This window comes from Saccopteryx bilineata, chromosome 3 (genome assembly GCF_036850765.1).
Source record: "Saccopteryx bilineata isolate mSacBil1 chromosome 3, mSacBil1_pri_phased_curated, whole genome shotgun sequence".
NCBI lineage: Eukaryota > Metazoa > Chordata > Mammalia > Chiroptera > Emballonuridae > Saccopteryx > Saccopteryx bilineata.
The window spans coordinates 215243319-215457775 of record NC_089492.1 but is presented as its reverse complement, the minus strand read 5'-3'; the positions used below and the strand labels follow the sequence as shown (position 1 = coordinate 215457775).

General features: G+C 40.6%; 3 protein-coding genes and 1 non-coding gene across 8 annotated transcripts; 2 read left to right on the top strand and 2 right to left on the bottom strand.

Annotated features, from left to right (window-relative positions):
• The first annotated feature begins 24796 nt into the window (after window positions 1-24796).
• Window positions 24797-126174, top strand: SAMD13 (sterile alpha motif domain containing 13). 3 transcript variants are annotated; one of them, XM_066268793.1, is made up of 4 exons: window positions 24797-24878; window positions 29529-29613; window positions 59439-59550; window positions 126028-126174. In XM_066268793.1, the coding sequence occupies exons 1-4, from the start codon at window positions 24869-24871 to the stop codon at window positions 126127-126129; spliced, it is 309 nt and encodes a 102-aa protein (XP_066124890.1). In that variant the 5' UTR covers window positions 24797-24868; the 3' UTR covers window positions 126130-126174. The 3 variants fall into 3 exon arrangements, with proteins under 3 accessions (XP_066124890.1, XP_066124886.1, XP_066124887.1); XM_066268789.1 differs by lacking the exon at window positions 126028-126174 and adding an exon at window positions 84214-85359; XM_066268790.1 differs by lacking the exons at window positions 24797-24878; window positions 126028-126174 and adding exons at window positions 28106-28189; window positions 84214-85359.
• LOC136331015 (uricase) lies at window positions 102237-131447 on the bottom strand. Its single transcript, XM_066268788.1, has 8 exons — window positions 131351-131447; window positions 120863-121081; window positions 117578-117694; window positions 117394-117472; window positions 110002-110188; window positions 107623-107746; window positions 105610-105693; window positions 102237-103187 (listed from the first exon to the last, which is right to left on the bottom strand). The coding sequence occupies exons 1-8, from the start codon at window positions 131378-131380 to the stop codon at window positions 103113-103115; spliced, it is 915 nt and encodes a 304-aa protein (XP_066124885.1). The 5' UTR covers window positions 131381-131447; the 3' UTR covers window positions 102237-103112.
• An 892-nt stretch (window positions 131448-132339) lies between these two features.
• On the top strand, window positions 132340-144496 carry DNASE2B (deoxyribonuclease 2 beta). 3 transcript variants are annotated; one of them, XM_066264959.1, is made up of 6 exons: window positions 132341-132603; window positions 135421-135598; window positions 138881-138962; window positions 141930-142091; window positions 143331-143528; window positions 143879-144489. In XM_066264959.1, exons 1-6 carry the CDS (start codon window positions 132452-132454, stop codon window positions 144217-144219), a joined length of 1113 nt encoding a protein of 370 aa, XP_066121056.1. In that variant the 5' UTR covers window positions 132341-132451; the 3' UTR covers window positions 144220-144489. The 3 variants fall into 3 exon arrangements, with proteins under 3 accessions (XP_066121057.1, XP_066121056.1, XP_066121058.1); XM_066264960.1 differs by lacking the exon at window positions 143331-143528 and having other exon boundaries at window positions 132340-132603; window positions 143879-144496; XM_066264961.1 differs by lacking the exons at window positions 132341-132603; window positions 135421-135598 and adding an exon at window positions 138652-138771 and having other exon boundaries at window positions 143879-144495.
• A 40429-nt stretch (window positions 144497-184925) lies between these two features.
• Window positions 184926-185029, bottom strand: LOC136332455 (small nucleolar RNA U13). Its single transcript, XR_010730715.1, has one exon. It is a non-coding gene; the product is annotated as a small nucleolar RNA U13 (small nucleolar RNA).
• Window positions 185030-214457: the final 29428 nt, after the last annotated feature.

The following is a 214457-nucleotide window of genomic DNA, read 5'->3' as shown; positions in this document are numbered from 1 at the left end:
GGCAGCTTCAGGGTGGCAAAACTTTGGTTCCCTTTAACAGTGAATAGTCTAGGACCTAGACTCTAGGAGCCATTTACAAAGCTGGGCATGACTGCTACTCCCTTTATCTCCTCTTAAATTCCACTGCATAACCTTCTTTATAGAAACTTTTTTTTAAATGAGTTTTACATATAGAAATAGCTGGTAGCTATTTCTAGACCAATTCATTTGCCATTGTGGGAACCCTCTTGAAGCAAAAGACACGCTCTGCCTGACATCTTTCATCCGCCCACTCCCCTTTCTCTCTTGGATGAAAACTGCGCTCTGTTAGAACTCCCTCTGTATCCATCTAAAGCCTGAAGACCATCTGGCTGATCCACCCCGCTGTATTTTCCTGTGACATGAAAATGAACAATGTGTGTGTGTGTGTGTGTGTGTGTGTGTGTGTGTGTGTGTGTTTAAGCGAATGAAAGCAAGTCCTCACAATTTTTTTCATTTTTTTTAGAAATAGCAAAAAATTGAAAGGAGTCCCAGGAGGAAGTTAGCAAACATTGCCAACATGCCAAAATATTTATATATTTAACAGAAAGAGGGCATTTGACTCTTTCACCACACAACTGCATGTGTGGATTCCTGACATTGTTCCTGCTTTATTTATTTGCTGTCTGTAACATCAGTCAGGTTGTAAATCACCAGTCTACCTCACCCGAACCCTGCTGAAAAGTCTCTATTTCTATAGAGCACACTGTAAGTGGCTGTTCAATTAAGGCACAGGGTCTGCCGTCAAAAGATCTGGATTTGAGACCTGTGACCATCCTGTACGCACTATATAACCTTGAGCAATGAATGTTATTTTCACCAACTAAGCCTATTTCTTTGTATAATGAAACAATAGTAGTACCTACCTCAGTTTCCTCATCTATAAAAAGGAAATAATAGCATTACATATCTCAAAGATAAAATAAAATAAATGAATACAAGGTGCAGAGAACAGTGTGGTACCACATTTCCCCATGTATAAGATGCACCCTAATTTTGGGGCCCAAATTAAAAAAAAATGTATTGCATAAAGTTATTGAACTCAAGTTTTATTCATCATAAAATTCATACAACTCCTCATCACTGTCAAAACTCCCATCCATTAGCTTGTCCTCCTCTGTGTCTGATGACAAATCACTGTCTTCAACAATGAATGCAAAAACAAGTGCAAAAAAGCGGGAAATGCAAGTTAAAAAAATCTACAAAATCTACAACCACTGTATAAGACGCACCCAGTTTTTAGACCCCAAACTTTTCAGAAAAAAAGTGCGTCTTATACATGGGGAAATACGGTATACAGCAGGCATCCAAAAATGGTAACTGCAAGTGTGATGATAATATGAAGGTGGCATCTAGAAAATAATTTTCAGCTTTGGCTGGGACTTAATGCCAACATAGAGGGAAAAGAGCTGTCTTGTGGCCAGAGTACCCCGTCTCTCTGAGAAATGCTTCATGTTGTAATTAGTCTAAACTAACTTTTTTCCACTCTAACTACCTATTAATTGCCCATAACTCACAGTAAGACCCTAAAAAAGCCACTTATCCTCAGTTCCTTCACTTGTATAATTAAGTGATTGCTTAAAATTCATTTAGTAGTTATTCAACAAATATTTGATGAGTACCTAGCATAGTTCCAGACACCGAAAGCACAGCTTTAAACAAAAAATCCCTGCCCCCCTGCATTCTAGAGAGGAAGTTAAACAATAAATAAAATACAATAAATACAAAAAATATATAGTATATTATGTGGTGACAAATGTTATGGAAAAATATATATTTAAAAAGAGTCTCAGTGAATATAGGGTAGAGGTGGATGAAGAATTCAATTTTTATTAGGGTGGTCAGAAAAAACTTTGTTGAGATGGTGAATTTTGCATAAATTCCAGAGTAGGTTAAGGAAGAAATAATCCAGATGCTTGGAAGAAAATTTTTCTAGGAGTACAAACTGCAAGTACAAAGTTCCTGAGGCAGAAGGGTTGCCTGGTATGCACCTATGTTCAAAAAGATAGCTAGAAAACCAATGTGGCTGGTTTGGAGTAAAGAAGAACAGGAGTGAGCAGAAGACAAGCTCAGGAAAGACCAGATACTGTAAACCAGTGCTGTCCAATAAAAATATAATGCAAGCCAGTAATGTGAGCCACACATGGAATTTAAATTTTTCTATTAGCCATACTAAAAAGTAAATAGAACCTCATGAAATTAATAATATATTTTATTTATTCAATATATTTAAAATATTATAATTTCAACACATAACCAATATAAAAACATTGAATATTTTTCAGTTTTATTAAGATATAAATGACATACAGTATTGTACTCATTTAAGATGTACAACATAATGATTTTCTATATGTACACATTGCAAAATAATTAGCATAAGTTCAGTTAATATCCATCACCTCACATAGTTACAATTGTTTTCTTGTGATGAAAACTTTTAAGATCTACTTCTCTTAGCAACTTTCAAATATAATACACTACAGTATTATTAACAATAGTCACCATGCTGTACATAACATCCCAGAACTTATTTATCTTTTAATTAGATGCTTGAACTTTCGACCACCTCTACTCATTCCCCAACTATGTAGCCCCCACCCCTGGCAACCACCAATATTTACATTCTTTTGTTTCCTCCAAACCAATTCTTCAAAATCCAGTGGGTATTTTACATCTCTGTTTAGACTGACCACATCTTCAGTACAGCCAGTGGTTACCTCCTTAGACAGCATAGCTGGAGAGCTTTATAGGCCTTTGTAAAGACATTGGCTTTTATTCTGGAAGAAGTAGGGAGGCAGAAGAGGTTTTGAGCAGAGTGACAGGATCTACATATTTTAAAGGACCACCTTGGTGGCTGTGTTGAGATAAACTATGGGAGGTGAGGGGAGAAGCAGGAAGACCAGGTGCGAGGCTGTGGTGGTGTTCTAACGTGCTGGTGGTGCCCACCCAAGGGTAATAATGGTGGAGATGGAAGAAATGATTGAATTCAGGACATATTTTGAGGATGGAGCCAACAGTGTTTCCTGACTGTTTGGATGGGATATGTGAGAAATAGGGGAGGCAAGAATGAGACCAGGGGAAATCCATTATGGATGTGTCTGTTTCTGTAACACACACAAAAAATGCCATTTCAGGAAAGAGGAGCGCCAGTCAGAGGCCCTGAGGTGAGATCATGCCAGGTGGGCTCAGAGAGCAGTGAGGGTGAAGAGGAGCAGCAAGGAGGAAAAGAGTAGGAGACGTGCTCTGAAAGGTACTGGGATGTTGCGGGAAGACAGCTGTGTTAGGCTTGCTCACGGATTTACTGGCTGCAAGCACTTTGCCTGACTGGTGTGTGAGCACGTGACATCATCATGTGTGTATGGTCTGTGTAAGGCTGCGGGTGCTTTTCCTCGGGGGCAATCGTCCCAGATTGCTCTCCCACCACTGTGAGGCACGATTTTCCTGCTCCTTTGCCCTTCACTGCAAAAAGCAGGCTTTTCTTTATTAACTCTTTTCTTTTTTTGTTTATTCACTCACCTATCTTTGTGAGCCTCCAATAAACGGGTACGGCCCAGTGGTTTCCAGTTACACAGTTCCTCTACCGTCCGCCCGAATTCAGTGAGAACCTGCCTGGCCTCAACCACTTGTATCACAGACACGGCCTGGGAAGATAGCTGCTTTCTACAGTTTCAAGGCACACAGGGAATACAAGAAAACTCACCAACTGACAGAGCCTATGCCCCATCCTATGGTTAAAACTCAGCTTCAGCTTCCTCTAGGCCAAAACAATCTATTTTTATGGTCTTTCTTTCCTTTCATTTGCACTAATTCAGTTCATCTGATACATTTGGAAAGTGTAGACAATTTGAGCAACGGAATTCTCTTGGTTTGTTCCAGAATAAGAAAGCTGTTCAGAGGCAGAAATGCCATAAAGGGATGAAATTTGAGCTTTAGGGTCCTTTGCTAGCATGGCCTTTTCCAAGGCTCTGTACTTATTATTTTTTTATTTTAGGAGAGGCAGAGACAGAAACTCTCACATGCTCCCAGACTGGGATCCACCCAGCAAGCCCACTAGGGGGTGATGCTCTGCCTATCTGGGACCCTTGCTCCATTGCAACTGGAGCCATTTTTTAGCACATGTGGCAGAGCATGGGGCCATCCTCAATGCCTGGGCCAACTTGCTCTAATAGAGCCATGGCTGCAGGAAGGGAAGAGAAGGGGGGGTGGAGAAGCAGATGGGCGCTTCTCCTGTGTGCCCTGACCAGGAATCAAACTGGGCCAGCCACATGCCAGGCTGACACTCTACTACTGGGTAAAACTGTGTACTTAATTTTTAAAAAATATTTATTGATTGATTTTAGTGAGAGAGGCAGGGAGAGGGAGAGAGAAAGAGATCAGAACATTGATCTGTTATTGCATATGCCCTGACTGGGGATCGAACCTGCAACTTCTGCACTTCAGGATGATGCCCTAATGGCCTAACCAACTGAGCTATCCAGCCAGGGTGTTATACTTAATTTTGAATTCATACTTTGATTTTCTTTTGCAGAAAGAAAGTCTCTCCAAATTATGTAAGCTTCAGGACAAACAAAACCTACATCTTCCCATACATACATAGGAAGAATGTTCCATTTTATACCTCCTTTAGGAATAAAGATACTTGATTTTGGTAAAAGTCGTTGGGGAAACAAGTGTGTTAGGTTTGCTCGCATATATTTAGCCTGACTGATGCATGAGCAAGGGACAGCACCATGTGTGTATAGTCTATGTAAGCCTGCAGGTACCTGCCCTCAGGGCGGTAGATTGTAGATTGCAGATTGCCTGCCACCATTGGGAGGGGCCATTGTTTGCCAGAGAAGGGGTTTTTCCCTAGGCAGTTTGTTCATCAGCCCTGAGAGAGAGAGGGATGTGGTTTTTCCTGCCTGCTTGCTCATCCGCCATTGGGAGACTCTAATAAACAGAATGGCCCACCATTTTCCGGTTCTACAGTTCCTTTACCATAGTCCGCCCGAATCCATTGGGAACCTGCATGGCCACAGCCACCGGCCTTACAGTCGGGGCAGGACTTAGACACACCTATCTGTTAAACACACCTATCTAGGACTGATCATTTATGCCACAGGAAAGGAGCCTACTCCTACCCACCTGCCATCCTTTGGGAAGGTAAAGTTAAACAAAGAGAATTATGCAAGAAGATTTATGTTTGGTTGTTGGGAGCCGATCCACTAATGCTGGCTAACTAGGTCACAGCAGGAGAAGATCCACAACTGCTGGTTGACAAAGTCACAGCAAAAGAAGATAGAGTCACCGCAGTAAGACCAACAGCTGCGGGTTGACAAAGTCACCGCAAAGGAAAGGCACAACGATACTTCCCCCTTTAATTTTTTGAATTAATCTGGCCTTATATTCCTCCCTTTTCTGGGTGTGTGCTATTATTTATGGCACAGGGATAATAGTACCGTGCTTTCCCTGTAGATTTGTAGTAGTTTCTTTGGAAATGAGACAGAAGGTGTAAGTTCCACAGAAAAGCCTGTAAGCCCCTTGAACTGGGCTCATAAATATAAGAGGCTGGCCATGATATCCCTCATAAAGGGTTAAGTTTGGAGGAGAATTTCTTCTTCTTCTTTTTTTTTTTTTTTTTTTTTTTTTTACAGAGACAGAGTCAGAGAGAGGGATAGACAGACAGGAATGGAGAGATGAGAAGCATCAATCATTAGTTTTTCATTGCGCATTGCGACTCCTTAGTTGTTCATTGATTGCTTTCTCATATGTGCCTTGACCGCGGGCCTTCAGCAGACTGAGTAACCCCTTGCTGGAGCCAGGGGCCCTGGGTCCAAGCTGGTGAGCTTTTTGCTCAAACCAGATGAGCCTGTGCTCAAGCTGGCGACCTTGGGGTCTCGAACCTGGGTCCTTCCACATCCCAGTCCAACGCTCTACCCACTGCGCCACCGCCTGGTCAGGCAAGAATTTCTTCTTATTAATCATGTTAGAAAGAATATAGTTAGAACTTAGCTAGTATATGAATATAGTAAATAAATAAAGTTTAACTAGACATTAGAATCTTAGGTAAAGTGTAGTGGAGTGGCCTGTTGCGTGGCCTTGGATAGGAGTGCAGCTGGCTAGTAAAGAATGTTTTGTTAAAAGACTTGTTTTGTCACTGAAGACAATTGCTGGGCTTTTCTCAGTAAAATATTCTCATGAGATTTTTGCATTTTCCAAGAATAAGGAGAGGAATGTGGTGGGATTCATAGCAGCAATAGCAACTAATGCCTTCTGATATTATGTTGCTACTAGCTATCTTGCAGGTGCACTCTATGTATCTCTAAGTAAAAATTACTCTTTATACTATGTCAGTTTCTTAATAGCAAGCCTTTTGTAGTCTTGTGAAAAAAGAATTAGGACACTACATGAACTCAAGGCTATTTGTCTGAGCAAGCGGTGGTCCTCTGCTAGTCCTTGATGATTTCGTCTGCTATCTCTTTCTGTGCCCTTGACTCATAACAAGAGTAAAATAGAGTTATTAATTAGTACTAGTCTTTTAGAAGTTTGTACCGATATTGTTATTACTATTCAAGTTATTGTATAACTGTACTTTGAATAACTTACCACCTGACTTGTAGCTTATAGATATGAATTAACTGTTATCTAAAAATATGTGATCATAGTGAAACTAAAACAATGATGTATTCAAAATACCATGTGATTGTAACTTAGTGTGTGTGCATAAAAAGTAATGTTAGACCAGCCATTGGCAGAGATGCCTGGCAGTAAATGCTAACCAGAGAATAAAGAGAAAGAAAAGAATTCGGCTCTCTCACTTGATTTCGCCGACGCTGTCTCTTCCTGTGGGACCCCTGGATCCCCCCCAGGGCTGGACCCCGGCATTTGGTCTTCCAAATCCATTTGGATCATAAAATCAGGTGTGTTGCTTTTTGAAAGTATAGCTTCCAAGGCCTTACCCCAGTTCTGCTGATTCAGTCTTATGGCATAAGCCCAGTAGGTCTTTATTTTAAGAAAGCTCTACTTGAGGAATTGAACAAAAAAGAAAAAATAAAGAGAGAGAGAAAACTCATGGACATGAACAACAGTGTGCTGATTGCTGGGGGTGAGGGGACAGAGTGGGGGGTAGAGGAGGGTTTGGGGGGATAAGTGGTGATGGATGGAGACTTATCTTGGGGTGGTGAACACACAATACAGTGTACAGATGATGGGTGGCAGAATTGTGCATCTGAAACCTGTATGGTTTTGTTAACCAGTGTCACCCCAATAAAGTCAATAAAATAAACAAAGCAAGAAAGCTCTACCTGTGAGCACCAATGTGTTAGGGCTTCTGATGCATAACTTTGAAATATTGAGGCATCATTCTGGGAACTTCTGAAAGGAAGAGCAGAAACAAAGTGGGAGAGTCCCTGAGCTGTTCATTTCGAGAGAGACTCAATCAAGGATTTATGGTTTGGCCAGCTCTGCCTTTACCCTCAACAGTGCACCTGATAAAACCAAGTCCCAGCCCTGGCCCCCTAAGATCAGGCCCAGGTAAGAGGAGATGAACTCCCAAGTGCATGGCCTTCAGGGACATGATCGTGTTCCTCTCCCAGAGGAGAAGGCCTCTTGCCCTTATAGGGACCAGCATTGGAACAGTGAAAAATGTTGCTTCCTGAACTTCCAGCTTCCACACCTGACAGGAGTCTGGCTGGGCCACGGGGAGCCGCTGAGAAGGGTTAGCCCAACAATGTCTGCAGTTCATGACAGAGCTGCAGCTCAGAGAGGCTGAGCAATGAGCTTGGCTTTCCCCAGCCAGTGGGTTGGTTGATCTGGGGTGATATAAGCCTAAAAGTGTCAGCAGGGGTGGTTGCATGGAATAAACAAGTTTGCTTTGCTCTAGAAAAGAATGAGGCCAAAACAGAGCATTAGCACTGAGAAATGGGAAGAGAAAGTGTCCTGAAGACACCACCAAGTCCCTGAGCATAGCCCTTCCTGAAGCAGCCCTACCCTCTCCCTGCCCCCACCCCTGTGAACCAGTCAGTTCTCTTTTTGGACTTGAGATAGTTTGAGTTGGGTTTCTGTAACTTGAAACCAGTGTTCTAAGTAATAAAACTATTATGTAAGTACTAAAAAGTATGACAGACAAACAAACATACTGGCATAGAAAAATAATCACAGTAATTATTAAATTTTTAAAAAGTCAAATTGTAGAATAGGATCTTCAGTACATTCTGTTTGTACATATAGTGTATACTTTGTGTGTATGGTGTGTGATTTTATTTTATTTTCAGTAAATGTATAGAGAATCACTGGAAGAACACTTACACACTGTTGTTGAGACACGAGATTGGGACATGTGTACAGTTCTGCACTGTTTTCTGAGGATGAGCATGTATTGTATCAGAATAAAAATACTTAATGTGAAAAAAGAGAGAGAAGAAAGTGAGATTGAATGTACCTAATACTTGTGTGCCTCACATCTCAAATTTTTCTTGTCAGAGAGAAAAGAGAGTTAGAGGCACAAAACAGAAGAGGTTCCATTCTTAAGCCAATCAACACAATATCGATTGAGATAAGTCAGAGGGAAATAGACTTAGTTTCATAAAACTAAGAGTTTGTATCTGGGAATTAAATGCCCAGAGCCTAAGCTGTTGATTAAAATACTAAAAGAGTAGAAAAGTGATCATCATTGTTTATTCATAGTCCGGGGGTGGAAAAAGTAGGGGGGTAGAGGAAGTTGAATCCTATTTGGGGTGTTTTTGTAGAGGGCAGAACAGAGACTGGGGACCCACTGGGCAGAACACAGAGGGAGACTTTGCAAGTGCTCAGAACCAGCAGCATTACCATTCCAGTTAGTGGGTGCAGAGAAGGCCTCTTTAAACAGTCGCTTAAAGGGAAGATATTACAGAAGAGAGGGTAGATGGGAGCTCTGGAAAAGGAAGTTTAGAGAGGTCAGCAAGTGAAGAAGGCTAATCCAGAAGTAGAACCTCAACCCATCCCAACCCCTGACCAAATGAAGGGGGATGGACCCCAAGGGAGTGACTTCAGCGAACTCTGTTCCCTTATTCAAAGAACAAGGGTAAAGGGAGCCCGTGGCTTTGTATGTCATTAGAGAGGCAACATAAAAAAAGACACTTATTTCTCTGATTCACATGATACCAACTTTCAAGAATCAATAAAAGAAAGCTTAAATCTCTCAGTAATTGGCCTGACCTGTGGTGGTGCAGTGGATAAAGTGTCAACCTGGAAACACTGAGGTTGCCGGTTCAAAACCCTGGCTTGCCTGGTCAAGGCACATATGAGAGTTGATGCTTCCTTCTCTCTCTCTCCCCCCCCTCTCTAAAATGAATAAATAAAAAATTAAAAAAAAAATCTCTCAGTAATAACTCACAAATTTCACAAATTTTACAAATCTGATGTAGCAAAGAATCAGAGATGAGTTGATACATTCAGGACAAATATACCAAAAAGAACACGAGATGAAAGGGACTGAGTCAGAGGCAGTATCAGCTTCTATTTTCAGAAAAGAGCAGCCTTCGACATAAACCAAAAGGCAGGTGGTGTGTGCAGGCACTCAGAGACCAAGCCCACATCAATCTCTGGTCACAGCTGCACACAGAGATAGCAAATTACTATCTCCCCATCTGAGGAACTAAGATAAAGATTGCATGACAACACAGTTCTTCCCCAAAGAAAAGCTGCACTAATGGACACCCTGTCTCTGGGTTAAACTCTCTTTCTGTGTTCCCTGTTGGCCTGCAGCCACTAGGGCTAAATTCTTCCCCAACGCAGGAGCTGATTTGCAATAGTAATCACCTCTGGCCACACTCAGCATTGGGGAACTCTATCTTGGCAGCTAGATAGACGCAGAGGCAGAACTTAAGTGCAACTCTTTGCACAGAGACTTCAAATTTGGCTTTGTTTTTCTATCTTCTAAACCTGGATCAGCAACCCAGGCCATCCTTCCATCCACACCCATCTAACCAGGAGAGTGTTGGCACTAATGCCACGCATCAGGGAGACATCATATGGAACCAGATGAGAATGTGATGCCGCCATTGTAATGGAATGACCATAGATTTGTTAACTCACTCTCTAAACCTGTTTCCTCAACCTTAAAAGGCAATTGAAGATGGATATCTTTCCGAGTTGTACTGAGAATTAGAAATATTGTAGGTAAATGTACTGGGCTTGCTCCATAAGTAACATTTATTACTACTATCATAGTCTATTTAAGGAGACATCCCAGTACAATGTAGGTTACAATGTAGTGCCATTAGCTCCACCATACAGAAAAATATAGGATATTTCTGAAGAACAGAAGGTAGGCTTCTAAATCATTATTGAGAGCAGGTATAAAGTAAAATTTCAGAAGTTTGAAGGATGTATAGTGGTTAGCTAGAAGAAGGTGGGCAGAGTATTTCTGGCCAGAGAAAGCAGAGTGTACTAAGGTATAGAGGTGTGAAACACTATTATATGTGTGTATGGCCAGGGGCCACCATCGTGGCCATTCACATGCAGGTTCTCATTGAATTTTGGAAAACGGTAAAGAAATGGTGGAGTTGGAGGATGATTGGCCATTCTGTTATTGGTGTCTCACCAAGACAGGCAAGCCACAAGAAAAGCCATGAAGGGCAGGGGATCAGTGAGGCTTCTGCAATGCTGATAGCAGGAACCGAGAGAGTGAGAGCCCTGGGTCTGCTTCATTTTATAGTGTAGAAAATTAAAGCCTTTAAGCCAATATACAAATAAGGAAGTCTCTGATACAAAGCCACTTATCTGAGGCATAAATAGGATTCCTCATGAGAGTGCACCACCCCCTATCATGCAACAGTCAAGGGGTTGGGGAAAAGTTTAGTTTTGAGAAGACCTTAGTATTAGAAGGGAAGGAAAGGCTTAGTCTTAAAACTAAGCCTTAGGTTATAATGACTTTGCCAGTTTACAGCCTGTCTCCCACACCCAAAGCAAGCAAACATATACATCATATTTACAAACTTATTTGACCAACAGCGTGGTTTGGGAAAAGGTCCATATGATGGAAGTAAAGAAGGGGTTTAGGAGAATAGATGGCTGTGGCACAAAAGGGATGCTCAGAGGCCGGGGCCTGAATAGCCTTATCCACTGATTTAAGAAGGTTAAACTTGAGTCTTAATGTTGAGCAGAGATATGGTCAGATTTGTGGGATGGGTAGAATGGACAGAAGTCAAACTAGTGGCAAATGCTTCAGATGCCATTTAATGAATTCCAGAAATTATTTTAATACCAACTTCAAAGCATCTATGTCAGAAGAACCTTTATTTTAATCCAATGACTCAGTGTATGTCTTATTTGCAATAAAGAGGAAGAATAATTGAGATAAATTGTAGAGTAATGGATAAGAACACAGGGCCTAGACTCAAGCTGTATGTGAATCAAGACTCTGCCACTTATTGGTTGAGTGATGTTGGCAAGGTATTTAACCCCTGTGGACATCAGTCTGCCCATTTGTAAAATAGGAATAATAAATAATACCTCCCTCCAAGGGTTGCTATGAGGATTGTAAATGGTTAGAACAGTGTGTGGAAAAAACAATCACTCAGTGCTGACAGGTATTTAGGAGGAGTGGAAATGATACTATGAAGGCTGTTTGGCCTCCAAGTCACATTAAAGGAGATGGCCACCTTTACTGACTTCTTCACTTTTCCTCTGTGGACATGAATCAGCTGCCATTTAAGCCACATGAGCTCATAATAATTTCCAGTTATTGAGTTTATATTTAATACTCATTTGAACATCAGAATCTATTGTAATGTCTCAAACCACTCAGTTAATTAAGCTCTGTTACACAAAGACATTCTGGTCACATTTGGGGCTTGTTTTCTTTTTATTCCCATCTATATCTTAAAATATGAAATATTTGGTGTGAACAAAATAACATATTTTCTCTCTCTCTGTCTCTCTCTCTATAGATATATAGATATAGATATAGATATGACAAAGCATAACATCAAACCCAGTGAAATCACTATTTTGGATTTGATGCCTTTGTTGCTAATGCCTTGGAAGCTTCCTATGTTGCCTGCTATGATCCTAATATTTGTGCCCCCCCCCAGTTTGTATGTTGAAATCCTAATCCCAAAGGGATGCTATTTGAAGATAGGGCTTTGGGAGGCAATTAGGTCATGAGTGAGGTTATAACCCTAAAAAGAGGCCTGAGATGGCTCCCAGTCCCTTCTACCCCGGGAAGACATAGCAAAAAGACAACTGTCTATGAGCCAGGATGGGCCCTTACCAACCAATCCTGTTTCTCATTTTTGTTGCTGAGAATTTAGCTGTCTCATTGTTATTTCTTTATTGATTAGTAATATGTATATTTTTTCTATTGCCCAATTTTAATACCTTCTCTTTGTCTTTGGTATTCTGAAGTTTACAACAATGTCTTTAGGTGTGTGTGTGTTTAGATTTTCTCACTGGGGATTTGTTGAGTTTTAGAATCTGAGGTTACTCTTTTAACAATTCCAAAAATGCCTCATTCAATGTCTTTTCAAATATTGCTTTGTCCCTTCCTCTATTATCTCTTCCTGAAATTCTTGTTTGAGGCATATTAAATCTTCTCACTCTGTCCTCAATGATTTCTGACCTTTCTGTCATATTTTCCAGCAGTTGTTTTTCTGTGCTGCATTCTGTGTAAGGTCCTCAATCTATACTTACCGCTCCCTAAATCCCTAACTCTCTCTCTTTAGCGGTGGTCTTCTCTGCTGTTAATTTTCTTTTCCAGAGAAACACAGACAGAGAAAGATGAGAAGCATCAACTCGTAGTTATGTCACCCTGGTTGTTCAATGATTGCTTCTCATATGTGCCTTGACAGGGGAAGAGAGAGAAACTCCAGTCAAGCCAGTCACTCCTTGCTCAAGCCAGCAACTTTGGACTCAAGCTAGAGACCATGGGATCATGTCTCTGATCCCATGCTCAAGCTGGTGAGCCTGTGCACAAGCTGGAGACCTTGAGGTTTCAAACCTGGGACCTCAGTGTCCCAGGTCGACACTACCCATTGCATCACCACTGGTCAGGCATCTCTGCTGCTAATTCTTCCACTGGGTTTTAATTTCAATCTTATCATTTTTTACTTTTAGAAGTTTTATTTTGTTATTTTTCAAATATAATGGGTATTTTCATGGTCTGTTTCTCTTTCCTCGCATTTGTACTTCCTTTATAATGTATTTTAATACATCAAGCATGCTCAATTTACTTTTAAATTTATTCAAAAAATTTAAAAGATGATATATATGTATTTTATCACTCATGTTAAGTGCTTCAGAGTAAGAGAATTCCTCTATATGTTTTTACTTAATATTTTTATTATTTCAAATTGCTATACCTTAGGATATAAGAATCTTACTACTGGGTCCTTTCCTGCCCCTAAGTGTCTGATTCTGGGTCCAGCTATCACTATGGGCTCAGCTCTCACTATACAACCCCATTGTTGTAAGTAAACCAATATCACCCTATGTCTGCTGTTTAATTACCTTTTTCCTGTCATTGAGTCTGCCTCCAATGGCCATATGGCTACTGCAAACTTCATTAATTTAATTCAGGGTTTTATGATTATTTCTAACTCTCAGAGACTTATCCCTTTCTTTCTATATCTCCAGTCTGCTGTTATGTTTGGAGAATGTCCAAAAGTTTGACCTTTGGATGAGGGGATGAGACTGTACAAACTTTTGCTTCTTACTACCATCTGCCTGGGAATAAAAATCTCTGGACAGGAATAAAGAAAGGAAGGAAAATCTATATATACATCCTTCCCGCTATAGAGAACGTGAGGGCAGGTATCCTGTATTCCAGTGCTGAGTTTTCAATAATTAGGGGTAGTTTCAACAAACAATTTGATCTGCTATCTACTCATTGTTATAAATTCTGGCTTATCAACTATTCTAAAATTACCCTGCATTTTTTAACTGATTTACAGCTTGGAATCGTGTGTCAATCCAAGTCTACAGTACGGCACAGGTATCACCTGTTTTGTAAACTTTCCTATACTAAATTATTGCAGCAATGTCAATTTATTTCATATGACAAAACAGATACTGAACTGTTCAAACAAACACCAAGCACCTGGATTTGTTTTCAAGTAGATACTTGGCCTTCCTACAGTTAGTTGTGATGGCTAGCATTCTAGGTATGAATCTTAGGTACAGCTATGTTCACAAGGATTGTTTACCTTACCAATATTTATAGTTTTTTCATTTAAAGTATATGGACTCATTCTCAATATCAGCACATAAAACCTACTTTAGTTCCTTATCAAACTTTTTACTGTCAACACATACCAAATCTTGATTGAACAAACTAACATTTATAAAACATTGTTTAAAAAAATGTAATCTATCAGTTAGTTTCTTAAGGCTGCCATAATCCCACAGACTGAGTGCCTTAACACAACAGAAATTTACTCTCACAGTCTGGAGGCCTGAAGTTTGAATTCGATGGGTTGGCAGAGCCAAGCTCCGTCTGACATGTAGAGGGGAGGATCCTTTATTGAGTTTCCAGCTTCTTGTAGCCCCAGATGTTCCTTGGCTTGGGGCAGTCTAACTCCACTCTTCCCTTCTGTCTTCTCTGTGTCTCTGTGTCTTCATATAGCATCTCCCTCTCTGTGTCTCTTACAAATTTTCATATGTAAATGAAAATTTTACATACACTCTCCTTACAAGGACATCAGGACATAGGATTTGGTCTCTCCACCCTACTCCATTATGACCTCATTTTAACTAATTACATCTACAATGACTCTATTTCCAAATAAAATTACTTTCTAATGTTCTGAGGATTAGAACTTCAACATATCTTTTGGATAAACACAATTCCACCCAATAACACACACACTATTTCTCTTAGAAGAGAATATATTTTCCAAATAGGCTTAGATCTTGGAAACACAGAAATTTGCTTTCTCTGGACTGTGCCTGGATGCCAGGTTTTCACCTTTCACTTAATAACGTTATAAGAAAAAAGCATAATGAATGTCACTATTGTATTTACTAACTCATTAAGAACCCTGCCCCATTTGATAATTTCTTTTTCAGAACTAAATGTTGTAAGAAGTCTCTCCCTGAATAACTTGGATATTTTCCATCAGAGTCAGTGAGAATCATATATCTAATTATGTTAGTTTTTATTTTTTCTTGCTTTGGTTGCCAGGAAGCTTAACAATTCAGCTGTAACTTAATTTTAATAACTATGTAGGATGATGCAGCTACATTTATATATTTTTATTTCTGCTCTCGTGCTGATATTTATTTTAATTTGTTTGGTAGTTTTAAATTTTTTTTTCATATTATAATAAATCACTAAAATACTTTGTGAAAAATGTAGCTTAATAAGTAGGAAAAAATAAGCCAGTCTCCTTCTCCTTCTCCCTCTCTCTCTCTCTCTCTCTCTCTCTCCCCTCCCCTGCCCCCCAAGCTTCAAGGACCCTTCTTTTGTTGTAACTTGTTTCCTGAGCCCATTTCTTCTGCGGCTCACTTCTACCTCTGTGACTTGCTAAATAAGCTTACTCTTATATTTTGAGTCTTGGCTCTGAATTCTTTCCTTAGCTGAAACTCAAAAAATAAGGTTGCTGAACTGCCACTAACAAAGCTATTGAAAAAGATCACATAGAATTTAGTGGAAAATGGCAAAAATGAAGGTGATCAGAGAGATGAAAGACATGGCCAACAGACAATGGAGAAGTGACATACAGATGACTGCTGTCTTTGAAGATGAAAATGAATAAATGGAACTGAAAATTTTACATACTAGAAGAACTTTCTGAAATAAAGCAGATCTTAAAATTACATTTTGAAAGGGCTTACCACATTCCAAGAAAACTTAATAAGAGAGTTTTTTCCTATAATTTCAAGGATTGAAAAAAAAAAGCCTACAGTCATGTAGACAGAGAGAAAAAGTCCATCTTCAACAAAAAAGACATTGAACATATTCCAAGCAGTGTTAGGTGCTAGAAGAAAATGCAACAGTGGTTAATAAATATTGAAGGGGAAAAATTCTGTACCTAGTTTTTCACATACAATGGTAAGAGAAAGAAATTCTCAAATATGCAAGAACTGAAAAAACATAACATTTACAAATTCTGAAAATTTGATCAGGAAAAAATTTCAAAACAATGAACAGATGAATAACAATAATAAATTCATGAATGAAAAAGTCACGAGGTACAAAAGGTTTGGCAATGAGCTTTAAATCTATTTAGACTTAAAATTATATTTAAATAACTGGTATTCTAAGTCATATAAAGTAAATTGTTATAATGCTTTAAAAATGACATAAATTAAAGAATAATATTTTGATGCTAGCAGACTGAAACAAGAATCATATTTGCTCTCCAAACTAATAAAAAAGTAGGGAAAGAAGTTCCTCTAAGTAGATCAATTTCATTATCTTTCATCATGATTTCATTTCTGAGGTAAATTGAAAAATATACATGTAAACATATTATTTAATCCACTTTACAATGTCCAAATTGCCCTAGTATGGTAGGTAACGTTCTAACATGACTCCCGATGGTCTCTACTTTCTGCTATTCATGGCCTTATGTATTGACTGAATGTGATGACTTGCCTCTAACCAAGAACATGTAGCACAATGATAGATTTCACTTCTGAATTTAGGCTATAAAATACTTACTTCTGTCTTGCTCACATTGCTTCTCTGACTCTTCTCGCATACTTGCTTTGATAAAGTTGTGAGCTGCTCAATGGAGAGGCCCACATGGCAGGAAACTGAGGCTCTCCAGGGCACATGAGGGACAGAGTCCTGCCAACAACCATGTGGGTGAGCTTGAAAGCAGACCCTGCCCAAGTGCGGCCTCCAGCTGAGACAAGAACCCAGTCTAACTTTGACTATAGCTTGTGCACACCTGAAGCAGAAGTCGCAGCTAAGCCACACCAAGATTCCTGCCCCCAGAAAGTATGAGATAAAAAAATGTGTGTTGCAGTGGCCAGGACATGGAAACAACCAAAAAGCCCATCAATAGATGACTGGATAAAGAAGATGTGGCACATATACACTATGGAATACTACTCAGCCATAAGAATTGATGACATCGGAACATTTACAGCAAAATGGTGGGATCTTGATAACATGATACGAAGCGAAATAAGTAAATCAGAAAAAACCAGGAACTGTATTATTCCATACGTAGGTGGGACATAATACTGAAACTAAGAGACATTGACAAGAGTGTGGTGGTTACGGGGGGGAGGGGGGAATGGGAGAGGGATAGGGGGTGGGGAGGGGCACAAAGAAAACAAGATAGAAGGTGACAGAGGACAATCTGACTTTGGGTGGTGCGTATGCAACATAATTGAACGACAAGATAACCTGGACTTGTTATCTTTGAATATATGTATCCTGATTTATTGATGTCACCCCATTAAAAAAATAAAATTATATAAAAAAATAAAAATAAAAAAGTATATGTTAAAAAAATAAATAAATAAATAAATAAAAAATGTGTGTTGTTTTAATCTCTGAAGTTTTGGGGTGGTTCTTTACACAGCTATAGATTACTAATACACAGAGAAAGATAAAAATAATAAAAATAAAAACAGAAAAAAGATCAAAAAGCAAAGTGAAAACAAATGGAAGATTCAAAATATAAACAGATATATTAAACCTATCTAATTAAAGTAATTTCAAATGGGATAAAATAAATTACTTTTAAAAAACATTAAATGAGACAGAACAGTCACTTTATAATGGCAAAGGATACAACTCACAATAAAGCTATTGCTAGTATGAATCTTCATGTACTAAATAATATAGCATTGTCCTAGCCAGTTAGCTCAGTTGGTTAGAATGCTGACCTGAAACAACAAGGTTTCACGTTCATTCTTGATGGATACATGAATCTACCAAAACTTCCAAACTGCCCTTTTGCTGTTCTGCTTGGCTATCTGACCCCACCCTTACTGGACTATCGCCCCTGAAACAGAAAAGTTCTAGGAAGCTGGTCAGCCACCCCGAGGAGAAGCGTTCCAAGAAGCCGATATCGTAGGACTACAGAAGGGAGCATACCAGAATTGCTGACGCAACACACACTTGCTCAAAGCTCTCCCTTAACCCTATAAAAAATTTGCCTCAGAATCTGTTTGGGTGCACTTCTCCTGGAGGGGTGCCCCAGCAGGTCTTTCTCCTCTAATAAAGCCTGCACACCTGGTGTTCGAGTGCCCTCTCATTCTTACAATTCTCTGGTCAAGGCATATATGGGAAGTAACCAGTGAATGCACAACTAATTGTAACAACAATGCTTTTCTTTCTCACTCTCTCCCTTCCTCTTTCTGCCTCTCTAAAATCAATCAACCAATAATAATAACTGTATAGCATTAAAATACATAATGCAAAACTTCAAGTAATAAGGGAGAAAAAGTTAGAAGCCTTTAGTGAATTTTTTTTAATTCTTGAAAAATCAAGAAGAAAAAACAAATGCATAGATGTAGAGGATGTAAATGACATGAACAAAATGATTGATGATAATATCTGATATATAATAGATGCTCAATAAATCCTTATATAAATTTCATAGCCTGCAAAGAAAAAAATACGTATATTTTAGACTCACTTAACATCTACAAAAAGAAATCATATTTATAGGAAAAAATATTTAAACCAGGGGTCCCCAAACTACGGCCCATGGGCCGCATGCGGCCCCCTGCGGCCATTTATCTGGCCCTCGCCGTACTTCCGGAAGGGGCACCTCTTTCATTGGTGGTCAGTGAGAGGAGTACAAAGTGCAGCATCGCTCACGTACAGTACTACTTCCGGTGACGGGGACGCACACATCACGGCTCCGGAAGCGCGTCATATCACTTGTTATGGCTAGCAGTGACAAATATGGAACCGGACATTGACCATCTCGTTAGCCAAAAGCAGGCCCATAGTTACCATTGAAATACTGGTCAGTTTGTTGATTTAAATTTACTTGTTCTTTATTTTAAACATTGTATTTGTTCCCATTTTGTTTTTTTACTTTAAAATAAGATATGTGCAGTGTGCACAGGGATTTGTTCATTGTTTTTTTTTATAGTCCGGTCCTCCAATGGTCTGAGGGACAGTGAACTGGCCCCCTGTGTAAAAAGTTTGGGGACCCCTGATTTAGACAATATATTCCAAACACTTAACAGGGATAATTCTAGGAATGGATTTATTGGAAATTCCCATTTTTTATTGCTAATTTCTCTTTGTTTTAATTTTTACCACATACTTAGTTTTCCATAATAAATAAGATTTCAAAATTTTCCATCTCCTTATCTTTTAGAATTTTCCTAAATCATTCCATTGTTTTTCTTTCCTTTCTGACAGGAAATATTGTTCCACTTTTTTCCAAGAATAAATAGTTCATAGTTCCATCTTCTCTAGAATGTTATTCCATCAATTATTCCCTCTTCTCTGAATTTTCATGTTTCAGCTTCTACTGGTTTCTTCAGTTTACTTACAAATAGAGTTAGTTGTCTCCTGTTCCCAATGAGAAATCTTTTTTTTTAAATTTAAATTTTATTTTATTTTTAATTTTTTTTCTGAAGTTGGAAACAGGGAGGCAGTCAGACAGACTCCAGCATGCACCCGACCAGGATCCACCCGGCATGTCCACCAAGGGGCGATGCTCTGCCCATCTGGGGCGTCGCTCTGTTGCAACCAGAGCCATTCTAGCACCTGAGGCAGAGGCCACAGAGCCATCCTCAGCGCCCGGGCCAACTTTGCTCCAATGGAGCCTTGGCTGTGGGAGGGGAAGAGAGAGACAGAGAGGAAGGAGAGGGGGAGGGGTGGAGAAGCAGATGGGCGCTTCTCCTGTGTGCCCTGGCCGGGAATCGAACCCGGGACTCCTGCACGCCAGGCTGACGCTCTACTACTGAGCCAATCGGCCAGGGCCCAATGAGCAATCTTTTACATTAAGGGCCTGACTTCCTCCTGACCTTCTTTGCCAAAATTCTACACTGCCTCCTTCATTGCCACAATTACAAATCCACTTCTTTTAGACATACATTTTATTGAATCGATATTGTTTATGGGCCTTTGTACTTAGAGTACAGTAATTACCAGCTTGCTGTCAAATACTCGGCTCCATCAAAGGGGTTAACGTCATAAAGAAGATCAAGCGCAGAGGTGGAGAAGACTACACTCTGAACAAATTGGGTCCTTTCCTGGCAGAAGCCATGAGTCAGCGTTGCCCAAGGACTGAGTCCTCCCCTCCCCAGGCCTTCAACATTCCACCAACATATATCAAGGGTCCAGCTGATTTTCAGACCTCTTCGCCTCCAGCTCCAGAGTCAGGGGATTCTAACACTCATCTCTATTCCCCACACTCACAGTCTTCCCTCCATTTTAATATTTCTTCACTCCTCTGAAACTCATTTCAATATCCCTTTTATCCCTGTTTACATCAGTCACCTCAAGAAGTCACAGACTCCCAGGTCTCTCCTGAGCTCTCATTACCACAAGGCTCCAGACATCCCCTAATCTCTCTCCATCTTCCCGCCCTTCCCAACCCCTGAAACTCCTCCACTGTGCCCTCAGGTATTCATGATTCCTCTTCCACTTCACTTTTCGTTGCTACCACTCTGGTTCAAGCCACTAGAATTTCTTGCTTAGATTACTGCAATAGCTTCTTGACCATTTGCTTTCACCATTACTATGATTTTTCCTGGATAGAGCAGTCAGAGTAATCCTTTGAAAATATTACCTAGTCCTGGGCAGTCGGTTCAGTGGATAGAGCATGTGCCAGGTGTGCGTATGTCCTGGGTTTCATCCCCGGTCAGGGCACACAAATGAAGTGACCATCTGTTTCTCTCCTCCTCCATTTCTCCCTTCTCTCTCTCTTCCCCTCTCGCAGCCAGTGGCTAAATTGATTCAAATGATGGCCCTGGGTACTGAGGATAGCTTGGTTGATTCAAGCATCAACCCCAGGCAGGGGTTGCTGGATGGATCCCGGTCAGGGTGCATATGGGGGTTTGTCTCTCTACCCCCCTCCTCTCACTTAAAAAGAAAATATTGCCTGATCATTCAATAAAGTAGATAAATAAATAAATTATACACACACACACATATTACATATATGCCTGAGTCACTTCTCTGCTCAAAACTCTCTAGCAGCTTCCCATTTCATTCAGCATAAAAGCCAAAGTTCTCACAATGCCCTACAAATCAGCACCTGTCCCAACCCAGTGGTTAGCCTCAGTCCTCCCATTCCCTACTCTCTCCAAATCAGCCACATGGGCATCCGTGGTGTTCCTTGAAAACTCTAAGCACGCACTCACTTTGAGGCTTATGCCTAACTGTTCTCTCTTTCTGGAATGTTCTCTCAGAAATCCACAAGGCCCTTCTCTTACCAACTCCATTTCTATCCTTTCATGTCACCTGCTCAATAAAATTTACCCTGATCACCGTATTTAACATTTAAATCCACACTCTCCTGTATTCCCAATCTCCTTTATCTTGCTTTATTTTTTGTAACAAACCACTTTCTAATGTACCATAGAATTTACTTGTTTAGTTTATGATTATTATTTACTGTCTGCCTCTCCCACACTCATAATGTAAGCTCCATAAGGGCAGTGACCTTATTTTGTTTTATCTGTCTATATATCTCAAGTAACTATAGAATGGTTCCTAGCACATAGTCAGCACCCAAAAGATATTTACTGACTGACTGAATAAATTGTTTTCAGCCCTGTCAAACCTAAGGCCCCTTTTAACAACAAATATGGGGCAATATCCTGTTTAGCATTGTGAAGGGAAAGTCATAAGATACCTACACATTGATTTTTAAAAATTCAAAGCTATGCCTTAACTATAACTTAAAGGACAAAGTAAATGTGTGATTCGATATGGAACTGTTCAGGTATGCCTGAACTAAAAGACACAATGAAATAGTCAGATGCTTGCATCCATCTTTATAATCACCATGAAATAGACAGCCACAAACAGGACGGTATTGGTCATTCAAATTCCAATTTGACATTGCCATTTGATTTACCACCACATTCCAGGAAAGTTTAGTATATTTTAAACTGTATGAAAAGCACTTTATATTTACATATAAATAGATTCTAGGCTCAGGTTAATATAAACAGGGGTTTTTTTTTTGGTCTACATGAATGAGTAGTGGGAGAGTCCAGGCACACCAGAGGCAGGGAAATTCTTTGCTGCTCAGGATAATCCTGCATGCATTGCAATATGTTTAGTATCTTTGGCAGACCAACTACATTCTAGTAGTTCTCGCTCTGCAATCACTAGGACAGGCAAAATCACCCTGGTAAGTTTTTAAAACAACTCCTGGAGGCAGTTCCATATCAGTAAGTCCAGTGGCCTCTTTTCTGTTGTTATTGGCTACCTCCCTATAGCATTTGGCCTGTTGATGGGCTCCTCCTCACTCCCTTGGGTTCCATGTCACTGCACTCTTGCAACTTTCCTTTTCCCCTCCCCCCAAATTCCACCTGGTGCCACTGTCTAACTCCTTACCTCCCCCTGCCCACCTCTGCTACCTTTCCTTTTTCCTAGTCACATGATTTTCGATTACCTCTCCTAAGTGATTGGCTCTCAAAGTTCCATTCTACACATAATATCCACATCCATACTTCCAATTGCCACTCTGTCATTTATACACAGAAAGCTTCGAGTTATACATGTGCAACATCAAACCAGTCATCTTCCTCCAAAACCTGTTATTCTGTCAGTTGTACCTATTTATGTGAATGACAACATCACTCAATCTAGAAACGGCAACCATCTTTGATTCCCTATTCCTCTGTCTTTACATCCAATTGATTGCGCTGCGCTGTCCTTTTTCCGTCTGACATGTCTCATTGCTGCTTATTTTCTACCCCTGTAAAGTTATCATTACTCATGACTTAGAAATTTGTTATAACCTCCAAACTGGTACATCTACTCCAATTTGTCTTTTGATTCTTCCACAAAAGGAGTTTCTGCAGGCCTGACCTGCGGTGGCACAGTAGATAAAGTATTGACCTGGAATGCTTAGGTCATGGGTTCGAAACCCTGGGCTTGCCTGGTCAAGGCACATACGGGAGTTGATGCTTCCTACTTTTCCCCCCTCCTCTCTCCCTCCCTCCCTCTCTCCCTCCCTCCCTCTCCCTCTCTCTCTCTCTTTCTCTCCCCTAAGGTAGATGAATAAAATAATTTAAAAAAATAGAAGTTTCTGAAGATAACAAAAGTATATATAAATAATATTATTTATATTTAGTATAGTGCCTAATATGAGTATAAATAATATTTATCATACTATGATATTAATATTATTTTAAAATTTGAGTAATTAATAATAATAAATAATAATAACACTATACTAAGGCTTTGCATCTCTTTTAATCTGCACAGCCACAGCATAAAGTAGGGACTATATTGCTTGACCACGCAGAGGTGCAGCAGAGAGAGATTCCGCCTGGGACACTGAGGATCCAGATTTGAAACCCCAAGGTTGCAGTTTGAGTGTGAGATCATAGACATAACCCCGTGTCACTGGCTTGAGCCCAAATGTCTACGGCTTGAAGCTCAAGGTTGCTGGCTTGAGCCCAAGGTCACTGGCTTGAGCAAGGGTTCACTGGCTCGGCTGGAGTCCCCTGGTTAAGGCATATATGAAAAAGCAATCAATGAACAACTTAAGTGCTACAACTACGAGTTGATGCTTCTCATCTCTCTCCCTTCCTGTCTGTCTGTCCCTGTCTCCCAGTCTGTCTCTCTTTCTCTCTCTCTCTCACTAAAAAAATAAAATAAATAAAAAATAAAGTAGGGACTATTATTTAAGTCTTAAAGATGAGGTTTGAGGAGGCTAAATAACTTACCGAAGATCACAGAGCTAGCTCTGAAGTGACACCAGGATTCTAGATTTACCTGGCTTCTAAAATTTCTTTTTTTGAATATACACAACTTTTCCTATGGCCTCTAGCCTAATTGCAACCTTCTATTCAGTCTCTATTGCTACTCCACCTGTCTTTTCCTTTCCACTCTATTCTTCCAATCCATAGGTTCTTCTTTTGGTTTTACTTACCTCCTTATTTAACAAGAACTTATTCGTCAGCTATTTGCAGGAAGTCCTTTGCAGCAGACTCCTTGTCTTTCATTGCGCCTACCGCATGTGTCTGCAGCCCTCCTTCGCCCCACACTCTCTCCTCAGCTTTAAGATGGGGCTGGGGAAGGCAGTGGAGTGTGAGTGGCTCCAACCAAGCCTTGCTAAGTGTGAACACAAAAAGCTCCCTGCATCTTGAGTTTTTCTCTGCCTAACTTAGTATTGCTTTATGGTTCTAATATAACGAACCAATTACCGGTAAGTAAAAAGTGCTTTGTAAACTATCGAGTGCTTTACAAATGTAAGATTCAATTATTCACCCTCCATTTGCATGGGCAGGACTTCAACTGAGTTATTCTGTGAGCAACGAAATATAAGTGTTGCGAGCAGGGAATGCCACGTGTATGCTGGGAGTGAAGGAAGAGTGCAACTTCGAATAATAGAAACTTGGCCCAGGAAATCCTTTCGCATTATTGCCAAAACCAACGTAATAAAACGTGGTATTCGTCTGAAAACCACAATTTAAAAATCTTTCTAGGAGGATTCCCCTCCCCTAGCTCCTCTGGGGGGGTTCAATTCTTAAAAATGCCCTCCCTTACTCTCACAAGGGCCCTTCCCATCACTTCACTCTGGCCTTCCCCCTTCCTGGCGGCCCCAGCTACCTACGGCCCCGCCCCTCCCCGCCCAGCCTGGCCCCGCCCAGCCCCGCCCCGTCGACACGCAGAGGACTACAAGTCCCAGCGTGCCGCGCGCGCAGGGCTGGCTGCATTGGGGCTGGGCGCGTGGCGGCCGCCGAGCTCTGCGCGGGGGAAAGCCTCCCGGCGCCGGCCATGCGGGGAGGTAAGTGGTCCACTCGTGCTGCGAGGGCGCTGGCAAGACTCCTGCCCTCACCCTTTTCCCGGATGAAAGGAAACGAAGAAATCCGCAATAAAAACCCTCCCTCGTCTATTCTGTGTGTCCGGTGCCTCTGCAGGTTATTGCACCCACGAGCGTGGAGTCTGTCACCCTGGAGTGGAGCTCGGGGCAGAAGCGTGCCCGGCCCGGCGGAGAGCTGGGGCTCGCCGTGGGCAGTGGGGTCGAGCTCGCAGTATGGAAATGGGTGGTGGCAAGGCTCGTCTGGGTGCACAGCGAACGCCACACCCCCACACTCCCTTTCCAAAGACAGGAAACCCCCGGGAACCCCCAAACTCAAAGCGAACTATTTCTTGAAAGTCTTGGCCAGAAACTTTTCTCTCTGTGGCCAGCCCCACAAGCGAGTCTTTTGAGTCGTTCGGCTTTCGAACGGCACCGTTGGTCCTAGAGGCTTTCTGGCGTCCCGTAGCCTGCCCTCTGTCCAGCCCCCAGCGCCCCATTCTCCAGGCCGCCCCTCACTTTCTCTTGAGGCGCCCACAGGAACCCGTTGACTTCTGCTGTGCCTTCGGGCGATGGCTCCAGATTTCTTCTGCAGCCCTATGGACCAAGGTCTGCGCTCTGCAGTGTGGGCTGGACACCCTTGGGCGCCCCGATACCCGGACGGGAGGTAGGGGCGGTGGTTCCTTTGGGATGGCACTGGCTTTTTGGGTGAGGCGGCTTTCTCTGGGAGATGACCGCTGATCAATAAAAGAAGCCTAACGGAAGCACCCATTTCCATCCCTTTCTGACCCATCTCGCCCCTATCTGAGCCCATTCCCAAGTGTGCCTGAAAGTTCTGCTCCAGAATCCCAACACGAGGATCAAGGAAGGTATTTTAGCACATTCCAAATATCCTGCACCAGAGGGTCTGTTTGTTTGCATCTCTCTCACACCCTACACTTGCACACACACAGACACACCATGGACCCTACACATTCTGCAAACACATACCACACACTACACACACCATAACTAGGTACAACACCCACACAGTACACATAGCACAAACATTACAGTCATCACACACATTAATTGCACACACCACTTACGCTACACACTACAAACACCACACACACACTACATGCACATACACATCGTTTTTATTAGCAGAAAAGGAGATTAATACCAGTTTGTTGAAGGGAGTGAAAAGGAAGTGGGTGAGCACTAGACTATATACTTATACCCACAAATGTCAATTTATCCCAAAGTTAGAAACTAGCTGATAAGTGAAACCTCCTGGTGTCAGAATTTAGAATGCTTTTGAGGCTCATTTTTTAAAAAAAAACGGGATTAACTTCCTACACCTTCATAAACTCTTACCCTTGTCTAACAGGCAAACTTTTGATCACAGCAGGCAAGATGGGAGGGGATGTCCTTTTCTATGTATAAGAAGAAATTTTTGGAGAATCTTCACAGAATCCTTCTTCCTGTGACTATGTCTAAGAAAAATGGGTATCACTACTTCTTTGCTACTCCTTTCAGGAGTCGAGAACTGAACCTGATTTTGTTCTGAGTGGCAGCATAATAGATGGTGCCATCAGGACATCTTCCTTGCCCCCAGGACTCACACCCTGCCCTCTCCCATTTGAGTTTAGTTGGAGAACAGTTCAGGAATTCGGATCAATTCCAAAAGCGTTATAAAATCTGTTGGTGAAAGAGCGTTCTAGCTCTAGAGAGTTCACCATTTTGATCAGCGGTGGAAAAAGACCCACCTGTTTAACCCATGCTCAATAAATGGTGCTCAAAAATATGTGAACACTTAGAGCTCATCCCTACGTTATTGTTTGCTTTTTCAAGGGGGCAATGACAAATATGGGCAGAAAGATCTTTTCTCAGTGGTAATTTTTCAAAAAGTTGACAAGTTCTAATACCATTCCTGGAATAAGTAAGAGAAAAGAAATTTGACTTTGAAATCAAGGTTATAAATTTACATCATAGTTGCTAATCTTCTAGTGCCACTAAAAATTACTAAGAAAAAGGATGACCTGCAGATTTCTCATCAATTCTGCCTCAAATCGATACAGTATTACAGCAGCAGATGGCTTTTTCTAGGATCCGTCTTGGGAAAGTGTGTTCTCAACCCTATCTTGAGTGATTTTGTTTACATTTTGGCCTAAGTGTCCAAATACTGATTGGTGTTTATTTCAGTGAAAATTATGCATGTTTTATGTATGGCTGCAGCATGTTTGTAGAATGGGAATGTCTCTGGCATAAGTTCCCAGCCAAGTAAGAGAACTATGAGATTGATCAGGATAACTTCATCAAAAAGATTGTGCTCAATCTTTCTTTATTCTATCTCCCAATTCCTGAATTGGGATTTAGTATGGTGGGAAATACTAGGAATTTGGGGTTGACACAATATCTTTTTCATATGTAACTAATAAATTACCATTTGCTTATAGGTAATAAGTATTAGCTGAATATATGGAATTAATACTTTTTGTGCAAATGAGATAAACACTTTAAAATACCCCCCCCCCCCGAAATTAATTGTTTTGGAGAATAAGGTTTGTTTCATTTGGAATTTTTGCTGACTTCATCTGGTAGGATGAATGCGTTCTCAGAAGATCTGGTCATCTACTTTGCATATCCTCTGAAATATATTACTTCCTGCATAATGAAGTAAAAGGATTTTCTGCTAGGCAATGCTCTCCTTATCCTCACAAAGAGCTTACTTAAAAGCCAGCCCTGGGAACTTTGTCTACAAGTCTCTAGTAGGAAGGAAGCGTAGCACAGGACTGCGGCTTCTGGATGTTCACTGTTTATAGCTCATAAGTACTGGGTTCTTTCTGGTATTTTCTCATATATTGTTCCCCCAGCAGAGAAAAAAAGAGTTGGAAACACGATGTTCATGTTCAGAACAACAGCAAACACTTAATCATGCAGCAACAATGAAGGGGAGGGAGAAAATAAGCTATTGATACATGTTGTTTCTCTTTGTGCAAGACAGGTGCAGGGAGAATTCTGCAGGTTTTGGTGATTCATTCACTTCCACTAACTGTGCTGAAGGTAGTTAACAAAAGTGAACAGGCACACTGTAGCTTTAAAAAGTCAGCCATGAACCAGAAGGCAGTTGGTGCAGCTTGTGTGTGATTCCTAACGTCATGTTGGCTGAGAGCCAGCCTGGTTTTATTTCACTGTGTCAAATTGTACCTCCTTATTGAATTCCTTTGCCAGCCTACTTTGTGAAAGAAAACATTGGGGTTTCTTTGGCTGTTCTTGATAAGCCTATAAAAATGACATGTTTTAGTTGCTTCTAGGTAGGTTTTCTTTTTACTCTTCCACCAAAAAAAGAAAATAATAATAAGACAATGTAGTGTGGTGTTACAGAGTATCATTGTGAGTGTTTTGTTTTGTTTTCTGAGATGCTTAGAAAATGGTGAATATATTAACTGAAGTAAATTGTTTTGGCATGGAGCAGCAGCACTATCTTCTGTCTACTCTGCAACGGTGTGTGAATGTTTGTTAATATCTATATGTATATGAAATGTTGGGTTTCTCTATGAATGATCTAAGTGGTTTAGCAACTGGAAGTTTGTGTGTGTGTGTGTGTGTGTGTGTATCAGGAGTGAAGATTATCCCACACTGACAGTATTATTTGTTAATCATCTACTTCTCTAACAGTGATAAAATCTCGTGAATATACTAAATGATGCACTTGTCATGTCAGAGTAATCCCTCGAGAAGGAGTGCCGAAGTATAAAGTGATTTGAGAGGAAATGTATTTAATTTATGGCTTCAGCTGTGGAGGAGCAAGCACGTTTCAGAACAGAACTAGTTTTTTTAAAAGCAGTTTTGTTCATAGCTTTTTCATCTTGTTAATTGCATATTAGTTGCGGATGGTTTTTATTTTTTCACAGTCCTCATCCTACTAAACAAAAAGACCAAGTGTTTGATGCTATTATATCTCCTTGACTGTTTTGGTGATTTTTACATAAATCTAATTAGCTGCCTACCCTCTCTGACACACACACACACACACACCCAGCACCACCTCTCTGTGCTGAGGGCTATCTGACATTTTTGTGAGCTTCCAGCTTTACCAAAGCATGGCCATCTCGCAGGTTTTTGAGGCTTTCATTGAGTGTATGCAAGCGTAGGGGGATACTGGCTGACAAAAGCGTTAAGTGCTCTTTGGCATTGTTAAGAAAAAAATATAGAAAGAGTGGGAGTAGACAAAAAAACAAATGCAATAAGAAAAAGAAATCATAGCCCGTGGTGGGAAGGGGTAGGAAAAGGGGATTGTTTTTCTCCACTTTGACTCATTTGTGAGTTGCAGTGTCTTAAGTGAAAGCTTGCATCCAGAGGAAGCTGTGCCAGTTCACACAGAACTTGTTTTGAACAGCATTCAATTTCATTTGCGAATGCTTATTGTCCAGGCAGGGAGTGCCAGTACAGAGGAAAGCACCCCAATCCGTCTCCTCTCCGTTCTTTAGGTTTAATCACATCTCTCCAATCGCTGAGGGAACTGGAGGTTTAAACAAACATACATGAACTAGTGTGAAGCTGTTAAAGGAACCATTATGTTTCCGACTCAGAATATATATGCTTCTCTCACTTCTAAGAATTAAACACAAGCTTTTCTCCCTTATTGATTAGTTGCTGAAGTAAAGGAACCCTGCAGCCTTCCCATGCTATCTGTTGACATGGAAAACAAGGAAAATGGCTCTCTCGGTGTAAAAAAGTAAGTGAAACTGGCTTGTGAGTTCTGCTTCTGCAAACAACATAGGGACTTGGTTTCTATTTTTATACTTCTTATCTCCTACAGGACACTGTTTGGGGCTTGTCTTGGTTGGGCTACACTGGCCACCAGCCTCCCTTCTCCCCACTACCCCAGTGCCTTTTTCCATATTCTGTTTCTAAGACAGATGACTCAGACATCAAACTGTGCATAAAGGGTTAGTGGAAAAGGGACGGTTCAGGATTTAAACCCTGTGTTTGTGTATGGAAATAAAAATATCTAGCAGACATACTCTGCCTTCCAAGTCCATAGGCTACAAGGGTGGGGACAGAAAATAAGAGTTCAAGTCTTTTTAAATAAAATCACCTCTCTCAAAACTGAAAGTTATAATGAGGGAAGGAAAAAAAGCTTCAGTGTGAATATGCAGTTTTAACAACTTTCTTGTCCTAATTTTATGAACTTTTCTTTGAAAGGGAAAGATTTCAGTGCATACCATAACATTCTATTTTAATATCTGTTCTCACATTTGAAACTTCTGATTATATTTGTTGTACGTTATATGCTTGACTTTTTAAAGTAGGAAAATTCAGTTGCATTATGGAGCATATTCTGAAACAGAACAAAAAGTTAACTCACAAAGATATCTGTGAGTATATGGGAAAGTGTACATTCTCATTTAAGAGTTATATTGAAGCTATAACTACTCTGATTACAAAGATAAAGTAACTTCCAATTGGATGTTATCTGTTTCATTTCTTTCCATGTCATTTGGTTTAAAATTGCCTTCAACTTGAGCTTTGGAGGGAACTAATTAAATGTAGTCCATAGAAGCTGTGCTGCCTAAATGAGAAAACACTGTGCTATCTGTGTTTATGAATAGAAGGTATTTGGTCCATTGAAGTTACGTTACACTTAATAAAATCTGCTTTTTAGAATTTTTTCAGGTAATTTATATATTTGTGTCATGTTGCTGTGCTTATTCCCTTTCTTAAAATTTGGGGTAGATAGATGTAGGAGGAATGAAAGAAACAATGTATGTGATAGATTAGTGCTGCCCAATAGTACTTGAAGCATTGATAGCAAAGTTTTATTCTGTTCTGTCCAAAATGGTAGCCTCTCTAGCCGCATGTGACTATCAAAAACTTGAAATGTGACTAAGGTAACTGGTGAACTGAACTTTTAATTTTATTCAATTTTAAAAGTTAACAAAAGTTTTTGGAATATAATTGACAGATAATAAACTACATGTGTTTAAAGTAGAAAATTTGATAGGTTTTGACATGTATGTACCCATGAAACTGTAACAATTAAGATAATGAACATACTCATCACCTCCAGTTTCTTTATAATCCTTTGTATTCTCTATCCACACCCCATCCTTCCCTGCCCCTATGTCCCTAGGCAACCACTGATATGTTGTTATAGATTAGTTAACGTTTTCTACAATTTTATATAAATGGAATTACTGAGAATGTAATTTTTTTCAGGGGGCATAGGGGTCTATCTAGTTTCTTTCACCCAGGAGAATTAATTTGATATTCATTCATGTTATAGTGTGTACCAGTGGTTCACTGCTTTTTATTGCTGAGTAATATTTCGTTGTATAGATATATAATAGTTGGTTTGCTGTTTATCCATCCACTTGTTGGTAGACATTTCTTAGGTATTAGAAATAAAGCTGCTTTGACCATTTGTATACAGGTCTATGTGTGGACATATGCTTTTATTTCTCTTGGGTAAATATGTAAGAATGGAATGCCTGGGCTTTATTGTAGGTGTATGTTTAACATTTTAAGGAACTGCCAAACTATTTTTCAAACTGGTTGTCCTATTTTACATTTCCACAAGCAGAATGTGAGCATTCTAGTTCTATATCATCACAAACGTGATTTGAAAATATTTTCTTGAAGTACGTGATTTATCTTTTAATTCTCTTTAGTGTGTTTCAAAGTGCAGATTTTAATTTTGATGAAGGCTAGTGTATCAATTTTTCTTTATGGATAGTGTTGTTAGTGTAATATCTAAGAAATGTTGGCCTAATCCAAGGTCACAAAAATTTTCTCTTATGTTTTCTTAGATTCAGGACTCTAATTTTTGTGTATGGTGAGAGTTAAGAATAAAAGTATTTCTGTTGGTGGTAGCTGTTTTTTTTGCCTATGGATATCCAATTGTTCCAGCATTTGTTGAATTGTTTCTGCAACTTTGTTGAAAAATTAATTGATCATGCATGTGTGGATCTATTTCTGAACTCTCACTGATAATTTTGTATATGTTTATGCCAATAAAACACTATTTTTATAACTAACTTTATCATCTAGAAATCAGTTTGTGTTATCCATCCAACTTTGTTCTTCTTTTTCAGACTTGTTTGGCTCTTCTAGGCTTTTGCATTTTCATATGAACTTTAGAATTAGCTTGTCAATTTCTACAAAAAAATGCTTACTAGTGATTTGATTGGCATTGTATTGAATTATAGATCAATTGAGGGAGAACTGACATCTTAACAGTATTGTATTTTCCAACCTATTAACACAGCATTTTTCTCCATTTACTTAGGTCTTTAATTTCTCTCAGGATGTTTGTTGTTTCCAAAGTGCAGCTTTTGCACACTTCTTGTCAGATCTATGCCTACGTATTTTATATTTTTATTCTATTATAAATGGTATTGCTTTTTAAATTTTAATTTTTGTTGCTACTATATAAAATTTTTAAATTTTAATATTTTGTTGCTACTATATAGAAATACAATTGATTTTTTTATATCGACCCTGTATCCTACAACCTTGCTAAACTCACTTATTGTAGTAGCTTTTTGGTATTTAACAAAGATAATTATGTTTTATGAGTAAAGACAGTTTTACTGTTTCCTTCCCAATGTGGATGCCCTTTATTTCTTTCTCCTACCTTATGGCACTGAATAGGACCTCCAATAAAAAGTTGAATAGTGAGATTAGACAGCCTCATTTTATTGCTGATCTTAAGAGAAAACATTTCATCTTTTTCTTATCTTTCTTCTTCTGCAGATGATGTCTTTTTTTCCCTCTCTGCTTTTATTTTTCCTCTTTATCACTGATTTTTAAGCAATTTGATTATGAGACCAGCGTAGTTTTCTTCATCTTTCTGGTGCTTGAAATCTTTTTTCTTTTATCTGTGGGTTTAGTTTTCATCAAATTTAAATTTTTTTCGGCCCTGGCCGGTTGGCTCAGCGGTAGAGCGTCGGCCTGGCGTGCGGGGGAGCGGGGTTCGATTCCCGGCCAGGGCACGTAGGAGAAGTGCCCATTTGCTTCTCCACTCCCCCCTCCTTCCTCTCTGTCTCTCTCTTCCCCTCCTGCAGCCAAGGCTTCATTGGAGCAAAGATGGCCCCGAGCACTGGGGATGGCTCCTTGGCCTCTGCCCCAGGCGCTAGAGCTGGCCGCAGCAAAGCAACGCCCCAGAGGGGCAGAGCATCGCCCTGGTGGGCAGAGCGTGGCCCCTGGTGGGCGTGCCGGGTGGATCCCGGTCGGGCGCATGCGGGAGTCTGTCTGACTGTCTCTCCCAGTTACCAGCTTCAGAAAAATACAAAAAAAAAAAAAAAAAATTTAAAATTTTTTCAACCATTATTTTTCAATTTTTTTTATTTCCCCCCACTTCTTTGGGGACTCTAATTTGATCACTCGATATTGTTCTACATTTCACTAATGCTTGGTAACTTTTTTTTGTCTTTTATCTCTGTGTTTCATTTTGGATAGTTTCAATTGCTTTGCCTTCAAGTTCACTAATCTTTTTTCTGAAGTGTATAATCTTTGTTAATTTCTCCCTATACATTTTCCACTTCAGACAATGTATTTACATCTTTAGAGTTAAATTTGGATCATTTTTTACATCCTCCATGTCTCTGTATAACATATTCAGTCTTCTAGCATCTTAACAAATGAAATATAGTCATAATAAATGTTTCAATGCACTTTTCTACTAATTATGTCATTTCTCAATCCAGTTGATTGATTTTTTTCTTCTCATTATAAGGTTTATTTTTCTGCTTCTTTTCATGGCTGGTAATTTTTGTTATTAAAACTATGTTAAATTAGAGTTACATCAGGAGTATACTAATTTTAGGTGTTCAACATAGTGATTCAGCATTTGTATTCCTTATGGCAGGGGTCAAGAACCTTTTTGGCTGAGAGAGCCATGGAACGCTACATATTTTAAAATGTAATTCCATGAGAGCCATACAACGAGCTGTGTACATTATGCATTATCCAATAAAAACTTGGTGTGTCCCGGAGGACAGCTGTGATGGCTCCAGCCACCCGCAACCATGAACATGAGTGGTAGGAAATGGATTGTAGTACATGAGAATGTTTTATATTTTTAACATTTTTTTATTAAAAATTTGTCTGCGAGTCAGATGCAGCCATCAAAAGAGCCACATCTGGCTCGCGAGTCATAGGTTCCCGACCACTGTCTTATGGTGTGATCGCTGCACTAAGTCTAGTAATCATCTGTCACCATACTAAATTGTTACTTTTTTTTTTTTTTTTTTTTTTACAGAGACAGAGAGAGGGATAGACAGGGACAGACAGACAGGAATGGAGAGATGAGAAGCATCAACCATTAGTTTTTCGTTGTGCATTGCAACACCTTAATTGTTCATTGATTGCCTTCTCATACATGTCTTGACCGTGGGCCTTCAGCAGACTGAGTAGCCCCTTGATCGAGCCAGTGACCTTGGGCTCAAGCTGGTGAGCTTTTGCTCAAACCAGATGAGCCCTCGCTCAAGCTGACGATCTCGGGGTCTCGAACCTGGGTCTTCCGCATCCCAGTCCGAGGCTCTATCCACTGCGCCACTGCCTGGTCAGGCGTTACAATATTATTGACTGTATTCTCTGTGCTGTACACTAGATCTCTGGAAATTTGTACTACTTCTTCCCCTTCACCTTTTTTCAGCCATCTGGTAGACCCCTTCCCTCCGGCCACCATCGGTTCTCTAGGAATCTGTTTTTGTTTTGCTTTGTTTTGTTGTTTTAGATTCCACATATAAGTGAAATCATATGGTATTTGTCTTTCACTTATTTTGCTTAGCATAATATCTTCTAGATCCACCCATATTGTTGCAAATGGCAACATTTTATTCTTTGTATTGCTGAGTAATATTCCATTATATATAAATATATACCACATCATTTTTATCCATTCATCTATTAATAGATACCTAGGTAGCATCCAAGTTTTGGTTATTGTAAATAATGCTGCATTGAACATAGGGATGCGTGTATCTTTTCAAATTAGTGTTTTTATTTTCTTTAGATAGATACCTAGAAGTGGAATTACTGGGTCATGTGGTAATAATTTTTAATTTTTAATGGACTCTCATACTCTTTTCCATAGTGGTGTGCTTGGTAATTTTTTTATTGAATATTGTAAATTTTACCTTGTTGGCTGCTGGATATTTTTGTATTTCTATCAATATTCTTGACTGGAATGTGCTTACATTACTTGGAAATTAGTAATATGGTCCTATTAAGTCTTACTTTTAAGAATTGTTCAAGCTAAGGGTGTTTTTCCCCTTTTATTGAGGTGGCACTCATGTTTACACTCTAACCAGTGCTCCTAAACGCCTAGGTTCTCCTCTCCGGCAGATGAAACAGGCACTATTCCCATCCCGGCGTGATCTCCAAAAAGTGTTCTAATTTCTTTGAGTGGTTCCTTCTGCGACCTCAGTTAGTGTTCGCACTTGTGTGATAATCAGTACCCCGTTAAGTACTTGAGATCTTCAGATCTCCAGGGCTCTCCCTGTGTACCTCTTTTTCCTCTAGGACCCTGCCTTAGGTACAGACTGAAATCTTTCTCCAGGTGGTAACTGGGTGGAGTTTACCTTGTTTGTTTCCCATCCCTTAGGGATCTCTGTTTTTCTGTTTTGATTTGATTTTTGTTTTTGTTGTGTTTTCTTTATTGCTTATGTCCAATGCTTTTAGTGCCATTCTTTCACATATTTTGTCTATTTTTTTAGTTGTTTTAGGCAGAAGTGTAAATCTGAGCCCTGTTACTTCACCTTAGCAAGAAATAGAAGTTCCAGTTAATTTATATAGCCACAAGTGGTTAGTGGTTAACTTGTTGGACAGGGCAGAGTAAGATTATAATGCAGAATCCCCAAAGGCATAAAACATAGACTCTTAAGGCTATTTTTGAGATCTACCAAAATTGGGGCTTACAGTAGCTTTCATTTTGCTTTCTAGGTAAGGAAAACACAGTTGCTTTACTGGGAATGTACTGTTACGAAGAGTCATTTCCAAAGAAGCTGGGGATAATAGCCCTTTTTCACTGGCCACATTCTCCTGATCAGAGCTTTAGTTTTACAAGGCTACTATTTATGGAGTCCCTTCTGTGTGTCTAGCACTTTGTGTCAGCCTTGTAATTCTATTTTGAGGTATGTGTTATTATTCCCATTTTATAGCTGAGCAAACTGGAGCTCCAGGAGGTTAAGAGCCTTCTAAGATTTCATGGCTACTAAACGATGGGACTGGGTTTCATATTTAAGGCTGGCTCTGAAGCCCAAGTCATTTCTTCTGCACTTCGGTGACTAGATTGTCAGAGGTGGCTTTCAGTCACTTTTACTAAGCATGGCTCTCACTGATATAAGACTGTGGAAGCCCATCTTTTGTTTGTCTTCAGGATTTATAGATGGATGCAAATATCTAAAAATATGACCATAATTTAACAAAGATAGGATTTCCCTTTCCAAAATGGTGTACTTCTTGTAAGTACAGAATATTTTTTAAAGGTTTTATTTATTGAGTTTACAGGGAGAGAGCGAGAGGGAAAGAATGAGAAATATCAATTCATAGTTGCTTTATTCTAGTTGTTCATTCATTGATTGCTTATCATATGTGCCTTGACAAGGCAAGCCCAGGGTTTTGAACCAGTGACCTCAGCTTTTCAGGTTGTTGCTCTATCCACTGTGCCACCACAGGTCAGGCAAGTACACTAGGCCTGCTATTTTTCAAACTTGAGTTTGCATCATCTTGGAGGGCGTGTTAAAATACAGATTGCTGGCCCCATCTCCAGAGTTTCTAATTCATGAGGTTTCTGATGGGGCCTGGGTAGTGAATTTCTCACATGTTCTCTCTGGTGATGTTGATGCTGATGTCCTAAGAACCACTGTACTAGGTCAAGCTTTTTTTTTTTTTTTTTAACTTAAACACTATTGACATTTTGGGCCAAATAATTCTTTGTTGGTTTTGGGAGAGGGGTGTCATTTGCATTGTAGGATGTTTAAAAGTGTCATAGTCTCTACCCACTAAATGCTAGTACTCCCTCTCTGATCATGACAATCAAAAATGTCTCCCAACATTGCCAAATATCCCTGGGACAATATCATCCTAGTTGAGAACCACTGCTCTAAACTAAGCTCTATGGGAGGAATGTATAACAGGGAGGCTTGTAGGTATCAGGACTAGTTTATATATTTATATTTTATTTCTGCTTAATACTCTAAAAAGACCATGAATTTCAATGTGGAGCTGTTTCCTCTGCCTCTTTATATAGAAGGGGAGAGGGCAGTAAAGAGAAGAGGAATAGCCTGACCGGGCGGTGGCACAGTGGATAGAGCATCGGACTGGGAGGCAGAGGACCCAGCTTCGAGACCCTGAGGTCGCCAGCTTGAGCCCAAGGTCGCTGGCTCCAGCAAGGGGTTACTTGGTCTGCTGAAGGCCCACGGTCAAGGCATATATGGGGGAGCAATCAATGAACAACTAAGGTGTCGCAATGTGCAACGAAAAACTAATGATTGATGCCTCTCATCTCTCCGTTCCTGTCTGTCTGTCCCTATCTATCCTTCTCTCTGACTCTCCCTCTGTCTCTGTAAAAAAAAAAAGAAGTAAAATCAATAAATCTTAAAAACAACAAAAAAAAAAAGAGAAGAAGAATAAAGCAAATGTGGTAAAATGTAGACATTTGAAGGTACAGTATATGGCAGGTATAGTATATGGAATTTTTGTACTATTGCAACTTTTCAGTTGTAAGTCTGAAATTATTTTTCTTGAATCTAGTTAGTTCATTGGTTGAGAGGGAAAATTCATCCTCCTTTAGGAAAGAAACAAAACTCCTAGCCCAGATTCAGACACCATGGAGAAATTCAGCACGACATTGGAAAGCCATGGATAGACTTTCAACTCTGAGTCAAGTCAGGTTCTGAAGATGGATTTGACCTGGCTTCTGTTTCTTAAGTAGCAGAAGAATAATTACTTAAGTAAATCATTCGATTTCTCTGACTTGGTTTTCTTGATTGTAAAATAGGAATGAAAAGTTGTAATGAGGATGAAAAGAAGGCACTTTAGACTGTGGAGTGATATAGCAGTGATAGTCTTTAGACTGCGATTCATAAAGCACCACAGTGCCTAATGTGAACCACTCATTGTGCTAATCGTCTTCACAAATATTACTTCATTTAATCTTTGCAACATTAGATATGGTAAATATTATTGCAGTCTTTCTTCAAGGAAACAAACTGGGGCTCAGAGAAGTGACTGAAGTTCACATGAGAATGTGGCAAAGCTGAGGTTTGAACCCAGCCCTAATGATTCCAAGATTACTCTTTTTTTGCTTCCAAACCAGCTTGTCTTATAACTATCCTCACTCAGTCTTATAAACTGGAAGTGATCTGGTATTAGGCAGTGTTGGGACTGGCTTATTCTAATGCCAAACCATGGATAATTATGTCACTGTTGTAAGAATGGGTAAAAGATGATTAGAACTTGTGTTTCAAGCCTTCAATTTGGCAAAGTTACCTAAATGATTGTGAGAGGATCAATACTTCCTTGACAATATTAAACACATCCTGTTGGACTTCCTTCCTCCCTTCATTCATTTATTTCTGCTTCCTGGTCTTGACATAGCATTGTTAGATCTCTAATCATGATGCTCATTCAGATCTCTAAAATTCTGAATATTATAAGTCAAAATGATTTAACATGATAATCACCAAGGCCCAGATTCTACCTGAACTCATTCTGAAATACAAGAGTAAGTGAAACGTACAACTTAATTTTATGTTCACAGTCTTCAACAGTAATAACCAACAAATCAATAAGAAAACCGCAAACAGAAAAGTACCATAGAAAAATGGCAGAACATCTGGTCAAGGTGGTGGTGTAGGTAAATGCGGTACCAGCATCCTCCTACGACCACATCAAAATGACAACTGAACTACAGAACCGTCATTCAGGACTGCCTGAAATTTATCTGCATAGAAGTCCTACAACTAGGGACTTAGAAGAATTCACATTAAAACTGGTATGAGGGGTGGAGACATAGGATGTGCAAGCCCACACCCACGTGTGGCAGATAAAAATCTGGAGAGGTATCTTGGCTGTGGAGGTCCCACCTTAGATGTGAGGGGTATCAGCCCCACACTAGGCCCTCAAGCCCAGGATTCCAGTGCTGGAAAGAGACATTCCCATAGCTTCTGGTTATAAAAACCAGCAGGGATTGAGGCTGAGGGAGACGGAGGCTGCTAGGGTCCTAGGCAGTTTCTTTTAAGGACTCAGATATGAACTTACTTTGACTTACTCGCTCTGAACTCCAGTGCTGGGTCAGCAGCTCAAAAGGCACCAAGGACATACAGGGAGAACTGAATTGTCTGTCATCAGAGTGAGAGCTGAGGTGGGGGCTGCTTTCTCCCAAACAGAAGTGCTGGCAGAGGGCATTGTTTCTTTGCTAAGTCCTCCCTCACAAAGTTGGCAGGCAGGCACCATATCTGAGTCTCCATCAACCTGGCTTACACATTGCCCTGCCCTGGTGATTCCCTGAGATCCCACCCCAGCAAACTTTTCGCCCTCCCAAGCTGTTTCCAGTGGCTTTGCCCTGTGAATTGCCTGTCTTGGCTCATGCTTCAGATTTTCCTAAAATCTCTCAAACAAGCAGCATCTGGCTTCAGCGTGCCCCATACCGCTCACTAAGTGGCCTCAGGCCGGACACTAGCAGCAGCCAACCTTGGTTCATAGCTGGGCCTTTCCTGGGTACCTCCCAGCCCAGCACAACAGCAGCCATCTGCACATCACTCTAGCTCAAGCCACGTGTCCTTGAATAGAACACAGGTGGCGCCTGACCTTGGCCTATACAGATTTTGAATTAATCATAAACATCGATACTCTTATCACTGATCTATGTTTGACCATGTTAGATTCATGTTAGAATTTTTACTAAATTCTAAAAACAGTTCTTTATGTGAGTAATTTACATGTATATTTATATCCGTACACAAGTATTGAATCTTTTTTTTGTCCTTCACTTAGTCTTATTCTTTTTCATCAGTTGGTCTATTTTTTTCCCTCTTCCCTTTTCAACAGGAAGCGGTTTCTCTCCCCACCACCGCGTCCCTTACCCTTCAGTGGAGAAGCTCTACTACAATAGAAAGTTCACAGCATCAGAGCTTAGCAAGGATTTTCAAAGAAGCTCTTTCTCATTAATGCCCTGTCTTCTGTTGCACGTGCATCTCACTATCTGTCTCTGTCTTTGAGTTTAGTGTGTTGTTTCGTTATGAAAACAAAGTTTTAAAATTTAATTAAAATTATTTTAAATTGGATTTATTGAGTTAGCATTGGTTAATAAAATTCTATAGGTTTCAGGTGTACAATCCTGTAATATATGATCTGTACATTGCTCTGTGTTCACCACCTCAAGTCTTCTTCCGTTGCCATTATAATTAGTAAAGTGATGCTTTTCTTAGTAATGAAAGTTGTAAAGTTTTAAACTTGATTTAATATATGCTATGAACTTTTCTAAAAATTGAGATATAATTGATATATAACATTATTTAAGTATCAGGTGTACAGCATAATGATTAGTTATTTGTATATATTGTGAAATGTTTTTACCACAAAAAGTCAAGTTAATATTTACCACTATGCAGTTACAATTTCTTTTCTTGTGATGAGAACTTTTAAGATCTGCTCTCTTAGTCACTTTCAAATATACACCATAGTATTACTAGCTACCAGATTTACCCATGTATAAGATGCTCCCATGTATAAGACGCACCTTAATTTGGGGGCCTGAAGTTTGAAAAAAAAAAGTATTACATAAAGTTATTGAACTCAGATTTTATTCATCATAAAATTCATACAACTCCTCATCACTGTCAAAACTCCCATCCATTAGCTTGTCCTCATCTGTGTCTGATGACAAATCACTGTCTTCATCTATTGCCTTGTCCTCAGTTCCATCTATGGCATTTGAAATGCCACACTTCTTAAATGCAAGTAAAAAAATCTACAACCACTATATAAGATGCACCCAGTTTTTAGACTCCAAATTTTTCAAAAAAGGGTACATCTTAACATGGGGAAGTACAGTAGTATATCACCGTGCTGTACATTATGTTCCCGTGACATTTGTTCTATAACTGGAAGTTTGTGCCTTTTGACCCCTTCCCTCATTTCCCTCCCCCACCTCTGGCACCCACCAATCTATTTTCTGTATCCATGAGTTTGGATGTTTCAATTTCCTTTAAATATTTTACTTTTATATTTCACATATAAGTGAGGTCATACTGACTTTGTCTTTCTCTGTCTGACTTATTTCATTTAGCATATGCCCTCAAAGTCTGTTCATGTAGCAAATGGGAGGATTTCCTTTTTTATGGCTGGATAATATTCCATTGTATATATACCACATTTTCTTCAGTACGTCCATTGGTGAACGCTTAAGTTGCATCCAAGTCTTGGCTGTTGTAAATAATGCTGCAGTGAACATGGGAGTGTGATATCTTTTCAAGTTAGTGTTTTTATTTCCTTCAGATAAGTAATTTCCCAGAAGTGGAATCGCTCAGTCACACGGTAGTTCCATTCTTAGTTTTTTGAGGAACTCCATACTGTTTTTATAGTGGCTTGCACCAAGTACATTCCTGCCAACAGTGATCAAGGGTCCTCTTTTCTCCACATCTTCCCCAACACTTATATTTTGTCTTTTTTATGATAGACGTTTTAACCTGTGTTGGTTGTTCTGTGTTTGTGGTGCATTTTCCTGATGGATTAGTGATGCTGAGTACCTTTTCAAACACACGTTGGCCATCTGTGTATCTTCTTTCAGAATTGCCTATTTAGATCCTCTGCCTGTTTTTAAACTGGATTGTGTTTTTTTTTTTGTTATTGATTTTATGAGTTATTTATATAGTTTTGCTATTAACCCCTTATTAGATATGTGATTTGCCAGTATGTATTTTTTTATGTAATAGGTTGACTTTCATTTTTATTGATGGTTTCCTTTGCTTTTTAGTTTGATGTAAGATGTAGTCCCACTTACTTATTTTTGTTTTTGTTGCCTTTGCTTCTGGAGTCAGATCCAAAATGTCATTACCAACACCAACATCAAGGAGTGTATTGCCCCTGTGTTCTTCGAGGAATATTATGGTTTCAGGTCTTATGTTAAAATTTTTTTTTTCCATTTTGTGTTCATTTTCATGTGTGGTATAAAGCAGTGGTCCAGTGTCACTGTTTTTCATGTGGCTGTCCAGTTTTTCCAAAGCTATTTATTGAACACTTTCTCTCCCCATTGTATATCCTTGGCTCTGTAGTCAAATTAATTGACCATATATAGTTAATACTCACTTTTGCGATAACCCTCTCTGAAGACTGTTAACTATATTAACTATTAAGCTAAGCATTAAGTTAAATAAGTTATCATTTTTGCCCACCTGCTTTAAAGGATTAAGAGATGAATGGTAGAAGTAAAACATTAGAGTCAAGTTAAAAATTATTAGTATTGCACAGAAGACACACATAAACATTAGAGTCAAGTTAAAAATTTCAAAATTCCAACTTCAGCGTAGAATTATCAAAGAGACTTTTCATATAACAATAATCCTAATGGCTACTATTACTTACCTCTTTAAAAATAATCCAACCATGTTTACATGTAACAGAAATCTATATATCAGTCAGGCTCCCTCACATTTGTGAGGGAAGCAGTCACATCTACAGTTGAGTGACTAACATCACAGGATATTTGATTATTTTCCTGGAAGCTTTGCCTGGATCCTCAAGGAAAGAGGAAGAGGAAACTGATAGAACAAATTGTGTATCTGATCATTGGCTTTAATTTTCATTCATTTACTGCTAATCCTGTCCTTTTGTGGCGTCACATAAATAATCAGTAGCCCTTAGATGTATTTTCTTTGAAAGCAATTAGGTGATTGTATCCATTTTGTTAGGTAGTTCCTGGGTAATCTGCCCCCACCAGGCCCCTCCCATCTGCTTCCTCTACCCTCCTCAGACCCCACAGCTGCGCTGCCTGCCCCACTCTCCTTGAATGGGTGAAGGATGGCTCCTGGGATGCTGTTCTTTCCAGGGAACAGCCTCTGGGACAGGGCATGATCATGATGGTAAGATACATTTACACTAAAAGCATGGAAAAATAAACTCCTAAGATGTTTGAAGTAGCTAAGTACCAAATACTTCTTAACAGATAGTTTGGAAGAAAGGAAGGAAAGAAGTCAGGGAAGGAAGGAAGGAGGGAGGGAGGAAGAAAAGGAGAGAGCAAAGGAAGGAGGAAGGACAAAGGAAGGGAGAAGAAAGAAAATGGAGAGGGGGAGAAGGGAAGAAAACTGAGCCACTAATTTAAAACTGAAAAATGACCTTTCTAATCAGGATCTGCTGTAACCCTTCTGCAGATATGTTTGGTGGGATAAGTTAGAGTGCTGTATATTTTTTTCCTTCTTTTTTCCAAGTGAGAGGAGGGGAGATAGAAAGAGTCCTGCATGTGCCCCAACCGGGATCCACCCGGCAAGCCCTGGGAACCAACTGAGCCATGACTATGGGAGGAGAAGAGAGAGAGAAGGGGGATGTATGGAGAAGCTGTTGGTCACGTCTCTTGTGTGCCATAACTGGGAATTGAACCCGGGACATCCACACGCCTGGCTGACACTCTACCACTGAGTATATTTCTTGAATACAGATAATATATAGGAGTAAATAGTGATACTTTTAACTGATACAGTGGTATTTTTCTTAGTGAAGCTAAAATTCATTCCTTAATATTTTATGGCTGTCTGTTCATTTTGTTATATGATATATTAGTCAGCTTCAGCGGCCATAACAAAATACCATAGAATAGGTAGCTTAAACAACAGAAATGTATTACTCACACTGACTTTCCACAGTGCATGCACATGGCTCCCATAAGACCACCAATTCTATCAGAATAGGACCCCACCTGTATGTCCTCATTTAACTTAATTACCCTGTCTCCTAAAAGCTTCAAATACAATCACATTCATGGTTAGGGCTTCAACATAAGATCTGCAGGGACACAATTCAGTCTTATCATATGATCTTATGATAAGTGTTTGATTATTCCCTTAAATGAAATGATAACTTGGGTTAAGAATTGTGTTTACCGTTTTGATTTATACCAGTATGTTTACTGCAAATAACTGCCTTAAAGAAGTATACATTTCAAGAGTGTAAAATGCATAAAACTAGAGTTAGCTAAGCATGATACCACATTTTAAGCATGAAAACAACAGTAGCTTTCATCAAAGCCAGCAGAATTCACAAACATGCATCATATATTTTTTATACAATAGCAGCCTTGAAGGTTGTTGTTTTCTACATAGTTTCTGGTGTGCTTTTGATATCCCTATGGGAAGAAAACTAAGTTTGTCCCAGCAATGAAACCATACCCGAGTCCCCTGGGGTGGTCCACTGTGCCGTGGCTCAGAGCAGGGAGGGGAAGCTCTTCAGGTGGTCTTGACATAATCGTCTTTTGTTTTAATGCCTGGAATATGAAACTTTTGTATGTTTTGTGTTTAGCAAGAATCTTGGCATGAATTGTATCTGATAGTAAATAAAAACCAGAATTTCATTAACTCCGTTTGAGAGGAGTATCATTATTTACAGAAGTTGAGAGATCTTTATTTGTACCAGAAAGTTAAGAACAGGTGGGAAACGCAGCTATAGGATCCTTTCTTTTAAAAAGATGGAGTGGGGTGATGGGAGAGACATTCCTAGCGGACATATGCAAGGACAGTGCTGTGTCCTGTCAGAGGAAAGCGTCAGCCGGAGGGAGGATATCTATTATAGCAGAAAGAAATGAGGTGGGAAGATGCCTCCACACCCCCATTCCTGGGACCTGCCCCTAGTGTTGCTGCTGACTCAGGCCTCCAGAGCTTCTCATGCACACCCAGCCGGGCCTGACTCACACGCCCTGATGACTTTTACTTCTCTATCCTCCTCCTCGTCCTCCTGTTCTGTAACCACCGTTTGGAATACGGCAGGGAACACACATGGCCCTCTTTATCGTGCAGCTGACTTGAGGTTTTCCTCTTCGCTAAACTCTGAGTTTCTGAGACTCATCACGTGCTTGGCTCATAATAGGCAGGTTAAAAAGTAATTAATGATTGAAAGAAAAGATGGACTGGGGATACTCAGAAGGGAACATTGAACCAGTACCTTTTAAAAACAAGTAAGTTGCTAATCCCTGGAAGTTGGCCAGACAGGGTTTTGAGTGGCGTCACCAAAGCTGTGGCCATGGGAAAGTCCAGGATTTTGCTCGGCTGGGTTTCAGTACATACCTGGAATGGGAAATAAGTCTAGAAAGTTTGTTTGAATCAAATCCCTGAATGACAAACAAAAAAAATTGGAATATACAGAAGGCTTGAAAAATAATTTGCTTTTTCCATGCTTCCATTGCTTTGGCATACTGCAGCTAAAGGCAGTCAACATTTATTTATATGAATATTAAAAAATGAAAAATGGCCTGACAAGAACCTTTGAATCATCTTTCTCTTTTGGGACCTGCCTGCCTTGTAGCCATATCCCTGCCTGTTAGGATGACGAGAGAGGGAGAAAGGAATGGAGATAAACTAAAGTCATTTAGTTGCTTGGTTCTAAGATATGTCATAGGCAAAAAGATCAATATTAATTTATTATAATCAGAATTATATTGCTTTTAGCCAAAGGCTGTTTTGAGACAGGGGCAAAGAGTAGCTTAATTTAATTTTGAAAGTCAGTTTTAAAGATCAAGGCGGTACAAAGTTAGAGTGCATTTCTGAATGGAAACTTAAGTAATATTGTGAATTAGCTTTATAAGCAGAGTAGTGTGATAACTATATCACCATAATATATTAACCAGTGTCTAAAGTAACTTCTGAACTTTGAAGCAGAAATGCAATTATTGCATATAATGGGATTTTGAATCGCATATGGATTGTATTTATCCAGAATTTCCTCTTCATCTGATCAACCTCAGAATCCATAATACTGTAAGTACCATAAAATATAGACATACTAGATTTAGAGAAAGAGTTTCAACTGTTTTCCACATGCCTTCACTAATGTATAAAGGGAAAATGGAGACTATTACTGCCAGCACTTAAAATTACAGTATAATGTGCCAACATGAAAACGCTCATTATAAGGTCCCCATCTGCATGTATCTGCCAAATTTGTTATTTATTGCATTTCTGTTCCCATGATGATGTCTCTCTAGTTCTTTTTAGGAGTGAGGTGATTGTTTAATTAAGGGGTAATCATTTCCCAGTGTGAATTATTCACACATGATATAGTTTTTATCAATCTATGATGTATCTAACCATATGCACTGGGACCAAAAGGTGACTGGGTTAAATGGAAACACTGATCTGATAAAGTGATGGGATTGTAGATTAATTCTGCCCTCACTTCTTGCTAATTTTTTTTTTTGTGTGTGTATTTTTTTGTATTTTTCTGAAGCTGGAAACGACAGTCAGACAGACTCCCGCATGCACCTGACCGGGATCCACCCGGCACGCCCACCAGGGGCAAAGCTCTGCCTACCAGGGGGCGTCGCTCTGCGGCAACCAGAGCCACTCTAGCGCCTGGGGCAGAGGCCAAGGAGCCATCCCCAGCGCCCGGGCCATCTTTGCTCCAGTGGAACCTTGGCTGCAGGAGGGGAAGAGAGAGACAGAGAGGAAGGAGGGGGGGTGGAGAAGCAAATGGGCACTTCTCCTATGTGCCCTGGCCGGGAATGGAACCCAGGCCCCCCGCACGCCAGGCCGACGCTCTACCGCTGAGCCAACCGGCCAGGGCCACTTCTTGCTAATTTTTTATAATAAGGTAAAATGCATATGTGTATTTTTAAAATTCCAAACTTGGGCAAATATTCATGAACTGATCGTCTTTATACATTGTATTCTAAGAAACATTTTGCTATGATAATAGTGAATAATAAATATTAAATGATAATGGAACTTTTATATCTGCCATCTCATTTCATCAGTGCGATATTAGCAGCCACGATGGGAAACACCATCTGGGAGGTGTTTTAAATGGCACCATTTAAATTCCTTCTGAATTTGACGTGCACAAGTTACAAGAAAAGATTTGGAGAGAATGGTCCATTTAAAAGGGAATAAAGTGTCTCAGTTTGGCCACAAACAATAGTCCTTCTGGAGAAGTATGTCTTTCCCGTTGGGGAAAAGTGACGCTTAAATCTGTCCTCTGAAATATCTCACATATGTCACTGGCCCTGGCACTCTGGCCTCCCAACCCCTGCCATCACACTGCCTCGGATCTTCTCCAGTTTTCTCCTAAAAAAACTTGTTGAAACCACTGGAAGGGCCCAGTGACATCATCCACCATGCCTTAACATAAACCACCTAGAAGTGACACTGTGCCTGCACGTATCTGCCTCTGAGAGCTATCCTCTCTCAGAGCTAATTTAGTGTGTGTTTGGAGTAATAGATGCCTCTCAAAATTGCTGTTGAAAATCTTCAAGTGTCCTAGGCAGCAGGACTCTCTGGGCCCTCCAGAGCTGTGTCCTCAGTAGCACTTGTTCACCCCTCAGTGCTAGTATGACTCAGGGCTCACTGTTCACTGTCTGCTTCCCCTCATCACATTGCCAGCTTCTTGAAGGCAGGGCCTGCCTACACATTCCTATCCTTAACCCTGCTTCTCGCACAATACTGAGACCACGGTAGGCTTTTAGTAAATATTTGTTGTATCAGTGGGTAAGTAGAGTGGAAAAAGCATAGATTTGGAGGCAAGCATATAAGGAATCTAATATTGGCTTTATCTACTATGTGATTTTGGGTGTTTTAACCATTCTGGGCCTTAGTTTTTTAAAAACAGGATACATCAGCCAGTTCACAAGTAGCTGGGAGGTTGATAATAAATGAAGCACGTATTGTAGTAACAGGACTTTGCTGTGTGTCGACAGTGTGCCATCAGACTTGTGCCAAGGGCTAGAGAGCTACAGAGTTGAAGATAGACAGATTTATCCTCTCAGGACATGAGCAGTCTAACAATATGATTCTTCTTCTAAGTTATTTTTGAGGGGTGGTGAGAGCTAACAGGCTTAAACTTCGGTGGTCACGTATTAAATGCATTGGCTGGTTCCTTCCCCTTGTGTCTTCTGCATGGACCCCCGCACCCTAAGAATGAGAGAGCAGCCAGTTCCCCATTGTTCCCACTCTTCATGGTACATTGCCAGCAGTTGTGCAAAGTTCTTACTCTCTGCGTGGCTAGTGCTCAAGAATACTTCGGAATTATGGATAGGATGATGTCATATCCCAGCAGAATAGAATCAGAAAAGCTTCCTACCCTAAAATTAGAACATAGCATACTTTGTTATTACAATTAGATAACTATTCTTTAAGAAGAGAGGCAGCTAATTGAAGCCATCCACAGGAAAGGTGAATTCAGATGTTTTCTGGGGCACTTAAAAGTGTACGCAATGGGACTCCATGCTCACTACTAGAAGTGAGCTGATTAAAAAACTTAAAAGGTTTGTTGGAACAACGAGGTCCTTTCCAAACATTCTTCAAGCCCACTTTAAGCAAGAGAGAGAAGGAAAATGGTATCTTAAAGAGAGTTCCCAGTATCAACTCATGTTGCTTATGTCAGTGGAATGGTAGAAAATCCCAGCACATGGATAATTTTTTTTCAACCCATGTAGCTTTTTTTTTTTTTAAATAAATTTTTATTAATGGTAATGGGATGACATTAATAAATCAGGGTACATATATTCAAAGAAAACATGTCTAGGTTATTTTGTCATTAAATTATGTTGCGTACCTCTCGCCCAAAGTCAGATTGTCCTCCGCCACCCTCTATCTAGTTCTCTGTGCCCCTCCCCCTCCCCCTAACTCTCTCCCTCCCTCCCTCGCATTACCTCCCTCCCCCCACCCCTGGTAACCACCACACTCTTGTCCATGTCTCTTAGTCTCGTTTTTATGTTCCACCAATGTATGGAATCATGTAGTTCTTGCTTTTTTCTGATTTACTTATTTCACTCCTTATAATGTTATCAAGATCCCACCATTTGGCTGTAAATGATCTGATGTCATCATTTCTTATGGCTGAGTAGTATTCCATAGTGTATATGTGCCACATCTTCTTTATCCAGTCTTCTATTGAAGGGCTTTTTGGTTGTTTCCATGTCTTGGCCACTGTGAACAGTGCTGCAATGAACATGGGGCTACATGTGTCTTCACGTATCAATGTTTCTGAGGTTTTGGGGTATATACCCAGTAGAGGGATTGCTGGGTCATAAGGTAGTTCTATTTGCAGTTTTTTGAGGAACCACCATACTTTCCTCCATAATGGTTGTACTACTTTACAGTCCCACCAACAGTGAATGAGGGTTCCTTTTTCTCCACAGCCTCTCCAACATTTGCTATTACCCGTCTTGTTGATAATAGCTAATCTAACAGGGGTGAGGTGGTATCTCATTGTAGTTTTGATTTGCATTTCTCTAATAACTAATGAAGCTGAGCATCTTTTCATATATCTGTTGGCCATTTGTATCTCTTCCTGGGAGAAGTGTCTGTTCATGTCCTCTTCCCATTTTTTTATTGGATTGTTTGTTTGTTTGTTGTTGAGTTTTATGAGTTCTTTGTAAATTTTGGATATTAGGCCCTTATCTGAGCTGTTGTTTGAAAATATCATTTCCCATTTAGTTGGCTGTCTGTTTATTTTTATATCAGTTTCTCTTGCTGAGCAAAAACTTTTAATTCTGATGTAGTCCCATTCATTTATCTTTGCCTTCACTTCTCTTGTCATTGGAGTCAAGTTCATAAAATGTTCTTTAAAACCCAGGTCCATGATTTTAGTACCTATGTCTTCTTCTATGTACTTTATTGTTTCAGGTCTTATATTTAGGTCTTTGATCCATTTTGAATTAATTTTAGTACACGGGGACAGGCTGTAGTCGAGTTTCATTCTTTTGCATGTGGCTTTCCAGTTTTCCCAACACCATTTGTTGAAGAGGCTTTCTTTTCTCCATTGTATGTTGTTGGCCCCTTTATCAAAGATTATTTGACCATATATATGTGGTTTTATTTCTGGGCTTTCTATTCTGTTCCATTGGTCTGAGTGTCTATTTTTCTGCCAAAACCATGCTGTTTTGATTATCGTGGCCCTATAATATAGTTTAAAGTCAGGTATTGTAATGCCCCCAGCTTCATTCTTTTTCCTTAGGATTGTTTTGGCTATTCGGGGTTTTTTATAGTTCCATATAAATCTGATGATTTTTTGTTCTATTTCTTTAAAAAAATCTCATAGGGATTTTTATGGGAATTGCATTAAATTTGTATATTGCTTTAGGTAATATGGCCATTTTGATTATATTTATTCTTCCTATCCAAGAACAAGGAATATTTTTCCATCTCATTGTATCTTTTTCGATTTCCCTTAACAATGCTTTGTAATTTTCATTATATAGGTCCTTTACATTCTTTGTTATGTTTATTCCTAGGTATTTTATTTTTTTTGTTGCAATCGTGAAGGGGATTATTTTTTTGAGTTCGTTTTCTAATATTTCATTGTTGGCATATAGAAAGGCTATGGACTTTTGTATGTTAATTTTGTATCCTGCGACCTTACTGTATTGGTTTATTGTTTCTAATAATCTTTTTGTGGAGTCCTTCGGGTTTTCGATGTATAGGATCATATCATCAGCAAAAAGTGATAGCTTTACTTCTTCTTTTCCGATATGGATGCCTTTTATTTCTTTGTCTTGTCTGATTGCTCTGGCCAGAACTTCTAGCACCACGTTGAATAAGAGTGGAGAGAGTGGACAACCCTGTCTTGTTCCTGATTTAAGGTAGAAAGTCCTCAGTTTTATGCCGTTTAATAGGATGTTGGCTGATGGTTTATCATATATGGCCTTTATCATGTTGAGATATTTTCCTTCTATACCCATTTTGTTGAGAGTCTTAAACATAAAATTTTGTTGTATTTTATCAAAAGCCTTTTCTGCATCTATTGATAAGATCATGTGGTTTTTGTTCTTTGTTTTGTTGATATGGTGTATTACGTTAACCGTTTTGCGTATGTTGAACCATCCTTGAGATTCTGGGATGAATCCCACTTGATCATGATGTATTATTTTTTTAATATGTTGTTGTATTCGGTTTGCCAGTATTTTGTTTAGTATTTTAGCATCTGTATTCATTAGAGATATTGGTCTGTAGTTTTCTTTCTTTGTGCCATCCTTGCCAGGTTTTGTTATGAGGGTTATGTTGGCCTCATAAAATGTGTTTGGAAGTATTGCTTCTTCTTCAATTTTTTGGAAGACTTTGAGTAGAATAGGAACCAAGTCTTCTTTGAATGTTTGATAGAATTCACTAGTATAACCGTCTGGGCCTGGACTTTTATTTTTGGGGAGGTTTTTAATAGTTTTTTCTATTTCCTCCCTGCTGATTGGTCTGTTTAGGCTTTCTGCTTCTTCATGACTCAGTCTAGGAAGGTTGTATTGTTCTAGGAATTTATCCATTTCTTCTAGATTGTTGTATTTGGTGGCATATAATTTTTCATAGTATTCTACAATAATTCTTTGTATATCTATGATGTCTGTGGTGATCTCTCCTCTTTCATTTTGGATTTTATTTCTTTGAGTCCTGTGTCTTTTTTCCTTGGTTAGTCTTGCCAAGGGTTTGTCAATTTTGTTGATCTTTTCAAAGAACCAGCTCCTTGTTTTATTGATTTTTTCTATAGTTTTTCTGTTCTCTATTTCATTTATTTCTGCTCTGATTTTTATTATCTCCTTTCTTCAGCTGGTTTTGGGTTGTCTTTGTTCTTCTTTTTCTAGTTCCTTAAGGTGTGAAGTTAAGTGGTTTACTTCGGCTCTCTCTTGTTTGTGCATATAGGCCTGAAGTGGTATGAACTTTCCTCTTATTACTGCTTTTGCTGCATCCCAGAGATTCTGATATGTCGTATTTTCATTTTCATTTGTCTGTATATATCTTTTGATCTCTGCGCTTATTTCTTCTTTGACCCATTCATTTTTTAGAAGTATGTTGTTTAGTTTCCACATTTTTGTGGGTTTTTCCCCCTCTTTTTTGCAGTTGAATTCTAGTTTCAAGGCTTTATGATCAGAAAATATGCTTGGTACAATTTCAATTTTTCTAAATTTGCTGATATTGTCTTTGTGGCCCAACATATGGTCAATTCTTGAGAATGTTCCATGTACACTAAAGAAAAATGTATACTCTGTCGCTTTGGGATGAAGTGTCCTGTAGATGTCTATCATATCCAGGTGTTCTAGTATTTCGTTTAAGGCCACTATATCTTTATTGATTCTCTGTTTGGATGACCGATCTAGAGCCGTCAGCGGTGTATTGAGGTCTCCAAGTATGATTGTATTTTTGTTAGTTTTTGTTTTAAGGTCAATAAGTAGCTGTCTTATATATTTTGGTGCTCCTTGGTTTGGTGCATATATATTAAGGATTGTTATGTCTTCTTGATTCAACTTCCCCTCAATTATTATGAAATGACCATTTTTGTCTCTGAGTACTTTTTCTGTCTTGTAGTCAGCTTTATTAGATATGAGTATTGCTACGCCTGCTTTTTTTTGGGTGTTGTTTGCTTGGAGTATTGTTTTCCAGCCTTTCACTTTGAATTTGTTTTTATCCTTGTTGCTTAGATGTGTTTCTTGTAGGCAGCATATAGTTGGATTTTCTTTTTTAATCCATTCTGCTACTCTGTGTCTTTTTATTGGTAAGTTTAATCCATTTACATTTAGTGTAATTATTGACACTTGTGGGTTTCCTACTGCCATTTTATAAATTGCTTTCTGTTAGTTTTGTATCTAGTTTGATTCTTCTCTTTTGTTTTTCTATCATTTGTTTTTGTTTGTTTGTGTTCCATACTTCTTTCCTCTGTTGCTACCTTTTTTAAGTCAAGTGTTTTTGTGGTGGTTTTTTCAAGGGTGGTTACCATTAAGTAATGAAAAGGGTACCTACCATATTCATTGTAGTACCCTATCTTATAAGTATTTCTGCACTTCATCGTCCTTTGCTACTGTTAATCTCCATCCTCTCCCCCCTTTTTTTCCTTTGTTGTAACAGTTTAAGTTTGGTTTTATTGTGTTCTTGGTGGAGCTGTTACTTGTGGTGTTGTTTTCTTTTGTTCTTTGAATCTGGTTGGAAAACTCCCCTTAGTATTTCCTGGAGTGGGGGCTTTCTGTTGATAAATTCTCTCATCTTTTCTGTATTTGTGAATGTTTTTATATCTCCTTCATACTTGAAGGATAGCTTTGATGTGTATAGTATTCTTGGCTGAAAGTTCCTCTCTTTCAGGGCTTTAAATATTGGGGTCCACTCTCTTCTAGCTTGTAGAGTTTCTGCTGAGAAATCTGATGATAATCTAATAGGCCTTCCTTTATATGTTGTACTCTTCTTTTCCCTGGCTGCCTTGAGAATTTTTTCTTTGTCATTGGTTTGTGTCATCTTTATTATGATGTGCCTTGGAGTGGGTTTGTTGGGGTTAAGAAAACTCGGTGTTCTGTTTGCTTCTTGAATTTGAGGCTTTAGTTCTTTCCACAGGCTTGGGAAGTTCTCATCTATTATTTGTTTGAGTATATTCTCCATTCCATTTTCTTTCTCTTCTCCCTCTGATATACCTATTATTCTTATGTTATTCTTTCTGATGGAGTCAGACAATTCCTGTAGGGCTTTCTCGTTTTTTATTATTTTTGAGTCTCTTTCTTCTTCTCTCTGTTGTGCCTCAAGTTGTCTTCTATTTCACTAATCGTATCCTCAATCTGGGCTGTTCTGTTAGCTAAGCTTGTTACCTCGTTTTTCAGCTCGTGAATTGAGTTTTTCATTTCTGTTTGATTTGTTTTAATAGTTTCAATTTTCTTGGTAATATATTCTTTGTGTTCATTGAGTTGTTTTCTGATCTCCCTATATTGCCTTTCTGTGTTTTCTTGTATATCTCTGAGTATTTTTAAGATTTCTATTTTAAATTCTCTGTCATTTAGCTCCAAGGCTTCCAATATGTTAAGTCTTTTCTCCATAGATTTTTCCACATCTATTTGTGTTACCTCTCTTTCTTTTGTATCCATAATATTCGATTTCCTCTTTCTTATTGGCATCTGAGGGTGGTCTTGTTGATAGCACTAATTAGAATTAATAAAGAGTAAAAAGTAAAAAAAAAAAAAAAAAAGGGTAAAACACCCCACACACACACACAAAAAAAAACAGTAATAATTTATTATTTCCCCCTTTTTTTCTTTCTTCTCTTTCCCTCCTCTCCCCTCCTCAGGGAAATATCATGCCTATAATGGAGGGCCTGATTTGGGGTGAAGAGTTCAAGTGGCAAAAAAAGGGAGTAGGGACCTACTAAATGCAAAAAAAAAAAAAAAAAAGGAAGAAAATTTTAGACAAGCATAAGATGATTTGCTTGTAAGTGATGGTCAACTAAGAGATATAATGAGAGGGATAAGAAGACCAAAAAAAGAATAATAAAGAAGAAAAAAATAAAAATAATAAGTAAAAATCTGTTGTATTAAGTGGAGCGAAGACTAAATACAATGGAGACCTTGGGTTGGGAGGACCCAAAATGCCACAAAAATAAACAAACAAGAAAAAAACAAAAACAAAAGCAAAAAAGAAAAATAAAGCCAAAAAAAGCCTTGAGTCCCAAATTAACTAATTTGTTCGTGATTGAGGATTAAATGGGAGGAAAGTAAAACGAGAAAAGAAAAAACGAATAGAAAGGAAAAAATAAGAAAAAGAGAAAAACGAAGGAAGAAATAAAAAAGGAAGAGAAAAAAACAAAATAAAGCAAATCAAAAAAAAAAACAAAAGAGGAGAGAGTGAGAGTTAAGTGTTTTGGAGTATAACCTTAAAGGAGGGTGAGGATGAAGAAGAGAAATAAAATGTAACACTTATGGGTAGTGTAGTTCAAGAAAAGGGAAGCATAAGATGGGCAGAGAATAGAAGGACCGAGGTGGAGGAAATAAAGGCAATAAGATAGAAGAAACAAACAACAACAACAAAAAAAATTAGTGGGACAAGTTGTAAAGTCTGTGGATTTTTCTTGATTTTGAGAGGTTAACTTCTTCCTTTTTCTTTTCTCTCCCTCTTCCTGGTCAGTGACTCTGTACCCCAGGCTCTGCCCCTGTGTCACACTTAGGTAGGGATTTGCAGTTGATGGGATTCTATGGCAATGTCATATAATTGGCTTTAGTCTTGCTGGTAGTCAAGGCTTGTTGGCGTTTGCAGGGTCCAACGATGAGAGAGTTTGCTTTCCTGGATTCTCTCTCCTAGTCCCCCCTTCCTGAATTAGCAGCCTGGTGATCCAGCTATAAGGCTGCAACTGCTTCTGCCTGGGGAGTAAGAGGCTCAAAGAGCTGGGAAATCCCCACTCTATCCCCACTCAGTGCAAGGCTTTGGGAAAGGCTCTGGCAGTCAGGGCCTCCAGTGTAATCAGGCGGGGGTGGGAGTTAATTGTTGTCAAGGTGACTGTTCAGCGCCTAGCATTCAGTTGGACCTCTCAACCCAGGCTTTCCACACTTTGTAGCCTGTTTTGGCTGGGAAGAAGAGGCACTAGTCTCTGCTTGCGACTAGTGTAGTATAGATCTTATTATCTGCCAAGTCCCTCTTGTTAGCATTTATCCCTGAATATGGAGGCTCTATCAATCAGAAGTTGCCCCCGCCCCTTTAGCGAGAGGCACTAAAAAATATCACGCCTCTTGTCTTGGGTCGCTGAACTGAGAGAGATCTTATCAATTAGAACCGAGGGTGCGCAGATTTCATGTGTTAAGCTAATTTCAGTGATTGGGTCGCAGCTGTGCTCCCGAAGGTATTTTAGGCTGCCTGCGCGCGCCCCTCCCCCAACGCTTGATTGTTAGCTTGAATGGCTGGGTGAGGTGCCCCGCCCACGGAGAGAATCTCCCAAGTAGAAGACCTCCCTGGTGCCTCTCCCGCTCGCCCTGCCGCTGGCGGCTGGATCGCACCAGGCGCAGGATAATGGGGCACCCTGGGTGTGCGGGCCAGTAGGGCGCTCTGGGCGTGTGGAATGCCCAGGGCACGCGCGCGAATGGGGTGCTCCGGGCACCAGTGGCTGGAGACTCTCACTCGCAGTGCGCGGGCCGCTGGGAACGTTAGCGGTGCTCGCTCTGCAATGGGACCGGGCGCGTGCCCGCGGCTGCTCGCGGCTCCCGAGTGTGGGCGGTGCTCACTCTGCAACCGGACCGGGCACGCCGGTGGCTGCTTGCGGCTCCCAAGTGTGGGCAGTGCTCGCTCTGCAACCAGACCGGGCATGCCGGTGGCTGCTTGCGGCTCCCGAGTGTGGGCTGACTCACCACAGGCGCACTCCCTGGCGGCTTGAATGAACGTCGCTGCGGTAGCTTCCTCCACACCCTCGTCTCTCAGATTCAAGTGATAACAGTCCTTTCGCTTTCAGTTTGTGTGGAACTCCGGAATGCTCCGAGGATACATTTTTCTGTTTTTAGTTGATAAATTTGTTGTGATTTAGGGGAGATCTGTCGGACGCGCTGCTCACGGCGCCATTTCCGTGACGTCATCAACCCATGTAGCTTTGATATTAAAATGCATAATTAATGTTTGACAGTGCTATGGTGTAAAGCAGTTTTTCCCATATGTGTGTGTGTGTGTATAGCCTATTAATGGTAGGAAGATGTGTGTGTGTATATATGTACACATGAATATGCATGTCCATGAGTGTGTATGTACATGGCATGATTGTTTACAGATTCAGAATCCCTAAGTCCCAAATGGAAAACACTTTTAACTAATAAGCATTTTTAAATTCAGTGCTGTGTTGATAAATGATTACATGTGTCATTATTAGTGACTCCCTTTTCTTTAGCTAGGACAGAAGTTTGTTTATTTCATCAAAAATTTGAAGTTCCTATGATGAGCAAAACATTCTGCTGGAAGGGAGGCAGAGGTACTAGACCCAGGACTTTTGGATGTTTGATACTTTCAGGAATCCCCAAAGTCTGAGCAATTTCATTTCCATTAAAAGTTAACATGAATATTTTCAACTTTCACTAAATGTTGAACCACTGCAAGCTTAGTTCTAGGACCATTTCTTTTTTATTTGTTTTATTTTTTTAATTTTTAGTGAGAGGAGGGGAGGCAGAAGACAGACTCCCGCATGTGCCCTGAATGGGATCCACCCGGCAAGCCTATTAGGGGGCATTGATCTGCCAATCTAGGGCCACTGCTCCATTGCTCTGCAATGGAACCATTATTTTAGTGTCTGAGGCAAAAGCCATGGAGCCATCCTCAGCACCCAAGGCCAACTCTCTGAACAAATCAAGCCATTGCTATAGGAGGAGAGAGAGAAAGTGAGGGAGAAGGAGGAGGGGGAGGGGGAAAGAAGCAGATGGTCGCTTCTCCTGTGTGCCCTGACCAGGAATCGAACTGGGACATCCACACGCCGGGCCAATGTTCTACCATTGACCCAACTGACCAGGGCCCCCAATTCTCTTATCTTCTCCAAGGTTCCAGTCACCATCTAAATGCTTGTCCCCAAAATGTGTACCTTTAGCCCACTCATTTGCTTTGAGCTCTAGACTCAGGTGCTCAATGAATCTCTGCTTCAATATAGATGGTATCTCAAATTCAGTGCATCCTACTAACTCTGGGGTGTCCTCTAAATGAATTAACCATTCAACCTGTTCTGTTTCCTTCATTCTCAATGTCTAATCCACCACTGAGTCCTGCTGATTTTATTGGTTAAATAGTTCTTAAATGCACACATTTCTCTCCTTTTCCACAGCCACTATGCTGGTCTTGCTCACCAGGATCTCTTGCTTGGATGACTCCAATAGACCTCTCACTGGCACCCCTTTTTCCTTCTGGTTCCTCTCCAATACTATTTTCAAAATGTAGATCTGATCAGTTTGCATAAAACCATTTCTCAAATCCCCATTGCTTGTACCCGGAAATCCAGAATCCTCAATGTGGTCTCTAAGACCTGCATGGCTGTCTCGGTAGTTTGTTTTCCTGTCAAAGAGCCTGGAATAGTCTTTAGACTCTTTCATCTGCTTAATTTTTGGCTGCTTTCTAGAGTATACCTCATAAGAAACTTCCACACAAAACTCTTCTCTAACCCTTTAAACTGTGCCTAACACTTCCCGATGTGCAGCTGGGCATTTAGTTGTATGGTTCCTGATCAGTATCTCTCCCACAGAACCGAACGTCCACACGTGCAAGCCCCACGTCTGTTTACTCACCAGTGTATCCCTAGCTGGAGAGCTAGCAAGAGCTCTGTACTGAAGGGACCTCCTAAGCCAAAATAAACCATTTGGAACTTATCTTAAAGGCAGTGGGAAGTCTTTAGAGATTTCTAAGCATGGGAATAATGTGATTGGATGTTCACTTTGGAGAAATCATCTTTGATGAGGTGTAGGAAAATCCAGACAAATATTTCCCAAATAACAATGAGGCAGTCACAGTGACTGTGGGTCCCTGCCATTCTTCCCTTATTCCGCTTCTCCTGCCCCTCCTCTCTAAATCCAGTCCAGCAGGTTACCCGCCCACCTTCAGAGACAAATGCTTGGTCATGTCTAGTCACTTGAACGTTGACTGACCTCCTAACCACATGCCTGACACTAGGAATAGTAAATGAGAAACGGTCCAGGCCCTGTGGTCGGCAAACTCATTAGTCAACAGAGCCAAATATCAACAGTACAATGATTGAAATTTCTTTTGAGAGCCATATTTTTTAAACTTAAACTATATAGGTAGGTACATTGTTATTAACTTAATTAGGATACTCCTAAGCTGGCCTTTGCTAAAAACGTCCTCAACCTGATTGAGCCGCACGTGGCTTGGGAGCCGCGGTTTGTTGACCACTGCTCTAGCCCATGTCTGTTACTCTGGTGGGAGAGACAGTTTGATAATCCAATCCAGTGGGGATAGTACTACAATGAGAGTCTGAATGGAGTTCTCCCATGTAAAGTTGTTATAACTAAAACAGCTCCTGGTAGAGCAAGAAAATGCCTTACCAAGGAGGAGGCAATGGAGCTAGGATGCCCTAGGTAGGAATGGTGGGTTTCGTTGGGTAGAAACAAATGGGGCTGGGTGCTGTCAGTGGTTGGAATACAGACGCTGAGGCCCAGAGCTGTGAGAGGCATGGCAGATGCGGGGAGGGGTGGGGTGCATTACCCCACAGTCTCAGCTGTAGAGAGATGGATGGAAGTGGGGATGCAGATGCGGAGGTCGTAGGCGGTGGGGAAAGGCAGGCATGTTAGGGCTATTTTGTAAAGGGCCCAGTATTCTTGAGTCGGGAGTATCATACTGTGAGCTGCCAGAAATCACTGGACCACTCTTAATATCTCTGGATTAAAAAACAGTACATGAGGAAATGTTTTATATTGAAGGTCTAATGGTTTATTAGGAAAGCAGTGACTGAGCCAGTGAGAGCAATTATCTTCTGAACCAAGAAACACAAGAATGACGATGGTCCTGAGGGGGTAAATTGGATGCTGGGCCTCCGGGAAAGAGAAGGCCGTGGTTTCAGCTGGCCTGCACTGGCCGGCCCTTGGAGGAGCCCTGAGCCCGCTGCACGTGTGGCCTGCTCCGCCTGACGGCAGTCTGGGTTTGTGTTTTGCAGCTCCATGGAGAATGGGAGACCTCCGGATCCTGCAGACTGGGCCGTCATGGATGTCGTCAACTACTTCCGAACAGCGGGATTTGAGGAGCAAGCTCGTGCTTTTCAGGAACAGGTAACTGAATCCGGAGAAGCACATAATGGACACAGTTACTTCCCTTCTCCGCAGAGGCAGAGGGAGCGAGGGGGAAGAGGACAGGGAGCAGTGGGGAATCGGTGAGGCTCCCTGCGTGACCTGCATACCAACTCCTAATCCTGTCAGGCCCTAAGAAAATGAGGCGGGTAGGGAAGGAAAGAAGTGACAAGCTAATGATTCCTTCCTGCATGAGAAAAACCCAAGCCCTGAGACAGCCACAGCTGCAGAGAGGAGGGCTGAAGCTCATTTACAGCTGCATGTTCTGAAAGACAGCACTGCCCTACCTTCAACACAAACAGAAAAGAATGAAAAGGGAGGGACAAATCTAAGAGACATGCAGCCCCATTTACTACCGGCCTTCACACCAACTGAGCTTAATAACCCCCTTCAGTTTGCTGTCTGGGGGCTTAGCAAAGAAGAGTGGAAAGAGCACAGGATTTCATCAAATCCTGGTTCTTCTAACACTATGTAACCCAGGCAAGTTTCTGCATCTGAGTCTGGGTTCCACATCTGTAGCACAAAGCTGTCAGTGCCTCGCTTGATGGAGTGGTGGTGTGAGGATTCACGGACAGTGTCCACACAGTGCCTAGAATTGGTCCTGGCACAATGTTGATGTCCCCCAAATGTTCATTCCCTTTCCGTGGGTCAGGGTTGGTATTGGAAAGAGGGAGGAGGAGCAGGGTGTCCCCTCCCAATTGTCTGGGTGATTCCTGGCCCCATTTTCAGGCTGGGTCAAATCTGTAGGAATGGTGCTCAAGGGGCTTTGACCATAAGGAAGCAAAATTGGTCAGCGTGTTGTGGTCCACACCGGACCAGCTCTGCAGGGAAACAGCTTCTATCTCCCCACAGTAAAGGCTGGCCTTTCCTAGCATTAAATCTAATATTACAGTATAATCGAGAACATTATGAACTGAAGGATGTCTGACTGGTTCTTCCATATCCTTTTAGCCCTTTCTTATTCTCTCAAGCTGGGTTTGGATAGTTGAACTTTTCTAATATATATGACAACCTCTAGATTTCCTTCAGCCAAAATTTCTTTCAAACTTGATCTCTATATATTTTTTGTTAACTTAGAACATTTGCCAAAATAACAGTTTAAATCACTTCACACCCTCCAGAATAACTAAAATTAGAAAGGCTGATAAATCCAGATGTTGCTGACAATGTGGAGCAACCACACTCTGTTACATTGCTGGTGGGAGTGTAACATAAACACTCATACATCTGCCCTGACCTGCAAGTTCACTCCTGAGTATTTACCAAAGGGAAATGAAAATGTATGACCACAAAGGATTTGTGCAAAATTGTTTTTAGTAGCTTTATTCATAATAGTCTAAAAATGGAAGGCTAAGTATCCATTAATAAGAGAACAAATACACAAATCGTGGTATAATCACACAATGGAATCCTACTAGTAATAAAAAGAAATGAACTACTGACAACTGTAACAGTTTGGGTGAGTCTCAAAACATTATGCTGAGTGAGAGAAGCCTCCCATAAATGAGTTCATACTGAATGGTTCCTGTCTCAGTCCGTCTATGCTGCTGCTAACAAAAATACCATAAATGGGCTGGGTTATAAACAGCAAATATTTCTCACAGTTCTAGAGGCTGGGAAGTCCAAGATCAAGACGGCTGCAGATTTTGTATCTGGTGAATGCTTGCTTTGCTAGACAGCCATCTCTTCTCTGTGTTCTCATGTGGAGGAAGGGGTAAGAGAGCTCTATGGGACCTCTTTTTTGAGGACACTAATACCATTCATGAGGACACTGTCATCATAACCTAGTCACCTCTCAAAGGCCCCCACCTATTAATATCATTACTAATACCCCAAATATCCCCTGGGGATTAGGTTTTAACATATAAATTGAGGGGGGGCACAAACAGACCATGGGAGTTCCATTTAGATAAAGATTGCGAACTGGTAAAAAATGTCAGTGATAGAAAAAAGTCCGACCAGTGGTTGCCTGTGGATCGGTGGGAGAGAATGACTGGAAGGAGCATGAAGGAGCCTTCTGGGTGTTGCAGTGTCTGTGTCTCAATAGGAGTTTGGGTTATCGGACATGCATTGGTCACTGCCTGTGCCCGGGTATATACTAATGAGATTATTGCATTACATAAGCTATAAATTTTACCTCAAAAGGAAAATAACTATAAAAAATAATTAATGATGTACACACTGAAGTATTTAGTCTCACAACTTACCAATGTATATAACTTTGAAATGCATCAAAAGATAAAGTAATAATAGGATAAAGGGATGGATAGACGTGATAAAGTAAGTAGAGAATATATTAATTATAGAATCAAGGGGGTGAGAATATGGATGGTCATTATAATAGCCCTGCAGTTTTTCTGTATGTTTGAAAATTTTTATAACAAAATTGTGAGGAAAATAGCTCAGGTTGGAATGTGGAACGCTGATCACCTGGAACATATTTTTTGTTTTGTAGTGGTGGAAAGTCCATTTGTGTCATTGCAGTTGAGTAACTCACCTCTAAATTTGAACAGTATTATGAAAGGTTAACAACAACAAAAAAAGATTGAGCTAAAAGGTCTCCTGGCCAGATTCCCGGCTGCCCAAAAGTGTTTTTCAGAGTGAGCTTCTGCACAGACAGACCCCTCTAAAGCATGTGTCCCAGACTGGGGGAGGGCTGTTCTTTAGGGCTCCTGAATTCTGTGCAGGACCCAGAAGTGGAACTGACAAGCTCTTAGCGTGGTCCAGAAGCAGGCCCTTTGCTTTGTCCCAGGAATGACATCACTCTGGCACTAGGAATTCTTTGAGGCAAAAGGGAACAAACTCTTCCAAAGCATTTCATTCAGAAGTTCTTCAAGGGGTATCATCTTGCTACTGGACAGAACCTGCCAACTCAGGAGCCCGAGAGAAGAACTTTCAGAGGACTGGAGTTTGCAAGCGTGGTCCAGACACGGGAGTCTCCTTGCTCTCATGAAAGGGCAGTTTGCTAGGGGAAAGAGTCTGCCTTGAATTATTTTCCAGAAGTTATCCAAACCTTCCTCCTCCTGTGAGAGTCTCATTGTCTTTCCTCTTTAAATGCTCATTAAGAGAGGGGGAGAAGGGAGTTCCTACAGGCCCAGGCTGACAAGACCAGTAGCCGCTGTGATTAGGAGCCTTTACCCCCGTAGCCTCCTCTCCCATCATCAGGCTTCAGCGGCCTTCCATGTTTCACCTCCGGGGTGAACCTTGAGCAGTCAGCTGTCACTCACCAAATTCCATCTAGTGGGAAAACTGCAGCTGGCCCCCAGCCCAAACACGTGACTTTTCCAGACACGTTTTCTAGGTCACATTAGGGGCATCCTTAAATCTCCTCAGGGAAGGCTCCACCCCGCCTTTAAATGCAAGCAGGCAGAGATGGAGACCATCCCCTAGACCCCTGGTCGGCAAATTACGGCTCACGAGCCACATGTGGCTCTTTAATACCACGTGTGCACGCTACCTTGATAAGGAATGTACCTACCTATATAGTTTAAGTTTAAAAAATTTGGCTCTCAAAAGAAATTTCAATTGTTGTACTGTTGATATTTGGCTCTGTTGACTAATGAGTTTGCCGACCACTGCCCTAGACCACCACAGAAGAGGGCAAGTCCAGAAAGGGGAGCATGGTTGCCAGTGATGTGGGGAGCTTAGTTTCATGGCTGACTCTTATGGATTGAATATTTATGTTCCCCCCAAAATGTGTGTGTTGAAACCCTAACTCCCAGTGGGATGGTATTAGGAGGTGGGACTCTTGGGAGATAATTAGATTTGTATGAGGTCATGAGGGTAGGGCCCTTGTGATGTGATTAGTGCCCTAAAAAGAAAGGAGCAGGGAGCTTGCTCCTTCTCTCTCTGCCATGTGAGGATACAGCAAGACGGCAGCTATCTGCAGACAAGGAAGAGGGTTCTCACAAGAATCCAACCATGTTGCTACTGTGTTCTTGAACCTCTAGCCCCCAGAACTGTGAAAAGTAAATTTCTTTTGTTTAAGCTCTCCAATCCATGGTACCTGTTGTAGCAGCCCGAGCAGTGACCCTGATCCAGACAGGTCTACCGTAGATGGGCTGACTTGCAGGAGAGTGTCAGTCTCCCTGGAGTGGTCTCACAGTATTTAACTGGGTACTATATTGCTGTAGCAACCAGACTCGGATGTGGCTTTCTAGCAGCATGCTCCCTTGGAAGATGTCAGGCCACTGAGTGACATTCATCCAAAGGACAACAAGGGTGTCCCGTGCTCCTATGGTATAGAGAGGCAACTGGAGGAAGCTGGCGATCTCTGTGTAATCTCCTTTTCTCTGTTCAGGTAAACTGCCACGTGACAGTTATCCCTATGGAATTTCCCTCTGGTACAGTTATTTCCATTCAGTTTTCTTCGGAAGACCTCATCTGAACCTTTGATGTGACCCACAAAACAGGCCAAAGGAACTGTCAAAAGGGAAGGCCAGGCCCCTGCACAGCCCCCTGCACACAGCCCACCAGTGACCTAGTGTCAGTAGTGTGTGTGTGTGTGTGTGTGCGCGCGCGTGCGTGCGCATGCACGTGTGCGAGTGTTGGGTGGTGTTTCTGGCCACTGTCCTTTTATGATCAGTGATGTTGCTCTCCCTCAGAGTGTGTCTGGGCCTGTGGTATGTTGGGTCCACAGGCTGCGTTAACACTGTGCTCCAGAGGGTTTGCTGGCCCATAAGAACAGGAGACTGTGGGAGCCCCTCCTGAGGAGTGCTGATTCCAGCACTGTCAGTGCTATCTGTCTTTCCCACGAACGTCACGGTGTGGTGGCAGTTTCCCCAGAGTCTTAGCAGACAGACCTCTTAGACTGTGGTGAAGGGCATGATTCCTGGTTTCTTCTCTCCTGATTGACCCGTAGTCACTGGATGATCCAGGAGTTTGCCTTTCTAGGACTCAGATATCTATAGTGAATGTGGAGTTAAGCAGAATATTGCTCAAGCTCCTGCTTTAATAGTCAAGTGTTATATTACATCATGCCCTCATGGTATGCCTGCAATGCACAGCACAGGGCACCAAACCACCATGTTATTGTATAAACACAATTGAATTTTCATGACTAGATGATAAAAAATTGGCACTTGCCCATGGATATAGGTTGCCTGTTTTTCAAGAGTCAAAGATACTTTAGAAATTTTACTTTTCAATGAATTTTAGTTTTTAAGAGAGAACCTTTCGATTAAGTTCATTCACAAACTTTGCCACCTTCCTCACACAGCACATTAACGATCGGGGTCACTTTTGTCTCTCTCTGAAGGCTGAATGAGCACCATTCTTTGGTGCAAAACCAGTGCTGTTGACAAGGCTTTTAATGACCATGAAGGCGTTCTGGCTGTGCAGGACAGCCACTTCACCACACCCGCTGGACCCTGCTGGCAAGTCACAAAGACAGCTCTGCCCATTTGTAGTGTAGTCACTTCATTTCCATCTTTATCTCTTTGACTTACACAATCATAATATATAGACTCAATACTACTCAGAAGATCAAAGAAAGAGATCTGCCATTCAATCAATGTCATGTAATTCACATTGTTCAGATTCCTCAAATGAACAGTGACGCCAATGATTCTGTTTTTAGAACAGTATATATCACTCAGACTTTTACTCCTCAGAGCATCATGACAAAATAATATGTAACTTAAGATAACAAATTAATTTTACTCTATCAATTCACTTACTCAAACCACATGAATAAGAAGTGTTTTACTCTGAAATGCCCAACTGATTGTTTCAGCCATTAATTTGCAATGCAGAGATTGGCATTTCTTTTCAGTTGGCTTTTTGCTAAATTTTGATATGTTTCTGAGGCTGCTGTCTTCATAAATTTAAGTAAATTTTCTTACTACTACAAAGTACCAAGTAACACTAAGCATCTCGGAGGGAGCAGTCAAGTGGGAGGCCTGTTGGAGCCACCCTGAGCCTGCGTTCTATGTCATGGCAACATGGAGTTCAACTGTAGTGATTTTAGATGGATAACTTCTAAGACCCAGGACAAACCCAGGCTTTGGGGGTGGGGGGAGTTAAAGGTTATACAATTTTAACAGACTGCCTTGGGGAGAAAAACTACAAAATTATTATGCAGAATTGCTGGGGCAAAACTTAATCTTCATGAGCTTCATGGTAAACCCTGCTCTGAATTAGACCAGCTAAAACCCCACAAATTGGAGATGACTTTCATTCCTTTGTCAGCATTTCATAGTACCAAGGACTGAAAATATTCCTGGTGCTTTGACATCTGAAGTTTCTTAACAATGAAGGCCTCTGAAATGCTTAAAATATTTTATAGCATAATGAACAGGGGAAATGGCAACTCAAACTCTGCTGTGTCCTTTCAGCCCACAAACATTTAGAAGAGAGTTCAGAAACAAAGGGGTAGTGCTAATAATAAGAAAATGGCCAAGAGAATGAAAGTGAAACTGATAAGGAAAGAATTTTTTGACTTTTTGATTGAAGTAGATCTCCATAAACCAGAAATCAGTTTAAATCAGTCATTTGAAATGGGAACAGTATAAGACATCATAAGATAAACAGGTGTGTGGTGCTTCTTGGCTTATTCATGTTGTTTCCATGGCCGTTATAACTTTTCTTAACATCCATTAAAGTAAATATAAGACTGTTATAGTCAAATAATGCTCATTATTACAAGTATTCTTTAGTTCAGTAAAGCCACCTGAGACCATGCTTGAGGTTTGAGAACCATTTGAAGGAAGCACAGAGGATCTCAGGCAGAGGGACGATCAAATACCAAGGCATGGGGACATGAAATGACATGGCTTCTCTCGAGAACTCCAACTACCTTGGAGTATGAAGAGTTGTCCAAAGAATGCCAAGGTATTGGACTGAAAGTTAAATAGGGGTCCAGGTAACAGACAGTAATTTAGTGGATCGTTAACAGTGGAGATTGAAGATGTGTCGCATCTTGGTTTTCTGCTGTAGCCCTAGGACTGAGCTCAGTGCTTGTAGGTGGGAGACCATGGAAGCCAGGTTTCCAGGTTTGGTGGTTGTAAAGTATTGCCATTAATCAAAATGTTTGCGGGAGGTAAGTTTTAAAGGGGCTGTAATGAGTACAGTCTGGGGCACATTAAATTTGAAGGCCTGTAGGTCACGTAAGTGGATATATCTAATATGCAGCTCAGGGGACAAGGGAAGCCTAGAAACAGAGACGTGAGAGTCATCAGCACTCATAGGAGGGATAAGAAGAGGGAAATATTAAAAAAGGGGATCTTAGAAAAGGGCAATAAGAACATCAAGGGTTTTGTTTGTTTGTTTAAATTTATTGTGTTTACATAGATTTAAGTGTCCTATCAAATATATCTCCCTCTCCCCCCACCCCCATGTTCCCCTTAATACCCCCTGTGCCCCTCTCCACAACACCCTCCCCCTTTCCTCCGGAATTTGCTGTCCTGCTCTGTTTGTCTCTGTGTTATGTATACATAATTACTAATCCCCTTCAGCTCTCTGATCCCATTCTCTCTTCCCCTTTCCCTCTGGTCCCTTTGACCCCACCTCTTCCTCTATTCCATTCCTTAGTTCACATTGTTCATTAGATTTCTCATATGAGTGGGATCATATAATACTTTTCTTTCTCTGCCTGACTTATTTCACTTAACATAATAGTCTCCAGGTCCATCCATGTTGTCGCAAAAGGTAAGATTCCCTTTTTTCACGGCCATGTAGTATTCTATTGTATATATGTACCACTGCTTTTTAATCCACTCATCCACTAATGGGCACTTGGGCTGTTTCCAGATCTTGGCTATTGTGAACAATGCTGCAGTAAACATGGTTGTGCATGTCTTTTTTGTTTGTTTGTTTGTTTGTTTGTTTTTGGAGAAAGGGGAAAGAGAGAGGGAGAGGGGGAGTGAGAATGAGCGGGGAGAAGCAGGAAGCATCTACTGGTAGTAGTTGCTTCCAGTATGTGCCTTGACAGAGCAAGCCCAGGGATTCGAACTGGCGACCTTTGCTTTCTAGGTCCATGCTTTATCCACTGCACCATTGCAGGTCAGGCGCATGTCTTCTTTTGAATCAGTGATTTGGTATTCTTAGGATATATTCCTAAAAGTAGGATTATCTGGGTCAAAAGGCAGATCCATTTTTAATTTTTTGATGAAACTACATACTGTTTTCCACAGTGGCTGCACAAGTCTGCATTCCTACCAGCAGTGCAGGAGGATTCCCTTTTCACCATACCCTTGCCAGCACTTATTATGTGTTGATTTGTTAATGAGCGCCATTCTGACAGGTGTGAGGTGATATCTCATTGTGGTTTTAATTTACATTTCTCTGATGATTAGTGAAGTTGAACATTTTTTCATATGCCTGTTGGCCATCTGTATGTCCTTTCTGGGGAAGTGTCTATTCATTTCTTGTGCCCATTTTTTGATTGGATTGTTTGTCTTCCTGGTGTTGAGTTTTACAAGTTCTTTATAAATTTTGATTATTAACCCCTTATTGGAAGTATTGTCAAATAAGTTCTCTCATTGTGTGGTTTGTCTTTTTATTTTGTTCATAGTGTCTTTAGCTGTGCAAAAGCTTTTTAGTTTGATATAGTCTCATTTGTTTATCCTGTCTTTTATTTCACTTGCCCGTGGAGATAAATCAGCAAATATATTGCTGTGAGAGATGTCAGAGAGCTTACTGCCTATGTTTTCTTCCAAGATGTTTATAGTTTCACAACTTATGTTTAAGTCTTTTATCCATTTTGAGTATGTTTCTGTGAAGAGTGTAATTTGGTGGTCTAGTTTCATTTTTTTGCATGTACCTGTCCAATTTCCCCAATACCATTTGTTAAAGAGACTGTCTTTACTCTTACCTCCTTTGTCAAATATCAATTGACCATGGAGGCATAGGTTTATTTCTGGGTTCTCTGTTCTGTTCCATTGAGCTGTATGCCTGTTCTTAGGCCAGTGCCAGGCTGTTTTGAGTACAATGGCCTTGCAGGGAGTGTGATACCCCCCACTTTATTCTTCTTTTTTCAGGATTGCTGAGGCTACTTGTGTTCTTTTCTAGTTCCATATAAATTTTTGGAATATTTTTTCTATAACTTTGAAGTATGTCATTGGTATTTTAATAGGAATTTCATTGAATTTATACATTGCTTTGAGTAGTATAGACATTTTAGTGATGTTTATTCTTTCTATCCATGAACACAGTATATGCTTCCACTTGTTTGTATCTTCCTTTATTTATTTTATCATTGTTTTATAATTTTCCAAGTACAAGTCTTTAACCACCTTGGTTAAATTTACTCCTAGGTATTTTATTTCTTTGTTGCAATAATGAAGGGGATTGTTTCCTTAATTCCTCTTTTAGATAGTTCATTGTTGGTGTATAAAAATGCCACTGATTTCTGAATATTGATTTTATATCCTGCCACCTTGCTGAATTCATTTATCAGGTCCAGTAGTTTTTTGACTGAAATTTTAGGGTTTTCTGTATACAATATCATATCATCTGCAAATAATGATAGCTTTACTTCTTCTTTTCCAACTTGAATGCCTTTTATTTCTTCTTCTTGTCTGATTGCTATGGCTAGGACTTCCAGAACTATGTTGAATAAGAGTGGTGAAAGGGGGCACCCCTGCTTTGTTCCTGATCTTAAGGGGATTGCTTTTCATTTTTGCCCATCGAGTATGATGTTGGCTGTGAGTTTGTCATAGATGGCCTTTATCATGTTGAGATATGTTCCCTGTATTCCCACTTTGCTGAGAGTTTTGATCATAAATGGGTGCTGGATTTTATCAAATGCTTTTTCTTCATCTATTGATATTATCACGTGATTTTTCTCCTTCCTTTTGTTTATGTAATGAATCACATTGATTGATTTCCAAATATTGTACCAGCCTTGCTCTCCAGAATAAATTCAACTTCATCATAATGTATGATTTTTTTCATGTATTGCTAGATCTGGTTTGCTAATATTTTGTTGAGAATTCAGCATCTAAATGCATCAGGGATATTGGCCTATAGTTTTCTTTCTTTGTGTTATCTTTGCTGGTTTTGGAATTAGGATTATGCTGGCCTCATAAAAAGAGCTTGGAAGTCTCCCCTCCTCTTGAATTTTTTGAAATAGCTTGAGAAGAATAGAAATTAGTTCTTTAAATATTTGTTAAAATTTGCCTGTGAAGCCATCTGGCCCAGGACTTTTGTTTGTTGGGAGTTTTTTTAAAACAGTTTCAATCTCATTTGTTGTAATCAGTCTGTTTAGGTTTTCTGATTCTTCCAAATTGATTTTTGAAAGATTATGTGTTTCAAGGAATTTGTCCATTTCATCTAGGTTGTCTAGTTTTTTGGCATACAGTTCTTCATAGTATTTTCTTACAATCCTTTGTATTTCTGCTGTGTCAGTTACTACTTTTCCACTCTCATTTCTAATTTTATTTATTTGAGTCCTCTCTCTCTTTTTCTTGGTGAATCTGGTTAAAGGTTCATCAGTCTTGTTTACCTTTTCAAAGAACCAACTCTTGGTTTCATTGATATTCTGTATTGTATTTTTAGCCTCTCTGTGATTTATTTTCGCTCTGATCTTTATTATTTTCTTCCTTCTACTTCCTGTGGGCTTTACTTGCTGTTCTTTTTCTAGTTCTTTCAGATGCAAGGTTAAGTTTTTTATTTGAGCTTTTTTTTTTGCTTCGTAAGGTATGCCTGTAATGCTATGAACTTCCTTCTCAGGACTGCTTTTGCTGTGTCCCATAAATTTGAGTTGTTGTGTACTCATTTTCATTTGTTTCAAGGAAATTTTTTATTTCTTCTTTGATCTCACTGTTAATCCATTCATTATTTAATAACATGCTATTTAGTTTCCAAGTTTTGGCATGTTTTTTAGTTTTTCTATTGTAGTTAATTTCTAATTTTAAGCCATTTTGATTAGATAAGATGCTTGGTATGATTTCAATCTTCTTAAGTTTATTGAGACTTGTTTTGTGTCCTAACATGTGAACTATTCTAGAGAATATACCATGAGCACTTTAAAAGAATGTATATTCTGCTGCTTTAGATTAAAAGGTTCTGAAGATATCTATTAAATTTAGTTGATCTAATGTGTCATTTAAGGCTGCTGTTTCTTTGTTAATTTTTTGTCTTGAGGATCTATCCATTGATGTTAGTGGGGTATTAAAATCCCCTGTTATTATAGTATTGCTGTTGATCTTGGCCTTTATGTCAATCAAAGACTGCTTTATATATTTAGGTGCTCCTATATTAGGCACATAGATATTTATAATGGTTATATCTTCCTGTTGGTTTGCTCCCTTTATTGTTATGTAGTGACCTTCTTTATCCCTTACTATCGCCTTTGTTTTAAAGTCTATTTTGTGAGATATAAGTATTACTACCCAGCTTTTTTTTTTCATTTCCATTTGTGTGAAATGCTTTTTTCTATCCCTTCACTCTCAGTCTATGTGTATCTTTTGTCTTGAGGTAGGTCTCTTGTTAACAGCATATGTATAGGTCCTGTTTTCTTATCCATGCAGCTACCCTATGTCTTTTGATTGGATCATTTAATCCATTTACATTTAAGGTTATTATTGATATGTAGTTGTTTATTGCCATTTTAGTCTTTCCTTTGCTCTGTTTATAGCATACCCCTTAACATTTCTTGCAGCATTGGTTTAGTTGTAATGAATTCCTTTAGGGTTTCTTTTTTCTTTCTGGGAAGCTTTTTATTTTTCCTTCAATCTTAAAAGATAACCTTGCTGTATAAAGTAGTCTTGGTTGTAGGCTCCTGTTTTGCATTACTTTGAATATTTCTTGCCATTCCTTTCTGACTTCTAGTGTTTCCATTGAAAAGTCAGATGTCATCATTAAGGGGGCTCCTCTGTAGGTAATTGACTGCTTTTCTCTTGCACTTTTAGTATTCTTTATTTATCTCTTAATTTTGGTATTTTAATTATGATGTGTCTTGGTGTAGGCCTCTTTGAGTTCCTTTTTAATGGAACTCTCTGTGCTTCTTAAACTCGTGTGACTTTTTCCTTCGTCAGTTTAGGGAAGTTTTCAGCTATGATTTCTTCAATCAGGTTCTCTAACCCTAGTTCTCTCTCTTCTCCTTCAGGAACCCCTATGATGTGAATGTTGTTTCTCTTCATATTGTCACAGAGTTCTCTTAGAGTTTCCTCAGTCTTTTTGAACCTCTTTTTAATTTTTTTAATTAATTATGTTTACATAGATTCTAGGGTCAGCCTGAATGCATCCTCCCTCCCCCATATTCCCTCAACATCTCCCTTGTTTCCCTGCCTACAATGCCCTTCCCCCTTCCCTTCAGGTTGGGATAAACCTGACAGCCTCTTTTCTTTTTGCTGCTCTGCTTCCATGCTTTCATTTATCTTGTCCTCTAGATTGCTCATTCGATCCCCTGATTCATCCAGCCTGCTGTTAATTCCTTCTAGTGTAGTCTTCATTTCTGATATTGTATTTGTTATTGCTGACTCATTCTTTTTTATGATTTCAATGTCCTTTTTGATGCTTGCTATCTCTTTATTTAGGTGTTCATTATGTCTATCCACTGTTGTTCTAAGATCTTTGAACATTCTAAAAATAATTATTTTAAACTCTGCATCTGGTAATTTTGTTACTTTCATCTCATTCAGTTCTTTTTCTAGGGATTTCTCTTGTTGATTGATTTGGGTTGCATTTCTCTGTCTTCCCATTTTTTTGTGTATATGGACTCCTTTTTTGGGTTTGCTGTTTGAATAGCTAGCTGAGTCTGGGGTTTAAGTTTTCTGCTTCCAGCTATTAGTTGTGTTGGTTCTAGATCTTCTCGGGTTGGCACCATCTGTTGTTTTTTTGTTTTTGTTTTTGTTTTTCATTTTTCTGAAGCTGGAAACAGGGAGAGACAGTCAGACAGACTCCCGCATGCGCCCGACCGGGATCCACCCGGCACGCCCACCAGGGGCGATGCTCTGCCCATCCTGGGCGTCGCCATGTTGCGACCAGAGCCACTCTAGCGCCTGGGGCAGAGGCCACAGAGCCATCCCCAGTGCCCGGGCCATCTTTGCTCCAATGGAGCCTTGGCTGCGGAAGGGGAAGAGAGAGACAGAGAGGGAACGCGCGGCGGAGGGGTGGAGAAGCAAATGGGCGCTTCTCCTGTGTGCCCTGGCCGGAATCGAACCCGGGTCCTCCGCATGCTAGGCCGACGCTCTACCGCTGAGCCAACCGGCCAGGGCCCATCTGTTGTTTTTAATCCGCTGTGGGCTACTTGTCATCAGCTACTGCTCTTTTTGCTGTTTGTGTGGGTGGTTTCTGTGCCTGGATAGTGTGGGAGGAGCCAACCTGTCTATAAGGATCAGCTTCCTCCTGCTTAAAGCTGTCAGCAGCTCCATACAAGCTGCAAGCTCTGAAATATTTGCCTCCGCTTTTCAGATGTTCCAGCTCCTCTTGCAGCTGCCTTGACTTTCAAGAGTCCTCTGTTGAAAGACTGTAGTGTGGGCCCGACTGGTTTTACCTAACCTCTACACAGAATGCAAACTTGTTTGGTTAAGGCAGCTGAGATTGGGACTAAAATGTTAGTGGGACCTTCTACTTCAGGGGTCTCTTGGACTGTAGCTCAGTACAGGGAATGTGACCCCTACTCCAGGGTCTAACCCCTCAGTCTCTGCTGGATACCCAAATTTTATTTCTCCCCAACAAGATGAGCCACAGAGAAGTCTGAATGCCATCTGATTTTCTCTTTCTGCTGCCTCTATTTGCTAGCTACTCGCTGGACCCAGCAGGGATCTCTATGGATTAGTGTGGGGGCAGTGGGAATCACTTACTCTTTGATTCCAGTTGTTACTCTATCCAGGCTTTTTTATTTTTACACATATCTCCATAGGATGTCGCCACAGAAGTGCAGTGGGTGTGGCCTCTGTGTTCCAGAGGTGTGGCCTGCCTGCTGGTTCTGGGGGGGGGCAGGTGCATTCTCAGCAATAGAGGCAGAGGTGTAGCTCGAATCTCACAGGAAACCTGAGTCACTGACCCACCCCCTGCTTCTTTGCCTTTCCAAATGAGCCTTTCCCCTAGCTAAATATGGATAGATCTTCTGGGGTGGGTCAGCTGCCTTTCCCCAGACTGGTGTGGGACAAAGGAATCATTCCTCCCCTATATATGTTCACTTTAGCCCTGGAGAATGACTCAGTGTAGGTGTTCTGGTCACCGACACTGTGTCTCTCCCAGTGCCTCCAACTTTACACTTTCCTCATGCAACTCCAGTCCTCTCAGTTCTACTGCCCCTGGAGCCCCAGGCAACTGACCACAAGCAAGATTTTCTGCACCGGCCCTTTAAGACTAAGTCTGCCACTCTGAAAGCTGTCTCTCCCTCCCCCCACCCCCAGACAGAAACCCTGCTCTTTTCACCACTCAGTGCTTTCTGGTTGCCTCTTCCAGTCACTGGGGCTCCAAGCTGGGGCTGAGGGTTCCTCTCTACGCAGTGAGAGTCCTTCTGGTCACTCCACCGCCCCTTTGCTCCAAAGGCAAAGAAGCAGGGGGTGGGTCAGTGACTCAGGTTTCCTGTGAGATTCGAGCTATACCTCTGCCTCTATTGCTGAGAAGTGGGGGGAGTGGGTCAGCCCCCACCACTTCTCCGTGCTTTCTACCAGATTCAGTGTGGCTTCTTCTGTGGTCCTTGGTTATAGTAGAGTCCTCTCGTTTTATCCAGTTGGGTTTTCATGATGGTTGTTCTTAAGTTGTAATCCAATTTGGTCCTGGGAGGTGGCTGTTGTAACGTCTGCCTATTCCATGGCCATCTTGGAATCTCAGAACATCAAGGTTTTAATTGTTAGGAGAAAAAAGAGAACTAACAAAAGCAAGTGAGAAGAACACTCAATGGAGTGGGGAGAGAACTAGTAATGAGAGGTTGTATAGAAACCCATAAAGGGAAGAGTTTCAGGGAAAATTAAGTGATTAACCCTTTGAGTAGTGAGTTTTTTTAATGCTTGCTGACCCCTAGGAGTGAGTTTGTTGGGTTTTTTTTTTTTAAAAAAATAAAGTTAGTTACAGTTACAGTTTTATTAACTTAAAATTATGTTTGTTTGCTAACCAATTTATGGAAATAAGAAGAAAATACATTTGCCTTTTTTGAATGTTGCCTTACACATTTTTAAAATAAATTGATTGTTGGATGGTCAGGAGGCACAAGGATGTACATACTCAAAGGGTTAACAAGGTCAAATATCTCAAAACAGTGAAGCCCAGCCCTATCTGTGCAGAATGGTGGAGTTTAATGGAGTTGGGAGGAGGAATCTGGATGACCCTTTCCTCTAAGTTGAGGAGTGAGTGGGAGGCAGGCGAGTGGAGAGAGAATCAGTAGCTGGAAGGTCATGAAGGCATGTGGGCTCTTTCTTCCTGAGAGAAAAGACACATAAACTGATTTACCATATATTTTGCTCCATAAGACGCACCTGACCATAAGACACACCTAAGGTTTTAAGGAAGAAAATAAGAAAAAAAATATTCTGAACCAAATGATGTGTTAAAATATTTAATAAAATAGTGTATTTTTTGCTCCATGAGATGCACAGGCATTTCTCTCTCCACTTTTGGGGAGAAAAATGTGCGTCTTATGGAGCAAAAAATATAGTACATGCAGGAAAGTAACCAAAAGAACTGTACAGGTTAAAACTGAATGAAATTGAGGACAGTTAAAATGAAGCAAACTCCCCGAGGATAAGGAAAAGGATGAGATCAAAAGACTATAAAGGGGTAAGGATATGGAGAATTTGAAAACCTCATGCACTGCTGATGGGAATACAAAATGGTACAGCTGCTATAGAAAACCGGTTGGAAGTTCTTTAAAAAGTTAAGCATAGAGGCCTGATATGTGGTGGCGCAGTGGATAAAGTGTCGACCTGGAATGCTGAGGTCGCTGGTTCAAAACCCTGGGCTTGCCTGGTCAAGGCACATATGGGAGTTGATGCTTCCTGCTCTTCCCTCCCCCTTCTCTCTCTCTCTCTCATTCTCTCTCCTCTCTAAAAATTAATTTAAAAAAAGTAAAAAAGAAAGTTAAGCATAGAATTACCATGTGACCTAGCAATTATATACAAAAGAATTGAAAATAGCGGTTCAGACAGATACTTGCACACAGTGTTCATTGCAGCATTATTAACAGTAACCAAAAGGTGGGAACAACCCAAGTGTCCGTAACAGATGAATGGATAAACGAAATGTGGAATATACAGACAATGGAATTTTATTCAGTCATAAAAAGAGATAAGTTCCTCATACATGCTACAATATGGATGAACCTTGAAAGCATACTAAGTAAAAAAAGCCAATCAAATATTGTATGATTCCACCTGGATAAAATATCTAAAATAGGCAAATTCATAAAGACACAAAGTAGATTAGAGGCTATCAAGGGCCGGGGGTTGGAGGAAGTTATTGCTTAATAGAGTTTCTGTTTGAGAAGATGGAATAGTTTAAAAAATGAATAGTGGTGATGATTATACAAACTTATAAATGTAATTAATGGTACTGAATTATACATAAAAATAGCTAAAATGGCTTATTTCAAGTTACATATATTTCACCATCATAAAATGTAATGTCAGCCATAATATACATGGTGGTGCAATTTGGTCAATAACAAGTTCAACTATTTTTTTTAACAAAGATAGCATGAAGGGATAATTCCGAGTTAGATAGGGACATCTTCCTCCACCCTTTCCACCCTCTAGCTGTCCAGTCTCTGGAGGCACAGGTGAGGCTGTGGGCTTCTGCAGCTGAAATTGCCTTTGTCCTTGTGGACAGTAAGGGGTTCCTGACAGTCTCTATTTCTTTTCCAAATAAGAGATAAGCTCCTCTGCTTAGAGTGGACAGGGTGGGTAGAATTCTAATAAGAAACTAGAAGAGAGCAAGTGAAGGTTAAGAATGGCCACCAAGGGAAATGGAAGAGGGAGCTGACCAAGGATAAAGAGGAGGACTATTAAAGTATTCTACTGACCCAGCTGATATGGGTACACTACAGAAGTACAGTGTTATTGTCATGGCTTTGTTTTTTTTTAATTAGTTTTTTCCAGCTGCACCAGGTATAGGAGTGAGAAAATCTGGATTGCGCCTGTATGGGGTATCTGTGGCATGGGCACAGTAGAGGGCTAACAGCCTAAGAGGGCCAACCAGGGGTGCAGACTTGGTATCTCAGGGGCCTGGAGGGGACTCATGACCCTAGAGAAAGTGGAGTTGAAGTGAAAAGGTGGGTGTAACAGGACTGAGGAGGAGAGACAGAATAAAGATTGAACTTACCGGAAGAGAGAAGACTTTTCTGGCTGATAACATTATAGAGTAGGCTCTAAAAGTGAAGGTGAAGTTATAGAAATGTGTGCTGTGTTAGAGTTGTCCCAAGTAGATGACAACATGGATAATGACTTAATTGTTGTAGAGGTTTATTTCTTTTTTTTTTTTGTATTTTTCTGAAGTTGGAAACTGGGAGGCAGTCAGACAGACTCCTGCATGCGCCCAACCAGGATCCACCTGGCATGCCCACCAGGGGGCAATGCTCTACCCATCTTGGGGTGTCGCTCTGTTGCAACCAGAGACATTCTAGCACCTGAGGCAGAGGCCACAGAGCCATCCTCAGCATCCGGGCCAACTTTGGTCCAGTGGAGCCTTGGCTGCAGGAGGGGAAGAGAGAGACAGAGAGGAAGGAGAGGGGGAGGGGTGGAGAAGCAGATGGGCTCTTCTCCTGTGTGCCCTGGCTGGGAATCGAACCCGGGACTCCTGCACACCAAGCCGACGATCTACCACTGAGCCAACCGGCCAGGGCCGAGGTTTATTTCTTGAGCATATATATAGTCCAAGGTGGTCAGTAGGGGTGTTTGCTTCAGAATAATTCAAGGACCCATAGTAGATAGCGTCTCTGTCATCTTCAGCCAGAAGCTTTCAAGATCATCTGGGCATTGACATCCAGTTGGTAGAACAATAAAGAAGGAGGAGTTCACATAAGTGATTTTATTGGGCAGACCCAAAAGAAGTTTATATCAACCTCTTCACATATCATTGACCAAGACGTGGTCACATGGCCACACCAAATTACAAAGAAGTCTGGGAAATGTGTAGTTGTATGCCCTAGTAACCAGCAGCCCTTGCTACACTTACACATTCAAGACATTTTTTAAAGCATTTGCTATTGTGATATTGCTACTTTATTTTAAGTCCAGAAAGAAATTTCAAAAAGGCTAACTTTAAAAAATAGACTAAGTAAGGAAGCCTTATCTGACCATACATGGAAAGCATTCATTTCTAATTCTGTTTCTTAAATCTACTCTTTTTTTTTTTTTTTTTTTACTCTTTTTTTTAATCTAGGCAGATATCTCCAGTTTTCTCATTTGATGAACTGAGAAAATTTTTGGTCATCAGAAATGTGTATAAAATATTTTTGTGTGATAGAACCCCTTTACCGCCCACTGTATGCCAGAAGCAAATATTTAATAACACAGGAGATACCCATTAAGTCATTGAAGGCCTGGGTCCTTACAAATGAGCCAGATGAATTTTGTGCCTGATTTAAGGGCAAGAGCCATTTTGCTTCAGACTGTTACTTTAATAAATAACGTAAGACTTCTTTGTGAGCCACACAAATGTTTTCACTGTTAACAAGCTACTCAGTGTTGGATTTTGTAAAAAGGTGAAATCTGCCCAACATGTATATTATCCACCCCAAACTTTCCACCAATAGGAATGCAAGGCAAGTACAGCATCAGCTGAGAGTCACTGGCTGACAGTGTTGAGTCATAGTCACTGTACCCACAGTGAGCTAGCTGCACAGGGCAGGGAGGGTGGAGGCACTGCAGAGGACACCGACACCAAAGAGGAATTTCTCCCCCAGCAGAGACTTTGTCCTAGGAACCATGTGGTAAAATTCAAAGGGTCTTGGTATAGATTTGAGTCGTCTGCCATCTTCCTTTTTAAAATCATATGGAAATTCTTCAGAAAATAAGCTCTGTGTCTTGGTGAGGTAAGGTCTTTAAAGGGACATGGTGAATTATTACAAAGTGCTAGGGCTGTCTCACAATGCTTCCTCCTCTGATATTAAGAAAGCTTATCACCAGTTAGCTCTTCAATTACACCCAGACAAGAACCCGGAAAACAAGGAGGCAGCTGAGGAGAAATTCAAACAAGTAGCTGAGGCCTATGCCATCTTGTCTGATGCTGAGAAACGCAACAGCTATGACAAGTCCAGAGAGGAACACAACAAAATGGAAAAGAGAAGAGACAGGAGAGACAAAACCAATTTGAAGGAGGAACTGTGGTTTGAGAGGCCATGCCGTGGCTTTCAAAATGTCATTGAAGATGAAGACCTCTTCTCAGGAGACGTTTTTCCCACTGGTCACGTGGGGAGATCCAGGGGATTCCACTCTTCCTTCTTTGATGTGACTCCCATTTCGGACACTGGATTTTCCACTTTTGTATCCCTGGGCGCCAGACCAAGCTCCCCTTCCTCTGGGACATTTGTCCCCTTTGTAAGCAGTGGAATGGGAACCTTCAAACTGGTCACCACTTGTAGCCAGACAGTAAACGGCAAGAGAGTTGTTACAAAGAAAGTTGTAGAAAATGTGAGAGAGAAGACTGAAGTGGAAGAAGAAAGCCTATTTCATCAGATTCCTCTACGTCATTGGTAAGGAGTTGCTGCTATGTTCTTTCACAGGCAAACTTTCCTTTGAGCTGCTGACTCTGATGCTTATCAAAGATAGAGTTGGAATCTAAGAGTGTTTTGAGCTGGAATGGACAGAGGTCAGCCTAGTCCAAACATCTCATTTTACAGAGGGGCCAGATGTTATACAAGGAACTAAGAAGCAGCAGAGTTCGTCCTTTGGGACCAAGTCATTGGATTCTAAATTGACCCTTCTTTCCCCTGCACTATATTTGGGACAATAGAGACTACCACAAATATAGCCTTCTGAGTCAGGGTCCTCCCATCATAATTCCCACTTTTCCTGCTCTGCCTTGCTATTCTGCAGTTGCCTCTTTCTGGATGGTTACTCTTTTTCTAGGCTTTCTCTTAGCTTCTTCTCTTCCCATCTCAACTTCTTCCTTCCCATACATTTCCAAGGAATTATATCACAATTCAGCTCCATTGAAAGAGTCACCTAGTTGTAAAGAGAGTGAAAAGTAAATGGGTTAAGATTTTGTTACAGCCTGACCAGGCGGTGGCGCAGTGGATAGAGTGTTGGACTGGGATGCGGAGGACCAGGTTCGAGACCCCGAGGTCGCCAGCTTGATTGTGGGCTCATCTGGCTTAAGCAAAAAGCTCACTAGCTTGAACCCAAGGTCGTTGGCTCGAGCAAGGGGTTACTCGGTCTGCTGAAGGCCCGTGGTCAAGGCACATATGAGAAAGCAATCAATGAACAATTAAGGTGTCACAACGAGAAACTGATAATTGATGCTTCTCATCTCTCACCATTCTTGTCTATCTGTTCCTATCGATCCCTCTCTCTGACTCTCTCTCTGTCCCTGTAAAAAAAATAAAAGAAAAAAATAAAAGAAAGATAAAAAGACTTTGTATACACTTTTTCTTAATAGCTAGCATTTATTGAGTGCTCAGCAAATGTCAGGAACTCTACTTCACATATATTTTTTCAATAATACTTCAGTAGTGAAATACAGTAGCTACTTTCCCCTTATCATATAGATAAGGAAATTAGGCTGAGAGAGATTAAGTAACTTGCCCCAGGCCCCACCTAATAGGCAATAAATGTCTTATTCTAAAACACATTTTTATCTACTGAACTATAATATCTCTGGATCCTATGCATTCATTTTTATTTATTTATTTTTTTAAAGATTTTATTGATTTTAGAGAGACTAGAGAGAGAAAGGGGGGGAGGAGCAGGAAGCATCAACTCCCATATGTGCGTTGACCAGGCAAGCCCAGGGATTCGAACCAGTGACCTCAGTGCTCCAGGTTCACACTTGATTCACTGCACCACCACAGGTCAGGCTATGCATTCATTTTTAGATTTAGGGTCTTGACCTCATTGAAAATTTACACCTATCATCTCTAAACCTTACTTCTATGCATGAGCACTTGCTAGAACTTATTTAGTATGCAAACATTTTGAATATTATTGCCCATCAGGTACTTGGCTACTCTCACACGAAGACAGAAGCAGTGTAAAATGTTTCACTAAAACTAGCAAGTGCTTATCCCTTAACACACTTATGTAAACAGGATCCCAAGATGCAAATTATCTTTTTGTATTGGCTTTAAACACGACATTCATGCAATCATGGGATTTTGTTTGTTTGTTTGTTTAACAAAAAATTTATCTGCTGACACCCCGCCCCGTCCACAAGCAAATGGGGTCCAGAAGAGTGGTTCCTTGTGGGAAGATACTGTTGGAAGCTGCGTTAGAACTTCTGCATTCCAACTTCCACTCTTAGGCTCATTCTGGTACACCAGGCTGAGGGGCAAAATTTGGACTTCAATTGCATTGCAAACTTTTATGCAAGTTATGTAACAAATGAGTAGCTTTTATAATTCAAGGAACATTCCTGTGTTTGCAGTTTTTATGAGGCAAATGTTTTATGTAGTCTTTGAGTTTTTAAATTTTTAATACATTTTTTGAACTTGAACAGGAATATTCCTGCACCCCTCTAACAAAAGGCAGCATTCAGGCAGGAGCCCTCTTCCTGGAGCTGGAACTGGAGCATATCTGTACATTTCCACTTAGTCGTCATTGAGAGCCTCCTACGTGTCAGGCACTGTGCTAGTTGCCCGACATGAATGCATCATTTTTCGTCTCCAAAATCCTTCAAGGGTTTATTTCCATTCTATAGGCGAGGAAACGGAGGCTCAGGGAGGCTAAGTCCCTTACCCAGGGCCACACAGTAAGTTGTGAAGGTAAGGTTCAAACTGGTCTGCTCACCTTCCCCTAATGCGTATTCTGCTCCCACTCATCTGAGCGCCTATACTCATGATTGAATGGGAAAGTTTTATTGTATGTATGAACTCTCTTCATTTCAAAAATGTTTAAATAAGGATTTCCAAATAGAGCTTTCCTTATGAACCCTTCTCTGAGGTGAACTGCAGTGTGGCGACTGAACAAAGGGAAAATCAAATTGGAGCGTGAAACATGATTTTCCATTTTGTCTTAAAATCCAAATTTCAGCATTTTTCAGACATACTTGGCTTTTGACAGAAATGCTGAGTTGTAGAAGGACTTTTCTTCGCCAGCATAGATTTTTTTTTTTAAATTCACTTTTAGTTAATCAAGGAAGTTTTCTTGTTGGATAGAAATGAAAGCAGTGTTACCTCTTCCCGATGCCTGTTTAAAATACGCAATAAGTGAGGTAGGAGCAAAGCCCAGCAAAGGAAAAACGGAGAGCAGGACCGCGCATTGCTGCTTTTTAAAGCAGTCCAAGTGAGTCAGTGTTTGGCTCAGTGCGTAAGTAAGCTAGAGTCTGAGCTTGGAGGTCACCTGGGGCTCAGATCCCAGTGACCTCACAGTGCCTTCGGGACAGCTGCTTTGACTTCCAGGTGTCAAAAGCACCTCTACCGACTCTCATGCTGGCAGACTGTGCCGATGGGCCATCTTTGGGATCATTAGCTGCTGAAAATTCAGGAAGAAAAATACTTTAGGATTGGAAATTCAATTCCTATATCCATAATTTCCCACTCTTGCCCTATCAACCAACTGCTTTTTTGTGCACTATGGTTTTGAATAGTTGTCGCCTACATAATAATGGAAGACATTTTGTTTTCCAGTCTATGACAAAATAAAGGTTCCAACACTCAAAACACTGTGGGCCAATTAGAAGTAATCCCTGTCCTGCTCTGGTATGTGTTAGGTGTCTGACAAGGGAAATGAGGACCACGGCCCTGTCAAGGAATAATGACACGCGATTCTGTAACTCAGTGCAGGAGCATTTGCAAGGGCAGCAGCATGAAATCCTGTCAGAAACCCCATACCCCCATTACCCGCTGAGGAGAGGGAGGAAGAAGGGACTTGCCTAAGATTATGATGTGGGTGTTTCTTCAGCGCTGTAACTCAGAAACATTCAAAGCACATCTTCACAGCCTGGCAAAAGACACGTGAGAGTTTGGCGGAATGGCCTCCTTGGTCATGGTATAGGAGGGAGTCACAGTTTTAGGAAGCTGCAGTTGCACACTGTGTTCTCCCCGTCTGTCCATCAGTGGGGGAGTTGGGTACAGACGTGCGTGTGTAGAATGATGAAGCAGATATGTCGAGGCCTACCAAGCACGCGTGGCTGGTCCATTGCTTGAGCCCAGGTTCCCTAAGAACTAGCTCAGCTTCTCCCCACAAGTGATAACGAAAACAAGGTGACAGTCGTCATTCTCAGTGCTTCCTTTCTAGAAGTTTAAAACCCCTTTTCGGGGTCCTCATATCTTTCATAAGAAGCCCATTTTTATTTCTCCCCAAAGCTTTGTAGTCTCGAGGGTAGCCAGTTGTAGAGGTTCCCTGGTTGGGGACCTGAGGGAGTGGGGAGTGGACTGGAAGGAGCACAGGGAGGCATTCGCAGTGGGCAGAGCCCTGCCCCTCATTATCTTGCTTGGGATCTTGAGGACCCATTAAGAGGAAGTGTGGTAGGGCCCTCAGCATGAGATGTTGATTTTCAGGTTGAGGCAAGATGCTTCTCCTTTTTTAATTATTTTTTTAAAAAATTTTATGATGGTTCTTTTTTTTTTTTGTATTTTTCTGAAGTTGGAAACTGGGAGGCAGTCAGACAGACTCGCGCATGCACCCGACTGGGATCCACCCGGTACGCCCACCAGGGGGCGATGCTATGCCCATCTGAATCATCGCTCTGTTGCAACCAGAGCCATTCTAGCGCCTGAGGCAGAGGCCATAGAGCCATCCTCAGTGCCCAGGCCATCTTTGCTCCAATGGAGCCTTGGCTGCGGGAGGGGAAGAGAGAGACAGAGAGGAAGGAGAGGGGGAGGGGTGGAGAAGCAGATGAGCGCTTCTCCTGTGTGCCCTGGCCGGGAATGGAACCTAGGACTCCTGCACGCCAGGCCGACGCTTTACCACTGAGCCAACCGGCCAGGGCCTGATGGTTCTCCTTTTAAAGGGCAGGAAAGAAGTTCAGAGTGAGTCATTTCTCCAATGTCAATTGTTGTGATTGACAATATAAAAACCTAAGACTCTAGTCCCCATTGGTTCCTTTAAACAACACATACTTACTTCTAAGTGTCACTTAGAAACCAAAGGAGTTATGAAAAGAACATCAGCTTTGGCTGCAGGCAGATGAGAATTCAAATCCTGTGCCATCCTTTCCTAATTTCTTGTCTTGATTCTTGGTTTGCCTGTAAAATTAAGATGATAATCCCTGCCTGTCTTGATTTATAGAGTTGTTTTAGAAACCAACAAAATTTCATAAACTATAATTTATAAATGGAAAGTGTCATTATTCCTTTTGGAAGCAGTATCTTTGATCCTTAAAGGTACATACTCCAAGCTTGCTGTTAGTTTTTTAAGATGTTGTGATGTGTGATCTTGAAAACAAGAACAGCTGTGAATTGTATTTAATCTAAATATAAAAATAGAAGACGGAAGATAAAAATAGAAGTTCCCATTTCTTTCCCCATTTTGGCACAAAAGCAAAAAAGTAATGATTTTAGCTTGGAGATAATGTCTTTTCCTTTGAACTTCCTTTTTGCTTCATTCTTTTTGAGCTTTTGGACTTACATGTTGGTTTTACCCTCTGCTTCCATTATAGGAAATTGATGGAAAATCCCTGCTATTGATGACAAGAAATGATGTGTTGACAGGACTTCAGTTAAAATTGGGGCCTGCTCTGAAAATCTACGAGTATCACGTAAAACCTCTGCAGTCAAAGCATTTAAAGAACAACTCTTCATAGTACAAAGTGGGGTCCCAGACCTCAAAAATACATAATGACATAATTTAGTTTCATGTGATGAAACTTTGTAAACAGAATACATACATGTGTATATGTAAAGAGTTACAACCAAATGAAACGTTATCCTATTGGATAGACTAGGCAATCCATCAGCTGACCTGAGTTCAGCTAGGAGGAGCAAGGAGAATATGAGAACATGTGATCAGGATGGTTTTCCTCGTGGAATTTGTCAAAGAGAGTGAAAAGAACTCAGTCTTTGACATGATTAGATACCCTTCCCCCAGAAGGCTTTGAAATCATAAAGATTTTCTTTATTTCTTCATAGATGGCTTTCCCAAAATTCTTTGAAAAACTTAATTGAATGAGCATCTTTTGGTTACAGACTTGGGGAGGGGGAGAAAAGAGTAAGGGATTGCTGTCTCCCATGACCCCTTTGCTCCTTAGAGCTAGTATTATTGGGATGGATTTGCTGACACCCTTTTTATAGAGGGACCTTCACTTGACCTTATTAAGGTTTCACTGGAATATGCTGCGATGTTTGAAACGAATGTGCACCTTGGCCCCTTCAGAAGCAGAACCATACCTCTGAAAAGATTCTCTGTTGTGTATTGGGGATATCCATCCACATTCAGCTAGCTTTCACAGGAGCTAATGGTATTTTCTGCATAGAATTGCTTTTAAATTAGTTCTTTGTGTCTGAAGAAAGCATTTTTTCACTTTATGGTTGTATTTATAATCATTTGTTTCTGAAGAAATTTGCCAAGAGTTAGAGATCAGAAAGCCTTGTTATTAGTACAGAATATTTTTATATATATATTCCTTCATGATGGTGTAATATTTTTTTAATTGCTCTGATGCTTTGTTTGATTCCTGGTTGGAGTACTTGTTTTTAAGAACTTGAAGAAGTGGGCTTCCTACATCTCTGTTCAAAGAGACATTTGTTCAATCTCTGTGTGTCAATGCCTTGTTGGATTGGTGCTTTGTGGTTGCAATAAAGCATTGCTTCAGCTTAGTCTTGGTGTATGTATGATATTTTCTGTTGGTTGCTTCTACAGTTGGGATTAAGGATTAAGGTCACTCCTCAGAATCATAGAGAGAAAGTTAAACTTAAAAAATAACTTTAGATATAGGAAACATATACATCTATATGTGGATTTATCTTCTTTATAAAAGGAATTGTCTGTCAAATATGCTTTGTTCCTTCTCTTATCCCCATCTAACAATCCATTTTAGGTGTTTTTTTAGCCAAAGGTTTTCTTTTGTTTTGTTTTGTTTTTACTGTAGGCCAATGAGGGTCGTGATTTTTTGGGAAATTCTAATAAAAGCTATGAAACTTCCTCCAGACAAAAGCTCATGTTCCCACATACAGAACTTTATAGAGTTGATGGACTCCCTGAAATTCCCTCTTCTTTCTCAATAGTTACTATTTCAGAGAGTTAGAATCCAATCTCCATGGAGATCATTTCTCTAAAGAATAGGAAGTCTGAAAATGAGAGTGAAAGAAACATTAGAAATGGTTTAGTGAGTGGCATTCAAAAATATATTGCAGCCCTGGCCAGTTGGCTCAGTAGTAGAGCGTTGGTCTGGCGTGCAGAGGTCCCGGGTTCGATTCCCGGCCAGGGCACACAGGAGAAGCACCCATCTGCTTCTCCACCCCTCCCCCTCTCCTTCTTCTCTGTCTCTCTCTTCCCCTCCCGCAGCCGAAGCTCCATTGGAGCAAAGATGGCCCAGGCGCTGGGGATGGCTCCTTGGCCTCTGCCCCAGGCGCTAGAGTGGCTCTGGTCGCGGCAGAGCGACGCCCCGGAGGGGCAGAGCATCGCCCCCTGGTGGGCGCGCCGAGTGGATCCCGGTCAGGCGCATGCGGGAGTCTGTCTGACTGTCTCTCCCCGTTTCCAGCTTCAGAAAAATACAAAAAAAAAAAAATATATATATATATATATATATTGCAAATTAATTGGAATATGAAGTTTACAAAGTATCTGAAATCTCAGTAATACTTTGTTTTACACTTTTAAGTGGGAAAAGGGGTCACAAAAGAGACATTTTCTATCCCCATGTCCTCACAGTCTACCTGAGATGGCAAACAGAAACATACAAGAGTACAAGGCAGAATATAGTTAAGGGCTGTGAGGAGAGAGAGTGATGAAAGATGAGAACAGCACCTGCTGGAGACTGAGGTGGGAAAGAAGGGACAGGAGCTCAAGTAGGAGGGAGATGGAATGAAGAACTTGATTAACCTTTCTGAAAGTGTTTCCACAAGTGAAATAGTGATGGTGTTTGGACCCTCACCTCAAAGGGATAACATGGGAATGTCCAGGCCCTGCTTCTGTGCATCCACCTGATACCTTTCATATTAGTTTGGAATAGCGTTTCTCTGTGGGTGATAAAAACTACCTCCCCTGTTCTTACTCCCACCTCGACAGGTAATGTAAACAAGACAGAGGCTTGCTTCTCTTCATGTAAATGTCCAGATAGTAGAGCCAGGCATTCCCTGGCATGGTCGTCCACGACGTTAGGGACATGGACTTCCCCTGGTTTTTGATCCATTATGCATGATACTCATTCCTAGGATTCCACAGTCCAGGGTGGCTGCTTCAGCTCTTGTCATCACCACCAGAATTCCAACCAGCGAGACGACGTCAAGGGGAGTGGGACATACCTCCTTTCTTTAAGGGCATTTCCGAGAAATTGTTCATAGTCCTCTTGTACCTTGCTGTCCATGATTCAGTCACATTGCTCTAAGCTGCAAGGGAGGCCTGAAATATTTCCTCTTTTTCTTAGAGACCATCAACCCAATTAAAATTCAAAAGTCCCATTATTTTATAGATAAATTAGAAAGAACGATGCCTTACTGTCACCAGTCAGCTGGCCATTGAACACTTGGGTTAAATGACACTGAATGGTGTGTTTTTAGTTGTATTTTTCTCTAGATTAGAACGTGGGCTCACTCCTTTTAGTCTAAATGTTTTTATCACAATCACCTTTCACAGCATTGGAAGCTGTGTTCTCTGATCTCGACCTAACACAACTAAGCTTCCGTCCTGGACTACTCTATAAATGGTCATCAAGAAAAAAAGGGTGAAGGGGGAGCAAATTAACTGAAAAGCAAATTGAAATGAATCAAATCATTCCTCTGCCTCTGTTGACAGCTTTCAGGCAACATTAGCAAATGAAAGCGAGTCTGCCTTTCTTACACCAGAATGAAGACCTGTGACAGGCAAACCTGAGTGCCTTGGCAATAACTGAAGGTGTTTTCATTCCTTCCCCCTCCCACCCCTAACCCAGAGTCAAAGCAATCATCAAAGTAAGACATAGAGAGCTGCTGAAGTCACTGAAATGCAGCAGGTGGGCAGCCTTTGTCTCTAAACAGCAGCAAAACCATAGCCGTCTGATTCCTTCTCAGATCACACTGGATTCTATTAATGTTCTGGATCTGCAGCTTGTCGCTGATACTCATGGCAGGTGGGGAAGGGCTTCCTGAGTGCTAGTGGGAGCCAGTGTGCCTTGATGCCAATAGGTTTTATGTGAGAACTGTTTTTAATGTTGAGTTTTATTGTTTTCAACTAATGGGGACAACAGGATATCAGAACCACAAGAAACTTAAAAATGTTTTGCCACTCCACCTCCCCTCCCCATTCCACATTTGAACTTCTGTGATTCAGACTCTAGAAAGGACATTTAATGCATCAATTTAAAGGCAAGGTTGCTTTTCAGTGGCATCTTAACTGACGTGTTTTCCTTTGGCCAGTGCAGTTTGTGTATGTTTTTATAACTACATTTGCATCTTTTTTAGGTGAGGCCGAAAGCTCCCATTTATTACAATCTTTTAATTCTCTTATATTTTGCAACCAGCAAGTGCACACTTTTACATTAATTGCCTGGACCTGAAGGTATAATGAAATTTAGACCCCCAAGCTAAAGCAGAGATCACAGAGAGCCTCCTTGGAGTAGGTTAATTCCGAAACTCGAGACTACAGGTAGACTGTTGAAACCCAGCTAGCATATTGCTGTGGAATGGGCAACAGATTGAGCATCGTTTCTGATGCATAGTGGACATGATGACTATGATGGAAAAGGGACCAATTGCAGACAGTCTTCCCATTCTGTCCTTCAACAAACAGCCCATGTGTGAGCATGGATTTTGTCCCTCTGAGCTTAGTATATCCTGTCAGGGACACACACTGTCCCCCATTGCATCAGTGAAGCATATCTTTGGAGGAACTTAACGTGGAAAAATCTAATGGCTCCATTGCCCAACCACTCACATATCTGGAAGCCAGTTGCAGAAAGTACTTACTGTTGGTGATCCATCTGCCTTTGACGGTCATTGCTAATGGGATCTGCAGGGGTCAGGTCTGGGCGCAGAACCATTAACTGTTTTCTGAAATGATTTGGAGGATGAAGTTACATGTTCAAAGAGCTGCCTGCAGTAGGACAGATATGCTTCTTAGGAGAAAACTTGTTAATTCTGCTTCTGTACCAGGAACAGAAGCCACAGGAAGGAGAGAGAGCCGTGGGTGCATTAATGAGCAGCTCGTTAGGTTCATGCTGTAGCTCCATAGGCAATTAGTTTCGGTGCCATTTCTGGCCAGTAGTGGCAGTTCTGTAGAGAGAAAAGGAGATTGAAATCACATCCAAGCTCATTTGGTGACTGTGGCTGTCTTACGTCTTTGTAAATCTCAAGAAAAGAGTTTTGTCTAGCCTACACTGGGGCAGAATAGCGGAGGAGCCTGTAAGCAAAGCAAGAGAAGTCTTTGACTACCCACAAGTGGGTAGCTGTATTAACTAACGTCTATTTACCTTAGTTAGGCAGGGTGTTTCTATCGACAGTTATCTTCAAGGAGATAGCAGGAAAGCTGGGCGTGTCAGGCACTCTCCAAAGAGAAAATGCCCCACACTTCCATAGAGTAAGTACATTGAGCAGACCTACCGCCTTTATCATAGCACAGGTAGGGAAGAGACCAGTGAGTGAGAGTGTAAAAAATACTGAGTGTATTTATTATTTGTGGAGCAGGCCATGGCCCAGACAGCCAGATCTGTCAATAACAAGCTACGAGAACATACACCGCAAGATAGCACATGCTGTCACCTAGGCATCACTCATGGGGCATCTTAGGTCACAGAGCTTGGAGGACTTATGCTCCCAGAAAAGTCAAGTAAAGCAACCAAGGAAAGATCTGCCGTGAGCATCTCAGCTCTGTCATCTAGGACATATCTACGGCGGAGCTTTCAAGCTCAATGTATTCTTTCTGAATTAAAGTAGCAGGATCGTTCCGTAAATTGTGTTTCATTTTTTTTCAGTGGGTTACCCGCTATTTTTATATGTTTGGAAATATATAATTTGAAAATAAGACTATGAAACGCATCAGATTATGAGCACAATTTTGAGGGAAACTCCGTAAAACTCTTCAAGCAACCAACAGGTCTTGCCATTAAGAATTATTTGGGACAGTATCCTCTCTCCTGTGCCAGAACACACTATGGGACAGTGGGTGGAAGCGCTGGGGCTGCTCCAGATAAATCAGAACTTGAATCCAACCCCACCATTTACTTGACACGGGAACCTAGGAAGCTGTGTGGCTCCTCTCAGCCTCAGGTACCTCGTCCATTCTCCTGACAGTGAAGCAGCACCAGCCTGGCACTGCCCCATAAAATATGGCAGCCACACATGTAATTTTAAATTTGGGGGTAGTCCCAATTTAAAGAGTAAAAAGAAATAGGAGAATCAAATAATAACCCAATATATCCCAAATTTACCAACTCTATATGTAATCAAAATAGAAGTTATTAATGACATACTTGACACTTTTTTTTCATGTCTTCAAAACCCACTGTGCATTTTATACATAGAGCACATCTCAATTGGGACAGAACAGCTCAAATGTATCAGGATTAGTTTCAGTTGGAAACCCAAATAAAAGTGATTTAGACAAGACAGATTTCTTGATTATGTATTTGAGGTCTGAAGGTAAGCAAAGCATGGTTGGTAGGACCATTGCATAATCGCTGGGTTCCAGACTTCTTCCAAAGTGTTGCTCCACCATCCTCAATACACAGCTTCTTATGTGGTCCAAGATGGCTGCTTAAGCTCCAGTTATCACAACTATATTCCAGCCCAGAAGGAAAAGAAAAGGAGTTGGATATAACACTTTCACTTATGTCCTTTTAACTTAGACATTTGGCCATACCTACCTGCAAGGGAGGTTAGGAACTGTGGTCTTTATTTCAGGCAACCAAGTAGCCAGCTAAATAAGGGCAGGAAGATGGATACTGTGGGGAAGCTAGCGGTCCTTCCATAATACCAGTTTCATAAGGTTGCCAGAGGATTGAATGAGACTACACTTCAGTCAATAATGGCACAGAACAGTGGATTAAAGTATGGTTTGTTTCTATGACCTCACTCTACTTTAAGCCCAGCTAAGTCACAAAATTAACAAACATGCAGAACCCAAACACTGCTCATTTGATGCATACTAATATTACTAAAAGATAAAACAATTTTCTTAGGTCCTTAAATATTGACTGGTTTTAGAGCCTTATCTCTATAAAGGCACATAAAAAAACCCTGCATTATTTTAAAAATTGCTATGCTGAGTTAAGGGAAATATGCTAAGCAAAATGCTTGTTTTTATTTGTCCCCAAAGACCTGAAGAAGTTAGTTTGAGGCATTTGTGAATTCTAAATACATCCTGTCCCTAATTAAAAATGAACATTTAATGACATTCCAAATGTGAGCCTAATGAAAGGGAGACCTCTGGTACCTTTGGGTCAATAACAAACAGCAAAAAATTAAAAGATAAAAAATAATAATGTTTTGAAATCTAAGTAGGTCTGCATTCCTTAATTTGAGCCAATTAGGTTGACATCAGTCTGTTTAATTGTCTATTTGGGTAGATTCCATAATGAATTTCTAATGCTAAGGTCACTTCTCCCAGCCACCAGAATGTAGGCTATTCATCACTCTTCTGTACGGTGTGCATACAGAATTCAGAGCAGGTTAACATGGCCTAATCACACAGAGTTAAAAAGGAAAACTTTGGAGCTATGAGTCCACAGTGGAGGAGCAAGGGAACACTAGAAGAGGGTCAGGAAACTGGGGTTGTGGTCCCAGATCTGCTACTGACTTACCTGTAAGACTTTGTATAAGTCTCTTAACTTCTGTTGAGTCAGTTGCCTCCCGTGTAAAATAAACAAGTCCAAGTAGAAGTTTATTTCAGCACTTAATTTCTGTGATTTTCAAAGAATCTAATTATTTGAGTTACATGTGTCACTGTTCTTCTCCACCATTTAATGGAAATTCACAGCATTGTCATATTCTACAATATCATTTCACCTTCATAAATGTTCTAAGATTTCACCTGATTGATTCCCTCTTGGCTGTGGCTGGAAACACTGGGCTTGAGAATTGTTGAGTTGGCTGATTGTACAAGCCAACAGCTTTAAGTCTAAATCACTCTCACCAGATCCCCTGGTGGAAGTATCATCCTTTTAAGAATAAGACTTCTCCTTAGTCAGAGCCCAGAGTTGAGGGGATGGAAAAGCATAAACATCCCCGTGGGTCACTGGGAATGGTATAAGTGGGGCCATTTCCATTTCTACCCTTTGGTTCAGACCCATGTGTTCTACAGTTTGCAGACATAACCCTATATAAGAGTCAAGTATTTGGGGAATAAACCGCATCCTAGAGGATGGTACTCCATCATCACATGATATCATCACCAAGCTGGCACCTCAGTTGTGCCTTTAAAAGACCTTTTATTCCATCACTCTATTAGGCAAAAAGTTTCTGGAGAGTGCAGTATGTGATAAGACCAGAAGATTATATGGCCATATACAGACTGCCATTTTATTTTAGGTAAGTCCCTCCCTTGGCCTGAGCAATATTATGTAAGATTATATAGACCCTTGGATAGTGCTGCTGGCTGAATCCCTGTAGGCAGGAAATGCAAACCCATATTCAAAGTATATACCAATTCTGGTTGAGTCCCTGCCCCTTTCAGAGTAAAAGGGGTCCAGTGTATTCAACTTGCTGCCATGTAACTGGTTAGTGTTCTCAAGGATTGGTGGCATATCAAGTTCTCACTTGATATTGGTCTCTACTGCTGGGAAGTTGGATATTTGTTAGCATCAGTTCTGATCAGTAACAGAAAGCTGAATCCCATGTTTTGGGGCCCATGTGAGGCCTCCATCTCTGTTACTATAATTACTGTATTCATGAGTTCAATGTGCCAGCACTAGGATTGCTAGTGCCAAGGATGGCTGACATCAACTGGCCAAGTCATACCCTCCACTGATTAGTTAGTGCCTCTTCCATAATTAATGCCCTTTGATAGACAGTATGCAATACTAAGACCTCCACATTTAATGCCCACTTCCACCATGACTTATGCCCAGGTCTTCATTTATAAAGATGGCTGAGCCGGACCAGGCAGTAGCACGGTGGATAGAGCATCAGACTGGGACTCAGAGGACCCAGATTCAAAACCCTGAGGTCACTGGCTTAAGCACAGGCTCATCCAGCTTGAGCACGGAGTCACCAGCTTGGCGTGGGGTTGTTGGCTTGAGTGTGGGATCATAGACATGACCCCAGAGTTGTTGGCTTGAGCCCAAGTTTGCTGGCTTGAGCAAGGGGTCACTCACTCTGCTGTAGCCCCCTGGTCAAGACACATATGAGAAAGCAATCAATGAACAACTAAGGAGCCGCAATGAAGAATTGATGCTTCTTATTTCTCTCCCTTTCTGTTTGTCTGTCCCTATCTGTCACTCTCTCTCTGACTTCCTCTCTGCCTCTGTCAAATAAAAAAAAAGGATGACTGAGTAATGAAATGGAGAAGCCAATGTCATTTAAAGAAGAATTTATTATTTATATGTCCTGAGAAAAGGGGACATGCCACACCATGCAAGGCCCCGAGGAAAGCATTAGGTTTTGGTCAGGAGGCAGAATCAGGAGCAAGCAGAAAGCCTACACCAGAGCCTTAATTAGAGTTTTCATGGGAAAGGCAAAGCAGGACTGAGTACAGTTTAGGATTGGCTTATTGGAATAATTCCACAGGTTTGGGGGCATAAGAGCCGTTTCTAGATCTCTGGCTCTTGGCCATCTATTAACTTAAGGCAGGGGAAATACTGGCATGGTATGTAAGTTAGATAAAGGAGATGGTTAGATTATGCATGGGAGACATGCTCCCAAGTAAGTTTTCATCTTTAGGAATTAGCTACCCCTGGGAAGGGCAATCTCTCCCTAGGTTTGTAACTGCCCACAATATCTCAAAACATCATAAGATATGGAAAATGAAAAACATGATTAAAACATACAGATCCATTCACAAGCCTTTTTCTTCTCCCTAACCTATCTTCCCAAGAGCTCGACCAACCAACCAAACCATTAACCCATGAGTTTATATATATTCTTAGCTAGGGCCACTTTTCTTTCTATATAAAACAAACCTTTTGGTGCATGTCCTAAATCTTTACTCATTGGGAGGATTTCCCGATGCCACTGTCATCAAAGCTTCCCTCCTCTGTGGCCACTGTTGGTTGATTTGCTGATACCTTTCTTGTGCCCTCTAGCCCTACCTAGATCTCGGATCTAACATTTCCATCTTACAATGGATTCCTACTACAGCTGAGTTGGTTCCCCAGACCCTATACTTGATGTTGTTTGATAGAAACCTGTTTATGATGTTGGCTCACTAGACCCTAATGCATGGTGGGTTTGCTAGAAACCTGCTGGGCTTGCCAGACCCTAATGCTTAGATAAAAACCTGTTCATGATGAGCAGCTCTGGCCACAAAGTTCCTTGATGTCCCATAGACAGACGTTTTCCTTTACTAAGATCCAGTAACACACCAGGAGCTGTTATTTAAATCATGAATAATTCTTTGCTACAGATAACATGCTCTAAACCCTAGGAAACTATGTTGTAATTTTCCTGTTGGGACTTGCTATAAGTCTTACATAGCATCTTCCCCAATCAGAGACTCTCTTAATGAAATAGGGTCTGCTAATTCACGTGGCCCAAGCAGTAGAAAAGTTTGTATCCCGCCTGGACCTGTAGCACAAGCTTTTACTACTCTGGGCCCCGCACAAAGCTGGAAGACTTGTCACCCAGTAAAAGGGTTGGACAGGTATTTCCACTGGAATATCCAGTGGTGGGATTCAAATAATTTAACAACTAGTTCTCTGCCCTAATGAGCATTTTACATATAAAAAAAATGATATACCAAAAGGTAGTTTATGATTTCATGCATTTAATACTTAAATAAGGACAATAAAAGTGGTACACAAAACCAGATTATAAGAAGGAGTTTTAAAATAGTAATGAAATATATTAAATAATACCTGACCAAAAAAAAAACCCAATAAAACTGTTATTTAAGTATTTTCATATTGCTTCTTGATTGGTGCCCTCGCAGCTTTTTTCACCTGTGGATGGAATGAACATTAAATACTACAGGTGCTTAGAATACACTGTTGCACAGATGAGCATTAAAAAAGAATAAGGAATGTAAATTTGTGATTTCCACATTGGGCAGCTGCCCCAGTGCCCACCTTAGAGAGAGCCCTGATTACAAGTGCCATTTCAACAACTGATTTGCCGAACTCAACACAAAGTTAGGTATCAGTTCTGCAGAACCGGTACAAACTGGCTGAATCCCACCCCTGGGAATATCCCATTAGAATATGATACCTCCAAAACCTGAAGAGACTTCCAGGCATTGTGCTTTTTTCTGAGTGGGAGAAAGTTTGAGATGTAGTAATGTGCTCTTTATTTTGGTAGAAATGTCCTGGAATGCCCTAGATCAAGTGTCATCAAACTTTTTATACATAGGGCCAGAGAGTAATTATTTTAAGCTTTGTGGGCCAAATAGTCTCTGTTACAACTACTCAATTCAGCCATTGTAGCAGGAAAGCAACCATACAATACATAAGCAAATGGGCCTCACTCTGTTCCAATAAAACTTTATTTACAAAATACAAGTAGTGAGACAGATTTTTCCAACTTCCACCCTAAACCATTCCTAAAACTTTACTAATATGGTGTTCCCCTTATTGGTTTCTCTACCATTCTCTGGAGCACAAACATCATTTCTTGCTCCTTCAGTGCAATTAGCATGATTATATCAGGGATATAATGGATCAATGTGATATTCTGTGAAATACCCAGATGGTCAAGATCCCATATACAAACAGCAGGAGACTTAATGCAGACTTTGGGCAAGACAACAAATGAATACTGTACATTGGTCCATCCCATGTGAATGGAAACTGCTTCTGTTCATCCTTCTTGATTTGAAAGTGATGGGCTTATCCAGTGCCCTCAGGATTCAGTCTCATGTATAAGCCTCCAGCTCCTGTATTACTGACCGAGTCTTTGCCATTCTTCTGGGCTATAATCCTTTTCCTCCCTGAATAGGCCCAGCATGTCTCTGTTGGTTTATGAAGTAACTTGATCCTAATTATAGGTCTGGTGGCCAGGAGAGGAGGTGGGGATAGACATGGGGGTGGGGAGGCACTGTTCCTTTGCTAGGCAGAAGCCTCTGTTTTGTCTTCCAGCAAGCTGGAGCAGTGCTAGCTTTTAACAGGGTGAAATAGGCCAGAGAAGTCAGGGAAATGGGAAGAGTCGGGTTCCAGGTGCAATGATCAGGCCCCTGACCTCGGTGTGGCAGAACTGTCACTGTACCTTGGAACTCTGCTATTTTTACAGTTAAGTCTTGGCCTTGATCCTAAGATTTTTCTGACATAGGGCATAGATCTGTTTATACAGGATGGGGCAAAAATAGGTTTACAGTTATGCGTACATAAAACACAGTTTATTCTTGCTTTTTTATGTATTAATTATTGTATTTTTTTCCATACGACTAACTGTGAACCTACTTTTTCCCACCCTGTGTGCTGCTGACAGGCCCTCTTGTTCTCATGCTTTGCCTTATACTGGCTATTAATCATCCTTAGCTTTTTTATTTTAGGTGAGAGGCGGAGAGATAGTGAAGCAGATTCCCACATGTGCCCCAATGAGGATCTACCCAGAAACCCCATCTGGGGCCGATGCTCAGGTACAAAGTTATTTTTAGCACCCAAGTACTCCAACAGAGCTATCCTCCGTGCCCAGCAGGCCATGCTTGAGCCAATCAAGCCACTGGCTATGGGAGGGAACAAGGGAGAGAGCGGGGAGAGGGAAGGAAGGAGAAACAGATGGTTGCTTCTCCTGTGTGCCCTGACTGAAAATCAAACCTGGGATGTCCATACACTGGGCTAACACTCTATCCACTGAGCCACCAGCCAGGGCCCATCTTCAGCTTTTAATTCTTTCTACATGCTTTAGTGGTCCCCAGCAACACCGACCCAAATTTCATAGTCCTTGTAATAATTATTTCTCCCAAACTTCTCAAGCATCTAAGACATTGCTCCTGCCAGTGCATTGCCTTCCTCCAGTATCTCCTCCCAATTCCCCTCTGGTGAAAGTTTTAACAATTGCATGACTACAACATTTCATGGGCTCAATGAGTGGTCCAGCTCCACAAATCCCTTTGTAGAGTCTCCTTCCTAGAACTACTCCTGGTATCCCAGGATGGCTTGCTTGCGAAACCCACACTGAGACCCTGAGATTTTCATGCAGGTGGTTAACTGAGGAGTGCTCTCTGGAACAACAGCTGTGGGAAGTGAGGGAAACAGGATTAGACAGAAAGAAGAAGATGAACTGGAACTGCAACAGAGGCCTCAGTCAATCAGGAGCTCTGGAGCTGGACTGTCCCTGCAGAGTCATCACAAAAGGGTCAGGATTCTGTATCTCCCACAATGACTAGCAGGGGAGCGAGTATAAACTTGGGTGAGACAGCTTCCTGTAGCCAAGGGCAATTCCTGTACAAGGATCTAATCATAAGCCATCAGAGACCAACCCGCTGGCACCTGAGTGCTCTGGTCCCAAGGGAGATCGGGGTGATGCGCCACAGCTTTAGCAGGAGCTCTGCCGCCCGCTTCATGGAGAAATACTACCATGCAGTGAAGACGGCAGAGCAAGGAGTAGAGTGAGCCTGAGTCTTTGTGCTATCACCATGCACAGATCATTCTGGGAGAGTCTCTCAACTTCTTAAGTAAATAAAACGCCCTTTCAATTTATGACATTCTTGGGTATTCTGAAACCAACAACATTCTAACTCACACACACATTATCTCAGGTACTCTTCAGTTACTCTGAGGTAAATATTATTTTATTCCCATTTCAAAATTAGAGCACTAAAATTTAGGGTAAATTGTCCAAAGTGACACAGCTGGAAATTTGTGGAGGCCAATCTAAAACTTAGCAATATTTACATCTAAAGTTCATGATCTTCAACCTTTTATAAACATCTATGTGACAGCTGATCACACTGGAAGGGGGATGTCACCATGCCCAGATATGAAGAGAAGAGCAGCGTCTGTGTAACTAAAGATCTAACAGGTGCCTGAAGGGCTGCCCTACAACGTTCACTGTCCCTACAACATTCACTGTCCCCTGACCTATTAGGGTGTGCTGAGTGGTTCACCCAAAATCCTTTGTTCACATCCTAATTGCCAGAACCTCTCAATGTGACACAATGTAGAAAAAAAGGGACTTTATAGATGGCAGTAACTTTAGGATCTTGAGATGAAGAGGTCAACAGAGGTTATGTGGGTGGACCCTAAATCCAATGACAAGTATCCTCACAGGAGTCACACAGAGGAGACTGACAGAAGAGAAAAAGGCAGTGTGAGCATGGGGACAGAGGCTGCAGTGGTGACGCCACAAGCCAAGGAGTCCCTGGAGGTACCAGCAGCTGAACGCAGAAAGAGCAAGGACTGCCGGGGTCCAGCCCCGGGGGGGGGGGTCCAGGGGTCCCACAGGAGGAGACGGCGTTGGCGAAATCAAGTGAGAGAGCCGAATTCTTTATTCTCTGGTTAGCATTTACTGCCAGGCATCTCTCCAATGGCTGGTCTAACTTTACTTTTTATGCACACACACTAAGTTACAATCACATGGTATTTTGAATACATCATTGTTTTAGTTTCACTATGGCTACATATTTCTAGATAACAGTTAATTCATATCTATAAGCTACAAGTCAGGTGGTAAGTTATTCAAAGTACAGTTATACAATAACTTGAATAGTAATAACAATATCGGTACAAACTTCTAAAAGACTAGTACTAATTAATAACTCTATTTTACTGTTGTTGTGAGTCAAGGGCACAGAAAGAGATAAGCAGACAAAATTATCAAGGACTAGCAAAGGACCACCGCTTGTTCAGGCAAATAGCCTTGAGTTCATGTAGTGTCCTAATTCTTTTCTCACAAGACTACAAAAGGCTTGCTATTAAGAAACTGACATAGTAGAAAGAGTAATTTTTACTTAGAGATACATAGAGTGCACCTGCAAGATAGCTAGTAGCAACATAATATCAGAAGGCATTAGTTGCTATTGCTGCTATGAATCCCACCACATTCCTCTCCTTATTCTTGGAAAATGCAAAAATCTCATGAGAATGTTTTACTGAGAAAAGCCCAGCAACTGTCTTCAGTGACAAAACAAGTCTTTTAACAAAACATTCTTTACTAGCCAGCTGCACTCCTATCCAAGGCCACGCAACAGGCCACTCTACTACACTTTACCTAAGATTCTAATGTCTAGTTAAACTTTATTTATTTACTATATTCATATATTAGCTAAGTTCTAACTTTATTCTTTCTAACATGATTAATAAGAAGAAATTCTCCTACAAACTTAACCCTTTATGAAGGATATCATGGCCAGCCTCTTATGTTTATGAGCCCAGTTCAAGGGGCTTACAGGCTTTTCTGTGGAACTTACACCTTCTGTCTCACTTCCAAAGAAATTACTACAAATCTACAGGGAAAGCACAGTACTATTACCCCTGTGCCATAAATAATAGCACACACCCAGGAAAAGGGGGGAATATAAGGCCAGATTAATTCAAAAGATTAAAGGGGGAAGTATCGTTGTGCCTTTCCTTTGCGGTGACTTTGTCAACCCGCAGCTGTTGGTCTTTACTGTGGTGACTCTATCTTCTTTTGCTGTGACTTTGACAACCAGCAGTTGTGGATCTTCTCCTGCTGTGACCTAGTTAGCCAGCATTAGTGGATCGGCTCCCGACAAAGGACAGAATCTCCTCTAGAGCTCTCACAGCACGGTCCTGCCGACACCTTGCTTTTGGACTTCTGGCCTCCAGAGCAAGGGAATAAATTTCTGTTGCTGTCCACACCCAGTTTGTGTTCATCTGTTCCAGCAGCCTCAGGAAACAAATACAGCTGGCATCCTCTTCTTTCATTCTAAATTGACTCATTTCCTTTTCTCTTATAAAGGTAATCAGTGTGCCTTTGTTCCAAGCTTGGCTGACTATATTCCTTATGTGGTAAATTTCTGTGGGAATGCTTTATACTTTAAGGATAGAATGTAAACTACTTCCTCAGGAGATGTTATGGCACCTCCAGGGACGTGAATGAGCACTTTCCTGAGAAGTAGGTCCATAGCCATTATATTCTCAATAGGGCCTCAGTAAGAGCCAAAACAAAGACTTTAAGAATTTCTGAGAAAGAATTTGGGCAAATGGAAGAAGGAGAGGCAGCTGAATTCTTTGAGAAATAAGAACAAAGGATATGAAAAATACAAAGATATTAAGTTTCAGATATTTAGAAGAAGGAAGAGCCCACTGTGTCTGGTTAAAAAGGCTTGATATCCATGTCTTTAAAAAAGAAGCTTTGGTTTTCTCCTAAACACAGGTGAGGAAGCAGAAGGTGCAGAGGTTTTACAAAGGAGACATCCAAAGGCGAGAGCATGCCACCCGGAGTCTGAAGGAAAGGAAATGCTCTCTCCGGACAGAGGGTTAGGAGGTAAAGAGAAGTTACGATTTCTGTAGTTAAATCCTACAAGCGATTGAAAAAGATGAAATGTCTTTTAATAGCAAATAAGTAAATGCTGTCACAAAAGAGTTATTTCTATTGGAGAGCATAAAGGAGAAAGAGCAAACTACTAAAAGTAAAGAATGTTAAGACCTTCAGTCTGCCTCTTTTAAGGAAAAGGAACAGGACACGTTTTCTGAGCCTCTCAGTGGGAAGTTATAAGATGGGATTGAGAGGATTTGGAACAAGTCTTAGAACCTTGGCTGCCAAAACCGCAAGCCCCAAACAGTGGCTACTCCTCTGAGGACTAGGCAAACTGCCTCCCAGGTGGTAAATGCACCTGCATTATCCCCCATGCAAGTCTTGAGATGGGGTGGGGGTGAAAATGGAGAGAGAGGAGGGGAGTATGTTGTGAGAGCAGTTCTGCTTCCCAGAGAATTGGACACAGTCTGTGTAGCCATCCGCAACAAAATAAGAAAATGTTTGATACAAGTACCTCCCAAGTGTTTACAGCTCCCTCTGCCAGCCCTGAAAGGAGCAGAGGAAACCCCAAGCCTGTTAGAGTACCATCCTATCTGTAGGTCAACAGCTTTCACAAAACAGGAGCCTGGGTGGAAATTCAGACCACAGGCTCACCTGTCCCACACCTGGGATATAACTTCTGGGGTATAATAGCTTACTGCAACCTAGTACAATAAATGTTTTAAGAGCTCAGAAGCAAATGCGGATATGTATAAAACGGGCCACCATTTCTAGGATTCTGCTCTAACAGGCATTTTTTCTCTGAAGTCACTACAGTGTTCCTGCAACTTACATGACCAAGTTAATATCAAGTACAAAGGGCCTCATTAAGTTTCTTGTTCTTATTTGCTTGTTTAGGAAAAATCATGTTAGACTCTAAATTCTTCTTTGAACTAAATTATCAAATCAGCAGAGGAATAAAATGTACTAGTCATTGGGCCATGCATATTACGTGATGTAGAAGCACATTTTGTTACATGAGTACCCAATATAGCAGAAAACTTTCCTCATCAAATGATTTCATCCTTTTATCTCATGTTCTTTCAAGCACTAGCTGGTGAATGGCCTCCAGCATCTTCTAGGGTTCACCGCTCTCAGACCTCCCACCTCTTACCCTACCCACAGAACCCAGTGATGACTTTCTACTTAGGTCTAATAACCGATGAAAAAAAATGTCAGGATATTTCTTTTAACAAACACATACGGAAATTTCTATATGCCAGGCATAAATACTATCAAGGCGCTTTATAAACGTTAACCCATTTAATCCCCCAAAACTCTATGAGGTAGGTTCTATTTTCACCCCCATTCATACATGAGAAAACTTGTCATATAACTAGTACAGGGGTCCCCAAACTACGGCCCGCGGGCCGCATGCGGCCCCCTGAGGCCATTTATCTGGCTCCCACCGCACTTCTGGAAGGGGCACCTCTTTCATTGGTGGTCAGTGAGAGAAGCATAGTCCCCATTGAAATACTGGTCAGTTTGTTGATTTAAATTTACTTGTTCTTTATTTTAAATATTGTATTTGTTCCTGTTTTTTTTTTTTACTTTAAAATAAGATATGTGCAGTGTGCATAGGGATTTGTTCATAGTTTTTTTTATAGTCCGGCCCTCCAATGGTCTGAGTGACAGTGAACTGGCCCCCTGTGTAAAAAGTTTGGGGACCCCTGAACTAGTAAGAGGTGGGACCAGGATTTCAATGAGTCTGTGAAATTAAACATGATACTGTGCTACCTTAAGTAGTAATAGTATAAAGGTGAATGAAGCAGAATTATCAAATTATACTAAGTGTTCATATGCATGCATTTATTAACAATGGAGATTTTTTAAAAATTTAATAAATGGAGTTTTCTAATGGAAGGAGGTTATCTAGAATGTTTATGTAGACAGGTTTTCATATGGGTATCTAAAATTATAGTTTATGGCGCTTTATTATATATACAATAGTAGAGTTAGTCAATTGATATAATCACCACTCCAATTTGTAGCCATCATCAATTATATTTATTTCTCTGCTTATATAGGTAATAAATGTTCATATTTGGAAGATTCAGAAAGGCACATGGCCAAAAATAATCACTCATAATTCTACCCTCCAGAAATCATCACCACTAATATTTCCATATATATATAGTCTCTCGTCTTCTTTCTATACGTGTATGCAGCCCCAGTGTAATAGCTTCCATTAAATGTGCCTCTATGGAACAAAGTGGTGCATTAGTCAAAGAACACAATGTATACTTCTTTTTTCATGGCCCCAGTGTGTACTAAATATTCTCTAAACATTGTATAAGTCATAAAATGAATACATTAAGATTACAAAGTGTTTTTAAGAGTAGTAATAAACTAGAGCATTCTTAAAAATTCAAATATTTGGTCTAATTGAAGCCACAATGGTGATATAGTTCATACTATGATTTTGTCATTACGTTTTCTGCACTACCTAGACGCAAAGTTTTAGCATCAGTAGAATGAAAACAATACTTGCTTCTTAAACTTCTGCATAAATTAATCGATAAGATACAAACATTACTTCATGATTATTTTCTTAGTGAATTGATTACAAAGCTTCTCTAAGACAGGCAGTCACAACTAAAAAGAAATACTAATTTGTGATTGTACTAATACTGCTCAGCATTTGTGAAATAAACTGTATTCACAAAGCATTTTATAATTACTAGTCATAAAATACCCTAATGAGCTAGGTGTAGAAGAATTCTTTCATACAAGAGGGAAATGCACAATCTAAATCATACTAGATTGAAAATTGGCATGGCTACACGCTATGATTTCCAGCACTGAAAGTAGTTGAAGGAATTCCTCAGCTGAGATTGGACTCCAGCTGGTGGCTACAATGTCACAGCTTCGAAGCCAGCTTCCTCTTGACTGTACCAGTAATTCTGCCATATGGATTGTCTGACGGTAGCAAGACCTGCAGAAAACCACATTGTTAACTTCAGATACATTAAGAGAGACCTCTCTCTCCTTTATTCTATGAATCCATGTTAAATCAACAACAGAAACAGCAACTTGCTAAATAGGAAAATGTGTACGTCCAACTTGCTAAACAGGAAAATGTGTACGCCCTACAATCGAGTTTCTTCAAGCATGGTAATGACTTATTTTTCTGGCAACAGTTGAGAAATGATTCTGTTTTCCAGAAAATTCAAGAGTTTTAGAAAAATTTAAATCGTTGGGATAGAGATACTTCTCAAATGTATTACATATCCTTGCCTTCTAAACAGAGTGCAGTGAACATCATTTGGCCTTGGCTTGATGACTCACTTTGGACATCAGTCACTGTCCAGTGCTCTAACACCGCCATGCCCTCAGGAGCACTCAAGTCCACAGGGCTTTTAGCCCAGTGCTCAATGGCTCCAGACAGCTGTGCAGTTAGAGTTCTTCTTATCCTGTCATTTGTCACTGCTCTGCTGCTGTCAGCATGCCCTGACTTCCTGCTCCTCACGTGCTGTCTTCACATTGTACACACCTGCTGGGTGAGGGCCTGAGAGGGGCTCCCGCCGTCCCCAAAGTGCGGACACAGCCAGTCAGGTTCCTTTATGTGGAGTCCTGACCCCCCCCCAAAAAAAAATCACAGGATTTTTTGCCTTTAGGTCCCCTGCTGGACTCCAGGAGGGAGTCGCCAGACTGACTTCTTAGAGCAAGGGACACTGTGGCCTCAGCCCATGGGCAGGCCTTTGAGCTGGCGTCAGGTTAGTGTCAAGGACCCTGAAGAAACCCTCTTCTCCGCGGGTGGGAGTGGGGTGGACGGATCTGAACTAAGCATTGCTCTCTCTAGTCATGGTTCCTTAGCCTTTTTCTGTGTGGGGCACATTCATTTCACCATTGGTGGGCATAGCCAAGAATACTTTTAGGTACCTCTCCTTGAGAAGATAATCATTTAAAAATTCTTTCCATCCTAATTAACAGCATTCTGCTGATAAATATCCTTTCCTTCCTCTGCAGTATGCTGTGCCTCCCCCAACCCTCAGCGGAATGGCCAGGGTTGGGGTCATGGGGTCATGGCTGCCCTCTGCAGCCCGGCCCTGTGTCAGCCATGGCAGGCAGGCACTGAGCGCGACCTCTGCTCCCCGGGGCTGCCTCAGCCTCCACATGCAGCTGTGGTGTGCACAGCCTGGTGGAGCCACCAGCATACCCTGCAGACCAAGGAAACAAGGTGCAGGGCCAGAAGGAGTGTGTCTAATAAGGCTACTGACCTGGGGTGGCGGAATTGGGGGTGGGACCTTCTGGACTCCTTCATTGTCTTTGTTCACCAAAGGACATGAGTCTGTGGCAGCACACCATGCTCGCAGGTGGCCCTCCCTACCCAGTTCCTTCCACATACTAAAGGAAGCTACCAGAATGGCATTTTCCATATTCTAGAAGCCTGTAGAAGAATGGATCAAATACAGGAATCCCACCATTCAGAAAGTGGTCCAAGAGGGGAGGGACAGTTCTTTGTCCCAGGACGGGCTGCAGTGGGCTACCTGTCAGGACCTCAGGCTGTCCCATCAGACACACCAACTCGGTTTAACCTTCTGCCAGGGCTAAAAATAAGCCAGTCTTAGCAAGAGCTTTCCCAAGATGTGGCTTCCTTTCAAAACATGAATTTCCCCCTTCTGTAACTGCAAGTGGAAACACAAATACGCTTTCATCTTTTTTGTGTACATTGGATGCTTACTGAATTGACTACTTAATCAAAAGTTAGAGATGACAGGAGAGATGAAAAGAGAAGCTTTTCTTTTCTCCTTATCACCTCGTGGTGGGAAAACAGGGAAGCTGTGGCCTTGTGTGGCACTTTCAGAGAAAGCAAGCTCAGAGCTGCTTCCTCGGGCACACTCTGTTCTCTTTCTGCCTTTCACTGCCTGTGACTTCCAGCCCTTCCCTATAATCACTAGTCCACCCTCAGGGTACTCCAGCCACAGGTATTGAGAAGCCCAGAATTTCAGGGCTCTAATCAGTGACAACTATAAAATATTCCATAAGCAACAGCTCTTAAGAGTTTTGGCCCCTCCTGCAGTCATCCATTGGAGCAAAGTTGGCCCGGGCCCCGGGGATGGCTCTGTGGCCTCTGCCTCAGGCGCTAGAATGGCTCTGGTTGCAGCAGAACGACGCCCCAAGATGGGCAGAGCATCGCCCCCTGGTGGGCATGCCGGGTGGATCCTGTTTGGGCACATGCGGGAGTCTGTCTGACTGCCTCCCCATTTCCAACTTCAGAAAAATACAAAATAAACAGACAAACAAACAAATAAATAAAAATTAAACAAAGAGTTTTGGTCGGTAATATTATCATCCCAAGTGTATAAAGAAGGCTGGGAGAGGAAATGTATTTTAGGGATTTTTAAAGGTCTTACCTCGTCCTTGTTGATCAGTCCCATTTTAGACATGTCTATGTTAAAGTAGTGAATATTTGGCAGGCTGATCTCTATATCTTCTATCTGGAAACCACAATAATATACATCACACATTGGGCAACTGTGAACCTATCTCTCTGCCACTCCCCCCACCAGTCCGTTATCGGTCTCTGAGACAACCTCTGATGTTCCTCTACTGCCCCACACTGTTCTCTGTTACGAGATGGTGGACCCAGTCTTCTTCACCTACGAAAAATGCTTCTCAGAAAAGCCAGAGCTTCTTGGATCAGAAACTAGGGAGACCTGTTCAGCATCTAACTGGCCTCTGGGGGCTGGCCAGTCAATCTCCTACGCCCCTCCTCATCCCACCCCCTCTCCAGACCTTTCCCAGCACGTGTGGGCCCTGGGGTAAGAGTATAATGGGAGGCCCACATACCAGATGTCTACAGATTCAAAAGTTATAAATCAAGCTAAAAAAAAAAAGCTTTTGAGTGAAATATGCTCTATCCCTCTAACTTGGCAAATATACCTTCATAACAATGTGGAAGGCTAGGTTCTAATTTAAATTTCTCCGACCCCTTTCAGTGCCGTGCCAGGACGTGGTGGTGTGGCAGGAGTCAGCCCTCAGCCCTGGCCCCTCCATTTTCTTTCCTGTTCTCGGTTGAGTGGATACCCCGGCTAGCATATTAAGTCCCATCCACCCCTGCAAACATCTGACTTGTTGCCCCCTCTCAGGCCTAAGGTGCCCACACTGATGGTGTGACCTGCGCTCCAGAGGGTGAGTCTAAGGAAGAGACATGCTCAGTTTCGAGAATTAGCTTCAGGGTTATTTGGGAAGGAAATTCTGGATTATGGGTATCCCAAAAAAGCCTGGTGGGGATGCATGGGCTCCTGGAGGGAGTTTAGCCTCGGTCCCACTGGCTTTTCCTCCAGTGGAAAGAAGCACAGCCAGGAGGCCTGAAGCGACCCCGCAGTGCTGGGCCAGGGCTCCTGCCCAGGTCAGGCAGGACTCTTTCTTAGTGCAGGCCCATTTTCCTGATTTCTGCAACAGCCTTTCAACAGTTCTTGTTCATTGTCCCTTTAATTTATTACACTTCCTTCAGACTAACTTTTCTGGAGGGCAGATCTGGTGGCACCATACCCTGCTTAAACCCGTAAGTGGTTCCTGAGAGCCTTCAGGAAAAAGCAGAGGCTATAAGTACGACCACACAAGCCTCCTGATCAGTTTTTGCCTTATCTCCAGGCACACGGAAAGATGCTCCCTGTGGAGCTTCATATATGGCAGACCCTCAACCGAAAGGGCTGTTCCATGCTGCCTCCTGTCTTCATACCTACCCTGCTCCATCACTTTTCAGTGTGAACCTGGATGACCTCCACGTGTCTCTTAAGATGCAACTCAAATACCTCTCCCTCTAGAAAGCCTGGCTGGCCCTAACCCCAGTCCTGAGTTTGCTGCCTTCTTCTGTTATTTCCACAATACTCTATTCTCCATTGTATTGTTAGTTTACTTATTTTCTTCTTTCATTGAATGATCAGATCTTTGAGGGTAGGGACCATGTTCAATTTATCTTTGTATTCCTCATGTTTTGAGAGAGACATAATAATGCTTCAATAATATCAAATAGATGGATGAATGGATGAACGGATGAATGGAATCTCTCTGCATCCATCCTTCATTCTCTGGATCTCCTGAAACATACACTGTTGGTCTAACTCTCTCTCCTGCAGGGCATCTGAGTGTCCTGAATATAAGGCTTACATTGTGGCAGGTTGAAGAGACTCAAAGAATTTTCAGCAAAACTAAGGAACTCTAGCAGTGGCCTGTGTTTTCAGGTTGGACAGATTTTTCCATTTTTTGCTCTCTTCTCACTTGCTATAACAAGCTTTTGAACAACAACAGATGTCCTTTTTCATGTGTCTTCCACTTTCCTATTTTAACTCTCCGCTCTTTCTCAGAGCTGACAGGAGACACAAGTTCTCTCAGTCCACAGAGTGGCAAGCAACACAACGTACCTCAGGAGCCTGGCTCAGGGAGAGCACCTGGATGTCATAGAGGGTCTTCTGGACGGAAGGGGAGTACTCGCCTTTGTCATAGGGTCCAGAAAATTTCTCCAAGACAATGTCCCGAACAGTGTCCCTAAAACACAGAAAAGAGAACTAAAGACTTGTCATGGGAGTTAAGAAGCAGTGACCTTACTGTCCCTCAAAACAAATTTTTGTTGTTGATATATATATATATTTGTATTTTTCTGAAGTGAGAAGCAGGGAGGCAGAGAGACAGACTCCCACATGCACCCGACCGGGATCCACCCAGCATGCCTAGCAGGGGGCGATGCTCTGCCCATCCAGAGCGGTGCTCCATTGCAACCGTAGACATTCTAGTGCCTGAGGGAGAGGTCATGGAGCCATCCTCAGCACCCAGGCCAACTTTACTCCAATGGAGCCTTGGCTGTGGGAGGGGAAAAGAGACAGAGAGGAAGGAGAGGGGGAAGGGTGGAGATGCTTCTCCTGTGTGCCCTGGCTGGATATCAAACCCAGGACTTCCACAGGCCAGGCCAATGCTCTACTACTGATCCAATCGGCCAGGGCTATTGTTTATTTTTGAAGAAATTAATATCTTGTAATATATTTTAAAAATCCCACTTCCCATTCCCTTACACACACACACACACACACACACACACACACACACACACATCGCCATTCAACAAACATATTGAGCATCATTAGGCTATCTTCACAGTCTGGCACCAGGGCACAGTGGGAATTCCAGGGTAGATCGTCCTCCATGTCTACGCAGATGACTCCCAAGCACTCTAGTGCTCTCACTGCTCAGCTTGGCTGGTTTCTTGAATTGTTACGTTTTAGGGGGGTTTTCTCTGCATTAAATATTTTATGTGATTACTTCACTGAAGTCTCTAAATATACCTGAAGCAGGTACTATTTTTATCCCCAATTTAGAGATGAGGAGTCTGAGCTTAAAAGTGAAATGATCAACTTCAGATCCTTCTCTTCAGTTGGATGCCCGATTGTACCCTGACTCGGGCGTGCTCAAGTCTGCGCTCTTTTCAACATAAATGCATCAGGCTGCTGCCTGTGGGAAACACTTGAAATAAAAAAAGGTAAAATAAGGCCTTGGCTGGTTGGTTCAGTGGATAGAGTGTTGACCCAGTGTATGGACATCCTGGGTTGGATTCCCGGTGAAGGCACACAAGAGAAGCAAACAATCTGCTTCTCTTCCCCTTCCTCTCCCCCTTTTCTCTCTCTTCCCATCCCACAACCAGTGGCTCGATTGGTTCAAGCATTGGCCCCAGGCACTGAGGATAGCTCAGTTAGTCCAAGCACCTCAGCTTCAGGTGCTGAAGATAGCTCCTTTGATTCAAGCATCAGCCCCAGACAGAGTGGCCAGGTGGATCCCAGTTGGAGCGCATGTGCGTGTCTGTCTCACTATCTCCCCTCCTCTCACTTAAAAAAAAAAAAGGCAAAATAAGATTGAAGTGAGGTTCTCTTTAAGCATTTTCCAACCTATCATAAACAAAGGAGAAGAGCAAAGCTGGACCAGTGGGAACAAGCACGCTGGGGGCAGATTCCAGCTCACCATAGAGTGGAAGTTTCTAATCAATAGACTAGAGCTTCAGCAAAGAAATGAGATGCCTGGTGAGAAGTAAACTCTAGGAGTTCAGAGGCTATTATAATGATAGTCATACCTTTATATTGTTAAGGTATTTATCATTTATAAAGTGCTTTGGTGAATGTTCTCTCATTTTGAGTTTAGTCTGGGGTGACCCAACTGTCACAGTTTGCCTGGGACCAAAGGGCTTTCAGTGTTAAAATCAGGAAAGTTCTTAACAATCAGGTACAAATTGGTCACACTAGTTTAGCCCTTTCTGCATCTGCGATGAAGTATTGCGGGCAATATCATTATCCTCACTTGATGCAGAAGTCCTGAACATGTAGCCGCTGGTCCAGCAGTATGAGCATCACCTAGGAGTTTGTTAGATATGCAACTTCTCGGCCTCACCCTAGACCTACAGAGTCAGAAGCTTTGAGGGTGGGTCCAGCGACATGCATTCTAACAAGCTTCCATGTGATTCTGATAACACAATATTGAGTACTACTGACTTAAACAGAAGCAGAAAGTCATGAAAATCAGGTGGTTCATTCAAGGTCATTATTGCTAGTAGTGTCTGAGATTTCAAGTACAGATTTACTAACTTAAAGTAAGGCCATTGGCTTTCTGTTATCCAACAGAAGAGATTTTGAATGGTGGGAAAGTTGAATTGATTGGCCTCTAAGCTTCCATTTCTAATCGAAGACTTCAGGAAATCCAGGCCTCGGGGACAAGGGCAGACACTGCCTGTGCCAGCGCCAGGCCCTAGCGCATGCTCCTACCAGGTAGCCTCAAAGTCCACGTCTCTGCCCTGCTGGTAGCGCCACTTGCAGTACACTTGGGTGGCGAAGCACCGGTCCTTCACCTCAGGGAGGGTGGTGAACTGGTCCTTAATGAATCCTTCAAATCCAGACTGGGTCGTTTTCAAGACCTTGAGGTCTTTGATTCCAGAATGAATGACTGGAGGTCCTGTTTCAAGTAAAAGATAGGAGGGGGTCATAAACAAGACAGTGCCTCCTCCTGACTGACACCTAGCCCCGAGGACGTTGGCCATTCAAATGTGGCGCACCAAGCTCGTACAGAGAACTGCGTCACTGCCCATGTTTTCTGTCTCCCCGAGTCCTCTGAAGTCCAAATGAGGAGGATGGTGTGTCTTCCCCTCTATCTGGATTTCATGACTCCATGCCCTCTTCTGCTCTTGGAGAAATGAATGTCAGAGATTAAATCTCCATGTTGTGTTGAAGCCAACCAAAATGGATGCGTTCCTCTCAGATGCATGTAGGGTTGTCTCCCAGGCCAAATGCCTTCCACTTTCTGAGTTGCATCTCATTCAACAAATAATCATGCTGAAATAACTTAATAAGCTCCTACAGAGCGGTTTTGCCTGTTGCTGTGACCCTCTTAATGGGGGTAGTCTTGATGTTAATTGCCTATACTGACTTATGACTCTAATCACCACTAGACCCTCGGTTCCCTTATTGTTATGAACTCAACAAAACCAAACAATATCATGAATGGACAACAGCGTAAGCCTGACTGAGCCTGAAGGGAGATTGGGAAGATGAGGCTGAAGACACGCAAGGCCTAAGGGAATGCCCATGAAGGCTCTTGTTCTCTGGCTGAAGCAAAAGAGACGGAGTTGGTTCAGGAGCACCTAGGGGAGAGGGCAGAGATGAATACAATGAAAGGGATGATGGGGCTCTCCTGCAGCCCCTGATGTCATCTCATGAGGTGAATGGGGGAGGTGAGGGCTGATAGGCATAATCTGAATAATCTGTTTGCTTGTGTACCAGGTGATTTTAGTTCAGGGCCCAGGTGGCAGGTAGAGCACACAGTTAGTGAGGGGACAATTGTCTTTTTCATTTTCTATGTGGGATACATGGTAGCTCCAACAGTTTGGTGAGGGCTGAGGAGAACATGGCATCAGGTGACACACTGAGAAGCCCCAGGGCACAGTGCTCTGTGGAGAACACCATTCTTTCTAAGCAGCAGCGAGAACTGGCAAAGCCAAAGCTGAGAAGAGCCAGTGAGGCAGAAGCTGTACTGTAACCAGTGGGTGCCAACTTCTCCCTGAACACATGAGACTGACCCTCAGGCTGTCAAAGGCAGGAGAGTTTGGCTGGAGAGGCCCAGAAGTTTTGTAAGGAGAGAGTTACAAGACCAGGAAAACTCAGGAATTAATATCCCTGTGGTCTGAATTATATGTGAAGGCTGGTGAGGCTGGACATTCAGGGGGCACTTGAGTACCCCCACACACACACACACTAGCACAGTGCCATGGCAGGATGACTACGGTCACCTGTTTTCAGTCTTGAAATTAGTTCTTATTAATATCTAACTTTTCTGGCCTGTGTAGTATATAAATCAAGGGCCGGAGTTGTCTGGCATCACTATGTTGTACATGATCTTAGTTGAAGAATAAAAATGTAACTCATGATCTTCAATTACAATCCAGGGCAGCTCTTAATAATCCAATGGTTCACATCATAGGAGTGGTTTCAATTGCTGTAGTTAATTCAGGAGCTGTGGAGTTTCAGAAGTAGATAAACAGTGACTATATTTTGATATTATTCCGGCCATGTGTGCATCTACCAGAGAGAGCAATGGCCAGTGGTTAGTGGTGGATCTGCTGATTAAAAATGTACTGGTTAAATAAGATGTTCTGGCCAGAGTGGTACAAGAGAATGTGGTAAAACTCAAAATGGTATCGTTTAATGTTCCAAAATTCTTATTGAAAGCTATATCTGCAGAAGAATCAGAAGGGAAAAGGAAACCAGCAATGCTTTAATACTTTCAAGTTGGCGGGGTTCTTCAGATTCTAGCTGTATGAAGACAGGGTTCTGAAAAATCGGCATTTCCAAATGCAATGTGGAGCTGACCCAAGTGAGTCTAAGTCTCCAATCTGAGAGAATTGTAGAAGTAATCAGTATCTGTTAAATGAGTGAATGCAGCAAGATTGATTTACATCAACAGATGAGTTTCTCACAATTACGTCTCTCCTACATAGTTCTCCTTCATCAGTCTTTTCCCTTGCCCTTGTTGATTACCCTGACCCACAGCTCTAATACGTAGTGTGGCAAGGGGAGAGGAGGCAGCGATCAGCATTAGTAAGAACGTCTTGACTACCAGCATGAAGTTAGTTATCTATTGTCTTTTTTGGTCTTTATCTTTCTTAATTCTCAAAACACTATTATGTAAATATTTTTATACAGGGGACTTTAATCATTTGCCCATTATCACATGAGTAAGAATTGGCAGAGGTAGAGTTTGAAATCAGTACCCCATTGTAAGATTCCATGCTATTCTTTCTCCTTTTTGGATTCCTCCCATCCACACAATGGGGAAAGTTAAAGCTTTCTCCTTCCTTTAACTCTCCCCATTTCTTTACAATAAGAGGCCTTTCCAGGAGATAAAAAAGTTGTCACTTGCCACTCTGTAGTGTGCATTGGGGGCCTCAGATAGAGCCCCAAGACTGAAAAATACCATCTCCATTGATCTGAAATGGAAATTAAAACATCACTTCTAAAGGTAGCCTCTATGTGTCTTGAAAACTTTTTATTTTTTAACAATGTCCTGTTGAAATACAAAGACCCCTTAAAAGACTGATTCCTTAAACTTTTATAAACTAATACCATAATCTATTTCCAACAATAATCCCTTCTAAAAAAATCCTATGGGAATGAAAAGTGAATTGGCAATCCAGAGGAGGATTCAAACAAGTAGCAGGAATCCTTGAAGTGTGATAAGAGAAGGTGAAGGAGAAACACCAGCGAACTTGACCTATTTTATCTTTTCCTAGACAGCTGGCCTTGATTGCCAGTGTCCATGTAAACCAGAAAAGACTTTAACTTCTCCAATCGCCTTCATCCTAAAAGGATTCCTGGATACACTGTTGCCTAATGGTTGAACCCACAGCCTTAGGCCTTGTATTCCCTAAATTCAAATCTCAGCACTTTCCATGCCTCTCCTTTCCAATTTATGAGCTCTATTCCCCTGAGAAAATTACTTAACCTCTCTCTACCTTGATTTTCTCACCTGTCAAATGGAGATAATGGCCATATCTATTTCCTAGACTAGATAGATGTCTAAGACAATACACATAAAGGACTTAGCAGAATGGCCTCCCCATAGAAAATGCTCTATAAAGGTTTTTATAATTTTGCTATAACTGGCTTTTTCGTAGAACTCCAGCCACCTGTAAACATTTTCCATGTTTTACAGAGGCTTCCTGGGTTCTGAAACTACTGATGTACCATCCTGATCCACCTCAAGCCCCAAGGATGAGATTATTGATCTCCCAGGAGTGTCACTCCTGCCAGGCCACTTTGCAATGATCTACTTTCTTGCTAGAATCCGAAAATGGAGAAAGCAGTGCATTTTCCAATATATTTTGGCCTCAGTTTCACACAGAATAAAATGTCTCATGTTCCCAAAGACAGTTCAGTAATTGCCAGTTTGGGCAGAATGCGAACCATCTCCTCTGGGGCACTCATCATTCTGTGAACAAAAACAACAACATGAAACCTATTCTCTTTGACTGTGAAATATTTTTTCCTTGGCACACATTAGACTCTGGATGAAATCGGAGAGCTTATTTTATCTCCTCTGTTGGCAGAGCCCCAGCTTTCTGAACACTGGTAAGAACCCGAGCCTTTCAAATTCATGGGCCCATCAACTAAAAATATGATGCTTCACACACTCTAAAAAAGATTCCAGTGTAAATGAACAAGAAATAATTCAACCAAAAAGACTGTCCTTTCTGGGTTACTTTCATTAAACCACTTAATCAGCTTTTTTTTCTTTGCCTTCTGCCATGGTTATGAAGTAACGCAAATAGAAGATTTTCGCATTTCACTTTGCTAGAATACAATCTTTCCTAGCGCTTAGTGTCCTCCTACACACTGAACAGATTGTGGTTTATCTCTCAGAGCAGCATACACCTCGCCCTTTAGTTCTTTAAGGGAAAGAAACTCGCTGCAAATTAATAGAAAAGAAGCCCAATTCTTTACCTACGCATCAGGTGTCACGAGGTACAAAGCTTTACTGAGCCAAGACAAAAAATCCTGTCATGAAAAGGATAATTGCTTCCATATTTAACACCCCCAAAAAAGGACACAAATAGCTAAAAGCAGAATATTTTAAAACGATATTAAATCATTCTCATAGAAAACCTCAAACTTGCTAAGTGCTGGAAAAAGTGAAGATCAATTAAATATCATTTGCCTTTGAAAGTCCATTTAGCTCATGCAGGGGGAGTGGGAGCTCCCTCTGTGCAATTCTGGGTAGGGAGAGGTGACGTCATCCAGAAGGAAGGAAGCTCACTGTGCTTTTGTACAAGTAGGGGAAAATCAAGATAATTTTCAAAGACCTTGGGTTTACCAAGGACTCTTCTTTTGGGGGAAATGAAGAGCGTTTTGGTGTTGATATCTAAAGGACATAAAGGGTCTTCTTGACAGTGGTCATCTCTGTCCTGAGTCTCCCACTTCTACAGTCTGCCCAGCTTGATAACTTTTAAATCTGTTCTCCAGGACTTCCCTTTCATCATTCCTCCCTTAAAACTATCCTCCTACTCCCACTGGTGTCCCTGTGAGTAGATTTTTTTTTCCACCACGAAAATACAGTCTCTCTTAGATGAGAACTTATCTTCATCTCCCAATCCATGGCTTAGCTGTGAATTTTTATAATTAGTGTCAGGCTGGGAGAAATTTGATGAGTTATAATTCAAACAGTGCAGAGGCTGGGGCTCAGTAAAGTTCAAATTAGTAACTCCACCATCCCAGTGACTTCAAGGCTTGGTTAAGCTTCTAGTTCACAGAGAGCCATGAAAGAGAGAGTTTGGAATATCCAGGTCCCATATAACACTTATACCAACAGTCTGCGTCACGCATGCAGAGCCTAGCTCTTCTGTCAGAGTTTGGGAAGTCATAAACATAATAGTTCTCATCCTATGGGTGAACAAATTTCTTTCTCGCTTCCAGATTATCTTACAGAACTATCAGAGTTTGAGACAGCTAAAAGTACACTAAATGATACAATGGGAGTTTTACAGCAATTTTCAGGGCCTAAAATGGTGCTTGAGATTCAGTAGGCTTTTTTATAAATGTTTGCTCAATTGATAAGAATGAATCCAATCCACTAGGAGAAACCCAGTTATATATATATATTTTGCTGGGAAAAGTCCCTTTGGGGAGTTGCAGGGCTGAATGTGTGACTAAGTGCATGTTTTTGAGGGGGCAGAATTCTCAGCAACCTAGTAAGCCCCCCACCAAAAGCCTTACTTAGAGGTTTGTGATGACAGCCTTCACCCTGTGGCTTGATATTGTGTGTGTGTGTGTGTGTGTAAAATAATGATTATTTTCTTCAGTTAAGCCTAGACAAGGGCATTCCTTACAACAATATTTATATATTGATTTAACTCATAGTTTCAACTCTTAGATAATAAGCAAATGAAGAATTAAACTTTGCTATCCAAAGAGTATAGATCGTCACTCTCTAAGAAGATACATAGTACAAATGTCATCTTCATACACACAACCCTGGAAGATGTGCACTCTCACATGTGTGCTGTGCACACACATACTGCCTATCCTCAAGGCAACAGATGCCATGCCCTAATCCCTACCAGCCCCACAGGATGTCAGAGGGACGCTGGATTGTGGATGAGCCAAGCTGGAGCTTCTGGGAACACTGCCACAATGACGGCAATACCCTGAAATTTTGTGGCTTTCTGCAGAAAGAGAGAGCTTTGGCCTCATTATGGTGACTAGTTTTCCACTCTACAGCAGCCAGGTGACTACAGTTCAGGCAGATGATGACTCCTGGAAATTCCTGGAAAGAACAAGGGTGTAAAGAACAGCCTGTTTTCTTATTATGACCAGGAGAGCCCTGTGCTTGGCCACTCCACTTCACCTCCAGGGCTCCACTAAAATATTCTTGTGGAATTCACCAAAGACCTATTTGCCAAACGGCACAGTTTCTCTTTGATCTTCTTTTAACCCACACTTCTTAACCTTCTTGTGGCAGAGACTGTTAACTGTTCACTAAATCTATTTCCTCTTCCTCCTGGCTAAACTACATTTCCCAATCTCCCGTGTTGTTAGGTAAGGCTATGTGATTGGGTTCTCTCTAGGAGAAGTGCTGTGTGCTACTTTCAAGCCTGCTGTTGTTGTAATTATGTTCCACAGTTAATTTTTAAATTTCTTGGTAAATAGAAAGAACTATGGAATTATTATTGCTATTTTAAGTGAGGTTTATTTTTATAGTAATAATACTGGTAGTTTTATAATTATGCAAATATAATATCAGAGAAACTTAATTGTAATTCAGTAGATATTTTCTGTAAGGTTATTAAAATTAAAGCACAGCATGATACTAAAAGTACTGGTCAGAAAGTTCAGAGATTTGCTTTTTTTGTCAGCCTGGGCCATTTTTTCCCCCTTACCTCAAAACCAGGTAATAAAAATTATCTACTTCATTTAATTCCCAGATTTGTTGCAAAAAGCATTATTTCATTTTTATGTTTTAAAGATCAAAAGTAGATTGTGGCCCTGGCCGGTTGGCTCAGTGGTAGAGCATTGGCCCGGTGTATGGAAGTCCTCCTTTCTCTCTCTCTCTCTCTCTCTCTTTCTCTCTCTCTCTCACTTTCGCTCTCGCTCTCTCTTCCCCTCGTGCAGCTAAAGCTCCATTGGAGCAAACTTGGCCTGGGGCGCTGAGGATGGCTCCGGTTGCAGCAGAGCAATGCCCCAGATAAGCAGAGCATTGCCCCCTGGTGGGCATGCCGGGTGGATCCCGGTGGGCGCATGCTGGAGTCTGTCTGTCTGCCGTCCCGCCCCCCACCCTTACCCACCCACCCCCACTCCTACACCCCCTGCTTCTCACTTAGGAAAAATACAAAAAAAAGCAGATTTTTAAAAATATATAATCCAAAGTCACTGATGTATTTATAGAATCATACACCTGAAACCTATGTAATTTTATTAACCAATGTCTCCCTAATAAATTCAATAAAAAAATAAACATTTTTTTAAAAGTCACAATGCTCATTTTCATCTCATATTTAAAAGCCTTCAAAATTCTCTATGGGTTTCCTTGGTGTTAATAAACAGAGTAGTTTAGAATAAAAAAAAAACTGAAATTGCTATGACAGAATCAAAGCATGACAAATATTTTCTCACCGTTCCTCATCTGTTCAACGTCACAGAAGTGCGTTCCAGTCGGAGTGTGAATAAATGCGTGGACATGCTTAACTCCGTTCTGAAAATTAGAATAAAACATAATTTCCAGTAAAATGTTGGCATATGTAATAAAGCCAGTTTCTTTCATGAAACTAAGAGCATAAATATTGATAAATGAAGTAACCTTTTCAAACCGCTTCCAAGGGACTTCCTCCATGTAGACTTGCGCTCTGACGACGTGATTAAAAGCAGAAAGGAAATGTTCACAGATATTCACAGCAAAAGTTTCTATGTTCTTGATCTGTAAAAAAAAAAAAAAAAAAAAAAAAAAAAAAAGAATGCTAGTGAGCTAGTGATCAGAAGCACTTACCCCCATTTAAAATTAATTTTAATATCCATAGAGTTCTCTTTCCTGATCAAGTGCTTTCTAGAGTCAGAGAAACATGGATTTAGAAAGACTCTTGAGAGACAAGTTGGCAGTTATTTCACATTTTCACAAGGACTCCTAAGTGTTATTAATAAATGATCAACACCGAATGAGACTATCCTGTTTTAAAAAGAAACCTGCTTTGTCGGAGATGTGTCAATCAGTGGATTAGCAAAAAGGAACTTCCGTTCAGATGCCCGTCACAGTGAGCTCAGTTGACACCTACAGTCACCCACACTGACCACGGCACTACAGTATACTCCAAAACACACTGGCCTCTTTATGAGCTTGGCAAAGAGGCCTCCCGGTTTTCCAAGGGAAAATGTTAATGAAGGGCCATGTCAGTTTTCTGCCTTGCAAACAGGCCTTCCGCTGACCATCTTCCACTCCCCCTCCCCCAATGCTGTTTCCTACTTCCACACAAATTCTTCATATTAATCTCTAGGCAATGTTTTATGGCACTATCATAGTCTACATATTATGGTTTTGCCTATAGTTAACATGAACTATTTGTAGAGATTTTCCCAGGATAGTTCTGATATTATGAAACCCATTATACCTGTTGTCCCAGAATAACTATTAATAGTAATGGGATCCTATTCCACTCTCAGGAGTGTCTTGGTTTGGAAAACAAAAGCACTAATTTGAAAAGGTATGTGCACCCCTGTTTCTTGCAGCATTATTACAGTAGCCAAGATGTGAAAATAGCCTAAATATCCATCAATGGACGAATGGATAAAGAAAATGTGAGATATATATATATATATATATATATATATAGATAGATAGATAGATAGATATAGATATAGATATAGATATAGATAGATAGATATCATACACACACATACAAACATACACCTATATATATTCAATACATAATAGAGTATTATTCTGCCATTAAAAGAATGAAATCTTGCCATTTGCAGCAACATGGATGGAACTTGAGGGCATTATGCTAAGCAAAGTAAGTCAAATGAAGAAAGACAAATGCTGTATAATCTCATTTATATGCAGAATCTAAAGCAAAGAAATAAAACCAAGCTCATAAATACAGAGAACAGATTGGTGGTTGCCAGAGGTGAGGGGTGAGGAATGAACAAAATGGAGTCAAATGAATAAAGGAAATCAAAGGTATAAACTTCCAGTTATAAATAAGTCATGGGGATGAAAGGTGCAGCATGGAGACTGCAGTTAATAAGACTATATTGCATATTTGAAAGTGGCTAAGAAAGAAATTCTTAAAAGTTATCACAAGAAAAAAAATTCTGAAACTATATATGGTGACTGTGTTCACTAGACTTATTGAGGTGATTATTTCACAGTATATACAAATATCAAATCATTATGCTATATGCCTGAAACTAATACAATGTTGTATGTCAATTAGACCCCAATTAAAAAATAAGAAAAAACTTCTGGTTTGGATAAAATGTTATATGGTAATTCTATCTAAAATGAATGAATTTAAATCATTTTTAAAGATTTATTCGTTGATTTTACAAAGGGGGAAGAGTGAGAAATATCAACTCATAGTTGTTTCACTTTAGTTTTTCATTGTTTGCTTCTTGCTTGTTGAATGTGCCTTAACAGGACAGGCCCAGGCCCTTGAACTGGTGCCCTCAGCCTTCCAGGTTGATGCTCTATCCACTGGGCCACCACAGGCCAAGCTCAATAGTTTCTAACAACCAGATTCATTCCGTCACTTTTCTGTACCTCCCATACGGTACAGAAAATTTAAGAAACTGTGTTACCCAGCCCTCTTTTTTAGTGTAGTACAAAAACCTATTTTCAATTTATTTTTTTAAAAAGAGCAATGCCTCTTTCCATGTCTGTGCTTGCTGGGCTGTTCTCATGAGCCAGAGAGAGGTTCAGGGTGGAGATATGCTTTGCAGGACTCATATTTCAATGAGTTTGTTCATTTTGTGGGTGTGGAATTCATGCAAAGCATGAGAAAAGATTTCCAGTCTACATTTCATGTCTTTTTAAGCTTCTTGGCAAATAAAAAAAATTATCTTGAATTGCTCAGAAAGCTTCTGGTGGCCCAGCAGTTTTACTTATACTTAAAGAAACTCAAGGTAAAAGTGCTGAAATATCAGATTCTATCAGTTCCAAGGCCCTTTTGAAAACTTTAATTGTCACCATATATGGATGCTAAATGATCATGGATTTGGGAAAATTAGGAAGGATTAAGTTGAACAAACAAACTTAAAAATGTAACTTATACTTAAGATTTTCTTCTATAGTAGAATCAAGAAGAAAAATGTTATTTTTTTCTATAAATGCAAACCATTTTAAGAGGAAAAATTAATAAGACTCAGAAAATGCAGCTCTGTCTCAGTGGATAGAGCATAGGCCCAGCATATGGACATCCTGGGTTTAATTCCCAGTCAGGGCAAACAGGAGAAGCAATCATCTGCTTCTCTCTCCCTCTTTCTCCCCTTCTCTCCCTCTTCCTCTCCCACAGCCAGTGGCTCCATTGGTTCAGACGTTAGCCCCTGGCACTGAGTATGGCTCTGTTGGTCTAAGTGCAATGGACTCAGGTGCTAAAAATAGGTTGGTACTCAAGCATCGGCTCTAGATGGGGTTGCCAGGTGGATCCTGATAAGGGTGCATAGGGAATCTGTCTCTCTATCCCCCCGCCTCTCACATACACACACAAAAAGACCCCCAAAATGCATGACAGCATTGTTTAAATTTCTATTCTGAAACACTCTCAGGACCTCGATTTGCCAATGATCCTAATTAAGAGATAACTTAAAATTCTTTAATAGGATTTTCTACCTAAAATGTGTAGAGTTGAGATCCAAGAAAAGAGAACAAAGAAGTGAGTTTTAAAAGCAAACAAATGAATAAACAAAAAACAACCAAGCTTTGCTGTAAGGCTGGAAATTTCAGAATGGAAAAGAAAAAATTTTAATAGCTTAAATGTAAAAATTGGGTTAAAAAGCAAAGGGAACTTGAAATAAGCAAATAATATTGTCATGTTATAGAATAGTGAATTCTGCAACAAGATTGGCAGCACCTAAGGAGAATAACACATACTCCTTTGAACTTTGCCAAGACATGAACTGTGTTCTTGATGGTGTCTGTAGGGATGATGTCTGAATTATCTCCATGCACATAATCCTTTTTGGAGCTCAGGGTAAGTTGCACTGAAGTTGCCACCTCTTTAATGCTGTGATATTTTCCATCTCGCTGAATATGAAGAACTTTTACCATATCCTTCCCATAGCCAGTTCGGACAAACTCCACCTCGTCATTCTGCAATGGAAATATAGTCATTTTATTGAAAAGGGTTAAATAAAAGCAAAAAGTCAACTGCAATTTTTTAAGCCTAATTTTATCATATATAGCAGGTCCTAAAATCATTTTGTTATACTGTTGATCAGATGCCATACTAACTTAACTCTTATTTATATCAATTAGCCTGTGGTAAAAATGGTTTCACAATAATGTTGTTTCACCATAGTTCCAAGAACCTATCAACATTAAGTGAGGGGTTTGCTATTACTATAAAAGGTGAGAATCCGAGTATTCCTGAAAGCAAGATCATATCTTACTTTTGAAGAATAAGAACTTGTATGGAGAAAAGAGAATCATAACTAACAGGTGAAACTGTAGCCAGGCCTCAAGGCAGATGGGTAGATGGCTTTCTTGATAATAATAAGTAGTAGTAATAACTGTACCTCGTGAGCCAAACTACTCTGTTTTATTTAGTCCCTGTTATAATTAACTCTTATAACAGCTCTGAGAACTAATACTATTCCCATTTTACAGAGGGAAAAACTGAGGTTCAAAGAGCTTAAGCAATTTGTCCTAGCGCACATAGCTAAAGGATTCACACCTAGGTCTGTTGACTCCAGGTTGTGTACTCCTAACCACGATGTAAACTGCCTTTCTTGTATAAAAAAATTTTTGACTATGTTAACCGGAAATAATTTTTTTAGAGAGTGATATTCTGGAGAAAATGCTCTGTGATCAATAAAAACAATTTGAAAATAGCTTCTTCTCCTTGCTGCCAGGAAGAAGAGTAATTAGTGACAGGGTCCAGATTAACTTCGGAAGTGCAGAGCCAGGGCCATCTGGCTGCAGTGAAAGCTATGCTTTTAGCTAAGAGACACCTAATAAAAGCGTGGTGATTGATTCACTGGTACCCTTGTCCGAAGCTGGAGCTCTCGCTAGCAAATATGTCCATCTCCACTGCTAGGATCCACAAGACTTGTGCCTGGGCGTTATAGGTGTTTGAGAAAAGAGGCGGGAAGGAGAAGAAGAGGCAGGAAGGAGGGTCAGAAAAACTTATTTTATTTAACATTGAAATTGAACATTAAAATGATAATGAAAAGGAGGACAAAAATAAACAAAAACCAATATTCAGTGAGAATCTGGGGAAAGGCACAGAGAAGGAATCTCGCCTGCTAACCACACATGGGTGACATGCTCAGGTACGCCAAGGGCTGCCTAAAATATGTTTGCATAAAAAAAATATCACCAGATTCCGTGGGGAAAATTTTTTAAATCCTAGCTAACATTTTGTATTCTTGAAATTATTGTAATGTTCTTAATGAAAGTGAGAAAACCTTGGAGACAGAGCTTAGTGGGGCATGCTGCTTACCCTAAAGGTTTGTGGTGTCTGCATTCCGTCCCTTCTCTGTGGGAGGGACATATTTAAGGGACAACTCTTGGAAGGGCCCCTCAAAAGCCTCTGACCCAATCTTTGGGGAACTCATTTTCAAGAAAAGGCTCAATAAGAACACAGGAAGAGCAGACTTAGGGATCCTAGTAAGAACTATAATAGTGACGGGGAAAGAGGCACTGTTGTTATGGCTTTGGAACCAGAGAAGGCCCACATGCTGCCCTGCTGCTTACAGCTTTGTGGCTTGCTCCAAATAATCTGATGTCTCTGAGCCTCACTTTTCCCATTTGTACCAATGGAGACAACCACCCTTTCTTGCCGGGTTGCTGGTGAGTGTGAAAGGCCTGGCTGGTTCAGTTCCTAGTACCCTGTGGTGCAGTGAGGTCGACCCCAACAATGGTGGTCACGCCAGACTTGGCTGTGGACGCAGCAGCGGAGAAACAAAGTAAGGGCACCGGTGTTTGGAGTGAAGAGCACTACTGGTAGCAGCAGGAGAAAGACTCTGGTGTGCCTTAAACAACAACAGATTCTACCTGGGGGAGAGAGGCATTTGGCTGGTTTGGGGCCCCGGAATGGTATGAGCCACGATTCAGAACCAAAGGTCTCTGAAATTATCCATTATCTCCAGTACACAGCAAGACTCAACAACTGTTATCCCTCAGTTCCCTCCACCGCCACAAACACTCAAGGTGCAGTAGCTTAGTCTGTGAAAGCAAGCGGTCCCTGTGTGACACATACAAAGACTCGGTGACAGCCACGCTTCATATCCCAGCCCTGCTCATCTCTCCAGCTTCCTGTCTTACCACACCCCGTTTCAAACGGCTTCAGCGTCCTGAGCTGACTGTGCTCGCCCAGGCTCTGCAAGCTCTCCTGCCCGCGGGCCTTTTGATCAGCCGCTCCTTCTTTCTTCAACACTCTTTCTCTTCCTTGCTACCCAACTGCCCACCTCTTCCCCTAACTTCTTCTAGTCGTCCTTCCAGTCTCGGATGTCCCTTCTCTGTGGCAATCTGCCCCAGCCCTTCAGATCTGAAGTAGGTGCCTCTTCTACGTGCTCTCAGAGCAGGTTTTTCCTATCAGAGTCTTTATCAAATTGTATTGCAATGCCCTCATTTTATGTCTGATTTGTTCAGGAATGGTAAATTATGGAAGCAGGAACAATTTTTATCTTAGTTGTCATGGCAACCCCAGTGCTTAGCACAGTGCCTGGAACGTGAATAGGTGTTTAATAAACGTGTCGTGAATGAATGGGTGGTGCACCCCCCACCCCCACCCCTTGTGTGATGACACGGAATAGTTCATAAAAATACTCAAAAAGAGTTCAATACAGAAAGAGCTCTTCAGCTCAGACCCCGATCAGGAAGTTCCTTTTCCTGGGAAAGTGGGGAAGACCCCTTCTTTCCACTGATCACCATAGCTTAGAGGCCATAGACACAGCCGGCTAGAGAATAAAGGCCCAGGAAGGGTGGAACTGTGTGTAGACAGAGTCAGCAATGCAGCACAAAGTGTACACACTGCTAACAAGACGGAGAGGTCAAGCGCACCACACGCCAAAGGGTCCGTGCTCCTTAGCAAGCGCCTGACTAGGCCTTGGCACCTGAGCAAAGCTTGAGTAATCTGGTTTACTGAGCAGTGAATCAGAGCAAAGGGACACAACCATCTGAGGGTGGAACAAATGGAACAAGAATGGTGTGGGACACCCAAGGGTCTCTCAGCAAGACCTGCCAAAATAGGTAATGGTCTGGACCACAACTGAGGTTGTTCCCTGCAACAGGCCTCCTCATTTCCAAAGTCAGAGACTTTGTCAGAAGTAAGTGCCAGAACCCCATTGTGCGTAATGCACAGTGTGGTGCAGAGATCCATGTCCAAGATCACTGCACAGTGAAACACAAAGGTCGCTCTAGTCTGCAGCATGGGAGGGGGTCGAGAGCACGGCTCTAGGCCGTGGACTCTGGCAGGCCTGTGTGAATCTCTGTTCTGCCACCTATTAGCTCTCTGAACAGAGGCAAATTTCTCCATCTACAAAGTGGGTTTAATAGTAGTGCCGACCTCTTGGCACTGCTGTGAGGATTACACAAAGAAAAACATAAAGTACTGTACTCAGAAAAGTGTCTGGCAAATATTATAGTAAGTGTTCAATAAATGTTAGCTATAATTATCATTGATAAACAATAATTCTATGTCAAATTTTGCATCAAAGTCTTTCTGGTTTCTGTTAGTGATAAATACCCAGACGGCACATCAATTCAGAGCTAAGTTGGCCAAAGCCGAAGATGCTGCTGTGAGGGGGCCTGCTTCGGCCTCCATACTTTTGTGGTCCTTCCCAGGCTTGTGCGGCTTGCAGGCACAGTTACAAGAGGACTCTCGATTTTCTCGTGCAATACTCTGGACAAAGCATCAGCAGGAGTAAATCTGTTCCTGGCTCTACACAAAGAAAATCCCCTTTTTGTAGATATATTTTGAAATAGAAAGGGATAGAGAACCATTATTTGCCCGCAAGTAACGTTGGAGAAAACTTCAGAGATTTTAAATAAATCATATAAAAAGTTTCACTTCTGTGATAAAATACTACCTGTTCTCTTATTTCCAGGTCCTATTGAAAGGGATGTAGATTGTCGCAGGTCTAAGGGTTCTTAGCCTGGAGCTGTTAACCTGACAAGATCCAGTGGATGGATTTGAGGCAGAAAATGTTGGGAAAAATAAGAGAAAACTTTTATAAATTTAAATTTTAAAGTAACTAGAATTTTCTCTCAAGTCTTAGAAGAGCATCTCTACCCTTCATGACAGAGAGGAATACAGAAGTGCTAGCTAGTTAGGACCCCTTGCCCGGTGTAAATACCAGCTCAGTTGCAGATAGATGGGAGAACTGTGCTGAATACAACCTCTCTTGCTGTCTCTGAGGAGTTCTTTCAATTCTCTGCCCAGGCTTTTCCCTTGCCTGGCTATTTTCTTGCATATTTGTGAACAAAAGAACTTCAGAGAAAAATGCTGGACTTACATAAGAAAAAGGAGCACTCCAGTGCCTAAAGCATCAACCTGGAATGCTGAGGTCGCTGGTTTGAAACCCGGGCTTGCCTGGTCAAGGCACAAGTTGATGCTTCCAACTCCTCCCTTCTTCTCTCTCTTTCTCACTCTCTCTCACACACACTCTCTCTCTCCCCTCTAAAATGAATAAAATCTTAAAAAAAAAGAGCACTCCAATGGACATCGTTAACATCACTTTGGTGAATTTTAACAATACGTAATGATAAGGACAATAATAATAAATAACAACCTTAGAGGCAGCTGGTATTTTTTTGGTTGCGTAGGATCTACTAAATGTCAGATGGAAAAATATTGATGTCTAGGAGAAAATGTCATGTTGCTTTAGGCTGTAGAGTGCTTTATTTTTGCTATCAAAAGGGGATGTACCCTGAGTTATGTTCAAAGGGTGACTCTAAGGGATTTGTCAAAAGCAGATGTTTTAAGAACAACACAGTTCATACGTATAAGATGGTAGAAAGAAACAGTGGCCCGTTACTTTAGGAAGACTCCGTTTACACGTGCTCGGTGATTTCCATACCCCTGCCTATTACAGAGGGAGAGAGAGTCATTGCTGAAAGCCAGGGAAGTGCTGATATTCCTGACCACCCCTCCACCTCGCCAACAGCCTAAGGGCAGGGAATTGGAAAGGCCCTGAGGAGCCTCTGGAATTGGGGGCAGGAAACTTCACAACAAAGAAGTGATGAGGACCTCCAGAAAGGCTTACCGAATGCATACAATAAAAGACCTCTCTTGGCCTGACCTGTGGTGGTGCAGTGGATAAAGCATGGACCTGAAAATGCTGAGGTCTCCGGTTCGAAACCCTGGGCTTGCCTGGTCAAGGCACATATGGGAGTTGATGCTTCCTGCTCCTCCCCCCTTCTCTCTCTCTGTCTCTCGCTCCTCTCTCTCCTCTCTAAAAAATGAATAAATAAAATTTTAAAAAATCTGTTAAAAAAAAAGATCTCTCTTTTCTAATGTACAAATCTTGAAAATAAAACTAATAGCACCAACCATTTAGTGAGGGTTTGATATGTATCAGAAAATTTGCATCTATTATTTCCTCTAATTCTTTATAAAAAAGAAAAAACAAAAACGAGTAAGTAGGCATATCATCCATATTAAACAAAGGAAGACGTTAGGGGTAGGTAACCAGCCAAGTTCATAGTCACTAGGTGACAGAGGCAGGAGGAAAGCCCAACCCATTGGACTCTAGATGACATGCTCTTTCTCAATACGTCAGAGTCCCCACACCCCCCTATGGCAAGCGCTCCACTGATTAGGGACAGGGGAAAAAGCATACTGATCCCAACAGAAGGAGAGTAATAAGCATGTTATTGCAGAAACCTATATTTCTACATAATTTTTAAATTTCCACCCAATGAGACTTATGTTATCTATTCCTCACAAAATCCTTGTGATTTGGTGTGAAAGATGATGCTTCCTGCTCCTCCCCCCTTCTCTCTCTCACTCTCTCTCTCTAAAATCAATAAACAAAATCTTAAAAAAAAAAAAGACTCCGTATTTTAAAAATAAACTAGCTCAGAGATGTTAAGCGAGCAGCCCAAAGTCACACAGCTGATAGGCAGACTGGTATAGTAGAGAGAGCCCTGCTGAGACTGAAAGGGTTAGTCTACTATTACTATACCAGGCAGAACTTACCCAACGCTGAGAGATGCCCCCCACCCAACCATCACTTTTTCTAACACTTCATTTTTCTTTTTTAATTACAAGAAAATTCTAAGCTCAGATTCTGTTTATTGGAAGGATTTTAAGCTGTGAAATAAGGGAAGAATGAAAACTCAGCTTCATTCAACAGGGCACTACGTTTGAATTGAACACTGACTTTTATCTGGCTAAGAACCATTGGGAAAATGAGTGAAGTTGGCTTATTTTGTGATCATCAGAAGCATATTACCAATGGACTGTTTCTAGTCCGTCTGCAAGGACAGAGAAGTAGGTACAACATGGAAGGAAAAGGAAATAGGGGGAAGGAAGCAGCATGTAATGACCATTAGTTATGTGCCAGAGGCTATGCACAAAGCTTCTCATTGAATCCTGATGGCACTCTATGAAGGCACAGATAGTGAATTCCACTATAGAAAAGGAAGCTGATGTTCATGATGTTAAATAGTTTGGTAAAAAAACACGTGGCTAATGAAAGTCAGGGGCAGGCATGGCACCCAGGTTTGCTTGATTATTTTAAAAATATCCAGCTACTTCCTTGACACATTCTAGTGAAGTTCTTTATAATGGGATTTTACCTACATAACCACGTTTGTTTATTTCTTTGATTAGTTTTAATTCATTCTAAATTCACATAACCCTCAATAGAAGTCTCTCAAACCCTTTTTCATTCAATTCTTAATTCATTTACAATTATTTAGCTCCTTCTATGTAATAAGTACCATGGTAAATTCTGGAGATACAATAGCAAACAAAATAGATACCGTTCTGCTCTGACAGAGATTACGCACTAGAACAAACTTTTTTCATACAAAATCAGAAAGTTAGTATTTTAGGCTTTGCTGGCTGTATGATCTCTGTTGCAACTACTCAGCTCTGCCATGATAGCATAAAGAAGCTATACATAATACGTAAACAAATGTGTATAGCTCGTTATTTACAGAAACAGAGAGTGGGCCAGATTTGGCTAGTTGGCTGACCTCTGCTCTCTAAGGTGTCAGAAAAATAATCAAGTAATTAGAACACATTCTGATAATTACTTTAATTGAAAAAATACAATGAGCTTTGGGTCTGTGTTGCAGGGACACCGATACTGGATTGAGAGAGTTTAAGGATGGCTTCCAGGAGGAATTGGCATTCACTAAGTCACTTGAATAATGAGAAATTAACCTAATAAAATTTTTCTGGATCTCTTCCATTTACCGTATTTTTTGCTCCATAAGAGAAACTATTTTCCTCCAAAAGTGGAGGGGAAAATGCCCGTGCATCTTATGGAGCGAATGTCCTTTTTTTTTTTTTTTTTTTTTTTTTAGCTGCTGCGGGTTCCCGGACAACTAGAAGAGTATTTGAACATTACAGTCTCTTCTCATTTGTTAATAACAGTGCTAATGGTTGTTAATACTGCTGTTGAGTTTACATTGTTGATATATTATTGTGGTATATTTTATTAAATATTTTAACACACCATTTGGTTCCGAGTATTTTTTTTTTCTTATTTTCCTCCCTAAAACCCTAGGTGCGTCTTACGGTCAGGTACGTCTTATGGAGTGAAAAATATGGTATGTATTTTAACCACATCTTTAATGAACAATTCTTTATTTTATAAATATCTGAGACTTTTTGCTTGTCTCATCCCATTTTCATCAAAATAATTCAAGTCTCCCCCCAACAAGTATATCAACATTTTTCTCAGTGTATCACATTCTAGGTTTCACTCCATACATCAACAGTCTTGTATAAGTTTGAACAACAAAAAAGTTGAACTTAGATAAATTTTATGGTATGAAAACCATACCTAAAATGGCTATTGAAAATTAAGTAAATAAATATAGCCCACAGCCTGACTCCTAGAAGTCTTCACAGGGTGACTCAACACTGATAAAGCCAGCACAACCAGGGTCTAGAAAAACAACTTTATCTCAATCTAAAAAAATTCTCACATTTGATTAAGCTTCCATAAACACAAACTCACAGCCCAAAATCTAAAGTACACAAAGTAGCAAGGTATCATGAGAGAGAGAATTACAGAAACAACCAACAGCAAAGTGTGGCCTGCAAAGACTTCAGATATTGAAATTATCAGACATAAAATAGAAAAATCATATACTTAATATTTTTACAGAAGTAAGTGAGAAGTTGAACTTATCTTCTTGAAATAGAGTGTAGCTTCTCTTGAGCAAGAAACAAGTGACCATAAAATGACCAAGTAAATTTGAGAAAGAACCCCACATACCTTCTAGAAATGTATTGATAAGTGGATTAATAAACAGATTAAGTGCAGCTGAAGGAAGAATTCGTTATTTGGAAGAGATAGATTAAGTAATAGATTAATGTTGCCAAAAAGAGAATCAGAGAACTGAAAGACGGATCCAAGTAAAGAATCAAGGATTCATGCAGACATGCAGGAGATGGAATACATGATAGAGACACGAAACGTACTAGGAAGACATAATAGAGCAAATGTGGAAGAGGCACAAGTTCAAGAGATCAAGCCTGAGATTTTCTAGGATTATTGGATAAACGAATGTAACCTTTCAACTATAAAATAAGAAGACCATTACCAACCGCAAAACTCTTCTTTGTTCAATACATTTATCAAGCTACAATGAAGGGATTCTCTATTTATTTCTAGGGCTGATCATGTTGTGAAGCAGAGATGGTATTTTTATAATATTGTATTGCTTGGGCTTCAAAAGAAGGTAATATTACAAAAACCATTAAGTCCAGTTTGTATTTTCTCCATCCACTAAAATCAAAGTGTTGTGCTTCTGTCCATGACATTAATTTGTTGTTTTTAATAAAAACTGGGACACACTGGAATCGAGGCTTTCGGATAATGTTGAAATTCCGGAAGCCCTTCAATATCCAGTACAATGTTGGACACCTAATGATTGCATAAGGAAGGTTGTTGACTGACAATCGACATGTTACGTCAGCAACAATGGGAGATAAGAAAACTTACTGAAAGCAACATCTGTTAGAAAGTAACCTAACAGCATTTTTCACGACTTTGAAATAAAATTAGATTTGGCAAAAACCATCTTAATAGCAATGTACCGGAGCCCAACCAAAGGAAGAGCTCAAGTTGTAGTAAAAATAATCTTAGCACCTGATCTGTGGTGGCGCAGTGGATAAAGCATTGACCTGGAAATGCTGAGGTCGCTGGTTCGAAACCCTGGGCTTGCCTGGTCAAGGCACATATGGGAGTTGATGCTTCCAGCTCCTCCCCCCTTCTGTCTCTCTCTCTCCTCTCTCTCCTTTTCTGTCTCTCTCTCTCCTCTCTAAAAATGAATAAATAAAATTTAAAAAAAATAATAATCTTAGCTAACATTTGTAGATCATCTATTACTTGCTGGGCAACTGAAAATAATATGCTTATATTCTCCACATCCTCTAAGGGCATTATCACTAAATCCTAAGCCTGGCATATTCAGATGTTACCATTGTAATACCAAAAAGTACCATGAAATAAATAAAATTAATTTTATTTTACTTTAACTTAGAAAAGTGAAAGTTTAAAAGAAAATGTTTTAAAATTGATGAAAAGGTTGGAGTTGTGAGATATTTTTTTTCCCTGAATGCAATAATATAACAAAACAATAGCCACAGATGAATGGTCAGAAAAATGTTTCTTGGTTTACTATAATTTGGTAAACCAAGGTTGTGAGTCTACCAGATATAACATAGCCTTGGCCTCAGGGCAGCGAGTCTCAAAGTTAGGGTATACCAGCATTACCAAAAACCTTGTAAAAAATGTAGATTCTTGAGCCAAACCAGAAGGATTCTAATTTAGCAGGTTTGAATTGAGGCCCAGAATTCTGCCTTTTCATAGGGGCCACAGGAAAATGTGAATGGGTGGTCTGGACATCTTTCACAAAACTCTTTTTTAGAATAAATAGGACCCAAGCCCTCCCTTTCCTATGAACCCTAAGAATCCTGAACAACTCCCATATAAACACAGAACTAATCTGATTTGCAAGGGCCCAGTTGGTCTGAATCCTTAAGTGGCTCTGAAATAGGTCCATGAGTTCAGAGACAAATCAGAGCCATAATGATTTCCAGATATGAGGTAAATTACTATTTAGTATAATAACATTTTTAATAATTGACATCAAAGCATCATGCACTTAAAGAAATTTTTTTTCCCTATGCCTAGCTATCCCTCCCCTCCTCTAAAAAGAGAAAGGTCTCACCTTCTTATAGTTGTTATGGTAATGGGCCATTTTCTCTTAGCCTTCAACTTCAGATTCAGTTTCAAAAGTGAAAAAAACTAGTTTGGGCAAAACAAATGTTTGTAACATTTTTTTATTTGACTTGAAGAGCGGTCAATATGTTTGCCTGATTGCATTACAGCCAATTGGATGCCAGGGCCTCATTAAAGTGCAACACCGTGTTGAGCGGCTAAAACCAGGAGGTAGGGAGCATATGTAAACATCTTTGGTAAAATACAACTAAATTTGCTCTTACTATGAAACAACCCTTTGAAATACCCTTTAGGGACTATTTCCTTAAGATAGAGAATATTCCAAGTGCTAGATACTAGTTGACACTGAACCATGAAATCTGTCATTTCTGTGTAATGTATGAACCACAAGCATTTGCTCTCACTCAAAGACAATCCTAAGGGAGGGGAAAAAACATGACATATATTTAATTCAGCATCTACTTAACAACATGGAATTCCCTGTCTACTGAACTTTACCTTATACTCTAAAGCAGGGGTCCCCAAACTTTTTATACAGGGGGCCAGTTCACTGTCACTCAGACCATTGGAGGGCCGGACTATAAAAAAAACTACGAACAAATCCCTATGGACACTGCACATATCTTATTTTAAAGTAAAAAATCAAAACGGGAACAAATACAGTATTTAAAATAAAGAACAAGTAAATTTAAATCAACAAACTGACCAGTATTTCAATGGGAACTATGCTCCTCTCACTGACCACCAATGAAAGAGGTGCCCCTTCCGGAAGTGCGGTGGGGGCCAGATAAATGGCCTCAGGGGGCCGTATGCGGCCTGTGGGCCGTAGTTTGGGGACCCCTGCTCTAAAGGGTTAAGTATATATCCTTTTTTCTCTCTAGAACTTTTTGATGACTTTGCAAACCAGTCAACAATTTAGCACAAAGGCACCCTGAGTCACGCTGGTATGCTGTGACTGAATCACAGGACTGACTACATTAGATTCATCCCATTCTGAAAATGTGCAAAACACAAACAACAGAGGTAAACGGAATCAAACGTCAGAGCCAGCACAGCCCAAGAGAGATTTGAAACTAAGACTCCACAATCTATGTGGAAAGTTTTCTGGTGTGGCATGGAACAGAGGCAACAGAAAATGACAGCAAGTCTAAGAATAACCCTTGCTTTGCTCTTCCTTGGCTTCTTTGGGATCCTGGAGGCGACAATATCATGCAGAAATGAAGAAGGTGATGCTGTGGATTGGTAAGTAAATGAAATGTAAGGTTCGAGGCACGCAAGCAGAGAGCCAGCATATCAGAGGCAAAGTGGTTCACTGTGAAGTTCCAAGGAGAATTCTACCCCACTTCCTCCCTTAAGAAGAAATGAAATCAAAGTGTGTAAATGGGCCAAATATCCAGACAAGGGTAGGTTTCTGAGTGAAGGATCTTCCCTCTGAGAAAAAGCTGAAGCCCCCATGGGCCTGACTCATTGCTCTCAGCAGGGCAAGGCTGGAAGCCATAGATGTGGGGTAGAGCTGACAACTTCTTTCAGTTGCCAATTTCCTTTCATTGCATTGTGGCTTTGCTAACAGAACCCTCCCAACATCCTTCGAGAAACTGACAAAGGAGAGAAGGCAGATGACTTTCTTTTGGAAAGAAGGAGGGCAGGATCATACATAGGACTGTTTGGTTGACCTTGTTCATTCGGCAGCACAGGCAGCTATTGGAGTGAGGGATAGGTCAGTGGCCTCTTGAACAGCGTCAAAGAGACAGAACACAGCTTTGTAACATAGTCATGGATTCCCGTAAAGCTTTGATCACTTTTTCACTCTTTAATTGGGATATTTTGGTTTGATGTTATGTTTGGAGTCAAGCTTTGTGTAAACTTCAGGCCAGAGAACACAGGCATGCTCACGCAGACTGTCAGCAAATAGTTACCGAGCTCCTACCAGGCCCTGGGCTGAGTTTTGAAAATTCAAATATGAAGTCTGGCCCTCAAGGAGCTCAGAGTTACGTGGTAAGGGTGTAGATGGGGCACTGAGGAGCACAGAGCCCAAAAGGCTTCTCTGAGGAAGTAGTTTTGAGTGAAGTGTTAAGAACAAATGTAAGTTAGAAAAACAAGGGAGAAGCAAGGACATTTCAGGCCAATGAAGGAGCATGAGGAGGTCCAGAGACCAGTTTGGAAGCAGTTAGGTATTTTTGGCTCTTCAGGAGAAGGTGAGGAGATGGTAGGAGGTGAGCTTAGGGAGACAGGTGAAGGCCAGGTCATGAATAGCTTCATGTACCGAGCCCAAGTCTGAACTTGATGTTGAAAGGGAGCTACCGAGGACTTCAGGCAGGGACTTGATGTGGTCAGATATGCTTTAGAAAACCCACTAGCAGTCTGTGAAGGCTGGCCAGCTGGGGATCAGTCTAAAGTCATGCAGACCAACAGGACCCTGGCAGCATTACAGGTGAGAAGAGGTGTGGACTCAACTCGGAGAAGTGGTAGTGGAAGTAGAGAGGAGGGAACACTCGGAGGAGACTTAGTAATGGGTTGGCTGAAGGTTGTAGGAGAAAGGGAGAAGTTAAGGAAGATTTTTACATTGCTCGCATGGATATATTTCCTAACAGCAGGAGATGAGGAGATTTGGAGGAAAATGTCACAAATTTGGTTTCAAAAATATGAAGATAAACCTTTCTGGAACATCCTTGCATCATTTAGTTTTATCTAACCTCAGCACAGAGGTCTGGGCTAGAAATCCATTTGTGAATCTTCATCATATAATAGGAAAAATATTTAAAAGCACTAATCTTCAACTACTACTTGGCACACTTACAATTTACACACCCTTCACTGGTGGGCCACCAAACTGTTATCAATATTTAAAATATATTCTTGCTGTAAGTAAATGGACATATAACTGAGCACTGTCGGTCAGAGGGATGCTGAGCTGAGCAGACTGTAAGACAGTCTCAAGCTGCTACAACTTACTGGGAGAGTTAAAGGGCAGAGTACTAAGTCAGCACCAATGAATAATTTCTTGCTGCCTGCCACACGTGAGGAACTTGCCCTGAGAGTAAGAAAGCATGGTCAGGGCAGGAAGAAGTCTATTTAAATTGAAGTGTAAGACTGAGGACAGCTAAGTAAATGGTGAGATGTTTTTACTGCAGTTAAGACACATTACAATGTGTGCTTTACTGTGAGCATTTGAGAATTTAACATGCGGTTTGTGCCATTAGGGAGTATTTGGCTAGACCGGAGCGATTCTGCCCTCAGGAGACTTTCAACAATGTCTGCAGACAGTTTCGATCAGCACAACTGGGAAGCACTACTGGCAATTTATAGGTGGAGGCCAGGGATGCTACCTGTGCACTGCTCCCCCACAGCCAAGAATGCTCTGGCTCAAGATGTGAATAGAGCACATTGAGAAACCCTGAGCTAGATGATCCAAACATGCCCAGTGGTATATTGGCCCAACCACCTCTCCTCCCCAAAGGAGATAGGCAAGCAGGAAACAGTAGTAAAGGAAAGCAAAGTACCTACTTACTTAACTGGCCTTGGCCCTTAATTCTCAATGCAGAGCGTTCTGATAAACCGAGTTGAAGAATATGGGTTAGGCCAGAGGCTCAGGGGAGCCTCCACCCACCCGAAAGCCCAAACCCAAGTCTCATACCCAACAAGTCAGTTGCGAAGAGGAACATGCCAAGAACTGAGGGCAGAAGAGAAAAACACATCAAAGACCATGCCAGGGCTGGCCTGGGCCTTGGCCTTGGCCTTCTCCCTGGCGTAGCCATAGGGACTGTAGAAACAACCGAGAAAGGCACTCTCACTATACCTGTACTTTCACTAAAGAAATCCCACCCACCAGGCCAGTTAACGTCTTAGGATATATCCAGTCAGATTCACATTTCCTTCTCTGGAATCAGCAAGAATGAAGTTGGGGAAAAAGGCTAAGAACTTGAACACATCCCTTTCCTTAGAACTAGAGCCCTTTTGTGAAATATAAGTGAAGTGATATATTTAAGTGCTTACCACAGTGGCTGTTGTCAGGGAGGCAGTCAATAAACGTTAGTAATTCATAATTATTTCCTTTGTTAGGTTTGCCTTTTATAAGTTACCTAAAAGGCAAGACAAGAAAAGTACAACGACTGGGTTAGAGTACCTATACCTAGACTCCACAACCAGAAGCTGGAGGAGGAGTAAGCTACTAATGAATACCACTGAGAGTGTTTTGGGAAGGACATTAGAACAGCTGTATGAAGCATATGCCTCCAAGGTAGGTTATAGTTAATTATTAATTTGAATCACATGAAATGCATAAAACAGAATCTACAGCTTCCAAAAGATTTTAACTGCTCACCTCTCCAACTTCTAATCCTAGCAACTTGATTCACAATCTGAATCGAACTGAGCAAGACCTTAGGGTCATCAGACTCTACAGTAATGTCAAATTGTTGGTACATTCAGTGGTACCACGTCCAATGGTATCACTGGACAAGGTGCGGGATAATTAGATACGGAAGTCTTCTGGCTGCCAGATCTGGCCAGTTTGCTCAGTACAGCAGCACTCTCCTGTTACAACGCAGTGTAGCTCTTTGATCAGTATATCACGAGTTACGGGGCTATTCATGCTACGGTGGTTATGAGTGGTGGCGACCTGTGTAAAGGGTCACTCAGTCTTCCTTTTAAATAATCTTTTTCAAAATGGTAGGTTGAGGGCTAGGACTCTACTTTAAGACCCTGGAACTAACTTGCCTGGATGGTGATTAAACTTGTTATCGGGACTTCATTAGGCAGTGAGCTAACGAGCAAAAGAAACATAGGTAAGGAGGCCTGCTGGCCTCGTGTGGGCCGTCTCCCAGGGCTCCCGGCACCATCTGCTATCCAGTGACAAGATACTGCTTTCCAACCAGGGGTGACGAGTAAAACCAAACAATAATCATTGTCCGTTTAAACTCATGTATGCATTTACTAACAACTTATGGAGACATAAATGTATAGAATGACAGCAATTGCAATGTGCTGGGCCTTTATGTATGTTAATTCATTTACTCCCTACAACAATACTGTGAGACTGTGTATCTGAAGGATGACTCAAAATGTGCAGAGCCCTGTCACTGTGCCTGCTATTATTCACTTTTTTCACTTAACATTAAGACCAGCCATCAGAGCCAAGTTAAAGTCAAAACTTATTTGTAGGCTGTTTGAATATATCTGATGTGCCAAGCACTGTTTTAGGTACTTTTAAAAAATATTTTATCTCAGCAACAACTCTATTTTGAATTAATAGATTATTATGTAAAATCAAAACTGCCTGCAGCTGCTTCTGCTAGCCGGGGTTGGGGCTGAGACGTGGAACTCAACTCAGCAGTGAGAAAGCACACAGGTTCCTGGTTCCCCTCCCCATCTCCCAGGCCGAGCTGGGCCGGTGTAAAGCCACTGTCATTTACCTTCCTTGGGGCAGACGGATCTTAGTTTGGTAGAATATAATAATGATCTTTGGAGGCTCAAAAGAAACACCAAAGCCTAGAGCTACACTGCTCTGCAATATAAAAAAAAGGGCAGACGGGAGCTAGGAATTAACTAACAAGTACAAGGAAGATGGAGGGAGATGAGCGGGAGGGGGCGCTCAGCGTGATAACGTACAGTCATTCTATGCTCATGCCCTCAGTAAAACCTGCTCATACACAAAGCCTTGAGTGACGCATTCTAGGGGAAAAATGACTGTAAAAGGGGCTGATTTCCACATCGGGTTGGCATGGAGCCACAGGAAGAACACTAGTGGGTGATGTCCCGGTGAGACTGGGTGCTTTGTGGAAACCGGGACTATGTGCCAGCGTGACTGAGAACGTAACTCCCACCTCCTGACCTGGAACTGAACTTCTGAGAGTAAGAGGCAAGATCAGACCAAGTGGTTTTAAATCTCAAATGTCGAGGTGACCTAGGTCAGTATCTGGATTACATTTAAAATAGTTTCTTTTCTTTTGTCTTTGTAAATAAGAACCTTCCACACACCTTCATAATAACACTTATCAGACTATGTTGCAGTTGCCTATATGTGCTTGTCTATATTCCCTGCTAGTCTGGGGACAGACACCGTACTCTGTTATTCAATATCCCATAGTCCAAATAATACCCAACATATGTGTGAAAGGAATAAAGCTGTCCAAAGGCACATGCTGTGTCTGCCTATTCCTAAATCCATGATTTCCCCTGTATCAGAGAGCCTCTCTCCTCACTAGGGCCACACCCCCTATAACCTTAGCTGGTTGTTCAAACCTGGTTAGAATAATACATGCCATCTAGTACAAGAACACATTTCCTCATTGAATCTTTCCAGAGCCCATCTACATTGCACCCCAAAGGCACACAATGGTCTCATTACCACATCTGTTTCAGGCTTAACGAATAGCTAACTAACTGTCAGCGTTCTCCAGAGGAGGACATAAACGCCAGCAGTAGCTTGGTTAATTATGGGAAATGAGGGTGAGAAAACAGCTTACTTTCCTGATATTCCTAAACACAGTAGCCAAGAATGCTACACAGATTTTGTTACATGTGCTTCTACAAATGTTTTTAGATTACATTCACTAATTAAGCAACTATAAGAGATTCAGTTATTGACTTTTTTTCTGAGAGAAAAGCAATGTTTTTGTTTGTTTGTTTGTTTTAGAAAATGGGTTGTCCTTTCTGGCTTTGAATTATGTCTCTGAGATTTTTTTTTTTAATATCGACATTATTGGCTTCAATAAAGGTCACTGATTCGTGACAAAAATGAAATGAAGCCACACAGGACAAATATAAGCAAGTTTCTAAAACACAACACTGAGATACTCTCAAAATAATAGCTTTATTTTGACTCAGAGGTTTGGCCAACTGTTTGGAGAATTTATTTGTATTTTGCCTTACCAGGGGACATCCAATAGCACCTATTCAATATCACCATTTTTTTCTAAGCGGAAAATACCACATTAGAAAGGTGAAATGATGCAGAAAGGGGTTGAGGAAAAACCTTCCCGAATCAGTGAGGTAGGAGGAGCAAAGAATGAGAATGCAAATTAAACACAAAACTCTGACCAAGCAGTGGAGCATAAAGAAGGCAGGACACCAGATCCTGACAACCACATCTACATTGTGCCTATAATATCAATGGAAAAAAAAACAACCCAGGTGTAATCCTTGGCTGGGTGTTCCTCCTTCATTTCCTGAACTAATATTTGAGTACTTTTTTTTATTATGTACTAGTTGCCAAATCAGAAACATGGCTCCAAAACAACCCAGAGAAATAGGAATATCACCCTCACACACATATCACAATGCAGAGGGCTCCTGTCACACAAGATAAAGCCATGCCTGGTTGAGAATGAACTTCCTGACCCTTGTCTTGGATGTCCCAGAATTCATATTGATGGAGAAGCTGCCAATTAGAGGAATGGAATACTTCTTAATGTGAGTTAATGAAAGCTCTGCATTGCAGGCAAGGTAGCTGGTAGAAATGTTGTGATCATATTTGTAAGTGAAGGATTTACACCACTATGACCCTGATATGTTCTTGCAGAGTAACAACACTGCCTATCTAATGTACAATGATGGTGTCCCTAAATCTAAGAATTACAGCAGAAAATATGGACACACCAAAGGTATGACAAAGACTGTTTCTCTCTCCTACTGGAAATCAATGTTTGTATTCCATCTTGAATATCCTTATATTCTACACCAAAAAAATAGCTTTACTTTTTAATGCTTTATTTTCAGTTATCAAAACATGTGATTTCTATATCACAAGTTATAATTCATAATTTAGGCAATTTCCTTTTCAAACATGCTTTATTCTTAACATATTTTTAAATGTGTGCATGTGTGTTTTATAACAGAAATTCAGGTATTGACTGCTGAGAATACCAGCCAGTCTTTATAAAATGTGTATGTGTCTCTATGTATATACACACATTTTAGTCAGGTTAATTAAAGGATAATTTACATAGAGTAAAATTTACTTATCTTAGTGTATAGTTCTCTTTGAAATACACATTTAAAAATAAATAAAATAAAATAATTGATTTTAAATGGTTTATAAATTATAGTAATTTTGTTATATATTTGTTATATATTGTTATATATTATAGAAATTTTTAGAGTAACTTTTGGTATTTTTCTACTTACAAGCTATGTATACTGCTCAGAAAAATTAGGGGATATTTCAAAATGATATGAAGCAATAAAAAAAGAAGCATTTGAATTTTTTATTAAACAAGAACATCAGAAAAGCAAATGACAAGTCAAACAAAGTTGTTCAATTATGCAAATGAGATGCAAACCTAACTTTTATTTCATTGGTGAAAATGCACTATACAAAAGGCTGAATGTGCTGGCATATCTGCATGTTCCCTGATCCCCTAATATTTGTGAACAGTGTATATATATACACATGCATTTTTTAAAAATTCAAAATGCCAGTAAACAAAAATCTTAATCTGTAATCTTAATAACCATTAGATAATCACACTTAATCCTTTCTACCTTTTTTTAAAAATCATACATAGTCTTAAACATTTTTATAAAACTATTGTTATGACTAGTTTTCAACCTTTTTTTTCAACATAATAAATTATGAATTACTTTTCATGGCAGCAAGTATTCAGAAGGTTCCAAACTCAACTGTCTCCAGGGACAGGAAAGTGATGTCAGCAAAGGAAGTGGGCTGACCTGGCAAAGTAACTGGAAAAGTGGAGAGTACATACTGAGTCTAAGGGAGCAGTCACTACTCAACATGCCTTATAGCAATGCAATTTTCAGAGGATGTTGAAAATTAGTATTTGTAGGAAATCTTCCAGTTTTTAAATGTTGGCAATGAATTAAAAGTTTTAAAAATAGTCTTCAAGCATAATCATATGTATCTGCAGGCTAAATTTGCCCTGTGGGTTGACAGTTTGCAATCCCTGATTAAGAATATAATTTGTGGCCCTGGCCGGTTGGCTTAGTGGTAGAGCATCAGCCTGGCGTGCAGAAGTCCCAGGTTTGATTCCCGGCCAGGGCACACAGGAGAAGTGCCCATCTGCTTCTCCACCTCTCCCCCTCTCCTTCCTCTCTGTCTCTCTCTTCCCCTCCCGCAGCGAGGCTCCATTGGAGCAAAGATGGTCCGGGTGCTGGGGATGGCTCCTTGGCCTCTGCCCCAGGTGCTAGAGTAGCTCTGGTCGCAACAGAGCGATGCCCCGGAGGGGCAGAGCATCGCCCCCTGGTGGGCGTGCCGGGTGGATCCCAGTGGGGCGCATGCAGGAGTCTGTCTGACTGTCTCTCCCCGTTTCCAGCTTCAGAAAAATACAAAAAAAAAAAAAAAAAAAGAATATAATTTGTAATGACTGTCAGATATCATGAGCATTGAGTGCTTCTGATTTTGCCAGGTCGCCCTCCTGATGGTCCTATTTGCATGGAACCTAACAGTTTTTATAATATGTCACATTCTCCAACTTCTCTGCCAACAACCTCCTGCCACCACTCTCATTCCACTCTGTTAGTTGCTGCAAGGGTTTGGAGGAAAAGATTTGGAAAGGATTAGGGCCTAATATCAAGTTGAGGAGTTCTTTTTGCCAAGTACCTTGACATCCTTTAGCATTCATACCAGGAGGTTAAGATTTCAGCCAAATAGCACACTCATCAGGGCAGACGCTAGCGCCTGAAAGTTATCCAACTCAGATAAACAACAGAATTTTGAGCTTTTTCCATCCACTAACAGGTATTGACTTTATATGCACTGAGAGAGCAATAGTATGCTTTCTTAAATCGTGTTTGTGAAAGAGAAATAACTGGCAGGCATTTGGTTTCCACTTAACGATAAGGCAAAAATGAATGAGCTTTATGTTTGCATGGTCATATACAAGCTAGAAAGTCTTGTTAGCCTATCAAAACGGAAATAGTCACAGATGCCTGCTGGACAGGGTTCTTTTTGCCACATCACAAGATGGTGAAAAATGTTTGTTTTCTCCCTTTCTGGCCTCCATGTTATTTTGCTCTAGAGATTTTTGCTAAACACAATTAACTGAAATGTTGTAACATGGCCTCCCTTTTTTTCCTCTTTGCTTCTTTTATTCTGTGCTTGTGGATTTGGGGATTCTACCGCAAATAAAAGAGCACTGATTCTTTACAAGAAATTATTGCAAGTACATTTCTTCATTTGCTATTTTCTCTTTCAACTGTGCTTTTTAGCCAGCTCTTGAAAATAACTTCACTGCTTAGCAGTGAAGACATACCTAACGCTTGCCAGGTGACCGTATAGTTTAACAAGGTTGAATTTCAATTTAGCAAGTTTGCATTCTGTCAAAACCAATTTTCTTTGTCGTCTCAAATGAAATTCCTCCAACCTCTTTGCAGGGTGGCCGCCCTGGACCCCCTTTTGTGGTGGCTTATTATCAGAAATGGGGCAATACAATGTGTGCCTGAATTGGTTTTAAAACCTTTGAAAAAATTAGCATGTTCCTTGTGATTGATTATCAGCCTAATAAAATATTAGCCTGAAATATAAATGAGCTCAAATGTTGCAACTTTGAACTGTATTTTTAAAATGGAGCTATGTTTCTCTGATTTATCTGTATTAACTGTATCTTTGGTAGGTTTGCTGCTGTGGAACAGAGTCCAGGGGTTCTGGCTGATTCATTCTATTCCCAACTTTCCTCCAATTCCTGAAGAAGGCTATGATTATCCACCCACAGGGAGACGGAATGGACAAACTGGCTTCTGTGTAACTTTCAAGTACAAACAGTATAAAGCAATAGGTAACATCAGAGTGTGTAAAAGGAGAGAGAATAATGTTGAGGAAGGGGCTGTCTTAATATATTTGCCACTTTATTTGTTTCTGTATTCAGAGACCCTCTGATTTCTATATTCTAATATTGGCTTTGTCATGAGGTGCCCTGGGGCAGGCTCACTTATTGGGCCTTGGTTCCTGGTCCTTCACTGAATTTTATACACTTGATCAGGGGCATAGTTTCAAATGTCTGCAGGGGCCAGGCAGGTAACAGAAATAGGTGGAATATTTGAATGTTGCATGGGCAGTGGGGATTGTTACAAACTGGGGTGTTGGCTTTTCCCTGGCTTCCCTCAGAAGCTTCAGCTCCATATTGTTGTAGCTCTGCAGGAATGTAGACCTAATGGCTATGGATGTCCATAATTTTTAAGGGTTACCGGAAATCTAGGGGGGGGTGTCTTTTTTTTAATTGTGCAGATCTCATGTTGCCTGTAGGCTGCCAACCTGACCCTTCTGAGCCCCAAGATGATCTTTCTTTAAGGTCTCAAGTTCAAATGGCCCAGTTACTCTGGTTTGGAAAATTGTGAGAGGGAAGACAGCAAGGAACACTGTATTACAAATCACTTTTTACTGAGTTGGCTGCTAAATAGCAGCAAAGAGTGACTTATTTCAAAATAAAAGAGGTTTAGAAATGTTTTTCACCCAATTTTCATCTATGACAAAGATTTCTGAGCCAAAGCCAACCCGTCTAAGTAGTACAGTTCATGTAATAATTGAACAGCTGAATAGCATAGAGCTTCAGTGTGCACATCATGAGCTGATCGTCCCTGAAGCTGGATGATTGGTACATGGGAGCTCTCTACTTGTATATGTATACATATAGGAGAAAAATCATGGCCTCCACGACTAGACTGCCTGGGTTTGAATATCAACTCCATCAGTTACAAACATGATAACCGTGGTTATGTGACATGAATTCTCCATTATTTCATCTATAAAATAAAGATAATGATAGACAAACTCAGCTAATCATAAGATTGCTATGAGGATTAATTAGTAAGTCCACATAAAACTCATGGAACAATGCTTGCAAAGTAGTACGTGCTCAATAGGTACCAACTATTTTAACCCAAAAGTTTTTTGAAAGCTATTGGCTTAAAGAAGGGAATACTTTTATTGTTTTTGAATTCACAAAATATCAGTAATACCAACAGTATTTCCATTGGTATCTTAATTCTCAATTTTTCTTTATTGTTTCTTTTTTCAGATTCTCAGCTTTTGGTCTGCAACCCAAACATTTACAGCTGTTCCATCCCGGCTACATTTCACCAGGAGCTCATTTACATGCCCCAGCTGTGTGCCAGGACCAGTTCAGCAGAGGTCCCTGGCCAGCACCTTGCCACACTTCAGTCAGCCCAGGGACAAAAGTTCCTTCATTTTGCAAAGTCAGATTCTTTTCTTGATGGTATGGAAGACCATCATCAAACAATATGCTATATAACTTGGCTGTTGAACTCATTTTGGATTGTGTAGAGGAAATATACTGATTATTCAGGAAAAAAGAAGTAAGAAAAGGGATGGAAACATTTTCGGACACCAATATCATCTTATTATAATGATAATAACTTTTATTTGCATATTACTTTAGCATTTATAAAATGTTTTTCATCCACTAATTTTAATTATGTTGTTATTATTGCTCATGTGACACCTGCATATCAGCGATGAATGCTGATTTTTATTCTTGAGGATATTTTCAGACACTTATCTAAATATAATTACTAACTTCACTATCTTTCTCCTTATAAACCCTAGACATCTTTGCAGCCTGGATGGCTCCACGGTTGAAGACGCACTTGCTAACTGAAACCTGGCAGCGAAGGAGACAAGAGCTTCCTTCAAACTGCTCCCTTCCTTATCATGTCTACAATGTCAAAGCAATTAAGATATCTGGACAATCTTATTTCAATTCCTCTCAAGATCATGCCAAATGGTGTATTTCCCAAAAAGACACCAAAAATCGCTGGACATGTATTGGAGACTTAAATCGAAGCCCATATCAAGCCTTCAGAAGTGGAGGATTCATTTGTACCCAGAATAAGCACATTTACCAAGCATTTAAAGGGTTAGTTTCATATTATGAGAACTGTAACTAAACTTGGTGAATGGACGTATATACTATCATTTTCAACATTGACAATGGATCTTCTTCCACTAGATTCATTCTTTATATTTAAAAGCCTGTGAATGCACTTATAATCCACATATCATCAAGTAAAACACTTTTCTCCCATGTTTACCATTTTATCTTCTAATTAGTGGCAATTTATCTTCTTTGCTTTTATAATCTCTAAACATAAACTGTCATGTATAACTAAAATGAGAATTAAAGAAAAAGCATTTGCTCCAGATTAGTCAACTCTCAATTATTCATGGACTGACTGGCAATCTTGTAGATTAAATTTCATCTCCCTCATAAACTCCCCTGATTCTCCTACCTACATTTTTTTGAAAAGAAAAAAAAAAAGCATCTCTCTATGTGTGTACTTTAAACTATTTGTTCCTATTACTTTTAAAGTTATTTCTCATTGGTTTATGGTTAAGCCATGTCATTCTTGCAGCTACTACTTACTAACTGTATGATCTTGGATCATTCACTTGAACTCTTTGAGCCTTGGTTTACATATCTGTGAAATGGAGATAATAATCCTGATACATTGACAATACTGTGGAATTTGGATCTTGACTCTCACACCCAGCAAAAAAGACAAAAGAAAGTTTAGAAACGAGTAATATGTAGAATGTAGTTGTCCTGTAGAATTTGTTAATATTTTTTAATTGCATGTCTGTTACTTAGAAATTACTGTTCAGTTTTTTTATACTACATAGCACATGATCTGGTGGAAATAAATCAAGTATGAAATGGGAGTAGGTGAAGATATATGCAATCATCTATACAGAGAGAATGAACTAAAACATGCAGCTAAATTATATGTAATCTGGGTTTTGAAGTATCAGATATTCAGGAATATTTTTAGCACCTTTTGTTTTTGTTTTTTTAATGTACCTTGATTTAGTCACTTGACTTTAAAACATTCCTCTTATTTTACTGTAATTTTTAATGTGTATCCTGCCCCTGAAATGTATGTTATGATACAACGTCAGCTGCAAGTATTGGTGAGGATAGGGAGAAAAGAGAACTCTCCTGCACTGTTGGTGAGATTACAGATTGGTGCAGCCACTATGAAAAACAGTATGGAAGTTTCTCAAAAAATTAAAAATAGAACTACCTTAAAACTCAGCATTTTCACTTCTAGGTATATATCTGAAGAAATCCAAAACACTAATTCAAAAGGATACACGTAGCCTTATGTTCATTACAACATTATTTACAATAGCCAAGATACAGAAGCAATTTAAAGGTCCATCAAGGAGAATAGATAAAGAAAAAGTGATATACATATATATACAATGGCATATTTCTTGGCCATAAAAAAGAATGAAACCTTACTACTTGCAGCAACATGAATGGACCTAGAGGATATTATGCTCCATGAAATAAGTCGGAGAAAGACAAATACCATGTGATTTTACCTATATGTGGAGTCAAAACAACAAAATAAGCAAAAAAACAGAACAGAAACAGAGTCATAGATACAGAGAACAAACTGATGGTTGCCAGATATGAGGAAGGATGGAGGTTGGAAAGATGAAGGTATTAAGAAGCACAAACTGGTAGTTACAAAATAGTCATTAAGATATAAAACACAGCATAGGGAATATAGTTAATAATATTTTAATAACTATGTATGGTGCCAGTATAGAAATGTCATTATGCCGCTATACTGTAGACCTGAAACTAATATAAAATAATATGAAATGTTAACTGTAATTGAAAAAGATTCAAAAAACAAATTTAAAAATTGAAGAGAGCTTTTAAAAGTCAATAAACAAGTACTGATGAGGAAGTAAAGAACTGGGAACCCTTGTGAATTGTTAGTGGGACTGCAAATTGGTGTAGCCATAATGGAAAACAGAATAAAGGTTCCTCAGAAAGTTAAAAATAGAACTATTTTATGACCTAGCAATTCACTTTTGGGTATTTATCTGAAGAAATCCTAACAATGCAATGCAGTAAGAACTGCTGTTACCCATATTTTACTGCTAAGGAAACTAAGGCCTATGATGTTTCAGAAACTTATACAGTGTCATAGAAGTCTATCTGACTTACAATTATGCTCTTAATTTCTATTCTAATAGACAATTTAAAAAATGATGCAATATAAGATAATATGTACCTTGATATCTCAATACCAACCAAGACTCACAAGACTTAACAGCATTGCTTTAATGACAGGTGGAGATAAAGCTAAGTTTATATCCTATAGGAAGCAAGCATGAGCTATTGGTATGTTGAATATACTAACAGGCTAACTTAAATGCTTGAAAATATGAAGAAGCTAGAAAAATACGTTTGAGCCTCACAAAGAACATCTGAGCATAAACAATTCCAATAAAATACTGTATTTCCCCATGTATAAAATGTACCTATGTATAAGATGCACCTTAATTTTGGGGCCTGAAATTTGAAAACAAATGTATTACATAAAGTTATTGAACTCAAGTTTTATTCATCTACAACAATGAGCACAAAACAAGTGCGAAAATGTGGGAAATACAAGTAAAAAAAAATCTACAACCACTGTATAAAACACACCCTGTTTTCAGATCCCAAATTTTTCGAAAAAAGTGTGTCTTATACATGGGAAAATATGGTAGTGTTAAAAGAGAAAAACTAAAAAGTACAAGATCTTGACTTCAGAGGTGAAGAGGTTCAAAACTTGATCCAACCAAACAGGGAAGAATGAATGAAAAGGTAAAAGAGAAAGCAAAGGTGAAGAAATTCTATTGGGTGAAAAATGCGCAATAAGTATGAGCCTATTCTCCCAAAAGACAATTCCATATTTTCTAGAAAAGTGCTTCCATTTCATACTCAAAAGAAGAAAATCAAAATCAGAATTCATAGAATAAGGAAGTACGGATGTGGCAGAAAGAGGAAAAAGAAGATACTGATCCACTGGTAATGTATCATATATTAAGGATGTGGTTCATGCTGAAAGGAGAAGCAGGAAGTGACTAGACTAACCACCCTCCCTTAAGGAAAGGAAAAATGCTAGAAAGAAATTGAACAGCCCCAGTAGTTCAAGGATACCAAATACCACGGGTGGAAAAAAATACATCTTGGTGTTGGTAGTTCCCTGTGGTGGAGCATCAAGACAGCCATAATAAACCAAACAGAGCGAGTATTGGTATACTTCAGAAACATATGGCTAGGAATACTACCTAATGGTGCTAATTCTTATAGTGAGGCGGGATATATCTTTAGGAGAATGACATTATTGGAAAGAAACAAAAACATTTGAAAATATAGGGGATGTTTTTATTGATTGTCTTTGGGTGAAATAGAAGGATATGGGAGAGATAACAATGAAATTTAAGTTCTAAATTATGGTTTAAAATAAGTACTGGAATAGAAGACTCAGATCTAAAATGGGAGTGTATCTTACAAAGAAGTTTAGGGTGTGTTTGGTTGGAAACTACTTAATGTGATAGTGGAGGAAAAGAAATTAAAAACAGAAATAAATCTATGGCACTAACTAGAGTGGGGGATGGCAGTACTAACATGAAAGTTCTAAATCATTTCTATTGTGCCTTCATATATACCCTTCTTAGAAAAGCTATCTTCTGTAATCTGTTTGTATCATGACCCTTTCTTTTCCAGTTCCAAATAACTGGACCTGTAACACCAAAGATTTGAGAAAGAGTTTAAAGAAGGGGTATGAGAACTGAGTTTTGGGGCTCTAACATTTGATCTGGAGGGACATGTCCATTGGAGATAACATCACCATTTTCTGCCTTGTGCGTGGGAAGCAGAAAGTGCTGGGCTGCAGAAGCTGGAAAATAGTGCAAACATACCACAAGATCAAAGGAGCACAGCGAGAGGTATGTCAATTTCCAACTTTCCAGATGTCATTTGAGTTTCTTGTGGAACCCAGCTATTATCCCTGGATACATAGTCTATAACGCTAGTCTTTCACTAAATACCCCATTTTTAGCTTACGTTTGCTCGAGTAGATTCCTGTTTATGGCAAGCAAACATTTTTTTGTCTAACTCATGTAGACACAAGAATGACAGTATGAAGATAGTGCCAAATCATCTCAATTGGAATAATTATTAAGAAACGGGTTATAAAGAATTTTCACACTTTCACAACCTCAGGTGTTTTATACCCAACACAGAATATAGGTTATGAAAGAAGTAAACTTGAGATTGTAGAATGAAATAATAAATATGCTTCATAGGAAAAAATAGGAAGAATTTGTAGGATAGAATAAGATTGAATAATGACAGATATTAAAATATTGAAATATTTACTGAGTTTTATTTGACTAAAATAATTATTGATTAACTTTTAGCTTACCACACTGACAATTTCAGCTCCTGAAGAGTTGATGAAATGGCTAGAACCCAAGATTTTTAAGCATGTTTGTTGATGAAATGGAAGTAATGGTGCCCCAGAAGAAAAATATTCCTGGATGATTATTAAGGAAAGGAAAGTTGAATATACTTCATATTTAGAGAGTCTGAGGAAACTATGGTTTCATAGTAGAAGACTATTAAGGGGAATGCAGTTCAAGAACTTAAGAAGTTACCAAAAACAAAATTCTGACTATGTGATTTCTCCATGAGTAAGAAAAAAAGGTCTAGAGAAAGCACTGTACCTACACAGCCCACTTTTCCATAAGCTCATCTATACCTTAGGAGCATAGAAAGCATGGGAGGAAAAAGCCAATGAACAAAGAAGAGTAAAAGAATGGCACCAACCTATATACAGAATTATATGAAATCTCAACGGTTACTTGTTACAAAAATGTAAAGGTTAACAAAAAATGTCTTATACTTATTTTTGGATCAAGATTACATTAAAACTAATAGTAGTTTGTGAATACCCCCTACTCCCAAAATTGTCTCTTTTATTTCTGTCTTTTCAGTAAAAATGAATGGTATTCAAACTAAGACAGTAGAAAAAATGGTCAGAGACAACGAAATCAAGACTATTGTTGCTCTGCCTGCTTGGCTCAGTGAATAAAGCATTAGCCTAGAGTGCGGATGTCTCAGGTTTGATCCCTGGTAGGGCACACAGGAGAAGCAACCACTCTCTTCCCTCATTCCTTTCTCTCTCTCCCTTTCTCAGCCAGTGGCTCGACTGGTTCGAACATTGGCCCCAGGCGCTGAAGATAGCTTGGTTGGTCTAAGCATCAACCTTGGGCACTGAGGACAGTTTAGTTGATTTGAGCATTGGCCCCAAACAAGGCTTGCCAGGTGAATCCTTGTCAGAGTGCATGTGGGAGTCTGCCTCTTTTTCTAGACTCCTTTCACTTAAAAAAAAAAAAAAAAAAAAGACCACTGTAATGCAATTTTAAAATGGCACTCAGCTCCCTCCCATGAATTAAGTTTCCAGGCCTGATCAATTATAGTGAAAACCACTGAAAGACCAGAGATATTTAAGAAAACATGAAAGACAGACATATATCATTTGACTTTTCAAAATTTGATGGAAAGTGTTGTCGTTTTTGTATGTTTTCTGAAGCGAGAAGCGGGGAGGCAAAGAGACAGACTCCCGCATGCGCCCAATCAGGATCCACTGGGAAAGCCCACTAGGGGGCGATGCTCTGCCCATCTGGGGCATTGCTCCACTGCAACCAGAGTCATTCTAGCACCTGAGGTGGAGGCAATGGAGCCATCTTCAGTGCCTGGGCCAACTTTGCTCCCATAGAGTCTTGGCTGCAGGAGGAGAAGAGAGAGATAGAGAGAAAGGAGAGGGGAAAGAGTGGAGAAACTGATGGGTGCTTCTCCTGTGTGCCCTGACCGGGAATCAAACCAAGGACATCCACAAGCCAGGTCGACACTTTACACTGAGCCAACTGGCCAGGGCCTGGAAGGTATTGTCTTGAATGTAATCCCTACCACAATTCTTTGGTGGATTATTAAAGGGCCACATTGTAAACACTTTGAAAATGACTGACTAGACAATCTGCAAGTGTCAGGATAGACCAGGGTCTTAAAGGCATTCCTGACTACCTCATTTCCTTTTTTTGATGAAAGTTACAAGACTGGCAGATCATAAAATTGTAGAAGGTATAGTTATCCAAGGATAAGTGTTAGACTTTGCCCTTAATTCTGAAATAACAACATCAACTACCCACAGCGGCCATCACAGAGGACAGGTTGAAGGGAAATACCGTTTACAGCAGATGATATAGGAAATAATCCAGAGGTTTTGTCAAAAGCTCAATATGACTCAACAGTGTAACTGACTGAAAAAAAGATAATACAATCTTGAGATGTATAAATAGAACATATATTAGAAAGTAAGGAAATAAACTATCTTGTGTTAATGGCCTAGTTACCACCTTAATGATAAATATAGAAAGAGTAGAAGATATATAAAAGAAATTGACCAGAATGCTGGTGGCTCCAATAGAAGAAACAGTAGAAAGAAAGAAATATGTCTATTTCTAAAAGCTCTTACTGGAGCCTGACCAGGCGGTGGCGAAGTGGATAGAGCGTAGGACTGGGATGCGGAAGACCCAGGTTCGAGACTACGTGGTCGCCAGCTTGAGCGTGGGCTCATCTGGTGTGAGCAAAAAGCTCACCAGCTTGGACCCAAGGTTGCTGAGTTGAGCAAGGGGTTACTCGGTCTGCTGAAGGCCCACGGTGAAGGCACAAATGAGAAAGCAATCAATAAACAACGAAGGTGTCACAATGAAAAACTGATGATTGATGTTTCTCATCTATCTCCGTTCCTGTCTGTCTCTATCTATCCCTCTCTCTGACTCTTGCTCTGTCTCTGTAAAAAAAGTAAAATAAAAGTGCCCAAAATATGTAAAAAAAAATTTTTTAATTAAAAAAAAAAAAAAAAGCTCTTACTGGAGACAGGATAGATACCTTCAAATATATAAAAGAATATTCTATGGAGGAAGGTCTACACTTGCTCTGTATGACAGCCAGAAGCAGAGGGAGGATAAAAGAATGAAAATAGAGTGATCTTATTTAGTTCAAACTAACTACAAACTGTTGTCCAAACTTCTTGTTATGGCCTATGATATATCCTGGACTCCCTCTCCAGCCCCTCTCCCAGCTCTCTTCCAAACACTTACTGCACTTCACCCACTGCCATTCTTCCTGATCCTCAAACTCACCAAACCCAACCCTAGCTCAAAGTCAAGCACTTGCTGTTCTGCTGTCTGAAAAACTTTTCTCCCAGATGTGCGCATGACTGGCTTCTTCTCATCATTAAGTGTAGTGGACCATAAATGGCAAAAAGCCTTTGTAGACTCCAGGCTTAGCAAAAGGCTAAGTTCTCTCCACTTCACATCCATATTGGCTATTATGCTGAGTATTTGCACCCACTTCACTTGCTTGCTTAAGTTGCTGGAAGCAATTTACATGCCCTTCCTCTCACTTTGTTTGTTCAAATGTTGGTTGATTTCACTTATGCATGGTGGGAGGATTCCTGTTTATGCCTTGGGAGAGTTCCTGTTTTAGCCTCAGATGTATAACTTTGTATCGAGGACTTTGTATCAAGGATTTGCATATGGCTATATAATAAAGCAAACTGGGGCTATGGGACACTCGGATATTGCCATCAGCATTGAAGAGTCCTCTCGATCCCATCCTTTTTTCTTAATGAATCTGTTTTCTTAATTCCGCACTGTTCTCACTCAAAACCCAGAATTAGGAGCTGCGCTGGTCCATGGCAATTAAGTCCCTCAGCAATTAAGTAATTTCTTGTGAGAGGCCTTTCCTGGTCACCCTACCTAAATTAGCATCTCTGGTCACTTTTTAACACAACACTCCATCTTATTTTATTTTAGCCATTACCATTCATTGTATCATTTTTTTTTCATGATAATACATGGATGTTTGTGTTCTGTTCATTGTCAAATGCCCAGGTCCTAATGGAATGCCTGAAACAATTGGTGCTCTGTAAATATTGACTGAATGAATGACTGAACATAAAAGATGGCAAGATCTGCCTAGATTCATGTTTGAGTGAAGAGCAGCATGTCATTGGGAAGGCTATGGTAGAGAAGATTCACACATCGACTGAAAGGCAGAATTGGACGATCTTAAAGTCTTTTTCAACACTGAAGTTCTGTAATTATTAAATTGTGGAATGTATTATAATTACACTATTGGTTCAGAGAGGGGTGGTTAATGAGGAACAGTCAAAAACACTTCATTGAGGAAGTGGAAAATCAAGGTGTCTTCAAGGATTGGTAGAGTTGGAATGAAAGGGAGGGTGTTCTAGGAGAAAGCGATACTATGAACAAAGTCTCTGAGGTAGATCTGAGCACCACATGAGAAGGCAACTGTAAGGAATGAGGCTTGACGAAAGGAGAGGATGTGGTTTGGGAATTTAAGAAAATGGGACTAGACGGGTAAAGTAGGGTCACTATGAGAGGTGGGATCTTAAAGCCACGCTATGAATTAAACTCAGTGGGCAAACCCTGAGTATTCTTGAAGAGATAGATGGACACCATGATAGAGACAATAAATTGAGGAAAGTCAGACTAGGGTTGGGTCTGAGCCTTGTAATCAATTTGGACTAAATAATGTCCTTTCAGCTCTAAAACCATTTATTCTTTTCTATTCTATTCCATTTTAGGAGGCTCTGACAGTAATTCTGATGTGTGATATGATGTCCTGGCCCACAACTGTAACAACTAAAACAAAAAAAGAATAATGTGAAATACATTTTTTTTTAAATCTGTGAGGATTTTAGGCCTAAATTAGTACTAACTATAGTTATTTCTACAATAGAAACCTGACAGATAGTAGCTACTCAATAAATATGTGTTTGCTACTATAAAAAGCTCTTATTACTGAATCTGGCAAGATATCTACAAGCCTGTGTGTAAGAATTACAATGGATTTACACATATTTGGTCACTCAGATTTCTTTATCACCAGGGCCTGCAGGTGCTGGCTGATTATAGTTATGTGGAAAAGATGTCCTCTATTGTAAACAGATGGCCTCTATGACCTATATGACTGTGACCTTATTAGAATCATGCCCCCCCCAAACCAGTTGTTATAACCTTAAGTGACCAGATCAGGCTTATATGAGGTAGCACCATAAAGGCGTTAAAATAATTTTTTAACCATCTCTCCAGCACTTATATATTCATTGACTGTAGTCCTTTTCAATTAATTACTTTAAAAGCTAATCCCTTTCTCTTATTCTTCCCACCCTGACACAGCTCTAAAAAAAACTTTCAGAAGCCACACACCAGTCAAACAATAAAAATGTCTCCTCACTGTAGGCAGTGGCCCATGACATGTATCTCCCTGCCAAATCTCCTTTAAAGTATCAACACAACTCCCGCATTAGAGAGTGATGGTTAGAGATCTAGTTCCCCAATGTCCCTGACCCCATTTCACTCCCTCTTGCTTGGTGACTGGCCTCTCTTTTTTCTCTTTCCACTTGATTTATTGATTTCTAAAATTTCTTGATTTTTTTTTTTCTTCTTTTTCTGAAGCTGGAAACGGGGAGAGACAGTCAGACAGACTCTCGCATGCGCCCGACCGGGATCCACCCGGCACGCCCACCAGGGGCGAAGCTCTGCCCACCAGGAGGCGATGCTCTGCCCCTCCGGGGCGTCGCTCTGCCGTGACCAGAGCCACTCGAGCGCCTGGGGCAGAGGCCAAGGAGCCATCCCCAGCGCCCGGGCCATCTTTGCTCCAATGGAGCCTCGGCTGCGGGAGGGGAAGAGAGAGACAGAGAGGAAGGAGGGGGTGGGGGTGGAGAAGCAAATGGGAGCTTCTCCTATGTGCCCTGGCCGAGAATCGAACCCGAGTCCCCCGCACGCCAGGCCGACGCTCTACCGCTGAGCCAACCTGCCAGGGCCTTTTTTTTGTTGGGTTTTTTTTTCTAACATTTTTTGAAAAGTTTTTTAAAAGAAACATTTAATATAGGAGTGTTATTTGAATGACTTCAGTATGCCACCCCATGAGAGCCCAGCTGACTTTGTGAGAGAGCACAGTACAGTGTAACAGCTCCGTAATCACACAGCGTGGGTTTGAAACCTGGCACTGTGACCTTGAGCAATTACAAGCTGGGTGACCTTGGACAAATTACACTGCTCACAAAAATTAGGGGACCAGGGGACGTGCAGATAGACACTCCAGTACTTTCAGCCTTTTGTGTAGTGCATTTTCACCAATGAAATAAAAATTGGTTTTGCATCTCACTTGCATAATCAAACAACTTTCTTTGACTTGTCATCTGCTTTTCTGATGTTCTTGTTTAATAAAAAAAAAATCAAATGCTTCTCTTTTTCTATCACTTCATATTCATTTTGAAATATCCTCTAATTTTTGTGAGCAATGTATTTAACCTCTCTAAATCTCTAAACTGAAAAACAATATGGAAGATAATAATAGGCATACGATAATCTATGTAAAACACTGTGCCTAGCACATAAATATGTTCCCTTATCTTTCATTTTAAACTATCAGAACAATAATAAATATTAACGATATTAATTAATCTTATTCATTCAGAGGCTGAGGGGAGTAAACGCTCTATCTACACCACAGTCTAACAACCACTCAATTCTGCGAAGAAATCAGTCTAACAGATGGGTGTAAATAAAGCAGAGGAACTGAGAATTGTTCCCTTTCTCTATGGTGATAGTGCTTCCTCGGTAACAAACAGACAAATACATAAAAGCCCGTCATTTTGTCCTTTATCTCATACTTGAGGAATCCAGACGAAATGAATGAAAATAATATTCTCAAGAGAAGAGGAAGGTAGAGGCATAATAAGCCTTACAAATGTGGAGAGTTCGTTGCAAATGCTTTCAGTACCACATTAACAAGCAGACTGAAGGGTGCAGCGCCTTTATTTGCAGAGCAAACAGGCGTGAGGTCATTCAGGAGAGCAGGACTTCGAAGGTTTAAATTCCAGTTCTGCTACTTTCTATGTGGCCTCAGGCAATTTACCCGAGTTCTAGAAGCTTTGATTTCCTCATTTGTAAAATGGAGAAATTAAAAAAAATAAATATATAAATTTCTTACAGGGTAAGCAGGCAGTATGTACTATATCACTACTGCCTTAGGGCAGTGTTAATGAAATAAAATTGTGTTCTGATCGGGTTTCTAGGCTGCAGCATCTGACGTGTACCTGCTGCTTTGGTACAAAGGAGGACTTTGTATCTGAATAGGAGGCAGGCAGGTGTTCAATAAATATTTGATCATTTGTTTTGGCTTTAATGGAAGTACCCTGTGTACCTGACTTATGTAGTCTAGGATCTCCTTCATAACCTTTATAGGTAGGGAAATGTTGGGCAAACCAATGTGTTACAAGTGTGTTAGATTTGCTCACTTGCATTTTGCCTAATTGGTGCATGAGCACGGGGCAGCGCCATGTGTGTATAGTCTCTGTAAGGCTGTGGGTGCTTGCCCTCAGGGCGGCAGATTACAAACTGCCTGATTGGGAGGGGCCGTTGTTTGCTATTGTTTGCTGGAGAGTGTTTTTTCCCCCCCAACTGGTTTTGCTGGGGACTCCAGAGAGAAAGAGAGAGAAGAGAGATAGAGATAGATAGATAGATAGATAGATAGATAGATAGATAGATAGATAGATAGAGAGAAGCGGTCTTCCCTGCCTGCTTGCTCATCTGCTATTGCGAGATTCTAATAAACTGAAAGGCCCACCACTTTTTGGCTCCACAGTTCCTTGACCGTCTGCCTGAATCCAATGAGAACCTATACGGCCATGGCCACTGGCCTTACAGGAAGCTACCAGCTTCTTAGGTTTGCAGCATCATAACCTAAGATCTTGTCTATTTCATTCACCCGTTTTCCTTCATTTTCTCTAGTCTCAGAGAATTCTCAGTAGTTTTGCAGAAAAGTTATTCATGGAAAGCTATCTTGTTGATATATTTGGACTGTGTTAAGCTTCCACGATGTTTAATTATCACTCTTTGCTTGGGAGGTATTTCAAACAGAACTGAAGCAAGATGAGTAATTTAAAACGATTATCCTAAGCAATAAATTGTTATCGACGTTACATATCTATAACCTTCTGAAAAAAGGGCTGTCTCTCTTTTTTCTCCATTTTGTGTAGGATGATTGTTTCAACCCCTAGAGGCCACTGATTCATAAGAGGACGGGCTGCTATGGACTTTGAGGGCAGGGTAGGTCTGAGCGACTTTGGGCCAGTGAATGACTAGTGTCTGTGGGTGGTCTTTTGCAGTGATTTTCAACCTTTTTTTTTCATGGCACAAAAACACACTAATTACTAAGGTCAGTGCCCCTGACTAAATACAACCATTTTCATCTCATGGCACAAATAAATTAGTTACTAAAGAAGAAGAGGTCAGGGCCCCTTTTTCTTTAGTAATTAGTTTATGAGTGCGTGAGAAACAAAGGTTGAAAAGCACTGTTTTAGAATAAGGCCGAAAAGTAAGAAAATAAAAATCCACTCTTTGATGCATGTGTTATGAGGAAGAAATATATAAACCAATTTTAAAATAACTTTATCTCATAGATTAATGTTTTGCATTTCTTTTTTATTTTTAACAGTTTTTAAATTATTTTTAAGTTTTTGAAATAGATTTTGTTAATTAAAAAAAATAGCTGTTCACTGGAGAATATTACAATATACAGATAAGCAAAAGGAAGAAAATTCAAAGTATAGTACTTCTCAAAAAAGCAGATCAGTTGTTACCTAGAGTGGTTGGGAGAGGCGAGTTAACTAAAAGGGGCATGAAGAAACTTTTGGGGGGACAGCAAATATTCTGTCTTGATTGTGGTGATGATTAAAAATATGTTTCGGTTGTCACAATTCATAAAACTGTATACTTAATGGGTATTTCACTGTATGTATCATACCACTATAAAGCTGACCAATACTTTGCAAATTACTTCTGTCACCACCCACATAAAAGGTATATTTTTTCAATGATTTTTATATATACACATATTTGTTTGTTTACACAAAAATGGTATCATTTTTGATCAAATGTAACTAGTTTTAATCAATTTCTATTTTTTACTCTCATATCTGGAAGTGAATTTTACCACCATAATCAACTGCTCCCAGAAAACCTACTATATAACACCCAAGGGGTAAATTTTTGTTTTAGGGAGAAGCAGGAAGCTATTTTGATTTTTACAGCCTCCATGCTCATTGCTGAGGATTTAATAATCATTGTATACTCACTAGGCAAGGTCTCGATATGTAAATGTCAGATAGCAACATTTGCCATCAAATTTAATGGCATTGGCTACCGGCACCCTTGATTATATCACATCTGCTTCTGAAAATGTGAGACTACCACTATGTCTGTGCCTGATGTACACCTACAAAACTGCACCTAGAGTTTTTTGTTTTTTTTTCTGAAGTTGGAAACGGGGAGGCAGTCAGACAGACTCCCGCATGTGCCCGACCGGGATCCACCCGGCATGCTCACCAGAAAGCGATGCTCTGCCCCTCTGGGGCGTTGCTTTGCTTCAACCAAAGCCATTCTAGTGCCTGAGGCAGAGGCCATGGAGCCATCCTCAGCACCCAGGCCAACTTTGCTCCAATGGAGCCTCGGCTGCTGGAGGGGAAGAGAGAGACAGAGAGGAAGGAGAGGAGGAGGGGTGGAGAAGCAGATGGGCACTTCTCCTGTGTGCCCTGGCCGGGAATCGAACCCAGGACTCCTGCATGCCAGGCCGACACTCTACCGCTGAGCCAACCGGCCAGGGCTGCACCTAGAGTTTTATCAAATGTTTTAAAGAAGAGGACAACAGAAAGTTCTGGCCTCTTCTTTCAGAGGCAAAGCTATCATTTTCCAGATGTAATTTTAAGGGAAGCAAAACTTTACCTCTGCTCTCTTAGAGTCTCCAGCTGGGTCTAAGAATTAAACTGATGTAAAGCAGAGTAGCGGGCTAAAATCATACAAACTTTATTTAATGTACCTTATTTTTTTACTCCATAAGACACACCTGACCATAAGATACACCTAGGGTTTTAAGGAGGAAAATAAGAAAAAAAAATATTCTGAACCAAATGATGTGTTAAAATATTTAATAAAATATACCACAATAATATTTCAACAATGTAAACTCAACAGCAGTATCAACAACCATTAGCACTGTTATTAACAAATGAGAAGAGACTTTAATGTTCAAATACTCTTCTAGCTGTCCGGGAACCCCAGGAACTCATCATCGCTAGTGTCAGAATTTTTTTTCCATTTTTTATTTATTTATGATTTTAATTTGTGTTTAAATAGATTCAAGTGTCTCACTGAATAAATCTCCCCCCACACCCTTATTCCCCTTGACCCCCCCATGTCCCCTCCCCCCAGTGGCTAGTATCAGAATTTAAGAAGCTCAATTGCTCACAATCACTGGTAACACTTTCTTTGCTATTTTCATATATGATACCATCTTCAGTGCCATCTAAGGCATTGCTAATGCCACATTTTTTGAATGACTGTACCACAGTTTTATTCTTCACTGACTGTCATGATGTTTTCATCCATTCACAGACTTGAGTGATAGTGAGTCTCTTCATTCATCCAGTTGGTGTCAGAGCATGATTACCAGCAGCCATCCATTTGTTCCACTCTTCTCGCATGAAGACTTTAAACGGTTTGTTGATGGAAATGTCGAGAGGTTGCAACAGGCTGGTAAGACCTCCAGGAATTACAGCTAGATGAGTCTTCACTTCTTTAAAGTTTCTTTTTGTGGTTTCACTAATACGTGCTCTAAGCTGATCAAGCACTAATAGAGCAGGAAATGACCTCAGCACTTCACACAGAGCTCCAGCAGCTGCAGCGCAGCCCTCCACCACTGCAGTGCACCTCTCACGTCTGCCCTCGATGATGCCAGATGAAGGTGCCCACACAACATCACTCGCCTTCCCTCCTGTGCTGCATGCAACTGTGGAAACCGGAACCAGGAGATCACTCAGCAGATGCCATGGCGGGTATGACTACACTCCTGCTGGCGTTCATTCTACATATGTTTACCAGCATAGCGCCCCGCAGCAGCTAAAAAAAAAAAAAAAAAAAAATGAACATTTGCTCCATAAGATGCACGGGCATTTTCCCCTCCACCTTTGGGGGGAAAAATAGTGCACCTTATGGAGCAAAAAATATGGTAGGTTTCATGTGACATGGAGCCTTCATAAAGAAATGAAGACCCAAAGAAGTGGAAAAACCTAAATGCTTTTATGCTAAATTGAATGAGGAGAGGCAATTATGGGAAAAAAAAATAAATGGGGAGCCTAGAGGAAGAAAAGAGATTTTAAAAAGCTTTTAATGTAAAATTAAGATGTTTTATTTTTATTTTACTTATTAATTACAATTTACATTCAATATTATTTTATATTCGTTTCAGGTGTACAATGTAGTAGTTAGACAATCACAAACTTTACTAAGTGATTCCCATAATATTTCAAGTATCCACCTGGCACCATACACAGTTATTACAACACTACTGACTATATTCCCTGTGCTGTACTTTACATCCCCATGACTATTCTGCAACTACCAACTTGTACTTCTTAAGCTCTTAACCTTTGTCACTCAGTCCCCCAGCCTGCCTCCCTTTTGGTAACTGTCAGCCTGTTCTTTGTGTCTGAGAGTCTGTTTCCATTTGTTTGTTCATTTATTTTGTTCTAGAAGAGAGTTATTTTACAAAGTCTGTTTGTACAGAATTCTCTGGATCTCAGCTTCCCTAGTGTTTCTTTCCTCCTGGTATAGGGAGGAGATCTTTCACATGGGAGTTTTATCAGCTGCATTCAGGGGGAGGTCAGAGCACCTTTCTTGTACTTGCTCTTTTTCTTTTTCTTTTTTTTTTTTTGTGACAGAGGCAGAGAGGGACAGATAGGGATGGACAGACAGACAGGAAGGGAGAGAGATGAGAAGCATCAATTCTTTCTTGCAGCTTCTTAGTTGTTCATTGATTGCTTTCTCATATGTACCTTGACCAAGGGGCTCCAGCAGACCAAGTAACTCCTTGCTCAAGCCAGAGACCTTGGGCTCAAGCTGGTGAACCTTGCTCAAACCAGATGAGTCCACGCTCAAGCTGGCGACCTTGGGGTTTCAAACCTAGGTCCTCCGCGTCCCAGTCCAACACTTTATTCATTGCGGCACCGCCTAGTCAGGCATACTTGCTCTTTTTCAAGTGCTGTTACTTCAAAATAATCTTTAACCCAAAATGTCATATTTTGGGGTGACATATTCTTGTTTCTTTCATAATTCTGAACGTCTGAGAGCCAAAGAAAAAGGTATACCTTCTACTGGGGGAGTTAGAGATGCTAACCATGGGGTGATCTAATCTGTCCCTGCTGTCCCTGGTTCCTAGAGAGCAGGAAAAGGAAGCCCTAAAAACCCATCCACTTTTACCAGGGACAAAATAAGTTGGTTCCATTGACACAAAAACAAAAATAAAATACTGATCAAATTTCATGACTTTTTTTCAGCAGTGCTGGTAACTCAGGATCATATGCAGATGAGGGTTTAGTCACAGCTCCTGATGAGTCAAGACCACACATCTCTAGGAGAAGGAAGGGCATCTGATGATAAGGGGAGGCGAGGCCAAGCTGCCAGGCTAGCCAGTGTGTCTCTACGTTCGGGTCAGACTTGCCTCTGCCCCAACTCTCTCCTGAAGCCCATGTGAAAACTTGGAGGCAGGAAGGCCAGAGTTCCTCTGGGTCAGGACTCTGCATAAAGGCACCTAACTGGCTGAACAAGTTGCCCTGTGTCTGTGTCCGCACTTTGGGGACGGCGGGAGCCCCTCTCAGGCCCTCACCCAGCAGATGCTGACAGCAGCAGAGAAGTGACAAATGACAGGATAAGAAGAACTCTAACTGCACAGCTGTCTGGAACCATTGAGCACTGGGCTAAAAGCCCTGTGGACCTGAGTGCTCCTGAGGGCATGGCGGTGTTAGAGCACTGGACAGTGACTGATGTCCAAAGTGAGTCATAAGTAAAGGCCAAATGATGTTCAAAACATTTTGTTTAAGAAGGCAAAGTAAAGCATTTTGGAAAAATCACTTTCCAAAATAAAAATTTTTAAATTGGCATTTGTTTGGGTTATATTATGTTGCCTATTCCTAGTACTTGCCATTAGAATATTAAGTATATTCCATCTTACTATATTAAAAAGCCCACTCAGTGAGAATTGATTTTTATCTATATAGTCTTACCAATATATAAATATATATACACAGACATATACCTATTTTAAAAATCAAATCCTATATCTTTCTACCTTTTCTAGGACCTGATACCATTAAATAATGGTATCTCCTCCCACATCTTCAACCACTTGTTTTCTACTAGATCTTTCTCTCTAGCCTATAAACATGTTTCAGTCTCTCACCTGCAATTTTTTTTCACCCATGGGCTGAATGAACATTACTATGGGTGCTTAAAATATGCTGTTGCACAGATGAACATTAAAAAAGAGTAAAGCATGTAAATTTGTGATTTCCACATTGGGCGGCTGCCCAGGCATCCACTTTAGAGAGAACCCTGATTACAAGTGCCATTTTAGTAACCAGTTCACTGACCTCAACAAAAAATTAGGTATTGGTTCTGCCAAACCAGTGCAAACCAGCTGAATCCCACCACAGCTTGTACTGTACTCCCTGGGTCCCCTTCAGAATTTTGGATTTGGTAATCTGGATTTATTTTCACTCACAATCCAGGACACAAAGCCCTGGTCCTGGTAGATAGTCCAAAGTCCATTCTTCTCCTACTCTTACCACCAACCTCCTTAAGGACATTTGCACAATTTCTCTTGATAGAAAGCACTCCTTCACAAACCATAACTCAATCATAAGTAATTATTATTCTGTTTTGGAATTGTTGGTCCCTTTGTTGGCCTCCACTTTATGCTCTGAATTATTTGACACTACTCGAAAACTGGTTTCAATATCTAGATCATCAGTAAGACTGCTTCTACTATCTGATTTTTCTTTTGGTCATGAGCCACATTTTATTGCCTCATCATATGTCCACTAATTTTATATCATATGCCAAACATTAATCATAAACATATCACAAAGATTACAAATATTGTTGTCTACCAGAGCGGGCTGTCCCTTTCCTCTTTTAGCTATAGAAGGTAAGAGAAGTTGGTCATTTCAATTACATGAGAAATTGAGACGTGTTGAACCTGAATTCAGTTTTACTAAGACTTGTTTTGCCTCTGGTCTGCCCCTCTCCCTGGGGCATGGAACAAACGCTCCTGAGTTTGTCATTGTAAGCCAAAGGGTCATCACCTCCTCAGCCCTGAAAAACTATAAGAGATCAGCCCAGCTACAGCGTCAATAACTGATAAGTGTCTTGAGAAGACACTGAAGGCATTTTGAGACAAGGTCCTTCCTAGAGGACCTTTGTTTCCTAAACATTTCAAGACTATGAAAGGTAGGTTTCGCTCTGTCTTTTAGAAGCTTCGCCCCAGTTCTGTAGCCTTCTGTGCAGTATAGTACTACGATTCAGCAAATATGTTATAGAGAAAATCAGCCATGTGTTTGAGTCTCCTTCTTATTTGTCACATCATTCTTTTAAAACTGTTCATAAGTTTACTGGGTTTTATTTCTGTCTTTCTTTTAATCCCAGAAGATCCTGTTAAGGCAAACCCTTCAACCCACAGTCAAGATCAGCAAATGCCCTAGGGAAACTAGATCAGACAATGTCAGCTCAATTGGAAAATATTCTACCCTCTCTGGAATTTTAGTTCATCTAATCTTCATTGCTTCCATAGCAACTTGATGCCTTTAAAACACAATTTTTTTGTCCAGGTTATCCTAGTTGTTGTACTACATACATCTCACCAAGAAAAATGTCTCATATAAGACTTTTTGATAACTATCTCAGTATTTTGTCCATAATACACAATGACTTGCCAAATGAACATTCAGTTGAGGAATACAGAAATCATTTAACTTTTCTTAGCATAATTTCCTTTTAGTGAGATAGTGATATTTTGCATGAATTTAATACTTATAGGTATACAAAATGTTCTGAATCCAAGAAAGAATGTGGCCTATATTCCATACTCATTTTAATTTTTGCAATACCTCTTTAGTAGATCTAATAGTGATGTGGAGGATGAAGACGACCACTATTGACTTATTCTGTGCTAAGCCCTATGCTAAGTACTTTATATTCATTATCTTATTTTGCTCCTACAATAAACTGAGATACTCCTCTCCCTACTTCCATGAGGAACTTGAGGCTGGAAAATATTAAGTGACTTGCTGAAGTGCTCAAAAGTGGTAAATAAAAGAACTGGGATTCAGGTACAGTATGTCTAACTCCCAGTCCGGGATATTTTTCATTGTACTTCAGTCTATCTGATATAATATCAGTTTTCCTATAAGGTTTAACTAAAATGCCTAATAGTCTTCAACTTATAACCTTTCCTAAGAACTATGTGAATATAAAATATAGTTATGACAGATCATAAGAAAATACTGAAAACACTTAGAAGTAGGGTAAGGGACTTGAGTTGGTTGCCTTTTCTTGATGCAGATAGTTTTGCTTTGTTTAAATGACATTTCATTATCTGGTCTCAGATCTGGAGAGCAATAATAATGTGTAACACAAATGATTAGATAGAATTAGGGATGTGTTTGTAGCCATAATAATCAAAAAACCTAAACCTCACAAAAATTAAATTTATTATTTTGACTTCATTAGCACCTCACTTTGAACTTCTGTGTTAACCAGCCACAGATCAAAAAGATCAAATAGTATTTTATATTGAGAAAAATAAAAGCTATTCCACTTGTTTCTTTAAAATTAACCACTTAAAGAAGAAAGCAATTCTAATGTCACATGTTAGATTATTCATTGTCTTTTGAGAAAAGAAAAAGACTTACTGAGAAAAAATAGCCATTTTAGAAACTAAGTGAATAAAATACACATTTTTTATCATGCTGAACTAGATTCCTCTTTATTTAGAATCATGTACTTTTTATTATTTGTTTATCTTAAAATGTTTACAAAAACATTTTGATGCCATGCTTCCATTCATGGTACAAATGAGACAAAGGCAAAGTGAACTGGTGAAGTGCTCATCAGGCTTGTTATTAGATAAGGATGTGTGTGTATTAGAAGCTTTAGTTAAAGCCTCGCCTTTTTTCCATAAGAAATGCACATGAAAAATAAGAAAAACAAACCTCTTCTCATCAAATAAGAATTTTAAGAAGGAAATGATATCAATCAAGCCCTGAATTTTTTATTATTTCTGCTTAAAAGCTATTATTATTCTCAGTGAATGAGTGGAATAATTATTATAAACAGAATAATACTTTCAGAAAGAACTGTCTTTCCCTATTTGCCTTCTATATATATAGATTTCATATATAGAGAGAGATATATAGATTTTATACATATCTTATACAGATATAAGTAAATCTACTTAGAGATATATACACACATACACATATATACATATATGTATGCACATGTATACACATAGGGTATAGATGCATTATATATACATGTATAACCTATGTGTATATAAACATGTCAAAATAAGTCTTTTGTTTGAATTACTGTATAGATATTTCTTGATTTTTCAAGATATTTTCAACTTATTATGTGTATAATTTCCTCTCAGACAAGTGTGTTATGTTAATAAAAGAAGAAATTATAGTACAAAGGGTAAGTAAGTTAAACGTTTTGTCCATAACCTCAGAGCAGACTCCAGATGACAGTCTGGTCTCTGATGCTTCCTTTTCACGATGCTGCCATGCTTGTTTGATAGGCGTCACTCCAGCTGAGTCTGGGAAGGGCATCATGTCCCCATTTCAATCTCCTGAATCAATTCACTCAAACAAAAGGTCATTTTAGACAGAAATCCAGTTTGACTGATTTCTTTCACTGTATTGCCCAGTTTAAATAAAAGGAGCAAATCAGCGTCTTTGTTTCTGTTTGACATACCCAGCCTAAATACCCACCAGGTGGCTGTAACACTAGCCACTGTGACCCATTTTAAACCCCTTCTTTTGGATTAAATAAACACCTCTTTCTCTAATTAGAATATGACAGAAAAGAAGGACTGAGAAGATTGAAAGGCAGCAGATGACCCCTTCCTAAGAAAACACTATTGAATTACAAAGGCGAAAAAAAGCTATTTTTAAAAAATTGCAACCACGAGGGAGTAAATTTATCGATCGTAACACTGTGTTTTCCTCCTTGTTGCTAGGATGTGGTCTATATTAAAGATAGTTGTTGCCTTGGTAAAATTCTTCCCAGAGTAAAGTGGTAGTGCTCCCCCTGCTGACCAAGAAGCCCACATTGTGTCGTTTCGTGTTTTTCAATTTAAAACAAACAAAACATTTTAGCCAATTAGATGTCTTGAGTATAGAGCTTTGGACACTCCTTGAAAAATTGTATTCTAAGGACATTAGAAACTATTTAAATGACACTGGAAATTTTTTTTCTTGCTATATATGAAGAGGCATAAGGGACATAAGGCAATTCTGACCAGGTGCCACCGTTCTCATTGATTAGGGCTATTCCTTTGTTTGTTCTCTTTTAATTCAGGGTGAGCCTGGCAATTAAGACTATTCTCACCTTGATATAAATTACTAAATCCTTTGGGTTCCACTTAAATTTTGAAAAGGTCCAGAGCAGGAAATTATTCATCATATTAACTAGTGATTTTTGCTAATCACTATTTACCTGTAATAGAGGAGAAGGAGAAAGAAAGAGAATTCTACAGGGCTTAGTTTTTTTCTCCATGGAAATTGCTGAAAGTGTCTAATAATAAAACTGAGAAGTGGTAGGGATGAGGTGGTCAGATTATGGAAGGTCAGATTATTAGCCTTTCTGAATTTGAAGCATCTACAATCTATCAAGTTAACTATTACTAAAGAGAGTAGAGTTTAGGAAAGAAATTGGGAAATGGAGTTATAGATTTAAAAAATCATCAATCTATGTCAGAGTTGAAATCATAGGTATGGGTGGAGATCATGCAAAAGGATAATAAAGACAATGAAGAGAAAAGGGCTGAGCATGGAAACTTGGAGAATATCACTAATATTTAAAGAATGGACAGAAACTGAGGCAGAAACCTTCAAGATTTTGGAGAGAAAACTAAGAGAAATTATGATTAAATTAACCAAAGGAAGAAAAAGAATTCAAGAAGTCAATAGAGTTAAAAACCAAAGATAAGTTCAGAAGAATGAAAACTTAGTCCATTGATTTTGTTAGTCAAGAGGTGCCTGGTGACCCCAAAAGAGTGGTGGAAGTGAAAGCCCAATTTTAGTGACAGTTTAAATAATAAATGAGAAGGAACACGTAATGGGGATAGACAATGCTATTTGAGAAGCTGGCAGTGAAGTCGAAGGGAGCAACAGAGCGGTGCCCAGAGAAAGGAGTAGGGCTGGGGAAATCTTCCTAAGACTAGTTGACTGGAACTTGATTGAAGGTTAATAAAGAAAAGCCAATGAAAACGAAGAGACAGACAAGAGAAAAATGATTGGTCCAGACAGGTTTGAGAGAAGTTTAGAGTGGAAAGGATCAAGAGCACAGGTGGAATCTTGGAAAAGCGTAAGAACACATTTCTTCTGGGACAGCTGGACGGTAGGAAAGAATGTACAAATTAATTCTGAATGTTGGTGGGGGCGGTGATTGCAGGAGGATAGCATTGAGATAGGGTTTAAACTAGACAGGCCAAGGTTTTATGTGAGAGCAGTTGCTATAGGAGAAAAAGAAAATCAAACCAACTAAAGATTTGTAAGAGATTCCCTGAGCTGTATTGAGGGAACTGTAAGATTGTAAATATAAGAGGAAAGAGATGAGCATCAGCATGGTTGAGTGGTTTCTCCAGCATCAACAAGTAAAGCAAAAGCATGAGAAGAAAAACCAAGTAATTGGGCTGATTCAGAGTTATTGATTGCCGTGACCAATGAAACAAAGAGTAATGTCCTGGTGAGATGGTGGCAGTGAATAATCTGGCTGTGGTCTGCAGGAGGAATATGAGAGGAACTGAAATAGACACATTCCCCGTTCAAATCAATGGCAATCTCACCGGAAGTGGTTCCTGATTCCGAGATGCCGGGGTAATACTAAGACCCCGGCACCAGTGGGCGTGGCTTGAAATCCAGTGAACTAAGAAGCAAGTGTCATTGGCCCCCCCAACCCCCCAAAGGGGGAGAGTGTTAATGAGATGTCAGAGTCTGTGGAAGTGGTAGTTGTCTCAGTCCGTGTTAGTGGGCGTGGTCTCAGTCCCTGGCACCTCCGAACCAGGAACAACTTCCGGTCAGACTGCCATGGACATGAATGGGGAAAATAAGCCGCGCCCACTGATCACGTGTCAACATTGGAAACACCGATGACGTCACCAGCAGGCGTGGCTTATTTTCCCCATTCACGTCCATGGCAGTCTGACCGGAAGTGGTTCCTGGTTCCGAGGTGCCGGGGTTCCTGGCTGAGAGGTGCCAAGGTCTTAGTAACCCAAAGTCCCTCAGGTAGTAAATGACAAAGATGGAATACGAATCCTCCCCAGGCCATAAGCATCATGCCGTGCGATTCAGTGTTGTGTTCCCAGCAGCTATCAACACCAAACACATTCTATGAGCCTAAAAAAATAGTCACAAAAAGCAAGAAGTGAAAGTATAAATTTATGACTTAAAAAAAAAATGAGTGAAGGACTTGAGAGACTATGTTTTCTCTACTACTTATCATCTCCCCAAAAGGATGTGGTCTAATAGGATGGCAAAATCTAACTACCTACAATAAAAAATAAAGGAGCCCTCCAATTGTTCCCCCTTCTTCCCTTGCCATTAAACATGGAGTTTTGTTTTTAAATCAGAGTCTAAACTAAATTAAATTTCCTACATCAAGCCTTCCTGATTATCTTCTATCTATTCTAAGTTGTCATGTGTGCTACATAAATAAATAAAGCAATCTGTTCTTCTCTAACATGGACCTTTCCAAAAATAATCACCACTATCAGTTTTGTGCTAATCCGCCCTCCACTTCCATTAAAGTAATGAAAATGGACTGGGTTCCTCTGAGGACATAGACAATGATACGAGGCTAGATTTTGTTGGTCAAAAGCTGAGTGAGAATGGAAAATGTTTTGTGTCCTTGTAAACTCACAGGGAAGTGTTTTCTCACCACAGTCACTGGAAAGAACATTTTCACAAGTCTCTATTTTTGATGAATATTTTTAAGAGTGTAATGTTGTAATATGAGAAAACTTAGCACTTGTGTGTAGGTCCTTGGAATAGTTTCAAGGACCCTTATCTTTCAGACCTAGCCTCATGACATTCCCTACGGCAAGGTGCCATCAAGCCTGTGACTGCCAACGGGCTGGCACCTCACCCTCCAAATGGGTTGCAGGCAGGTCAAGAGTCTCGAGTTCCTGGGAACAGCGATCAGGCTTCTAAGAGGCAGGAGGAAGAACAAAATGAAGCTCTTGGGCAATCCTCATCTAGTAAATTAGGCAGCTTTCTGAGGTCTGTCTGGGAGTGTTCTGATGGTGTTTCTGGGCTGCTCTGGGGAGAGGAAAGGTGAGAAGGTAGAGGATGGAGATCCTTTGCCTCTCCATCTAGCACATCTCTACTCTCACTCTCTTATACACTGGCTTTCCAAATAGGCTTTTATTTAAGCAAAGACCATGCTAATTTTTTTTAATTAAGGTTATTTCTAGTTCTGAAAGTGTGCTATGATTCTCATTTCTATGTGGAATCTAATGAACAAAATAAACTGATGGAAAAAATAGAAATAGAGGTATGGATACAGAGAACAGACTGAAAGCTGTTAGTGAAGGGGGGTTGGGAGGTAGATAAAAGAAGGTGAAGAGGCCCTGGCCAGTTGCCTCAGCGGTAGAGCATCAGCCTGGTGTGCAGGGGGCCTGGGTTCGATTCCCGGCCAGGGCACATAGGAGAAGCGCCCATTTGCTTCTCCACCCCCCACCTCCTTCCTCTCTATCTCTCTCTTCCCCTCCCGCAGCCAAGCAACTAATTGGAGCAAAGATGGCCCAGGCGCTGGGGATGGCTCCTTGGCCTCTGCCCCAGGCGCTAGAGTGGCTCTGGTCGCAGCAGAGCGACGCCCTGGAGGGGCAGAGCATCGCCCCCTGGTGGGCAGAGCGTCGCCCCTGGTGGGTGTGCCGGGTGGATCCCGGTGGGGCGCATGTGGGAGTCTGTCTGACTGTCTCTCCCTGTTTCCAGCTTCAGAAAAATACAAAAAAAAAAAAAAAAAAAAAAAAAAAAGGTGAAGAGATAAGCAAAAAAAAAAAAAAATATATATATATATATATATATATATATATATATATATAGAGAGAGAGAGAGAGAGAGAGAGAGCACACATAAACACAGACAGCAGTGTGGTGACAGCCAGAGGGAAAGGGGGATGAGGGGCTGGTGGAAGTGGGCAAAGGGGGGAGGGGATGAAAATGACAGAAACTTTCATTGGGGCAGTGCCCACACAATGCAGTGTGAGGATGAGTCTTATTGAGTTGTACACTTGAAACCTGTATGGTTCCCCCAATAAATTCAATAAAATAGTAAATAAATTTAATTTACTTTAAAAAATTAAAATGGTACTTGACCAGGCAGTGGTACAGAGGATGCAACATCACCTTAGGACACTGAGGATCCAGGTTCAAAACCCTGAGGTCACTGGCTTGAGCCCAAGGTCACTAACTGGCTCAAGCAAGGGGTCATGGGTTCACCTGGAGCCCCCCGGTCAGGGCACATATGGGAAAGCAACTAATGAACAACTGAAGTGCCGCAACTATGAGTTGATGCTTCTCATCTCTCTCCCTTCCTGTCTGTCTGTCCCTGTCTATCCCTCTCTCTCTCTCATGCTAAAATAAAATAATAATAATAATAAAATGAAATTAAATTAAGATGGTAAATGCCAACTGGTTGCACATAGATGTTAGGAATTTAGAACTGTCTATATGAACTACTACTATAAGTATATATTACTCTTGTATTAAGAAAAAAATAAAAATTATTTTTAAAAGTAAGGTTCTCTGATGCTATAGCTAATCTTTATTCACAGTCTGGGGAAATAATGTAAATTCTAAATGAATATAGGAATCAGTGGAAATTCCAAATACAAGGCAAAGGATGGCTGTTCTAAATAACATGATTTTCAGACTCTTGATATTTTCAAACAACAGAAAAGTTTTCAAAAACAAAAAAATATGCTATGATTATGAATCTATGGAGCAGCTACCCAGAAGGTGGATACTATGATTTGCTGTGCTTTGTGGAGATTCACAAGGATTGGTTTGCTAAAACAGCTATCCTATAAAAATGTAGACAGATGACTGATGGAGGAAAGGTGGTTAGGGGAGCGTCAGATGGCTCTGGGAAGGAAGGGGACCTATCGAGTGATCCTGAGGGCCTACAAGGAGCCTAGGGGAATCCCAGGGCCCTGATGGCTGTGGGGAAGAAGGACCTTGAACAAGGCTCTGAACACCTAAGAAAATTTCACACTTTAGCTAAGATTGACCCTAAACCCTGCTTAATTTTTTTCTGGTTTCCAAGGAAACATAATTAAGGGACAGAGGTGGTAATTCCTCCTAGAATTAACACAGAAATTCCTCAAATGTTTAAATACTGGTTTTGTGTTAAGCAAGCTATCTTGGCTAATCAGAGGGAATCAGCAACTATGCTCAGACAAGATGAAGTGAATGTTTAAGAACTTAGTGCATGGATGGCACGTAAAAGGACAAGAGACAAGAGATCTTTGTCTATTCTAAGCCTGAAGAGGGGGGAAGACAGTGATTCTCAAATCCAGGTTCAATATAAGAAAGGTTATATATTTATAGCATGTTATGTGACTAGGATTCACTTTTAGTTTATGAATAATAATGCCTAAGGGCAAGGGTCAAGTTGTTATTAATAGAACAATATAAAATGAAAATAATCCATGCATTCACTAGGCTATTTCTTTTGATTCTTGATCTGTATTCTTCCACAGCAGCTTGCACATAGTAGCTATTCAATAAAATAGAGGAGTGGGCAAAGTAAGTTAATAATAATAATGATACAATGATTAATAAATAATAATACAAGAATAAACTCTGTGTTTTGCATACTCATACTGTAAACCTACTTTTGCCCACCCCTGTATGTTGAAAGAACAAATAATATAAGACTCTTGTGAGCATTAAACCATAAGAGATTTGAAGGCTTTCCTTACCTCAGGTGACTGATAGCTTCCTCTGGGGGCATGATGAAAGTCCCCACATCAGTCTTAGCTGAACATTAACATTATTATAGACTTTAATACTCAAATTGATACCTGTCGATGATGTAAAGGAGCTTGACAGATCTAAAAATGTACTAAGTCTGCCCTACCAGGTGACTCAGTGGATAGAGAGTTGTCCCAGAGAGGTCACAGGTTCTATCCCAGGTCAGGGCACGTATGGGAAGCAACCAAGGAGTGCAGAACTAAGTAGAATAACTAAGTGGAGCAACTATTTGATGCTTCTCTCTATCTCTCCCTTTTTCTCTCCCTCTGTTAAATGAATGGAAAATAACACACATACATACAAACAGACAGACATAAACAAAAATGTGCTAAACCCTTTACTAGTAGTATATAGAGAAACCAGTTTGCTTTCAGGGACTAGATCTGGGGGTAATAATAAGCTTTCCAAGCATTAATTACAAAACTAAAATTAATTGAGTACAGTGGCAACAAACTGCATTTAAGGTAAATTTAGTAAAACCAAAGCAATTGCAATGTAAATAAAGACTTCACTGGAAAAGAGCTGGTGCAAAGGCTGAGTTTCTAGAAATAAAAGAAAAGAAAGCAAGTTTTATTCTGTTTCTTGTTAAAAGATCTTCCCAGTTGAAATTTTTAGACTAGATTAAGACAATCAGGAAGGGGCTGCTCTTTTGGAGAATGACCATTCCTAAATGTCCTAAACTTCTTTCTGCAGAAATCCCAATTTTATAAAATGGGGCAAGTTTCTACAAGCATGAAATAGTAATTAGAATCAGATTTGTATTTCTATTTCCCAAATCTAATCATCCAATTGTTTTAATAAAAATTTCCTTGATGATTACTGTTAAATGTTCTAAAATTTATTCCCTCCTTAGTGTTCAGCTTTTTTTTACTATAAGGCAACTCATTATTATTTTTTAATAAAGTCTTTTTAACTTTAAAATTTTTTTTAATTTACTCATTTTAGAGAGGAGAGAGAGTGAGGGGGAGAGAGAGGGGGGGGGAGGAGCAGGAAGCATCAACTTCCATATGTGCCTTGACCAGACAAGTGCAGGGTTTTGAACCAGTGACCTCAGTGTTCCAGGTCAACGCTTTATCCACTGCGCCACCCCAGGTCAGGCCAAGGCAATTCATTATTAATAACAAACCTTAATCATACCAAGTACTCTACATATTACTACAAATTCTCAGTTCATGACGGTATGCATATTTCAGAATAGATGATAGAATGTTTATAAAATGAAAATCCAGTCTTTTCACCCTTCCCTTCTTTCATTCTCTTTGTTCAAAATACCACAATAGCCTAAAACCTTTCTGTCCCTCAAATAAACCAGGCACACACTCCCTGCTCAAAAGCATTCCATGCATTACCTGTGCAGGGAACACCCTTCTTCCAAATATCATGGCGGTTTGCTCTGTGCTCCCCACAGCTTCACTCTACCACCACCTCTGCTGTAAGGCCTTCCCCAGCCCTGTCTAACACTGTGACCTTACTCCTTGCTCTGCACCTTGCCTAGCCTCTTTCTCTTTTATTTTTTTCTACTTAGCACACTTATCACCACCTAAAATAATATATATTTTACTTTAGCATCTTTCTCATTTGTTCCTTAACTATAATATCATCGCTATGAGGGCAGGGATATTTCTGTTTTGTCCCTTCAGTATCTCCAGCATCTTAAAAGAGTACCTGGTACCTAATAGATGACACATAGATATTTGTTGAATGAATTGCATGATGCCACCAAATAGAACCAATATTCTAAACCAAGAATAAGTAGGGAAAAGATGAGGAAATATGTAATACATTCACTCAGCTTTACTACTTTGCATTAACTGCTTTGATAAAGTTAAAATACCTGTATAATTTTAGTTTTTTAATTAGCAAATATTTTTATTTATCCAAAGGTTTCTATCTTCTTTTCAAGAAAAACTCCAAAGGTAATGAGTAGCAAAAAAAATTGCTTTGTATTTCACCTACTTTTTCTGTTCCTTTCCACCACTTTAAAAACATAATGAGAGGAATTAGGAGCTTGAGCAAAAAATATAGATAATTTCAAATTGGGCAAATGGTCCCTGAAAAAAAGATGATTGGTCCCATCAATGGAAATAATCAAATGTGGGCACAAAGAAATTTTTTTCAATGAGGCACCCTATCTGGTTTGGATTATTGAAGCTACTCAATTCAAATAAAAGTACTTCTTAAAAAATTATATAGACTAATGGACTAGAAGGTAATTCTCATTACACAGGAGGCAGTGTTGCTCAGAAAAATGAAAGCCTCTACTTCCCTAGCTGAGTCATAAATATGAGTCATCCATACACCTAAAATTACTACAGAAAGAACCAGTGTAATTTTCCATATGACTACTGGTTCAACTTCTTCAAACTTACTACCTTCTGAGTGAAAATTGATGTTGCAAAATGCCCAACACAAATGCATTTATTAAGCCCCTCTGGAAGGAGCTCTGTTTGACTCATTCACTCAAAACAACCTTATTTCAGATCAGGATTTGTCTTCCATAACATCTTCTATACAATCTTCCTTTAGGACCACATTTAAAAAGGCAACTTAAAGTGGAAAAAAAAAGCAGACATTTAAATTATACAACTTTTGAAGTGTCAACCTTGTTTCAGTAGGAATTCAAAGTCTTATTTTATTTAAATGATCTGCAGGTGTCCAGGGCTGTGATGGCCGTGCCAATGGTGAGGACTGAGGGCTTCCCTTCTCAAGCTCTACCAGTATTGTATTCATTCGCTCTTAGAGATAAAGGAATTGAGAAGGGATGCCTTGGAGATTAGAGTTACAGCTGAACAATGTCACAAGTCAACTTGAGCGATGGGTTCTGCTTGTAAAATCAACTCACAGTTTTTCCCTATGTGGGTTACGATTGAGGTAGATTTTCCACATGGAATGTTAATACCAGACTGGCTTTCTCCTGCTGTCAACGTTCTCCCAAACCCCTGTGGGCCATGTCTAGTTTGTGGGTGCTTCTCCAAATTAAATGCTTTAAATGCCATTTGCCTAAAACAAATCATAATCAGAAGGGGAAATCCACTACAGGCCAATAAAATAACATATCACAAGGGCAAGGCCCTGGCCAGTTGGCTCAGTGGTAGAGCGTTGGCCAAGTATATGGAAGTCCCGGGTTTGATTCTTGGCCAGTGCACACAGGAGAAATGCCCATCTGCTTCTCCACCCCTCCCCCTCTCCTTTCTCTCTATCTCTCTCTTCCCTTCCTACAGCCGAGGCTCCATTGGAGCAAAGTTGGCCTGGGCGCTGAGGATGGCTCCATGGCCTCTGACTCAGGTACTAGAATGGCTCCAGTCACAACGGAGCAACACCCCAGATAGGCAGAACATCACCCCCTGGTGGGCATGCCAGGTGATCCCAGTTGAGAGCATGCAGGAGTCTGTCTCGCTGCCTCCCCGCTTCTCACTTCAAAAAAATACAAATAAAATAAAATTTTATATATATATAAATTTTATATATATATATATATATATCACAAGGGCAAACAAGTGACTCATGCTAAGTTTTAAGTAATAAGAACCAGAGTCCTACTTCTTATGACACTGAAAAACTGATTGTTAATAGAATTATATATTTCATTTTGTAAAGACAGATGGCTTTTTAGGCATACATCTAAAGGCCTAGCCCAGGATCCTCACTGACTCAATAAGTCGCATTTCAACAAGCTGGTTCTGGAGAATACCAGGGTATATTTAGAGTCCTTCCTGTATTCTTAAAACAATTACCCAAGTGTCTTAGAACATAGATCCTAGGAGTACTCATCCAATTGTTGCTTGTCTCCTTTTCAGTTCTCCTCTCCACTCCAAATCAAGGTTGATGTGGTAATTTGATGAAAAGTAGTTCACAAGAAACTTTTCCAATCTCAAGATAACCTGGGCATGGCTTACTATTAAAAAGCAGGAGTGTTTTTACAAAGTGAATACTCAAGATGCTACAAAATCCATTGAGGCCAGATTCAATATTTTTGTCTATTATACTGCAGTAAGAGAACCTAAACAGCCTGACCTGGTGGTGGCGCAGTGGATAGAGCATTGGACTGGGATGCAGAAGGACCCAGGTTTGAGACCCCGAGGTCACCAGCTTGAGTGTGGGCTCATCTGGTTTGAGCGAGGCTCACCAGTTTGGACCCAAGGTCGCTGGCTCCAGCAAGGGGTTGCTCGGTCTGCTGAAGGCCCGCGGTCAAGGCACATGCGAGAAAGCAATCAATGAACAACTAAGGTGTCGCAATGCGCAATGAAAAACTAATGATTGATGCTTCTCATCTCTCTCCGTTCCTGTCTGTCTGTCCCTGTCTATCCCTCTCTCTGACTCATTCTCTGTCTCTGTAAAAATAAATAAATAAATAGAGCCTAAACATGTGTTCTTGTATATATAAGGAGGCCTAATACTTTGTTTCAACATATAAGTCACTAAAGTTCAAGGAATGAGCAGTTGAGTACAAGAACATCCTAGTGACTATTATGTGAATTCAGGTTGAGTGTTCCAGTTTTAGTTAGAGAATATTATTGTTGCCCTTTGTGCTAATGACCATCAATGAATGAATATCTGACCATAACTGCAACATTATTTACACTCCAGTTTCTTTCCAGAAATATAACTTTGTACATAATACAGCCAAACACATTGGCAGCTCAGTGACCAGCAATAATAATTAATGAGTTGCCCCCAAAATATAGTGTCCATTTATTTCTCTTGATCAGTGATTTTTCACTTTTAAAGGCAAAGATCTTTACCTCAAAATAAATTCTACTTAGCATGCTAATTTTTAAATAGATAAAACAAGGCTGGCTGCCCTGGTTGAAATGGGAGTGGAGGCTTAGATAACCTTTTACACCCACCACTACCAGCCCTCAGACCCCCCAAAAACTCCATGCAGCCCTACAGCTCTGCAGGGCGTGGTTTACATCCATTGCTCAAGATATTCTTAATGTTATTGCTGGAGCAAACCAAACCACTGAAAACTACACACTTGAACATTGATGTAGGCCTTTATAGAATTAATTGTCTGAACGTTCTGAATCAAATTTGCTCAAACTGCGTTAAGGTACCCTTTTTTTTTTTTTTTTTTTTTTTTTTGTATTTTTCTGAAGCTGGAAACGGGCAGAGACAGTCAGACAGACTCCCACATGCGCCCGACCGGGATCCACCCGGCACGCCCACCAGGGGCGATGCTCTGCCCCTCCGGGGCGTCGCTCTGCCGCGACCAGAGCCACTCTAGCACCTGGGGCAGAGGCCAAGGAGCCATCCCCAGCGCCCGGGCCATCTTTGCTCCAATGGAGCCTTGGCTGCAGGAGGGGAAGAGAGAGACTGAGAGGAAGGAGAGGGGGAGGGGTGGAGAAGCAGATGGGCGCTTCTCCTGTGTGCCCTGGCCGGGAATCGAACCCGGGACTTCTGCACGCCAGGCCGACGCTCTACCACTGAGCCAACCGGCCAGGGCTAAGGTACCCATTTTTAAATTAAATTAGATTTACTTTAAAAAAGTAACCCAATAACGAAAATTCACATTTAGTAACGTAGCCAAAAATGTAGACTTTGGAGTAGACTGCCCAGGTTTCATATTCCCTACCATTTAATAATTGCAGCATCTGGTGCAAGTTACTTGACCTCCTTGTGCCTTTGCTTCTTCACTTATTAAAAGGAAATGAGGACAAAACAGTGCCAACCTCAGAGAACGTGGTGAGGAATAAATGATTCAGTATGGAAGGCCATTAGAGGAATGATGTTTCTGAAGAGCCATGCAGGATTCTTTGCTTTAGACCTCAGGATTAAGAAAATTTATCTCTCACCTTGAACTATGTATTTTTATAATGAAAACATTGTGATTCTTATGATTATGAGTTCTGCTTTGGGTGACAAAATGCAAGAATGTGTCTTTACTTCTCCCTCCAGGCCAACTGGAGGCACCGCCAGCTGATGTCCCACTGAAACCACACAGAGCCACACAGTGTCTTGGAAGGAGCTCAGGTGGTCCTGCTGCTGAGGCAAGGCTGGCTGTAAGGAAAACCTACTCTTCTGTAAGTAAGACCTACTCCTCTCCCCGGCTGCTGTCCTCTTTCCATCAACCCGCCCTGCATTGTAAATGGAAGAATTGGCAAGACCAAAGACATTAATACAGAGCATGAAATGGCAAATATAAGAACCCAGCATAGGTTTTAATTTATCAAAAATTGCTATTGACCTAGTGTGTGCCAAGCACTTTAAAATATTAACTATCAAGCCTGACCTGTGGTGGCGCAGTGGATAAAGTGTCGACCTGGGAACGCTGAGGTCGCCGGTTCAAAACCCTGGGCTTGCCTGGCCAAGGCACATATGAGAGTTGATGCTTTCTGCTCCTCTCCCTTATCTCTCTCTCTCTCTCTCTCTCTCTTTGTCTCTCTAAAAAAAAAAAAAAAAAAACTGAATAAAGTTAAAAATAAAATATTAAAAAAAAAATTAACTATCAATGTTAAATAATATAAACTTCATAATAACCGTTTGAGGTAGATACTTATTTTACAGAAGCAGAGAGAAGTTAAGAAACTTGCTCAAGATCACACTGCTGGTAAATGGTAAACCAAGTCATCCAGCTGTAGAAGGCAGCTTTTAACAACCCTGACGCGAGGCCTCTCTTTAGGAGTGTGGAAGAAAGACTGTCAGAGCTGGGCTCTGAGAGAATTAATCTGCTGACAGGAAGTAGGATAGACCAGGAAAGGTGAACAGTGTTACAGCAGTCCCCCTTTATCCATAAGAGAAACATGTCAAGACCTCCCCCCCCAGTGAATGTCTGCAACCACGGATAGTACTGAGCCTTATGTTTTTTCCTATACATACATACCTATAATAAAGTTTAGTTTATAAAGTAAGCACAGGAAGACATTAACAATAACCAATAAATAAATGGAAAAATTATAACAATATACTGTAGTAAAAGTTATGTAGATATGATCTCTCTTTTTAAAGTAATTTTTATATTTTTCAGTCCAAATCTATTCCTGCATCGATGAAACCATCCCTTACTTGCAGTAAATGGCCAGGTGTCACTTGTTTCAGGGGATCTCTTGCTAAAGTCTTTGTATAGGCACAATGCTTTGTGGCACAACATGCTGCTATCAGCGAGAACATGTTTTCTGTGTATGTCTCCACTCAGAAACTTAATGTCTTTTCCATCTTTACTAACCACTCATCATGCACTATGGCCATTGCTTTGTACTTTGAGGTATGGCAGCAAAACTAGCACAAATTTCTTATTCCTTCTTCACAATTTCACAGATTGAAGATTTGTTCTTACCGTAGACCTTAGCAACCCAGCATACAATTTTTAAATTTCTTTATTAAATTGAGATTTCAGCTTTTCACCTAAAAGAAGCATTTTACAGCTATTTTTTGGCATACCTGAATTGCCAACATCTTGTGCTTTGGGGCCATTGTTAAGTACAATAAGGGTGGCTTGAACACAAGCACTGTGATACTGCGACAGCTGATTTGATAACCAAGAGGCCTACTAAGTGACTAATGGAGTGGATACAGTGGACGAAGGGATGAGTCATATCCCAATAAGATAAAGCAGAACAGTACAAAGTTTTATCATGCTACTCAGAATGGCCTTCAGTTTAAAACTTTAAGAACTGTCTATCCAGGCCTGTGGTGGTGCAGTGGCTAGAGCATCGACCTGGAATGCCGAGGTTGCTAGTTAGAAACCTGGGGTTGGCTCAGTCAAGGTACATACAATGAACAATCAATGAACAACTAAAAGGAAGCAACTATGAGTTACTTCTTCCTCCCCTCCCCACCTCTTCTCTCTGTAAAATGAATAAATAAAATCTTAAAAAAAAAAGAATTGTTTATTTCTGGAGTTTTTCATTTAGTATTTTAGTCTGCAGTTGACCACCGGTAACTGAAACTGCAGAAAGCAAAACCAAAGATCAGGGGAGACTACTGTGATTACTGTTATGTATTGAACACTGATTATGTGCTAAGCACTCTAGTATTTTACATACATTATGACATTTAATTCTCATAACTCTTTGAGGCCAATACAATTGTGATCCTCATTTTACTATAAGGTAGCAAAGGGTCAGGGCAATTAAGCCATGACACATAGGTAGTAAGTAGCAGAGGTAGGACTCAAACCTTGTTCTGCCTGACTCCAAACCCGTATCCTTCACCACTAATACATTTTATATGATATATGCAAAAAAAATAATAGGCATGAAATAACACTGATGTAAGACACACTGCAAAGAAGGAATCCATGGTGTTTACCAACTGTGTCAATGTATCAGGGAAAGGGGAGGAGTCAAAGATGACTAAAGTTTGATGTGTGAATAAAGTTTGGAGACTAGTGACACTATTCAAAGAGATGGAGAAGCCAGGAAGAGCCAGCCTCTGAGACCACGATGAGTTCATACTTGGGCAAAACTCATTCCACAACAGGAAAGTAGTGTGTGGAGCAGAGAGTTATCATTTTCATATTAGGAGATGTTACTTATCTATCAGATTTTCCAAAATCCATGCCGAGGTCAGACTAGAACTCCTGGTTCTTTCTTGTCTGAACAGATTTTTCTGATCTCCTTTATTGTTTGAACAATAAGCATGATTTGAAAAGTGAAATCAGGCCCTGGCTGGTCGGCCTGGCGTGCGGGGGACCCGGATTCGATTCCCGGCCAGGCCACATAGGAGAAGCGCCCATTTGCTTTTCCACCCCCCCTCCTTCCTCTCTGTCTCTCTCTTCCCCTCCCGCAGCGAGGCTCCATTGGAGCAAAGATGGCCCGGGCGCTGGGGATGGCTCCTTGGCCTCTGCCCCAGGCGCTGGAGTGGCGTGCCGGGTGGATCCCAGTCGGGCGCATGCGGGAGTCTGTCTGACTGTCTCTCCCCGTTTCCAGCTTCAGAAAAATACAAAAATAAAAGAAAAGTGAAATCAGAAGGAAAAATTAAAGAAAAGTGTTAGTTTCCTAAAGAACAGGGTGGTCTTTTCTCCAGGAGTTTCTGGTCTGTGTTTAATCCTAAAGCAACCAACACATACCTCTGCACAACAACCTGCTAATAGTTTGTGACCTAGGTGAGTAACTTGACTTTTCTATGTTCACTTAGATTTCTCCTTTATAAACTAAGTAGATTGTCTACATCAACTTAGCTCAGATTTAACTAATGTCAACTGAAGGGATGATAAGCTTCTTTCCAATGTTTTATAGTAAAAAGGAGGGACAAAGGCCATGAGCCCAAATAGACATTACAGCTAAAATTGCTCCTGCAGTTCATTTCATGCTAATTCCTTTAGTTTATAACCATGAAAATGAAGCACAAGGTCTTGTTCATTCCAGGTGAAGAGTTGGTTAGTCACAAAGTCCAATCTAGCACTGAGAGCCTGATTCTTAATCTTGTTTTTCCCATGACAGTACAATGTCTCTTCTAATTGTCTGGTTTAGAAATGTTTGCCTTGGATGAACTCAGAGTGAATTATAAAGGGGAAAAAAACCCGACACACACCTCCATACAGAGTCTCGCTGACCTGAGAGATTTATGTGTTGTACTCAAGGTTCTTATAAAAAGAAATCTCATAACACTTCAACTGAGACATAAAAGTATCAGACTGTGTTATGTGCTTTTTATAGCACAGCATAATGGCTAAAGCCTCAGACAGAACTTCTGGTCTCACCACAGCAGACACAGCATAGCCTCAGAGAAGTCACTCTGAATTCTCAGCTCTCGAGTCTACAAAGGGGAGGTGATGGTGCCCTCCTAGCTGTGGAGTGCCCTTGGCAATGTCTGCATTTAGTTCCTACTTTGACTTTGTTGCTGGAGGAGCAAAGAAGAGAAACAGACATTTTCTGAAGTAAGCAGGCAGGAAGGAAAGTGGATGACAGAGCAGACCAGTCAAATAAGTCCTTCACCAGAATCCCAGGTCCTTACCTTCAATACCCACCCCCATTACTGCTGGCCCAAAGAAGGATACAGAAATAGAGGAACAGCAAACACAAAATTTTAAAATGAACACTGGTAAGATCAGCTTGGCATTCCCTAAGGATCTATATGCAGAAAGAGGTACACACTGCCCACCCCAAGGGCGAGCTCTGCTCAAAACCCCTGTGCTGAGCAATGAGGTTTAATACAACCACTTGGTGTGTACCTTGCAATTCCTTAGAGATCGGTACTAAGTGAACATGGAAAAAACTGATCAATATAAACCAACTCATTGTTTTTATATCTCATAATCTTTTTACCTTCTAAACAAGAATGAAAACAAAAAGATGAAATTAACCACATGCCTCTTTTGAGACAAAAACAATCTGGAACATAAACTAGATGCCCACTCTACACACAAAGGAGCAGACTCCTCTGACACTTGAGTGATTTGTCTTCCTCGGGGTCCTTCTCTGAATGACAGGCTTTATGATATTCACAATTCCAAGTCCATTATACTTAGTATACCTCTTATTCTAAAGTGATATTTTAATCATACTAATATTCATTCATTCATTTATTCATTCATCAACAAATATGTAGTGAGTGCCCCCTGTGTGCCAGGCACTGTTCTGAGTGCTAGAGCTATAACAGTGAATGAAATGTACTAAAATCCTGCACTAATGGAGCTTATATTCTGGTTGAAATCGCTCCCTCTTTATTTTCAAAGTGCCCAATTTAATCAATGTTTGTTGAATGAATGAGTGATAAATAATATTTGAGGTAGTATGTAAGAATCAGATGAATTAGACTATAAAGATAGGCTATGAGCCATATAAAACCTAAACTAAAATGCATATATTTCATGAATCAATCCTTGAATTTTATCTCCATTGCCTTTCAACTCTCCCTGTTCTTTTTTGGGAACTAATTTCTGGGAAGTGTTTCTCCCAAGGCACTACATATAAAATACCAACAAAGGAAAAAGAAACCCTTGCAAGAAGAAAAAAAAAGGGGGGAGAGTCTGCTAATGATCACCCTCATTCAGTGAAGTCTTAAATTTAGAGACCTCATACTCCTATGCCAAGCATCAAATCTTAAAAACCCAATGAAATAGAATCTAAAAAACAATCCTAAAATAAGTAATAATCTTTCTGAAAACTTACTTCAAGGAGGCTCAGAGATGACCTTCCACAGCCTGGCCTTAGGGGTTCCATGTTTGTTTAAGTTCATCTGAACCCAGCACATTACTACTGCCTTCTAGTCCGAGGCAACTTCATTTCCATAATGCCCCGTCGGGGCGGTGCAGTCTGTGGCGAGATGGGGCAGACAAACCCAGGTGTGTCGTAATGCTGTCAGGCACAGAGCATATCCTTTGCCTCTGGGAGGTAAAGTGATGAGGATGAAAGGTTACAAAGTAAATCACTTCTAGCATCAAGGAATGGCAACACGTATGGACACAAAGACATCAAAGCCTGGGTAATTATTAAAACAAATTTCCAAAGAGATCCTATCATTGGAAGAAACCACCATTTACTCTCCTCTTCTAAGCTGACTAGATGAAAGAAAAAAAGAGATTTATTATTATATCAAGAAGTGAAAAAGAAAGGAAGAAAGAAAGAAAGAAAGAAAGACCAGAACACCACAAGTAAATGATATTTTCTAGTCTAAATAATGCTACCTTGATCTCAGTGTGGCCTCTGCTTAGAAGGCAAACCTGTAATAAAAGGAATGAGCTAAGCTTTCTTTGCCATCCCTCTTGAGAAAAATACATTTGTATTGTTATCAGCTACATTTATATCCAAGAAAACAGCTGAAGCCACACAGCAGTTTTTAAATAATATCAGCCATATACAGGTAAAAAAAAATTAAAAAAATAAAATGGAAACATGAACCAGAGATTTCAAAATGATTTCACAAAGAGCAGAGTACAAGCTTACCTCCCTCCCGAGGATATAGTAAGAGGTGGGTTAGAACCATCATTCCCGTCGTGCCTGATCCTCTCAGGCAGTCCCTTGCAAGGATAGCTTCAGTACTACTAATGATAAAGCAGTTAGAAGCAGTCTTCTTTTTAATTAGAGGCACCCAAGCAATGACGAGCAATAGCTCTAATACTTATATTGAAAAAACATGTTCATGAGCCCTGGCCAGTTGGCTCAGTGGTAGAGCGTCGGCCTGGCGTGCAGGAGTCCCAGGTTCGATTCCCGGCCAGGGCACACAGGAGAAGCGCCCATCTGCTTCTCCACCCCTCACCCTCTCCTTCCTCTTTGTCTCTCTCTTCCCCTCCCGCAGCCAAGGCTCCATGGGAGCAAAGTTTGTCCTGGCGCTGAGAATGGCTCTGTGGCCTCTGCCTCAGGCGCTAGAATGGCTCTGGTTGTGACAGAGCAACCCCCCCAGATGGGCAGAGCATCGCCCCCTGGTGGGCGTGCCGGGTGGATCCCGGTCGGGCGCATGCGGGAGTCTGTCTGACTGCCTCCCCGTTTCCAGCTTCAGAAAAATATAAAAAAAACAAAACAAAACCACAAACATGTTCAAAACCATTTTGACTTTTGTGAAATGTCGATCTGAAAGCCCCAAGGAGGATGAGATGGCTGGTGGTGGCGATGTAGATATAAAAGATGCAAAGGTGGGATAAGTGATACTATTTTGTTTTGTTGATGTTGACTAGTTTTAATTATTTGCTTTTGAGTACTTTAAAAATATTTTGAGTATATTGGCCCTGGCCGGTTGGCTCAGTGGTAGAGCGTTGGCCTGGCATGCAAGGGGTCCCGGGTTCGATTCCTGGCCAGGGCACACAGGAGAAGCACCCATCTGCTTCTCCACCCCTCCCCCTCTCCTTCTTCTCTGTTTCTCTCTTCCCCTCCTGCAGCCGAGGCTCCACTGGAGCAAAGATGGCCCGGGCGCTGGGGATGGCTCCTTGGCCTCTGCCCCAGGCGCTAGAGTGGCTCTGGTCGCAACAGAGCGACGCTGCGAGGGGCAGAGCATCGCCCCCTGGTGGGCAGAGCATCGCCCCCTGGTGGGCGTGCTGGGTGGATCCCGGTCGGGCACATGCGGGAGTCTGTCTGTCTCTCCCCGTTTCCAGCTTCAGAAAAATACAAAAAAAAAAAAATTTGAGTATTGACTCCTCTCCTCATTCAAGTGTTCATTCTTCTCTTCAGCTTCCTTTGCTGGCTTTTTTTTCTCTCTCTCTCTTTCTCTTTGCCTCCATTTTCTCTGTACTGCAAAATTCCAAGTTTCTGTGGCAAAAAAAAAAAAAAGAAAAGAAAAGAAGGAATGAAATAGGAAAGGAGAATGAGTATGTGCTCAGGATTACAGGAAAAACCATTTATCTTCCTTAAGCTCTGGTTCTATAGAATATCTATATAATCCTGAAAAAATTATCACAAAATATGGCAGAGAGGGAGGCTTAGGAAAGAGAAGTCCACCATTATAAATTTGAGTTTTGAAGCATTTAAAACACTCCTAGTCATTTATTGCATCCCCATCCATTCCCCCACCTAGCTTCGATATTACATAAAAGCACATAGGAAGCTTTGAATGCCAGAGGTCAGAAGAGTGTGCATGAAAAAGATGACTAAGGACAGCATCTTGCCAATGACCCAAAAGCCAGTGATTAAGATGGATGGGCTGTGCCCCCAAACATTTTTCTTTTCTTTTCTTTTTTCACGTCAGACGGGTATTGTGCCAACATCATAACAAGTTTTGAGGGAGGCACATATCACACAAGAGCGTGAACACCCAATCATCACTCTTATGAACCGAAAAAGGACCTGCCCCCAAACATTCTGATGAGAAGTGTGGCTTCCGAGATGATTTGAAAAATGTGTGAAGAATGTTTATCTTTAGACATAGTCATAATCAGTGCTGGCATTACAGTGACTAAGAAGGCTCCACTATGTACCCAGGAAAACAAATCAGTACATCAAGTAATTAATGTACACTCTTCATCCATGAGTAAAATATAAAATAACACAAAATATACAAACAAAAATACTATAAATAATCATAATAAAGATATCTTGAAGATATTATTATTATTATTATTATTTATAATTTTATTTTTTTAATGGGGTGACATCAATAAATCAGGATACATATATTCAAAGATAACAAGTCCAGGTTATCTTGTCGTTCAATTATGTTGCATACCCACCACCCAAAGTCAGATTGTCCTCCGTCACCCTCTATCTTGTTCTCTCTGTGCCCCTCCCCCTCCCCCTTTCCCTCCCCCATTCCCCCCTCCCCCCCGTAACCACCACACTCTTATCAATGTCTCTTAGTTTCACTATTATGTCCCACCTACGTATGGAATAATACAGTTCCTGTTTTTTTCTGATTTACTTATTTCGCTTCATATCATGTTATCAAGATCCCACCATTTTGCTGTAAATGTTCCGATGTCATCATTTCTTATGGCTGAGTAGTATTCCATAGTGTATATGTGCCACATCTTCTTTATCCAGTCATCTATTGATGGGCTTTTTGGTTGTTTCCATGTCCTGGCCACTGTGAACAATGCTGCAATAAACATGGGGCTGCATGTGTCTTTACGTATCAATGTTTCTGAGTTTTGGGGATATATACCCAGTAGAGGAATTGCTGGGTCATAAGGTAGTTCTATTTTCAGTTTTTTGAGGAACCACCATACTTTCTTCCATAATGGTTGTACTACTTTACATTCCCACCAACAGTGGATGAGGGTTCCTTTTTCTCCACAGCCTCTCCAACATTTGCTATTACCTGACTTGCTAATAACAGCTAATCGAACAGGTGTGAGGTGCTATCTCATTGCCGTTTTGATTTGCATTTCTCTAATAGCTAAAGAAGATGAGCATCTTTTCATATATCTGTTGGCCATTTGTATTTCTTCCTGGGAGAAGTGTCTATTCATATCCTCTTCCCATTTTTTTATTGGATTGTTTGTTTGTTTGTTGTTGAGTTTTATGAGTTCTTTGTATATTTTGGATATTAAGCCCTTATCTGAGCTGTTGTTTGAAAATATCATTTCCCATTTAGTTGGCTTTCTGTTTATTTTGTTATCAGTTTCTCTTGCTGAGCAAAAACTTCTTAGTCTGATGTAGTCCCATTCATTAATTTTTGCCTTCACTTCTCTTGCCATTGGAGTCAAATTCATAAAATGCTCTTTAAAACCCAGGTCCATGAGTTGAGTACCTATGTCTTCTTCTATGTACTTAATTGTTTCAGGTCTTATGTTTAGATCTTTGATCCATTTTGAGTTAATTTTTATACAGGGGGAGAGATATTATTTTTATTATTAAACTTTTGTGTCTTTTCTGTTTTCTTCTGCCTCCAATCTGCTTCCCAATTCAAGCACTTAGAAAATTATCTGTTTATTGCCTCCAAGTAGCTCTGGGGCAAGGTGAAAAGCAGAAGAGGCTGGCAAGTCTTTTATTCCATTGATTTGAGAGAGATACAGGAATGGAGAGAGGGGAGGGGAAGGAGAGAGAGAAAGAGAAGCATAAGTTCATTATTCCATTTGACTGTTTCGTTTAGTTGTGCACTCACTGGTTGTTTCTCATATGTACCCTGATGGGGAATCGAACCAGCAATGTCGGCACACTAGGAGGACCTGGCCAGGGTCTTACAAGTCCCTTATTATTCTTCCTGGACCGTAGGAGAACATGAAAGGTTTCACGCAGGTTTTGTGAAAGCTGTGAAAGTTTCTATTCTAAACATAGAAAAAGTGTCTTGGTCAGAAATGTAAAGGAAGAAGACTTTCACAAGTTTAGATTCCCTTTGTCCCAGGTTGGTGGCTGAGGAAAGAAGAGGACCGTAGATTCTGAGAGTAAAAGAACCCTGAACCCACTTCTTGCCAGTGTACTAGTGAAGCAGCAAGGCCCAGAGAGAACAAAGCTCTCAACTGGTAAAGTACAACAACCTTAGCATAAAATGTCTAGTTAATTCCAGTAGGTAAAGGTGAACCGGTCATTCCCATAAGTGATATATAAATGATGGTTCTAGCTTGGAAGCAAATCCAACCTGGTTTGAGGATGTATTACATCAGCAAATTGTAGTTTATTGGAAGATTATTGGAAAATTCAAGGATTCAAAAGCAATCTGGGAGCACCTAGTTTCAGAAAGGGAAAGACTAAGGTAATTCTGAGTGTGTTAGTGACCTGAGTAACAGGAAATGTGGGCTTTCTTCGGGGTGCTGACACCAAGTGCATCAACTATGATCTTTTCCCATCCTTGAGTCACTCCTCACAAAATTTAAAGTCCTGGAGGGGTTGGAGGAAACTTGCGCAAATTCCTTGCTCAACTTGTAGCTAAGGAGAATAACTTGTAGCTAAGGATAACTTGTCTGACAGTTGTAGGAAATTGTAGGCTTTGTGGAAAGATTAATCCCCACAGAGAAAAATCAAGGTACTATAACAAAAAATAAATAAAATGAAAGAAAGAATGGATGCCGAGGCCCTGGCCGGTTGGCTCAGCGGTGGAGCGTTGGCCTGGCGTGCGGGGAACCCGGGTTCGATTCCCGGCCAGGGCACATAGGAGAAGCGCCCATTTGCTTCTCCACAACCCCCCCCCTCCTTCCTCTCTGTCTCTCTCTTCCCCTCCCGCAGCCAAGGCTCCATTGGAGCAAAGATGGCCCGGGCGCTGGGGATGGCTCCTTGGCCTCTGCCCCAGGTGCTCGAGTGGCTCTGGTCGTGGCAGAGCGACACCCTGGAGGGGCAGAGCATCGCCCCCTGGTGGGCAGAGCGTCGCCCCTGGTGGGCAGAGCGTCGCCCCTGGTGGGCGTGCCGGGTGGATCCCGGTCGGGCGCATGCGGGAGTCTGTCTGGCTGTCTCTCCCCGTTTCCAGCTTCGGAGAAATACAAAGAAAAAAAAAAAAGAATGGATGCCGGGAAGACATAAATAATACACGCCCACTACAGATGGCCACTTTAGATAAATATAAATCTCATATGCTTGATTACTTTTTAATATATTATTCATTCATGATAATCAATTGGAAGAAGTTGGAGTTCAGTTTGTCTGAGCATCACATTCACTATGGCACCCCCTGCTTACAACTAATCATTGAATCCCTACTCTGTCCAATAAAGTTTCAAATTCCTTCATATTCTTCTTATCCTTGCCTATCCCTCCAGCTTAATCTTCCTTTCCTTCCCTTTAGTTTATGTCCCTATAATCCCATGAGACTTACAGTTTCTTGAACACATTATCCTATTTCATATCCATGAGTATTTACACGTGTGACATCCCTTGCTTAGAATGGCCTTCCCTATTATTTGTCTGCCTGGAGAACTCACTGACCCAATTCAAATACTTCTTTCTGCTTTAAGGATGCTTTTCTGATGCCTTCTTTTCTCTATCATTCTTTCCTCCACCACTTCTCTTCTTCATCTTGGTATCACTACTATATATTATTTTTCTGTGTTGTAATAATTTGTTGATATGTTTCTCTTCCCTACAGATTTATGAGCTTTTGGGACGTAGGTTCTGAACAAATGGTTATTGAATGAACTAGTGAATTTCCCAATAAAAGATCAATATTCACCAACAGCCCACTCTGTTTGGAATCATATATAGAAGGTATAGTAGGGAGTTATGCAGAATGCTTAATAAAGTAGTAGTTCTCTACTAGGAGTAACACATAAAGGATAAAAGATTAATTTCTAGATATTCAATTTTATTTAATTCCTATGTCCACTTATAAGCATAATGCACCATTTTCTGCTGACTTTATTTGCTGATTTTTATTTATCTTCATTTTAGATCTGTAATGGTTAAGTTCATGCTCCAAAATATTATTATATTTGTAATAACCCACTTGATTATACATGATGGATTATTTTATAGTAGCTCCTTAGAATATGGGTGTAGATTGCTTGTGTGTGGATCCTGGTTCTGGTTGGGTGACTCTGGACAATATACATAATCTTTCTGTGCCTCAAATACCTAATCTGTAAAAATGAGGCCCATAATAGTACCCAACACATGGGATTGTTGAGGGGATTAAATGAATCATATAAAGCACTTAGAACATTGCATGGGATGTAAAAAGTGCTAAATAAATGTTAGCCACTATTATCATTGCAATAAACTGTACTCTCTACCATATCACCACAATTTTTTTGGTCATTAAAATAATACAGTGAATGAGAAGTATAATAGAATGTGTGTAAACATGAGTTTATTTTTTTACCAGGATTCAGATTCTTTGGTGATGTACTTATCAGGACTTAAAAAACAATTCAAACATGATCGGTGGTGGCATAATGGCTAGAGTGTCGATGTAGGACATTGAGGACCCATGTTCGAAACCCTGAGGTCTCCAGCTTGAGTGTGGGATCATAGACATGATACCATGGTTGCTGGCTTAAGCCCAAAGGTCACTGGCTTGAGCCCAATATTGCTGGCTTGAGCAAGGGGTCACTGGTTTGGCTGGAGCCCCAGGGTCAAGGCATGTATGAGAAGCAATCAATGAACAACTATGAGTTGATGATGCTTCTCATACGTGCATACGGGAGAGCCCTTCCTGTCTGTCTCTTTCTCTCTTGCTCACTAAAAAGAAAAGAAGGAAGGAAGGAAGGAAGGAAGGAAGGAAGGAAGGAAGGAAGGAAGGAAGGAAGGAAGGAAGGAAGGAAGGAATTCAAAACTACTTCAATAGAGGAACCCTTAAGGAACTGATAGATTAATAGGACAAGCAGGATTAAAACAAGTCTACATCCACCTAGGACTGAATATACTTCTTCACACAAGCACTTAAAAACTGGGAAATTATCAAGTATGATCCCAAAGTGGTTACTTAATTTGAGGTGACTGAGAGAGGAAAGAGGACTGTGTTTCAGTTTGGGAGGAAGGCAGGAGGTAAAAAAAAATCTTGAACTTTGTGAAAAACAATTTTTCTTCACTTAGCTGGAGAACTAGAACTAATTAATGAATCAAGTTAGTTCATGAGTTAGTATTTATATTTTCAGTCAGTCTTATTTGCTGGGATCAGAGTCATAGTTTTACTAATCTGTCATATATCAGAATTCCTAGTCCTGTACTCTAAAACTGACTTTTGTGAAAGAAAATTTAAACAACTTCTCCATTCACCTAAGTTTGTCAGTCTAGCTGAAGTTGGTGCTATATAGAACTGGTTTTCCTGGTTTTCTAAGCATGTTGGTCACTCAGTAAAAGTTACATAATGAGATGTTATAAGCTTGTTCAGGAGTTTCCAAATTGTCACTTTGTTTATATGGGAAGATGCTTAAAAATCTAAACCTATTTCTGTAGTTTTTGTTTAATACAGATTGACTAAGGACATTGTACTTTGATAGTCACGAAAATAAGTACTGGCCCTGAAGTCCAGCATAAAGCTGGGTGATCTTGGTGATAATCAAGCCTTAGGACTACTGAAACCACTAAAATATATTCTCCTTCTCTCAAATCTCTTTTGCTTTTGTTGGGATGTGTATTAATAAATAAAATAAGATTACTGGCTATGGAAAAATAACTGTGTTATTTCAGCATGTTTGGGACAATGTGTGAGGATGCTTTGGAGGGTGAGAAAGAAATGCTACCCTGAAAAAAGCCTTAATTCAAATGGAATTTTGAAGCTAAAGGCTTCGACAAATGATGGTAAAACAGTAATAATGAATACCTTGGTTTTCAGGTCAGCTAAAATATTCCCCTATGACTTTATCTCTACTACACCAAAGAATCAGAAAGAAACTCCCTTGATTTCCCCAGACTGAAACCTACACACCTACAAAGAACTACACCAACTTTTTCTTACATTTGTTTTCCTTACCCAAGGTTGGTTCCTCTTTCTGTGCTTTGGATTCCACCTTAAATGCCTGTGTGTTTGATTCCTAATGCCCCCTCTGTACTGGATACTTCCCATCAGCTTTCAAAAAGACTCACCCTCCTAACCTCCAAAACACCCTCCTTCAACCCCGCTTCCTCCACTGACTACAATCTTATCTTGGTTTCTATCCCACTACACCCTCCTTGTTTTCCTTTTACTATTCTTTCTCAGTCTTTTAGGTCCCCCTTTAGTCACTCTCTAACTGTTGGAGTTTCTCAAATATCAGTCTTAGACCTATTGTTTTTATGCTATATTCTCCCTAGTCAATGATGTGCATACCAGTTATTATCTATGCACAATGACTCTCAAATGTATACCTCTAGCAAGGACTTCTTTGTGCTCCAGGCCATAGAGCCAACTGTGTACTTGGTAACTCCAGATAGATGCTTAAAAAGCACCTCACACGAAATGTGCAAAATCAAACTCAGGACCTTTCCTCTACCTGAGTACCTGGTTCTTTTTTTACTTTTACCTGTCTCACTATCTATCCATTTTCTAGCTCAGAAATGGGGAATTGTTTTTTCTTTTCTTTTTCCTAATCTCCCATAGCCAATATTTTAGGATGGTAAGTTGTTACCTCCCTGTTTTCTCAGAATTGCCACCACAGTTACAACGCTGAAGACAACAGGCATCTAAGAACCCCCATCACCTAAAGAGAACCAAGGGGTCAATGGGAGGCAGCAGAGCTGGCTTTGCCTCTCTAATCATCAGTCTTTCATCCTTCACGCTGCATCATATTTTTTTTTCAATTTTTAAATCATTTTTATTTTTTAATTACAGCAGATATACCCATTATTTTATTAGTTTCAGGTGCATACCCCAGTGATTACACATTACATAACTTACTAAGTGATCATCCTGATAAATCTCATACCCATTTGATGTCATACATAGTTATTAGACTATTACTGAATATATTCTGTATGCTGTACTTTATATCCCCATGACTATTCTGTAACAATTTGTACTTCCTACTCTCTTCACCTTTTTCGCCCATCCCCCCGGCCCCCGCTCCCATCTGCCGACCGTCAAAATGTTCTCTGTATCTGAATCTGTTTCTGTTCTGCTTGTTTATTTTGTTTTTTAGATTCAATTGTTGATAGATACGTATTTTTCTTAATTTTAATTTATTGTGTTTACAGAGATTCTAGTGTCCTCCCAAATGCATCCAATAGATATGTATTTATTTTATTTTACTGTTCATATTTTTTATCTTTCTTCCTCCTCTTCTCCTCCTCTCCCTCCTCCTCCTCCTCTTCCTCCTTCTTTTACCTCCTCCTTTTTTTTCTTCTTTTTCTTCAAGAGAACCCTTCAACATTTCATATAATATTAATTTGATGGTGATGAACTCCTTTAGCTTTTTTCTTGTTGTCAGGCAGATAAATTATATTTTGCTCACTCTATTAAAGGTGGACAATGCTCTCACATGATACAGCTAAATGCTCTTCTTGCTTGTGAAGGGGCTTGGTTATACTAATGTGTATTGGGAGAGGGCTTTTGCACCAAAAGATTTTAAAAGGAAGAGCTAGGAGGCCATTTGAGGGAGAGTGATCACGTTCTTGTAGAGAGGAAGAGGCCATGGTGTAGCAGGGCAGGGAAGCCACATGGAGGAAGCACCAAAATGGCAGAATGGGGAAGGAGAAGCCAGTTCCTGGAGGAGAAGGAGATGAAGAACAGAGGTGAATAAGACTGGTGAGGAGGAAGCCTTTGATTCTAGGAAAACTCAAATGTGTCAGTAGCTTTGTGAGTGCTGAATGAGTGGGCTTTGGAGCCCAGTGTGTTTGTTTTTATTCACTTGCAAAGTGTGAGTCTAGAATAAAGGAAAATGGCCCACCAGTTTTCAGCTCCATTGTTTCTTTACCGTCTGTCAGAATTAAACGCAAATCTGCAAGAGCCAGGCGGCTGTGATGGTGGCTGTGGATACTGGCTCTACACTTGTCTAGAAAGCTCTGTATCTGTTTGTTTGTTTTTTTTCAAATGATAGCTTTGCTAGGTAGAGTAATATTGGTTGTAGGTCCTGACTTTTCATCACTTTGAATATCTCTTGCCAATCCCTTCTGGCCTGCAAGGTTTTTGTTGAGAAATTAGCTGACAGTCTTATGAGAGCTCCCTTATAGGTAATGTTACATCCCAGGAGACAGACCACAGCAAACCCAAAGTGAATTTTATAAGTTTTATTGCAAACCTGCACAGGGACTGCAGGCAACCCACGCAAGGGAGCACTGCAACCCCGAGCTTCTAAAATGGCTCCTTTTTATAGGGTGGCTATCTAGGATGAGCAAGCATTATGCAGAAGCAGATGTGGCAGTTAGCTATTCACTAGGGAGGTCGTGCACAGCATAGCAACAGGGGGGGGTATAGCTCAGTGGAGAATTTCAAACATAAACTTCTGATAAGGGTCTCTGACTCATAGAATGCAGGATGTTGGGTCTACATTTCTAATGGTTGTTTATCTTTTTTTTTTTCCTCTAGCCATGTACTGGATGTACTCAGTTTTCATGACTGGTGGCCTGAACTGCTTGTCCTAAGATGTCACATTCCCCCGTTTTCTTCTTACTAGTTCAAATCATTGAACTTAGAGAGCCAAGGGGATGAAGAGAATAAATTCTCATACTGATTTCTTTCTGCCTTGTATTTTTCTTCTTTGTACTAACTTCTTACAACTTGCACAAACCTTCTGCAACTTACATAAACCTTCAATTTTTCATGAACATTCTTTACTATTCATATATAATCTGCTTTCACAACTTACTTTTTCCTTTTCTTTTCAAAAGTACCTCTACACCTCAAACCTTTTATTATTAAAACCATACAGTTCCTTTCTAACTAATCAAAATTCTTAATTCCAAAAACCTTAACCTTCAGCGAGGACTAAGTTAGTGGTAAGTAATCCTCTTATAAAGATTGCTTTTTGGAGGTGTCCTTTTCCTAAGTAGCCTATTGGACACATGATCAATATTCATAGGTTATTCTATAGTGGTAGCTATGAGCACATATATAATTTTCATTTACCTTGTAGCTTCTCTCTCAGCCAAAGGACTTACACCCCCTTTCTGTATGACTCATAGCAGTACATGCATCAAACCTTAAGATGACTTACTTGGCTTTCCTTTACCTTAGTTTCCCTCCCTCCCAAAGTCTAATTAAAAGGAGGTCCTTAGTGAGTTTCTCTAGGCATTAGCCATGTGTGGACCAGTTAACTTCTGGTTTGTGGCTGAAGCAGGGCATGCTGTCCTTCTCAGGGTCAGCTTACAAGGGTTGGTGGGGTCAGTCTTCGCTGTCCACAAAGGTGTCTCTGCTGGGACTGCAAGCTTCAGCCAGCTGCGGTGGACCCAGGCGGGTATGCCTTCTACCTTGGCAGTAGTGGGAGTCAGTTCTTGGGTGGTGTACTGCTAGAAGTGCCTCTTGGACAGTCTTTGAACAGTTTGCTGAGTAACATATAAAACCTGCAAGTACTTAGGGAAAGGGTGTTACATTTCTACACTTTGCAGTTAGAGTTTAAGTCCTAGTGACCACTGCTTCTAGCTGGAATTAGCAGCAGGTCCTAGCCTATAATAGGCATGGGGCATTGAGATAAGAGAAATAAAAAAGATACTAAACATTAAATAAAGAAATAAAATCAGACTGTCAATACCCACAGTAGAGATCTTTGAGGGATAGATAAAACTTAAATATTCAAGCAAGGCATAGTAGATGACCCTTGTGATTATAAGAAATGAGATTAGCTTATCTGCTACTTGGAAGAAATACCTTAGTCTCGTGAACGATGTCCTTGGGCCTTCAGTGGCAATTCCCAGCACACTGGGCAAGGTCAGGTCACAGGTAGTTGGAGCAGGGCTAGAAGAGACTGAACCCTCCCTCCATGGAGCAAGGGGGCAGCTTACCTTCTCATGCCCCTATTTCCACAGCACAGGTGTGTCAACCTGTGGGTCCAGGAAGCCTGGCAGGCTTCAGTTCAATGACCTTTCTTTCCACTCTGGAGCAGGGCCTTGATGAAATGCTATAAAGTCCCTTAGGGCGCTGAAGCCAAAAGTTGGTATTTCCTGACTTTTTTTGGGCCTTATTTGCCTTTTATGTTACTTCCTTGGTCATTATAGACCTTAAAAGCCATGCTCCGAAGATCTCACTGAAGGGCTTGACTAAGAGAGCAAAATTGGGAATTTAGTGTTTAAAGAAGCCTATTAGACCGAGGAAAAAAAGGATTTTATCTGTGGTGGTAAATCAGGTGGAGGTTCAAGATTATGTCTCTAGAGTTCTCCTTTCTACCTATTATATTAAGAATTCTTCTATTAAGCCATTCAATAGTAATATTTGTTACTCTGGGTTTTGTGACCTAACATTGAACAATTAACAATTACTGAATTATTATATATCCCCTAATATTTAAACTAAAAATTTAACATCACAGGCTATGAAATAGCAAATGAAAAGGAGAATTAACAAAAGACTGTTGAAATAACATATACATTTCTAACATAGAAAATGTTTTTTTGTGTTTTTTTTTTACAACAGATCCTTGGTACAAAAAGGAAGTCTTTGTATTTGACAGACTATACAATTCCATATGCTTTACTACTAGTACAAATTTAGTACGATTTACAATAAGAGATTATAAACTACTATTCCTAATGAACTACTGATTTTCAGAGAAAAATAAGGAATGGTCAAAATGTAGTTACTATTTTGTGGCTTCCTAGCTGGCAAAGAGATGCTAACCCTCTTTTTGACCTATAGAGCTTTACAACATTAAGTCATTACAAGGGTTGGGGTAGTAAACTAAAAAAAACCACACAATTTTATAAACTTATTTTCTTAACAGTGGGGTATTCTAGTTTACATAAAGTCCTCAATTTTCTCAGGGACATAGTAACCCTATAATTCCCTAAATCTTCTCCTCTGGTCTGGCTCCACATGGAGGTGGAGATTTCCCGAAGCCAAAGCAGAGGAGGGCAGGAGCTGTAGCAAGGTGATGATAACCTCTAGCTTACTGCACTGTTATCTTTTGCCTGACCAAGCAGTGGCTCAGCCCTTGAGCTGGTGCCCAAGGGGGAGGGGCAAGTGTCTGAAACTGTGAGGGGAGCCTGCCGCTTCTCCTGCAGCCAGCTGCAGCCTGGCTTTTCTTTCTCTACCTCTGCTGCTATACTGGGCTGCATACTGACCATGCCACCTGCCTGCAGGTGGGTGCTGGTGATAGTACACTAAACTCTCTATGTTTTCTATGGGTCTAGCAATCCTTGGTTTGGCCAGTCTGCTCTTAAGTTGGCCATTCTAGTTCACAAAGAGTCCGCAACGTGGCGGAATCAACAGGAGTCCCATAGTCTCATGCCCTGCAAGACAAATCAGAAAAATTATCAAGCAAGCACTGAAGAGGCGTTAGGGCAGCAGATTGCCCCTGACTCATGGCCCTTGACTCTCGAAGGAATCCTGTGAGGAAGCAATGGACGAAGCAGACAAACAAACCAAATATGCACACAAAACAAACAAAACTTCTAAACCAAAACCAAAGGGAGAAGGCAGCGTCCTGCGTTCCCCGACCAACCGGGTGGGGAGAAATCAGGTGGCGTTCCACCTGCTCCACTACACCCTTTTCTAACTAGAGCTCTGTTTCCAAATATTCAAAGAGGAAACTTCCTTACCAAACAGTCTCGAGACTCCAAATGTTTCAAATCAGCCAAATTCAGTTTCCAAATGGCAACTGCTGAAGGCTGGCCAGTTACCAACATCTGCTGTAGCCCACTCCATGAGGAGGGGTCTTACATGGCCAATCTCACTGGGGCTTCCATTTGTTACATCCCAGGAGACAGACCACAGCAAACCCAAAGTGAATTTTATAAGTTTTATTGCAAACCTGTGCAGGGACTGCAGGCAACCCACGCAAGGGAGCACTGCAGCCCCGAGCTTCTAAAATGGCTCCTTTTTATAGGGTGGCTATCTAGGATGAGCAAGCATTATACAGAAGCAGATGTGGCAGTTAGCTATTCACTAGGGAGGTCGTGCACAGCATAGCAACAGGGGGGGGTATAGCTCAGTGGAGAATTTCAAACATAAACTTCTGATAAGGGTCTCTGACTCATAGAATGCAGGATGTTGGGTCTACATTTCTAACGGTTGTTTATCTTTTTTTTTTCCCTCCAACCATGTACTGGATGTACTCAGTTTTCATGGCTGGTGGCCTGCACCACTTGTCCTAAGATGTCACAGGTAACTAACTGCTTTTCTCTTGCTGCTTTTAAGATCCTCTTTTCATCTTTAAACTTTGACATTTTAATTATGATGTGTCTTGGTGTGGGCCTCTTTGGGTTCATCTTGTCTGGAACTCATTGTGCTTCCTGGAACTGTATGTCTATTTTCTTCACCAGGTTAGGAAAGTTTTTTGTCATTATTATCATTATTTTTTAAAGATTTTATTTATTTATTTTAGAGAGGAAGGAGAGAGAGAGAGAGAAGAAGAGAGAAAGGGGGGAGGAGTAGGAAGCATCAACTCCCATATGTGCCTTGACTGGGTAAGCCCAGTATTTTGAACCTCAGAATTCCAGGTTGATGCTTTATCCACTGTGCCACCACAGGCCAAGCAGGTTTTCAATTTCTTGCTGTCTCTGTTCTCCTTCTGGCACCTCCATGAGATGAACGTTGGTGCACTTGAAATTGTCCCAGCCGCTCCTTAAACTATCCTCATTATTTTGGATTGTTTTTTATTTTTCCTCTTCTGACTGGTTGTTTTTTGCTTCCTTCTATTCTAAATCACTTATTTGATTCTCGGCTTCATTTATTTTACTGTTAACTCCCTGTGAATTACTCTTTATTTCAGTTAGTGAGTGTATCTTTCATTTCTGGCTGGTTCTTTATTTGCTGTTGAGGTTCTCACTAAGTTCATCGAACATCCTTATAACTAGTGTTTTGAACTCTGCATCTAGTAGATCATTTGTCTCCATTTTGTTTAATTCTTTTTCTGGAGTTCTTTTCTATTCTTTCATCTGTTTCCTTATTTTGGCAGCCTCTTTGTGTTTGTTTCTATGTATTAGGTAAAGCTGTTAGGTCTCCCAAGCTTGGTCGAGTAGCCTAATGTAGTAGATGTCTGTTGGGTCCACTGGCACAGCCTCCCTGATGATCTAAGTTGGGCATTTGAGGTGCAAGCCCCAATGGTAGTTGTACCCTCCTGTGTTGTTGGTATGTTAATGGGAAGGATTTACTCCTAAAGCCAATCAGCTGAAGAGATTGCTGTGACCACAACCAACCACTGACATCAAATCACTGTGGAGAACCAGCTGATCAGGGGCTTATCCCACAGAGTAGAACATACTATAGCAGGGCTCTGGGGCTTGCTGAGTCCCCTCATCCTTGAGTGTGTCACCTGTGGCAGTGGCTGAATGGTGATGCTTCAATGTGGTCTGAGTCTGTCCACTGTATGTGCTGGCTCTGGGGGCCCTGCCTGTGTTCTGCCCGAGGCCCCACAGCACAAGCTACAAAGCGAAGTACAGATGGCTGCTACTTGTGCTAGGCTTGGAGGTGCCCAGAAGAGGACAAACTGTAAACCAAGTCCAGTTGCTGTTAGTGCTAGGCCTGGGTCATTTAGCAAGATGCATGGGGGCATACTGAGGCCAGGTGTTGCTTGTTTGAGAGGTTTTAGGAAAGTCTGAAGCCTCAATCAATACAAGCCCATTCATATGGAAGCCACTGGAAACAGCTTGGCTCAACTAAGTTGGGCGACAGAATCACCAGGGTGGAGCCAACAGTGTGAATGAGGTTGATGGATACTGAGACATGGCACTTGCCTTCTGGCTCTGTGGGAGGAAGGCTCAGAAAAGAAACAATGGCCTCTGCCTGCACTCTTGTCTGGGAGAAAGCTTCCCCCTCCACCACCAGCTCTCATCTTAATGCCAGACAATTAAGTTTCTCCCCATATGTCTCTGGTACCTCTCAAGCTGCTGGAGCTTGGACAGTGAATTCAAATAAATCTGTGTGGTTCCTTTTTAAGAGGAACTTCCTGGGACTCCAGCAACCTTTTGTCTCCCTCCACCCCAATCTCTGCTGGTTTCCACAGACAGAGGTTATGGACACTTCTCTCCCTGGCACTGGAACCCTGGACTTGGGGTGGGGGGCTTCATATGGGGCTGGCATATCTCACTCTTCCAGGGGGACAGGGGGACATCTGCAGTCGAGATGCCTCTTCCAATTTTTATACACCATATATGGGTATGGAGCCAGCCTGTTCTGCATCTCTGCCTCTCCTACCAATCTCTATGTAGCTTCTTCTTTAATTCCCTAGTTGTAGGGCTTCTATTCAGCCAGATATCAGGCTGTTCTGAATGTTGGTTGTTTTGTAGTGTAGTTGTAATTTTGATGTGGTTGTGGGAGGAGGCAAGTACTGCGTTATATATTTATATAGTAGAGGAACATGAAGGGAATCCCTGGAGGTAAGTAAGATGCCTCTTCCCTTCCCCACAAGCTAAGTTAAGAAACCAATCAAATTGCTTGTAAAGACAAGCAAGAAATGCCTACAAGAAGGAGATACAAACATCTCTTTGCTGAGTTGAACATTTACTTAGGTAGTGGACTTACTAATCTGCTCTCAGAGCCACTCTGAACAGCAGAAAAATAAGAATTGTAGAACAAAGAGAAGCAATACCTGTGTGGGTGGCAAGATGCTTGAGTTTTTCAAAGACACAAAAGAAGAAAGCCAAACTTTAAATAAATTACTGACACCTACCCAAGAGAGCTATACCCCAAGTGTGGGGATCCTAACACCAAGAGGCTGTGGGATACATTGTTAAGGTAAGGTATCAAAAAAGACTGCCCTTCCCACATCAGAGAACTGTACAGAGGTCTTTGCAGGACCTTAGGAAAAGTGCTTTATCAGAAAAGGCAGCATCTGGATACTACCAAAAGGAGTCTATCCCATTAAGCAGTGGTTCTGACTGAGTGGAAGATATTTGAGGTTCCCCCACCCCCAGCCTTCCACTATGACATCAATGGTCAGGGAACAAAAATAAAGGCAATAATACCAAAAGAGCTGAGAAAAGAGGCCACATGCTAACCCCACTTCCAGGAATGTCCCCAGTCCTTGAGTCATGACTGAAGTGGAAGGCCATTGGGAGTGGGAGTGGGCTGAGAAAGGTTTAAATTGGGTGTAAGATTGAACTAAGCCAAGCAGAATTTTTAAAATTATTTTTTTAATTGTTCTGTTAAGAATGATTTAGAAACAGTAGAATCTTTTCATGTTTATACCCCCAATGAATTCAGTCCCTTCAATCACCTGGTTATCTGATCAACCACAGAGACTCCTTTATACTTCCAGCACTCTTGGCCCTCCTACACTGTAGCCACAGATCTTGCAAAACACAGATCTGATTATTTCATAACCCTACTTAAATGCTTTCATTGCTTACCACATAATGATCTAAATCCTTACTTCCCCCAAAGCCCTGCATATAGTCTAAGCTGACCTCCCCTTCTCCTCTCTAAACTCCATTTATACTGGGCTCTTCAGGCCTCATGCACACCAAGTTTAGCCTTCACATATGTTGTTCCCCTTGCCCATACACCCTTCTTTATTCCTCCCTTCCCATTCCTTTAGAGTTCAGCTCATACATCAGTGCTTCAGAAAAGCTTTCTCTGAACTAAGGAGGTATCCCTTTGACACACACTCTCAGAGCACAGACTACGCCTTTATAAAACTCATTGTAATAATTATATGTATATTTATACAAGTATTTGTTCAGTTAAAGAAAGGTCTGAGTGTTTTTACTTATTTTTGTATTCCTGGCACCTAGTACATAGCCAGCAATGAGAAGGCACAAGAAATATTTGATGAATAAATGAATGAATTTACCCAGTCATTGAATAGCTCTCCAACTGAAGAATCGCGAATCATCTTTTTTCCTCAGTATCAGCAACAAGTTAGGGCTTGCACCCAACTCAAACACTAAGAAGATCCACCTTAGCTTGTCTTCTTTGGGAATTTGTCTCTGATTATAATAGTAAACTACTACTAATAAGGGGTGTTTAGTGAGAGCATAGTAAATGGCAAACAAATTGAGCTAAAGTTGTTTCATGTATTATTGGTTTCATCTAATCATCACAACTCCTCCATTGTGCTAGATGCTTTTATTACCTACATTTTATAAAGGAAAATGAATAGAAGCTTAGAGAAGGTAGAGACTTGCCCAAAATCACACAGCTAATGTGAATAAGATGGGCTGGAATCCAGATCTGGCTGTCTCTAAAACCTGTATTCCTCAATAGTCAAGTTATGGAAACAATTGAAATGCTTGACAGTGGATGAATGGGTAAAAAACATACAATATATGTACACAATGGAATATTATTCAGCCATGAGAAAGAAGGATATCTTCTTATTTGTGACAACATGGATGGATCTTGAGCATATTTTGTTAAGTGAGATACGTCAGACAGAGACAAGTATGGTATGTTATCATATATATGTAAAATATATGTAAAAAAAAAGTAACACCAGGGGTTTTGGGTAGGGAAAGGAGATAAAAGTGATAGTGTTTAAAAGTATAAACTTGCAATGAGTAGTAAATAAGCCGTAGAGATCTAAGCACAGTATAAAATATGCAGACAATAATACTGTACTCTTAATTTGAAAAAAAAAAAATCAAACCTCAGATGCCTGACCTGTGATGACACAGTGGATAAAGCATTTACCTGAAATGCTGAGGTCTCTGATTCAAAACCCTGGGCTTGCCAGGTCAAGGCACATACAAGAAGCAACTACTATGAGTTGATGCTTCCCACTCCTCTCCCACTTCTCTCTCTCTCTCTCTCTCTGTCTCTCTCATCAATAAATAAAATCTTTAAAAAATAAATATTTTTTAAAAATTAAACCTGTGTTCCTTACTATTATAATGCATTGCTTTCAACCAGAGCTCTCTCTTTATTTTTAGTGATAGATTTAATCCCCAACATCTACAATTCTTTTTAGGTGCTATTTACTGCCTGAATTGAGGTATAAGATTCCATGTTTAATGTTTTGATTCTCCATTATTTTTAAGTTTCTTGGAGAAAAGGGCCTAATGTTGTGTTTTGTTATTTGGCTTCCTCACAACGGTATGGTTGGTTGTTAGGATTCAGAAATATTTATAGAATGAATGATAAAGAAGTACTGGAATCACCTTATTTAATAGTTTATATGGTCTAAATGTGTTATATTCATTTAATACAATTCCAAGTTTTGAGAGACTTTCATTTTTAATGAAGATGCCTATGAATCAATACCATGACGCCTATTTAAATATGTGACATGACAATACAATGTTCGTCTGGAAAAGATAACACACTGTATATTTCATTATCTAGATAGAAGTTCAAACCCTGATCATTCTATGTTAGATGTTAGTTTAATAACAAATGTTGAAATGTTTATGCTAATTTGAGATAAAGTATAAAATTGTTATCTTTTATCAGCTATGTAAAGTACATTAATTAAATCTTCATGATGTATAAGGCTATAGGCACAGTCTCCTGGCAATCCAAATGGCAAACTTCTTGTTAGCAGCTCAAATATTAAACTTCCCTATGAATGGCTTCAATGTAAAATCCAATTCAGGTATTTAAAAACTATTTATTTCCTGAGAAAGAAAATTGGAAGAAAAGTCAATAATTCTCTCTGACCAACAATAAAGCCTCTGACCAACAATTTTGTAATTGTGCCAAATAATTGTCAATTTAGTATCTCACCTCAGGAAATCATAAAGATAATTCTTTCCCACTTCCTATAATCGGGACCCCATGGGGTAAGTCTTCCCAGTTTAATTATAGATATGGAAAATACATCATATGTATATTTCTTTCTTAAATTCATTTTATCAAAATTGTATCAACCTCCACCATCTCTGCAATAAAAAACATGGGTTGAAATAGTTAAATGAAAAACAAATATTGCTTTTACATATACTGCTCCAAAATTCATGCATTTGCCTCTTTTAAAGGATCTACATTGCTTTGTTCCTGAACATATATTGCACAGTCAAGAAAAGAAAACGAGTGTATGCAGATGCATGGGATTGTTCACTTAATTTATTCTAAGTAATATGGATCTAAGGGCATGACACATGATTAGTTGAACCTAAGAATTACAATTCGTGGTTTATCCAGGTGTTGTTTTTATTCTCTTCAAATTTCCATTTTCCCCCTGGTAGGGGGACAATTCCTGCCTTGCATATATTTATAGGAATTTTAGAAGAATTGCGATGATACATTGGAAACACTGAAAATCTTTAATGTTAGATGTATTATAATTCTTGTTATTTTTTTGTTGTTTGTTTGTTTTGTATTTTTCTGAAGTTGGAAACAGGGAGGCAGTCAGACAGACTCCCGCATGCACCCGACCAGGATCCAGCCGGCATGCCCACCAAGGGGCGATGCTCTGCCCATCTGGGGCATTGCTCTGTTGCAACCAGAGCCATTCTAGCACCTGAGGCAGAGGCCATGGAGTCATCCTCAGCGCACAGGCCAACTTTGCTCCAATGGAGCTTTGGCTGTGGGAGGGGAAGAGAGAGACAGAGAGGAAGGAGAGGGGGAGGGGTGGAGAAGTAGATGGGCTCTTCTCCTGTGTGCCCTGGCCGGGAATCGAACCCAGGACTCCTGCACGCCAGGCCAATGCTCTACCACTGAGCCAACCAGCCAGGGCCAATTCTTGTTATTTTTAAATAGTTTTGGTTTCAGTTTACACACATATTACCAAAACAGATCAGGGTGATAACTGGTTCCTTCTATTACAGGCCTTTTTCAGAATTTCTGAACAGATATCTACAGCCAGAACAATACAACATTTGTAATTCTTGACTACCTTAAAAAACAAAATACAACAAGACAAAAAACATATAAGAATGATAACTTTCTGTTCAGCCCAAAATATATTTTAGAAATGTTAACTTCACCACGAACTATTCACCTTCAGTCTTGAGCATATTGCATATGGATAATGAAAATTTTAGTGTTCCGGTTTTCACCGGAACAAAATTCTGCATTTTGACAAGTTTTGATGAGGTCTATTCACTCTAGACAATTTATGCAAACCTAACTTGAATAGTTGATTTTGACTTTATCCCCTCGAGTTCCTAGAATTGCTCTGAATAAATTTTAAAATATAATTACAGGTAGCACACTGAGTCATTTGGTTAGTCAGAGAAATCTGAGCTCTGAATGCCTACTTCCTGCAGCACACTACTTTAAGTGCTCTGGAGGAGGGCCGGGGGTGGATGGGATCAGTCATCCATGAAATGATTTGAGGATTTTATTAAAACAACATACCAAGTGCAAAGTACTCAAGTGGAAACTCTATACATATAAGTTCAAGGAAGAGAGATTAAATGCCTGACCTAGGTACAGTGGTGCCTTGAGATACGAACAGACCGACATGTGAATTTTTTAACATACGAGCTGCGACTCGGTCCATATTTTTGTTCGAGATTCAAGCGAAATTCTGAGATACGAGTCGTGATTTGGGAAGCTGCCACTAGTTGGTGCGTTGGCACACGGGCCCAGTACCGGCAGTTTGATATGCGAGTTGACTGACATACGAGCTCAGTTACAAAACAAATTATATTCACATCTCAAGGTACCACTGTATTTTAGAAATGTGTCTTTTGACTGTTAGTAGCTTAATTTATTTTACCTATAATAGAAATAATTCAAACAGTTTGTTAAGAGAGGATCAAGAAGAGATTTTTTTAAAGACTTTTTTTTTTTTTTTGGCCCTGGCCGGTTGGCTCAGCGGTAGAGCGTCGGCCTAGCGTGCGGAGGACCAGGGTTCGATTCCCGGCCAGGGCACACAGGAGAAGTGCCCATTTGCTTCTGCACCCCTCCGCTCTGCCCGAGGCGCTAGAGTGGCTCTGGTCGCAACATGGCGACGCCCAGGATGGGCAGAGCATCGCCCCCTGGTGGGCAGAGCTTCGCCCCTGGTGGGCGTGCCGGGTGGATCCCGGTCGGGCGCATGTGGGAGTCTGACTGTCTCTCCCTGTTTCCAGCTTCAGAAAAATAAAAAAAAAAAAATAAATTTTTTTTTTTGGAATAATTTTAGATTTATAAAAATGTTGCAAAAATAATACAGAGTTCCTATATACCAGTGGTCCCCTACCCCCGAGCCACGGACAGGTACCGGTCCGTGGGCCATTTGGTACCTGTCCGCAGAGAAAGAATAAATAACTTACATTATTTCTGTTTTATTTATATTTAAGTCTGAACGATGTTTTATTTTTTAAAAATGACCAGATCCCTCTGTTACATCCATTTAAGACTCACACTTGATGCTTGTCTCGGTCACATGATACATTTATCCATCCCACCCTAGAGGCCGGTCCGTGAAAATATTTTCTGACATTAAACCGGTCCGTGGCCCAAAAAACGTTGGGGATCACTGCTATATACCATCATTCAACATGACTTAATGTAAACATTTTACATTGCCATAATACATTTTTTGAAAGCTAAGAACCAATATTGGTACATTACTATTAACTAAATTGTGGACATTACTTAAATTTTATTTGGTTTTTACTAATGTCTTTTTTCATTCCAGGAGTCAATCTATATACTAGATTGCATTTAGCAGAAAGAAACTTTAATGTCTTAGTGCTGATACTAAGAAATCAGCCATTTCTGGGCAATAAAACTAATCATTGACAAAATAATGATATGAGCAGTAGTAGTGTAAGATTCTTACATAACTTTTTTTTTAAAGATTTTATTTATTTATTTATTTTTAGAGAGGGGGGAGAGATCGAGAGAGAGAGAGAGAGAGAGAGAAGGGAGGAGCAGGAAGCATCAACTCCCATATGTGCCTTGACCAGGCAAGCCCAGGGTTTTGAACCAGCGACCTCAGCATTCCAGGTCGATGCTTTATCCAACTGCACCACCACAGGTCAGGCTCTTACATAACTTTTAACAAAAAGTAATAAACATGATCTTGTAGCCAGTTGTTAATCTCTTTTTCTGTTTTTTAAATGCTTGTTGTTTGGAGTTTGTGAACCTTTGAGAGATTTAGAAAATTCTGCAGCATAGGCCAAGATAAGCCGTTTGTATGGAAAAGGCATTGGAAACTGCTTGGATGGGCCAGCAAGTTGGGTGGGGTGGGGTCACTGGGAATCACCAGGGCTGGACAAACAGTGTTACCCACTTTGATTAACAGACTCATATACTGGGCCTGCCTAAGTCTACCGGGATAGGGTTTAACAAAGGAAGAATGGCTTCTTCCAGCAGTTCTGTTTGGAAAAAAACTGCCCCTCCAGTCCTCGCTCTTTATATCTTTAGCTTATAGAACTTCTGTCCAGGAGCTTCTCAGTGACGGCTGGTCTGTAATTTAGTTGTAATTTTGAAGTGGTCATGGGTGGAGGCAAATACAGTGTTTACCTACTCTAACATCTTGACTGGAAGCTTCTGCTAATCCCTCTTTTATTTACCTAAAGATAATGATTATACCAATACCAGCTCTACCATTATTGTGTCTTTATAACTTTGAGAACATTGTGATATAATTGTTTGGGTATCTCTAGTGTGGGCACCTAGATTTTTCTATATGAAGACAAAGAAAAAGGCTGATTTGGTTCCCAGTTAGGGAAGCTTAACGTAGACAATAGAGAAACAAAACTGCCGCGGGCCAGCCACAAGGAGTTTATTCATGTCTCAAGTGGGAACTGTATGGAATTGATGAAAATAGACAAAGAATTAAAGACATATAAAAGATGGGTTTCGAAGGGGCTTTACAGCTCTGTGCCAGCAGTAACTCCCAACCTGGCAGAGCCACAAAACATTGCCACCCCACGGAAACGCATTTTTCTTTATTTACAGGGCCAAATGGTAATTAGCATACTGTTTCCTAGGCAACTCAAGAATTCCACTACGTGTAGAAAACCCCCACCAATACTTAACATACACAAAGAAGTAACTTCCTTCCAGTCCCGCGGAGGAACACAGGGGGCGGGACCAGTACTGAAGCACGGCCCTTTACAACTTAGTAAGGTGGGGTTTGGGCAACAGCCAGCTCCCTACACCTCTGTCCCCAAAATCCAAACTGCAAATACCCTGTTGATTTTTCGATCCTCAACACATAACCTTATATAGTCTGCTTGCATGTAAAGAAAGATAATATTGGATCAATAGCAGTGGGTCTCCAACTTTGGCATGCATCAGGACCACCTGGAGAGCTTGTTAAAACACAGATGTCTGAGTCCCCAGAGCCTCTGATTCAGACCCTGAATCAAGCATCTGTACTTCTAACTAGTTCCTCAGGTGATGTAGTCATGGTATTACACTTTGAGAATCATTTTTGTTGATAGTTGCTTGAAAGTAAAGTCATTTTGTTCTGATGAGGCATAATAATAGGTCCCTAGATTATGTTGGCTACCAGTCAGATAAGGGATCTATTAAATCTCAGTCCAGCCTGACCAGGCGGTGGCCCAGTGGATAGAGCATCGGACTGTGATGTGGAGGACCCCGGTTTGAGACCCTGAGGTCGCCAGGTCGCCAGCTTGAGCACAGGCTCATCTGGTTTGAGCAAGGCTCCTCAGCTTGAGCTGAAGGTCGCTGGCTCCAGCAAGGGGTCACTTGGTCTGCTGTAGCCCCCCCCCCCCCCCCCCCCCCCCCCCCCGCATCAAGGCACATATGGGAAATCAATCAATGAACAACTAAGGAACCACAATGAAGAATTGATGTTTCTCATCTCTCTCCCTGTCTGTCCCTATCTGTCCCTCTCTCTGACTCTGTCTCAGGCACAGGAGGAAAAAAGAATCTCAGTCCAAGTCTGTGTAAGAACTAAGAAAATAAATAATATATTCACCTTTTTGTTTTTTTTTTTTTTAGTGACAGAGGGACAAATAGGGACAGACAGATAGGAAGGGAGAGAGATGAGAAGCATCAATTCTTCATTGCATTGATGACTTTCTCATATGTGCCTTGGAGAGGTGGGCTACAGTCAAGTGAGTGACCCCTTGCTCAAGCCAGCAACTTTGGGTTCAAGCCAGCGACCATGGGGTCATGTTTATGATCCCATGCTCAAGCCAGAGACTCCGAGCTCAAGCTGGTGAGTCTGTGCTCAAACTGGATGAGCCCACAATCAAGCTGGTGACCTCAGGGTTTCAAACCTGGGTCCTCAGAATAGCAGGCCGATGCTCTATCCACTGAGCCACTGCCTGGTCAGGCATATATTCACTTTCTCCAATAGTTCTCACTAGTCTCTTTTCCCTTCAAGTAATACAATCATTTTTAAAATAGCAAAATATTGTTTTTAATTCTAATAAAATATAAACCAACCATAAATTTTTGGCCTGAAACAAGGCCTCTGACTGATCAATAAAAATTAATAGGGGTAAATTATGTAGCCATATCTTCTTCAGAAGTCTTTCTGAAACTTCAAAATGTTTATGAATCACCTGGGAATTTTTCAGTTGGTCTGAGAGTGAACTTGGAGATTCAGCATTTCTGTCACGTTTCCAGATGATGACATTGTTGCTAGTCCATCAGTCATATTTCATACAGTAGTTCTTGAGGTCTTTTCTGAGGTTTTAGCAAGTACAAGAGGTTCTAATATCTAGCAATCCCTTTAGAATACTGAAACTTCCTAGCACATCTCTGTCATAAAAACAGTGCCTTTAAAAACAAAACAAACAAACAAAAAAAAAAACAGTGCCTTTAAGTAAGGCAAATTTTGGAATATATTAATCTCTATCCTTAACCTTAGCTGTAGAATACAGAAGGAACAACTGTAGGAAACCTAAATCAACAAAATATCCCTGGAGTCTACTGGAACACGGTGGAAACTTCTGGAATCTGATCTCTTAGTAGGGGGTATTTTATTCCTAATCTCTACTTCTTTCCCTAGTATCAATCTAGTAAGTAGGGGTGACATTAGGAAAAAATACAGAAGATATGAGCATAATCCAATCCTGCAGTTTCTGCCTATATCACTACTGTTAACACTTATCTCATAAATACATCTTCAGTTCTTCAAACTGTTCTTCTATCTCCTTACCTCTCTCTCCCTCTCAAAGGTTCTCCTGGCTTTTGTGATAGAAATTCCAGGAAGGCTAGTGACTTTGCTATTCCCCCTAAACAAAACTTAGCCTGATTAAAAAAAAAAAGTATATATATATATATATATATATATATATATATATATATATATATATATAGTTTTGTTTGTTTGTTTGTTTTTTCTGAAGTTGGAAACGAGGAGGCAGTCAGACTCCCGCATGCGCCCGACCAGAATCCACCCGGCATGCCCACCAGGGGGCGATGCTCTGCCCATCTGGGGCATTGCTCTGTTGCAACCAGAGCCATTCTAGCGCCTGAGGCAGAGGCCATGGAGCCATCCTCAGCGTCTGGGCCAACTTTGCTCCAATGGAGCCTTGGCTGTGGGAGGGAAAGAGAGAGACAGAGAGGAAGCAGAGGGGGAGGGGTGGAGAAGCAGATGGGCACTTCTCCTGCGTGCCCTGGCCGGAATCGAACCTGAGACTCCTGTACGCCAGGCTGACGCTCTACCACTGAGCCAACAGGCCAGGTCCTTTTTTTTTTCTTTTTTTTTTTGAGTCAAAGATCATCATTGTAGAAGTGTTAGACTGAGCCAAGAAGGAAGGCAGGCCAAATGTGGGGATAAAACAATTTTGGGGGCATCTGCATATAGATGGGCTGAGCCCTAAGGGGCTGAGACCCAGAAAGGAAGAGAAGCCCTAGTTCATAGAGGTCAGGGTCTGGCAAGATTTCCTGCAGCAGGGTGAAAACTCCCTTTACCTGTGGTGATTAAACAATGGAGGAGGGTGGTGACAGCCAGAGGCCAGTTCTAAGGAAACAGGTATCAAAGCCAGACACCATGCTCTATCCACTCTATCCAGATTCCAATGTTGTGAGGGGTTTGCTTTCTTCTGGCCTAATCAGCCTTACAAGAAGAATGTATAATTCCTATTACAGTATACAGGAAAAAAAAGTATGAGTCTTTTATCTCTATTTAACCTAGTTCTTATAGGTAAAAAAAGAAACTTTTAGATAACTGGTAAGTTCTGTTGATTATCTCATAAATAGGAGAGGCTGTGAGAAAGCATTCTTTTCTGCAGTGAGTTGGAAAAGAAGAAAAACCTTAATCAGAATCACTAAATAGTATAACTTTGGCTCCCCAAGTTACTGCTTCAGGATCCATCATATATAAGATTCTGGCTTGCATCTTGCACAAATGAGTAGGTAGAAAGACCCCCTGAAAAGCACTTCTTTAACTGCCTCTATAAGCAGACTCTGAGAATATATTCAGGCTTGAAACTAAGGCTGCTGTTGCTAAATGATGGTGGCAATGGAAAAGTTAGCCAATCTTCAGGGGCCCACTAATAAGAGGTAACAGGGAGCCTGGCCAGGCGGTGGCGCAGTGGATAGAGCGTTAGACTGGGATGCAGAGTACCCAGGTTCAAGACCCCGAGGTCGCCAGCTTGAGCACAGGCTCATTTGGTTTGAGCAAAAGCCCACCAGCTTGAACCCAAGATCGCTGGCTCCAGCAAGAGGTTACTCGGTCTGCTGAAGGCCCATGGTCAAGGCACATATGAGAAGGCAATCAATGAACAACTAAGATGTTGCAACACGCAACAAAAAATGAATGATTGATGCTTCTCATCTTTCTCCATTCCTGTCTGTCTATCCCTGTCTATCCCTCTCTCTGACTGTCTCTGTAAAATATAAATAAATAAATAAAGTTTAATAAGAGGTAACAGGGATAGAGCCTAGCCTGAGAAATAGTACTGGGTCATGTACATCAACAGGAACCCTCATCAGCCCCATCTGTCGTGGCTCAGTGGATCAAGTGTCAACCTGGAATGCTGCGGTCGCTGGTTCGAATCCCCGACCTTGCTTAGTCAAGGCACATTCAGGGACCAACTACTACAAGATGATGCTTCCCACTCCTCTCTTTCACTTTTCTCTCTCTCTCTCATCTCTTTCAAAAAAAAAAATCAATAAAGAACCCTCATCAGCCCTGTTGGTCAAGTAAGTTTTTTAAATATGATATATAGGTTTGCTCACTTACAGTTTGCATTGGGTGTAGGGGACAGGCTGTAAGCAGGCAGAGTCGTTATACCCTAAGGCTTAGTTTTAAGACTAACACTTTCCCCCCCTAAGTGACTTTGTATCAAAGACTTCCTTGTTTGTATATTGGATTAAAGGTTTTAATTTCTACACTATAGAATGTGGCAGACTGGGAGCTTGCTCTCTCTCAGTTCCTGAAATTAGCATTAGAGAGGAGAGCAGAGAAAGACTATGTGGGGGAGAGGAGAAGCAGCCAAGATGGAAGTGCTGAATAAGAAGCCAGTTTCTGCAGAGTTTGTGCAGAAAGAAGGAGATGGGGAACAGAGGTGAATAAGGCTGGTGAGCTAGAAACCTTTGATTCTAAGAAATTTGGATAAGTTAGTGGCTTTGGGAGCCCTGAATGGAAAGGGAAATGTTTTCCCACTGTGTATATTTCTTGCCCACCGGGTGCAAGCTAGAATTAAAGCTAATGGCCCACCAGTTCTTGGCTCTGTTGTTTCATTACTGTCTGTCCAAATCAAACCCAAACCTGCATGGGCCAGGAGGCTGTGATAGTGGCCGTGGCTACTGGCTTTACAAGCCCTAACTCCTCATTCTCTCTCTCTCTCTCTCTCTCTCTCTCTCTCTTTTTACAGAGAGAGAGAGAGAGAGAGAGAGAGAGAGATAAACAGGGACAGACAGACAGGAATGGAGGGATGAGAAGCATCAATCATTAGTTTTTTGTTGCACATTGCAAACACCTTAGTTGTTCATTGATTGCTTTCTCGTATGTGCCTTGACCGCGGGCCTTCAGCAGATCGAGTAACCCCTTGCTCGAGCCAGTGAACTTGGGCTCAAGCTGGTGAACTTTTGCTCAAACTAGATGAGCCCACGCTCAAGCTGGCGACCTCGGGGTCTCGAACCTGGGTCCTCGGCATCCCAGTCCGACGCTCTATCCACTGCGCCACCGCCGGGTCAGGCAACTCCTCACTCTCTTAAACCTCTTACTCCACCTCCTGCATTGCATTATAAATACTGTCATCAGTGACCGAGAGCCAAAGAAGCCTCTATTAAAATGAAAATCAGAATTTCAGAAAACTTACATTCATCACTCTAAGTTTGACATTGTAGGGCCAGGGGCTGCCCCTATCGTGGCCATGCACATGCAGGTTCTCACTGGATTCGGGCAGACAGTAAAGAAACTGTGGAGCCAAAAAATGGTTGGTCATTCCTTTATTAAAGCCTCACACTGGCAGACAAGCAAACAGGCAGGGAAAACACTTCCCACTCATTTAGAGCTCCCAAAGCCCTGATGCATTCTCCAGTTCCACAACCAGGAGAATCTTCTCCAGTTTCTCCTAGAATCAAAGGCACCCACAAACTTCAGTAGGGCTCCCAAAGCCCCTCAGCTCTGGTTTGCCATCTGCACACTTCTCTCTCTCTTTCTCTCTCTCCACAAACTAGCTTCTTCTTCAGCACTCTGCATTCTCTCTGCTCTCCCTGCAAAACTTCCTGGGCCCACACAGACCCCTCCTCCAGCAACATTAGCAAAACACTGGCCCCTCCCAAGCAGGAATGCAATCCACAATTTGCAATCAACTGCCCTGCTCTGAAGGCAAGCACACAGTGGGCTGCCCAATGCCATTTTTTAACAGTAAAAGCAAGCAAACTAAAAAAAAATACAGATTTTACAAACTCATTTGCCCAACAATATTGTATAATGAAATGTGTTAACTTTTGCAAGATATGTGTAACTCAGTGAACTGGTATTTTCCAATTGCCAATGAATGCATGATGTTACTTAATCATCTGTTGGTAAAAGATCCATTCAAAATGCTAGCTAGACCATTTTAATAGTGTAAGAAGAGATCACTGGAGCCCTGGCCGGTTGGTTCAGTGGTAGAGCATCGGCCTGGCATGCCGGAGTCTCAGGTTCGATTCCCAGCCAGGGCACACAGGAGAAGCGCCCATCTGCTTCTCCACCCCTCCCCCTCTCCTTCCTCTCTGTCTCTCTCTTCCCCTTCTGCAGCGGAGGCTCCATTGGAGCAAAGATGGCCCGGGTGCTGAGGATGGCTCTGTGGCCTCTGCCTCAGGCGCTAGAATGGCTCTGGATGCAACAGAGCGATGCCCCAAAGGGGCAGAGCATCTCTCCCTGGTGGGCATCCCGGGTGGATCCCGGTCGGGCGCATGCGGGAGTCTGTCTGACTGCCTCCCCATTTCCAGCTTTGGAAAAATGCAAAAACAAAACAAAACAAAAAAACAAAAAAAAGAAGAGATCACTGATATGACTTCACATTACACATTACAACTCACCTTTAAGAAACTTGTAACTTCTCAAATTTTGGTGTAATATCAAAAAAGAATATCCATAGTTATCTAGAAAAGCTCTTAAATACTCCTCTAGTTCCAACTACATGCCTTAGGCCAGATTTTCTTCATGTACTTCAACCAAAATGATATGTCACAACAGGTTAAATGCAGAAGTAGATACAAATCCAGTGATAATCTATTAAGCCAGACAAAGATATGTGCAAAGCATGTAAAATGATGCTATGCTTTTTTTGTTTTGAAAAAGTCATTTTCATAAACTGTTTCTTATCATATAATGGTAAAGTTGTTGCTACTAACTTTAAATAAATACATACATATTTGTTCTCATTTTTAATTTATACATGGGAAATATTGATTTGTGTAAGTCACATAAAGATCTTTGGGGTTCTCAAGAATTTTTAAGAGTGTATGGAGTTCGGAGAAGTTTGAGAACTGCTTGTCTACTCTAAGCTAAGGACTATGTTTCATTACTTTTTATTTTAAATGTGTCTCTGATAATTGTACAGAATGTTAGCTATATTTTGTTTGTGAAATGATATAGCACACAGTAATTCTTTCTATGATTATGGAAAATTAAGACAAATGAGGAAAAAATAAACAGTACTGGCTGAAAACAAAGAAACAAATATTTGTGTCTCGGGCCAAAGTGATATAGTCACTACACATAGGTTAGTTTTATTGGAAAATATATTATGATCTACCAACAGTTGACTTACAAATATACCAATTCTGGCTCTTTGAAGAAGACATGAGAAGGTATAATTCTATATTTGGTCTTGATTACACAAGGTCATAAAACCTCTATTTTTGGATTTGCTTCTGTACTTATTAGTCTCTTTCCATTGGAGTTGTTTGGGGGCACAGAGTAGTTTTCTTTTTTTTACTGCGAGAGCCAGAGGATCTGGCACAAAGTATGACTTAATAAGTATTTGCTGAATGAATCAACAAAATAAAGACTTAAGACAAACAAAGGTCACTCCAGAGTGACATTTAAATATATGTATGTTTCCTCCACGATCTGAAACATCAGCCAGACCACCCTGGTTCAAG

Coding starts and splice junctions, on each gene's coding strand:
- SAMD13 (XM_066268789.1), top strand. Junction 29,614..59,438: donor GGCTCTCTCGGTGTAAAAAA/GTAAGTGAAACT, acceptor TGTGTTTTGCAG/CTCCATGGAGAATGGGAGAC. Junction 59,551..84,213: donor CTCGTGCTTTTCAGGAACAG/GTAACTGAATCC, acceptor CTTCCATTATAG/GAAATTGATGGAAAATCCCT.
- LOC136331015 (XM_066268788.1), bottom strand. CDS start 131,380: ATGGCCCATTACCATAACAACTATAAGAAG. Junction 121,082..131,350: donor ACCATAACAACTATAAGAAG/GTGAGACCTTTC, acceptor TTTCCATTGCAG/AATGACGAGGTGGAGTTTGT. Junction 107,747..110,001: donor GTGGACTTTGAGGCTACCTG/GTAGGAGCATGC, acceptor TCTGTGTTTTAG/GGACACTGTTCGGGACATTG.
- DNASE2B (XM_066264959.1), top strand. CDS start 132,452: ATGTGGAAAGTTTTCTGGTGTGGCATGGAACAGAGGCAACAGAAAATG. Junction 138,963..141,929: donor AAAATATGGACACACCAAAG/GTATGACAAAGA, acceptor TATCTTTGGTAG/GTTTGCTGCTGTGGAACAGA. Junction 143,529..143,878: donor GTCAGATTCTTTTCTTGATG/GTATGGAAGACC, acceptor TATAAACCCTAG/ACATCTTTGCAGCCTGGATG.